Here is a 275,973-nt window from a genome sequence, read left to right as displayed (position 1 = left end):
CCAGAAACGGCCCAAAGGATATCATCCCAGAACTGTGTGAGGAGGTGGTATAGTCATGTAATGAGAGCAAGCATGGGTACCCACACCATGTGAAGATACCTAGAGGGCCTACATCATGTTAAACCAAGCCCCCTTGAGAATTTAGGGGAGTACAAGGATTATAGTCCACACCCAGGATGAGAAGTATGGCTAGGTTGTCGTCTGCAACGATTATAGTCACATCAGAGATCACAGATGCCTTAAATTACAGTATCACTTACTACCATGAAGGGAAGCTTGGCTTTCCATCAAGCTCATTCCTGGAGCTTTATTCGGCTTCCTCTCCCTACCTTCCCAATCTTGTGAACGAAAACTCACATTTTTACAAGCTTTGTTGCCCTCGTCAAGACCCTCTCTTCCCTGAGTTTTTGTGAGCCTACTCTATCCTGGTCTTCTCCTGTCCCATAGTCAAACTGCTCCTTCATTTCTTTTTGTGGTTTCTTATCTTGTGCCTTCTCTTCTTAGGTACCTTATCTTGGACCTTTTTCTCTCTTCACACTTCTTATCTATGATCTCATCATCACCTTATGAACTCATGGGAGTTAGTATTCCTATTGATATCTGCCCTATTGAGGGCAAAATATAGCAGACCAAAACACTTCACTCTTACTGACCTTACTGTGACTTTAAATTGTTTTAAGTTCATTACCATTATCATATTCTTGATTTGTTTTGAGTTTATAATCCACTAAAATTTTCACATCTCTTTCACATGAATTGTTTACCCATGTTTTAAATAAATTCCATAATTTACTTGTGTATTTGATTTAAAAACAGACTAACATATAGGGCTTGATATTTATTACCCCACCATTCTAATCTGTCAGTATCTTTTTTTGTCCTAAATCAGGCCATCACTACCTCGGTCCTTGGGCCTTTAACAATCTTATCTACTTAAATATGTGTCTTTGATGTGAATCCCACAAAAAATCATACACTTATTGAGGACAGGAATTATTTTAGTATTGTCTACGTTCCCTGGTGCCTTATACATAGTAGAAGCTACATAAATGTTTGTTAGATTGAACCACACAGGGAGTTAAATTCCTACTTATATTGCCTCTATAGTTAATGCATTTTTTCTTTTTAGAGGTATTTTAGAGATATTTCACTATATGAAAAATCACTAATAGAGAAGTACAAATAAAAACAACTCTTGAGGTGCCATTTTATGTACATCAGATTGGCTGAAAAGGGAAAATGATAGATGCTAGAAGGATGATAGGAAAACAAGTACCCTAATATTCTGTTAATGGAAATGTGAACTGGCCCAACCATTCTGGAGAGCAGTTTGGAACTATGCCCAAGAAGCTATTAAACTGTGTATACCCTTTGACTTAGCAATGCTGATATTAAGTCTAAATCCCAAAGAGAACAAATTAAAAGGGGAGGAAATCCATAAATATAAAAATCTTGATAGCAGATCTTTTTTGTGGTGGCAAAGAATTGGAATTTGAGGGGATACCTGTCAATTGGTTGTGATATGTAAATGTGGTGGAATACTATTATGCTGTAAGAAAAGATGAATGAAATGGTTTTGGGGAAACCTGGGAAGACTTATGTTATAAACTGATAGATGAACATGAATGGATGCAAAGTGAAGTGAGAAGAACTGGAAGAACAGTTTATACAATAACAGCAATTTTGTAAAGATAAACAACTTTGAAAACCGTGGAAACTCTGACCAATGGAATGATCAAATACGATTCCAAAGGGTTTATTATGAAATGTGCTACCCCGCTCCAAAAAGAGAACTGATGAACTAGGAGTGCATATTAAAGCTTATTTTCTTCTCTTTTTTTCTATTTCTGGATATAGCTAGTACAAGAATGTTTTGCATGACTAAACATATTCATAAGGAGTTTTGTTTTTCTTGCCTTCTCAGTGGGTAGAAGAGAGGGAGGCCTCCGTTCAGGGAAAAAAATTCAGAACTGAAAATAAAGTTATTAAATAGAAAAAAAAATAATTTTTGAGGTATATTTTTACTGAATCTACTGGTTAATTTTAACTCTTTTGAGTAGTCATTGCTCAATTTTAAAGAATTTAAAGGGTGAGCTTTGCCCAAAAGGAGGTTGGTTGATTAAAGGAGCAGAAAAATTTTAGAAGCAGATGGGAGAGTACTCTGGAGATCAGCAGGTTAGAAATGAGCCTTTCCAGATGTAGAATATGTCAGACCAGACATTTTGTTTCTCTAGACTTACTGATTTTTAGGGTAGATTTAAAAATCTATTAGAAATACAGCTTCATTCTTTGTCTTTTATTTCAAAATGTATTAGTTTTATATTTGAAGCATAAAATAGCATGTTTCTAGTCATTATTGAGGTGCCCCATTGATTTTGACAAAATAGGATCTATTTATATTCATATTCAGAGTAATCATCTTCTGTTAACTCGGATAAACATTCTGGCCAAATTAAAAAGTTTATTGACTGATTAAATATGCACACTACAGTATCTGTGTGTAAACCAAGAGGTATAATATCTATGTGCTGGCATATCCCTGAACAGAACCATCCTTTACTTTTTGGTTAACACTTTTCATGAAACTGGTTTCCAGAAAATGATACAGAATGGGAGGTCCAGGAGCTTTTAAGTTCAATCCAGCCTTTTTTTATTCAGCATTTTTGTGCACCAGGCTCTGATAGGTGAGGATACAGAAGCAAAAGCGGTCCCTGCCCTCAAGGAGCCTACATTCTACCTAAGGGTAGAGGGTGGGAATATGATACTCATACAAAAACAAAAATATCAAGCCATCTCAGGAGGAAGCAGATGGTTGAGATCAGGGTAACTTCACAGAAGGGGTGGCACCTGAGTGAAATTTGAAGCAATATAAAGATTTTGAGGTGCAAAAGTGAGGAATGAGTCTATTCCAGACATGGGAGTAGTCTTGCACAGTGCGTGGAGGGAGCAAGGAGATATATAACATTGACTTTGGATGAACATTTATATAAAGAATTGTGAAGCAAGAGTGGAAAGGTATTTTGGGACTAAATTGTGCAGGGTTACAAGCGTCAGCATCAGACTGAGTTGATATTTTGTCCTAAAATCCATAGGGAAACACTGTTTTTAGAGAAATAACCGTTCATACCTGTGCTTTAGAAAGGTTTGTTTGTTGCCCATAGGGAAGATTGTTGTAAATCCAGACAAAGAGTTATAAAGGCTTGAGCAGTGGTGGCGGTGTCTGTGGGAATAGGGAGAACCAAATGCTTTCTAGAGTTCTAGAGTCTCCAAAGTTTGACTAATCAATTAAATGATGGTACAGGTTGAGGATGTTGTATAATGAGTGAAGGATGCTCATGTCGGTGCCCAGGGAATTTTGGAAGAGGGGTGCATTAAGGTACAAACAAGATTTTCATTTTCAAGACCATGTTGCTTTTCAAATAGTGATATCTAATTAGCAGTTGATGCTATAGGACTGCCATTTAAGAGTATAGCTCTAATGTAATCTTAGTTGATCAGAAATGCAATAGTTATTTCTGATTTATACTATAGCATTCTGTGGGGATAGCCTAAAGATAAATTGGGATCGTGTATTATGTAGCCATCCCTTCAGTTAAACATCACCAGGTATATTCATTGATTTGCCAAGTAGCATTTTTTAAAGTGATGAGATTTTTTCCTAAAGAAGAGCTATCTCATGTCCATCAGTTGGAGAATGGTTGGGTAAATTATGGTATATGAAGACTATGGAATATTATTGCTCTGTAAGAAATGACCAGCAGGAGGAATACAGAGAGGCCTGGAGAGACTTAAATCAACTGATGCTGAGTGAAACGAGCAGAACCAGAAGATCACTATACACTTCAACAACAATACTGTATGAGGATGTATTCTGATGGAAGTGGAAATCTTCAACATAAAGAAGATCCAACTCATTTCCAGCTGATCAATGATGGACAGAAATAACTACACCCAGAGAAGGAACACTGGGAAGTGAATGTAAATTGTTAGCACTACTGTCTATCGACCCAGGTTACTTATACCTTTGGAATCTAATACTTAATGTGCAACAAGAAAATGGTATTTACACACATATATTGTATCTAGGTTATATTGTAACACATGTAAAATGTATGGGATTGCCTGTCATCTAGGGGAGGGAGTAGAGGGAGGGAGGGGATAATTTGGAAAAATGAATACAAGGGATAATATTATTTAAAAAAATTACTCATGCATATATACTGTGGGAAAAATTCTAAATAAAATAAAATAAAATAATTAAAAAAAGAAAGAAGAGCCATCTCTAAAGTAAGAGCAGTCACTTTCCTTCAGGGCTTTATAATAGGATGATGTTATCAAGGGAAAAGTCTTCCTACCAGGGTCAGAGGAAAGAGAAATTAATAGTGATGGTTGATGACTCTTGCAGTGTACTAGCACAATGGTTTTTTTTGTTTTTTTTGTTTTTTTTTTTAATTCTTTTACCTTTAATTTATGGAATAAAACAAGCATTTCCCATGGTATAATAGAAGAAAAGATTGCAAATTTTGAAAAAATTGCAAAAATTGAAATTGCAAATTTACTATGTACAAACTTACTTTTTATCTACCCAATAGCAGAAAGAGATGCTACCTCCCTGGGGCACACATGCAGTGAGAGAGGACTTCGCCAATAATTGCCATCCATTTCCAAGCCACACTGGCTTCCTCCTCTCATCAGAACTCTTGCCCTTGACACCCTGGGCTCTGATGAGTGAGTTTTCATCTTCACCTATTGGGACTCAGATCCCCAGGCATTTCCAAAATATTCCAGACTCTTCCCATGAGAACTCAGACTCCTAGTCCTGAACGAAGCTGGGGCTTTGACTTTATCTTGCCCTGGAGTGGAGCCCTCCATGCTATTTCAGCCATCTCCAGACATGTTGTTACATTCATATATAACTCTCACAAGTTCTTCCTTTGCAGATCTAGCTCTTTACATGTCATTTCCCCCATTTTTGAAGGGGGGAAGTACTATTTTATTTTCAGACAGCTATGTCCGACACGTAGTAAATGTTTTAATAAATATATTTTTTTCATTCACTCATTCTGGCGATCTATGAAGTCATAAATGATTTCTCCTGGAGAAACCCAGAAAACATTTCTTAAAGAAGATTACAATCTTGGGGCTAGGTAGGTGGCGCAGTGGATAGAGCACCAGCCCTGAAGTCAGGAGGACCTGACTTCAAATCTGGTCTCAGACACTTAATACTTCCTAGCTGTGTGACCTTGGGCAAGTCACTTAACCCTAACTGCCTCAGGGGGAAAAAATTACAATCTTGGGCAAGACATAGAAAACCTTAGAAGTACAGATGGTATTTTCATCTCTGCAGCCCACAGAACACAAGGGCTTCATGAAAGAGAAAAGTCTGGGGAGTGAACAAGAAGATGGTGCCCCAGAATGGAATTTGGATTTCTAGGCCGTGGTTTAAAAAAATAGGCACGAGCACACCAAAGGACAGCTGGTCAAAGTGCATTTGCTCAGAGACTTGCAAGTAAAATCCAAAAGACTTTAATCAGAGAAATGGAAAGGGTGAAACTCCTTATGTACATGCACCAAGTTAGATATGCTGAGGAGAGGGGACCTACAACGAAGAGGAAAGAATAATGCTCTTGGGCCTTGGAATGCATAGGAGGCTATACCCAAATGCTCACGAAGACCTCAGTTTCTATCTGTATAAAAATGCTTCATGTATCAGCAACATGAACTGGGGATCTTAACCCAGGGGGGCACTAAGTAGACTTAGAGATACTGCTGCCTTATTCAGAAGGAGGTCAAAAGCTGGGGGAGAGCCAACGTATGAGTAGCAGTGTATATTTTTTTCACTTTAGAGAAAATAATAACAGCTAGCATTTTTGTAGCATCATAAGGTTTGCAAAGCATTTTATAAATTATCAATGATTTAAGGAAGTGGAGGACCTGGGCACATGCATGCATCTGTGTCTTTGTTTTACTTGGTGATCTCATCAACCCCCTTGGGTTTAATTACCATCACTGCAGATGATTCAAATCTCTCTCCACCTTTAGTCTCAACGGCACCAACATCCTTTTAGGTACCTAGGCTTGCAAGCTCATCATTATTTTCTGCTCCTCTCTTTCCCACTCCCCTTGCCCCTTTATAGAGCCAATCAGTTCCAAAGACTTGTTTGTCCCTCCACAATCTCTCCTATCCATTTCCTTTTCTCCATTCATATGAATATCACCCTAGTTCCAGACCTAATAACCTTTTGCCTGGATACAGTCCTGTAGCTGGTCTCCTACTTTTTCTCCCTGTCATCCCATCTTCCACAAAGCTAGCAAAAAGTACTCCTAAAAGTACAGGGCTGCCCATGTCGCTGTCCTACTAAGTAAACTCCAGGGTCACACAGACAGGAAGTGTTAAGTAATTGAGGGTAGATTGGAACTCAAGTCCTCCTGATTTCAGGACTGCCACCTAGCTACCCTTTCTGCTTAGCTTTTAAAGCCCTTTACAAACATACCTAATTCCCTAGCCAGTTTACACACCAACTTCCACTCTTATGATCTAGCCAAAATGACTCTCCCAACACAACACCCTTCAATCTTCATCCTTCTACATTAGCTGTGTCTCCCATGTCCAGTATGGACACTCCCATCACCTCCACTTACCCCTAGCTGTCTTTCTAGTCTTCTCACACTTTCCTCTCCGCCATACACTCCCTGGACAAAACATTCCCTAAAATCCCATCTTCTCCCTTAATGCATTGCCTTTTCTCTGAGAGGACCTCCAATTTATTATATATACAGTTGGTTTGCACATAGTTGTTAGAATGGGAACTTCTCGAGGGCAGAGAATGTTTTGGCCTTTCTTTGTATTGCAGTGCCTTAAGATAGTACCAGACCTATAATAGTTGATCAGTATACATTAAGTGCCTTCTGTGTGCCCGGGACTATGCTAAGTTCTCAACATTCAAAATGAGACAAAAGATAGTTTTTCCAGTTTTCACCCAATCGCAGAATATAAGAGTTGGAATGGGACACATGTCTGTAGTCATCAAGTCCATCAACATATTTTGAGTGATCATAGGTTCAGTATGAATCAACAGTGCTGTGAAAAAACCTCATGTAGCTTAGGGTTCAGGACAACTAGAGGGGGATCACCTTCCCTGCTCAGAGCCTACTTAATATGTTTAGTTTGAGGTGGTCTATTTTAGGGCAGGACCTTGAAAGAGCCATGGGCAAATCCAGGTTGATCCTTTGAAGGGATAAAAGTTTTGAACTTGGACATAAGATTTAAGGAAGCAAGAAAAGGGGCATTGGGTTGTTTCCCTGTATCTGAATACCTGGCATTATTCTGTTTGGCCCCCAAAAAAGCCTAACTAGGGGCACCAAATAGAGGTCAATTTCAGCATGATCCAAGGAAGAATTTCCTAATAATTAGAGATATGTAAAAATGGAATGGGCTACATTGGAAGGTATCATGGCTTTCCCCTTAGTGGAGGTCTTCAAGGAAAACCTAGGGAAATCCATTGTAGGTAATACAAACACTGAGGGTTCTTACTTAGCTCTGGTTTGGAGGAGATGGCCCCTGAACCTTTCCACTGTTCTAAAATTCTTTACATCACTCTCCCAACAATTGAACAAATGCTTTCTCTTTGTCTATATTATCTTCCCTTTCTCCTCTTGGTTTGTTAAAATTCTCACCTGTTTAAAAGTGCAGATTCACCTTACAGGAAACCTTCCTAGATCCATTGATTTGTGGTGACTTTACTCCTCACACAGTACTTTTGTTTGTGTCTCTGAGACACTTAAGATGCAACACTACCCCATTAGTCTGTGCATCTCATGTGTCTGGCTCTGCAATGGGTACAACCCTTGTCCTAGAGTACACACTCCTCAAGGAGAAGAGGACCAATGGGTTCTCTACAGTCTGAGCTGCTGGCAAGCCCGTTTTTGCTCTTTCCTGTCTCCCACAAAATGAGCAGGGTTAGGGCATAAGAACTGCTTTCCAGAGAGCCTGCTTCATTGTCATAAATCTGATGTGATGAATCGTTAGAATGGTTTTAAAAGCCTTATTCATCATGACTTGGGGAGATGAGACACCAGCAAAACAACAGTTCAGAGATGTTGTAAAACTTGGTTGAGGAGATGGATGTTTTTTTTCTTCCCCTCCCCAAATACTTGGGCGTGTTTATTTTGCCTATAAACCCTTCTGTTTTCCTGTTGCTACAGTTTTTCTGAAAGCACTAGGATGTAATAACTCTCCTCAGAACTGGGGCCTTCCTCTTTCTCTGAGCTCCAGCTGAGCTCTGGTCCATCTCGGCTCAGGCCCCTCCATGTCTCTGTGAGCACATTACTGGTTCTTGTACCATCCGTCTGTTTTCTTGTGACAGATCATGTGATCTGTAGGAGAGTTTTGCTGGGGTTTGGGATTACCATTGCTGCTCCTATGTTGAAATTGACTGAAAATCTTTTGTATGTGTTTGAGCAACAGTCACAAGAGTAAGACGTGGGACAGCACTGGATTTCCTTTAAGGCTTGGCTCAGATCCTACAAGTATTCTTTCTGGATCCTCCTCCTTTGTTAAGGTTGTCTCAGTCTCACTTTATTTTATGTATATGTGTGTGTGTGTGTATTTTTATGTATTTATATATATATGTACATACTTGTTTTCTTGTCCCCCAAACCTCCACTCCTTGAAGGTATGAATATTTTAATTTTTGTCTTTACATCTCCAGCATCCAATATAGTTCCTCGACATCAGGGATTCTCAAATTATGGCCCGTGGGCCAGATGCAGAGCAGTGAGGACGTTTATGCACCCGCCGGCTTATGGCAAATGGGCTGAGGGGCAGAGACAGAGTGTGAGCTTTTGTTTTTACTATAGTCCGGCCCTCCAACAGTCGGAGGGACCGTGAACTGGCCCCTATTTAAAAAGTTTGAGGACCGCTGCTCGAGATCATTAACAAATGATAATTAATTTATTAATCGCCTCCTATTTGCAAGGTACAAAGCTAAGTGATGGGGATGCAAACAAAAGCAAAAACATAAGGTCTGGTCTCATGGAGCTCACATTTCACATGCATACAGATAAATGCAGCATATATGGAAGATAACTTCACACGGAAGGCACATAGTAGGGATTTAATAAATGATGGATAAGACATAGAATATGAGCAAAAAGCCTTGCCACAATGCTCATAATATAAGCAGATTGTTGTTTAGTCCTGTCTGATTTTTTTGTGACCCTATTTGGGTTGTTGTTGTTGTTTTTTTTTTTTTTTTTTTTTTTTGTCTTTTTTTTGGTTTTGTTTTGTTTTTTGCTGAGGCAATTGGGGTTAAGTGACTTGCCCAGGGTCATACAGCTAGGAAGTGTTAACTGTCTGAGGCCAGATTTGAACTCAGCTCCTCCTGACTTCTGTATCCACTGCACCATTTAGCTGCCCCTGGGGTTTTCTTGGCAGAGATAATGGAATAATTTGCCATTTCCTTCTCTAGCTAACTTTACAGATGAGGAAACTGAAACAAATAGGATGAGCAAAAGCCTTGCCACTTTGGTCATAAAATACCCAGATTGTTGTTCAGTCCTATCTGCCTCTTTGTGACACCATTTGGAGTTTTCTTGGCAGAGATACTGAAATAATTTGCCATTTCCTTCTCTAGCTCATTTTACAGATGAGGAAACTGAGATAAACAGGATGCAGTGACTTGCCCAGGTCATACAGCTAGTAAGTGTGTGAGGCTGGATTTGAGTTCAGAAAGATGAGTCTCCCTGACTCCAGGCAGGGCTCTATGCTCCCTAAGCTGTCCTCTAAATAACCAAAGTACCTAGGAATGTTTAGTGAGGGAGGACCTGTTGTGGTTTTTAGGAAGTAAATCTTGATTATATTTATGGTATCAGTATTACTTCTCCTCTGGCTTGAATTATTTATACTGTCATTTTGATGGAAGTTATGCAGGTCTGATAAGAGGCCAACAATTGAATGGCTAAAGAAGTGTAATCTGAGCCCCATGACATCATGACGTTCCCAATTCTTGGTGAAGCCTTAGGGTAAAAGGGGATCTGAAAACAAGTTCTCTGTGCAGAAGTCCAGTGTCTTATCTGTAATGTTATAGATGCTTTATCTGCTCAATTCAGTTAACTTTGATTTCTAACTAAGCCTGGGACATTTTGCATGAGACTTTGCTAACTGGTGGACAGAACTCTAACTTCACATGGTTTTCCTGAAGCACAAAACTGATATAAAAGCTTTGGGAGAGGGGATTTCTCTAAGACAGGATTCACATGATCCCAATTCTCTTGGAGACCAACTGGAGAGTTAGAGAAAAATCTAATTCAATAGCTGTGGAGAAGGGACAGACAGATTCCCCAGAATACTGTGATACTTTTTCCCCCATTCCTAAGAGAGATGCTAGACTAGAATTATGTCTGTCACCTGCTAGTCTGGGGATTCAGCAGGTTAAAATAAATAGCTGCCCCTTAAAGGATGGACACAAAATCATCCTCCAAATTATACTTGCACTTGCATGTTTGGCTTTTTTTTTTTTTTTTTACAGGAGGTAAATCCATTTAACTAAGCAATTAAACACATCAGAAAAATCTTACATTGGAATATACCAGAAAATGCCAATGTAAATGAGCTCTTCTGCATATGGGTAAGGTGAAAGAAGGAGGTCATCCAGGAGAGAAGCCCATTTTCACTTAGGGAAATATTCTAAGTCTCTAGGAGACAAACCAGAACTCCAAGATGTGTCCGAGAGCCAGCTCCCTCTACAATGAAGCAGTTTCCAAGATCTTGGCCTTTCTCACCACCCTCCACCATGTCTTTGGTTAGTCCCCAAGAGAATTTGGTTTCAAGCGTGTCCTCTCTTGTCTTTTCTCTAAAGCTCTCACATCTATTCCACCTATCTCCACACAGGCAAGCAGGGTTGAATCAGTCTCTCCACCAATTGGGAGCATGTTATGCAAAATGCTCCAGGCTTATTAAAAACCCTAAGATTTGTCAATTCAACAATATTAGCCACTTACTGTGTACTAAACACTGAGTATACAGAGACAAGAAATGAAACCATCCTCCAACAGGCTGATGTTTCCCTGGGGAGATACACATGTACACAAATAGATAAAGAGAAAATACATATTGACCTCAAGGAGAAATGCCTGCTAACTGGTGTAACCAGAAAAGGCCTCGCCTAGGAGTTTGTAGCAGAGCTTCGAAAGGGACTGGGGACTTCACAAAGTTGAGGTTGAAGTGGGAAAGGAGACTTTGGAGACTACTTGTGTTAAGAGATAAAGGAGATGGGGGATGGAACGTCGGCAGGCCAGTTTGTCCAGACAGGGTCGGTGAGTAAATTGAAACAAGATCTGCAGGATTGGTAGGTGTTGGATGGTGGAAGCCAAGTGAGCCAAGGAAGCTTCCAAGGCTATGAGTGGAAGGGTCATGGTGGAATGCTAGCTCTAGAAGGGCAAAAATAAACAAGAAGATGATGTTTGCATGTGTGAGGTTTGGGACCAGATGGAAATAGCCAGGAGCCAGCTGACAGTGCCAGATTGGCGTTTAGGAGAGAAATGAAGGCTGCAGATCGGGATTTGAGAGTCTTACTCAGTAAGCAGTTATTAAGTGCTTTTATAGGACAGATACTTTGCTGAACATTGGCGATAAAAGACAAAAGTAAGCATCCCTCTTCACACAATGAGCTTTCGTTCTGTTGGGGAAAACCAACATGTCAATATATAAGCATATACATAAAAGATACAAAATGAAGGTGAGCTTGTTTTGCAAGGCAGGGGAGGTGCTAGCAGCTGGGAGAATCAGGATCCCAGACCCTGAAGGAAATCAGCAGCTATCCCAAGAAGAAGAGGGGAGGGAATACATTCTAGGTTTCGGAGAGAGAAAAATAGAGCTCCCAGGAAATGATGAGGACTTTATTCAAGCAAGCAGAGGAGAAGGTCTTGTAAGGATGCCCATACTTTCCGGCTTGGAGGAGGAGGAGGATTCAGCAAAGGATATTTTTAAGTGAGAGAGAGAGAGAGAGACAGAGACAGAGAGAGAATAAGAGAGAAGAGAGAGAAAGAGAGAGAGAGAGAGAGAGAGAGAGAGAGAGAGAGAGAGAGAGAGAGAGAGAAGAGAAGAGAAGAGAAGAGAAGAGAAGAGAAGAGAAGAGAAGAGAAGAGAAGAGAAGAGAAGAGAAGAGAAGAGAAGAGAAGAGAAGAGAAGAGAAGAGAGAGAGAGAGAGAGAGAGAGAGAGAGAGAGAGAGAGAGAGAGAGAGAGAGAGAGAGAGAGAGAGAGAGACATAAAAAGAGAAAGGAAGCCAAGTGAGGCACGTTAAGGGGGTAGTTAATGTTAGAATGTGGAATGAGGACTGAGAAAAGGCCCTTGGTTTTGGCAGGTAGGAATCCTTTGGTAAACAGAGACTGCAATGAAATGGGGAATCATGGAACCAGATTACTAAGAATTGAGGAAGTGGAGGCAAAAAGCTTTCAGGAGTTTGGATGATACCTTGAAAGAATGGCAGGGTCAAGTGATTTATAAGAATAGGGGAAACTGGACCTGTGTATAAGTGGGGGATGGGGGCAGGGAGGAAAGCTGGTCAATATGAACGGATTTAGAGATCAAATGATTAAGTGACAGGTTTCTGGAGGAGAGGAAGGGGTGGAATTGAGGCTATAAATGTAGGGATTAGCTTTGGCAAGGATCACTTCTCCCCTAGAGATTAGGGCCAAAGGGGAGACCACGGTTATTGAAGAAGAATAGCTTTGAAGCAGTGGAGAAGAGGGGAAAGGGGATGGCCTTCACGGTGGGTGGCCTCCTTTTTCTCAGCAAAGCACAAGGCGAATTCTTCTTATGTTACCCATTTTGTAAAATGATCACGTCTCCTATCAACATCATGGGGGCAGTGGAAGATTAATGAGGTAATGGTTTTTAAAAGCTTGAAGTCCTGTGGAAGAAAAGCACATTATAAATACTTAGTGCTATTTTAAGTTATCATAAACACATGGTCAGCTGTTTGAATATACAGACACAAATAAATTAGCATCTTACTCAGAATTCTTCTCTTTCTTGGAAGGTTCAACTGTATTTGCTTTCTGTACCAAGGCGAACAGGATACATTGTAAGGCCATCAGTGATATTGAAAACATTCTCCATTTCCAATTGATTTTTTTAAGGACTCTTGGGAAATATTGATGGAGCAAAGAGGGGATCCGAGCCTTTGCTTGGGTTTATCTCAATTTTTAATGCCTTGAAGTCTTTGAGTTTGGTTGTGAGTCTGAGACAATTTTTCGTTTAAAATCTTGAAGGCTTATTATGGCCCTTTATCTGTGGTTCTGATTACCTACAGAACCTCAGTCTAAGGGAAGGAGCCTTGGGGCCTAGTGGAAGCAGCAAGGTGGTAAATAGGGCAGCAGTAATGATGTCCAATTCAAGCAAAAACAAGGGCCAATAAACCATACATAAGGATCCCCATGTGACTTAGTTCTAAAATGTAATGTTATCTGTGTTATATTTTTTCTTTATTTTGAGTTAAATATTTCTCAATTACATTTTAATTTGGTGCCGTCTGCAACCAGAAGGCAGTGTATTTGACACCGCTTGTATAAGGCATAGAGCACAGGGCTTATGATCCAAAAGACCAAAAGATCCAAAAGTTCTCAATTCTACTTCATTCCCTTTACTAGCTATGTGACTTCAGGCAAATCATTTCATCTTTGGCAACATCAGTAACCTGATCTGTAAAATGGGGATAATAATAGCATCAACTTCACAGGGTTTTTTTGTTTTGTTTTGTTTTTGTTTTTTTTGATGCTATCATTTTTTTTTTTATTAAAGCTTTTTTTATTGACAATATACATGGGTAATTTTTCAGCATTGATCCTTGCAAAACCTTTTGTTCCAAATTTTCCCTTCTTTCCCCCCACTCCCTCCCTGGATGGCAAGTAATCCAATGCATGTTAAATATGTTAAGGTATATGTTAAATCCAATATATGTATACATATTTATACAGTTATCTTGCTGCAGAAGAAAAATCAGATCAAGAAGGGAAAAAACTGAGAAAGAAAACAAAATGCAAGCAAAGAATAACAGAAAGAGTGAAAATGCTATGTTGTGGTTCATACTTAGTTCCCACAGTCCTCTCTCTGGGTATTGATGGCTCTCTTTATCACAAGATTATTGAAATTTTATTTTTATTTTTAATTTTTTAAAATTTATTTTTTATTTTTAAAAAGGTCAAAGTTAAGTTTAATTCATAATATATTAGACACTATAACATGGTATTTAGTTGGTTGAATAATATTTTCTAAGTTGTATGTAATTACTCTCACAAGGTAGATTTGAGGATCAAATGAAATGACATATGTAAAGTGTTGTGCAAATCTTGAAGTTCTATACAAATGTGAGTTATCATTTTATAATGAAAGGACAGGAATGTTTTTTTGATAAACCTGAGCTAGAAGGATTGACAGAATAATAGCTGGAACCAAAATTTCCTTTCCTATGCAAAAACATGGACTAATGAGGGAAGATAGAGTAGATTAATTTCCCTAATTGTATTTCTGGTAGGTCACTCATTAATGATGGCAACAAACAGGAAAGTAGAAATGAAGGAAGCACAGAAAGTTTATTACTTCAACCTTGTTTCTTTCTTTTTGAGAAAAATAAAGAAATCCCTCGTTAGAAATAGTAGGATGATTCTCAGTGGTGGAGAAGGAAACAAAGAGAGGGAATTTGCAACTCAAAAATTTTAAAAATGATTTTTATGTATAATTGGGGACAAGTAAAATAATATATAATTTTTGAAAGGAAACAGTGGAGTGAGAGTTTGGAAATAGTGCTGAATCTATTCTTTTTCTTTAGGTATATAAATATCATGCTTTTACTTTTTTACCTAAATGAGGGCATTCTTATCTGCAATTATGATCTAGTTTTGGTGAATAGAAAAGAAAGATGATTCTTAAAATATTTACCCTCAGCTTTAGTCTATATACAGGTAGTGATTTTAGATCACAATAGAGTACCTAGCAAACCACTTTATAACTAGTACTAACTAGTATTACTAATAACTAATAATAACTAGTAATGAATGATGCTCAACTAATAGTGAATGAAAAACTGTTAACAGCTGATCGATTGTTGTCATTGTCTTAAATGCTCCTCTGAAGCCTCATCTTGTCACAGTGGGTTGCTGGGGTCTTGAAGGGAATGAAAAGAGACTGGAAGCTCTGATGACTCCAGTGATGTTGGAAAGACTTAGGAGTCAATGCCCAGTGATAAACTGTGTGCCCTTCAGAGGAACCTTTCCAAACTTAGCTAGAATTTGTCATCCCCATTTGACTGATTCTCAGCTCCTGACTTTTTTTCAGCTTCAGCAGCCCATGAAGAAGAGGTATAGAGGAACAAGATACTGATGAAATATTGATTCCTTGGAATACCAGAGTATTTAAGTTGTATGGAGATATATTAGTTGACACAAAATTGGGATGAATAGCTTAGCTTATCCGATGAAAGGGTCAGACTTTTTTTTAAAGCTGATGGTAAAATTTGTCACTAAATCTAACCTGATAAAATAATATGTTTATTTTTTTTTTTTAATTTTTTATTTTATTTTATAATTATAACATTTTTTGATAGTACATATGCATGGGTAATTTTTTACAACATTATCCCTTGCACTTACTTCTATTCAGATTTTTTCCCTTCCTCCCCCAACCCCCTCCCCCAGATGGCAAGCAGTCTTATATATGTTAAATATATTACAGTATAATTTAGATACAATATATGTGTGTAGAACCGAATTTTTTGTTGCACAGAAAGAATTGGATTCAGAAGGTAAAAATAACAGTTTACATTCATTTCCCAGTGTTCCTTTTCTGGATGTAGCTGGTTCTGTCCATCATTAATCAATTGGAATTGGATTAGCTCTTCTCTATGTTGAAGAAATCCACTTCCATCAGCATACATCCTCGTACAGTATCATTGTTGAAGTGCATAATGATCTTCTGGTTCTGCTCGTTTCACTCAGCATCAGTTGATGTAAGTCTCTCCAGGCCTCTCTGTATTTCTCCTGTTGGTCATTTCTTACAGAACAATAATATTCCATAACATTCATATACCATAGTTTACCCAACCATTCTCCAATTGATGGACATCCATTCATCTTCCAGCTTCTAGCCACTATGAAAAGGGCTGCCACAAACATTTTGGCACATACAGGTCCCTTTCCCTTCTTTAGTAGTTCCTTGGGGTATAAGCCCAGTAGTAGTATGGCTGGGTCAAAGGGTATGCACTAAAATAATATGTTTAAAGTATTATATTAGAATAAAAAAATTAACTTCAGTACAAGTTGAGGGATGCCCAGCTAAATGACAACTCATCCAAAGAGTATATGAGGATTTGGGGGGAGCCAAAGAGGGTATTTTGATTTTTGGATCCTCCAGAACCATGAGCACTAGCCACTGCACCACCTAGCCATATTAATTGTAAGTTCTTTGAGGGCAGGGACTGTTGTTTGTTTGTTTGTTTTAAATTTGTATTTATATCCCTTAGCACAGCATCTGATATTTAATGGGTCAGCTAGTGGTACAATGGATAGAGTGCCAGGCCTGGGATCAGGAACTTACTGAGTTTAAATCCAGCCTCAGATACTTACTAGCTGTGTAATCCTGGACAAATCACTTCACCCTGTTTGCCTCAGTTCTGTAAAATCAGCTGGAAAAGGAAATTGCAAATCACTCTACTGTCTTTTCAAGAAAATCTCAAATGAGGTCATGACCACTGTAAATAACTGAACAACAGTAATAACAATAAATGTTTATTGGCTTCCAATTGACTATAGGGTTCAAGTCCAGGAAGGTCTTATTTTTTTTATACCTGGATTATTCTATTCAAGTTTGAAAGACATTGATAGATGTGTGACCATGACGATGGATGATGAAAAACCTTAAGGTCATGCCATATGAAGATTGGTTAAGAAAAAAACTGAGGAGAAGACTTGAAAGACACATAATTGTCGCCAATCATTTGAAGTATTGTCACATGGAAAAAGATTTGTCCTTTTTGGCTCTAGAGTATGGAACCAGGGAGCCCTGGATGAAGCTGTAAAGAATACAATTTAGTTTTAATATAGGGAAAACAGAGCCTTCTACAAATGACTGCAAGTTTCCTATTAATGGAGGTTTCTAAACCAAGGCTGAATGGTGACAATTTGGTAATATAGTTAACAGAGATTCTTGTTCAGGTCTGGGTTCAACTGGATGGCTCCTAAGATCCTGTCCAACTCTGAAATTCTGTGACATGTGGAGAAATATATTTTAAACTGTAAATGTTTATTCAGTCTTTTGATTTATAAAGTGTGCATCATTGTTATTGTCCAACTCTTTGTGATCCTGTAGACTTTTTTTCCTCCACTATCACTTGAAGAATGTCCAGGTTCGTGTATATTGTTTCTATGATATATTCATTCATCTCATCTTCTGCCTTTTCCTTTTGCCTTCAATCTTTCCCACCATTAAGGCTTTTCCAATGAGTCCTTACTTCTCAGTATTTAAGCTTCAGCTTTAATATTTGACATTCTAATGAATAGCATCAATTAATTTCCATACCTTGTAATTTTCAAAAATAAATGGGCCTGTTTCTAAAGAAAAAGGAGAAAGAAAATTCTATGAAGATAGAATCTTAGAACTAGAAGGTGCCTTGAATATCACTTAATTAAGTTCCCTCATATTCTAGATAAGGAAGGGAAAAGTGATTTGTTTGTTAGTAGCATTGGTTAGTGACAGACCCATCACCCGTGTGTCATTGGTTGATATTATAAGCCATGATTTGAATTTAGGGAAACTGGTCATACCACAAATCAGGGAGGGTCAGGAGCCCTAGAATCCAAGACTCATGATCTCATTCTAGATGTTCATGGCTTGTTTTTCTTTTCCAGATGAAATATTTTTCTGTTTATCCGGTGACACTGGTTAGTTGGCTGCTTCACAAACAAGACAATCCATCCATTTCTTGGCTTCTATTATTTTCTCTGGCTGTCACCCATGCCCGGAACATTCTCCTTCCTCTGCTCTAACCAGTGATCTCTGTACAGGAAGGTTCCCCAACCCCTCTTAATTCTAGTGCCTCCTACTTGTTAATTATTTCTTCTTTGTCCTATTATATATAGAGAGAGAGAGAGGAAGGGAGGGAGGAAGGAAGGAAGGAAGGAAGGAAGGAAGGAAGGAAGGAAGGAAGGAAGGAAGGAAGGAAGGAAGGAAGGAAGGAAGGAAGGAAGGAAGGAAGGAAGGAAGGAAGGAAGGAAGGAAGGAAGGAAGGGAGAGAGAGACAGAGAGAGAGAGAGAGAGAGAGAGAGAGAGAGAGAGAGAGAGAGAGAGAGAGAGAGAGAGAGAGAGAGAGAGAGAAAGAAAGAAAGAAAGAAAGAAAAGAAAGAAAGAAAGAAAGAAAGAAAGAAGGAAGGAAGGAAGGAAGGAAGGAAGGAAGGAAGGAAGGAAGGAAGGAAGGAAGGAAGGAAGGAAGGAAAGAAAGAAAGAAAGAAAGAAAGAAAGAAAGAAAGAAAGAAAGAAAGAAAGAAAGAAAGAAAGAAAGAAAGAAAGAAAGAAAGAAAGAAAGAAAGAAAGAAAGAAAGAAGGAAAGAAAGAAGGAAGGAAAGAAAGAAGGAAAGAAAGAAAGAAAGAAAGAAAGGAAGGAAGGAAGGAAGGAAGGAAGGAAGAAAGAAAGAAAAGAAAGAAAGAACAAAAGAAAGAAAGAACAAAAGAAAGAAAGAAAGAACAAAAGAAAGAAGGAAAGAAAAAGAAAGAAGGAAAGAAAGAGAAAGAAGGAAGGAAAGAAAGAAAGAAAAAAAAAGAAAGAAAGGAAGGAAGGAAAGAAGGAAGAGAAGGAAGGAAGGAGGGAGAAAGAGTTCACTTTGTGTATATTTATTTGCTCTGGTCTCTTCCATTAGATGGTAAGTTCCTTGAAGGCAAAAAGTGTCCTTTTGCCTCTTTTTGTATTGCTGAATCTCAGCATAATGCCTGGCACTTCATAAATGTCGATTGATGGATTGATAAAATAGATGTATTATATTGGACTACTTGCCATCTAAGGAGGGGATGGAAGGATGGGGAAATTTGGAACACAAGGTTTTGTAAGAGTCAATGTTGAAAAAGTATTCATGCATATGTTTTGTAAATAAAATAAAAATCAAAACAAAAAAAAAGATAAAAATAGATGTACTCTCTAATATTTCAAAAATCTGTGACCTTATGGGTGTGAGTACTTTTGTTGGCACAAATCATGACACACACATACACCCTACAATCTTGAGAGTTTCCGAGTTTCTCAATTTTGTCAGGCTCATCCTCTAATAACACATGTGCCAGTCTAGTATTTCCACAGTCACATGAAAATCCACTTTGGTATGACCTGCAAGAGTCTTTGAGTAGCTTGGCAACATGGTGCCAGGGAAAGGGTGCTGTATCTGGTGTCAGAGACTGGTCATCTAAATCCTAGCTCTGCCCCTTTATTACCTGAGTCACCTTCTCTAGAACTCAATTTCATCTGTAATATAAGGGGATGGGACTAAAGGGGTCTTCCGAAGATTCTTCCAGAGCTAAATCTATAATCCATATGTGGGAAAATATATTTAAAAAACAAACCAATTTCCTAATTTGTTTCTCTGGAAATACCAGAAATAATTTCCATCAGAGCCCTTTCCAGATTCCTGGGGAAAATTGCCCCTTGGTAAGGAAGATGGAGGACAAGAAAGTCTTTCATTAGGTAATAATTAAATTAAAGGGCACTCTCTTCTCTTTGTACCCTGAAGGGTTTAGATTATGGCCCAACCCTAGGAAGTGTCATCTTCCACTCAGAGGGAGGCTCTGTCTCTCTGCCTCTTATGCCTGCTATTCAATTTAGATTCTTGATATAAATCTGTTAAGGATCTGAGATTCCTCCAGGGGAGTAGTCCAGAAAGAATAGGAGCTCAATTCTAGAATATTGACCTAGGCAGTGTGTGTGTGTGTGTGTGTGTGTGTGTGTGTGTGTGTGTTTAATTTCCTTGTTGGAGATTCCTAGAAGAGTGTATACATATATGTAATTTTAAAAAATTTCCTTGTTAAAGATTCCTATAAAAGTTACTTGAAACGTGATTGCAGCAGAGCCATGTCAGAGAGTCTGGGAAGCTCTACTACTTTATACATCTCTCCCTCGAAGCTAGTGATGGTTTGGATATAGAATAATGTTATATTAAATAAGTCTGTTTCTGGCAGACTGGAGTCTAAAGGAAGAGCATAGTATTAGTATTAATATTTTTCTTCAGCATAGGTACTTTTTTACCTACAGTCCACGGACAGAAATTAGGGAGCCCATGAACTTGGATTACATCTCTTTCCACTGACCTCTAACTGAAATTTAGCTTTTCTTTTGATTATTAATATAAGCAACAAATATGGTTCTGAGAAGAGTTACCTCGGCTTCATCAGACTGCCAAAGGAGAACCATGAAACTAAAAAGGCTTAGCCCCAATCTAAAAGCTTTCTTCCAAAATGAAGCATTGAACAAGAAAATTGGATTTGCACACATATATTGTATCTAGGTTATACTGTAACACATGTAAAATGTATGGAATTGCTTGTCATCTAGGAGAGGGAGTAGAGGGAGGGAGGGAAAAATTTGGAAAAATGAATACAAGGGATAATGTTATTAAAAATTACTCATGCATATATACTGTCAAAAATTTAATAATTATAAAATTTTTAAAAGCACACACACAAAAAACCAAAATGAAGCATTGAACTGAGATTTCAGTGGAAGTGATGAAAGAAAGGAGTAGGAAGTGGGTAAGGAAGGAAAGAGAGAAAGGCGAAGGTAGAAAGGTAGATTAATGGAGAAATATATAGAAATGAGTACATGGATAAAAAGATAGATATAATTAAGAAGATATAATTATTAAGCGCCTACTATGTGCCGAGCCCTGTGCTAAATACCAAGAATACCAAAAAAAAAAAAAAAAACAAACAAACATTTTTCACTGGGATTTTCAAGAAACTCACAGTGGGGACATAACACACAAAAAAGTATTGTGTAAGTTATATTAAGTTGTTTAAATTTTAAATGACTTATGTCCAAACAAGATAAACCAGGAATATTCAAGAGAGGGAAAACAGCAGCATTCCAGATGATTAGGGAAAGTCTGTAGAAAGTGGGATTTTAGCTGAAACTTGGCAGAAGCCAGATGAAGAGAGGGGAAATTCCAAGATAGCTAGACATAACGCACATAATCAGAAGGTGAAGTGTCTTGTACAAGACAGGCAGATTAGTTGATCATTAGAGACAGAGAAAAGGAGAGAGGTAGGCAGAAGTACCACAGGCAACGGAAAAAGGGAAATACATGTGTACATACATATATGTAATAAATCATATGTGTATATATGATATACCTAATCAAGGTTAATTCAGCATTCATTTTTTGAGTACCTATTATTGACAGAAAAGGTGCTAGACACTGGAGATGGGCAAAAATTAAATCATCCCTGTCCTTAAAAGGCTTACTTCTCTTATTGTTGTGGGAGGAAAGACATGTACATGAAAATATATTTTAAAATCCAAGTCCAGTAAATATTTGGGAAGTGGACAGGAGAGCTCTCATGGCTGGGGGAATTAGAAAAAGCTTCACATATAAGAAATGACACATGTTAGAGATAAGGAAGCCTAGGGGACAATCAAGATAAAGAAGTGTATGGAGGCAGCCAATGAAATGGCAAGTATAGGGTAGTTTGGCTGAAAGGTAGCATGTATGTTTGATTCCTAATGGTCAAAATAAATTAGGAGTAGATTATATAGAGCTTTATATTTCAAATAGGGGATTTTGTATTTTATCCTATATGTAATAAAGAGCCACTTAATTAACGAAGTAGATGTCGATGAACATGCATGTCTTAAGTGTTACTTGTGTACTTAGATACTTTATGGCTCCAGAAATACAAAGACCAAAGAAGAAAAAAAAATTGAAGCAATTATATGATATACCTTCAGCAGAAAGGCAGTAGTTGCTGGGAGGCAGGAGAAGTCTGAACTAAGTTTTGAAAGAAATTAAGGATTCTAAGAGGCAGATAGGAAAAAGGGGGTACATTCCAAGAATGGGGGAGAGTCAGCTGAGACAAAGGCACAGATGAGAGTATTATATACAAGTAACAGTATTTAGGCTAGTTTGGCTGGACCATATAGGTAGGACCTCATAGGTTGTAAATAAATAGCTTTAAATGAATTTGGAGATAGAACTATGCCTTTTTTGTTGTTTGTTTATTTTTTTATTTTTTTATTTGTATTTATTTTTTTTGCTGAGACAATTGGGGTTAAGTGACTTGCCCAGGGTCACACAGCAAGGAAGTGTTAGGTGTCTGAGACTAGATTTGAACTCAGGTCCTCCTGACTTCAGGATTGATATGCTATCCACTGCACCACCTAGCTGCCCCAGAATGCTGCCCTTTAAAGTCTATATTATACATTTGTTTTCAATATCTTGTTGGTACATTTTTACAATCATGTATCCTATCTGGGATTTTCTTGGCAAAGATATTGGAGTGGTTTGCCATTTCTTTCTCCAAATCCTTTCAGAGTTGAGGAAATAGGCAGAGAGGTTGAAGTGATAAGTCCAGAGTCACATAGCTAGGAAGTATCTGAGGCCCAATTTGAACTCAAGAAGATGAGAATTCCTGACTTCAGTCCCAGCACTCATCCATTGTGCCTTTGGGTTGTCTTACATTTCAAATACACATACTCAGAGTATACTACATATTAGATACAATATATAGCTAATATGTAAATAACTATTATATATTTGCTTTATATATTCAAGTAAATATAATGTCATACAAAATGTAGTCAATTCATTAGTAGAAAACAAAGCAAAAGTTTACAAAGCAAATTACACATTGAATCTATGAAAAATAGGAGTCTAGGTTCCTACAACCATCAAAATCTGTAATTTTTTGCCAGAGATTGTTGAAAATACACTTTCCTGAATACAATGCTTTATGACAAAACATTAATTCTGATAATGTCCTAAGACAGTTACCATGAAATTACCTACAAAATGCAATACAGAAAATAAAATTGGTAACATGCAAAACATTTTTTTTCACTAGTAATTCCTTAGAATTCTGTGACCATTTTTGCTAACATCTCAATAATAAAAAAACACTAATTTCAAATAATTTTTCATAACACCTAAAATCTACAGTACCATAAATACTCTAACAGCAAATAAAATTCTTAAAACTAAACATTATTTTTCTAACATGAATCTTGCCTTCCACTGTGTCAGCTTGTATGTGCTGTATACTTTACTTCTGAAAACCTTTCTGCCTTGATCTCCCTCTAAAACTCTGGAACTTTTGTTTCTGTTATTGGAATATTCAAAGGTTTTTAGACATTACCTCCAACACTGTTCTTCACAGCTGGCGAATGGTTTTGCTGATAGTGAAAGATCTACCAGCTTTAAAAAAATCCATCAGCAATGTCTACTTTTTGCACCATTTGAGATCCTAAAGTGTCTTCCAGCCAATAGCAATTGCAGATATTCCAGATGAAGTTTACTTAACACCTTTATTTTTGCACTAAGTCACATCATTGATTTTGCACATTGACTTGGGCTTAGAACTCAGAAGATTCACACTACCCTTTGAGGGCTTGATTGCAATACAAAACTTGGGTTTTAAAGGTTCGCAATTAAATTTGCCCCAAATGCAATGGTGGAGTGAATAAGACCAGTGAAGCACTTGGTAGGATACCAGCCACTCCACAAACTTGCATCCATTGACTCTCTCATTTTTTTTTTCTCCACTGTATAGACACACAAATATGTATATAGTTGCCAATACGAAAATGAAAATGAGGTTACTAATAAAGTTTAACATTGAGGATTCATTGTCCCCACGTAGGTTTTTATGGGTATCATCCAAAAAGTTTGGTGTTTTGAGACCCTGGACCCAGGTCTCAGAGTTTTGGGAAATGAGACATGTAATATAATATGAAATGTCTGTGTGGGGTCTTGTTCTTTTGCAAATGATTCTTCCCATACCCCTCCATTTTGACCAAAATATTCTCTTTCTCCTTCTACAACCTTGCCTATCTGTGTCTGTCTGCTCCTCTGAAGAAGGGATGCTTTGTGGCTATTTGGCTTTGTCTGTGGATTTGAGGGTAAGCCTATTTCAAGCACCATCCATGTATCCCAAAACCATCTGTCACTGATATAGCAATTCCTATAAACAACAATTTGGTTTCTTTAATCATGGTTTTAAGACCCAAGTTAATTGATATGAGGTTGTCCCTAATTAGTGAAAATGCCTGTTACAGAAAGATGATACATGAGCTGCAGCTCGCAGGAGACACAACGTGCAAAGCCTTCTCATCAGACAAATTACATACCTCCAGCACAGCTCAGGAAAGCAGTGGGCTGGGGACGCCTGGTCCAAGTGCTGACAGTGCTTAAGAGATGCCATTATTGGAGTCCCAGAATATAAATTAGAGCCAAAGTCTGATGCAGATCTTATATTTAGTATTAGATCTTCAACATTTAAAGCTTCTATGGGAAGAGTGTGGGAGGTGAGGAGAGAAAGCATACCGGAGCCAATTGAACCATTTTTGTTATCCTTACAAAAGGGTTCACATTTGATGTTTGATTTATTATTTCTTGAGAAAAGGTTTCTTAATGTGTGGTTTCTCTCCAGAACCAACTTGATGGAATTGATTGTGCTAATCTAGATGGGGTGTGTAAATTAATTGGCAAGAACACATTCATTAAAATATCAACATTGCACGGGAAGGAAAAAATGACCTAAGTGGTATAAGTTTGTTTTACTGCTGCCTTTGAGGTATTTTAAGAAAATGTGCTCCAAGCAAGAATATATAAATACATCTTCCACTGAAGTCCTCTTCAGTGCCTCATCATAGTATGGAGGTGACCCTGTGTTCTTGAAGGCTCTGCTAAATGAGTCCAAGGAATCTCTGGCAGGTCTGTCCAAAATAGGAAGCTTTTGAATAAAGGATTTGCTTTATGTGCATGTAAAAATGAACGTCGTCCACAGCAGCATTTGCTCTGTGTACATGAGGAGATGTGTGTTATCTATAGCTGTATTTACAGTTTTGTTGTTGTTGTTGTTTTGTTTTTTAACAAACACTTCAGAGTTTGGAAATCCATGTAATTGTACCTAAGTCTAAACCATCTTAGGATATTTCAGACTTGTACATTTCTATAGCTTCTCTGAGAGAATTGTCTTTTTTTTTTTTTTTTTTTTTTTTTTATGTGGCAAGGTTTTAGAAGCCTTTAATGGTGGCAAATCTTCATGCTTGCAGAGTTCATCTGCTTTTTTGGAAACAGTCAAAAATCATCCAGAGCCAAGTGAGCTTGGACTCCTGTGCATTTACTTTCCCATTGTGACTTGCAGTTATTTCCTGCTCTTTTTTCCAACTCCCCACTTGATAATTTCCTGCTTCTAATATTTAAACCAGAGAACCAAACTTTGTTAACATTTCATGTAAAATGAGTGAAGACAGGCATGGGGATCTGGAGAAGAGAAAACAGTGGGATATGTCAAGTGTTAAGTATTGAAAGGGATGTCAAATGGAAGAAGCATTAGGCTTGTTCTGCCAGTCCTGGGGAGCAGAATTAAGAGCAAGGAGTGGAAGCCAAAAAGAGGGGGAAAAAAAGTCTAGATGTTTAAGGGAAACTTCCTCATAATTAGCCACTGCTGTGAAAGTTTTTGTTTTCCTTCCACCAAATGTCGGTTAAATTGTAAAGGGAGATCATTTTTCAGGTTGAACTGATGGCTCTGAGTTACCTTGCAATTCTGACATTTTGTGATTGTAATTGTGTCTGTAACTTTCCACTTCCAAAGAGGAAGTAATGACATTAACATGCTCCTTTGTTCAAAGTGGAAAATGTTGAATAAATGGTGACTGACAGGATGTAAAGCAAACTGTGAGGCTTCAACTTAAGAAGAATTTTCAGAGCACTCCCTAATACATTATTAACTTTGGAGGCATTTGTCATGTTTATGTCACAGCCAACGTGTAAATTTTAAGTTTGGACTAAAGAATTCACTGCCAAGTCCAGAAACAAGAAATAGCTTATTTTACTTGTGATTTCTGCGAGAGAACTAGAGAGCTTTTCTCAATTTTATAGGATAATAATGATACTTGACATTATAATTATACATATTACAGCTGAATATTAGGTTGTATCAAATACAGAACTGAACTCAGCCTGAACTGTTTTCCCTCGAACTAAATCTAAATTTTATTTTATGTTGATGCTACTACTGCTACTTAATGTTTGTTTGGAATTATATAATAACAATAATAAAGATAATAGCTTATATTTACTGTAGTTAACAGTTCTCCAATGAGTACCTTCTAGACAGCGTGTGAGATACAAAGCAGGAAACACAGTCTTTATAACCATGATCCTGATACAAAGCTTTCTGCTTAGTTTATTGAGTAAGTAGATTTTTACATTTCCCCCTTTCCTTTTACAAATCCGAGTGGAAAGGTTGTATAATTGGGTTAGAGGGGTGGATGGGAATCCATTTCTCATTTCCAGTTAGGAAGACTCTTTGTGCACTCATTCTTTTCACATTTGTCTTATTAGTGCTGGCTCTAGCCTACCACTGTGTGCATGCTAATGACCATGGTTTGTTGTATGCACTGTTGGCTCAGGGGCCATTCAGCTGGTCTGATGTTTTCAATGTTTTCCCACATCAGTGCTTCTTTAGAATGGAGATTCCTAATGGGTAGAGAGCCGATCTAATCATGTCTGTGTCCGGGAAATGCAGTAAAATGGACAGCCATGATTAAAGAAAGAAAACTAACCAGGTTTTTTGTGTTGTTGCTTTTTTAAAGGGGGGATGATAGGAATTCAGATTTGGGGAACTAAAAAAAGTAGGTTATTTCTCTCTCTGCCTACCTGCTGTTATCAGCTTTGGAAAGAAACATAGACAAAGATCTTATTAGGGCTCCTTTGCATTTTATTACACAGTTTAATATTCACATCAGAGTACCTAGAAAATACTTAAGATGGGTTACTCTCCCAAGCTAGGGTATAAGCTATTTGAGGTCAGATATCCTATTTTATGCTTCTTTTGTAGCCTCCATACTTAAAATGTTGAGAATATAATATTCTGTTACTATATACTTGTTTTCACAAATTTGGAAATTATTCTCCATTTTTATCAAATCACCTCTCTGTCCCACCTCTCTAAGCAAAAATTGCTCTCTGCTGCTTACTATATAAAACCTAAACTTTTCAAGGTTTTGGTTTGCAAGGCCATCCATAATCTGGCCTTACCCTACTTGTCCATCCCTATTTCTCACCAATCTCTAACAGACTTCATCTGGCCCAAAGATGATAGCCTCTTTGTGTCTCCTGAATATAATACCCTGCTTCTCTGTTTTCTTCAGGCTAACAATTACTTCACCTTCTTTCTTCCCTCTCCCTCCCACAAATGCCTTATCATTCAAATCTTATTCTTCAAGGCCCAGGTCATGTTTATTTTTCATCGTATATTCTTCCCCATCAACGACAACTCTCATTGTTCTCTTCCCTATCAGAATACCTGGTCAAAGAATCACATTTTCTGGAGAAAGGGACTTTCACAGTCTTGCCTGTACCTGAACATCAATCTCTGGAAAAACGTATCTAATAGCTGAGGCACTTGAATCTACTTTTAAATAGTTTTGATTATTTGGAAATTTTTCCTTACTTTGGTCTCAGGTGACTAGTGGTTACAACTTTTATTCAGCAGATTTGTTTATCTCTTTCCTTCTCCCCCAGACACTGAAAAGATCCAATATATTAGTATTCCTCTTCCATATATTAGTATTTAAATACTTAAACAGCTATCACTTCCCAAACTCATTTCCCTCCATCCCCAATCCCCCTGTTTTTCTTCTGCAGATTCAATCTTTTCTTCAAAAATTTATTAGATGGTAGTGACTTTTACATCTACTTAGCCAGCCCTAACCTCTCTCCTGAATTCATCTTGAATCTTCAAACTGGCTTTTAGACATCTCAAAATGAATGTCCCATAGACATCTTAAACTCAAGACATCCAAAACAAAACTCATTTTCCTTTCTCCCAAATTTCCATCTTCCTAACTTCCCTATTACTGTCATAGTAATATCTACCATTCTTCCAGTCACCCAGATGGCAAGCTAGGTGTCATGTTCAGATCCTCATTCTTTCTCACTTCCCACATCCAATCAGTTGTCAAATCTTTTTTCTACCTCTGTAACTTCTCTTATTTAGCCTTTCCCCCAGCTCTTCTTCCCTCTGACATTGCTATTACTGGTGCAGGCCTTCATTGCTTCATGCCTGCTGGGTAGCCTTCCTGCCTCAAGTCTATTCCCAATCCAGTCCAATCTCCAGTCAACTGTCAAACTGATCTTTCTACAGTATGAGTCTGATCCTGTCACCCACCTACTCATCAGGGATCTCTGTTACCTCCAGGAGTAAATATAAAATCTTCTAGTTGGCTTTCAAAGTCCTTCGTATTCTCATCCTTTCTAACGTTTCCAGGCTTCTGACCCTTCTGTGTATTCTGTGGTCCAGACACACTGGTCTCCTTGTTATGCCTCCAATCAGGCACGCCATCTCCAAGTTCCATGCATTTCCCCTGGCTATTCCCCAAGCTTGAAACACTTTCCTTCCTCATCTATGTCTGCAGCTTCCCTGGCTTCCTTCAGGTCTCAGCTAAAGTTCTACTTTCTTCAAAAACCTTTTCAAATAGCCTGGGAAAATTTTTTTTACATTCAAGGGTTCTGATAAACCTCATTTCTAAAATGTATAGAGAATTGACTCAAATTTATAAGCATTCAAGCCATTCTCCAATTGATAAATGGTCAAAGAATATGAAAAGACCATTTTCAGAGGATGAAATTGAAACCATTTTTACTCATATGAAAATGTGCTCTAAATCACTATTGATCAGAGAAATAAAAACTACTCTGAGGTACCACTACACATCTCTCAGATTAGCTAAGACAATGATGAATGTTGGAGGGGATGTAAGAAAACCGGGACACTAATTCATTGTTAGTGGAGCTGTGAACTGATTCAACAATTCTGGAGAGCAATTTGGAACAATACCCAAAACTGTGCATACCTTTTTAAAAAATATTATTACTTTTTATTGACAGTACATATGTATGGGTAATTTTTTACAACATTATCCCTTGCACTCACTTCTGATTTTCCCCTTCCCTCCCTCCACCCCCTCCCCTAGCAGTCTTATACATGTTAAATATGTTATAGTATATCCTAGATACAATATATGTGTTCTTTTGTTGCACAAGGATTCTGAAGGTAAAAATAACCTGGGAAGAAAAACAAAAATGCAAATAGTTTACACTCATTTCCCAGTGTTTCTTCTCTGGGTGTAGCTGATTCTGTCCATCATTGATCAACTGGATCTGATTTAAATCTTCTCTTTGTTGAAGATATCCACTTCCATCAGAATACATCCTCATACAGTATTGTTGTTGAAGTGTATAATGATCTCCTAGCTTGGCTCAGTTCCTGTAAGTCTCTCCAGGCCTTTCTGAAATCATCCTGTTGGTCATTTCTTACAGAACAATATTCCATAACATTCATATACCACAATGTACCCAACCATTCTCCAGTTGATGGGCATCAATTTCCAGCTTCTAGCCACTATGAAAAAGGCTGCCACAAACATTTTGCTGTGCTTACCTTTTGATCCAGCAGTGTCACTGCTGACTGTGTATTCCAAAGAGATCAGTAAGAAATCAGTAAAAAAAAAAAAATGTTTGTTCAGTTAGAGAATGGCTGAATAAATTGTGGTATATGAATGTTATGGGATATTCTTGTTCTGAAGAAATGACCAGCAGGATGATTTCAGAAAGGCCTGGAGAGATTTACAGGAACTGATGCTGAGTGAAGTGAGCAGAATCAGGTGATCATTATACACTTCAACAACAATACTGTATGAGGATATATTCTGATGGAAGTGGATATCTTCGATGAACTGATGCTGAGTGAAGTAAACAGAACCAGGAGATCATTATAGATGGCAACAACAAGATTATAAGATGAACAATTCTGATGGACGTGTCTCTTTCCAACAATGAGATGATTGATGCCAGTTCCAATGATTTTGTGAGGAAGAGAGCTGTTTGCACCCAGAGAGAGGACTGTAGTGTCTGAGGATGGATCCCAACATAGTAGTTTCACTTCTTTTGTTGTTGTTTACGCATTTTGTTTTCTTTTTTCTTTTTTCCCTTTTTTATCTGATTTTTTTGTGCAGCATGATAAATGTGGAAATATGTATAGAAGAATTGTACATAGTTAACTTATATTGGATTCCTTGCTGTCTAAGGGAGAGGTGGAGAAAAGGGAGGGAAAAAACTGGGACAAAGTTTTGCAAGGGTGAATGGTGAAATTTATGTATGCATATGTTTTAAAAATAAAAAGCTTTAATAATAATAATAAGCCCCTTCAAAAGCCTCTAATCTCAATGCCCTTCCTCTGTTAATTACCTCCAATTTTTACTATCTAGCTTGTTTTTGCAGAGTTATTTTCATATTTTCTCTCCCATTCAGTTCTGAGCATCTTGAAAAGAGGGATTATCTTTTTTAATCTTTCTTTGTAGTCCCAGAGCTTAGCACTGTCCAGTCACATAACAGGTGCTTAATAAATATTAGTTGACTGACTCTCCTCCAGTTTATCAATATCTTTCCTAAATTGTAGCTTTCAGAGTCCAGTGAGATTCTTACTCTCAAATTCTGGATATTAAACCTATGTTAAAAGAGCATACAATCATTTTAATTTATAGACTGACTATACTTATAACTATATAGTGTTCTATATATCCTATATATTATATAGCACACATAGCATATATACTCATATACTGTATAAACTGCCATACTCATAGTAACTTTTTGGTTCTCACAATTTACTCCCAAATTTTTATCATCATACATACTTCATTTTTAATTGATCGCTTAAGTCTAATAGAGATTTATAAATTAAACTTTATGAGGTCTCCCCTTCTTGGACTGAACCCATTGCTCAGTCCTGTTGAGATCCCTTTGCATTCTGCCTTTGTCATCCAGAATGATATCCAGCTCTCCAGGTTTTGCGTCATTTACAAATTTTTCAAGAAGGCTATTTATGAATTCATCCAAATCATTGATAAAAATGCTGAGTAGCACAGGCTCAAAGATAGATTTTTTTCCCCCTGAGGCAATTGTAGTTAAGTGACTTGCCCAAGATCACTCAAACTCTGATTCTTGAGTCTGGTCCAATATAGGTGCATCTCTCTTGGTTAATGTTACAGTTTATGATGACTCTGGTTTCAATCATCTAACCAGTTCTGAATCAATTTACAAGGATTGTCATCTAACTTTCATGCCTTCATTTGTGCATAAAGGTAAGATGAGAGACTTTGCCAAATACCATGGTAAAATATCAGTTGTATCTACTTGCTCTACCAATCTAGGGCCTGTCAAATGGAATCAGTCTGACATGATGTATTCTTTGTTGTCCTTGTCCTTTCTAAATGCTTTGAAACGTTATCTTGGATAATATGTTCTTGAATTTTCCAGGAGTTGAAGCCAAATTCACTGACCAAACTCTAGTGCTTAGCACAGTGCCTGCACATAACAATTAATAAATGCTTATTGATTATTTGGACAACAGAAGACTTCCCCAACCTCCCATTTTGGAAAATGGGGACCTTAATCTTTCTCCATTTTTTAGGCATTTCCCCTCTTAGAAGTTTTTGAAGCTCATCATTAGTGACTAAACTGACAGCAGTTATCAGCTCTTTCAGATCCTTTCTGTATGTACTTAATGAAAGGGGGGTAAGAGAGTAGACAGGACTTAATGAAAGGGAGGGGAATAATTATTATGTGCTGGGTATTGTGATAAGTGCTTTACAATATTATTTATATCTTCAACAACCCTGGGAGGTATCCCCATTTTTACAGTTGAGGAAACTGAGGAAAACAGAATAAGTGATTTATCAAGGATAAGGAAGTATCTAAAGCTGGAGTTGAATTCAGGCCTTCCTGATTTGAGGCCCAGCACTTCATTCGTTGCTTACTTAGCCACTCTTAGTAAGAATAGTCTTTTGAAAGGAGGTATAGGCCATCATTGAAACAATAAACAATTTTAAAAATTTAAACATTTAAACAATATTTAAAATTTTTCCAGCAGAGTAGAACCTGCCAGAGCTTATGCTCTAATCTAGCCTTGAAAAATCCAGGATCACCTATACCATGATGATTCACTGGAAACTTGAAAATCTGGAAACTTGAAAATATTAAAAAATATTGTTCCATAAGAAATGAACAGCAGAATGATTTCAGAAAGTCCTGGAAAGACCTATATAAACTGATGCTAAGTGAATAGAAATAGGAGATCATTGTACATGGCAACTGCAAGATTATACAATGATCAATTCTGATGGACATGGCTTTTTTCAGTAATTAGGTGATTCAGGACAGTTCCAATGATCTTGTGATGAAGAGAGCCATTTACACCCAGAGAGAGGACTGTGGGAACTGAGGGTGGATCCCAATATAGTATTTTCATTTCTTTTGTTTGCTTGCATTTTGTTTTCTTTTTTCTTTTTCTCCTTTTTAATCTTTGTGTGTGTGTGTGTGTGTGTGTGTGTGTGTGTGTGTGTGTGTGTGTGTGTGTGCAGCATGATAAATGTGGAAATATGTATAGAAGAATTGCATATGGTTTACTTATATTGGATTCCTTGCTGACTAGGGGAGTGATGGGGAGAAAGGAGGGAAAAAATTGGAGCAAAGTTTTGCAGGGGTGAATGTTGAAAATTATCTATGCATATGTTTTGAAAGTAAAAAGCTTTAATAATAAACCTTTTCAAGAGCTTCTTTAATCTCAATGCCCTTCCTCTGTTAATTACCTCCAATTTTTACTATCTAGCTTGTTTTTGCAGTTATTTTCATATTTTCTCTCCCATTCAATTTTTGAAAAGAGAGATTATCTTTTTTAACCTTTCTTTTTAGTCCCAGAACTTAGTCACATAACAGGTGCTTAATAAATATTGGTTGACTGACTCTTCTCCAGCTTATCAATATCCTTCCTAAATTGTAGCTTTCAGAGTCTATTGAGATTCTCACTCTCTCATTCTGCATATTATACCTATGTTAAAAGAGCCCACAATACAGCCCAGGGGCAACTAGGTGGTGAAGTAGATAGAGTACTAGTCCTGGAGTCAGAAGGACCTGAGTTCAAATGTAGCCTCAGACACTTATTAGCTGTGTACTTCTGGAAACATCACTTATCCCTTGTCAGTCTTCTCTCTTTCCCCCTTCCCTCCCCCCAAAAAAAGAAAGGAAAAATGAGGAGTGCTAGAACAAGAATACAAGGAATTTGAGAATAAAAGGCAATGTAGAACTGAACTGCTTCACTCCTAGTAGAGACCAAGAAATGAGAAAAGTAAGAGTAATGGCTAGGGAAAGTACTAAGTGGTGGAAGGATTAGAAATCAAAAAATAAATGTAGGAGATAAAAGGCTTTCCACTAATTACCTTCATGCCTTTCTTTCAGAGACATGCACTCTGTAGTCCAAACATACTGGCCTGCTCTCTATTTCACTTTCAAAGTTGTTCCATCTCCCAAATCCATGTTATGCTTTTCCTGCTAATTTCTGCCTCTTGGAAGCCCTGGTTTAGTTCATCCTTAGAAGACATGCAACCTTCTGCAGGAGGCCTTTTTGGTCTATCTATTCATTACCTTCCCATTAAGGGATAGGTCAATTCTCCAAGAGCCTCCACAGCTGTGGCTCATAGCATCTGAAGGAGTTGTAGGGCAGCCTTTGCTGACATAGGTGTTGCAGATTGGGAATGAGATAAATTGGAGGCAGAGGGAAGAGGAAAGAAGAAAGAGGTCAGAGAACAGCAACGGTCTCTCAGTCTCCTTGTATCATCCTCTTACAAGAGGAGATCCATTCTGGGTTCGATCTCCAGCAGCCACTGTATACCACTTAGCAGCAGAGTGCCTGCAATGTAGAAAGCACTTTTCTGCTTGTTAATAGATTGATTAAACTGGCTGGCAAACTTTCCCCTCTAACTGGAATAAAGAGTACATGGAGGAAATTGATATAAATTAAGATTGGAAGGTGGTAGAGGGATCCAGATTGTAAAGGGCTTTAAGAAAGAGGCTGAATATTTTGTATTTTATCCTAGGGCCACTGATGATTACTGAGTAGAGGTGCGATACCACCAGATTTATGTACAGTTAGCATCTTCATACAAGACTGAATAGAGAGGGGGGAAGAGCTTTCATGAGAAAGCTATTGCAATATTCTGTGAAGCCTGGACAGCCTCCCAGTGCCATGTTAGAAAATTGAATCACTTCTTAGGAAGATTCTGAAGATCACCTGGCAGGGTAGGACACCAGACAGCAAGATCATCTTTTGAGCTGAACAGCCAAGAATTCAAACTCTATTGCAGAGAGTGCAACTCTGCTGGGCTGGCCATGTTGTTTGAATATCAAACATGCTTTTTCTATTTTTTGAAGAACTCATACAAGACAAGTATTCACATGGAGATCAGAAGGAGCAATACAAGGACACTCTCAAGGTCTTTCTGAAGAACTTTGTAGTTGATTGTGAGACATGAACACTGGCCCAGGACTGTTTAGCAGGGTTTACCTACATCAAAGAAATTGAGCAAAGCAGAATTGCAATAGCTCAACAAAAACATGAGAAACACAGATTTAGAAACATCTCCTTCCAAGTGGACATATGGACTATTTGTATCCAACCTGTGGTAGAGCCTTCTGAGCTGTTATTGGTCTGATCAGTCAGACACACTGTACACTGACCCAGATATCACAGTGTCGTTTTGGTCCTCTCCAGTTACCAAGGACAGCAACAACAACTGCAGAGAGAGGTAATGAGAGCTGAACTAGGATGGAGATCCTGTGAGTGAGGAAAAGCAAATAGATACACAAGATGTGATAGAGGCAAAATCAACCAGAAGTGATGACTAATAGAATAATTTTGTGGGGAGAGGGAGAGAATGAATCTAAGTTTGGCAAATCTAGGTGACTTGAAAGATGATAGTTCCATCAACAGAAATGTGAAAATTTGAAGAAGTGATTTGGAAATTTGGATTTTGGAGCTCTCTGAATCCCTAATGAATTGTCACTGGCAGCCTCTGGATACTGTTTCTAAAATCCCAAGTAATACCCAGGAATAACTCATAACAAATACAAAACAGTTCTAACCAAGGTGCTATCCAAAGAAATGGATACTTTGAGCATGATTTTGCTTTGTTACATTTGTATACAGAGATTTATTTGAATGTATATAGTTTTGTGAGGATTAAAGCACAGTGAGATAATTTAGAATTAGCCCCCATAAAAATAAGAAAGGCTTTAAGTTTGGGAGAGTTGGGGGAAATATAAAGGATTTTCTTTCTGATGTTTTGAATTGTGTATGCCCATTGGGTGTCCTATGCACACAGCTATATCCGGGTAGTGATTTCTAGCAGATAGTTGATAATGATGGATAGAGATCTGGGAGTCATTTACATGAAAATCATTGAACCACAGGAGCTGAAGATACCTGCTAAGGATAGTGGGACTAGAGAAAAGTGTACTCAAGACAGACCAAAGGAGGTGTGTCCACACTGAGTGGGCTGGATCAGGTAAGATGCCATGAGGGCCTGAACTAGAGTGGAAGCAGCATTTATAGAAAGGAGGAGATAAATTCATGAGAGATTGTAAAAGTAAAATCAGTAGAACTGTGATGGACAAAGAAAAATTGAAGAGGACCAGAATTTAATTGGGAAGATGAAGATGATTTATTATTAGTAAAAATGGAGTATTTTGGAGAAAGTGGTAGGTTTGGAAAGATGGTGCCTTCAATTTGGGGAATAGTGAAGTGCTGGTGGGATACTTCAGTGGAAAGGTAGGGTCTGTGGCTGATGCTACAGGCCTGGAGTCTCAGGAAGAGCAACTGGGCTGCATTTACAAACTGGGGAGGTGTCTGCCATGGGAAGGTGAGATCACTGCAACAGAATGCAGAGGGTCAAGGCCAGAACCTTGAAGGACAACCACACTCAGGGGCAGGTGGAGAAGGATGAATCAGTGAGAAAGAAGTGGTCAGACAAGTAGGAGAACCAGGAGGAACCATGACACAAAAATCAAGGGAGGAAAAGGGATCCAGTAAGAGAGCAGTGTTGTGTGTCAGATCCTACAGAGAAGAGGAGGGGAGTAACTGAGAATAGGTCATCCTATCTAGCTATTAGGAAAGCAGCTTCAGTGGAGTGGTTGTTGGAAGCCCATTAACAAGGATTGAAGTGGGTGGTGAAACAATGAATAAGGATTTCTGGTTTTTTAGTTTTTTTTAGTTTTGCAAAGGTAGAAGAGAGAAAGAAGAAATGGGGAAGACAGAGAGACAAGGAGAGAGACATTCGTGAAAGTATAGCAGGGTCGAGTGCAGGTTTATGGGTTGTTGTTTTTTTCAAAGGGGATCGAGGAGACTTTTGCTTGTTTGTCAGATATAGAAGAGGAAGAGGTGGGAGAAAGTGAAAGATAAAAGAGAAGGAATAATCAATGGAGTTCCTGAGCTGGGGTCAAGGCTACAAGTGGAGGAACCTCCTCCAAAAGGAGAGCCACCTTATCTTCTAAGATAAGATAGTTGAGGCTATCAGGTTTTATTAAATGCTCTGCTCTTTGAAGGGAAGGACGAACTTTTACTTATCTTTCTGGAATGAAATGAGCCATATTCTAAATGTTTTTCATGCATGTCTTATCTCCCCAACTACACTTAACTCTCCAAAGACAGAGATGATATTTTTTACTTTAGAGTAGCCTTTGCACTTTCCGGAGCTCTTCCTAACCTGCCCTGCCCCAGCTTTTGCGATTTTCTTACCCCCCACTGAACAGTCAGTCTTCAGTTCTGTGGGCTCCATCTCTAAATACCAGGCGTTTTCCCCATTCCTGAAATGCTCTCCCTCACCTTCACCTCCTGCTTCCTTGGAGTCCGAGCTAAAATCCTCCTTTCTGCACGGATCCTTTCCCTATCCTTTAGTCTAGCGCTTTCCATCTCTCTTTTTCTTAATTATTAATTTCATAATTATAATTTTTTTGACAGTACAGATGCATGGGTAATTTTTTTTTTTTTTACAACATTATTCCTTGTATTCTTTTTTCCAAAATTTCCCCTCCCTCCCCGCTTCCCATCTCTGGATTACTTCCCAGTACAGGGCCTGTGTGTACATAGTTGTTTGCATGTTGACCCTCTCAATTACACCGGGAGCATCTTGAGGACTTTTTTTTTTTTTTTTTTTTAAACCATCTATTTATTAGTGTTCTTAAGGCAGTAGCTTTAAAACAAAGTGAAAGAAATCTTCGGTAAAGGAAAGGTAAAGTGACAGTATAGAAACATTATGTAATCCAAGGGCACCCGGAGATCCTTTTTTGTTTTCATTTTACGAACCCTTGTACGGCGGCCCGGTCCCGAGAAGCCAGATCGAACCGAGGTTGGGTCTTCAACCCCTCGCGCTCCAGATGAGCGGTTTGCGCCTTTCTTTGTGCCCCTATTAGGCGCTTAGTGAATACTTTATCCACCAGCGGGCTAAGCGAACGTTTCGGCTGTGGGAGCGGACTGGAAACGATTGAGTGGAGAGCCCTCGCGTGACAAGATGAGGGGCTGGCGAGGGCGCCCCGGAGCTAAGAGGCCTCGGGCGGGGCCGGGGTCCGCGAGCAGAGGCCGAAGCGCGTGGCCTACAGGCATGCTAAGGGGGGCGGTTCGTGCTCAGGCCCGCGGGGTGTCCGGATGACCCGCCCAGCTCGCCCGGCCCCAGCTCCGGGAGCTCGGGCCCTCTCCGGGCCCCGTGACTCGGGACCTGGAGCGGGGCCCGGCGGCCAAGCGGCCAGCGAGGGTCCGGCTGCATAGACGAGATGACCTTTAGCAAAGGCCCAGCAGGTCCCCTCCCTCTGGGTACCCTCCCCGCCCGCTCGGGCTCCCGGGCCACCAGGGTGCGCTGTGTGGGTGTCCCCGAGAATTTTCGCCCCTCCAGCGGCCCCCCACCCCTGCTCCGGCCCGCCTTTGCTCCTATAGGAGCGGAGCGCCTCGGATTCTGCCTCCTCATTGGCTGGGGGCGGTGCCAGTCGCTCGGGTAGGGAGGCGGATCCCGTGACGCTCCGAGGGGGCGAGGGCGGCGCTGGCGGCCGTAGAGAGCGGAGGCGGGGCGGGGCTTGGGGCGGATCCGCCACTGTCGCCTTCGCCGCCCGCCGCCGCCGCCGCCTCAGCCCGGCCAGTGTGACCGCGGCCGTCGTGGGAGTCGCAGCCCCCCGCCCAGCCGTGCCCCTGCCGCCCCCGGTACCCCGTGTCGCCCCTGGGATGCGGGGCCGCGCCTCGCCATGACGGGCTCGGGCCGACCCGCTCTCCGGCTGCAGCCCCAGGCGGCGGCTCCTCTCCGGGCGGTGCTGCGGCGCGCCTTCGCTGTCCGAGCCGGCTCCTGCTGACTGCGGCTGCCGCTCCTGCTCCTGCTGCTCCGCCGCTGCGCCCACGCCCGCTCGGCGCTGGTCCTGAGGTGAGGCCGGGAGGAGGACACGGAGGGGCCGTTGGGGGCCGGGGGAGAAGGAAGGGGGCGCGGGGGGGAGAGCGGAGAGGGGAGGGGGCGCGCGGCCGCGGGCGGGCCGGGGCGGAGATTAGGGGGGAGCGCCCAGAAAGGATTGAGGGCGGGGGACGCTTTAGTAGCGATTGACAGGCCGGCGAGGGCCAGGAATTCGGGCGAACCCTCCCTCCCAACGCCCCCCTCCGCAGCTCCACCACTTCCCCCAATTCTTAAGGGATCCGGAGGAAGGTGTGCAGTTGGGGAGTGGACCCCACTTTATGTGTATGGGGGTGGGGTGGAATCAGGGAAGCTTCTGGGCATCCTTTCCCCTCTGACAGCTGGTATTGCAGGGAGGAGATCAAATGGACTTCTCCCTCCCTCCCTCCCTCCCTCCCTTTCCTTCTTCCCTTTCTGCCCCCTTCCTCTTTCTCTTTTTCTCTTTTCTCCCCCTGTTATCCTCCCTTCCTCCACCCCCACCCCCCTGCTCTGCCTCTCTCTTTCCCTCTCTCCCCACCGAAGGGGATCCGGTTTATTATTTCCTCGGATGAGTGGCTCGAGTGCGGCCCCTCCTCGGAATGTTTCTTTGCCTGGGTTAGCAACTTAAGGGCTTTGATTGTGGATTTGATTCCCTTTCCCCCGTCGTTTACTCTCCGTTTCTTGCGAGACGCCGGCCCACTGTGCTTTTGTTGCTCCAGCCTCCAAGGTGCTGATGGGGACTAAGTCGATCTCTGGGCAGTTGGATGCCAGGATTCTTGTGGTGGGACTTTCCTGTGGCTCACGGACAAGCTGGTTAATTTATTTTCAGAGGGGATGGGGGCAGGCTCCGAGTCTTGTCTACACTTTCGATAGAAAGGCTGTTTGTTCGTTTAGAAACCTTGCACTTTTGCTGTCATTCAAGGCTCCAATCAGGAGCTTGTAATTATCGTTATTATTTTTTGAGACCGATGAAATAAGAGACACCTAATGGGAATGGAAAAACTGAAGAGCCTGAAAAAGAAGGATCTTATTTAGTTATGTCCAGATGTGGTAAAGGCTGTAGGTAGTCTCTGTATTCACAGAATAGAATTACCATGGCAGCCATATTGGGAGGATGATCTGACAATCCTTTAGGATCCAAGTCCGGGCTGCTGGAAGGTACAGAATGACAGCCCTGGCTGCTTTCAGGGTGACTGGTTGCATTAGAGGCCAAGTGGTGGGGGTTGGGAGGCTGCTGGAGTAGGCTAGTCATTGTTCATATAAAACAAAACAATACAGTCCATTTCTTAAAAGCAGAATTGAGCTTTCAGGTCCTATTTTTTCATTGGTGAATTGTAAAATTGGCTACAAATCTGAGCTGCCTTCAAGATTTCTCTTTTGCCTTAGCATAAGATATGATGTTACTGAGTGGGCTTGCCCAAAGAGATTATTCGTGAGCAAATAGGATTTGTGCTAAGATTAATCCTGGTGGGTACTTGATTCAGCATATTTTGCTTATCTTTAAAGGATCTATAACTGTGAATGTTACATAAAAATACTCCAATAATGGAGGCTTGGTTCACCATTATAACTGGTCACTAGCTATTTTTATATAATCTTGAGTTAGACTGCCCACAGGGGATCTTTGACGTGGTTGCTTCACTTATTACACATACTGCTTTGTGTCATCCTATGCTTCTGAGTACCTGTCATATCTTTAAATGGAAGTGCAGTCTTTAGCATGTGGCAACCTTTGAGATGTATCATCTTCGATTTTAGGAAAAGGGTGCCATCTTGTTTCTGTAGCATAATTCTGATTTAAATCTTTACTCAGTATTATTTCAGATAACAGTAAAGTCTGACATGTTTTGTGGTTTAGTTAGAATAATAGTTGATTATCTAAAGAAAACTAGATTACCAATTGATCATATGGTGGAAGATTAGTCTTTCACATTATCAGAGACCTTTATATTTCATTTCAAGTTGAGAACTCAACACCATGTGTTACAGTCACAGGGCTAGAATGGGACCTTGAGAGATCAGCTTCCAGCCTTTGTGTTCTTATTATAGATTCTTATTATAGATTCTGTTTTTATTTATATATAATATACATCACATATGTGTTCTTATGCATTATTCTTAATATATATATATTATATAATATATTATTATTAGGAAAAAAGGATTTCTTGAAATCAGTTAACTAACTGAACTTATATAAAAATAGCACATATAACTTTAATCATTTTGTTTTTAAGTCTTCCTTTTAAAGGTTTGGAAATTCCTGTGCAATATTGCAGTTCAAGACACATAGATATTAAATCATTTTCAAACTGAATTAAAAATATGACAATTTGAAGTTGGCTGTAGAATTCTGTTTTCCCTAATTACACAAATATTTTTTAAAAATAGATTAGTTTTTTAAAATGATCGGAGAATTCCATCTAATCTGTTTTCAACATTTATTTATTTTTATGTAAGATCTGATTAGCTGAATTATGAATCAGATATGGAGGCAGCAAAATGTTAGGTATTTGTGAAAGCCTATCCCTTGACAAATACTTTTCTAAAATTTATCCAGCTGATTACAGTGTCCAGGTTTTAGAACTGGCTGTTTTTTCCTTTATAAGACTAGATATGAATCCACTTCCTCCTTTTTCCTTTCTTTCATGTTTTCCAGTTTGAATCTATTCAGTGAATAAATACCTAAGAATAGTCTGCCAACAAAGTGTTTCCAAGGCAAAGTGATTCACTCTAGCTTATTTTCCTGACTGTAGTCTTGGCCTGTACAAATATAAAGAATCGGGCTTCTCTGTTCTCTCTTATATACCCCTTCCTAAGGTTGCTGACCCTAACAGGGTTTTTTTTCTGAAAGAACTATATCTTGTTATTTGACATAGCTTATTTTATGATGGATTTGAAATTAATGACATATCCAGTCTACATTCTATAACTGTCTCTTTGAAAAATTGGCCTTGTTTAATGGACAATAGTGAATTTTTACAATTTATGTACGAATGTGAACAGAAACAAAAGATCTTATAGAAGCTCCTTTTAGTTTTTAAATAGTTAGATTGTTAGAAAAATTAGAAAAATGGATACCAGCATAATTAACATGCAGAAAGTCTATGAAAATGTGTCTTTGAGTTTTTCCTGAGGTAGAATTTCTTATTAGTTGAAACAATGATCATTTTAGATATCTCTCTAGGATTGTTATCAATTAATATCGGATGCCTAAGTAGAGACTTCAAGGTATTTATGTATAGACTGCCACTTGTACATTGTAGGTATCATAAAGTGACCAAACTCATCCTTTTTTATTCATTCTATTTTCCGTAACAATAAGAATTTTACCCCTTACTACTTCCATCAACTAGCCAAAAGTGATCCAAATTGCAATAATTTTTGTTGCCTGTGTCTGAGTTTGCTCTTCCAACTAGATTGTAAGCCCCTGTGAAGATAGGAGACTTCTGTGGCCTCTGCAATGTTTAATGATTTATATTATGCTTCATATTTAAATTAAGCATATGGATATTCAAACTTAGAAAAATGTATAAAGCAGGGAATAGATTTAAGACATTCAACATGTTGGATAAGATCCCCTGTAGAGAATTTATGAATCCTGTAGATAAGAAGGTATGGAAGGATTGAATTTTATACCATTTATACCACTGGAAGAAGTACCTGTGTGGTTGTGGTGTTTAGTCATGTTTACTGTCCATAGATTTTTCTTGGAAAAGATATTAGAATGGTTTGTCATTTTCTTCCTCATTGGATTAAAGTAAATGGACAAGTTTGTGACTTGTCCCCAGGGTCATACGACTAGTAAGTGTCAGGAGTAGCACTTGAACTCAGATCTTTCTGACTCCACTTTATCCACTGAATCACTTAGCTGCCTCAATACCCACCAATGTAGTCAATCAAAATTTATTGATTGAATATTTGCTTTTATGGGATTTTTAGGCCCTGTATTCCAGTAAATAAGTTCTCCTATTACTTTTGCATTTTGTGAAATTTTCTTTAGCTTCCTCTCAGTTCAAATTAACTTGATTTCCAAAGTGCAAGAATTTTCAATCTCATGCTTAAAAATGGTTTGAGCTCATTGAATAGAGAATGCTATCTTATTCTGCTCTAAAATATTGTGGTTACTAAAAGCAGAATAGCATGCTATTTGATTTGTCAAACTGTCAGACCTTTAACCCAAGGATACATCTTTTGTGACAAAAAATAAATGACAAAATAGGATCTATCAGGATAATTTGCTTTATAGTCTTTTCCCCCCCAGAACTTTTACTTAAGTCAGATTTACCTGTGGTTAGGTTTTGATAAGAATATCTTCAAAAGAGAATGAAATTACTCTGTTGTTCACTGTCTTTTTTTATGGCAATCCATCAGTGTATGGCTAAATTAATCTTATTCTTTGATACTCTTGTCGATATCCTCGATATCCTCGTGCAAATACTCAGGGACTTCCTCCATCGTACTGGCAGTGGGAGGGGATGGGTGGAGCCTTCCTTTTTTATACTCTTTGACTTGGAATGAATTGGTTCAAGGGAACTTCAATGGAACACAGGACTTTCCCTTCATCAATTATTCTTTGTTTGTGCTACATGACCCATCCAATCCAGTATTCTTTTGGTGATTCTTATGATTGTAAAGTGTGGAATACCAGTCTATAAAGAGTTAAAGTTTTAGGTTATCCAGATGACAGTGGTGTATATGAGTAAGTTTTAACAATTGTACAGGATAACCAGAAGAATTATATGTCTGTTATTGTTAAATAAGAAAAAGGAAAGTGCTTTTATTTTATTTTTTTTTACTAAAAATTACTATAATGGTCTATTTTCTTTAGAAAAGGAAACTTTAAAACATTTTAGTGAATAGTTGATATTTTCTTGCCAAAGTCTCAATTTCTGACCAATCTAGTTTAATGCATTTTCTTTTTGGAATTAAAAAGAAAGCAGTTTTTTATTATTATAAATATAATTATTATCATTATAAATTTAATTGTAAGCAAAGACTTAAGATACATACGTAATAGGGAATAAAATCTTAACATTCTTAGTTAAACAAAATAAAGCCAACCAACTGAAATAATTGACAATGATGAAACAAAAAAATGTTTTTGCTCTGAATTTCTAAGTCCCTCTGAAGTTGTATCTACTCCTTTTGACTTTATATTTTTCATTTTTTCTTAAAATATTTCATTGATATGGTAACAAATAACATTTTCTTTCTTTTTTTCTTTCTTTCTTTTTAAACTGAGGCAATTGGGGTCAAGTGACTTGCCCAGGGTCAAAAAGCTAGGAAGTGTTAAGTGTCTGAGGTCACATTTGAACTCAGATCCTCCTGACTTCAGGGGTGGTGCTCTATCCACTGCGCCACCTAGTTGCCCCAACAAATAACATTTTTAAAGACAGGAAGATGAAAAATAATCAGTATAAATGATCAATATATCAAAAAAGTCTGAAAATATATGCCATGTACAGCTCTTGTGGACTTTATACTTCTGAAAAGGAGTGGGGTGTGCAAAACTTCTCAAATGAGCCATGCTCATTTATCATTTTGCAACAATCATTTAAAAATTTTTTGGGGGTTCTTTCCATTTACTTTGTTGTAATCATTGTATATATTATGTTCTTGATTATTTCATTCTGTGTCACTTCATATAGACTTTTTCATGTTTCTCTGAATTCAACTCATTCATCATTACTTTCATCATTATGTTACATTTATGTGCATCAATTCACTTAGTCATTCCCCATTGATAGATTTGTATTTTGTTTCCAATTCTTTGTTGCTACAAAGACATGGTGCTATAAATATTTTGGTGTGCATGGGGATCTTCTTAATATGATTTACCTCCTTGGAATATCAGCTAAGTAATGGAATCTCTGGACCAAATGGTAACAATCATAACTGTTCTTTGGATAGCTATTAAGGACCATGCCTAGGTGGAGGGGCAGGTCAGTTCTCTGAGAGCCTCCACATCTGTGAATCATAAACTTGAAGGAGCTGCACTGTAGCCTTCGAAGATGTTCCTTGTGGATTGGAAATGAAATAAATTGGAAGTAAGAGAGAAGAGGAGAGAGGTCAGAGAACAGCAACTGCTTCTCAGTTTCCTTGTATCATTTTTGTTCTCTTACATTAAGAGATCCATTCTACAGGTCTGAGTTAGACCTCAGGCAGCCACTCACAGGTGGCTGCCACATCACAAAAAACAACTCCTTGCATATCCTTGCAATTAACCAATATAAATACATATGTAACCATTCATCAGTAGAGAAGTGAGATATTTATGAATATCTGTTAGTTGTTACATATTTTGGATGCTACATCCTTTTCAGAGAATTTTCATAATTTTAAATTTAATTTCAATGTTGTCTTTTTTTTTTTTTTTTTTTTTTTTAACAAAAATTTGGCATATTTGGGCCATAACCAGACACAGTCTTGAATCTGGTTCACATTGGAATATTATTTTTGTAACATAATTGGGCATTTATTTACTGCTTAAGCAGTTAAATATTTTTAGCATGAACCCATTGGATCATAGTTATGACTCCCCTTCCCTAGTCTAGATAGTTGTTAAAGTTTTTTCTAGTTCTAACTCTGTCTTGTAGAGTTGTCAGTTTCTGTATGGTTCTAGTCCTTCTGATGTCACTTTCAATTACTTTGTAAAGTTCTCTACCTTTCCTTGCATTCTTCATAGAGATAGAGAGATTAGATCTCTGATTTTGATAGCAACAAGTCAACTCCCCCTACTAGTGCAGGTTAGTACTTTCCCTGCAGTTTATAGTCTATGACTCAGTCAACATTTATTAGGCACTTCGTTTGTGCCAGGCACTGTGTTAAACCCTGGGGATACAAGAAGAGTCTTTGCCTTCAAAGAGTTTACAATCTAATGGGAGAAGCAACCTGCTAAGAAACATATACAAAGCAAACTATATACAGGATGAATAGGAAATAGTTAACAGAGGGAAGCCACAGGGATTAAGAGAGATTAGAGAAGGTTTCCCTGAGAAGTGGGATTTTAATGGGATTTAATGAAACCAGGAAGGTCAGTAGTTGGAATTGAGGGAGAGCAATCCAGGCCTGGGGGACAGCCAGAGAAAATATCTAAAGCTGAGAAGGAGCCAGTGTGGAACATCCAGGAGGACTAGTGATATTGGATTGAAGAGTACATGTCAAGGAGCAAGGTTATATAGGGCTTTGAATACCAGACTAAGCATTTTGTATTTTATCTTGGAGGCATCAGGAAACAAGAGTTTATTGACTTGGCAGAGGTTGGAGAACTGGGTATGTGTTCAAGTTCAAGAACAAGTAAGAGAGAGATTAGACAGCCAGACATAATCAGACCCACTTTTGGAAAAATCACTTTTGTGTCTAGATAATGGATGAATTAGAGTAGAAAGTGACTTGAACATACTAGTTATCAAAGTCACTAGGTTTGCTCCCAATAATGCCTCAGCCTTAACTAGATTGAAATGTAATTGGGAAAAATTTTAACAAAATAAACGTGCAATAAAACTTGGGTAACATTTTAAAACTAAGTCAATATGCATCTTGCAAGGATCCTTGTGTAGGATTAGTGGCACCCCTTTCATTTAAATTTGACCCCACTACCCTGGAGTGACCCAGAACACTGAGAGGCTAATAACTTAACCAGGATCACATGAATTTATTCATGAAGGCCAAACCTGAATCCAAGTCTTTTTAACTCTGAGGCCTACTTGCTGTTTACTGTGTCATGCTTCCTTTCTCTTTATAATTTTGACGGGACCATAATGTTATATTAAGATACCACAAATTAGTCAATCATTTATTTCCCAAACATTACATCTTTCTTATATGTGTTTTAAAGACTTGATAAGATCAGATTTTACTGAAACCAAAGGAAAGTGCCATGAGATCAGAATTGGGACAAGATAAAAGCCAAATGATTAGAGTAATTCTAAGCCATGTTCCATTTTGATTTCTTATGGTTTGAAATGATATGTGAAGAAAATGGTCAAAGTAGCAGTGAATTGAACTGAAAATGGGCATGTAAATGGTGATATAAATGGTATATTGAGCATCCCTTTGAAACTTCAGAAATTGCGTGTGTGTCTGTGCATACAAGTGTACATGGTATTATACAAGTATTACTTTTCATCCCATTTGCCTTCTTCAGCTCTGGGTTGCTCTTGTTTCTTAATTAGATTTACACAATTAAGAGGTTTGGGTGTTGTTTTTTTATTTTTCTTTAGGGGCAGTTTTATGTCTGTAATTTCTGATCTTTTACTGTATCTAGAGAGATAAACCTTGTAGCTTTTCAGTTGACTAATATAAATAGTAACTTCTTTAATTTCTTACTATTGTGTCTTATTACCAAAGAACAAAGAAGAAATACGTTCTTACTATGGTATCCCCATATAATTTGTAATACATTTTTTTAATATTTTTTTTATTTTTTATTCATTTTTCCAAATTATCCCCTCTCTCCCTCCACTCCCTCCCCCCCGATGGCAGGTAGTCCCATACATTTTACATGTGTTACAATATAACCTAGATACAATATATGTGTGTAAATACCATTTTCTTGTTGCACATTAATTATTAGCTTCCGAAGGTATAAGTAACCTGGGTACATAGACAGTAGTGCTAACAATTGTAATACATTTTTTTAGATGAATAGTTTTATTATATAAGGTGATTAAGTTTTAAAAATAGTATTAATGATAAATTGATAAAAATAAACTTAAATTCCTTTAAAAATAACTTAAAGCTAAAGATATCACTTACTTGCTATTTGTTTCCTTTTGCTCAGTTGCTTTATATGTCTCACTTCTGTAGATCCTTAATAGTTTTTTCCAATTAAGAATATCTAAAGTACTTCATATTAATGTCAAAAATCCTTATATTTGTGCAATACTACACAGTTCATAAAATTTTCATACATTGTCTTATTATGTGAACTCTTCCTTTTCTTTCTTTCTTTTTTTTTTTTTTTTTGTTTGTTTGTTTTTGTTTTTGTTTTTGTTTTGTTTTTTTTTTTTTTTTGGCTAGGCAGTTGGGATTAAGTAGCTTACTTGTCCAGTCATACAGCTAGTAAGTATTGTTGTCAGAGGCTGGATTTGAACTCAGGTCCTCCTGATTTAAGGGCTGGGGCTCTATCTACTGCACCACCTAACTGCCTGAACCCTTCCTTTTCTACTCCATAAATATGATTATTCCTGATTTTGCAAGTTTGAAAGTGGATTCATAGAAATTGAACAGTTTGTCTAAAGTCATCTATGAATAGATACACAGAGCTGATAATGGAATAAAGACTAGAAACCAACTTTCAACTATGTCTTTCAACTATTCAAAATTTGTTAATCTTAAAATAAAATAATCTCCATGAAGGTGCTATGGTAAATATATTAGGTTTTAGATATTTTAGCCTTAAGATCCAGTGTTACAAATATGTATTGTATTTAGATCATAAACAAAGAGAATTAACTTTTCTGAAATCAAAATTGAAAAACTGTTAAAATGCCAAAAATAAAGTAATTAACTACCTAAGACACTATAGGAGATATAAAAGTAACACAAGAACTATGGACTAATTTACATTAAGTAGATAAGATTTATATTTAAGGAAACTACTAAAGGAATGTAAAAGATAGTTTAGAGACTAAACCTCAGACTCTAGAAGACCAGTCTTACCTGTAACACTTACAAACTGTTGTTCAGTGTTGGTGGTGGTACAGTGGAAACTACACAGACTCTGAAGTCAAAAGACTTGGGTTCAAATTATGACTCTGGCACACGATACCTAGATGGACAAGATGCTTAACTTGAACAAGTTACTTAAACTTCTTGGGTTTCATATTCCATATTTGTAAAATGAAAGGATTGAATTAGGTAATCCCTTCCAACTCTAGATCTATAATTCTATTCAATCTCTCAGTGCTATAGGCAATTTTCCTAGATTCTGAGTCGCAGACGATATATAGATCTACACTGGTAGAGGAAGTTTTCTTTATTGAGAATTAGTTCATAGTTGCACTAATTAGAGGTATGCACTTACACATCCCTAAATTCCTTTTAAATAATATTTTGGGCCATATAGGTAAGATTGGACTTCATTTATTTCTTATATGGTCCAAAGAATATATTTTTCCCTTTGTTTTTTATTTTAAGTCTTATTTAAAAAAATTTTATATATAAAACATATATATATTCTATGATCATTATATTCTTGAATGCCATTCTGTAAATATTTCTCCTGGTTCTGTTCATCTCTCTCTGAATCAGTTCATACAGGTCTTCCAGGTTTCTCTGAAACCAATTTATTTTTAATAGCACAAAAGTATTCTGTCACATTTATGTACCATAATTATTAGATCAGCTACCCCATCAGATTCCAATTTTTTTGTCATCTGGAAGAGAACTAGAAATATTTTGTATACCCATTGTTAGAATTTGTTTTTCTGAGGACTAATTCTTCCCTTAATCTATTCCCTTCTTTCCATTTCCTCCTATTTCCCTAGTGCAGTCTTTTCTTGTACCAGAGGGAGGGGCTCCTCAGGCATGCTCCTGGTCAGAATCTACCCCCAGTATCTACACATTCTTTCTCTGTCTCATACTGATCAAGATTGGAAAAATTTCTCATTTTGACTTAGAAAAAAAATTTCCTTTTAGGGATTTGGTCTGTTGGATTTTATATGTCTGTTTGGAAGACTTTTGGGGGAGTGTACTGTACTGCTTCCTGCTACTTTAATATCTTGGCTCCATCTCCCTGCTGCTGTGTTCTGTACATTTCTTTTAAAAATCAAGTTGGTCAGTGATTTCCATATATATCCAAATTGTTTTTTTTTCCATCTCACTGGACTTATTTCTCTTTATTTCTTCAGCTTTTGTTCTTGAATGCTTGCCATCCCTTACACACTTACATCCCCTGCAGAATTTTACTTCATGAGAGTAAACATGTTTCTTCTCAATCCTTTGAAATCTGTTCAGAAATCTAGAGTACATGTGAGACTAAGTTAATTTTTCTTTCTATCATAAATCATAAAATTAAGTGATCACTTTTCTAAGGTTTCCATTATTTATATTTTAGAAAGTAACTGTTTTGTATTGATGTTTAACATCAATAGAATAGTTGGTGAGTCAAATCATTAAAAATTAGTTAAGCATCCACTATGTGCCAGGCACTATGCTAATGGGTAGGGATAAAAAGACCTCATAGTATAAATAACTATGCACAAACCAGCTATGGACAGAATAAATTGAGATGTAATCAATAGTAATCAAATAGACTAATAATAATAATAAAAAATAATGACAACACTTATCAACTACTTACTATGTGTCAGGCACTGTAGTAAAGGCTTTCCAGTTATCTCATTTGATTCTCACAGCAACCTTGGAAGATATGGATACTGTTATTATCCTTATTTTACAGATGAGGGAACTGAGGCACACATGTTAAATGTCTCACCCAGGGTTAAAGCTTTTCTAAAATTATTTGAAGCTAGATTTGACCTCTCAGGTTTCCTTGACTCTGTATCCCAGAGCTCAATCTACTTTATCAAGTAGCTGCAAAAAGAATTAGAAAGCTCCCTTTAAAAGATGGGATTTTTCTTGGGAATTGAAAGAAGTCATTAAGAGAAGACAAGGGAGAGCATTCCAGAGATATATGGAGTTGGAGTATCTTGTGTAAGGAACACTAATTCAGTGTCACTGACTCAAAGAGTGTGGGAAAGAAGGGTGCACGGGAGGGGGATGTAAGTTGTAAAAACACTAGAAATATAGGGGTAGCAAGCAATTCCACTTGTTGTTTTCTTTATCTTCTGTAGCCATAATACCTTCTTTGCTTTTTACAGAGAAAAAAATTCCATCAGTTGGCTAAATAATTTAACACTTTTATTATTATCATGTTGGGCCTCTCTACCAAGTTCATTCTCTGGTTCTCTTAACTCTTTATCTATTTCCTCTAATTGTCCATGAGCTCTATAGTATAGTCAGTTTATTTCTGCTTTTATTGATTATCAGTTTTTTGTTCCCTGAATTTCTTCACATGACTATATCTTCTTAGTATGCAATGTTGAATATGTTTACTTCTTTTAACCCCCTTATCTTTTCCTACTGATCTTATTTCTTCTAAATAAGGTATCTGCTTCCAGTCATGTTTCACATGTGAGTCTCATTCTAAAAATGTTAATGATATCCATAAACTCAAATTTGCTTTTTCACGTTCACATTTCTGTTTTACTTTGCTCATTAACTACAAAATCTGAAAAAAAAAATTAAAATGTGACATGTAGCTAGGTGGTACAGTGGATAGCCTGTGGACTTGGAGTTCAAATAGGACATTGGACAATTTTTAGCTTATACTGGTTAAGTCCTTCAGTCTCTCTGTGCCTCAATTATTTAATCTATATGATGGGATAATAATAGCACCTGCCTCACAAGGGCCTTATGAAGTTCCTCAACTACCTCCTTTCCATCTCAGCCATACACAAAGATGATAATACACTTGATCTTGTCATCACTTACATCTTTGTGTTCAAGAATTCTGAATGCTCTTGTCTGATCACAATCCATTGGTTTTCCCCCTCTCTGTCTTCCCTTATGAAATCCTACTCTTTGACCATACCATGACCACGTGACCCCTAAATTCTTTTCTAGGCCATGTCCCATGCATTAACCTTTTTCTTCTCTTTTCCCCATCTTGACCTTGTGGTGAACCATTTCAACTCTATATTGTCCTCTTCTCTTGATTCCCTAGCCCCTTTATCTTATTATTGTTTATGTCCAGCCAAGCCTTAGCATTTCATCATTTACTACTTTTCCTCTTTCACACATATAGCTGAATGAAGATGCATAAAATCATTCAACTGCTCTGCCTGGGTACTCTACAAATTTGTTACACAAAATCACCTGGGCCTTCCCTGCCATTAGCATCTCTATTTTATACCTCCCTTATTCCCTCTTTTAGAACTTTTCATCTCTCTTTAAACCTCCCATGATTCCTCTTCCCCTACTCTTTCAGTTCACAACTTTGTCTCATATTTTACTGTTAAAATTGATATCTTTTCCATGTGCTCCCTCCTCTTTCCTCTTTTATTTTCTATCATTTGCATGTTTTCTGTCACTATTTCCTTCCCTCCCATCTCACATGATGAAGAGACCTTACTCCACATCTAGGTTAACCTTTCTCCTTTGTTCAAGTGATTCCAGTAAGTGCTTACACTTTCAATAGATTATCCACTCTGCCATTCCTATTCTTTCATTTATCTTTAGTTTTTTCCTTCTTTTCTGGGTCATTTCCTTCTGCCTTCAAATATGACCCCCATTGAAAAAACCCTCACTTGATACTTCTATCCTGGCTATCATTCTCTATCTTTTTTTGCCATTTGTAGTTAAACTTCTTGAAAAGTCTTCTACAATTAACTAGTGCCTGATCTTTTATTCTCTTCTTATTTTATAATAACTTTTTTAATTTCCAAATACATGCAAAGATAGTTTTCAACATTCACCCTTGCAAAACCTTGTGTTCCATATTTTTTTCTCCCTCCTTTCCCCCTACTTTCCTCTCTTAGCAGCAAGTAATCCTATATATATGTGTGTGTGTGTGTGTGTGTGTGTGTGTGTGTGTGTGTGTGTGTGTGTATGTGTGTGCAATTCTTCTAAACATATTTTGACATTTATCATGCTGCAACAAAAAAATTATATCAAAAAGGAAAAAAAAGTTTCACTCTCTTCTTAATCTCATTACAGTTCAGGTTCCAACCATATCATTCCATTATAACTGCTCTCTCCAAAATTACAAATGATCTTACAAATCCAAAGGTCTTTTTGCTATTCCTTGACTTCACTACAGTCTTTGATACTGCTGATCACTCTTTCCTCTTTAATAGTCTCTTCTTTCTAGATTTTTGGGACACCACTCTCTTGGTTCTCCTCCTGCTCTATCTCTGCCTCTTTTTCTCACTCCTTCTTTACATTTACATTTCTTCTAACTTTAGGTGTCCTTCAGGGCTCTATCCTGGGTCCTTTTTTCCTTCTAAACTACTTAGTGATCTCATCAATTCCTATCCATTTCAATACTATTTCTATGCTGATGGTTCTCAAATTTACCAATCCTGCCTTAACCTCTCTGCTGACTTTCAATTTTGCATCTCTAACTACCTTCTCATCTTTAACTGCATCTTATACTGGATGTCTTATAGACATGTTAAATTCAGTGTGTCCCAATCTAAACTTATTATCTTCCCCCCAAGTCCTCTTCTTCTCATACTTTTTCTTCAATGGCAACATACCCTCCCAGTTCTTTAGGCTCACAATCTAAATGTCATCTTTGATTCCTTCCTATATATTGCCAAGCCTATTGATTTGGCTTTTGCAGCATATTTTGAATAAACCTTTCCTCTGACACTGCCATTATTCTAGTGCAGGTCCTCAAGAGTCATGCCTGAATTATTGTAACAGCGTATTGGATAGCCACAAGTCTCTCCCCATTCCAATCTATTCTATATTCACAAAAGTGATTTTCTCAAAGTGCAGGTCTGATCCCCCACTTTTCAGCTCCCTTAATAAACCCCAGTGACTTACTTATGCCTTCAGGTTCAAATACAAAATCCTCTGTTTGACACTCAAAGTACTTATCAACCCAGTCCTCTCCAGTCAACTTTCATCTTATTCCCCAAAATGTACCTTTTGACCTAGTGACATTGGCCTCTTGGCTATTTCACAAACAAGACACTTGATCTTTTAGCTCCAGGCATTTCTCTGGCTCTCCCCCAAATCTGGAACATTCTCCTTCTTCATTTCTTTTTACTGACCTCCCTAGCTTCCTTTAATTCCCATAATAAAATATTATTCTCCTTTTTATAAACTTTCCCCAACCTCTCTCACTTTTAGTGTCTTTCCTCATACTTAACCTGTATGTAGCTTGCTTTGTATATATTTGTTTGCATATTGTCTCCCCCATTAGATTGTAAGCTCCTTGGGACAGGTTCTACCTTTTGCCTTTTTTGTATCACCAATACCTAACATGTATCTGAACATAATAAGTATTTAATAAATGCTTATTGATTGATTTTGAAAATCAAATGAGATAAAGCAGGTAAAGTGGCAAATTTTGCATAAATTCCATTATTATATTGAACTATAAAATTATATTGAAGCTTCCAACAATTATTTAAAGAAGAATATTCTTTCTACCTTGTCAAAAGCTTTTTCTAATTCTAAATACCTTTTGGAATTTTTTCTTTCTTAAAGGAAATTTGAACGTAACTTCGAAGAAGACTTCTTTCTCAATATTTAAACTACATATATTACAAGCCGTCAGAATGTCAGGGGCCTCAGTGAAAGTGGCTGTTCGGGTCAGGCCCTTTAATTCCCGGGAGACCAGCAAAGAATCCAAATGTATCATTCAGATGCAAGGCAACTCAACCAGTAAGTGCAGCATTCGATTTTGTAATCATACAAATTGTATCTTCTCTCTCTACTTTTACATCCTTTCCCTTCTAATACTTCTGCTTAGTATAAGTACTAGTATTCTCTCACTTTGAACATTCTTTTGAATTATCCAGGAGGGACAAGGAGACTCCCTGTAGCATTTTTAAATACAAGTTATTTGATTATTTAGTTAAACTGTTTTGAAAGGGTAGGTTGGAAAATACTTGTCTATCTGGATTAGCCTAGCCTACCAAGGGTTATTAATAGGTTACTGAAATTATAAGCAGGGATGCTGTTTGAGTGCTGTGATTCATATCAGTTCACCAGACACTTAAATAAGTGCCTGTGCCAAATCCTGTGTTGCATGCTGGGGTCACAAATCCAAAGGAGAGCAAATCTGTGCCCCTAAGGAGCTCACCTTGTACTCTTGTGAGACTGAATCTTTGGAAGCTTCTAAGGTACATATTTTGATTTCTCTGTACAAATCATTTTTCAGTTGCAGTTTCACATAGCTAACAGCCTTGGCAAAAGTTTTATCAGCTTTCAAATAGCAAGGCTTAAAACTATGCTTATGCTTATTCCTCCACAGTAGTTTTATGAGTTCAACAGTTCAGTTCAACAAATTTTGAAAAAGCATCCAATTTGTCCATAGGTCTGTTCTTCCAGGAAGATAATGATATCTAGATAAGACTAATAAGGGCAAATGACAATTAAGTAATCACAATATGATATATGTGTTCATTAGAGAAATATAAAATAAGTACTTTGTACTGGCTCATGGAGAAAAAGTCATATAGAATTCTTGTTTGTAATAGGCTTCTAAAATTTTACCAGATTTTCTCTGTTCATTCTCTTTTCATCTACTTGTTTCTAACTTATTTACAAACTGCTTAAGTCTCCTTCATTTTTATTTTTTTATTTTATTTTTTTTAAATTTTTTTTATTATATATATATATATTTTTTTTATAATATTATCCCTTGTATTCATTTTTCCAAATTACCCCCCCTCCCTCTATTCTCTCCCCCCGATGACAGGCAATCCCATACATTTTACATGTGTTACAATATAGTCTAGGTACAATACATGTGTGTGAATATCATTTTCTTGTTGCACAATAAACATTAGAATCCGAAGGTACATGCAACCTGGGCAGACAGATATTAGTGCTAACAATTTACATTCACTTCCCAGTGTTTCTTCTCTGGGTGTAGCTACCTCTGTCCATCATTGATCAACTGGAAGTGAGTTGGATCTTCTTTATGTTGAAGATTTTCACTTCCATCAGAATACATCCTCATACAGTATTGTTGTTGAAGTGTACAGTGATCTTCTGGTTCTGCTCATTTCACTCAGCATCAGTTGATTTAAGTCTCTCCAGGGCCTCTCTGTATTCCTCCTGCTGGTCATTTCTTACAGAGCAATAATATTCCATAACCTTCATATACCACAATTTACCCAACCATTCTCCAACTGATGGACATCCATTCATCTTCCAGTTTCTAGCTACAACAAAAAGAGCTGCCACAAACATTTTGGCACATATATGTCTCTTTCCGCTCTTTAGTATTTCTTTGGGATATAATCCCAGTAGTAGCGCTGCTGGGTCAAAGGGTATGCACAGTTTGATAACTTTTTGGGCATAATTCCAGATTGCTCTCCAGAATGGCTGGATTCTTTCGCAACTCCACCAGCAATGTATTAGTGTCCCAATTTCCCCACATCCCCTCCAACATTTATCATTATTTGTTCCTGTCATCTTAGCCAATCTGACAGGTGTGTAGTGGTATCTCAGAGTGGTCTTAATTTGCATTTCTCTGATCAGTAGTGATTTGGAACACTCTTTCATGTGAGTGGATATAGTTTCAATTTCTTCCTCTGAGAATTGTCTGTTCATATCCTTTGACCATTTATCAATTGGAGAATGGTTCGGTTTCTTATAAATTATGGTCAGTTCTCTATATATTTTGGAGATGAAGTCTCCTTCGTTTTTAAAAAACCCTCATTAGTTTCTTCCATTCCCACTAATTAGCCTCCTGTAGAAAAGTGTCAAACATGTGGCCTGCAGGCACATGCCTGACCTGGCCAGCAGATTAAAATGTAATTGAGACATACTTAACAAAACAAAAATACAATAGAACATTGTTGTTCGGTCATTTTTCAGTGTGTCCAGCTCTTCTTGACCCCATTTGGAGTTTTCATAGCAGAGATTTTGGAGTAGTTTGCCATTTCCTTCTTCATCTCATAGTACAGATGAGGAAACTGATACAAACAGGGTAAAAGTCATACAGCTAGAAAGTCTCTGAGGCCAGATTTGAATACAAGAAGAGAATCTTCCTGACTCTAGGCCTGTCATCTGTCCATTGCACTTCCTAGCAGTCCTTATTAAGTCAGTGTATTTCCTTAAGGTACTTATCTATGATTAATGTCCCCCTTCTAACCTTTTTATTTGAGTTTGTCACTCACTACTCTAGACTGTATCCTTTCCTTTTTTTTTTTTTTTTAAATTTTTTATTTTATTTTATAATTATAACATTTTTTTGACAGTACATATGCATGGGTAATTTTTTACAACATTATCCCTTGCACTTACTTCTATTCAGATTTTTTCCCTTCCTCCCCCAACCCCCTCCCCCAGATGGCAAGCAGTCTTATATATGTTAAATATATTACAGTATAGTCTAGATACAATATATGTGTGTAGAACCGAACTTTTTGTTGCACAGGAAGAATTGGATTCAGAAGGTAAAAATAACAGTTTACATTCATTTCCCAGTGTTCCTTTTCTGGATGTAGCTGGTTCTGTCCATCATTAATCAATTGGAATTGGATTAGCTCTTCTCTATGTTGAAGAAATCCACTTCCATCAGCATACATCCTCGTACAGTATCATTGTGGAAGTGTATAATGATCTTCTGGTTCTGCTCGTTTCACTCAGCATCAATTGATGTAAGTCTCTCCAAGCCTCTCTGTATTCTCCTGTTGGTCATTTCTTATAGAACAATAATATTCCATAACATTCATATACCATAGTTTACCCAACCATTCTCCAATTGATGGACATCCATTCATCTTCCAGCTTCTAGCCACTATGAAAAGGGCTGCCACAAACATTTTGGCACATACAGGTCCCTTTCCCTTCTTAGTAGTTCCTTGGGGTATAAGCCCAGTAGTAGTATGGCTGGGGTGTATCCTTTCCTTTTCAGCTAAACTCCCTGAATAAGTCACCTCCATTTTGTGCTTCCACATCTCTTATTCTTCAGCCTTCCCCAGTCCAGTTTCTGACTTCATCATCACTGAAACTTTTCTCTCCAATGTTTGCAGTGATCTTTTAATTGTTAAATCTAGTAGCCTACTAACCCTTTTAAAAAATCTATTCTCTCTCTCTTTTTTTTTTATTTATCAAAACATATGCATGGACATTCTTTAACATTAGCCCTTCCAAAAATTTGTGTTCCAATTTTCCCTCTCTTCCCCCACGTCCTCCCTAGATGGCAAGTAGTCCAATATATGTTAAACATGGTAGAAATATATGTTAAATCCAATATATGCATACATTTTTTTACAATTATTGTGCTGCAAAAGAAAAATCAAATCAAACCAGTAAAAAAAAAAAAAACAAACAGCGGAATGAAATGCAAGCAACAATAAAAAGAGTGAAAATGCCATGTTGTTAACCACATTCAGTTCCCACAGTCCTCTCTCTGGGTGTAGATGGCTCTCTTCATCACTGAACAATTGGAACTGGTTTTAATAATCTAATTGTTGAAGACAGCCACATCTATCAGAATTGATCATCATATAATCTTGTTGTTGCCATGTATACATTGTTCTCCTAAGCCTGCTCATTTCAAGTCTCTCCAGGTCTCTGAAATCGTCCTGTTGGTCGTTTCTTACAGAACAAAAATATTCCATAACATTTATATACCATAATTTATTCAGCTATTCTCCAATTGATGGGCATCCATTCAAAAAACTAACCTTTTTTTAAAAACTCTGGCCACGTTTGATATTGCTGATCACTGTCTTGTCTTGTTTTATGAGTCTGCTCTTTTTTGGCTCTCTTCCTACTTGTTTGACCATTCCCCAGTCTTTGCTGGATCTTCATTCAGGTTCCCCTCTCCCCACCCCCACCCCCAGCTAAATACAGGTGTCAACCCCTTCCCCACCCCATCTGTTTGTGTCTTCTTTTCTCTAGTTTCTCATTTGGCAACTTTATACACTCTCATGGATGCCACCTAGCTGCCCCTACTGATTCTTTCTCATACATTCCTGCCCCCTCCCCCCCCAAAATTCATAGGAACAATTTTTTTAAAAAATACTTTAAAAATTAAACAAGAGGTATTGGGGTAGGTAAGTGGCACAGTGGACAGAGCACCAGCTTTGAAATCAGGAGAACCCGAGTTCAAATTTGGTCTCAGACACTTAACACTTCCTAGCTGTGTGACCCTGAGCAAGTCACTTAACCCTAATTACCTCAGCAAAACAAACAAATAAATAAATAAGAGGTATTGAGGAAAAATTTAAAAAAGAAATAAGAGCAATCAAAAAAACAATAAAATTTTGAAAAGAAAGCCAGCCAAATGGAAAAAGGAGGTCCAGAAGCTTAAGGAAAAATAATTCTTTGAAAATTCAAATTGGGCAAAGGGAAGCCAGTGAAGTTATAAGAGATCAAGAAATAACAAAGTGAAATAAAAAGAATGAAAAAATAGGAGAGAATGTGAAACATCTCATAAGACAAACAATTGATCTAGAGAAGAGATCAAGAAGAGAAAATGTAAGAATAATCAGGCTACCTGAAAGTTATTATCAGAAAAAGAATCTTGATACAACAGTACAAGAAATAGTTGTTCTCAGGTATTAGAACAAGAGGAGAAAATAAAAATAGGGGGGAAAATCTGCCTATCACTACCTGTAGGAAGAAACCCTACATGAATATCAGTCAAATGCCAAAATCTCCAGATTAAGGAGAAACTATTAAGAACAGAAAACAAAAACAAAAACAAAAACAAAAAACAAATTCAGATGTGGTACAACCACAATTAGAATCACATAGGACCTAGCAGTGGCTACATTACAAGACTGCAAATCTTGAAACATTGTATATTGAAGAGCAAAAGAACTCACATTGTGTCCAAAAAATATCATACCCAGCAAAGTTAAGCATAATCCTTAACCAAAAACAGAAAACAAGAATATTCAATGAATTGGCAAACTTTTTGTATTTTCTTGCAAAAAGACCTGAACTTGAAAGAAAATTTGATATACAAAATCTAAGAGAAATAGAAGGTAAACTTCAGAGACTAATTAATTACAAGGAATTTAAGGAAAATTGTTTACTTTTTATATATGGATGGGTAACTCTGTCTAAGATAGTCATTAATAATTGAGTAGTTTAGGGGTAGCCAGGTGGCGCAGTGGATAGAGCACCAGCTTTGAATTCAGGAGGACCCGGGTTCAAATCTGATCTCCGACACTTAACTCTTGCCTGTAAGTCACTTAACCCCAGCCTTTAAAAAAAAAAAATAATAATAATAATTGAGTAGTTTGAAAGAAAGATGGGGTAGAGCTGAGTATGATGTGATTCTAAAAAGCAAAACTGTAGGAAAAGGTAAAGAATAATTATCTCATACAAATAAAATGAGAGAGAACTGATACAAAAGGAATTAGATGGGAGAGGAGAGTTGGTAATTCTGGAATCCTACTCAAATGGGGAATAGATTAAAGAGGGAACACACTCTCTCTGTGAGAGATACACACACATACTTTAAAGGATATAAAAGTCTTCTAAATTCAGTAATAAATAAGAGGGTAAGAGGATAGAGAATGGGAGAGGATAAGAGAGATTTTTATTTATTTTTTTTTTTTTAAATTATAGCTTTTTATTTTCAAAACATATGCATGGATAATTTTTCAATATTGATCCTTCAAAACCTTATGTTCCAAATTTTCCTCCCCTTCTCCTCACTCCCTCCCCTAGATGGCAAGTAATCCAATATGTTAAACATGTTAAAATATAATCAGATCCAATATATGTATACATATTTATACAATTATCATGCTGCACAAGAAAAGTCAGATCCAAAAGGAAAAAAAATGAGAAAGAAAGCAAAATGCAAGCAAATAACAAAAAGAGTGAAAATGCTATGTTGTGATTCACACTCAGTTACCCTAATCCTCTCTTTGGGAGCAGATGGCTCTCTTCATCACAAGATCATTGGAACTGGTCTGAATTATCTCATTGTTGAAGAGAGCCATGTCCATCAGAATTGATCATTGTATAATCTTGTTATTGCTGTGTACAATGATCTCTTGGTTCTTCTCACTTCACTTAGTATCAGTTTATATAAGTCTCTCCAGGCTTCTCTGAAATCATTCTGCTTATCTTTTCTTAATGGGCATCCACTCAGTTTCCAGTTTCTTACCACTACAAAAAGGGCTGCCATAAACATTTTTGCACATGTAGGTCCCTTTCCCTCCTTTAAGATCTCTTTGGGATATAAGCCCAGTAGAAACACTGCTGAATGAAAGGGTATGCACATTTTGATAGTCTTTGGGCATAGTTCCAAATTGCTCTCCAGAATGGTTGGATCAGTTCCCAACTCTAATGTAGAGATTTTTAGAGAGAACCCTGCTCAGATGAGATCAGGATTAGAAAAAGAACACCATATACATTTGGAAGGGAATAAAAGTCTTCTAAATTTATAAAGAAATAAACAGGTGAGAAAATAGGATAAGGGATATAGAAGGGTGTGTAGATTTTATATTTTATATATATTTATAGTCTTCTAAATTAAGACAGAAACGAGAGCAAGGGGATTGGGTAGAGAGAGAAGATAAGGGAGGGAGTGTTGGAGGAGTTACAAGTTAAGTAATAGAAAGAAAGGTGGGGATAGAAATAAAGTAGAGAAGTCAAGAAGGATAGTAATGGGGTAAAAGAAGGTTGGCCGCTATCATTTAATATTGTTTTAGAAATGTTAGCTTTAGCAATGAAAAGAAAAAGGAAACAAAATTATCACTCTTTGTAGATGATATATGGTATATTCTGAGAATACTAGAGAATCGACTAAACTACTAGAAACCATTAACAACTTTATAGCAAAATTATAGGACATATAAATCAACATAAATCATTGGCATTTCTATATGTTATCAACAAAATCCAGCAACAAGAGATAGAAAGAGAAATCCCATTTAAAATAATTGTAGATAACATAAAATATTTGAGAGTCTTTATCTGCCAAGGCAAATCCAGGAACTATATGACCACAATTGGAAAACAGTTTTTACCCAAATCAAGTTAGATTTAAACAAGGGGAAGAATATCAAGTGATCATGGTTAGGTTGAGCTAATATAATAAAAGTGACAATTCTACCTAAAATAATCTACTAATTCAGTGCCACACTATTCAAACTACTAAGAAATTACTTTATAGAATTAGAAAAAATAATAACAAAATTTATCTGGAAGAATTTCAAGGGAATTAATTAAAAAAAAAAAAAAGCACAAAGAAAGGTGGCTTAGATGTACCAGACCTAAAACTATATTATAAAGAGGGATAGTAATAAGGTAAGAAGGGTAGTGAGGAAAATGGGAAGGAGAAAAATACACAACAAGTAATTATAACTTATAATATGAAATAGATGAATTCACCCATAAAATGGAAACAGTAAGTTAAAAACTTGAATTCAACAATGTGTGGCTTTCATGAATGTTATAAAAATAAGAGATACATACAAACATAGAATAAAAATCATGAATAGAATTTATTACATAAAAAAGTAAGGATGGTAATTGATTTCAGATAAAGTTAGAACTAAAACTGATTTTTTAAAAATGGGATTGGCCCCTTTTAAAGAGCTAAAATAGATTTAATCAAAAGAGAGAAAATATACTACATGTCACCCATATTAATCATTATTGTTTTAGACTACTTAAAAATAACATAGTATAAGGTTAGAATATTGGGCTGATCTAGAAAATGATGAATTTGTGGATATAGAAAATATGAAAAAATTTAGACTAATAAAGGAAGTTGCTACCTACTTTCAGAAAAGCAGAGGACAAGTGGAAATAAGTTTAGTATTGTCTTACATATATGTATAAAAATGTACATGTGAACATATATGTGTGATTATAGATATGTGTGTGTGCACATGCACGCAGTGCTTTTGTGTCTGTATTCATGTTTATTTGTAGCCTTCTTGGTGGGGAAAGCAAGGAAGGGGAAGGGAAAAAATTAAGTTCAGAGCAGAGAACAAAAGAAAACCTGCAAAAAAGTAAAGAAAAGATGGACAGTTCTGAACAACATGTGCAGTATTTATTATATAGGCTTTCTTGAAATAGAAGTGTATTGCTTTATGTTTTGAATCCTCTTAATTTTTATTTTCTTATTTTGTATTTAAATTTAAAATACATTTATAAAAAACACAATTGTTTCTTCATATTCTTTGACCTGTTTTCTATGGGAATGCCTACTTTGGAAATGATCCTTTTCTAGGATCAATTGCTAGAATTTGGATTAAAGCATATTTTTAACCTAAGTTAAAAAAAAATTCTCCTGGAGTGTTCAGCATGGATATCAGTCCTTATTAAAGTTGAGAATCCAAAGAATACATTTAATAAGGGTTTTATTATTAATTATTACAATAAATGGAAAGTTAATTGTATCTATAGAGAACATCAGCAAAGAAAGTAAATTCAGTCTTGATCATTTGGATCCTTTTTATGGGCTGAAATTTGAACTCACTCTCTGATAGTCATAAGCTGTAAAAATGGCAAGTGCTACATTTTCAAATAACTAACAGATAATTCTTCACTAGTTTTATATTCTGTTTCTGCTTTATTTGAATTAACATGAAATCTTATGAGTCACTGCCCAAAGCATAATTATTGACATTGTTTTCTTCTATTTTCCTCCCACTTCCATTTCTTACCCTTCCCCTAATAATAGCATGCTTGAGAGAACCTTGGCTAACTTCTTCAAAAGAGCTGTTGATTCCAGATGTATCCTGTTGGGCCTTTTGCTCATAATTTTCATTTAACTATTTATTCTATCCTCTTCACATTTGAAAATCATGCTTCCTTTTTGAAGGTGGAAACCAAATAAGAACTGTGATTCAATCTTCTGTTTTTTTAGTGTTTGTATAATCCTCCTCAAACAGCAGGCCTAATTGTCTTGCTCTTCTTGTCCTATGCATATCTTTAAAAATCCTTTTTCCCCCCTTTTCTCCAGCATTGATATTTAAGCTTTGAGACCTTTCCACGCCAACCTAATTAATTTTCTTATTTTTCTTGTCTCTGTCAGGTGGGATGATTATTTTCCAGTTTCTAGTTATTTGAATTCTTGGTTTCACATTTTAATTCTTCCTTTCCAGTGTGGTGAGGCAAAAAGAATGACAAATTTGGGAAATTGCAGGACTTGGGGGAGGGGGGTGTTCTGCTTCCTTTTACAAAACTTTGTGATTTTGGGTAAATCACTTAATTTCTCTGGTTCTCAGTTTCTTAATTTGTAAAATGAAGGGTTTAGATTTGATGACTCCTAAGGTCTCTTCTAGTTCTAGATGTTATTTTATGATCATTTAGATTATGACTTCTTAAACTTTTTCCTCTGATAACCTCTTTTTGCCTGAGGAATTTTTACATGACCCCAGGTATAAAATAGATATATACATCAAACATTTATTGAAAAAAATCATTAAGAAATTTATTTTAAAACAATTCTTTGGCATAAATATAATTTTACTATTTATTTAAGATGAAAGTAAATTTACATACTAATGAAATGGATGTGCTTGTTTATTTCTACATAAGAAATTAATTCTTGGCAGATATTTGATATCTTTTGCTGTTGCCAAATTTTTTTTGATCTCCCCATGTTCAGTTATGCAACCCCATATGGGGTTATGAAGCACAGTTTTAAAAAGCTTTGGTTGAGATTCATCTTTCTTTTTAGTCCAAATTTAATTTTTTTTCTGCTTTCTTTTTGTTTTTAGAATTATTTTGTTTAGAATTTAGTAATGGCTTGGTTTAGTTTGATTTAGTACTGAAAGTGACTTGAGACATCACATAATCCAATAACCAGATTGTGCCAGTGAGTAATATATTTTCTAGATTTTGATTACTCTTCACTACTTATATTTAGATATTCTGTCATAAGCATAAGATGGCTTAGATAGTGAGTAAGATGCATCACTGTACAATTCCTTATGGTGTCAGAAGTATATAACTATTACCCTTAATTAAGGTGGCTTTCCTTTAGATGCTAAACACAACATATGAGCTTGATAACTTATTAGATTTGCTATCCATCAGTTAGTTGGAGAAAGCCCAAACATATAGGAAGAAGAAAGAGGATACCTTTCTTTATATTGGAGATCTGTTCTAGTAGATTTCCTTAGCCAGATAAATTAATCTTGAATTGGTATTGTATGTATTATAATTGAAATGTTTAAATTATATAAATTCCTTGCCTTTAGCATTAGGGTACTGTACTATCTTTCCAATTTTCTGATCCAGGTTGTTATTTCTCATCTCTCTTTTTCCCTAAGAACAAACCTATCTTAAATGGGATTTACTTGTCTGAGTCCAACTGAATAATGAAATGGGTTGGGAGAGCTAGTTTTAAGATAGTCAAAAAAGAAGTAGCTTGTTGTTGACTTATCAGCTCCATATAATGTCTAGTTTATTCTCATCTAAGAAAGTAGTTCTTCAGGAAAATGAGTGTGTGAACCACTACATAAATTCTCAATCCCTCTATTTTTGTTTGCCTGAATTTTTGATTTCCTTCACAGGTTAATTGTACATTATTTCAAAGTTCAATTCTTCTTGTGCAGCAAAATAATTGTATGAACATGTATACATATATTGTATTTAACATATGCTTTAACATATTTAACATGTATTGGTCTACCTGTCATCTAGGGGAAGGGGTAGAAGGAAGGAGGGGAAAAATTGGAACAAAAGGTTTTGCAATTGTCAATGCTGAAAAATTACCCATGCATATATCTTGTAAATAAAAAGGTATGGGAAAAAAAAAAAGAGAGTAGTTCTGAGATGCCCTCCTGTTTTTTCTTTATTTGTAGCATTTAGTAAAGAAGGTCTTCTTTTATTTTTTTCCTTACAATGGAGAACTCACACAGAGCAAGGACTTACAAAGTGGTCAGAAAAAACGGTACAAGGACACTTTCAAACCTCACTTTTAAATTGTAGAACTAAATTGTATGATATGGGAGATACTGGCATAGGACCACCCAGCATGACACCCCCTCATCAGAGAAGGTACTGTGCTCTATGAGCAAAGCAGAATTGAAACAGCTCAGAAGAAATGCAAAATGTGCAGAGTTAGAGAATCCATCCCAAAGTTTCTAGAGTCTTTTTATGTCATTTTGGCCTCTTCAAAAATGAAGGAATCAAGTAAAAAAAGGTAGAAATTTGTAGGAATTTTATACCCTTGTTGTTCAGTCATATCTTTATGACCACATTTGGAGTTTTGTTGGCATAGATAATACTGTCATTTCTTTCTCCAACTCATTTTAAAGATGAATAAAATAAGGCAAAGTTGGTTAGAAGACCTGCCCAGGGGTCACATAGTAAGTTCCTGAGGCCAAATTTGAACTCAGAAAGATAGTTTCCTGATTCCAGGCCTGACATTCTATCCTCTGCGCCATCTAGCTATCCCTTCACACCCTTAGAATGATTTTAATTATTTGTTGCCCAAGACAGAAGATTTATTCCCCCCGAAAAAAATTTTAAAAATGACATCCTCATTAAATGAACAGAACATCTCATAGAGTTCATGGGGAAAAGTTACTGAACAGAATATATAAATGTCTAAAGAGAATAAGGCATTGGGGGTAAGAGGAAGAAGCATATTTAAGAACATTTAATCTTGATAGGTATAATTTCTAGTCAGATTAGACAGTTTTAAATTTTTTGAATTTTTTTACATATATATGCTTTTATCAGTTGTGCTAAAAAAATCGCTAAACATTCTGGCTTGCATAATTTCTGAATTGTTACTAGTTTTGCCACTAAATGACTTAAATATTGGCCAACACTTTGGATATCAGAGCTTTCTTCATAACATGGACAAGTTGTCTAAAAATTTCAGTAATTTTAAAATGTTTTGCAAAATAATCAAATTCTCTCTCTTCCCCAACCTGTAAAGGGTTTGGCTCTCTAAATATAGAGGAAGTTTGGATGTTTAAGAAAGAGAAAAATTTCTTTTAGAACAAACAGATCCAATCAAAATGTATTTTTTCTTTTGTTATCTTCTTCTGTTTAGTTTATTAGTTTTCAAAAAAATTTAACATTTAATTTTTCTAAATTTTTAACTGTATGTCCAATTTATTGATTTATTCTTTCTTTAGTTGATGAAAATATTTAAAGAATTTTTTTCCCTGTTGACTGCTCTAGCTACATCTCATAAATATTTTCTTATATTTTGCCATTTTCTTTGATGAAATTTTCTATTGTTTGACTCACTAATTCTGTAAGATTAATTTATTTAATTATATATCTATTTTCAAAATCCCTTTATGAAATGTAGTTTTAATTGCATTATGTCATCATGTCTTCAATTTCTTTTTTTTTTCCTTGCTGTTATATTTGTCTAGATCTGAAAGGAGTACATTGAGGCATCCCACTATTATAGTTTTACTATCTTATTTTTTTCTGCAGCTATATTAACTTTTAAGTGCTTTGCTTTTTGTTGCACATATATTAAATACAGTATTAATTAACTATTTGTGGTGCCTTAAATACCCTACCTATCTCATCTATTCTGAGGCTCTTTTCTGTCTTTTTAGCAGAGTTCATCCCATTCATATGCATAGTTATGATTGTTAATTGTGAATTCACCTCCATCCTATCCTCTTGTGCTTTTCCTTTCTTAATCCCTACTCACTCTTTACAAAGTAGAAAGCAGTAAAAGAGGAGTTTGTCAAGATCAATACATTGCTTGATCTATTTTTACTTCCTTGCTCCTTTTCTTTTTTCCTTGCCTTATCCCCAATTCCCTAGAGATGTTCTCTCTCCTTTTACCCTTCTCTTTTTCCCTCTCTCTCTTCCTCCATCTTTCCCTCTTCTTCTTCCTCTTCCTTCTCCCCCTAACCCTTGGATTTGTTTAGTCCTAAACACCTTTTCCCTGTCTTTGATGACTTTCATATTTTTTAATATTTCTTTGTGTTTGTGAATGTTATTACCTTTTTTTTAGTTCAGATAACAGGTTTGTGTAATATTTATTCTTTTTGTCTCTTCTCCCATTTTTATATACTCTTTATCTCATTCATTCTTATTACATGAAATGGAATAGTGAGTTTTCTTCCTCCTTTTTTCTTCTCCGGGATAGGATCCTCGTTTTCCCATTTGCTTTTTCTTTTTTGACTATGAAACAAAAGAAAAACATCCCCAGTTCCTCTTCCTATCTTATTAAACTTTTTCAATGATCCTTCAAGATGTTTGGATTCTGAGAGGATATTTGTTTCTTCTCTTTTCCTGTTAGCATGTAAACAAACAGTCCATCTTCACATATTCTCTTCCAGTTGATTCAAATGTGTGAGCCTTTCTATTTCTCCTAACTTCTCTGTTTCCATTTTCAAATCTCCTCAGTGAATTCAAATGATTTATCAGTGAAGGATTTTCAAGTTAGTGATAATTCCAAATTAGCAAACCAACAGAAACAGAGAAGTGTAGTTTTAGAGGGAAATTTTAAATTCTATTTTGTACAAAATAAGCCTATGGAATATCCAAGTAGAAATATCTAGAAGGCATTGTTGATTTGGGACTAGAGTTTAAGAGATTTGTGGTTATTTGAACAGATCTTATAAAATTGAACTCAGGTGATGTGATAGGAGATCTGTATCCCCTCAATTCTGACCTTTTTCATTAGAATGTTTGGAAGTCCTTTTTCATTAAAGCTACATTCCCTCCACTCCTATGATATTATACTTCTTTTTGCCAGCTAGATTATTCTTGGTGATCAACCTTTCTTTATCTTTTGTCTTTTGGAATATTATATTTCAAACTTCTATTCTTTATAGTGGCATCTGCTACATCTTAATGTATTTCTGGTTGTGGTTTCTTGAGCCTTCTTACTAACTGCTTTAAATATTTTTTTCTTATGAGTTAGAAACTCTGGATTTGGTTATGACATTCCTGGGAGGTTTTATTTTAATGGTTATTTCAAAAAGTGGTGGATTTTAAAAAAAGTTTTTTTGGTTCTCTGATTATAAGAAATCTGAGCAGTTTCATTTCAAGATTTCTTGAAATATTCTGGTTAGGTTGCCTTTTTTTTTTTTTTTTAATTTCTCGTTCAGGTAGTCCAATGATTCTTACTTAAATTTTCTCTCTTTAACCTATTTTCCAGGGTCACAATTAAAAAAAAATCTTTATATATATGAACTCTAGGGTCTTATTTCTAGGTTCACCCCTCTAGCCACTTCACTTCTCAAACTCCACCTCAATGCTAAAACTTACCAGCATTTTCTATTTGCCTATTTTCTGCAACCTGGGTGACAGTTCTATAGGTTGTTGGCTAACGGTAAATGGAATAATACTTTCTAAATGGTGGAAGATCTTCAGGTAAATGGGTTTCCATTTTAAAAATATTTCCTGGTTATAAAACTACGTGCTTAGGAATTGAGAAAGTATATATTTTGAACCTTGAAGTCCAACACAAGTCCCATGTGTTAACTGCATTAAGATCTTGCTATGTTGGCAGGAGGCCTGGGTTGCTTACAGAGATCATAGCTGATTGCAGATGGAATGCAGCTGAGTGTTCCTGCCATTAGGTTTCTTATGAAAAAGGAGACGAGGGTGAAGAGCTTTTTGGGAGAGGTGCCAAACGTCTGAAAACTGAGAAGTCTCAAAATTTCATCGAAGCACTTTCTGATCTCATAGGGAATATTTTCCATAACTGTGCCTGTGGCAGGAATAAATGTTACTGCTTTGACATTTGGGTATCAGACAGCATAAAAGTGGCTTTGTTTAATAATATCCCATTGTATCTTAAGTTTCTCCTTCTCAGGAAGTATTCCTAATAATCTGGTTATTTTTAAAAAGGAAATTGGGGCTAAGTTCTTGGCTTAAATTATAAGGGTAACAAATCCATAAGAAGTATTGCTTCAGTGATGCTAGGCAAGTCCCTTAACCTTTAAGTATCCTAGGAACTCTTTTAAGATTATAAATTACAAAGAAAGTGTTGAGCTCAGTTCCTTATCTGGAGTGGATGAATCATAGTTTCCTGGAAAAAGATGAAATGTATAAAACTGATTTGAAATTATGTTAATGAAATGCATGCTCTCAGCATTTGCTTCTTTTGTGACATTTTGCTTTGTCTCTTCAAAAAAGTTTTAGCTTTTTTCCTTTTTATATTTATGTTCTTACATTTATCAGTTTGACTTGATCTTAACCAAATGGAGTTAGAATGATTTCTTATCTCTTGTTTATTGTTTATATTTTATGTTTGCCTGAAAGCATTGTTTTTTAATTCATACCCATAAACTTCTCAGTTTTATTTTCAGATACTTGAATTGGGAAGAAGGTTGAAGGCCATAATGAAAACTGATGTGTATGTTTAGAGGAAATAGTATAGGTGGAAAGAACTGAAAGGTTTTTGAAAAGAATAAATTTAACTCATAATGGGGAGTGGAAAAGGGGAGTTAATGATACCTGAACTACCATTTTGGGGCTCTTAGTAGTTATTCACTATCCAGTTCCCAGGATTTGAAGTAAATGCTAGGGAAGGGGAAGATTCCAATTTGTAAAAGATTTACAGCTTGAGGGAGAGAGGTCTGAATTGATTGAACTAGAAATTATAAAGGAACATATGAGAGTGAGACTTATACAGACATGTAATTGAGAGATAAAAAAATGATGTACTGTTTTGCAAGTTACAGATATAATCCTTATTGACCTAGCTACAAAGTCATGGGATTGGGAGGTGTAGGAAAGGAATTTCAATACAGCAGACATTTTTTATTCAAGTTTACAAGAATCTATGATTTTTGAGTTTGGGTTAGAAGAAGATACTGGGAAAAATGAGGACATCTTGATTGAGTCAGCAGAAGAGAGATAAGGAAGTTAGAGGGTAAAGAGGACATGGTTAGAGAGATAGTTTTGATGCTCCAATCTTTCCCTAGGACTCTGTGACGATGAGAAAAGATGATGAAAGTTGGGAAATTAAGCTAGAAAAAAATGCTGAGAGCTGATGGGACAGTGAAGACAAAAGTGAAGCCTTTGAGTTATGCCCAAGTGGTCTGGTGAAACACCCATAACAACCACCTTGGACCACTCTCCCTGTCCCTTTGGGGCTACACTCTGTATTTGTTTTCAGCATTTCAGTGAAGGAAGTAGGATAAAGGGCAAGGTAACCTATTCTGTTCCTTACTCTTTCCATAGTATTGTGGTCATTGTAAATTGTTTTGTTTTTTTTTTGTTTCTGCTTACTTCACTCTGCATCCATTTATTCAAGGCTTCCTGTGCTTTTATTTCTAGTCCTTTTCCCATGCTTTTCTTACTCAAAGAGCTATATAATAAAAAAGAAAAGAAAACAAAAGCACTCTAGTAAAACCAGCCAACAAATCAATCAAATACAACATTTGTTGCAGGGTTCTAAAGCCATTAGTCTCAAATATCTGAAAAGAAGAAAGGGTTCTTATTATTCTCTTATCTCTTTGGGGACAACCTTAGTAATTATAAATATACAATGATTAGGTTTTTTTTGGGGGGGAGGGTTGATGTTCTTTTCTTTTACTTTATTGTCATTTAGCATTGTTTTCTTGGTTCTACTTATTTCATTTATGTAAACATCAATTTGTATAAATCTTCTCATGTTTTTCTAATTCTTCATATTTACCATTTTTTATAATTCATTGTTTTCCCATTACATACATACAATTTATTTACCAGTCAGTCAATAAGCATTTATTAAGTTCCCACTACTATGTACCAGGTACTGTGTTACCCGTTAGGGACACAAATATTAAGAAGGAAGAAATTGGTGCTTTCAAAAAGATTCCATACAGTTGGGAGAAATAGATGCTTTTGTAAGGATATATAGAATATATATAAAGAGAATAAGTACAAGATAGTCAAATACAAAGCAGAGTATTGGAAGTTGGGAAGAATAGGAAGATTTCATGGAAATGATTGAACTTCATCGTGAAGGAAGAGAAGGATTCTTTGGGGAGAAAGTGTGTTGCAGTTATGTGGGACAACTACTGCAAAGACATGGAAATGAGTGGAACACTGAGAAACAGAAGACAAAGTTAATTGGATCATAGAGGGTAGCAGGAGGAATAACATGTAATTGATGTTCATTTCCCATGTTTCTAGTTTTTTTTAATGAAAAACTACCTGATAGGGGCAGCTAGGTGGCGAAGTTGATAGAGCACCAGCCCTGAAGTCAGGAGGACAAGAGTTCAAATCTAACCTCAGACACTTAACACTTCCTAGCTAAGTGACAAGTCACTTAACCCCAATGCCTTAGTAAAAAAATAAAGAATAAAAATTACATTGTAGTTCTTTTGTACTACAACAACAACAACAAAATCTGGTCATAAATATTTTGGTTTATTTTGTTTTTCTTTTTACTTTTGACTTCTTTAGCTGTATACCAATAGTAAGAATCTTTGGTTTCAAGCGTATGAACCTTAGTCATTTTTGTAACATAATTCCACATTTCTTAACTCCATAAACAGTGTATTTGTGTACCTATTCTTTCATAGTTCCTCCTTAATTAGCCGGTCCCATTTCTTTGCAATTTACAATCTAAAGTTGTTTTGATTTTAATTTCTCTTTATTATTCATTTAGAGCAGTCTTTCATATGTTAATACTTTTACATTTCTTCTGAGAACTACTTATATCCTTTGATTATTTAAAAAGAATGGATTTTGGTTTTAAATATTTGTCAATTTGCTTTTTGTCTTGCGCATGAGAGTCTTGCCAAACATACTGATGATGAGATATTTTTGACAGTTGACTGCTTCTCTTGTCTTAATTCCATTGATTTTTTTTTTTTGTAAGTATAGGATCTTTCCAGTTTTATGTAATCCATATTACCTGTTTTACCTTCAGTGATCATCTATTTTTGGTTAACAACTTTTCACCTAGAATGCCTGTGAAAGATACCTGATCTGATTTTCTTCTAATTTTTTTATTGGTCATTAGTATTCTGGTCATATATCCATATTGAACTTATACTTAATTATATAAAATGTTGCTCTAAACCTAATTTTTGTTCAATTGTTTTTAATTTTCCATATTTTTGCCAAATAGAGAATTATTCATCAAGTCATTTAGGATCATTATGTTTATTAAACACTCAGTTTATTGAATTAAATTATTCCCTATTGGGCATTTCACTGATCTACTTTTATGATCTTGGGTGCTTGGAAAGTTATGTTATTTGACAGTTATGTCAGTATTCACATTTTGGAAGGTATAATCAAACCAGAAAAGCTTTGAGTAAACAGACTCAACAATGAACATTATCACCTAAGGAACAGTCTTGCTAAAAGAGAATCATCACCAAATTTGCCATACAATGGATTTTTCATATACAACTCTTAAAGACTGTATATTAAAGCATCGAGATTTAGACCTAGGTCTTTAAAAGGAAGTATCCACACCAGTGAAGTGAAAGATCTTTGAAATATCATTAAGGCTGAAATACAGAAAGAACATATGCTTTTTAATAGATAACTCCGTAGGCAAAGTCCACTGGCATACAGTCTCCACAAACAGCAGCTGTGGAGATTATATTTATAGTAACTGGATCTGTAAGAAGCAGCTGAGGGTGATAGGCTTACCAGTAGCTCTGTGAGAAAAGTCCTTTGTTTAGATATTATTCTGCAACTTTATTTTCATTCCTTCTGTAGTCATTTAAAAAAAATTCTACAAAAGCACTACTGAAGGCCTAAATTGTTCTTTATTTATTCCTTGCACCAATGGTGTCAAAAACCATGAAGAGAGAAGGGAGAAGGAAGATCAGAGTAAAATTGGAAAATATGTAACCAAATTATTATAAAACATAAATAATATATTTTAAAATTTACCTGTGGATTAGTGGACCCAAGTTTCTATTTGGGTTTGACTTCCTACTTTTTATACCCTTAAAATGTTTTAGTGGTATCCTTTTACTCTTTAGTTAATGTATTTTTTTTTTAAAGCATCTATAAAATTTCCCCCATTGGTACAAACTGGGAATACTTTGAATCAAGTTCATAAACATGTAAATAACTTATATTTGTGGAAGTCATTGACTCTTGTCTTTGAGTAGTAATTATGTGATGCTTTATCAAGTTTACTTCTGATAGGAAATTTCTAAAGCATTAGTGCTAATAATTGTGAATGTTATTTGTCCCTGCCACTTTCCAGTTTTGCAGAGAAACTAAAATCAGTTCCTTTGATTAATGTAATGTTCTGGTATTCATTACTTTAAAATGTTTCTTAAGTATTCTGTTTTTCATTTGATCTAACATTTTTCTCATATTGAACCTGCACCAATATAGATGTCCAAAAATTTTCCACATTCTCTGTCTTCAGGAGTTCCCTTTGATTTCTTTGCTTTTCATGTCTCTGCTATGAAATTGTTGTTTTTGGTTTTTTTATTTGTACTAAATTGTATTGTTGTTTGACCTACTTTGATTTCTATCATCTTTACCATTTTTACTTACTATTTTCAATTGCTGAAGTCTGAAGTTTCTGCTGGCCTTTGATTTTCTGGATGCATTTTGCCTGATTTGTTAATTTTATTTGGATGATGTGGAATTTGAATTTTCTGCTCTCTCTATAAGCTTGGATATTGATATAATCTTGTAGTACTTTTCTGAACATTTTCAAAAGCCTTCTCATATCCTTTAAGGTATCTGATACCTTTCTTTAGTGATATTCCTTCTTAGTTCCACTTTTCTTTTATGGCTCTTGGTATGGCACTGATGGCCATATGTATATATGCAGGTCATGAAATGTTTTTACAATTTTTGTCAAATATGATAGAAGAATTTCTTTATTCCAGATAGTTGTAGGAAATCCCAGCTCTTTTTGAATTACTACATTTTGTTATGATTTGTCTGCTAGTTTAGTTTATATGATTAAATTAAATTTTGAAATTCCCCTGTGTCCATTTCTTTTGCAAAATTATTTGAGATATTAGTGTTATTTTGTTAACTATCTTGTTAGTAGGTATAATGCTTGTGATTTTTGTTTAAAGGTGAGAATTTATCTTTGTTCTCAGATTCTTCAATTTTTCTTTATTATTATTTTTGTTAAAGCAGTTGGAGTTAAGTGATTTGCCCAGAGTCATACAACTAGGCAGTGTTAAATGTCTGAGGCTGGATTTGAACTCAGTTCCTTCCTTCCTTCCTTAGTCAAGTGACTTGCCCAGGGTCACACAGCTATGAAGTGTTAAGTGTCTGAGGTCAGATTTGAACTCTGGTAGTCTTGACTTTAGAACTAGTGCTCTATCCACTGTGTCACCTAGCTTCTCCATGATGTGTATCTTGAAAGTATTTGTGTTGTTAAAATATTTCATGTGTACTTGTGGTTAGCTCACTTTAATTTATCTTAGAAATTATGAATATTTTATATTACATCTATTTAAAATATTCTTAAATTTTTATTATTGTTACTGGTTTTTTTTATTAATAACTTGACTAATGCCACATTGGCAGAAAATGACAATAGCCAGGATTCAGATTCAAAAACCTAACTCCTCAGACTCCAAATCCTGTGTTCTTTTACTCTATTGTACTGTTGTATTAGCCTCTCTAAGGGTCTGCTGAACTCTAAATCCTGTGATTCTGTATAGAAATAGTAGGTGTAGAGGTTGTGCTCAGTATTCTAAAAGCATATTTGAAAGAATGCTGACCTCTGAGTGGGACCACTATTGTGTGAGCAATTAGGCTGCTTAAGGTTCCTGAAAAATGGAAATAATGTGAGCTTGCAGATGTTATGCAATGTCGATGTGAGTTCTTTTTAGACTTGTGTCTAACCTTTGTAAACCTTTATTGTGAAGAAAAGAGTTGATTTATTGGAAGCATTCCTGTTCTTCTGCCTCATCAGTGGTTATGAGAGGCTTGGTTAGGAATAGACACTTGTGGAAGACAGCACATCTCTTCTTTGTGCAATAGGCAGAGCTATTTCAAGAAGATCATCTGACTCTGAAGTGTCTTGGCTACAATGTACAGCAGAGCCTTGTGTGTGGATTCAAACACTAGACTGTTAGATTGCTCCAGAACTATTCCACTGCATAAGACAAGACACACCTAAAATGAAGAAGAGTTACTTTGTGGAGAATAGAACACTTTGATGCCTAAAAAGATTTATTTCCTTTGTCCTATTATAAAATTAGCCTTCTGATTTGATAACTTTGTTTCTTTATAATATTTGTAAAGTAGTAAATTTAATACAAACATAGTTGCAATGTATCATTAGAAATTTGAAATTTCTAAGAAAACATTAACTGGTGCTTATTTGTTCATTTTTCTAAGTACCCAATATTTTCATGCATACCTCATGCCGCAATAATAGATCTTTGTGATCTAAATATAAGCTGCACCTAAATATAAGCTATGTACCTACAAACTAGATGTCTTCAAAAAGAAAATAGCACAGAATAGGAAGGCAACATATTGCCTATATTTGGACCAGTGTGAGAGAGGCTTTGACAGGATAATGGGTTAAGAGTAGTTGGTGTGGGATCTTGAAGGCCTAGGTTCAGACATAGCTTCTGATCTATAAAAGCTGGGTCACTCTGGGGAATTGGGACAAGTCAATTAACCTCCTGCTCTTCTCTTTCTCAGCTTTTCCTTGCAGTCCCTTTACATGGACCTAACCACTATTTGAAACTCCTCCATCTACTTACCCCCAAATATCTACACTTTTTCCCATAATACTCAAATTCATAATGTAGCATTTTAAAATTTTGATTCTCATAATAATGATATGAGGTAAAGACCACAAATAGTATCCTTATTTTACAAGTGAAGAAACTGCGGGTCAGAAAGGTTATGAGTTATCCAAAGTCTAAGAATTAGCAAATATTAGTGGCAAGATTTAAATATGAATCTTCCTATTAGAATTAATTCCAGTTCTTTGTTAGGAATCTTTGAATCTACTCCATTCTCTCTCTCTCTCTCTTTTTTTTTTTTAAATTAGGACAGCATTTGCTCACCTTCAGTCTTCTATAATGTACCCAATTAAAGTAAGCAAAATCAAAATCAAAACCAAAAAAATATAAGAGATGTTTCACACTTAAATTCATACATTTTATTAGAAATTATTTGTTTAACCCCCAACCAAAAATTAAACTTGAAATACAAAAATTAAAAGGAGAAATCAAAAATATTGAAAGTAAAAAAACTATTGAATTAATAAATAAAACCAAGAGTTGGTTTTATGAAAAAGCCAATAAAATAGATAAACCTTTGGTAAATTTGATCAGAAAAAAGAAAGAGGAAAATCAAATTGTTAGTCTTACAAATGAAAAGGGGGATCTTTCCACCAATGAAGAGGAAATTAGAGAAATAATGAGTTACTTTGCCCAACTTTATGCCAATAAATTTGACAACTTAAGTGAAATGGATGACTTCCTCCAAAAATATAGGCTCCCTAGATTAACAGAGGAGGAGATAAATTGCTTAAATAGTCCCATTTCAGAAAAAGAAATAGAACAAGCTATTAATCAACTCCCCAGGAAAAAATCCCCAGGACCAGATGGATTCACATGTGAATTCTACCAAACATTTAAAGAACAATTAGCCCCAATGTTATATAAATTATTTGAAAAAATAGGGAATGAAGGAGTCGTACCAAACTCCTTTTATGACACAGACATGGTACTGATACCTAAACCAGGTTGATTGAAAACTGAGAAAGAAAATTATAGACCAATTTCCTTAATGAATATTGATACTAAAATCTTAAATAAGATATTAGCAAAAAGACTTCAGAAAATCATCTCCAGGATAATACATTATGATCAAGTAGGATTTATTCCAGGAATGAAGGGCTGGTTTAATATTAGGAAAACTATTAATATAATTGACCATATTAATAATCAAATTAATAAGAACCATATGATCATCTCAATAGATGCAGAAAAAGCATTTGACAAAATCCAACATCCATTCCTACTAAAAACTCTTGAGAGTATAGGAATAAATGGACTATTCCTTAGAATAATCAGGAGCATATATTTAAGACCGTCAGTAAGCATAATATGCAATAGAAATAAACTGCAATCTTTCCCAGTAAGATCAGGAGTGAAACAAGGTTGCCCACTATCACCATTACTATTCAATATAGTACTAGAAACGCTAGCCTCGGCAATAAGAGCCGAGAAAGAGATTCAAGGAATTAGAGTAGGAAATGAGGAAATCAAACTATCACTTTTTGCAGATGACATGATGGTATACTTAGAGAACCCCAAAGACTCTGCTAAAAAGCTATTAGAAATAATTCAAAATTTCAGCAAAGTAGCAGGATACAAAATAAATCCACATAAATCCTCAGCATTTTTATATATCACTAACAAAATGCAACAGCAAGAGATACAAAGAGAAATTCCATTCCAAACAAATGTTGAGAGTATAAAGTATTTGGGAATCCATCTACCAAAGAATAGTCAGGATTTATATGAGAAAAATTACAAAACACTTGCCACAAAAATAAAGTCAGATTTAAATAATTGGAAAGACATTGAGTGCTCTTGGATAGGCCGAGTGAATATAATAAAGATGACAATACTCCCCAAACTAATCTATTTATTTAGTGCTATACCAATCAGACTCCCAAGAAACTATTTCAATGACCTAGAAAAAATAGCAACAAAATTCATATGGAAGAATAAAAGGTCGAGAATTGCAAGGGAACTAATGAAAAAAAAGTCAGAGGAAGGTGGTCTAAAGCTATATTATATATCAGCAGTCACCAAAACCATTTGGTATTGGCTAAGAAATAGACCGGTAGATCAGTGGAACAGATTAGACACAAAGGACAAAAAAGGGTACATCTATAGCAATCTAATCTTTGACAAACCCAAAGATACCAACATTAGGGATAAAAATTCATTATTTGGAAAAAACTGTTGGGAAAACTGGAAATTAATATGGCAGAAATTAGATATGGATCCACACTTAACACCATATACCAAGATAAGATCAAAATGGGTCCATGATTTAGGCATAAAGAGTGAGATAATAAATAGATTAGAGGAACAGAGGATAGTCTACCTCTCAGACTTGTGGAGGAGGAAGGAATTTATGACCAGAGGAGAACTAGAGATCATTATTGATCACAAAATAGAAGATTTTGATTACATCAAATTAAAAAGTTTCTGCACAAACAATACTAATGCAAACAAGATTAGAAGGGAAGTAACAAATTGGGAAACTATTTTTAAAAGCAAAGGTTCTGACAAAGGTCTCATTTCCAAAATATATAGAGAACTGACCCTAATTTATAAGAAACCGAACCATTCTCCAATTGATAAATGGTCAAAGGATATGAACAGACAATTCTCAGATGAAGAAATTGAAACTATATCCACTCATATGAAAGTGTTCCAAATCACTATTGATCAGAGAAATGCAAATTAAGACAACTCTGAGATACCACTACACACCTGTCAGATTGGCTAAGATGACAGGAACAAATAATGATGAATGTTGGAGGGGATGTGGGAAAACTGGGACACTGATACATTGTTGGTGGAGTTGTGAAAGAATCCAGCCATTCTGGAGAGCAATTTGGAACTATGCCCAAAAAGTTATCAAACTGTGCATACCCTTTGACCCAGCAGTACTACTACTGGGCTTATATCCCAAAGAAATACTAAAGAGCGGAAAGAGACCTATATGTGCCAAAATGTTTGTGGCAGCTCTTTTTGTTGTAGCTAGAAACTGGAAGATGAATGGATGTCCATCAGTTGGAGAATAGTTGGGTAAATTATGGTATATGAAGGTTATGGAATATTATTGCTCTGTAAGAAATGACCAGCAGGAGGAATACAGAGAGGCCTGGAGAGACTTACATCAACTGTTGCTGAGTGAAATGAGCAGAACCAGAAGATCACTGTACACTTCAACAACAATACTGTATGAGGATGTATTCTGATGGAAGTGGAAATCTTCAACATAAAGAAGAGCCATCTCACTTCCAGTTGATCAATGATGGACAGAGGTAGCTACACCCAGAGAAGAAACACTGGGAAGTGAATGTAAATTGTTAGCACTAATATCTGTCTGCCCAGGTTACATGTACTTTCGGAATCTAATGCTTATTGTGCAACAAGAAAATGGTATTTACACACATGTATTGTATCTAGGTTATATTGTAACACATGTAAAATGTATGGGATTGCCTGTCATCGGGAGGAGGGAGTGGAGGGAGGGGGGGGGATAATTTGGAAAAATGAATACAAGGGATAATATTATAAAAAATATATAATAAAAAAAAAGAAATTATTTGTTTAGACTTGGAAATTCAATTAAATTATTGTAAGAATTACCAAAATGTAACAAAAATATATGATGTAAGCACATGTTTTTGGGAAAATGACATTAATAGACTTGTTTAACATAGGGTTACCACACAACTTTAATTTCCCCCAAAAAATATCTCAATAAAATGAGGAATGCCCATATTTTACAGATAGGAGACAGAAATATACTTCAGAAATCTCAAAAGTAAATTTGAATCCAGGATTTCTTGAATCTCAACACAAAATTCTAGCCACTATAACATGCCATTTCAGTTATTAAAAGCCATCAGAGAATATTAATCTCAAAATGAGCTAAGGCTTATAAAAATATTAAAAATCTGGAAGATGCTTCTGCCATTGTGTACAATTCCCAGTACAAAAAGTAAAAAACCCAATTGCTGTAATATATTCCATTAGGTATTCTGGAGTTCTGAGGGTATTATTGTATTACTTTGTTTGAGGGAGGGAAGGAGTCACTTGTTTTTTTCCACAAGTATTGGGAGGTACCTCTCTGTATTATGACTCATGTGCAAGCCAAGTTATTTCATCATATGGATTATTTTATATCCTAGTGTCTAGATTGAGATCTCATTTTCAAGGGTCTTCCTAGTGAGTCCAAAATGGGTAATTTCAAGTCTATATACTTTTTCCCCCCAAATATTTGTGTGGCATGTCTGGGTAATCTCAAGTTTACTTGAGAGCCCAAACGTCTTTCTCTTCAATTATACATATACAGGCTCTGACCAGGTTCATAATGAATTCTACTGGGGATCTTTGAATGCTGAGCCACACATAATTTGTCTTTTTATTTCTAGGATCTCTTAAAAGTTCTTGTATCAGCTTGACATGATTCATATCTCTGACATAATGATATATAGAATTCCTTAATGACAGATTAACCGGTATTCAAGTAGTAGTAGCAATAGTGATGTTGATAATATTAACAAAAACTAATATTTTTAAAGTGATTTATCTAGGTTATCACAGGTAATCATCACACAATCATGTGAAGTATATGCTGTTATTATCCTGGGAAGTTGAGGCTGAGAGAGGTTAAATGATGTTGCAGAGATAGTCAGGCTACTTCTGATCCAACATTCTCCTTCCTTGTACCTACCCATACAAAAATATCCCTACAAAAACTATCCCCAATAGAACTCATAATAATCATAGCTGACATAATTGACCTTCTCTCCAAAGTCCAAGATGGGAAGAAATTTCCGATGAGGCTGTCTGGCATAATCAATAAAATACTGGACTTGTAAGTCACAAAGAAAGGCAGATAGGTGGCACAGTGGATAGAATACCAGGCCTGAAGTCAGTAAGACTCATCTTCTGAGTTCAAATCTGGCCTTAAACATTTATTATCTACAGAGGCATCTATTAGGGCTGGCAAATTATGAAATACAAAGGAGAAAATATTTATGGAGTGAAGGTCATATGAATCTATTGGAGCCAGTTTCAATAAAGGAAGAGCTGTTCTAATCAAATCTCAAGTAGTGAAATGTTTTGGTTTTTTGATTTTCTTCTTTAAGTCATGCTACCAAACAGCCAATAGGCCATGCAAAACAGCACAGTTCTGTTCAGGTGTAGCTAGGCACCAAACTCTGTTGAAGCCTTTTAAGAGGCAGTTCTCTCTTTTCTTTGGGAATATCTATCATGCTATATCATTTATTCCAGCATTCTTTGATCCATGACCTTGTTCTCTATGGTGGTGTGTCTTCTTTGGGAGTAGGGCAATTGCTTCATAACTAAAGATGGAGTTCTTCCTCTTCCCATTCATTAGGTTGGCTTCCCAACCCATTAGTAGTCAGTGCTGACCATTCCTTTCACACTTTCAGAATAGCTTTTGGTAGAGAATCCTTCTAGTCATCATAGCTAAGTGATTCTTTTCTGTTAATCTCTCTTACATTATTATCCATCCATTTTCAGATCTGTCAATCTTCCATTTAGTGCCTATGCATCTAGAATGTTATTTTAGTATTGTATTACTCTAGTTTCAGTCGACTTGAAAATTGACCTGTCACCTTCTCCTCTTGACATATAAAAAATAATTTGTACATTTGGATGATTTGAAATCTTTTCTCATATTGATCTCTCTTTTGTGCTAACAATCCATCCTTGGACTGAACCAATCAGAGTAATGATGAATAAATCCAGCAGGAGGCAACAGTAGTCAAATTCTTGTTCTGTTGCTTCCCAGATGCAAGGATTCCAAATTCCTTCCCTGAATAACTTTCATTGCACTTTGGATACAAGTATCAAAATAATTTACATTCAATAATTGAATATTTTCTCCTTTATGTTCCATAATTTGCCAGCCCCAAATAGATGCCTCTGTAGAAAATAACGCCTTGAAATACAATGTTTTCACCTTTCTCTTGTTTGTTTCTCACAGTTTTCCCTCTTTTGATCTGATTTTTCTTGCACACTATTACAATATGGAAATATGTTTAAGAGAACTGCACATATTTAACTTATATCAGATTGCTTGCTGTCTTGGGAAGAGAAGGAAGAAGAAAAATCTGGAACACAAAGTCTTACAAAAATAAATGTTGAAAACTATCTTTACATGTATTTTGAAAATAAAATATTATTGAGCAGTACTATATTTAGTGTTCACAACTTGCATACTTGTGCAAATATGTAACTCCTTTCCTCCAACAATCCATTATGCCATCAGTAATCCATTTTCAGTCCATAATTTTGAAATTATTTTAATTACACTCTTGTAAAACCACCTTTACTAGCCAAACCATCACTTTAATTATACTTCCCCAGCTTGAGGAAAGACATCAAATTTGCAATATTTTTCTCCGTAAGGTAAGACTCTTCCCTTTTAGTTAATTGCTAGGCTTTTACATCCCTCTGTATATAGCTGAGCCAGTGATAGTTAGAACAATCACATGCCTCATTGCTAAGTTACTTTTTCTCATTCCTTTGATTTCTAATTATCTCCTCAATTCCCAGTGACTTCCATAGTCACCTTCATCGACTTTATTTGAGTTCACATTCATGCTCTCAAAGAGTTTTGCCCACAAACCAGCTCTCTGCATCCTCATTCCTTGCCAAGTCTTACCTAAGACTTGCTCTCTCTGGTATTTCATCTCAGAAATGCCAAACATAGATGATCTTTCCAAAAAGATCTTTCTGTCCAGATATACCTATAAGTATTGCCCTCTCTTACCCCTTCAAAAATAAGGATAAAAAGGGTTCCGCTACTTTGGAGAGCTCTAATCTCTTACATGTCCTCATCCAAATGGCTGGAAAAACCAAGCACTTTTAATATATGGTATTCCCCTGGGGAATAATAATCCTGCTTCTAGTATAAACTCTTAGGCTCATGGGGTTCAAAATATAGAATTTTTTTTTTTTTTTTAGTATTTTATAAGCCCATGGAGAATTACAAGATAAGTTTGATTGGAATCTTTCCCCACTCTCAATCTTTGTAGTATTTCCATGATTTATAGTCTTGGCTTGGTTTGGATCCCCAGGAAGTGGAGAGATAGCAAATCACTTTTCCACTAGGTGATTGCTTCTATATTGTTCTTTGGCCAACATCTTTTGGCCACTGTTTGCTTTTGGTTTGTTCTACTGCTCCTCTGTTCAATCCTGCCACACATGTTTGTTTATCCCACCTGTAATTTCCTCAGTGTACGGAATTTCTCTTGAAGATCCCCATCTCCTGATTCCCATGTGTATCCTCTCTTCTACTTAGTTCTAAGATAGGTTCCTTGGACCTAAAAAAGTTAAGTTATTCACCAGAGCCATACCGGTGATGAGCATCAGGAGTGGGACTGAACCTCAGATCTCCCTATCTCTGAGGCCTGTTCTTTACTCATTAGGTCATCCTCTCAAATATTGGGGATCCTTTTATGCTAGTGGCGCTTAAAACCTTGGGTTTATGGAAACCTAAGGGTTCTATTAAATACAATGCTATATTGTATTTTCTTTATTTGGTTTTATGCATTTAAAAAATATTGTTCAGAAAACTTCACCATTTTTTGAAAAGTCCATCACATAAAAAAGGTTTAGAACTCTTGTCTTTTACTTGCCATTTATCTTTGTCCTCCACTGCCATTGGTGGTTCTCTCTTTGTTGATTTTGCTGTTTTACCTTTTCCTGCAACAGATGGTGCTTGAGAGATCCTTGCCAGGGAAACAGCTCTCAGTCAGCTTGAGATTCCTCTGGTGTCTTAGCTAATAAATCTTTTGTAACTCCTGATCATAGTATCTTTTTTCTTTTTCTTTTTAACCTTGGTTTTGTTGTTGTTGTTTTTTAACCCAGACACTACAGCTCAGTTTTGTTTTTTTGTTTGTTTGTTTGTTTTTTTTTTCTTTTGAGGCTGTTTTCTTATCTAGGTTGGCTTGTGTGTCTGTTAGTCCCATTTGGTCTCTCCCTCCCTTAGTCCCTGGCTCATTCTGTACCTATCTCCAAACCAACCCTAACCCTAAATGCCTACTGCTTCCCAACTCTAATCCTAACCCAAACTTGAATTTTAGAGTTCAGGGGAGCACTCCTGTTTTCTTCTTCATTTGTCTTTCTTTATCCTTTCTTCATACAAGCCAACTGGGCAGTCATACAAATTTTAGGAAACATAATTATTGAGGTGGAAGGTCCCTCAGAAGCCATCTGGTATCCCATTTTATAGAGAAACCTTAAGAGCCAGAGAAGTTAAGAGATTTACACAGGTTCCGAAAGTTAGCTAGTCTGAGACAAGAGTCAAACCCAGGACTTCATGTATGCAGGTATAGCATCCTATCTCTTTCTTTAACATGCTTCCTCTCAATTGAGCTAGGCTGCTTGTAATGTATCTAATAGGAAGACAAGAGCTGATGCCTTTTAGTGGCAGGGCAAGTACAGATGCTTGACTCACACTTGTAAGAAATAGATCTCACTCTTTGTTAAGAAAGGATGGGCATGTCTGAGGATTTGTGAGCTTGAGGACAGCACTATGGGCAGATAGCACTATTTGGGTGAGAAAGGAAGGTCTGTGTGTTAGGATGAGGAGATAAAGTTGGCCTCTCACAGTTTCTTCTACTTTGTCCTCCTCTAGTTGTTAAAATGAAATTGCATAATTCCCTAGACTTTCTTCATTGCACTTACCACTACTTCTCATCTTTTTCATTCCTATTCTTTATAACTCCTTCCCCCCAATTCCACCCCCCACAGCTTCTTGTTCACCACCTCACCTGCTTACTCCCCCTTCTGCTGCCTGCTGTGAGCACCAGGCTCTGCTTTGACATTCACGGTCATCATTATTACTACAAGGGCTGTTTTTGCCATTCCAAGTTTAATACACATTCCTATAGCAATATTTTTTTTTTTTTTTTTTTTTTTTTTTTTTTTTTTTTTTTTTTTTGCTGAGGCAGTTGGGGTTAAGTGACTTGCCCATGGTCACACAGCTTAGGAAGTGTTAAGTGTCTGAGGCCAGATTTGAACTCAAGTTCTCCTGACTTCAGGGCTGGTTCTCTATCCACTGCGCCACCTAGCTGCCCCAATATTGTTATTTTTAATGGTTACTTTGTATAATACTTTAGAAGTTATGTTGATAAAACATGTGACTTGGAGTCAGAAGGACTTGAGTACCCTGAGCAAATCACTTAATCTCTCTTAGTCTCAGTTTTCTCATCTGTATGCTAATATTATGCTCTTCTAGGATTGCTATGCTATGAAAATAGTAGTTATTATAATTTTTAAGGTCAGATTGGTAGCACAGTGATAGACTATCACTAAGGCCTGGAGTCAGGAAGACCTGAGTTCAAATCTGGCCTCAGATATATAGTAGCTATGTGATCCTAGGCAAGTCACTTAACCCTGTTTGCTTCAGTTTCCTCATCTGTAAAATGAACTGAAGAAGGAAATGGCAAACCCCACTAGTATCTTTGACAGGAAAACCCCACATGGGGTCATGAAGAGCTGGATGTGCCTGAAATGACTGAACAACAAAAATACTTTTTGGATGTCTAGGTTCATAACTTGGTTATTATTTTATGTCTTGCTTCTGAAGTGTGGTGCTTGATGAACTTGCTCAGTCTCAATCAGTCAACAAGCAAATGTTTATCAGGCATCTACTGGATATTGGGTCCATTGCTGGTACTAGGGATACAAAAATAAATGAGATACCTTTGCAAGGACCCTTTTATGTTATGTTGTTACCATGTATCGAGAATCACAGAGTTCTGATATTAGAAGAGACCTCTCAGTCTGTAACCTTCTAAGGGAGCCCATACCACTTATTCACAATTTTAGTAGTTAGACAAGTTTTCATTTAAGTTAATTCTGTCTCTCTTTAGCTTCTACCTCATTTCTAAGCAGAACAATATCATAGTTTTTCAAAGATTCTTGAAATTGAAGAGCTAATAGCTGCTGGATTCCAGTGAAGCTTCTGTCATACCTAGCCCTGTGACTGATCAAGTGTATAGGTTGGACTCACTGACTGATGAGGTATCCATTCTGAATCTTAGATTTAAATTTTTTTTTGAAACTTCAGTTTTTGAAACTACATTTGCTGGTGAACTCACCAATCACCAAAAATAGAAGACATGTCAAAGTTGAATTTATGTGCTCTGTATTTATTTTGTTTAATTCATGCACATAATATTTATGCCTATGTTCTAGAATATGGAGTAAAATTTTGTGATGTTAAGTAATTATAGAGGTTTATAATTCTGCCTTCTTTTTTGTTTGATCTGTTTGCTGCTGAATTGTCAGAAAGGCAAACACAAATTAAAACATTGCTCTTAGAGGAATATTTTTTGTTTCAATTTTGGCACTGCTGGGCATTGAAGTTTTTAGGCATGTATTTGATATAATGATGCTCAGAAAGTTCTACCTTTTAAAATTTTATTCATCTTCAAATATAACTTTTATGTGTTTTTTCTCATTTGTAGATTGTATACAGGGAGCTTTTGGAAGAAAGATACTGTTATTGAGCTTGTTAATGAAAGGTTAAAAATATTTTCTTAGAAAAGTTAGTCTAAAGTTACACCATTACCATGCTGATAGACTAATTATAGTTGTCTACAGATTTTTTAGTATTAGTTTGCCAACAACAGTCTAATTGCCACATTGGGACTTTGAGATAACAGATAAACAAATTTGTTCTTAAAAATAAAAGGACCTTTAAATGTAAACCTGTTGTGATTATCTTCTTCATTTTCTAGCGTTCTATAATTAAAGCATTATCTGGGTATGTCTTATAGTGAAGTATCAGATGAAGTGTATAGTAGAGGGAGAAAAAATTATCCTTGACTGCATGGGAAGAAAGGACAGTAATGAAGAAAAATGTAATGATAATTAAATAGTAAAGAGTTAGTGGTATAGATAGAACCAAAAAAAAAAATCACCCATGATGTTCATTCTTCATTTGCTAACGCTGAAAAGAGATAATTTAGTTTAACTTCCCTCATTTTACAAATGAGGAAACTGAGGCCCAGAGAGGTAAAGTAATCTGACCAGAATCACACAGATACTGGCAGAACCAGGATTTGAATCCATATCTCCTGACTTTTAGCTAGTCCAGTACTCTTTGTAGTGCATCATTTTGCCTTGATTGCCATTAGGGAATTGGGGGAATTATTAATATTGAGTGTGTTCAAATATATCACATCCTGATTTAAAAAAGGTGATATTGTTAGTCTCTATTTCCACTGATTATATGTGATTAAATATATATTAGCAGTTACACAAACTGTGTACAAAGTAATATTAATGTTGTGGGATAATCATCTGAATGATTTTGCTATTCTCAGCAACACAATGATTCAAGACTACTCTAAAAAATTTATGAAAAATATACTATCCATGTTCAGAGGAAGAACTGATTGTAAAAAACAAAACAAAACAAAATAAAGTCCCCCCCCCCAAAAAAAAAACCAACCCCAACCCACATCATACAAATAATAGCCAAGACATGAGGCATTTTCTGAAAGAATACAAAACATTCTTACCACTTTATTCTCTCCTATAAAACTTGAATTCTTGCTTTCCCAAGCTATGATATCAACCTCTGATGTTCCCAGCTCTGTTTATTGCTAACTAGCCTTACTTTGGCTCTGTTTACATTCATATTTGACCAGGAAGATAAATTAATTGACTTTTTAATGTCACAGGCAATATTGCTTCTTTTTTTTTTTTTAATTAAATTGCATCTTCTTAAACAGCAAAATCTACTTTGTGTTTTCCCCTCCTCCCAACTTATGTTAAGAACAAAAGACAAGCAAAACCTATTACAGAACATGCATATGCAACATATGCAAACAAAACACATTTTTTGCATTTGCTGTGTTCAAAATTGAATATATGTATATTTGCATGTACGCTCTTAACTTTCATCTCTTTATCAGGAGGTGGTAGCATGTTTCATAATTAGTCATTTGGAATTATGATTGGTCATTATTATGATCCAAGTGCCTGAGTTGTTTAGTTGTTTGTCTTTATAATATTGTTGTTATCTAAATTGTTTTCCTGGTTCTGTTTATTCAATTCATACCAGGTCTTCCCAGGTTTCTTTGAACCCATCTCCATTATTTTCTTTCAATAAGTTTTTATGAATGTCTTCTGTTTCTAACATCATCATATCCCTCTTTTCTTGAGAGTCAATGAAGTTATTTAGTCCTGCAACATTTGAAGTTGTGGAAATAGACATTGCAAGAGAGAGCTGCAAGAGTTGGTGAAGAATTGACTCTGGAATTAAAGAAACAAAAAAATATGGCCCTTGTACTTGGAAGTTTTGAAAGTAGTCAGGGTAATGAAACTAGTGTTTTGTAATACTAATGGTAGTGTTACAAAGTGTTGTCACTTTTATTCTTAATGTTTTTCTAGAAAAATGCTGTTTTCATATAAACTGGCAAAGGGAAAAGAAATGAAGCATTAGTTTTTATATTTTCAGTGAATGAGTAAAGTGACAAGTAATTATATACAGCTCACAGTAGGAAGATTGTGAAGTTACCTTTTTGGCAGGGAAAATGAATTCAGCTTCTGACTTTTTCAGTTTTAGGTGTTAGTGCATCCAATTGGAGATACTTTATAGAAAGTTGAAGATACGACACTAAAGAATGTGAATAATGTCAGGGTCATTTCTCTAAAATGTTAGAATATTCTACCCCAACTCACCCCTTCATGGATGTGAGAAGTTCATAGTGTTATACTATCTATCTGGCTTTTTCAATGTATTCAATGCCTTTTTTTCTCTTTAAAAAATACTCATTGTTATATGGGATGACTCTGAGGGGAAGAGGGATACTTGGGAAACAGAAGACATCCATTAAAACTTATTTTTTAAAAATGATGAAGGAGATGGGTTCAAAGAAACTTGGAAAGATTTGTATGAACCGATGCTGAATAAAGTAAACATAAACAGGAAAACAATTTAGATAACAATATTGAAAAGACAAACAACTTTGAACAACTGGGCACTCTGATCGTAATAATGATCAATCACAATTCCAGAGGACTAATTATAAAAATGTTAGGACAGATTTCCAATAATTTGCTGCCACTGATTTGGCTAGTTGTCTAAATGTTTTGTTAATTTGGGCTATTGAGGCAATGTTTTAGCTTGGTTTTTTCCCTTTTTCTTTTTTTAAAAAAAGTATTTTATTTTTCCCAATTACATGTAAAAATAAATTTAATATTCATTTTTATATGATTTTGAATTCCAAATTTTTCTCCCTTTTCTCCTCCCTTGTCTTTAAAACAGTAAGTATAGGTTTATATATACATATATGCACACACATACACACACACACAATCACATAAAACATTTCCATATTAGTCATATTGTGAAAAAAGAAACAGAACAAAAGAAAAATTATGAAAAAAAAAACTGAAAATAGTATGCTTTCATCTGCATACAGATTCCATAGTTTTTTCTCTAGATGTGGAAAGCCTTTTCTATCATGAGTCTTTTGGAATTGTATTGGATCATTGTGTTGCTGAGAAGAGGTAAGTCAGTCCTATTTGATAATCCCATAATGTTGCTGTGTGTGTACAATATTCTTCTGGTTCTGTTCAGTTCACTCAGCATCAGTTCATGTAAATCTTTACAGGTTTCTCTTAAATCAGCCTGCTCATCATTTCTTTTTCTTTTTTTTTAAATGACATTTTAATAGTGTTTTATTCTTCCAAATACATGCAAAGATAATTTTCAACATTCACCTTCATCTTGTGTTTCATATTTTTCTCCATCCCTCCCCAAGACAACAAACAGTCCAATATAGGTTAAATATGTACAGTTCTCCTAGACATATTTTCACAATCATCATGCTGCATAAGAAAAATCAGATCAAGAGGGGGAAAAAATAACAGCAAAAAGGTGAAGATACTATGCTTTTATCCGATTTCAGTCTCCATAGTTCTTTCTCTGGATGCACATGGCACTTTCCATCTCAAGTCTACTGGAATTGCCTTGAATCACATCATTGTGCAACCAGTAATTTTAGGGACTGTTCATCATTTCTTATAACTTTTACATACTATGATTTGTTTAGTTATTCCCCAATTGATGGACATCCCCTCAAATTTCACAAAAAGAGCTGCTTTATATGTATATGTCCTTTTCCTTTATTTTTTGTTCTCTTTGGGATAGAAACCTAGGAGTGTCATTGCTGGATCAAAGGGTATATAACATGTAGTTTTTCTTTTCTTTTTTTTAAATTAAAGTTTTTTTTTTTTAATTTTCAAAACATATGCATGGATAACTTTTCAACACTGACCTTTGCAAAACTTTGTGTTCCAAATTTTCCCATTCCCCCAAACCCCCACCCCTAGATGGCAAGTAATCCTATATATATATATATATATAAACATGTTAAAATATGTTAAATCTAACATATGTAGACATATTTATATAATTATCTTGCTGCACAAGAAAAATCAGATCAAAAAGGAAAAAAATGAGAAAGTAAACAACAACAACAAAAAAGAGAGTGAAAATGCTATGTTGTGATCCATACTCAGTTCCCACAGTCCTCTCTCTGGGTATAGATGGCTCTTTTCATCACAAGATCATTGGAACTGGACTGAATCATCTCATTGTTGAAGAGGGCCACGTCCATCAGAATTGATCATCATATAATCTTCTTGTTGCCATGTAGAGTGATCTGGTTCTACTCATTTCACTTAGCATCAGTTCATCACTTCATTGTAGTTTTTCAGTGATGTGGTATAATGAATGTTGTAAATCTCTCTCTCTCCTATTGTGTACTTGAGATGTCCACTTTTTTAGATATTTGAGAGCTGGTATTTTGATATTTATGCTAAGCTACTATCCCTCGTAATTTTGAGTCACTTGGGATGCTGGGGATGTGTATAAAGGGAGTGTGTATGTGCACATGTATGCTGCATGCATATGCTGCTTATGCGCTTCACCTCCAAAGACAACTGATGAATTCTGAGTAGAGATTGAAGCATACTTTTTAAACATTATTTTTCTTGAGGGTTGAGTATATTTTCTTTTGTTTGGAAATAGGTTTTGTATGACTTCAAATATATAATCAGTGTCATATTGCTTGTCACCTTAAAGGGTGGGAAAGGAGCAGGAAAGAGGAAAATTTGGAGCTGAGTATTTTTGTTGCTATCTTGAGCAAGTGTCACATGACTATAATATGAGCTATAATAATAATCCTCCATTCTGCATATATGTCAGTATTTGAGGTTGGAATGTTAGATTCTGGCAATACTATCTGCATGGAATAAAGTAAGAGAAGTACAGTAGCAACTGTTGCTATTTGTGTCCCAAGCAGCTGTTTATGATAGACTTTTTTTCTTTCTCTATTTCTGATAGCCTCAAATTGTGGCCCTGCTCTTTAGAGAGATAGCATCTGGTTGAAAGGGGATTCCATGATTAAAGGATTCTTCTCCATATAGTATTTAGGGATCTGAAACTTTGTATTCATAAAAAAAGAAAATGGAATTAGGCTTCAGCATTCTCATGGCTATCTGTAAAGGACAATATGATTAATTTACATTAGGAATTCCTTTAGATGGCATAAATTCATTAAGTCAAAAGCAGAATTCTCCCTTTTGTTTATAGCATATGAAGATAGTTGACTATTTACAATGAATTGTATTTCTGTAGTTCTTGGGGAGAAGGTTTCAAGTTTTTAAGGAGCATCAGTTATTGAAAGCTGTGGGCTTGTTAAATATCAAGGACAGCTTCTGATAGTAGATACTATTCTGAGGTAAATGAAAAGAGCAATGATGATTGTGTTTAATTTTTGTTACATGTATCTTTGGTCTTTTTTTTTTTTTTAATAATTTTACTATATTAGTTTCTGACTTCTCTAAAAGCTTCAAGCTCTAGGAAGTTTAGTTTCATCCTTAAAATAGTAACATGGCCCATTTCCAACTTTCTGCTGCAGGCTTTTATGAGGAGAACAGCTGCTGTAATATATACATATTTTTAGATATTCTTTTTGATGTTACATATATTAACAATTTTTTATATGAAAGTGTTTATTTTTCCTGACTAGGTGCCCTATCCAAATTCAGTAGAATGCATGTACTGATCTAATTTTGCTTTTTATGTAATACAGTGGGTTTTTTGGCTTGATACTGAGTTTATATGTAACCAGAATTTTAATGACTGAATGACTTAAAATTTATTTTTTAAAAAACCCCTCATTTTTTTCCTTTAGGTATTGTCAACCCAAAGAATCCAAAGGAAGCTCCAAAGTCCTTCAGCTTTGACTATTCCTACTGGTCTCACACCTCGGTGAGTATCCTCATGTCCCAGAATTTTGGCAAAAACCTTTGAATTCCTTTGTTATCTTACATTCTCCTATTGGTTTCTTTCTCTCTCTTTCTCCTCATTCCATACTGCATTCATGCTTTGGGGATAATTTTCCATGTTTTATTATTTGTAAGCTATTATGTCAAGGCCCATTGTCTAAGGATCTTTTTTTTTTTTTTAATTCATGATTTTTTGGGGGATTCCAATATAGCATTCCATACCTGTGATAACAGAACAGAAAAATTTATACTCAGCTAGGAGGCTGGAATCTGCAAAAAACATTATAACAATCAAGCTGAAATTGATTTCTAAGTAGAATGATCATTTGTGCAATTGAATTTGGAACAATTGTTTTCTTGAACAGTGTATAACCATCTTGATAGCACTTGTTCTTATGTCTTTAATTCTAGTGTGTAAATCATAAAGACAGGTACATTTTACTGAACTAGTTGGTTAAAAAAAGTTTCATTTTCTTGGTTTGGCTGAGAAATCAAATCATATATCAGAGTAAGTTGACTAAAAGGGTTTTGGAAATATTTGTTGCTGATAGTTACTTAACTAAAGACAATATATATGCTTGTTGTAAAGTTCAGAAAAGAGCCTTTGTATATGGGATTAACTTTTAATATTTTCCTTTCCTATTTCTAACAATTTAAAAGTTTCTGGATCTTTCATATTTTGAAATAGTGACAGAGTGTAGGGCAATAGCAAGTTAAAATTAATTCTGTTGAATAATTTTAAATATTCATATGTTAAACTGAATTTTCAAAAAGCCACAGGTTCATTTAAAAAAATTAGTGGTAGAAGGAAACACTTTATTTAGTCTATACCCTGTATTTTTTGAGGCAACTTACACATAGCTTAATAAGAGATACTTATCACTAGACACATCCACCTCATCTAATTCTTTTCCTCTTTGAGATTTAATAGAAATAGAAGGAAAAAAAATGTGTAGTAGAAATTCATGGAGTACTCTTTGGGCTCCCACTAGTAAAACTATAATTCTTGGGCCTTCAAGTATGAGCTGCAATCAATAATCAGCCAATAAACTCAATCACAGGAAAGACATTTACTAAAATGATGTAGCAAGAACAATAGCTACAAAACATTCCCCTCAGAAACTAGGGGTATGGAGAGCAAATATATCCACTGTTTTGTGCAAGTGAATGGTATAAGCATGAGAGAGACATTTATAGAAGGAGTACACATGATCAGTGCACTAAATGCCTCTGGTAAGGCAGATCCTTTTCTTTCTCTCCTTGGGGAGCTCTCTCAGTAGATTGATTCTTGATTGCCAGGGCCAGTTCTCCCTTGAAATTATGGTTGATTTCTCTTTTCTGCTCCCTGGGCTTAAGATTCTTGAAGCTGCTTCCAGCTTCAACTAGAATGACTGTCTTTGCCTTTTTAGAAATTGTATTATCTATACTCCCTCAACTGTGTTTCAAACTCTAGAATTAATTGGTTACTCTTGAGCTGTTGGGTTGTCTTTTAAGGACCATTTATTAATGGACAATTATTTCCTGGTCAATGACATTGGTTTTTTTCAGTTCAGTTAAGAAGAAATTTGTCCACATTTTTTGAGGAGATTTCCTTCTTATTTTTCAATCATTTTGTGCAACTACTTCGTTGTGGGTGGAGGGGCATACAAGAATCAGTCAGTTTGCCTTGCACACTTATGAAAGAATGAAGATAAAATATTATTTTGTCTTTTTAATCTTTGTAGCCTGAAGATCCCTGTTTTGCATCTCAGAACCGGGTGTACAATGACATTGGAAAAGAAATGCTTTTACATGCTTTTGAAGGCTACAACGTTTGTATTTTTGCCTATGGACAGACAGGTGCTGGAAAATCCTATACAATGATGGGCAAACAGGAAGAAAGTCAGGCAGGCATCATCCCACAGGTAAAATCAAATCCCATGGGAAACTTGGTTTGAAGTTTTATAGCCTTATTTTTTTCCTAGGATGCTAATTATATTTTTAGATATTCTTAGTTATAGATTAGTAAACTTGTAAAGTGAACTTTTCCATTGTGATAACAAATAAATCATCTTTCCCTTGCTAGCTTAAATGGACATGTAGAATTAAAGACATATCTACTCCAGAAAGTAATTATTAGTTCCTTGCTTTTATAAGATTGGTGTTTTCAATTCAGAACTGTAGGGTATTTTTGGGAGGGGATTGAAAAGAAGAAAATTTTAAGTGGAAGACTATCATTGGATGACAATGGAATGGATGACATGGGAGATAAAATCATTGTCAAGATTTCTGGTCATAAAAAAACAAGATTTTGGAGAACAGCGTTCAAATTATGATTTATTAGTCATCAGAAGATGGGGGAGTAGGGGAAGATTCAACAGGTATCTCCCAGACAATGACCAACTCTTTTTATCCCACAGTTTTCATATTTGTATTTGGTAGCTTTATCCTGACTTAATATTTGACTGTTTTGGATATGTGTAGAGATTTCTCTTTTTTGAAATGCTTTTGACAAACATAAGTATTTATTTGAAGCCTTATGTACAGCTTCTTTATTTAAGGAGCTTATACCTTAGGGGATTTAACCTATCCACAAATAACCACAATACAAAATGCAATTCATGAGAGATACTCAGATGTAAGTATCATGAAAGACCAGAGAAAGAAAAAGTCACTTCTGTTGCTTTTTTCTCATTAAAGCTCTTTTGAATTTTACTTCAGTGCTGTTTTTGCACTATTTTATAAATGAGAAATAGAAATTGTCATAAATCCTCTCATCAGTTAGCTGATAAAGATAGATTCAAGATCTCCTGATCTTTATTTAGCCTTTAGCTAATATTGTTTTATTTAGTCTTTTTGCTCTATTTGGTTTCTACTTTGGTTTCTATTTGGTTTCTATTTGGTTTAAAAATGATTATGTTGCAAAACTTAAATTATAATGTCTTAATTACTTAATTTCTACTTTTTAGAAAGTTTAGAAAAAGGAAAAAGGAATAGCTTCTAGTTTCCCTTTTTTAAAAATAGGCAAGTTTCAAACATTTTAGGATTGTATCTTAAAGATGAGATCCTTTATGGAGACAGAATGTTTCTTTACTCATTTTTTTTGACATATTTTTGACTCTAACAACATTGTAAAACTAATGAAAAAAATTTTTGGAAACATTAACCATAGAAATAAATAGGAAAATTAGTTAATCTTTGACAAATAAGGCAGAAATGGACTACCATATTGAACTAGTACTATGTAACATTTTTGTTAACATTTATTTCAGGAATTTTTTTCTTCCCTTGGCCTAAAGTAATCAGGAATGAGAGCAGAAGGTAGTGTTGCAGGGGTTGCATAATTTCAGAACAAATGTCTTTGCTTTTTTGAAAACTTGGTGGGTTTCATTCTTAATGAATAGATATGCTAGATGATTTTTAAGATATTTCTTATTTTAAGACTGCAAAATTCACTTTGTTTTCAGAGAGTAAGACAGACAAGTAGCTGTTTTTCCCAGTGAAACATTTAGTTATAATTTCCAATTTTGATGCAAACAAAACATTTATATTTGGGGATATTTTGTTAGATACTCAGATCCCTGAGATGTTTAGAACAAATGGTTCCTTTCACCAATGTGAAAGTTCTGAATTTGTCTTGATTTTTCCTCATAAATTTACATTCACAAAATTAGTGAAATAAGTTTTGAAAAATTGTTCTCTATTTTTATTTCTTTCAAAGGAGGATTTATTGGAGGGAGAGGTGTATCATGATGGAAGTGATTGTGATGTTTAAAAAAAGACATCAATTTTTACAACTTCTAAGCTTATATAATTAACATTATCATTTATATTCAAAAGTTGCCTCATTGATAGTTTTTGATAATGGCAAGTTAAATTACAAAAGTAATCTCATTTTAAATTTTCATCAGGCACATTTTTTTAATCCTTTAAATTATTTATTATTGTAGTTTCTATGTAATCTTGTATTTTTCCCCTCCCCTCCCATGGTAGGTATATATTACTTTTATATTAAATAAAAACCTGTTATTTTTGAAACTTATCATCTTATACAGTAGTCATTAAATCCTACTTAGACTTATTAGTGGTCATTAACATGTGTAACATGCACACCTGGCAGTTACAATTACTAGTCTGTCCTAGGCCTAACAGAGTACCTTTGACCACTGACCTTTGCAGTGTCAACTCTACCCGGCTTGCCTCCTCTAAGGCCTTCAAAGGTCTCTGGCCACTCTCTCTTGAATCTATAGTTTAATAACCAGTAGCGCACTCAAGAACAGCCACGTGTAATCTTAAAAGCCTTTATTATACCTACTCACATAATGCCCTGACTGATGCCCTGACTTGTTGGTTCCCTCGTGAACACCTGGTCAGAAGACCCACGTGTTCACTACCAAAATCCTTACCTCTTTTGGCTATCCATCTTGGCTTAGCCACCCAGACTAGGGAGCCAGGTTAAAGAGCGCCAGGTTAAAGAGAGTGACTGCTGCCTGCAGTGGGCTTATAAAGGGCCTGTGAGGTCACACACACAGCCAGTCAGCAAGAGTCACCCATTACAAAGCTATCTCAATGTGGCCAAGATCCCACCTACAAGGCAGTCCTAATATCCACAGAGATTACTTCCTGGGGAACTCAAATCTCCTGTTGCACTGTGTCCGCCCATTTAAAGGGCCCTTACAAACATGTAAGCCTAATTAATATTGGTTTGATTCTAAGGGGCTTGGCAAATGTGAAACTATTAGAATTTGAGGATTATTTTAACAATAACAAAAAATGCCATTGATTTCACAGGTAGTAGGAATGAAGAGTCAATTTTCAATCTCTTGTTTTATTTTCTTATAATTCTGCTGATATTTATTGTCAGCCACCTAATAATGTGACTGATTATTGTCAAACATACTGAATCCTTTTTTTGTATTCTACCTTGCAACAATCTCTTTCTTTTTCCACCTTAAAATAATGGTTAGGTTGAAGCTTATGAAAGAAATAGAAGACTAAATGGAAGAAATAAAGAAATCTTGTATTCCAAGAATTTCTCCTTCACTTTCTGTTGTTCAAAGTATTGTTCAAAGAGTGCTGTTAATATTATTCATCTTTTTTTGGAGGAGGGAGAAAAAGAGATACACTGGTCATAATTGGTTTTTTAAAAATATCGATTAATAATGAATATATTTGACTCATGACTCTTCTTCTGTTTCTATAGTTATGTGAGGAACTGTTTGAGAAAATCAATGATAACAGTAATGAAGAAATGTCTTACTCTGTGGAGGTGAGTAGTGTTAGATTCAAAGCAGAGGTCTTAGCAGTAGCTATATACATTTTCTGCCTTTTTTATAACAATGATTTCTCCCTTAGGTTGTTTTATCCTGGCCACTATTATAGTCACTTGAATTCACTAATTTCTTTATTATTATTATTATTATATGTAATATAAAACAATGGAAATTTAGTAATCTATAGACCAAAGTTCTAATTCTAATTCATTTATATTTAATTCATTGATCTTTTATGTAATGTTGTGTGGTACATCCTGGAGATTCAAAGATAGATTTTGAAATAATTTTGTTTTAAGAACGCAGATGAGTTAATTCACTTTCTGGTTTTTTTTTTCTTTTCTGCCAAATTGTGGCTTTGACTCTTTTTCTCATGATATTGTAATATTTTTATGATAAACCATTTCCATTTTCTTACTGAGTATTACTTTTATAAAGATGTAGTTTAAAAAGGCCTTCCAGAATATTTTTCATCCCAGCATTTGAGAATAAGCTATTTAAAAGAGTTCTGCATACATTTGAGTGAAGATGGTGTGTGAAGTTACAATTAGTTAATGATATGTATGTATGTATATATGTGCATACACACACACACACAAACATATATATATATATATATATATATATATGCTTTTAAAAAAACTTGGCCACAAATTAAGGCTAAATATAAAGTAGAATGGCTTTGACTCTTAATGGAATTTAAATAATCTTTAAGGTAAAACATTTTATGTTCTACAATTCTGTGAATGGCAGTTTACTAGATTTTAGATCAAGTATGGAATTGAATAATATAAACTGAAAATTTCTTGTTCCAGATCTAGAACATTCCCAAGGGAGATTGCCTTGTTCAGATCTTGAGAAATATTTTTACTCTGATAATTTCATCCAAAGTTAAAGATGACAAATTCTTTCCTAGAAATAAAGATTATAATTCTTCCCTTGCACCAAGAGCATTCTTCCCCACAAAACTGTGACATTTGTAAATGTTATGTAAATTGTACATTCTTCATGTTTTTAAATGCCTAATTAGTATATGTTTCTGAAGCCAGGAGAAATAGGCTCTGTGAGATTTTAAGTGGGGGGCAAAGTTTATCTTAAGACATATATTCCCAACTTTGAACTTAAAGCTTATTTTCTTTCTTAACTTTGGTTCTAAGTAGTCAGTCAGTTTAACATTTGGTCTGCTGAATTGTACATAAATATTTATCATGGTTTAAGACATGAGACTTTATTTTGCCATTTTGGCAATTTGTTATGGAGGTTTGTGGAGGCACTGCTTTTTGCTTCTAGGGCAGAGGCACAAGGATTTTTTTAGCTATAATAATTTCCCCTTTTTGGCAAATGCAGAATGATTGTGAATGAATTGTAGGGGGAGTAATATGTATCCTTTTTTAAAAATGTGATTTCCTATTACTATTATCTTGATATAGAGTAAATCAAAATTGAAGGAAGGATGCAAATATGGCTCAGTAATATTGGTTTTGAAATGTTGGTGTTCCTTTTGTTCACAAGTCTTTATTTAAATAATATGCCTGTCTTTGTACTTTCATAAAAATGATGTTTAATTTCCATTATTTTATATCAATTGCTGAAGTCACTAAAATCAGAATAATAGTTTTAGTTTGACATTCAGATGTTATTACCATTTTTTTTTTTTCAAATGAATGCACTCTCCTTGTTTATTCTGTTTTGGTGAGTCTGACAGCCTTGCTCAAGTTATCATTGACTTCCTTTTTAACTAACTCAGGCATTTTTCCTTTATCTATTTGAATTATGTTAACATTTGGAAATTTTAAAGAATGCAACTTCGTGTTTTTGTATCTAGAAAGAGAGATACAGTTTTCTCCAAATATTTTGAGTCAAATTGCATTTTTCTTTTCTTTCTTTTTTTTTTTTTTCCTTTTCTTTCTTTTTTTCCTGAGGCAATAGGGGTTACGTGACTTACCTAGGGTCATATAGCTAGGAAGTATTAAGTGTCTGAAGCCAGATTTGAATTCAGATGCCCTTGTCTTCAGGACTGATGCTCTATCCATTGCTCCAACTAGCTACCCCTCAAATTGCATTTTTCATAATCAGTTATCAGGAATCATGAGTAAATTTTGTCCAATTAACGGACTAAATATGGAAAATAAAACACATTTTTGGACATCCTCAGTGTGCAAATTTGTTTTCTTGATTATGAGTATTTTTTAAAGGGTTTGGTTTTTCTTTTTCTTCCCTACCCTTCCCTTAGTAAGCAGGATGGGACAGGGGAATGGAGTGAAATAGAAAAAGCTCATTAATTTTTTAATTTAGTTTGATGGGGCTGCTGGCTGGCACAGTAAATAGAATTCCAGCCTTGAATTCAGGAGTACCTGAATTCTAATTTGGCCTCAGATATTGGACAATTACTAGCCATGTGACCTGGGCAAGTCACTTTATCCCAATTTGCTTTGCCCCTGATGCCACCCCTCACTACCCCCCCACACCAAAAAAAGTTAAAAATAAAGAAAAAATGCAGTAAAATGTTTGAATTTGAAAGTTGAGACAAAATGTAATTTTCTTTTATATTACACCACAGTGACCATACTGTGTGCTTCTGAATGGATAGCATAATTCAATCTGATCATGTAGTACTTTACTATGTGTGTTATTTAATACTAGTTGAAGGTTAAAAGCTGAAAAAAATAGAAAACTAGGTATGTCTCTTTTACCCTTCATCCCAGCTAGTTAAAATAATAGTATTATAGAGATTAGGTACTGGTACAAAAATACTTTAAAAAATTACATTCTCATTATAGAATAATAATAATTAACACATTAATAGTGGTATAAGAACAAGGATAACTTTGTGAACCTGAACAAGTCATTTAACCTCTTCCAGCCTCAATTTCCTTATTTATAAAGTGGTATGATAATAGCACCTATCTTATTTTAAGTTTATTGTTGTAAGGATCAACTAAGATAAGATATAAAGTGTTTTCAAACTTGAAATTGTTCCATAAGTGCTTGATACTATTATGAGAGCTGATGTGCTTTAACATTTATTTGCAAAGCCTTTTACATACTTTTTTTACATACATTTACATATATTCTTTCATTTGATTCACACAACCACACCTGTAAACTGAGTCATAGAAGTTAACTGAATTGTCCAAGATTTACACAGCTAGTGTCTGAAGCAGATCTAACCCAGATATTCCTTACTAAAAATCTATCCCAACCTTTGACATTAAGTCTTTCAGAGGTATTTATTAGGACCTTTAGGTTTCTGGTATGTGGGAGAAGTAGATAGTTTTACAAGAGAATGCCCTCACCTTTCTGGTACCTATGGCAGCAAGGGCCAACCCTAAATGTACTAAGAGTGCCTTTTAGCTCCTGAAGTAAACTGATATAAAGAAGGAAATTTATCATGTTACTTTTTGTTGTAGGCCAAAAATCATATCTTGTAAGGTCATCAGTTAAAACATTTTCATTAGTATCTGGTGAGGATTTTTAAAACCACTCTGGTCAGATGAGGGAAACTAAATGGAAAAAAGGCAGAATAAAGAGAAATGGAGATAGCATTGAGGGTTTCTATTCAGACTTCCTGCAAACAAAAATGTTTGCAAGTTACTAGAAAGTTGGTATGTGAAATGCTTTTGTTGCTGAGGGCATGAAGTCATGATCTTCCATGTGTGTGTTTTAGCTGTGGTAACTGGATGGCATGAAGGCTACCTCTCCTTCTGGCTAGCCTTCATACCATCCAATGCCAGTGTTAACATATCTCATCATTTGCAAGAGGGTTTTCTTGCATGTCAAAGGGTCTTGGACCAGTCTAGTATGAGTATAGAAATCTTCTAAATTCAGGAAAACTCTTTTTTAAATAAGATTTTATTTTTTGTTTACATTATCTTCGTCCCATCTCTCTGCACCCCAGTAATCTCTCTTTTTTTTTCTTCAAGTCCTCTTATTGATTTTACTTATTTATTTACAGGTGAGTTACATGGAAATTTACTGTGAGAGAGTGCGGGATTTGCTGAATCCAAAAAACAAGGGTAATTTGAGAGTCCGAGAACATCCTCTTCTTGGACCTTATGTGGAAGACTTATCTAAGCTGGCAGTTACTTCTTATACAGATATCGCAGACCTTATGGATGCTGGGAACAAAGCCAGGTATGGGCAAAGAGAAGGGGTCTAGTGTGAATCACTTTGCTTCCTATTGAGAGATCAAAAATGTATTCTTAACTCTAAAATTTGCCTTTATTGGGAAATCTTATGAACTCTTAGATCTACTAGAGAAAGTCATTGCGTTAGTTAACTTACTTTTTTTTACATGAAATAATAAAAATGCTTAATATAAGGCCTGACATATGGCAGGTACATAGTTCCAACTATGCTTTTTTTCTTCTTTTCGCCTTCTTATTCACATCAAAATCCCTCACTTAGGTAACACATTTGTTCTTTGATTATGTGGCCCTCTTGGACACATTTTGCATCCAAGAGCATACAATAAATTGTTAGTCATCATCTTGTATAATATGCCTGGGAAAACAAATTCTTGACCAAATGAATACTTTATAATCATAAAAAATTATTTGTTTCAGTTGTTTATAAGATGGCAGATTAGATAAAGAGATTCTGCTAAAATGGCCTTTGGGAATGGAAGATGACTCTTTGAGTTCAGAGAATAAATAACTACAATATATTAAATTATTTTAAGTTGTTTACAGTGTGAATTCTGTTGTCCTTTTTTCCAAGAACTTCATCCAATGCTAAGCTTGATACTCATATTTTTATCTAGGACAGTGGCAGCTACCAACATGAATGAGACCAGTAGCCGTTCCCATGCTGTATTCACCATTGTTTTTACACAGAAGAAACATGATTCTGAAACAGACCTCTCAACAGAGAAGGTAGGACGAAAGTAGTGAGTGGATTTTGAGTTGTGGGACAAGGACCAGAACTAGAGAGAATGGCTCATTTTTTTTTTTTGCAGGATATGTCCAATGGAAGGGGAAAAGCTTGCTGTGCTCACTTTTCTTGAAGTATTTCTTTTTTAAAATTAAATAATTAATATTTTATTTATTTATTTTTTAATTTTATTTTTTATTATGGCTTTTTATATACAAAATGTATGCATGGGTAATTTTTCAACATTGATCCTTGCAAAAACTTCTGTTTCAACTTTCCCCCTCCTTCCCCCTATCCCCTCCCCTAGATGGCAAGTAAATCAATACATGTTAAATGTGTTAAAGTATATGTTAAATACAATATATGTGTGTATATTTATATAGTTATCTAGTTGCACAGGAAAGATCAGATTTAGAAAGAAGGTAAAAATAACCTGAGAAGAAAAAAACAAAAATGCAAAGAACAGTAACAGAAAGAGTGGAAATGTTATGTTGTGGTCCGTAATCATTTCCTAGTGTTCTTTCTCTGGGTGTGGCTGGTTCTGTTCATTACAGATCAATTGGAACTGATCCATAGGATCCTCTCATTGTTGAAAAGAGCCACATCCATCAGAATTGATCATCATATAGTATTGTTGTTGAAGTATATAATGATCTCCTGGTTCTGCTCATTTCACTTACATCAGTTCATGCATGTCTCTTCAAGCCTCTCTGTATTCATCCTATTGGTCATTTCTTACAGAACAATATTCCATAACATTCATATACCACAATTTATTCAGCCATTCTCCAATTGGTGGGCATCCCTTCAATTTCCAGTTTCTAGCCACTACAAATCTTGAAGTATTTCATTTGGTTCCTTTGACTTTTCAAGTCATTTTGATCTTTCATCATTAGTCCGGAGGTAAATTTAGGAGATGGACAGTCAGGAAATAAGAATTTATAATTTGGGGGGCAGCTAGTTGATGCAGTGCATAGAGCCCTGAAGTCAGAAGGATCTGAGTTGGAATGTGGCTTCAAAAACTTCACATTAGACTGGCTGTGTGACCTTGGGCAAGTCATTTAACCCTGATTGCCTCAGCAAAAATATTTTTCCCCCCTGAGGCTGGGTTAAGTGACTTGCCCAGGGTCACACAGCTAGGAAATGTTAAGTGTCTGAGATCAGATTTGAACTCAGGTCCTCCTGAATTCAGGGCTGGTGCTCTATCCACTGCACCACCTAGCTGCCCCCATAAAAATTTTTTTAAAAAAAGAATTCATAACTTGGCATCCCAAAAGCTACCAGATGACAGAAAATGGAGCAAATCCTTCTGAATAGAAATTTGTCAGTCTTTGTCCTACATCAGTTACTTAATTACTACCTCATTAAAAATGGTGGTTCAGATCTGTTTTATTTGAAGTGTGATAATGCCGCCATGAAATTTGTGAATAAGAAATTTATATGTGTATATGTATATGTTGCTAGAAAATAAACTCCTTTATCCTCATGCCATCTTGTTTAACAAACATTTAGTGCCTGTGCTTTCTATTTTCTACTTTTCCTATTTCCAAGTGAGACATTCTTAGATGTCTAAAGAATTCAAGTTACATTCTTTGCTACCTCTCTTAAGTAGTTAGCTTAACTTAATGACATACTTTTCCTTTTTGCAAAAGTAGTTGAATTTTACAGATCCTTAGTTGAGGGTATTGACAAATATATTTTACTTTAAATGATGTTTTTGTGTTTTTTGTTTTAATACTGATGTCACTTGTGATGTAATGGTGAACTTTTACCAGTTGTAATTTCTTTTTAAGAACAATTTTTTTTTGGTTTTGTTAAATCATCTACCCCAAGGTGATAGCCAATACACATTTATTAGGTACCTGTTAAATACAAAGCATCCAAAAAAGGCAAAAAAGATAAGCATTGCTCTCGAGGAGCTCACAGATTAATGGGGGGAAGACTATAAGCTACAGAGAAGTTATGTACAGGTTAGATAGAAGAAAATTAAGAGATGGAAGGCACTAAAATTAAGAGAGGTTGGAAATGATTTTCTCCAAAAAATTAGATTATAGTTGGAACTTAAAGGAAGCCTATAGGTAGAGTTGAAGGGGGAAAGTATACCAGGCATGGAAGACAGTCAAAGCTGAGAGAAGATAATTATAGCAGGTCTTGTTCATGGAAGAGCAAGGAAGCCACTGGAGCAGAGTACATGTCAGGAGTAAGGTCGATGAAGGTTTAAAAGAGTTTATGAAAGGATACAGTTAACCATCTTGGCATAACTTCTTTACTTCATATTTCCTAGATACTAGCAAATGGGGATATTAGGACAGGTTTCTAGTGGCAAGAAGGTAGTACTTGGATTGTGCTTTGAAGAAGAGATAAGGCTTGAAAAGGCATCCCAAGCATGGGAGGTGGCCAGGACCATGGCGCAAAGACAGGGCATGACGTGTCAGATAGGAAGAAGAACAAAGGGACCATTGTGACTTGGATTGTAGAGTACAAGAATTCGAGAAGCCTATAGTTAGATTGAAAAGTAGATTGGGGTCAGCTTGTAGAAGGCTCTAAAGTTAAATAGAGAAATTTATATTTTATTCTAAAAGGTACTGAATAACTATGGGAATTTAGTGAATGAATGTGATGTAGTTAGGCTGTTTAAAAAATATATATATATCACTTTGGCAGCTATGAGGAAGAAAACCAATTAGAAAGAATAAGTACTAGGCTTAAATTTTCTTTGGTATGGGAAACTCCCAGGTGAGACCATTCCTTTTAGCCATGTAGGTCAGCAACCTCTTTGCAACTTATATCCTTGGAGAATAGCCTAAGGCACTGAGTGTGAATAGCTTACCCATCATACATAGTTAGCTTATGTCTGAGGCAGGACAAGTTTCCTTGATTCCAAGAAAAGGATTTGATACACTATACCATGCTGTTTTTGGTATTGTTGATGCCATTTATATTTAATATTGCTTATAATGAATGACTTTTATAAATCAAGTACTACCCTTGGATACAAAAAATAAAATGCAAAGAGGTAATAATGAGGCAAACATGATTACATAATAATTCATATGCATAATAACTTGGAGTTTTTAGTGGACTCTCAGCAACCTCCATATGAGCTACAGGAACATAGATTTAGAGCTGGAAGGAGAGCCCTCGCAGCCATTAACTCCTATTATCTCTTTTGTAGATAAGAAAACTATTCCAGAGAGTCTGAGGGAGAGATTAGAGAAGATAATTAAGAGTTGGAAGGCTCTAAAATTAAGAAAGCTTGGAAAAGATTTCCTCTAGAAAATCTAGGTTAGAAAATTTCAGATGTTTTGGATTCTAGGACCATTATTAATAATTCTAGATTATTTCCAACTCAGAGAATGTACAGTGCTACTTATAAAACTACTATGCCCAATGTAGTCAAATATTTCCTTTTCTATTTCCTAAAAATGATCTTTTTGAGGTTTAAGAATTTTGTTATTTGCTTATACTTTAATATATTTAACATGTATTGGTCAACCTGCCATCTGGGGGAAGAGGTTGGGGGAAGGAGGGGAAAAGTTGAAACAAAAGGTTTTGCAATTGTCAATGCTGGAAAATTACCTATGCATAAAATTTTTGTAAAATTTAATTAATTAATTATTTTAAAAAAGAATTTTGTTATTTGGAGATTTGGTGAATAAATCACTATTTTGTCCATGACTTTTATGATTGTGTGGACCTTGATCATTTGCCCTCTCAACTTTCAACTTTACAGATAAAACATTTCCCCTTTTAAATATTTCTTCTTGTGGAATTGTGTCCATCCTTTTGCCTTTTCATATGTCTTTCTGTAAATCTTCTATGGATAATGCATGTTGCCAATGTTGATCTATGTTTCCTTACCAGGTCAGTAAGATCAGTTTGGTGGATTTGGCTGGAAGTGAAAGAGCTGACTCAACTGGTGCCAAAGGGACTCGATTAAAGGTAATTCAACTTACTTTAACAATTTGTTACTAATAACAAATATTAACAATTTATTAATATTAAAAGGCAGTATCAAAAAGAATGGGTTAGACATTGTGTCATAAAAGTTCAGATACAGTAACAACCACATATGTTAGAATGGTTGGGAGAGCATTTCATGGAGAGAAAGTAGAATTTGGATTTAAGTAAGTGGAGAAAAGTAGGAAGACATTCTTAGGCAATAGCAGGAGCAAATTTTTGAATGAAGAGATAAGGAAGGAAGGAAGGAGATTGGTGCTGGTTATTATTCCCATTTTATAGTTAAGGAAACTGAGGTAAATCCATTTAGTGACTTGCCCAGTATCACACAGCTAGTTAGTGTCTGAGTATGAATTTGAACTCAGATCTTGCTGACTCTAGACCTAGTGTTATATTCACTATGCTACCTCTAAACTGAGGAGAGCTGATTTGAGGAAATGTGAGAAGACTGTGTAGGTAGTGAAGAAAATTAGTAATGAGATTCTATTCAATGTCAATTTGACTATTATATTTAAAGCACTATTTTAGAAGGTGGAGATAAAGCCAAACTCTGTTGACCCCCCCCCCCCCCATATAAAACCCAATGCTTGACCTAAAGGAGATTACATTTTATCAAGGAATATGTCATGTACTCTGATTATTAAATATAAGGGTATGGTTGAACAACTAGCTACATCAACAGTAACATCCTGAATTTTCACTTGTAATATTTTGCATTTCTAATGTAGGCATCAAGTCTCTAGAAGCTGATTTTGTTCTGCACTGATTCCTGGAGCCCATTCTGACAAATTAACAAATGGAGTAGAGAAAAAATTAAGAGAATCAAAATGTCATTGAATTTCTGGTTATAAATGCAAATGATTCACCAATTAATACCTACATGACTGATGAATTAATTTCACTTCTTTGGACTCCATCACTTCTAATTAATGATCCCTCCATTTGCTTTTGGATGATATGTCATTATTGCCCTTTTCAAAAAAAATTTATTGGAACTAGTTTTATGTAGATTGTTTTTACATCTAAAAAAAAGAAGCAATAGCTTTTGGTAGAATCAGTAGTGCCATGTTAAAAGAAATTTCTTTAGTGCATTGTGATCCAATACTGAAAATGACATCTTGAAATATTTGAAGTTCCTGATCATAACTTCTGATTTGTTGTTTATTTTTTCTAGGAAGGAGCAAATATCAATAAATCTCTTACAACTCTAGGCAAAGTCATTTCAGCTTTGGCAGAAGTGGTAAGTTTTTCAATACTATGTTATAAAGGAGGAATTTGTGTAATCTGATAACATACATATTAGTAATATCATAATGTTATTTAATTATTACCAGTTGTACTTGTTTGTTCTCTGAGTAATATATAACCTTACACCTTTTTAGACTGCATGCTCCAGAAGCACCACCCAGATATCAATCTAATAATAAGATTTAGGGAAAAGATTTAAAGTGTGAAAGAAGCTAGATAAGGCAAAATCGAGGGCAGAACTTTTTTGATTTGCTTGACTTTGATTTCCCTTTCACACCTTGTATGGAGAAGCATAAGACTAGTGAAGGAATGGACCTTATGAGGCCATCTGACTCAACTGGCCTAATTATCCATGTTGGGGAATTGAGTGCCTTGGAGATAAAGGACTAATTCAGAGGCACAAGTAGTAAGTAGTATCTTAAATCCTAGTCCTTTAACATGAGCTTTCTTATGTACCACAGTAAAGACATTATCTCGTGTTTTTTTCACTTGTGGAAGTTTTTGGATCTGGTTGGCCTTAAAGGCACTTTTAGAATACCAACAATTTTGAGGGCCACTTAGAAAATGGAAAGTTTAAAAAAAATTTTTGTTTTCCCTTTCTATAACAGTGGAACAGTGGATCTACAGTAATTTTCTAATATGTAAATGCAGCATTTAGAATGAAAAACCAAGAAAGCATTAAAATCTGTGTACCTTCATCTGTTTGAGTGTTGCTTTTGAGTTTCAGAGAATTTTACTCATTTGTCACAGAAAGATAATATTCACTGTAAATTCTCTTTAGGTTTTACAATTAAATTTTTTATTATTTTATAGCCAGAAGCTTACTCTTGTTCTTTTTCTCTTCTTTGAATGCTTTCAACTTTAGGATAACTGCACCAGCAAGGTATGGTTGGGGTTTGGCAAGGATGAACAGAGAGTTGTTAAATCAACTGCTGTGATTCCAGATAGTCAGCAATGATATAGGGAGGCATGAGTTAGGGCTGTAGCCTTCAAAAATATTTTGGCTAGTTGTTTTCTTATTCTTGTACTCAGGATCACAATTAGGAGTGGCTAAAAATAATGAGACCAAACACTCTAATCTCAAGTACTTTGTTGTTCTTACTAGTCTTTGGGCTAGAGCTAGAGTGAAAAACTAAAATTAGAGAAAGGTGAAAGAAAATTTTTGCTTTCTGTTGATATGGCATTAGAGTTGTACTTTTAATTCATTAGAAGTTAAATAACATTTAGATGAGGTTTGTGCTTTTAATAATAATAGCTTTTGACAGAGTCAACCACAACTAATGTTGGTGATATTTTAACTCTGTAACTATAAATGATAGATCTCAGATTTTTTTTTAAAAGCATCCCTTAATAGTTTTTTTGTTGGTTACAAAAAGAATCAGGATATGAACAACATTTATATCTTAAATTATATGGTTTTACTTATACTTTCCCTACTTCTAAAAACTAACTGTACCCTTTTGGTTGCTGTCCTGTTTTGCACTCTTGTGTAAACAGTTTTTCAAATTCTAAACCTGTATCCAATAGGATTGATTCCTATAGATACAGTCAAAATCAATAAGCTTTCACTAACAACCCGCTGTAAATCAGGAGTTGTGTTAAACACTGGGACCACAAACAGAGTTGCATATTCAGGAGCTTCTGTCCTCTAGAGAGGATGATCTTGTCCAGAGATAAATAAATCAAGAATAGATACAAAATACATATCCAGTGATTTGGGGACAAGATGCTAACAATTGAAGGAGATTAGGAATGGACCCTTAAAAGGAAGTGACCCTTGGGGTCTCAAGAGTGCTTAGAAGCAGAAGTTAGTAGGAAGCACATTAATGGGCGTGGGGGACAGGCAATGCAGAAACATGGGGGCATAAGAGAGAATGTCATGGAGAGGATATTCAGCAGGCCTAAAATAATGTGTATATAAAGCAAAGTGATGTGGCTTAAGCCTGGGGAAGATAGAAATAAGATTGTGAAGTGCATTAAATACCAAATGGAGAATTTTTTTGTATTTTATTCTAAAGACATTTGTGACCCATTAACACTTCTCGAATAGCCACAAGTCAGACCTGTGCTTTAGGAATATTGGCTGTGTCGGGGTGGATGGTTGGGAGAGAGAGACTGGATTCACTATAGTTCAGGTGACTAGTGATGCGAACATGAACTAATCTGGTTATGGTGTGAGGAGAAAGGAAGGGACCGAGTGGAGACCTGGGGTGGTGGCAGCATCAGCAAGTCTTGGCAACGAGGAAGGCCTCAGAGAGTGAGTGAATAGGTGAACATAGACAGGGTTTAGAACAGAGGTCTGATAAGGGACACATTAGGAGTGTCACATCAGGCTGCAGAGTCAACTAAGAAACTCAAGTGTGTTAGAATGAGAATTACCATAGAGTAGGATCATAAAATAAGCCAGAGTGAGGGAGTGGGCAGAAGGGTAAGATGCTGCAGAGAGGCCAAGCAGTGTGAGGGCTGAGGTGAAAAGAATCTTGGGTTTAAGCAATAAAGAGATCCTTGAGCTGTTGGAGATAAAAACCAAGGCCATAAGGGGTTGAGAAAGGAGTAGTAGTTGAGAAAAGGGTAGCATTATATGTAGGCAACTTTTTCTTAGTTTGGCTGTTGGAGGAAAGAGAGAAGATAATAGCTTGAAAGGATAGTAAATCTAATTTAAGGGATTTATTTATTTATTTATTTTTTAGATAAGGAAAATCTTAGTTGATTAGGAGAGAATAAAAATAAAGGAGATAAGGGGGGATAATTGAAAGTGGCAAGATGCCAGAGAAAAGGGATGGAGAGAAGAATCAGGACACAAATAGGGAGGTGGCTTTGGCAAGGAAAGTGGCCACCTAAGTCTCTAAGATTTACAATGTTCTTGCATGTGTATATGTATATATATATTAATGTGTCCATTTTATATGTGCATGCGTGTGCATTTATATATGTATGTGTGTGCATGTGTATACAAATGCATGGCCAACATTAAGAACATGTCAACATTGGGATTTGAACTTGATTTTTCTTAGTTTCAAGTTTAGAGTGCGTACTATACCACATTACCATTTTTACTCCAAACACATTGATATTTTAATTCGTTTTAACAGATATACTGTTGTGCTTTTTTAAGAAGTTTAATAACAACTTGAAGAACTTTTGAACTAAATAAGATTTTTCCTTTTTTTGCTGTTGCTTTTGGATTTTTTACATTCTACTGATTTTGAATCTTTCTCATTCCTATTAAGAGAAAATTCTATTTCAGATTATTCATGTTTAAATAAATATTATTAAATTATTAAGTTATTAAATCTACTTCAGGTTATTATTATTCTCACAGTTTCTTCATGGAGTGGATTGTAGATTCTTTACTTGTTGGTAGATGGTTCTTTTCTTTTCAGAAAGGGACTTTTTAAGCTTTATTTGGTGATTGGTTTATTAACAAATACTTATTGAGAACCTCTTCTCTATAAGGCATGGCACCTACTTTGTGAAGAAAACTTTTCAGAGCTTATTGTCTTCTCCTGTTCATTGTTAACTTTCCATTTGATATGTTCTAGGTTTTATGATGGAATCTAATTAGTCATGGGAAAAATCGAAGCATTTATCTTGCTGAGAATTTGCAAATTAGTTGCTTTTTAAAAAAATCCTTTATCTTTAAATGATTCTGTAAGTATGGTTCTTTTTTTTTTTTCCAACAGAGTAAAAAGAAGAAAAAAACAGATTTTATTCCATACAGAGATTCTGTTCTGACTTGGCTCCTTCGAGAGAATCTAGGTAAGGCTCTAGGATTATGTACTCCTTGCAATTATAAGGCACTTTTTTTGTAATTTGGTGAGCAAGAAATAATTTTGAGAACCTGATTTGAATGCTTTCCATCATTTTCTTTTCACCTATATTATATTTGTTGGATTTGCACATTTTTATTCCTCCTTCCCTTTTCATGCATTTTTCAAAAATTTTGAGTTCCAAATTCTCTCCCTCCCTTTTGCCCTTTCCTTACCCATTGAGAAGGCAATCAATATGATGCCCATTATACAGGTGAAAATAATGCAAAATGTTTTTCTATATTAGCTGTGTTATAATAATGATAATATATAATATAATAATGATGAAATGATAAAACTAAGAAAGTGAAAAACAGTATGCTTCAACCAACACTCAACACATTCTTGCTTTTTTTTAATCATCATGCTGCACCACCTGTAGAGTAAAATATGATGATGTTTTGAATAAATATTTTACCTTCCTTGCATGGTATGATTTCACATAATTGATGGTTCATCTTTATAGGTGGGAACTCTCGGACTGCAATGGTTGCTGCTCTTAGCCCAGCAGATATCAATTATGATGAAACTCTGAGCACTTTAAGGTATACTAATCTGAGCTAGTTAATATAGCTCTTTCATAAATTACTTTGAAGCACTGGGAATTTTTATTCTGTTGGTCAGGCCATGTCTTCTTTTATATGTGAAATGGCATACTTTGCATGTGGGAAAATTATAGAATACTTCCTTATTCCCTAATATTAGTATTATAATAGCATTTTATTGTATTTGATTTTCTTCAGGGTTAATGACTTTGTACTCATTCTTAATCAGAGTAAAGTTTTTATGTCAATTATGCAAATTTGTCAGATATTGGTAAATGATTATATTGAGACATTCATTTCTTTGACCAAAAAAAAAAAATTTCTCTTTATTATTTGCTGTTTGTCATGTTAGAAACATCCAAGTAATGCAAGAGAATGCAGGTAGGCATGAATAGGGATCAGAAAAAAAATTCCTGCTAGAATAGAGTACTATTTTTCCTTTTATTAATAATTTCCCAGCTTAAATTAACTTGGATCTCTCTGACCTGCATAGTATTAGTAAAATAATTGAGAGACGATGAAGAGCATTTATTTTGAAATGACAGGATTAATCATTTGGAAATTTGAAAGTTTATGGACCTGATCATTAAATAAAAGTTTTCATTTTGAATACAGATATGCAGATCGTGCAAAACAAATTAAATGCAATGCTGTCATCAATGAGGATCCCAATGCCAAGCTAGTTCGTGAACTGAAGGAGGAAGTCACAAGACTGAAAGACCTTCTGCGTGCTCAGGGCCTGGGAGATATCATTGATAGTAAGTCAATTGAGAAGTATCTTGTAGAGTTCATTCTCTGCCTCTTTTAGTCTAGAATCTCTGAAGGGCATCAAAGGTCCATTGATGAAAGAAAATGTTTGGGTAGAGTGAGGTTTTTACTGAGAAAGAGATCTGGGTGAAATAGTCTGAGATAGAGGCTTAGTGGATCTCAGCACTGAGTCCAGAGAATGTTTTAGCTGTCACTCATCCTATAAATTATTGGGTAGGGTAAACTCATTTTGTCTACAGAAAAAATTAAAATACTTTGAACTTTAAGAAATTACACTCTCTGCTAACTCAATTTACATAGTCCCAAGATGAACCTTAGGCTCATTATTGAAAGTCCTGTTAAGCAAGTTAATGGATTCTTCATATTTAGAGCCTATTGCTTACCTTTCTGATAAATTCTTGTTTGTTAAGGCATAAAGTTTTTTTTTAAAGTTATTTCATTTGCTAATGAATTAAAATTATTTGATTCCAGTTTGGTTCTTAAGCTCTTTTCGTGTTTAGTTGTTCTTATTGTTTAAATTTACCTCTTGGGTGGATAGAATTTGTATGATGGGTTTTATAAGTAGAGTGAATTTTTCATCCTAACCAAATACCACTCTGTTCTCTGTCACCATTGAACATAAACTTTATACTTCTCATATTTTCCCTCCTGCTTACCTTCAGTTGATCCATTGGTCGATGATTACTCTGGAAGTGGAGTCAAATGTGTGTATCATGTGTGTTGGTTCTTTCTAGTGTCCTGACTTGCTAGTATCCCTCTGCTGGGTCAGCTTTAAAATTAGCTTTGCATGCCAGCAATCCTAATGAGGAAATCCCAGACAGAGCATTTAATGTAGAGTAAGAAATGATCCTCCTTTTATAAAAAATATCAAACTAAAGTTCAGTGAAGTTTAATTTGTGGCTTGTACAAAGCTGAAAAGATATAACAGCCTATCATCACTGGGTTTGTTTCTTCTCTCATGTTAATAAATTTTGATATGTTATAAAATCCTAGATAATACAAGATTATTTTTAATTTATTTCAGTTCTTGCTAGCTAGTCTGAAAACCCTATTAAGTTTGTGCAGCTCTCTCTAAATTCAAGCTACTCTATTCTGCAGACCATTGATGCTAAAGCATAATTCAGCATGTTGCTGTAGAACTGTTTGTGTCCTTAGTAATTTGTTTGGCCCTTTCCCCCTCTAGGGCCTTGTGGAGCAGTGAGATAGTGAAAAGATTAGGAATCAGAAGACTTCCCTTCTTGCTTATGGAATTTGGAGCAAGGCCTTCAGTCTTTCTGGTTCTCTGTTTCCTTCTCTGTAAAATGAGAGAGTTGAATCTGATAATAAGTTCCCTATAAATCTATGATCCCGTGATCATTCTACTCCATGGTTAGAGGAGTTTTCCATTTCCTCCATTTGGAGAAAAAAAAACAAGCCGAAAAAAGAGAAATCAAATCCAAAACTAGGACTAGTCCGTTGTAAAATCTAAAAGATAAGTTTAAAATTTGAAGAGGAAACATTTTTAAGATAGCGTCATCCTTTGCTCTTCTCTCTATATTCAGTAGGCTTCATTCATTTCTACCCATTTTGAATATTGTCTTAGCATAAAAACTTTTTTGTTTGTTTAAGAAACTGAAACATACTAAAAGGGTCAGTAATACTTTATTACTTGTAATTAATGCCCCAGCGTTGAACTGATTGCTGAGATGTGGTTAAGTGCTGACTTTCACATAATATTCTATTAGAAAATAAATATTTTGTTTTTGGGTAGATATCTCTGTCTGAGATTTCCTAGCTGAATGATACTGGTGTGGTCACAACTTGATGGGCAATTTGCTTCTGTGCTTAAGGTGCTGTGGCCACCTGCTTTTTGTCTAACTCTTTCCTTGGCAGCAATAGCTTTTCTGGAAAGCAATGCATGACTCCATTTTGATTATATAACAAGACATGATTATAAGGCCTAGTTGGTAGCAACTATATCATTTTGGTCCACTCCTATAATTTGATTTTGGACTTTGCAAATCAAGTTCCTTATGTTCTTTTCCACCTGCTTGCCAGCTCAGTTGCTCTTTTATCCCCCTGTTGCCCTTTATAATTGTCTCTTGGCTTGTATTCTTGTTTCCTGTATTTGTAGATGGTGGTTTTCAAACTGACTTGAAGCAACCTTTTTTCTTGGGCCTCAGAGATGATTTTAGAGTAAATAGACTTCCAGGGGTGGGTGAGCCAAAATAAACCCCTAGTTATTATATCTAGACCTTTCATGACTACTTTTTTTTTTTTTTTTTTTGAGGAAACATATCTAGTAACTTTATTTAATTCTAGGCAAGTCATATATTTTATTACAATAGATACTGACCTAATTCTTACTTTTATATGAGTTCTTATGATCTCACACCTGTAATTTTTGTCTGTTCTTTTTAATGTATGAAACTTCACTGGCTAATATTTCATGAAGGAAAAGCAAATAGCAAATTCATAAAATCTGGTTTTATTTGTATGAATGTTATTGAAGATAAAACAAATTTAATTATATAACTTAATAAATGAAAAATTTTTGTATCCTTAAGATCTGCATTCTTAAGACCATCATTCCAGGTGACAAAACATATTAAAAAATAAACATTCATCCAGTTATTCAGGAAATATGTGCAATTTGTTATCCTGAGGCGTTTGGGATTAAGTGACTTGTCCAGGGTCACACAGCCAGGAAGTGTTAAGTTTCTGAGACCAGATTCGAACTCAGGTCCTCCTGACTTCAGGCCTGGTGTTTTATCCACTGCACTACCTAGCTGCCCCCACTGTTTGTTATTCTTAATAAATTATAAAGTTCCAACTATGTGAAAAATCTATACTCTTGTTTTGCTACTTTGTGCATCTGGCTTTCATCTAGAGAACACTTATACAAATATAAGAGCAGTGATGACACACAGATAATAGAAATGAAGGCTGATCATTAACTTCAATAAATCATCTGTTGCATCAGTGTTCCAGAACAACATTGCAAGGTAGCAGCAGCTTAAGAGCCTAAAAGGAAAATTTGAACTAGGTCCAATCATATTTGTTTAAACTCTGATGGCAAAGAGCTCATATAAACTTAAGAAATAATTGCCCTTTTTTTTTTTTTTTTTTAATTTCTGCTCATTTAAGAAATTAGAGCCTGAGCTATGATTTTAGAATTGCTCATTGCTCTTCTTTGGTGTATAGACATTAATCAGAATACTGAGCAGCATCCTAGCTTTTATTAGTGTATATAAAACTCTAATTTTTTTGAAATGCTCTTTTTTAGTAAAACCACATCTAGGAGATTCCACTGGTGAAGGGCAAAGCATAAAAATACTTTTTTTCATCCTAAAGCTGTAGATTTTTCTCATACTTTTTGAATCTTTTAAAAAATAATTCTTTTCTCCATTCAGGGGAATTCATGACATACATATTACTATAGAACAAACAGACTGAGCTCATCTTCCTTCTCGCATTTACCAGATGTTCAGAAGGAATTCTAAGCATGAATACAATTTTTCCCATTTAGTTCTATAGGACACTATGAATCTTATCTTTCTGGACAGGAAACTATTTCTTGAAAGAGGGTTTCAAAAAGTTTTTTTGAGGTTTTTGTCTGTTCATAATTTTGTTGTATCTGAAAATTAAAACATTACTAAACTTTCTTGGATTCATAAAATACTGTGGGCCAAAATGATATCTTTATCCTTTTGTTGGCCATATCACTTAAGGAACTTTACTAGGAAATGTTAATTTATTTGGAAGACTAAGATCTTAAACCAAATTATACTTCTTAAGTTCAGAATATTGATATTCAAGATAAACCTGTTTCAGAACTGCCATCTAAAATCATTAAACTTGTCTTTGTGTTGGCGCTTTAATGCTCTCCTTTCTTACACTGGTATTCCTTCCTTTTTTTCCTTTTCCTCTGCTCCTTTTCCTCTTTTGTCTCCTTTTCCTATTTCTCTGCCTTCCTTTTCTGTCTCTCAGATCTGAAAGATTTTCAGAACAATAAGCATAGGTACTTGCTAGCCTCTGAGAATCAACGCCCTGGCAATTTTTCCACAGCATCCATGGGGTCTCTTACAACATCTCCATCTTCCTGCTCACTCAGTAGTCAGGTGGGCTTAACATCTGTGACCAGTATTCAGGAGAGGATCATGTCTACTCCTGGAGGTGAAGAGGCCATTGAACGTCTTAAGGTAGGTGACAATAGAAACTGAATAAGATGTCCTGAGAGTCAACATGGCTTAGTGGATAGAGGTTTGGTCTTTGAGTTAGGAAGACCAGTGTTCAAAGTCTGACGCTGACACTGCTGACTTGGGGACCCTTGGCAAGTCAACTGAAGATTCAGAAAGGATATGTGACTATCCCAGAATCAACCTGGTAATGTCCTTAATGGTGAAAAATATTATAGGATTCACAGGTGGGGAATAGTGGAGTTCAGATGATCTGGTTTGGGAGATGCAGTTGCAGGTTCTTTGTAGAACTACAGTTAGTAGTAAACACATGAATGACTAAGCGTTTGTGAATTTGGGCACCTCAGCCTTTTGTTAGTTGGGTCGTGAGATTCATTCCCAAATGTGAGCTAATATCCTTTGGAAAATTCTTAATATCATAGATTGTCCTTTTTGCCTAAATATTTACTATTGGCATTTAGGAGTTAAAGCATGTCATCTGATGTTTAATATTTAATGGCACATGTCAGCAACCTAATGAATGAGGGAAACTTGTGTCCTTATGTCCTGCCTTATATTTCATCCTATGTTGACTAGAGCACTTTTTTATATTTAGTAGCACAAGAAACAAAAGAGCAACAAATCCTGCTCACAAATTCTTCTCCCTTACCCTATGAGAAAAATATGGGAACTAAAAGTGAGGCCTCCTTCCTCAGACTGGGCTATGCACGTGTCTGTCTGTCCATCCGAACATTGAGCTGCTGAACAGGTTCAGTGCTGCTGCAGGGGAAAAGACTTTGCTTCCATCTTCTTTCCTCTTTGCATCCCCAGGAAGAAAGTGTTATCAGGCCTTGTTGACTATGTTGAAGAGACTAAGGGCAATTCAATTAGTTTGCTGTGCTGCTCACCTCATTCCGTTGAAAAATTTGCCATGAATTTACACGAAGCATTCTTGGAATAAATTCTATAAAACAGAAGATTTGATTCCAAGGAGGGATAGAGATTAGGCAGGTAGCATTGGAAGGGAGATGGTAGTTTTGTTTCTTGCTGAAAGCTAATGGAAATAGTTCTTTTCCTGCTACAGTCAGTATTTAGAATCACTGCTTCTCCTTAAAGCACAGGTTGGGAAATGTTGTACTTTTTATGAGCTTCTTTTATGAGCTTTAAAGAGCAAATTAAGCCGAAGAATTGAGTATGTTAAATACTTTTGAATACATATAGGTAGCCAAAATCTGGGAGGAAAAAGATAATAATGTCTCTAGAATGAGGTGTAAGGCCTTTTGAAAATTTACATTTTACCAAAAAAGAAAGCCTTGCTTATTGGAGTTTTTATTGTTCCCTATAATATTTTTATTCTTGTTTCTTCATGTTTTCTCTCTCCAGTCCCCTTTTTAATTTGCATATTGCTAGTCCTACAATAAGCAGCAACTTCTGAAAAAAGAAGATTGTGTTTTTATTTCTTTAAAACTTAACAAAGAGAAGTGAGAGAAGTGCACTCATAAAAGTAAAATTAATTGAAAGTTTTCTGCTGTTGAAAAACAAAATTCCAAAAATGGAGCTGTGAATTTGTCAGAAGAGCAAATTATCTTCCCTTACTAACATTCATTTTCCATGATATGCTCCAAGCATATCAGTTACCAAAAGTTGTGTTCCTAGCAAGAAAGGGAAATTTGGATGTTATTTTCAAGCCATGAAACCTAATCTGATTTTCAGTGCAGTAATAAACTTGATAAAATTAAATCCTCAAAATTCTTGACAATGATATTACAAGATCTCAGATGAGGTATTCAGATCCTATTCTGACAGTGGTTATATAGTGGTGTGCCAGTTACTTATCCTTCCTGAACAACCTCAGTTTCCAGTCAGAATAGAAGTTTGGACTATCTGATCTAAAGTTCAATTATTTATTATTGAAAATTGTCTCTTCTTGGTGGGGAGGAGAAATCTATATATTTTGAATGTTATATGTTGATGATAAAAGCCTTTAATGTTCATCTGAAGCTGCTTCAGAATACTATTACATGAAACCAAATGAAAGTAATACATCTGTAAAACATAGAAATCAGAACCCATCCACCAAAGTACTTTAGAACTACTTTAATGCCTTGAAGAAAGTTCTCAGTAAGTTTTAAAAAAACATTAATTTCTCTTGGAAAGAGAAGAAAGAGGAAGGAGTGTCACATTTTTATGTACCTCCCACTACAGCAGATCTTTGGAGATTAGGAATTTTGTTTCTTATAATTGAATTTGATATCAAATACTATAATGTGGTGGCTATTCTGAGATATTTTACAACAGTGCAGTTAATTTTCTTTATTAGAGAAAATTAGCTTTTCCCGCAAAGTAATCTGAGTAACTTTAATTTTAAGCCATTACTCCCATTTCATTTCTCCTTGAGTTGAAAAGTAATGACAATTTTCTGTTTTCTCCAGTTTTATTCATGAGAAAAAAGCATTTTGAGTATCCTTAATCTACCACTGCAGTTGACAGAAGCTTAAGTTTTTTAGTGCTGTTGCTAATTTATGTTATGGTAAGGTAACATATAGTTTGCCCTGTGTAGTGGCTTTCAAATAAAAAGCCTGAGAATATTTAATGTCTAAGGGTCAAGAAATTATATTACTGAGAGATGACATTTCTAAGCAAAATGAGAGTAATGAAAAACTACAGGAGAGGAAGTTAATAAATGCTCCCTCCTGTCACCTGTTTTCCTATTGCCTTTATTTGTCTTGGAATTTAAAAAAAAAAAAAAAAAAAAAGCTTAACTTTCCATTGAGTACAGTCATGTGATGTATACTGCTATTTTTGAAGATCTTCTGAGCACCACTGATACTCAATCTATTGAATATGCTTTTCTCATCCATACATTACCTTTCTTAAAGTAAAAAACAAAACCCAAAAAACTCCAAAACCCTCAGGCTTCTTTGTGCTTTGTTAGGTATGTGTTATATAATACTGTATATAGAAGGCTTTAAAATCACAGCTGATACTTAGAATGTTCAAAATCTTTTTTTGTGGACCATCATTACCTTACTGCTGTTCGTTCAGCCGCCTAATGTAAGGTAGATGGCTTGAGGCAGTATGGGCTAAGGCAAAGAACTCTGGGGCCACTTCCTGGTCTTACCTTGCTCCATATCATCTTAAGCAAATCATTTACTTCTCTTTCCTTGGCTGTAATATGAGTAGAATGATAATTGCGCCTCATTTCATAGAGATGCTGAGGAATGGGAAAAATTTCATCATTTATAAAGCAATATATGAATATAAGCTAGAAGATTGATTTGAAATATCTCCTGATAAAAGTTGCCAACTGACAATTAAGATCCTCACACAAATGAGGTTTCTTTAACTATACTTTTTTTTGTGTTCCTTTATCTGCCTGGCATGATAATCAGTATTTTTTTTATTATTTAGGGCTTAGATTATAAATACTAGCAAACATCAATTACAGAAACAGGAAAGAACTAATAACTTGCCAAGAATCTAAAGTCCTCAATATTAGTTACCTGTTGATAATTGAATTGGGCATGTTATACATTATGTAAGACAGCCCTTGATTCATGGAATGGGTTATGCTAGATTGATTCTGAACAAAAAAAGGACTTAACCCTTTTAAAGTTATAGAACTTATAAACATTTTTTAATGAAAAGATAGTGGCAATGTAAAATATCCATCAGTTGCCATTAAAGATATTAAAAGCTGTCTCTATTGTTGCCCTTGAATAATAAGGTATGGTGCCAGTGGTTTGTTAACAGATATAAATTCACAGGACTCTAGATAAGGAGGCTAGCTTTTATATCTAGTTTAATTTTTATTTAGCTGTGGACTTTTCTTTCCTCAGGAATCTGAGAAGATCATTGCTGAACTGAATGAGACATGGGAAGAGAAGCTTCGTAAAACAGAAGCCATCAGAATGGAGAGGTCAGGATATAATAAGATAGAAGCATTTAAGATCTGGCTTATGGAACCCATAGGATTAGATTATGACATGAAAATTACAAATTTGTGGTGAAATCAGTAATTAGATAGTAACCGTACTTTTAATACTTTTTAGGTATCCATGGAAGACTGCAGATTGCCAAAGTAAAATTCTTTTCATTTGCAAAGATAAATTGATATTGATATAAAGACTGGAATTTGAAAAGTATATCTGTTTGCCCATGTCTTTTGATATTTACTTTTATTTTCTGGAATCATTTTCATATGGGATACTTGATCTTTTAAAAAATTTTAAATCAATTTATATAATTAATCATAAGAGAGCTATATACATATAATAGTAATGCAATTGCATGAGATAAATTAATTTTTCATTCTCTACAAGGTATGTTTTTTTTGTGGATTTACAGACCCCTTTTTAAATTTTTTTTAAAAGTTTAAACTTAAATACAAAAAGATTTTAAAAATTCCATTTACATGGTGCAACATAAAGAGGATTCAATATGAAATTGTAAATCTCCATTTCACACTGTTTACTGTTTTAAAAAACTATGTAATAAATACTACACATCATTTTTTTTTATTATAGCTTTTTATTTACCAGATATATGCATGGGTAATTTTACAGCATTGACAATTGCCAAACCTTTTGTTCCAATTTTTCCCCTCCTTCCCTCCACCCCCTCCCCCTGATGGTAGGTTGACCAATACTTGTTACATATGTATAAGTATAAATTAAATACAACATATATATATGTGTCCAAACAGTTATTTTGCTGTACAAAAAGAGTTGGACTTTGAAATAGTGTACAATTAGCCTGTGAAGGAAATCAAAAATGCAGGCGGACAAAAATAGAAGGATTGGGAATTCTATGTAGTGTTTCATAGTCATCTCATAGAGGTTTTTTTTGCTGATTCACTTCATTACTGCTCTATTGGAACTGATTTGGTTCATCTAATTGTTGAAGATGGCTACGTCCATCAAAATACATTCTCATATAGTATCGTTGTTGAGGCATATAATGATTTTCTGATCCTGCTCATTTCACTGGCATCAGTTCCAGCCCTTTCTGAAATCATCCTGATTGTCATTTCTTACAGAACAATAATATTCTATAATATTCATATACCAGCCATTCTCCAATTGATGGGCATCCATTCAGTTTCCAGTTTCTGGCCACTACAAAGACGGCTGCCACAAACATTTTTGCACATACAGGTCTTTTTCCCTTCTTTAAAATCTCTTTGGGATATAAACCCAGTATTAACACTGCTGGATCAAAGGGGATTCACAGTTTTGTAACTTTTTGAGCATAGTTCCAAATTGTTCTCCAGAATGGCTGGATTTATTCACAACTCCACCAACAATGTATCAGTGTCCCTATTTTCCCACATCCCCTCCAACATCTACACATCATTTTCAAACCTAATCTTGCTTTAAGTCCTTCCTTCTGAGTTTTCTTTTTTTCTTTTCTGTGCTGTTTTTATTTTTTCTCCCTCCCTACATATATGCATACACACTTTTATCAGTTCTTTATGTGTAGGTAAATAGCTTCTTCCTTTGTAAATCTTTTCTAGTTGATAGGCCTTTTGTAGTTGAGTATTTGTAGTAGCACCCAAAGTAATTTAGTCATTCATAGTTGTTTTTTGAACAACTTTGGTCTTACTGCATACAATGCTCTCTTGGTTCTGCGTATTTTACTCTTCAGTTATTTCTTTTAAACCTTTACATATTTTTTCTGAAATCAACCAGCTCATCATTTCTTACAGTATAGTAGTATTCTATCACAGTCATATATCCCAACTGTTTAGTCATTTCCTAATTGATGGGTATCCTCTAAATTTGCAGTTCTTTCCCACCACAAAGAAAGCTACTATAAATATTTTAAAATATATAAATTCCTTTTATTTTTCTTTGATCAACTTAAGAAACAATCCTCAGTCATAGGATATGCACAGTTTTGTAACTTTGGGGGCATAATTCCAGATTGCTCACCAAAATGGATCAGTTCCATCAATACAGCATCCCAATTTTTCTATATCTCCTCCAACATTTGTCATTTTAGCCATCTAATAGATATGAAGTGATAATCTCAAAGTTGTTTTAATTTGCATTTCTATAATCACTTGTTTAAAGCATTTTTACATGACTATATATAATTGTTTTCTTCACTGAAAACTGTTCGTATCCTTTGACTATTTATCAATTGAGAAATAAAAGTAACTTATTTTCCAAAGTTTTTTTCCTCCCATTCCTTTGCCCACTCTACTTATAGGCAGTATGAAGTACTTTTTATTTGTAAATAAGTTTATATTCAGGAAATTTTTTTTCCTGAAATTCTTTCAATGAAGTACTGACTGATGTATTAATTCAATACATGATTTGAGCATTTCTTAATTCGTACTTCCAAGGGTCAACAGTTTCATCAGTGTAGGTAATTCCTTCATTGACACAAGTCTCAATTCTTCCTTGCTTCAATAGATTAATCTTCATGGGCTGCTGGGGTTGAAAAATCCGTTACCTGGTGATGAACTTCTTTTCCAAATAATTTTCAGATGATAGAACTGTTTATTTGTTGAAAAAATACTACCGTTTTTAGCAAAATGTATTTGTGAAAAAGATTCACATATTACTTATTAGATTTGACATATTTTAAAATTTAATTATTGGACTACCTCCCATCTAGGGGAGGGGTTGGGGGGGAGGGAAGGGAAAATTTGGAACAGAAGGTTTTGCAAGGGTCACTGTTGAAAAATTACCCATGCATTTATTTTGTAAATAAAAAGCTTTAATTAAAAATAAAATAAAGTAAAAAGATTCACATATTGCTAAGAGTAAAAGCAGCAAAATATTTACTCAAACATATCTTCAGAAACATTGACTGTTTTTTATATTTAAAACAAACCAAAATTTTATTCTGGAGGCTTTATTGAAGGTATTCTTTATGAAATAGAAATTTTTCCTTAAAATCAACTTCTGTTTTATTTTGATTAAGAAATAATATCTGATTTGACAAATTTGTCCATATTTGCTTTATTTCAATAAACATACTTAAGGACAAAAAACAAACTGCACGGTTAAGATTTAGTTTATAGCGAGTGAGACAAGTAATCAAAAAAAATTTTGATGAATATTTTTATAAATAAAGTTGTAATTTAATTTATCTACTCTTGTCCATCATAGATATGTTTTTTCAATTTTAATTTTAGGATTTTGCAGAGTTTCATTTTGTATTGTGATTTTGTTTAGTCCTCTCCTAAATGATGGGCATCCTCTCCATTTTCATTTCTTTGCCACCACAATGAGCTGCTATACATCATACACTCATTATTTTTTGTAATGCAGAAGTTTAAAATATGTATTTAGAATATGCACTTAATAGTAATTTTATTAATAAAGATGTTTGATAATTTTTTAAAAAATTATTTTAAAAAATTTGAATTGTCTCATCATATTCAAAGCTTTTCTAGTTTGGTAGGAAATGCCACAACTTGTATTAGTATAGCCTTTGAATACTTAAAGTGTTATCTCTATACCATGAACTTTATTTTGATTTGCTTACTGTTTAGTTTAACTTCTACTGAAATATCAAAGATGTATCATTGATGTGCTGCTTCTCTCCTTTTTTCTAGAGAGGCCTTATTAGCTGAAATGGGAGTTGCCATTCGGGAAGATGGAGGAACTCTGGGTGTCTTTTCACCAAAAAAGGTTGGAAAATTTTGTATTAATCAAATGGAAATATCTCCTCCTTTATGGGTTCTTGCTTTGATCTTAGTCATGAACTGCCTTTCAGATATATTCTTTTTTGTCTTGATATATGGCTTAACTTTAATCTTACTTATGAAAATATGCCTTCAGTATAAAAACAGCCTATATCTCTGGAAACAATTATATGCACCATCCTGTAGTAATTATAAATAACAAACTTGAGACAGTATACCTCCTACTGAAATCTCATTCATACTTCACTATTTTTATTCGTCATCCTGCTAAGTTTTTTCCCCCCATGTTGCTTCAGCTGTGGCTCATCTCTCATGTAGATTTTCCCACAGAGGCCCTCAACATTATTTGATGAGTCTTTGGAAGAATTTTCAGCTCCCCAGGTTTGTGTAGGGAAGTTCTCCTAGACAATTAGCTGTGTAGAAATTAGTCAATCCTACCTCTCATTAAATAAAGCCCTTTAGGTCCACATTACACTAGTCTCCTCTCCTCATTTCTTTGCTTTTTTTTTTGTACAATTCTTGTAATTATCTTTCTACCTGCAGCAAACATGATTATAAAATATAATGCCTATTTTAGCCTATAGTTGGATTTTTTATTTTACATTAAAAAATTTTACAAATTTTTATTCTGTTGTAGCCTAGTTATAATTGAAAATTATTGTCTTAACTATTTAGTCTGTGTGTACATGTATGTTTAATGATAATTATACCAGGATAATTCATTGTATAAAATATTTATGGTTAAGACATCTTATTTAATTGGTCATTCAATTCAGAAGATAATATTGACCTTAAAGACTTACTTAGCTGTTATCCCTGTGCTTAAAGGAATTTAAAGACAGCTTCCTTATATTATTGTAGAGGCAGCAGAGTAAAGTTTATATCATCAGCATTTCTGATTTGGTTATAGGGAATTGTTGTTTTTGTTGACTTCCTACCATGACTTTTGGGGGGGAAGAGAGGAGGACACTAATTCTAATTTTTTTAACTGAACCTAGTTTTATACATTCCTGAAAAAATTGAGAGCTCCCTCTTTCTCATTTTACATAATCCAAGAGTTCCTCACTATGTCCTTTTTCACTCCTTTCCTATATAAAGAGGTGATCTTTCTTACCCGATTAAACCCTTTTATATGCATAAATGATCCTATTCTATTTTATTTTTTCTAGCAGTTTGCCCTGTATCATTCTCTCAGTGTTTTAGTCATCTTCATTTTCTCCTATTGACTGGCTTCTCTGCTGCCTACAAACCTACCCATATCTCCCCTCTCAAAAAACTTGTCATTTCATCTGACAACTATGCTAGCTATCGTCATTTGTCTGTTAAGTCCTTTCTCATTTAAACTCCTTGAGAAAATCATCTACGTCAGGTTCTTTTTCTTGTCTTGTTCTTTTCTAAATCCTCGGCAAATTGGCTGCTAAACTTATTCAACTGAAACTGCTGTCTAATATTACCAGTGATCTCTTAAATGTCAAATCTACTCTTTTTTTTCAATCCTCATTCTTTCAAGCTTTTTTGATAATTTCAGTCGCCCTCTTCAGAATACTATCTCTTGGTTTTCATGATGCTGCTAAAAGTTAGCTATCTATCAGACCTCTTCTTAGTGTCCATTGCTGAGGGGTCATGATTCATCTTACGTCCACTGACTGTGAGTATCCTCAAAGATTTGTTTTGTTCCCACTTTTCTTCATCTCACTTGATGATCTCATGAACTCCCATGGACTCCTTTATCATCTCTATGTAGATAATTCCCAGATCTGAATGTCTAGTTGTAACCTCTCTTGAGCTCTGGTCCTATATCACCAACTGCTTTTTGGACATCTGAAACTCAATATGTCTGCACTAAAGTTCATTCTCTTTTCTCCAAGATCCTTATCACTTCCCAATTTCCTATTACTGTCAAGGGCACCATCATCTTCAGTCACAGTCTCAGTGTTCACATTCTTATTGTCATCCTTAACATCTCTCACATTTACTATACATATCCAGTCTGTTACAAAGTCTTATTGTTTTTGTCTTCACAACATTTCTTGTATATGTCCCTTCTCTCCACTCACATAGCTACCAGCCTTTCACTATAGCCTCTACCACATTATTCCTAGGCTATTACAATAGCCTTCTCATTGATTTCCCTGCCTAAAGTTGCTCCCCACTCCAGCCCATCCTCTACTCAGCTACCAAACTAATCTTCTCAAAATGCAGATCGGATTATATTATTTCTACCTCTCTACTCAACAAATTCCAGTGGCTCCATAAAATTCTCTCTTTAGCTTTTACTTTCACAAACTAATCTCTGCTTGTATTTCAAATTTTCTTATTCCTTACTCCTCTATTATATTTTATAATTCAGGGAAGCTTCTTTTTTTGTCACTTCTTGAGAATATGCTCCATTTTTTTGCCTCTATGCATTTTCATTCATTCCTGGGATGCTCTTTATTCTCCCTCCAGCCTCCTCTACTGATTTCCAGAAACTTAATCCCAACTTTTTAGGGAGGTCATTCTTGTTCCTTCCCATTCCCTCAGGCCATCTTTTAGTACCTTCCCTCACAGATTATGCAACATTTTCATTATGTATATTTTTATATGCATTTTTTGTATATTGTCTTCATATTAGAATACGAACTTGAAAGTCAAGACTTTTTTTTTATTATCTAAATAAATGGCTTCTTGACTTGAGGACAGAGATGGTGTTTTTTTTTTCTTTTTTCATTTTTTTTGTTATCACCAACACTTGCTAAACTGCCACACACATAGGAAATGGTTAATAAATAAATGCTTGCTGAAATATTGTAAAGATAAAATACGTTTGGATGACTTAAAAACTCTGATAAATGCAGTGACCCACAGTTTAATAGGACTCATGATGAAGCATGTGACTCAGCTCTTTTTTTCCTTAATAGTAATTATTTTCCAATTATATGTAAAGATGGTTTTCAGCATTCATTTTTGTAAGATTTTGAGTTCAAATATTTTTATCTTCTTTTCTCCCTTCCCCCATTCTCAAGAAAGCAGGCAATTTAATAAAGATTATACATGTACAGTTATTTTAAACATATTTCCATTTATTCATGTTGTAAAAGAAAAATCAGAACAAAAGGGAAAAACTATGAGAGAGAGAAAAAAAAGCAACACCCTCCCCCCTGAAAAAAAGATGAAAACTATGCTTTGATCTGCATTTAGCTTCCATGGTTCTCTCTCTGGATGCCGATAGCATCCTCCATTGCAAATCAATTAGAATTGACTTGGATCACTGTATTGCTGAGAAGAGCTAAGTGTATTACAGTTGATCATCACATAGTCTTCTTGTTATTGTGTATAACATTCTCCTGATTTTTCTCACTTCACTCAACATCAGTTAATGTAAGTCTTGCCAAACTTTTCTGAAGTCAGCCTGCTTATCATTTTTTATTTAAAAAAAAAAAACAAAAACATTCCATTACATTCACATACTATAGCTGATTTAATCATTCCCCAGTTGATTGGCATCTACTCAATTTGCAATTCCTTGACATAATTCATTCAGTGAAGAGGGGGTGGATGGATTAAGAGTACTGATTGAAGTGTAATGTTGGCTGACTAAAATAGATTGGTTTTTAAGAAATTCTAGAAGCATTTTAAGGATAAGCAAAAAATCTCTTGGAAATGTTTATTTAGATTACCAAGATTTCTTTCTAAGTGGAGTTTGTTTATTTAGACTTTAACAACTTTGGAGAAATTTGAACAAGGGTATGTTTGGTAGAATTTAGATGAAGTCTAATTGGTACCCAGAGATTTCCCTATGATCTGGAAAAGGAATCTTTAGTGCTATTTGATGCATTTAACATGAATCATAAAGCATATTTCCTAATTTTCCTTTCATAATTTACTTGAGCTTTCTAAATAAACTTCATTAGAAAGGGAAATGATTGATACCCATGGAAATGATCAAATCTCAATTTTGGAAGCTATTTGCTTGTTTACAGTTTTTTGAGTTGGTATCTTCTTTTTGTTGATTTGAAGAGATACATTTTTCTTTAGAAGCTGCTGCCCATGTAACTCTTAAATTTTCCCAAGTGGAATACCATTAAGCTTTCAGAACACGACTATATATCACAATAGAATTGTAAATCATGAAAGGAATTGGCTTCATTGTTAAATGATTCATTAAATATAGTGCATTTTGACCATGGTCTTGATTTCTTAGAGGAATTTCGATGACTTCAAAGATCTATTTCTAGCTATTCCAATTTCTTACCTAATTATAGTTGTAGTTTCTTGTTTGGGGGAGGTGACTTTTTGTCATTCTTTGGAAATTCCTTTTCTTCTACCCTATTCCATGCTTTCATTTCTTTAACTGTCCTCTAACTCTTCTTTTGTTCTTCATATCTTGCTGCCTTACCCTGGTTAGATTTTTACCCCAAGACCATGTGACTTATTTGTGGATTCCAGTGGGGTATTTTCACCAAAGAAGGTTGGTTTTAAATAGTTTTAGAAACATTGTAGAAATAGGTCAAAAGGTCTTCTCAATAATGTATATGTTTTTAGCATATATATAGCGTATCATTTATTTAGATTTTTCTCTTCTAACATGGATTATTATACTAAACCAAGTTACAGAAGGTAAAGAGGAATATCACAGACAGTAAAGAAGAATAAAAAAAGAAGATAATTGGGCATATTTTATAACTATATGAAGACTGAATTTCTTTTAATACATTCATTAGTTATATAATATTTTGTAGACATTTTTCTTTTTAAGAACTGGAACTGTCTAAGTTAGCTTAACCCATGAAATCAAGCTCTCATGCTTTTTATATTTTGTCCCTCCCTAGAATTGTCTCTGTCATCATACCAAAAAATTGTCCATTTTTAAATCAAATTAATTTAAATGTGTTGACAAGGCACAACATGTAGAATTTTTGCCTTATTATGAAACCACAATTTCTTCTAATGGCTAAGAAAGTTCCCCTTGTACACTGAGGAAAAAAAGAGAGAGACCATTAGTCTATTATAGGATCTTGTAGGCTCCTCTAAAGAAAGTTTTGATCCTTTTCTGGATTGAGAATGTTTGTAATATTTTTCAGACACCACATCTTGTTAACCTCAATGAAGATCCACTCATGTCTGAATGCTTGCTTTACTACATCAAAGATGGGATTACACGGTAAATTTTTTTTTTAGTTAGATTTTACTTTACTTATTAAATAACTGATTTAATAACTGGAGTGATGCTATCCTTTGAAATTTCAAACTCATTTCTGTGAATTGCACTTTTTTCTTCTTGAAATAGTTTTTCTGAAACTTCTCATGTTACATAAAGGGCTTTGCTATTGTAGTTTCCATGATAACTGCTGGTATGGGTAATTTTCCCACCATAATGCTCTTCCAAGAATTTTCAGGGTTTTCAGGGAAAGTTTAAAGTGTTATTTGCTTGAAACATTAAACCAGTCACCTTGGTGTACCAAGTCACTTTGATTTAAAATTTGTTGATATGAAGTCTTTATGAGATATTAAAGCATAATTTTAATATATAGCTTTTAATATCTTTTTCACCAATATATAAATAGAAATTAGATAATTCACATAAGTTCTGTTTTCTCTTGTTTCTTATGTCTCATTGCTCCTGGGAAATATTTTCTTTTGGATACAGGGTTGGCCAAGCAGATGCTGAACGGCGCCAAGACATAGTGCTTAGTGGGGCTCACATTAAAGAGGAGCACTGTATCTTTCGGAGTGAGAGAAATCAGAATGGTGAAGGTGAGGAGCCTTGATTTCAGTTTTATTGTATGTCCTAAAAATCCGTGAGATATAGTTTTCCTTAATACTTTCTTTAGAATCAATATGATATATTAATAGTGGAGTAACTTGGTTTCCTTAGAAATGCAGGGCCAGTGGAGTTTTTCATGTGAAAATGGCCTTAACAAAGTAGAGCTTTGTTATCCTGCCAGTTGCTGAAGAGTGTATAGGCAGCTGGGTATGGCCCTGACTACTAATGAGTATATACAAAAGAAGGCAAGGGGCAAATCTCATATACAGAGCCTTACAGGAACTCCATCCAGTCTTTAACTCAGTAAACTTGATTTTTATTTTATATTAAAAGGGAATGAAAATTCCATTCCTCATTTATGCTAAGTTAAAACAACAACAACAACAACAAAAAAAAAAAAAAAAAAAAAAAAAAAAACAACATCCTGTTCATTCTTCCTCATTCAGAATGTTTTAGTCCCTAGTTTACTTCAAGATTCAGATGTTTGCTTAATTCTCCGTCTTCAGGCCATTCCCTTTCTGTTTCTTGCTTGCTTGAGTGAACTGTTTTTTGAATGATGTTTAAGACTATTCTCCTTTTCAATTCTTGCCATTCCCCAAAAGAGGATATCTCCTTTTATTTCCCAAGGAGATAAAAACTTCTTTATCAGCTATTGTTTCTGTGATTTTGTAGTAGTACACATATATTTATGTAACTTTAATGATTGCCATTCCTGGCTTTTATCTTGCCACAAAGATTACATTGGTATGTAATTATTTTATGCTTTGAGATAATTCAGCAAATTTAGTCTAACAGTAATAAATAGTCATAGTTTTATATTGTTGTAAAGGAGTTTGGGGTGAGAGATAGTTTCTCTATTCTGCTTTTGGAATTCATTGAGTTCAGGAATATTTCCAGTTGATCAGTGCCATGGTTTGTAATCCTAATTCTATTTTACCTTTCTTGTAGTTATTGTGACTTTAGAACCTTGTGAGCGCTCTGAAACCTATGTGAATGGCAAGAGGGTTGTACAGCATGTACAGCTACGCTCAGGTGAGTGTGGACAAATTCTTAAATATTATGTTGCAAGTAGTAACTTGTATGAATAATACTTTGACTTTTGTCTTTTGATTTAAAGCAGTAGGATAATGTGAGATATTTGTATTTGTGTACATATAGACTACTCTGTTTCTTGCTTTAGTAGGCAAAGGGAGGTTTGCATATATTTGTTATTTATATTTTAAAATGGTTTCCTAATCCTGATTTTATTGTTTTGCACTTTTTTTTAAAGTTCCTAATTCTTTCCCTCCTTCCAGACCCTCCAACATCCATAGAGAAAGCAAGCAATATGGTACCCATTGTACATGTGAAGTCACATAAAACCTAATTCCACATTAATCGTGTTGGGGAAAAAAAGAGCTAGAATAATAAAGAAAGTGAAAAATAATGTGTTTTTGTCTTAGATCATTTTATTGATCAGAATAGCTAAGGCTTTCACATTTGATCATTATGCAGTATTACTATTTCTATGTACAATATTTTTCTGGCTCTGCTCCCTTCATTCTGCATCAGTTATTTAAAGTCTTCCAAGTTTTTCTGGAATTTCTTTGCCTCTTCATTTCTATAAATATTTAAATTTAAATAAATATTGTTATAAATGTCTCTCTATATATTTATAACAATATTTATTTAATTTTATTATTTAATATAGCTGTGTATATAGACACAAACATGTGCATGTGTACACATATATACATAGTTATGTATTCTTTTCCTTCTTTCATCTCTTTGGGATTCAGACTTGGTAGTGGTATTTCTGAATCAAAAATTATGCAAAATTTTATAGATTTGGAGCATAGTTCTAATTGGTTCTCCAGAATGGTTCAACCAGTTCACTATTAGTTCTAACATTAGTATCCCTATTTTTCCACATTTCCTCCAGGATTTATTAGTTTCCTTTTCTTTCACCTTGGCCAATCTGATAGGTGCACCAGGTGGTACCTTTGAGTTATTTTAGTTTGCATTTCTCTAAATCAAAAATAACTTAGGGCATTTTTATATGACTATTGATTGATAGCTTTGATTTTTTTTTTTCCTGAAAACTTCCTATTCATATCCTTTGACCATTTATCATTTGGGAAATGGCTGTTATTTTTATAAATTTGGTTCATTTAAATGAAGCCTTTATAAGAGAAACTTTTGTAAAAAATATTTTCCTTAGTTTTCTGCTTTCTTTTTAATTTTGGCTGCATTGGTTTTGTTTGTATGAAAACCTTTTAATTACATGTAATAAAATTTTTCCATTTATTTTGCCATAATCCTCTGTCTCTTGTTAGGTCATAAATTCTTGTTCTAATAGATAATTTATCTACCTTCCCTAGATAAATGGTAGGGAATGCTTCCCTAATTTACTTAGGATATCACCATTTATTTCTAGATCATGTATACATTTTGAACTTATTTTAGTATATAGTGTAAGATGTTGATCTTTGTATTCCTGACAGATTTTTTCAGTTTTACCAGCATTTATTAAAAAATCAAGGAGTGAGGTCTTGGCCCCCAAACATGAATTTTTGGGTTTACTAAACATTATAAAAGTATTAAATACTATTGTATATGATAATCTATTCCACTAATCAATCACTCCATTTCTTAGGCAGAATCAGATCCCTTCACATTCTTAAATCATTTTTTTTTCTAGATGAATTTTATTTTTTTTTAGATCTTTCTAAAAAAAAAATTAAAGCTTTTTATTTTCAAAACATGCATAGTTTTCAGCTTTCACTCTTGCACCTAGATCTTTAAAAATAATTTTTGGTAGTTTAGTATGACTGAATAAGTAAATTAATTTAGGTAGAATTGTCATTTTATTATATTGGCTTGCCTACTCATGAGCAATTAATATTTCTCTGATGGTTTAGATATGTCTTTATTTGTGTTAAAAGTGTTTTGTCATTTTGTTCATATAGTTCCTGAATGTCTTATCTGTTTGCTATTATTTAAATAGAATTTCTCTTTCTATTGCGTCATGCTAGGTCTTGTTTGTAATATCTAGAAATACTAATGCTTTATGTGAGTTTATATCTTGCAACTTTACTAAAGTTGTTGTTTTGACTGATTTTATTTAGTTGATTGTCTAAGTCTGATTTTATTTTATATTAGGAAATCGCATCATCATGGGTAAAAATCACGTTTTTCGTTTCAATCATCCGGAGCAAGCACGGGCTGAGCGTGAAAAGACACCATCAGCTGAGACACCTTCTGAACCAGTCGACTGGACATTTGCTCAGAGAGAGCTTCTGGAGAAACAAGGCATTGATATGAAACAGGAGATGGAAAAAAGGTAATATATAAATTTCTTATTTTAATTTGTCATCCTGACATTTAGTTTTATTAAGGCAGTCATGGAAGAAGTCTAGAAGAGCTCATGAATTCATGGTCCTATCTTCTTTTCAAGACAGCACACTTAAAGGGGGGCTTTCAAAAGAGAAATAATTGGAATTTTAACTTCTCAGAGCTGGAACAGGTCTTAAGATTCACCTTGGGGAACTAATGAAAGAAAAATCAAATGAAAGTGTCCTAACTGTACTAGATCTAAAACTATATTATAAAGCAGTAGTCACCAAAACCATTTGGTATTGGCTAAGAAATAGACTAGTTGATCAATGGAATAGGTTAGGTTCATAGAACAAAATAGTCAATAACTTTAATAATCTAGTGTTTGACAAACCCCAAAACTCCAGCTTTTGAGATAAGAATTCACTGTTTGACAAAAACTGCTGGGAAAAATGGAAGTTAGTATGGCAGAAACTAGGCATTGACCCATACTTAACATTGTACACCAAGATGAGATCAAAATGGGTTCATGATCTAGGTATAAAGAGAGTATAAATAAATTTGAAGAACATAGGATAGTTTACCTCTCAGACCTATGGAGGAGGAAGGAATTTCTGACCAAAGAAGAACTAGAGATCATTATTAATCACAAAATAGAAAATTTTGATTATATCAAATTTAAAAGCTTTTGTACAAACAAAACTAATGAAGACAAGATTAGAAGGGAAACAATAAACTGAGTAAACATTTTTATAGTCAAAGGTTCTGATAAAGGTCTCATTTCTAAAATATATGGAGAATTGATTCTAATTTATAAGAAATCTAATAAATAAAATCAGAAATATATATATGTATATATATAAGAAATTTATAAGAAATTAAGCCATTCTCCAATTGATAAATGGTCAAAGGATATGAAGAATTTTCAGATGAAGAACTTGAAACTATTTCTAGCCATATCAAAAGATGGTCGAAGACATTATTAATCAGAGAAATGCAAATTAAGACAACTCTGAGATACCACTACACACCTCTCAGATTGTCTAGGATGACAGGAAAAGATAATGACGAATGTTGGAGGGGATGTGGGAAAACTGGGACATTGATACATTGTTGGTGGAATTGTGCCTATCTAGCCATTCTGGAAAGCTATTTGGAATTATTCTCAAAAAGTTATCAAACTATCCATACCCTTTGATCTAGCAGTGTTTTAACTGCGCTTATATCCCAAAGAGATCGTAAAGAAGGGAAAGGGACCTGTATGTGCAAAATTGTTTGTGGCAGCCCTTTTTGTAGTGGCTAGAAACTGGAAATTGAATGGATGCCCATCAGTTGGAGAATGGCTGAATAAATAGCGAAAGAACTCTGGGAAATGAGTATGAACCACTACATAGCATTTCCAATCCCTCTGTTTTGGTCCGTTTGCATTTTTTATTTCCTTCTTAGGTTAATTTTACCTTATTACAAAGTCTGATTCTTCTTGTGCAGCAAAATAACTGTATGGATATGTATACATATATTGTATTTAACATATACTTTAACATATTTAACATGTATTGGTCTACCAACCATCTGGGGGAAGAGGTGGAGGGAAGAAGGGGAAAAGTTGGAACAGAAGGTTTTGCAATTATCAATACTGAAAAATTACCCATGCATATATCTTATAAATAAAAAAGCTTTTAAAAAAAAAATTCACCTTGGTTTTTAGTTTTTCTATTACATTAGTTTGTATGGACTAAATAAAAATACCACAACAAAAATTTGTCAAATTTTTCTAATTTGTCAAAAATACAATGAATATAAATAAAAGAGACTGTTCAATGCCATTCTATGGAGCTGCTTTAATTTTCTGCCTCCAATTTGATTCTTTTTCCCCTTCTCTTGTTTTGTAGGCTCCAGGAAATGGAAATTTTGTATAAAAAAGAGAAAGAAGAAGCTGACCTCTTACTGGAGCAGCAGAGACTGGTAGGCATCTGCTTCTTCCAGTCCATTAAATTAGTGTCCTAGTACAACAGTTCTTACAATGGGTTTTGCCACCGATATAAATTGTTTCATAATATACCCCTGAGTTGTCCCTGATACCATAGTCTATTACTCCTTCTCCTTTAGTCAGAACTAACCTATGCCTTTTAAACTCAACTTGAAAAACTCTGCAGGAAGGTTTGGGCCTTTTGAGAGTTTTTTTAAATCTGCATCAACTTCTCTGGGAAAAGCAATAGGGCTTTTCCTGGGTAACAAATTGGTCAGAAAGATTTTCCTTCTTGTAGTTGTTGTCTTTGGATTTGAATCCTCAGTAGTCTTACTATTATAACTGATGTGAATTGTTTAACTTGGTGGATGTTTGCCTTGGTTTTGTCTTTGATCACATGAAATTACTAATTCTATCCTCTTGGGCTGACTCAGTTTTTTTCTTATGCTGGGTTTTTTTGTTTTTTAAAAATATATTGTGTCTGAAAATGTTGCTGCACAGTTGCATGTTTTAACCTCTTTCCTATCCCTGCATGGAGTCTGATTCATCTGCCAGGGTCTTTTTGTTACTTTATATGGTAAATAGGGTCAAGGTATAAAGAACCAAGGCAGGAGTGAAAAGCAAAGTCTTTTTTAAAAAATCACATTTAAATATAAAGGAAATAGTTGGATGATTAGCTGGAATAGCCAGTAAATTAAATCCCAAATATGTCAACAATGGTCTGTGCACTTCTGGGATTGGTTAGTTTTTATAGTTTGTAAAAACTTGCTCTCTTGAATAGAGCTTTGTTTTTAGATCTCTTTAGTTCAGTTACATGAAGTATGATTTGAAGAAACTTCTGGATATGTGTATTAATAAAATTAAGGGAACAGAATAAACCTCAAGAGACCAGATGTGATTTTTTTTTAAAGGAATCTATAATTTTAACTTTTTTTTTTTTTTAAGATGAAGAAGAATAGAGGACAGGAGATAATTGGCTACTTTCTTTCCTAATGCTAGGACAGTGAGGACTGCCTTTCACAATAATGTATAACATGTAAAATAAAATAAATCCACCATTAATCTTATATCCATCTTCTGAAGTTGGCATAAAAGTTCTGACAAATGAAAGCTCAGAATCCTTGAGTTGTAGCTGGTTTTTTTCCCCCAGTATGGCACAGTGGTCCTACTTGGCATGCGATTGAAGTCATTTTGTAATCTTGGCAACTTCAGTCAAGTTAAAAAAAGAATTGAGGGTAAAGGAAAATCCCAGGGGGTAGCAGAGGGATGATTGGAGGAAGTTTAGATTGTGGAAAGTGACTATGAGAAGCCCCTCTTCCAGAAGTGTGATAGAGTTTTCAGTAATTTAACATGGTTCATTTAAGTAGTAACATCATCAAAGATCAAAAAAGGGCAGATGTGATGATAGTATTATTATGATAATATAAAAAATTGATGTGACTTTGGTTCCCTAAATATAGAAAAAAAAATTCTGGAAATGGTTGTTTAGTTGTTAAATGGTTTTGTTCTCCTGAGGCAAGGCAGCTAGGTGGTGGGATGGTCAGAATGCAGAGTGATGGTCCACAAGTCAGGAAGATCAAGGCTCAGAGTAGACCTCAGTCATTCACTAGTTTTATGAGCCTGGGTGAGTCACTTCACTTTTGTCTGCCTCGGTTTACACATTTGCAAAATGGGGGTTATAGCAATACCTACCTGCCCACCAGGGTTATTTGAGATAAAATAATTTAATATTTCTAAAAGTATTTTGAAAATCATAATTATCATCATCATCGTTATCATTGACATCATTATTATTCTAGTGAATAGTAATAAGTGTTGAGGGTTTGATTACCAATACAGGCCAGTATTTTTTAAACAGCTCAATTAATAATAACACATAAATTGTTTCCATATGTTTTTCATCAGCCAATATATACAAAATATTGTTTGAGATGTTGAAAATATGAGGAAGTGTCACACATAATCCTAAAGCTTTTTTACCCCAAAACAATCTAATTAAATGCGTGTGTAATGTTTATAATATGTAGTATTTTAAAATAATGATGTGAAAGGAAAATCCCACAGTTTTAACTTGATATATTCTGAAATTGAACACATTGATGGGATATTATCTTAATTTTCTGTGGTTTGTAGTTGTTGCATTATTGTTCCTGAATTTTAAGTAACTCCTCTTCTACACTGGTTGCTAGGTAGTTTAGACTTTCTTTTGGCATGTCAGGGTCTCTGTAATTTGAGATCTATTCATTTTAGTTGTCTCCTCACGTAACAGTTCTGTCTGGGAGCCTACTGTTATATTTCTACCCAGGGCTGAGAATTTAATGAATTCTGAATCTGTCTAATAGAAGATGTCTCATAGAAGGACTAGAGTGATGTTGTTTTTGGCATTCTGTTAAATATTTATGAATGCCACAGCTATAGAAGTATGTTTTAAAACATAATAAATGAAACCAAATAACTTAAGTAGTTCTTGCCTGAGATTAGCAGCGAAATCTGAGCTACTGGCATTGATTACTCTTTCTCTTGGCTTGATTTGGATTCTCTTCATTGTTCTATAGTTTTTGTTTTACAGACTTTGAATGTTTTTTTACTCAACTAATTGATTCAGGAATGAGAATACTTAACCATTTTCTAAAGTAGTAATTACTTATTTTATCCCTAAACATTTGTAGGGACATTAGAGAGAAGTATCAACAGTTAATTAACATTGTATGTAAAAGATATATAATCTTTTCCTTGTCATTCCAAAACCAAGTTTCATCCCTGGCTCTAATATATATGAGCTCTGTGGCCCTGGACAAGTCATGAAGCCTCAGTTTCCTTATCAATGAAATGGTGGTAATAATATTTATACTTCTCACTTTCTAAGTATTATTAATAATTATAAAGTACATGCATATCTTTACCTAATATATCTCATATAGTACATAATACATTATATGCATATATTACAAAAGACATAATATGTTGGTGTACATAGACATAACATCCATGAAGGACAACCAATAAAGTTATTTCCTCAAGCAGATCATTACCATCTAGGTTGCTGGGATGAAGTTTTATAAACCTTAAAATATTATGTTAGGTATTGTTATGATTAAAAGTAAATTTATTACAGACTTTAGAGTATGTGGCTGAATAAGTCATAACTGTACTCTGTACTTCTATGTCACCTCAAGAAAAGAAACAAATATACTTAATTTTTTTTAAAGAGGGGGGGAAATCCTTATAGGAAAAACCTGAAAGGGAAATTAAGAAACTGAAGAAATGGATAAACAAAAAGACTTCCTCACTGAATACAATGAATAAAATACAGTAAGGTCTGAATTACTAAAAATAATGAATCCCATAGTAGTTCCACGTATTGAAATTCATATTCTCAGAATTTATAATTATGTCAACTCAGTGGTCTCAGGCCAGTGGAAACATACAGGACAAATTTGAATAATGTGAATACTTTTTGTGATTTGTTATTTGACCTTATTGTACCTACCTATACTATGGGTATTGTGGGATAAAAAAGCAAATAAATTACTGGAATAAAAGAACAAGACCTTGGTAATAAGTAGGATCTCTCCTTCTTTCCTTAGCCCTCCAAAATAACAATATGGCAGAACCTCTACAATAATTTAGAATAAGAAATACAAAGAAATATCTAGTATCTATAAAAATAGACAATACAGAATATAGTAAGATGATTAAAAAAAAAGTCTTAATAGACCTTTGGACTTTTGAGGAATAGAATGATCTGAGCAGAACAAAATCTAAAAAAAGAAAAGAAAGAAACCCAACTAAAATGGATGGTTGGAAGAACAATTATAAAATTTTTCTAAAGAATTAACTGGGGGGGCAGCTAGGTGGTGCAGTGGATAGAACATCAGTCCTGAAGTCAGGGGGACTTGCGTTCAAATTTGGCCTCAGACACTTAACGCTTCCTAGCTGTGTGACCCTGGGCAAGTCACTTAACCCCAATTGCCTCAGCAAAAAAAAAAAAAAAAAAAAAAAAAGAATTAACTGGGAAATATTTCTTATCTTTAGAAACCACAGTGACAGAACTTGATGAGATAATCTGAGAATTGTTGATCTTCCAGAAAAATATAAGCAAGAAGTTGTAATGTCATATTCCAGGAAATCTCATCCCAAAAATAGACTAAAAACTTTGGGGGAAAATATCACAGTGCAAATACAAAACATAAAATGCACACAGAGGTTTAGCTTAAATTTGTTTTTTAAAAAAATATATATAAATATATGAATAGTCTTTTGGGTTTTTTATATCATCATAATTTTCTCCATTATATCCCTTTCTTAGAGAACTGATTTAATGAATAATACTGCTTTAAAATACTTTATTTCTTCCCCAATTAGATGCAGAAGCAATTTTTAATATTCTTTTTATCTATTTAGAGGTTGAAATTGTATGCCTTATTTCCCCAAAGCATCTCCATGTCAGTCATTTTGTGCAAGAAGGCAGGAAGGAAGAAAGGAAGGAAGGAAATTCAATCCATGTTTAGGCAATATCAATTCTTTCTGTGAATGCTGATAGCATTTTCATCATGAATCCTTTTGGATGGTCTTGGATGGTATTTAATTTATTCACAGTTCTTTATCATATGATAGGGCTGTTACTGTGTAAAATATTCTCCTAGTTCTGCTCACTTCACTTTGCATTAGCTCATGTCAGTTCCAGGTTTTCTTAAAGTCATCCTGCTTGTCATTTCTTATAAATAATTTTTATATATTTCAATTTGTTCAGCCATTCCTTAATTGATGGCCATTCCTTTAATTTCCAATTCTTAGTCACCACAAAGAGAGCTACTATAAATATTTTTGTACATATAGGTCCTTTTCCTTTGGTCCCTTTCTTTTTTTTCCTTGACCTCTTTGGGTACAGACCTAGCAGTGATATTGCTGGATCAAAGAGTTGGCAAAATTTTAAAATTCTTTGGCAGTAGTTCCAAATTACTCTCAAGAATAGTTGGACCAGTTCACAACTCCACCAACAGTGCATTAATGTCCTGGTTTTCCCACATCCTCTCCAACATTTTATCATTTTCCTTTTTTTGGTCATATTAGCCAATCAGATAGCTATAAGGTAGTACTTTATAGTGTTAATTTGTATTTCTCTGTCTGTAGTGAATGAGAACACCAAATTGTGGGGGGTTTTGTTGTTGTTGTTTAGTTTTTCAGGGGGCAAAATGGGTTACATGATTTGCTCGGGTCATACATCTAGCAAGTGTCTGAGGTAGCATTTGAACTCAAGTCCTCCTGACTTCAGGGCCAGTGCTATATCCACTTCGTACTCTAGCTACTCCCAAATAGTACTTTTTAAAGAGGAAAAAGAAGGGAGTGAGGGAAAAATCAACACAACCAATCCATATATTGAAAAAGTAACTTAAATTTAATTCATTTAGAAATGAAGTGAAGTTCTTAGGCTTCCTTGTCAGAGAGAATCTTGAGAATAGTCTGTAGAAAACAATTCACATGTCCACAAAAGTCCTATTTCAGCTTTGATAAGATAATTTGGTGGCAAGAAATGATCCAAGCAAAAGTAATCATCTTGAACCATAACACGGCATATAGGCAATGTTGCAGTTAACTTTTATACTTAACACCTCAATTTCCCAATCATTTTCCTAAGACTGTTACAAATAACAATACTTTTATGGAGTGATTTTCCACCTGAAAAATTCCCTTTAATGATGATATTTTAGGTCTCTATTCTTCATTCACAAAAAATAAATCAGTAAAAAGTAGAATCTTTTTTGCAGTGAATGGAAAGGCAGAAAGTATTTCTGTAGCGTTACAAAGGATTTAGATTGAATTAGGGGAACCAATTTTAGCTGTCTAATGTGCCAATAAGGAGAAAAAGTGTAATTGAAAAGAATCTTATAGAGACAAAACCAAATGTGATATAGATAGATAGGTAGATATAGAAACATAAATATATATGTATATACATGTGTGTGTGCACCTATATCTATTTAAAACCCTAAACTGGCCAATACAATGGCAAGAAAGAGTTAAAAGATAAAACCTAACAATCTGTTGTTTTCATGAAATTTAGCTAAAACATTATCAGGCCATATTCATTCAGTGTGAATGTGTAGACCAAGATTTCCTAAACTAGAGACTATGAATTTAAAAACATTTTTTGAGGACTGTTTCAGCATAATTGATTTCATTTGTATTGTTCTGTATTATATGCATTTAAAATCATATTCTGAGAAAGGCTTCACTATCCTGATTATGCAAAAGCTCACATACAAAAAGTTAAGAACCCTGGTCCAGCATAAGATTAGTTATATTTCAACTGAATCAGAAGTCAGGAGTTGGCCATTATGCTTCCACAGAACACAATTGTAAATACAGATGTTATTAAGGGAGACAAGTAAAAAAGTACAATAAGTAAAGGCGAATGAAATAATGTAAATATAAAATATTCATTAGCATCTATAACAGCTGTGTTATTGTATACCTGTGAATAATGGTTTAACACAACTTCTGAGGAATTGAAGTTCAGCATCACTCAAAGGGTTTTTGGAAAGTTCTTGGTGAATGTGAGCAAGCTGTAACAAATTACAAATGAGAAATTATATAGACAAAAGGTTGTAAAGGATACAATAAGAAAACCGTAGACTAAGGGGAAAAGAAAGATAGATTAGAAACATTTCAAGGACAGTAGTAAACAGATGATCTTCCTAATCCATTAGAATCTATACAACATCAAGAAAACTAAAAAATGGCTTTCAGTGTGATGGATATAATAGTACATTTATAAAGGGAAATGGATAAACATCACACAGACTGAGGACGCTCACCATTTGCTTTATTGGAAGGAATATTAACATTGATGTGAGCACAGATCCACTGAATTATCATAGTATGTACCAAATGATAGCTCAGCCAAAGGAAATGCCAATTGATAGGTGTAAAAATCTAAAAAATAAGGCAGAGTTGGACAGAATATTGGAAAAACTACATTTGAAAGCTATATGGAGATTTTTGAAAGGAAATTAGTACAATAAACATTTCTCATTCTAAAAGGTGTTAAATAAAACTACTTTTGTATTAAAACTAACAAACAGATGTGGCATGGCTGAAATCTTAAACTTTTATAAATCATAATACAATAAAAATTATAATCAATAAAGGAAATAAGAACAAACTATTAAGATCAACATGGAGACCAAAATACAATTATGTTAAGTAAGTGGGTTACAGACCAAAGCTTTAACAATTATTTTTAAAAAGGAGAATAATAGTAGTCCGGAAAATTTATGAGATATAACTAAAGTAGATTTGAGGATTAAATCACTTTCCTTAGCACTTATTTAACAAAATAGAAAAGAAAGGGCAAATGAATAGAGTATGCCATTTTACAAGAAGCTATAAGAAACAAGTTAACTCTACAAGCACATAAAAGATGTTAAATTCTTAAGGATCAATAAGCATTTAAAAAATTTTAAACTAATAAAAAAAAAAAAACTAGTGGTTCTTTTAAGACAAAAAAAAGGTGGATAAGCCATTAGCAAATTTGATCATACAAAGAGGAACATTTAATTACCAAAATGCAAAGTGAGAAATGGACATTGCTAGCAAATGAAGAATAAAGAAACTTCAGAAATCTTTGTCTTTAAATCCATGGTAACAAGACTAAAATTTTAAATAAAATTATGACTGTCTAAAAATATGTAACAGGGAAAACACAAATTAGGGAACCTAAGTAACCCAATCTCAGAGAAACTGAGCAAAACATAACTGAGCTCCTATGCAAAAATAAAAATCAGTAGGATAATGGATTTGCAAGCATCTTTGTCATGTTCCATCTAGCTTTCTGGAGGTCCTTCACAGGGACCTTGGTCTCAGCAGGATAGACACCATGAGAGTCTAGAGAGAATAGAGTCTAGATTCTTTATTCTGGCCCAGTCTTGATCTTAGTTCAAGAGACATGAGAGCCACCACAAGGCTGGTCAAAGATAGAATGTCCGTCTTCCAGTCCTTCTTAACCCTTATATACCTTATTGTAATTACATCATTACAGCATACTTAGTATGGGTGAACTTAGAGAACTATTGCATCACCATACCTAAGTACTAAGCATTTATGTGTACGAGAGAACCATCATCTCATCAATTCCATTGATATACTTTCAAGTGTACTTCTCCAGAGTTCCAGCCCTCTATACATAGTCTGTCATGTATTTAAAGGACAGTACCACAAAAGCTATTTTGAGAAATAAAGAAGGTACTTAGCCAGATTTTATTAGATAAACATGGTTTTGACTCCCAAAACAAAGGAGAAATAAGAAAAGAGAGCTGAGATTTGCAAATTTTTTACTTATCACATCATTTAAGCTTGCCCCAATCCTGTGGAGTAAGCTCTTACTGGTATTATCCTCATTTTACACATCAGGAGTTTCCCCCCCAAAAAATGATAATGAGCCTGGAAAAGAGAAGCATTTTTCATAGATTAAGTGACTTTCCCATAGTTACCTAAATAATGAATGTTAAGGGCCTGATCTGAATCCAGGTCTTCTTAATCCCAAACTTAACATTCTATCCAGGACACCAGCTTGCTTCTCTCTTAAGAGATAACTGTAGAATTATTTTTTTAAATGATTAAACAAGCAGCAAGATTACAGCATTATATCATTATGATTAAGGGTAGGTCAACATTAGGAAAGTAAATAGCACAACTTATATTGGCAAAACCACTGGGTTATATCTATAGACACAGAGTAACCCTTCTGTATTCATGTTAAAAACAAAACAAATGAAAGAATTTTAATTTTGACTAAATGCATTTATCTACAGATAGGAGTAGAATTAGGGTTTTTTGTTGTTGTTTGTTTTTTGTTTTGCTGAGGCAATTGGGGTTAAGTGACTTGCCCAGGGTCACACAGCTAGGAAGTATTAAATGTCTGAGGTCATATTTGAACCCAGGTCCTCCTGACCTCAGGACCAGCACTCTATCCACTGCACCATATAGCAGCATGCTAGAATTAGTTTTTTGTTTTTGTTTTTTCCCTGAGGCTGGGGTTAAGTGACTTGCCCAGGGTCACACAGCTAGGAAGTGTTAAGTGTCTAGAGATCAGATTTTAACTTGGGTCCTCCTGAATTCAAGGCTGGTGCTCTATCCACTGCGCCACCTAGCTGCCCTAGAATTAGTTTTAATGGGAAAGCATTAGAAGCATTTTCAGTAAATTCAGAAGTGAACTTAGAATGCCTATTTTCACAGTTATTATTTGACAGTATGAGAAATCCTAGCTATACTAATAGGGGAAAAAAGAAATTCATAAATATTGGCAATAAGAAAGAAAATCATGTTTTTCATGGATTGTAGGATATTTGATTAGAGTAGGCTAATTAGAAAAAATCCATATATCTCAAGTGCATTAGCAATATAAATTCATAAAAATCTTGAATTTTCAATATTTTAGTAAAATCCAGGAAAAAGACAAATTAGGAGAAATATTTTAGTCATAAAATAAATTAAATGTTGAGGGTTTTACCTGCCAAGGTATATGATTCATTTAAATACAGATATAAGATAATTGTTATAAAGATAATATCATGCACATTATATACTATCACTATTATATTGCTAAAGGAATGCTTTATAGAATCAGAAAAAAGACCACAAAATCAATGTGGAGAAAAGCAAAAGAGCAGAATTATAAGGGTTTAAAAAAAATTGTAAGAAGGGGTTTGCCCTTCACTAATAAACAAAACTTAAAAACATAAATAGCAGTCTAACCTTTGAAAAACCTTTAAAGCCCAAAAGAATTGCTAGGCAAATTGGCTTCTGAAAAGGAGATTGAAACAAGCATTTGATATCATTATTCCTCAACAAATTTCACCAGGATATATAATCTAAATTAAAAAGGTCACATTACAAAAAATGAGAAACATGGATTCATATTTCTAACTAGATGGAGAATCTGTAAGTAGCCATATTAGAGAACAACAGTGTCAAAAAGCAACTAAAAATTGGGGCCACTAAACCATATGTGAATATCTCTGATTGCTTTATGACTTAGAAAACTATATATTAACATGATATTTTAAAATATTTCCCACTTATATTTTAAGAGTTGTATTGTAACATGTTTTAGGCCACATGACCATGGACTAAGTATTTGATAGCTCTAATATAGAGACAAGTATAAAAGTTAAAACAGATTAGTTCAGTAGTATGATGATAAAAATCAATGTTGCTTAGAATAAGAATTTATGGACTTAAAAAAAAACTTCTGCATTAAACATCTGACAAAAAACATCATCTAAAATGTACAGAGACTTTATGAGTAAATCAGTAAGATTTAGAGCCTTTTCCCAGTAGAGAAATGATCCACTATAAGAACACTCTGCCAAAGAATAAACTACAAATTGTTAACAAGCTTAAAATGTGCTCCTATCATCAGTAATTAGAGAAATGCAAGTTAAAACAATCTCCAAAGATTCACATCACACATTTAATTGGCAAATATGATTTCTAAAAGTCATTGATTAATCAAAAATTAATGTAGGTGGAGTGTAGATAAAAGAGGGATGACAGTTTACTACTGGTTGTTTTAATTTTCTGCTTGGTCTCAAAAGGTGAAACTAGACATAATGGATAGAAAAATCAAAAGAGTAAATTTAAATTAGACCTAAAGAAAGACTTCTGATCCATTGTACCCAGGTCATGCAACTAATGTATCTAAAACTGGATTGAATCAGGATTTACTGACATTAGGCTCTGTACTCTTATCAACAAGGCTGTCAACTGCACCATTAATGGAGGATATCTAGATCTTGACCATTTTAAATCATTTGATTTAAAGGAAATAATTTTTCACATGTGGACTTGAGTAAGGACATTGCCCCTGAGGTGTTTTTCCTACTTATGTCATTATGTAGTTTCTTTCAACCATTTCAGAAAAAGAAGAAATAGAATTATGCAAAAAAAAAAAAAGTTAAAGAATTATTCATACTCCTTGACCCAATGGTCTCTCTATATCTCTTCTTTTTTTTTCCTTTTTTTTTTCTTGGCAAGGCAATTCCCCAATTAAGAAACTCATCAGGGTCACACAGCTAGTAAGTATCAAATAGCTGAGATTGGAACTTGGGTCCTCCTGACTTCAGGACCAGTGTTCTAACTCAGAAAAGCAATTGACAATAAAGATGTATTAAAATGGTCATAGTGTGATTATAATAGCAAAAAGTTGGAAACAGGTTATTTTCCCAATGATTGGGAAAAGACAAAATTAAGACCTTATCTGTAAAGGAACCATAAATGTACCATAAATGAATATTAAGAATTCAAAGAAAAAAATTTGCGTGAAATTATGCAGAATGAAAAAATCAGAACCAAAAGAATAATATACACAAATTTAAAGCTATATAGAGCTAGCAAAACAACTCAAAAATTATAGAATACATAATAAAATTGGTAATGACATTAAATTCCTCCCTATCTCTTATAATCTCTGATGGGTACAGTTGGACAAGAAAACCTTTTTTGAATACTATTTCAGGAACTCTGTGACCAGAGGAAAGTTGCAACTTCTTTAAGACCATTTTATCATCATTGAGATGTAGATGGTAGGGGGTAGCTAGGTGGCACATTGGATAGAGCACCAGCCTTAAATTCAGGAGGACCCGCGTTCAAATATGGTCTCAGACACTTAACACTTCCTAGCTGTGTGACCCTGGGCAAGTCACTTAACCCCAGCCTCAGGGGGGGAAAAAAAGATGTAGATGGTAATATAAGTATCTGTAATACTGTACCTCTAATTAAATAATGTTTGTAAAAAATTGTCAAGTGCAGTATATCAGCCATTATGAATTCCATGCTGTTTTTCTTAATAGTTTTCAGATATTGCACATTGTTAAAGGATTGACTTGGAGTTTAGTATTTATAAGATTTGTGAAACAAATCCGTTTAAAATTCATCATCATCAACATCATCATCATCCATGAATTTAATTCATATATATTTTCAAGAAAATTATTTTCTAGAAAATATTTTTTCAGTTGTTTTTAATACTATTAATAGGTATTCCACATATGCTCTTAAGTTCATCAAATAAGAATAAATTTTTCTTCACTAAAAATCAGAAAGATAGGGATAAGTATAGAAACTGTAAACCAGCTGTTTAGTGCCACATTTTCACATAGGCTGAGAAAACTCATGCAATATATTCCCTTTAGAAAGGCAAGAAATGAAATTTCTTTTGATATATAGTTTTAATTTTTTAGGTGGTAAATCACTTATTTTGAAATTATGAATAATTTATTACTATAATTGAATTAAAGATTACCTACTTTCTCCATAAATAGATATGCATTTATATACATGTATATGTATAAAATACACTATGTTTACTTTAGCCTGGAAAATGAATTAGGATTGGCCATTTTTAAATTATGATTTTCTTGTGCTATCCTAAAAAGTTCCTAGGGGTTAAGGGAAATGGGTAATGTGATTTGAATGGACAGTGTGATATTTTTATTTTTCATTTTTGAATTTCTATATAACTTTTTTCATATTTGAAGAAACTAATTTATTTAATCCTTGAAATACCCAATTTTAAAAAGGAAAATATATTACTTTCATTTAGAGAATTGTTGATAAGACTTTTCACTTTTAAATATTTGTGACTGACTAAAAATAACTGCAAATTATTTAGTCTATTAATCTTAAATCATTGTGCCTTTAAAAAGCACTGGTTGGAAAGATTACTTTGGAAACAAAGAATTTTAAAATTCTGTTACTATTTTTTTTTTCTTTTTTTTAATTGGCAAATTCTTATCTTTTGTGGTTAGCATGTTGCCAAGCAAGAGCTTTTGATGACTCCTACTTGTTCTGAAGTCAAGGTTCAATATCCCACTGCGCCACTTAGCTGCCTCACCAACTACAAGTAGCATAGTTTTCCATATATGAAATACATAGAAAATACAGTAATTACAAATGAATGGAAATACAGCATGGAAATAACAGCAACTACAAATAGCAAAGTTTTCCCTGTTTGAAAACACTAAAAATGGAATCTATTTTTAAACAAATTAGCTGGAGGATTTATGAAAAGAAAACTTAAGCAAAGCCTGTTTGGCCTGGTAGGTTTTTAAAAATTATCATCTAACATCTTCCAGTATTTTGTGGTGAAGCTTTTTTTCCCCTTATGAAAATGATATTTCCTGGTTTAAGCATATGAAGAAAAATCAACATAGTTGTATTTGCTTCTTTTTCTTCTTTTGTTCTTTGGACAATACATTTTATTTCTGTATGTGAATTGGATGCACATGTAATGAATGGCAATGAGAAAGCTGCAAACTGAAAACATATTCTTGGGAAGAATAGTTTTGTAGTTGTCCTTTTATTTACCTTGTAGTAAACTTCTGTGATGGATAAACTTTCACACTGAATTCTGTAGAGGGGCACTCTACGCACTTTTAACACCATCCCTGTTGACTGCTTAGTTTCTACTTTCTTATCTTCTAACTTTTTTCTAGGGCTCCTCTCTTTTTAGTAAAGCCAACTCTAAACAACAACCAAAAAAATATGCCTCAGCATACTACAGCATTACTAACCAATGTTAATCTGGCTACTCGTCACATCTCTGTATGACACCTGTGCTCGCTCATGGGGGAAAGAGTTTCTGGAAGACGCAACAGCAATAACCAAGGCAAATGTTGGGGAGTGTTTGCATGGTTTTAAAGCATGTCTGGGGTGCAGCTTTGGGGTTTTTTTTCAAAGATATTTTATATTCTTATAGTTTGAGGGTGGCCAAAAATGGTTGAAATATTTATAAATGTTCATTTTACCAGGCATCATGAAAATTTTTTAAGTAGAGATGTCATCCTCGTTTAAGAAAATGAAGCTAGGGGCCAGTGACTTTTTAGTATCTTAATATTGAGCCCTTAAAAGTTTTTACATACTTGGTTTATTTTTTTAAGTTCAGTTAAGGTTTTTTTGTTTTTTTTTTTTTGCTTGATTTTTTTTCTTCAATTTGATTTTCCTTTTTCCATTTTAATTTTGGTTATTTGGGGGCCATTTTTTGATTTTGTTTTTCCAAAGGATGCAGATTCTGATAGCGGGGACGATTCAGACAAGAGGTCCTGTGAGGAGAGCTGGAGGCTGATCACTTCACTGAGAGAAAAGCTACCTCCCAGCAAGTTACAAACCATTGTTAAAAAATGTGGACTCCCCAGCAGCGGAAAGAAACGAGAGCCAATCAAAATGTACCAGATTCCCCAAAGAAGGCGCCTCAGCAAAGACTCCAAATGGGTCACTATCTCAGACCTCAAGATTCAGGCTGTAAAAGAAATCTGCTATGAGGTTGCCCTCAATGATTTCAGACATAGCCGGCAGGAGATTGAGGCCTTAGCCATTGTTAAAATGAAAGAACTTTGTGCTATGTATGGGAAGAAAGACCCCAATGAGCGAGATTCTTGGAGGGCAGTGGCCAGAGATGTCTGGGATACAGTTGGTGTTGGAGATGAGCGAATTGAGGATGTAATGACCAATGGGAAAGGAGTCACTGATGTAGATGACCTCAAAGTACACATAGATAAGCTGGAGGATATTTTACAAGAAGTAAAAAAACAAAACAATATGAAAGATGAAGAAATCAAAGTATTGAGAAATAAAATGTTAAAAATGGAAAAGGTCTTGCCACTGATTGGATCCCAAGAGCAGAAATCTCAAGGAAACTATAGAATTAAAGACCCAAGCTGTGCTGGTATCACTAATAAATCAGACAGTGAGGAACCTGGGAAAGAAGAGCGTGTTTCACAGTTGATGGATGGGGATCCAGCCTTTAGGCGTGGGCGTCTTCGGTGGATGAGGCAGGAGCAAATTCGATTTAAGAACTTGCAACAGCAGGAGATAACTAAGCAGCTCCGCAGACAGAACGTACCACATAGATTTATCCCCCCAGAGAACCGAAAACCTAGATTCCCATTTAAGAGCAATCCCAAACATAGAAACTCTTGGAGTCCAGGAACACATATTATTATAACAGAAGATGAGGTTATAGAGTTAAAAATTCCAAAGGAGGAAGAGGAAAGAAAGGGAAGTGAAGAGAGCCAAGAAAAAATCAATAGAGCAACATCTAAAGACCCTCATTTCATGTGGGGTCATCAAGGCAATCGAAGCCAAGATTCCATACAAGTTAGCAAGCAGCAACTTAGTAATCATCAGCAACAGCCACCTCCTCAGTTACGGTGGAGAAGTAATTCCCTCAATAATGGCCAGCAGAAAAATGTACGTGCTCAGTCTTCTTCATCAGAGTCATTACAGTCCTTCAATGGGCACCAGAATCCTGATCTACAAACTTTCCAGCAGAAGCGCCATATTCATCAGCACCGCCAGCCTTACTGTAATTACAACACTGGAGGCCAAATGGAAGGCAATATATCCAGTTTCTACCAGAAGCAGACTGACCGACCCAACCACTATAACCAGTTTGTGACACCACCTCGAATGAGAAGACAGTTCTCTGCACCTAATCTCAAAACTGGTCGAGAAACCACAGTGTAATTCAACTTGAACAAGCTTGAAATTTTGTTGGGAAAAAGATGGGAATGGAAATGTATGATTGAAAAACACTTGAAATGGGTCGACTTTTGCATATTGTGGCCACATAGATTCCTGTTGTGATTTTTGAAGTTGTATTCCAACAGAGATTAAAAATTAGTTTAATCTTATACCATACATAAAACACTGGAGTTTGAATATATTCCTTTTTGATTATGTACCAGTGATGGGGCATTTTCCGGAATTTTGGAAGGACTTCAGATTCCTTGATTTTTCAGAGTGTTGTTTGTGTGTGTGCCTTTGTGTGTGCCAGAATACTAGGTTTAATAACAGGAACTTTTCTGTTTTGATCTAGTGCTATTTTTTAAAAGTTAAAATGGGAATTTGCTGTCCAGAAAGAACTGCCATTTAGATTTATGCAGACAGTTAAAAAGGAAATATTTGTCCAGTGTTGAATGTCAGATTTCTTACTATTAGAAATTGATAAAATGGCATACAACTACATAATCACAATTTTAGATTTCTATCCAACTTCCATTCCCCTTCCCCAAATTGGATTTAATTATCCACAAACCAAAACTTGATTTTGATTGACATGGAAGTATTATAGAGCTTTGGGTTTACATCTTCCACAGAGCTACTCTTTTTCTTCCATGGTTTGCAGGGAAGAGCTGAGTCAATTGTTTTGTAGAATGAATTAAAAAAAAAAAAGGCTATTTTTCTCCTTCCTGCTTCTGTTAATGTCATTACTTGTGTGAAATTTGCCATGACATTGAAACTTGTATCAGATGGCACAATAATTGGGAATATGTATATTGTTTGCAGCTTGAATCTTAATCCAATGTTTAATAAACTTTGCATTCTTGTTCCAACTTAAACCTAAAGTAACAAAGTGTCAAGAAAGCAATCTGGTCTTTGCATAGTATTGTAAGAGAATATGGGTTGGGGTAGGATGGGGTAAGAAAATGGCACTGCTTTCATTGACCAGATAATGAAATCAGAAAGGTAAATCTGGTTTGGGCTTAAAACAGTAGATGGAGAAGGCATTCTTTTAGTTAAAAATTGGCTGGGGGGAGGGAGACTTACAAGTTTGTTTTTTTTTTTTTACAAGTCTTATTGAGAAGAGAAAGATGGTAAAAATCTGTGTTCATATAGATACCTCACGTTTAGTGTATTCTGGCTTCAAATTGTTTTACTCTTTGGAAAATCTGATGGCAAATGAAACTATTTTTGATGGGAAGACAGAGATTAGTTTTCTTTTTGAATTCCTTCCCAATTCTTTGTGCCTTCTCACAGTCTAACCTTAGAAACAATATGAAGAAGCAGAGATACCTGTAAAGTTATTTTTTCAAATTTTACAAAACTATATAAGTTAAAGACATCTACTTAATCTTGAACCTTCTTAGATGAAGGGGAAAATTACAGAGCAGATAACATTTAAGGAAATTTTAAGGATTATAATTGTGTGAGGGGTTTATTTTAGGGAGGGGTATTGTGTGTGTGTGTGTGTGTGTGTGTGTTTTGTGTGGGTACTTAGGCATTATTGAAACACATTACTATTGTGGGATTCGTTTCTTTGCTTCTGAGAAGATGCTTTCTTAATGTGCTAAAACATTAATTTGCTTTATATTAGCTCTTTGATTTTTACCTTCAAAAATAAAAATCAGAATCTTTGGGGAACACATTTGCCTTCAGTGTTTGAACCCAATCCTATTCTTAAACTTTTTGTTGTTAATTGAACATGAGAAGAATCACAGTTGTAATACATTCAGTTAAAATGACAATCTCCTATCATGCATCACATGAATGTACTTGGTAGACTACCTCAGGTCACTTCAGTGCATTTGATATAGGCTGTCTTTGTCCCTTATCATTATTTTCTTAGGTGATTGAAACCATCCTGTCCTTTTACATGTTCTCACTCTTCTACTTCTGCAAAAAAAAAAAAATATATATATATATATATATATATATATATTTTTTTTTTTTTAGAATCTGAAAAGTAATTACTCAAGCCTCAACACTAGAAAATATTCTTTTTTTGCTCTCAACTTCCAATTGAATAGGTATATGATTTTTATATATGGTAGCATATTTAACTTATGTCTGTGCTACCTTTCTCTTGTAGATGGTGGAAATAACTTGATAAATTGTTAAAAATGAAAAAAAAGTCTATTTGCTTTTATAGTTATAGATCATAGTATGTACAATGGTATTCCAAAGAATTTCATGTGTGTCTTGTCACATTTGGTTATATAGTTAATATTCACACTGAAATTATTTTTTACTTAACCTCTTGGTCAAAAAAAAAAAACCTTCAAAATGCTTCTAAAGTAGCACTTTAGTGCACAAAAATTAGCAGTTGGTGTTGGCATTTATGCCCTCTAGGAACTCATTTCAGAAGAGATATCTGTCTTAGTAAAAAACCTAATTAATTTCTGGATGGAATTATTAATCCACCTCATACTTTGAAATGTGATACTATCCATTTAATCCAGTTTTATTATTTGAATAGCATCTTAAATGTTATATTAATCTTAATTCTAAACCTAAATATTGGAGGAAGGAAAAAAAAAAGATAATCAGAACTTTATATACTGTTATAATGGTGACTGGACACAACTACAACCCTTAGGTTTGGAACTAGATAGTGGTTAAGACAATAATGGGAATCTAGGGGAGCCCTACTAGCTAATATAACTTTACAAACCAAACCAAAATGTATCACTAAGAAAGAAAAAGGGGAGAAACATCATTAACAATATTTTATGAACTTAATTACCAACCAAAGTGGTTTGTTTGTTTTTTTTCCTTTAAATGCTTTTACTACTTACTTGTTCTTAGTAGTGTAGGCTCTTAGAATTTGTTCATTACATTGAAGTGGCTTGAAGTGACCATACTGTTCATATTTTAGATAAGGGTGATAATGCTGAAATTTTCATACTTGGGGCCTGTTGAAGCATCCTCTTATCAGGAAGTGATGCAAAGCAAACTCCCTGTGATGGAATGTTGAGGTCTGTTATTTGTCATTTGTTCAGTTGCCTTAATGAATCATAATTCAAGACAGGACAGAGAGGTTTCTTCTGTCCTCATGTCTCTTAAGGAAGAAGCCTTCTTAGGAGTGATGCAAACTAGGGAATTTGCCTGATAAAATGAGGCCCTTTTGAGAATAATTTTGGTAATATGTATTTAATGTTGTCATCCCTTATAGATAATAAAATTTGCTTTACATATTTGTCTTGAACCATTTTAGGATGTGAAATTCTTGTTAATTTTTCTTCCCATTTTACTGTAAAAGAAAGTGTTGAATTTTTCTTCCAATAAAAAAGAAAAACCCTGTCAACTTTTCCATTTGTTTCCATCTTTCTTAACCTTAAAAATATCTGAAAACTGTCTAGAGTGCAAAAACTTACTCTCTAGAAAAGAAAGTTTGTATTGGTACAGAGGTTCTTCAGTAAATTCTGTAAGTCTCTTAGAAGTGAGTGCCTAATCTTCATTTTGCCATGAGGAGAGAGTGAAATAAAAGTATGGCCTTATGTGGTCTGACTTGGGGGGTGGGGGGCAGGGAGAGACTCCATTTTCAGGACATCTGGTATTAAAGATTGAATCCTGTATTCCAGTACAAAATTAATTCACTAAATCAATTGGTCTTAGCTTTTCTTTCTAGCAAAAGTCTTAAGATCTTAAAGGCATTCTTAATTAAAAATGACTGAGCACTTTCTCTATAGAATATTATGGTTAAGAAGCATTTTTCCCATGACAAAAAGGATGAAGCTTTCAGTTTTTCATTCATAGCTTAGGGCTGTTTTGTTTTTGAGTGCTCATGCCAGTGGAAGCTAAACTTGATGGGATAAAATGTTTTTGCTTAGCTTTGTTTTTTTACATTTGAGTTGTATTTTTAAATAACATTTTCTGCTTTGGTAGGAATTTTTTTCAATTTTGGATTTTTCAACCTGTTGATTACAACCTGCCACTATAAATGAATACTGTTATATTATATTAAATTATATTATAGCAGGTGGGCCAGTTTAACCTCCCCATATTTTATCCATAAAGCCTAGAGATTATTTCACACTTCATTTTCCACTCTCCATTAGAAAACCAGGCTAACTCAATTGTCTGTTGCTGAGAACTGCCAGTCAATAGGCAATTTTTTCTTTTAAAAATGACAAGATAAGTACTACTCAGTGGGATTCAGTCAGAAAGAACCTATTCTGTTCTTTGATTTGTCTAATTTTTTTTTTGTAAGGTAGTTTTCCATCTAATTTTATTTCTCAACTTCCCAAGTTACTTAGAAGGCATAGATATCTAATACATTTAGAGCTATACCTTATTTATAAAGCATCCATTCTGAGGTTGTTCATCTGAGAATATGGCCTGGGATCTTTCTTTGTGAACCAAAACAGCTATTGGATAATTCTATCATACTTTAAAATATATCTTCTGTGATATCTATTTTTCACTCTAGATGGGAGATTCTTAACCTTTTTTTGTGTTATCAATCCCTTTGGCGGTGTGACAGAGTCTGAGGATTTCTTTTCAGAATGTCTGTGGCCTACATTCCTTCTTTGTTAGAAATTAATGAAAATATGTTTGTTTGTTTTTTTCAAATTCACAGGCAGGCACTTCCCACCCCCAAGACTCAGATTAAGAATCTAGAATTTAGAAAATTACAGTACCTCATCATCATCATCACTAATAAATATAGCATTGTACCATTTGCAAAGTGCTTTACAGATAGCTCATTTGAGGATTATTTAATCATCCCAACCCAGTAAGGTAGATGCCAGCAATCCCCATTTTTTTAGATGAGGAAAAAGAGGTTTCAATGAAATGACTTATCCAGGATCAGTATCACTAATCAGTGTCTAAATTTGAACTTGCATTTTTCTGATGAGGATCCAGTACTCTAATCAGTTTATATTTCCCATTAGTTTCAGATAAAACCAAATGGTAAGGTTTCATTGATGACATACAGACTTTAGGAAGGGAATATGCTTTTCTGATTTTTATAAAAAACTAAGAAAGTAAATTTGTGAATCATGAAAACTGCTTTATATTAAAGACAGCTTTTCTTCCATATTTTAGTCCTGTTTTATTGCATGTTAAGTCTCTGATCTGCCGACATGCTGACTGAGGTAGCACTGTGGAGTGTCTGGTGTTTAGCTCTAACTACTGATCGTTTCTGAGTTGTGATCCTACAAAGTCATTTAACTTTTGTGGGCCTCAGACCACTGCTAAGATGGAAATATCCATTTACTCTTCTGTTGAATCATGGAGGCAGTTTTCTACATAGATATAATAATAGCCCTTTAACTAGAACTCAATTTGGAACATTTTATAGAAACTTGGCTGTGATAACTCAAGTCTGAAGCCAGCTTCTAATTGTGGAACCCTGGGCATGTTACTCTACCTTTATCACTCAGTTTTCTCATCTGCAAAATAAGAACAATACAGCACCTACCTTCCAGGGTTGTGAAGATCAAATGAAATATTTGTAAAGTGCTTAGTAGAGGTCCTGACATGTAGATGTTATAAAAATCTTAGCTATTATGGTAACTCAACCAAGCTTATTGTAGAAATATTTTCTGTACTTGATGAATGAACAGGAAAACATCTACTATCACCATCCTAACATCAAAGGACCCAGTATATCAATTGTAGGGCACACAACATTTTAAAACACTTTAGGTTTTAAAGCACTTTGCCCTATCATATGCATTATCATGTTGGAACCAAACAATAGCATTGTTAGGCAGGAATATGTTTTATCCTCATTTTATATTTATAGGAATTGATCTTTAAAGAATTGTAAGCAACCTTCTCACAATCAGTTGTGATTGCTCCCAAATTCAGGTCTTCTTGCTGCCTGTTGTTCTCTCTGCTATATTATACTGCATACCCCCACCATCATCATAAAATGATTTTTTGTTTGTAGAGCTATATAGTCTTATCTCCTGATAATTGTTACTTTCACTAACCAAAGAAAAAAGAATCAAGAATGCTTGTAACTAGTAATATGTGTTCAACCACATATCCCATTTTAAAACTCTTTCCTTTTCTGCCCGCCATTGTCATGGGGAGCCTTAGGATGAAAGCTAGCTTCCTTAACCCTCCCTCACTCCAACAGCCCAACCCTGAAATTCTCTGGACTTTAAAAGAATCTCCAATAATGAACCACTCCTATGAAGCCCTAGAAAACAGGAAGGTTCTGGGCAGTGCTACTTTTGGAATGCTATTGTTACACATTTTCTCAGGAGGGTCTTTCTTATCTAACCTTGTTTTTGCTTTTACAAAATGTATTTAGATTAATGAAAAGGTAGTACTTTTTTTTAGACTACCCCAATATTCTGAAAATTAGCTATCTTCTAAAAGGAAATTGGTTAAAATCTATTCTCAATATTAGAAATGTGAACAATCAGAATAAACGAATTTCTCATTCTGCTGCATTACATATTTTAGATCTTCTATTTTAATGCAAATAGAGTTGTGTTTTTTTTTTCAGTAGACTGTTTTTATACTTGTTATATTCCACATAGTGGTTATGAGAAACACACTTAAATTAAAGACATTACTTCCCATCCATTCTAGAAAATGATCTGTTCTTTGCTCTGAGATTTAGGTGGAGGAACAGGAATTTAAAATGTGTGTGTGAAATGTGTGTGTGTGTGTGTGTGTGTGTGTGTGTGTGTGTGTGTGTGTGTTGTTATCTCTGCCTTTGATAATATTTCTTTCACTCTGGCTCCATCTAAAAAATGAATTTTTGACTTCACAAATTTGAATTCACTAATGTATTTTACTGTATTTCACAAAACTGAATGCAATGAAATCTCTTTTATTCCTTTAAAGTATTTTGAAGAACAGATTATCTCAAAATTTATGGCCAAGTAATGTACATCTAGTGCTTAGTAAACCCTAAAGCACTTATTGATATAGCTATTATTAATATTAGTTTACAAGGGTAAAAAGTCTGGTATGTGGCACAATTGGATAGAGCCTCAGACCTGGAACACCTAAGTTCAGATCCAGCTTCAGATATTCACTATCTGTTTGGTTCTGGGCCAGTCACTTAACTGTCTGCCTCAGTTTTCTCTTCTTTAAAATGGGGATAATAGTAGTACTGCCCACCTTCCCAGGTTATTGTGAGGATAAAATGAATTGATATTATAAAACCCTTTGCAACTCTTAAAATACAATGTAAATGCTAGCTATTATTATTCCAGTGTGGTTAATAATATAATCTTTCTCATAATAAGTAAATGAATTGTATACATTATTTTAGTTCTTAAAATGTTCCTGTGAAAATCTAGATTTGTAAATTTTATACTCTTCTACATATAGAAGCCATATGGGTGACCATTCTGACCTTAAAATGTAAAAGGACTTAATGTCTATAACTTTTATTTTCCCCATTAGAGGAATATTTAATTAAAATGGTTTTAGTAAATAAGGAGTGATAGTGATGTGTTTCCAGTGTTATTTTATTCTTCGAAAAAATATATTATAGTCCATTTTAGATCAGTTAATATTTTATGGGCACTATTCCTCTGCCCACTCTACGAGCCTCTCCCCTGCTACTGCCAATTTCATTTCCCCAATTTTAGAAGTCCTTAGATCTTTGAGGATACTGAAAGAAATTGTTACATTTCTTTGGAGTTACCACCAGGAGAATACCTTATATTGGTTTTTTCCTACTGTTTTGTACTTCTTAAGTTTTTCCTCTGAACTTTGCTTCCATCTCCAGTCTGTCTTTCATTACTCCCTCTTTTTCTTTGTTCTCCCTACATCTCCTATAATTTCTCTTTATGTCTATTCCAATTCTCTGGTTTTCTTTTTCCACCCCATCCCTCCATACACACACACTCTCTCTCTCTCCTACATGGTATCTCCTTTCTCTTCCTTCAGGATTATGAAAGTAAATTGCAGGCGCTACAGAAGCAGGTTGAGACCCGTTCACTTACTGCTGAAACCACTGAGGAGGAAGAGGAAGAGGAAGAAGGTAAATTCTTTAGATAAAAAGCTCTCATGAGTATAAATTTTGACTAGTTCATTTTTCGTTGGTTATTAGTTATCTGTTCCATCACAGCCTCCTAGATAGAGAGTAGAAGGGATTTTTGAGGCCATCAAAGCCAGTTCTTGATTATGCATGAAGTAAGTAAGACAGAGAGATGTGACTTCCCACTAGGAAATGTCTGGGGTGGCATTTGAGCTTTGTTCATTCCAATATCCTCCCCATTCTGCTGATCTGCCTTTCACTAATGGTGTACACAGTGTTCTCCATGGCCATCCCTGCTTTTGTTTGCCATGTCATTGAGCCAGGTAGTGATTTAATGGACCTTCTTTTCTGGAAATTAAAACTGCATTTTTTGAGGGAGCTTTTAGTTGATTCTGGTAATAGTCACAACTTCTTTGAGTCCCTGAATACTGCCTTTCTACATAATTAGCACCATTCATTCATATCATGGCATGAGAGAGTAGGAAAACGGCAGTACTCTTTACATAGAATTCTGTTAAGTTCATTATGGTAAATGCACTTTAGTCACCACTTAGGATGACTTCTAGATTTCTTTTTTAGTGTTTTGTAATACATCCCTTACCTAGAAATGGGAGGAGATAATAAGCCTCAATTTATATTGTGCTTTACACTTTAATAAAAAAATCATTTCCCACAATGACCCCTGTAACGTACAAATAATCTCTAATGAGAAAACCAGAGTTGAGAACTTAAATGACTTTTCCTTGGTGACAGGCTGGCAAGTGCCCAAGTAAAGGCACTGAATTCAAGTGTATAGATGCCAGATCCAGTGCTTTCCAGGGTAACATGCTCCTGGCTCAGCCTTTCTTTGAATGGATCTCAGATAATTGCTAGTAGTGATTTCCCTGCTTTTTGAGACCCCTTGCCTAAGGTCAGCCTGAATGTCCCAGGTGTCATTTGCCTCAGTTTGCTCATCTATAAATATATATAAAAGGAGCTAGAGAAATAAATGACAAACCACTGCAGTGTCTCTGCCAGGAAAATCCCAAAGGGGTCACAAGTGAAACAAATGAACAAGAACAAAAACATTCTTTTTAATAGCACATTAGGAATATGTTAACTAGCTCTTTAAATTAATTATTTTAGATATTCTTAGTACATTTAAACTGTAAATACAAATATAAAGAATAATTAGTTGAACGCAAAATAGATAATTTTGATTATATTAAGCTAAAAAGTTTTTGTACAAACAAAACTAATGCAGACAAGATTAGAAGGGGCAATAAATTGGGAAAACATTTTTACATTCAAGGGTTCTGATTCCTAAAATATATAGAAAATTGACTCAAATTTTTAAGAATTCAAGCCATTCTCCAGTTGATGAATGGTCAAAGGATATGAACAGATAATTTTCTAGTCATATGAAAAAGTGTTCTAAATCACTATTGATCAAAGAAATGCAAATTAAAACAACTTTGAGATATCACTCTATACCTCTCAGATTGGCTAAAATGTCAGGAAAAGATAATGATGAATGTTGGAGGGGATGTGGGAAAACTGGGACACTGACACATTGTTGGTGGAACTGTGAACAGATCAGTCATTCTGGAGAGCAATTTGAAACTATGCTCAAAGAGTTATCAAACTGTGCATATCCTTTGACCTAGCAGTGTTTCTACCGGCTTGTATCCTAAAGAGATCATAAAGGAGAGAAAGAGACCCACATGTGCCAAAATGTCTGTGGCAGCCCTTTTTTAGTGGCAAGAAACTGGAAACTGAATGGATGCCCATTAATTGGAGAATGGCTGAATAAGCTATGGTATATGAATGTTATGGGATATTATTGTTCTGTAAGAAACGATCAGCAGAATGATTTCAGAGAGGCCTGGAGAGATTTCTAGGAACTGGTGCTGAGTGAAGTGAGTAGAACTAGGAGATCATTGTACACGGCAACAACAAGATTATACTATGATTAGTTCTGATGGACATGGCTCTTTGCAACAATGAGATGATTCAGGCCTGTTCCACTGTGATGAAGAGAGCCATCTACACCCAGAGAGTTTACATCATAGCATTTCACTGTTTTTGAATTTTATTTTCATTCTCATTTCTTTTTTTATGTTTTGATCTGATTTTTCTTGTGCAGCAAGATAATTTTATAAATATGTATGCCTATTTTGGATTTAACATATATTTTTACCATGTTTAACATGTATTGGATTACATGCCATCTAGGGAGGTGCGGGGTAGGAGGAAGAGGGTGAAAAATTGGAACACAAGGTTTTTCAAAGGTCAATATTGAAAAAATTATCCTTGCATATGTTTTGAAAATCAAAACTTCAATAAAAAAGAATAATTAGTAAACTTACTGAATTTTATGTAAACAACTTTAGAGAAGAAAAATATATAATTTACTATTTCAGTTTTTTTTTAATCATCATTAAACTTACTGATTCTGATTTGTTTATTGGTTTTCTCTCCCTCATCCCTTCTTTCTCCCAAGTCCCCTGGACACAACATGAATTTGAGCTGGCACAGTGGGCATTTCGGAAATGGAAATTTCACCAATTTACCTCCTTAAGAGATCTGCTCTGGGGAAATGCAGTTTACCTGAAGGAAGCCAATGCTATCAGCGTAGAGTTGAAGAAGAAGGTATGGAGTATGTTGGAATCACTCAGCAACGTTTGCTATATCCCAGATGCCTTCTTTCAGCCTGTAACACAAATAACTTTTTTTTTTGATTCATTTGCATATTATTACAAAATACATACATATGAAAAAGTGTTCTAAATCACTATTGATCAAAGAAATGCAAATTAAAACAACTTTGAGATATCACTCTATACCTCTCAGATTGGCTAAAATAAGTTTAATAATAATAATTTAATAATTTAATAGTTTAAGTTTAATAATAATTTTCAATTTAGAAAGGACCTTACAAGTCATCTAGTCTAGCTGCTTCACATTGCAATTGAGAAAACTGTGTTAATTAGTAGTAAAGAAATATAATAACTAAAAAAATCTTTTATAGAAGTCCATTTACCATATTGACCTCTTGTTTCCCACAGATAAATTGATTCATTACTAAGTCCTGTGACCCTTGTCAGCAACTTTTTCCTCTCTTTAAATATCATTAGTACAAGTCCATCTGTATTTTAATCTAAAATCTATGAGTTGACCTTGTCTTCTATAGGTCTTTTTCTGCCAAAAATAACATGATACAGTTCATTAGTACTGCTGTTACATTCTCATACTTTGAGTTGAAAGAAAATTGTACTTGGTTCCAAGTTAAGGTTTCAGATGTCCTATAAAAGAAAACAGGCTTATCTTGGAAAACTTATGTTATTCCCAATGATTAGCCTCTAAAGTAGAAAACTTGAGATTAGGAAAATATATTTTCTCATCATTCATTAACAGTTTGAATACTTATTTTAGCCTCAATCTATTCCCATATTAGGAAAGTTTTAAAAGCCTTACCCTTCTGTCTATCCTTCCAGATATCATTTAGAAAACCTTTTCAGGAAATATTAAATAAAGGCCAATATTATCCTTAATTTTTAAGTGGTATTTCCTCTCAATTCAGGTGCAGTTCCAGTTTGTTCTGCTGACTGACACACTCTACTCCCCTTTGCCACCTGAGCTGCTGCCCCCTGAGATGGAGAAAACTCAGGATGATAGACCTTTCCCTCGTACAGTTGTGGCTGTGGAAGTGCAGGATCTGAAAAATGGAGCAACACATTATTGGTCTTTGGAAAAACTGAAGTATGAAAACCCTATAGAAGGAATATTGTTTTGGAAATTGATAAATTTAGAAATAACAGTGGGATAATCCAACTATTCATATTTTTCAAATTAATACCTTGGAAACCACTTTCTTCTCTTAATCATTTCTTTCCTCCAGAATATTTTGACTTCCTTGTCTTTCTGAAATTACCTTCCAACATTTGTATCTGTTTTTAAACATCATACCTTTAGTTTTCAAAGATCTTTGCACAGTTTTTACAAAGCATAATTTAAATTTACCCTCTAAAGGAAAGCTGTTTTTAAAGTCTTTTCCATGTTGCTTGTACACATGCAGTATTTCTGACATCACTGGGGACTTCATTTTTTTTAACCTTTCCCACAGTCTGACCTTAAGGAGTGAAGGTCAGTGATAAACGGAAAAAACCTATGCATTTGGTTAAGATGAGAAGATCTCTTAATTCAGTACTACTGAAGTATGCTTATATATATGTGAAAACTGGAACACATTTCTGTTGTGGATTGTTAAGCCTATGAAACAGGTAGCCAAACTGGGTACTGATGGCCCTTTCTCTACATTTATACATATTTTTGAAAAATAAATATTCTTGCTTATGGACCATTTGTTTTTTGCATTGACTCATTTTTTAAAAATGTTAAGTTACAGACTTACTATCAATAAAAATATATGAAATAGAAGTCAAAATCTCCCTCCTTCCTTCCCTACCATATGTAGGGAGATATAATTACTATCAATATAGAAATAATTCTTGTTCTGCTGATGTCACACAGTGTTATCTCCTAAAGAGCTTTCATTATTTTACATGCTTTATTTTTATGGCTTTGTAATATTCTGTTTCTATTGTTGTACCACAATTTATTTATCTACTCTCCTAATTGATTTTTGTTTTCAGTTTTTTACTATTACAAATAGAGTAGCTGTGAGTTTGTTTGCAAGGATAGGTCCTTTTCCCTTCTTTTTATGATAATTCTGGTTACATTCCTAAAACTAGAATTATTAAGTTAAAAAGTATGATAAGGCTTTTTGCCCTTATTGAATGTTTCTCTATTGCTTTCCAAAATATTTGTCAAGACCTCCTGTCACACTTAGAGTACTGACTTATAAGATGTGCTCTTTTATAAATAGGACACCGTACTAGTAGCAATTTGTCATTACTGAGTTGAACTCAATAATCCAATTCAACAAGCCTTTGTTAAGAACCAGCTAAGAACCAGGTATGGGCAGTAGAAATGCAAAGGTGGGGGGGAAAAAAAAGCAATCCTTAATCTCAAGAGCTTCAGTTCTACAGGGGAATATCAACAAACACAGTATTATGTCTATTTTAGAGACAGTAGTTTCGCAGCCTCTTATTAATAATTTATCTGCTTTGTAGACAAAGGCTGGAACTGATGCGAGAGATGTATGACAGAGCTGGAGAAATGGCTTCCAATGCCCAGGATGATGGAGAGGCAACAATGACAGGAAGTGACCCATTTTATGATCGGTTCCATTGGTTCAAACTGGTAGGAAGGTATGTATTTATTGTCTTGGCTAACTTTAGTTATTAACACATGTGACTTTCGTCTTGATCAGTGGTATGTTTTATATCCTTAGGCTTTCATTCAATGCCTTACTTTTCTCTTCATATAGTAGCTAGTATCAGGACTTGATGAAAACAAACTCAAAGGCTTCTTTATGTTTAGAATTTTATTGAGAATCAAGGAAACATTAACAAACTTTATAGCCTTGAGATTAGTGAATTAAATTCTTTTCAGTGGTAACTGGTTTGCTTTTACTCTTGTTCAGAATTTGAGTTGTGTTTTAGTAGCACAAATAATGATTGAAAGGCATTTTCAAAACCATTAAAGAAATGGTAGAAGCATAGCATCCTCTAGAAATAAAATGTAACTTTTTTTAATTTACTACTCATACCATTTGTTGGTTTTTAAGAGTTAAAATTTGCCATAAATGTTACCCCTAACATATAAATGTTTTCTCTGAAATATCAGTTTGTCTATACCTGGTATTTTATGATGTATTGAACGAAGACGAAAAGCCTTTTCTTACTTTTTAATCTTTATTCTGAGCCTCTTCCTTTAGATTATTTAATGGATTAGGAGGAGTATGATTCTTTTTGCATATTGAATCATACAAATGCTTCTTGTAGCTCTGTAAATATACCCAGTATTTATCTGATCCTAGCCATGCATTTTCTTGCTTTCTCTTAATTTTAAGACCCACCTATTGTTTTACCTTTCTCAGTTGTCCTTTACCTGATTTTTTTGTTTTCACAATATTTATTTGATTTATTCTACAGCTGGTTCCCTCCTGATGGCACCCATTTCTTTCTGTTTAACCAAATATTCCTTTCTCCTTGGCTGTGTTAATCAACATGTTCCGTTACCTGATATCTAGCTCCCCTATTTTCCACGGCTGTGTGAATGAGCGCCTTGCTGACCGTACGCCTTCCCCCACTTTTTCCACGGCCGATTCCGACATCACTGAGCTGGCTGATGAGCAGCAAGATGAAATGGAGGACTTTGATGATGAGGCATTCGTGGATGACACTGGCTCTGACGCAGGGACGGAGGAGGGATCAGATCTCTTCAGTGATGGGCACGACCCGTTTTACGACCGATCCCCTTGGTTCATTTTAGTGGGAAGGTTGGTGAGGTTATTGTAAGAAAGGCAAAAAGGGACCAGCTCTTGTTATATAAGCATCTCTGTGCTACATGAATAAATTCAGAGTTAGTCATTCAAAATTCTTGTGTGCTCACTTCAAAGAATTAGGCTCTTAGAAAGTCTATATAATATATATGTAAACATAGCCACGGTTGGAGATCAAAATTATGAGGCCACAGACAGGATTCCTTTTTTTTTTTTTTCAAATATTCCCATATTAGTCATTTTGTACAACAAGACTTGTATAAAAGAAAAAAAGTGAAAGAAAATGAAAAATAACATACTTCAGTCTGTATTCAACTATTAGTTTTTTTCTCTGGAGGCGGATAATATGCTTCATCATTAGTCTTTTGGAACTGTCTTAGATCATTGCATTGCTGAGAATAGCTATGTCATTCACAGTTCTTCATTGAGTAATATTGCTATTTCTTTGTACAATATTCTCCTGGTTTTTGTTCACTTCGTTATGCATCAGTTTATGTAAGTCTTTCCAGGTTTTTCTGAAAGCATTCTGTTTGTCATTTCTTATAGCACAATAATATTCCATTACAATCATATATCACAGCTTGTCTAGCCATTGATGGGGGAACCTTGGATTTTCAATTCTCAGCCACCACAAAAATAGGTGCTATAAATATTTTTATATAAATAGGTCATTATCCCTTTTTTTGATGCACAGGCAGTATTTCACTGGAGCCCAGATAGTCTTTTTGGCACCATTTGCAGTATCTAAGAAAAATAAGAAATTACTTCAGGGATATTTATCAATAGAGAAGAAGGATACAGTAAAGGGAGAAAGATTGGATACTCTACATCAATCCAGAATTATAATGGTGTGGACAGCAATAAGTGTAGTAAATATGAAAACGGGAATAACATTCATTTTCCCTCTCAATAGAGAAAGCTAGAAATTAAAAGAGTTTTCTCTCTTTTGTGAATAAAATAAATACTTTTTATACAGAATCTCTCCTTGAGGAATTATCTGTGCATGTTCATCTTACAAGTCTGAAAGGATGACTTTTGGAGCTATTGCCCTAGGTCATTGTTTAGTACTACATGGTCACCCCATTTTTCTATGGTTTGTACATCTGTATGTTATAGAAGACTTCCTTTGCATGGACTCCATTCCTAACATTTTTATTTGTAACCATCCTTTCCATAATGAAGTGATTTCCTTCTAGACTCAGCACTGCATAACAGAAAGTCCTTATTGACCAGAAAATTTGCCCAGTATTATTGGGTATTAAAGCAGCCATGTAGTTGGCAGTGGAACCACTTTATATTTTGCTACTAACCAGTATTATCAATATTACATGGGAAAACCCTGTCATACTCTAAGAAAACAGCAGTTGGTATAATGTCATATGCTTAATGGAATTTATCAAGTGAATTGCTGATGATAATGATGCAAACTGGGAGAACAGCAGTTAGGTGGTTAAAAAAAGCCTTATATTAAAGATTATATGATCTTATCAGGCACCTATAAAGAGTGCTAGTTTTTGAACTTCGTTTAAATGTTAAGTGGAAATATTACTAGCAGTGTCTGATCTTCAGGGGAAATAGCTTTTTAAATTTGTTTCTGAAAATTAACCAATATAAAGTAGAGACATTATATGTGTTCTTAGTCACTTGTCATCTTTCCTGTTGGTTGTGTAGCTAAGAAAATAATTAGAATTTCAAAGAAACAAACAATGTTATGTGAGGTGAGAAATAGGCATAAAGAAAATAAACTTTAAAATCTTGTAAAGCCTATTATGACATAGATGTTCAGGATCTTAGCTGGTGGTAAACTTCATACTAAAAATATTGAAAGCAGCTGGAAGGAAGTACTATATCTGAGTTCCTTCATCTCAGGGATTCCTGTGCATTCCCTACAACTGCTAACTGGTTCTCCTATGTGCCATGTGCCATTCGAATGTATTAAATACAACATTATGGTGGAAAAAACACTGCCCTGAGAGTGGAGGTAAAAATTTTCTTTTCTCTCTCACTAATTTGTATGACAGTGGGCAAATGATATAACTTCTCTGACCCTTAGCTTTCTTGATTATTAGAGGTCAGCCTGCATTACTTCAAGCTGCCTTTGCGTTCACTCTGAGCAATGATGGGTCATTTCTCTACTAATAACAGCCAAATGGAAGGCTGCTACTTGGCAATACTGGAAGAGGCATCTTGGGTTACAACCCATTTCAAGGCAGAAATGTATTGACCCTTGAGAGATATGTGTTTTTTCCTTAATTGTAGGCAATTTCATTGATTACTATTCGTTTACTATGATGCAAATACTATTATATTTGATTTGAGTAGGTATAGAACAGTTGCTTTTGCTTGATTCCTTTGGCCATTAATAGAGTTAATTCTGTGCCTTCCCATTTGGGCACTGTTCCGGGCCTCATCTTTGAACTAATTTTGAAGCAGCTGGAGAAACCAAAAAGCAAGAAAGAAATCTCAGAAATCAGTAAAATGAGAAATAATCATCTTCTCTGTGTTTTTGCCCTGTGCTTGCTGTCTTTGAACAGAGACTCTATATGTAGATTAGACTTTTTGTTCATCTAGCATTGTATTTTGTCTTTAATAAATTGCTAAATGTCTTAGAAAAGTAATCTTCAAAAAAAAAAAAAAAAAGAAAAGTAATCTTCATCCATTTTTTTTCAAAATGTGAAGTCTTCATTGCATATATATCAGAGGAGTAGATTCCTTTTTTGCCTTTGTGATGATTCACAAGATTATATGTCCCTTCAAAGTTGAAAAATTACCCATGCATATGTTCTGTCAATAAAAAGCTATAATTAAAAAAAAAAAAAGAGTATATGTCCCTTTTAGGCTATAACTAAAAATACTGTTCAGTCTTAAATTTTCAATTTCTCGTGTTATTCTACTTGTAGCATTTGATTTTCAGCTTTGGCTGCCTTTTACTGGATCGTTGTATGAAAATAAAAAGAGCTTGTCCCTTTAGCCATCTCTTAAGATATATTGGGATATCATGAACCATTCAATAATATTTGGGACACAGTATTAAGTAATTAATGTTTCTGGGAAAGGGGGAGGTTTACAGTAAAGATGATTATAGTCTGCCTTTTTTAAATGATGAACAGTTATCCTGTATTTTTATAAAAATTACTAGTTGTGTGGAATTTCTTTAATGGTGTGAATTTTTTTTAATATTCATTTTATGTTCTGGTGTGCTTGTTCCATTTTAACTTGCCATTGTTTCATCTAATATGTGTTTTGCCTCCACCACCCCTCCTCCACTTTCAGTCTGCTTGGCCAAGGTTTAAGGGTACTCTATAATAAGATGATTGAAAAGTTCTTTTCTTTAAAATATTAGAAGAATTTGGTCTGTAGCCTTCATTTTTCACTAACGTGTTCCCTGAGACCAAAGAACTTCTGATATCCAGATTCCAGCTTCTAGGGGGCAGCTAGGTGGCTCAGTGGATAGATAGAGCACCGGCCTTGAATTCAGGAGGACCCGAGTTCATATCTGGTCTCAGACACTTAACACCAGCTGTGTGATCCTGGGCAAGTCACTGAACCCCAGCTCAGGAAAAACAAAAAACAAAACAAAAACAAAACAGATTCCAGCTTCTTAAACTATGGGTCATGACTTCATATGGGGTCTCATCACTGAATATGGGTGGTTCCAAAATTATGATTATCACAAAATATTTAATTTGTATACCTTGTTTTATCTACCTATATATTTGAGGTCACTTGAAATTTCTTGGGCACTAAGGTGTCATGAGTGAAAAAAATTTAAGAAGCCCTGATATAGATGGTATGTTCACAGTAACTGCAGTCACAACTGCTTTTATGCCCGTGCTCAGAGATATGCCACTATAGAGATTCCAGGTGTCTTTAATCAGAAGCCATCTTTACAAAGTCACTGTGAGGCAGATTCATGTTTTTAAAGGAGACATTACCATTAGTAGCAAAAGATGATGGGTACTAAAGAAGGACCTTATCTTGTGTGACTTTGTAGTCATGTTCATTAGCCCATCTGAGAGGTGATCTTCCTTTTTCAAAGGGTGGGATTTCAATTTTTAGATGATCATTTTTTAAGGTTGGAATAATGTTAAAGGTTCCTGCCTGTTCTACAATTATATGTTTTCATGTCATTCATAAAGTACAGCCTTTAACCATGTAGACTCAGTACCTTTGTCCTTCTTTTCTATAATGAGGCCTACTATCATTTATATACCCTCCCAAATGAGATTAAGAGAAAGGACAGGGCTGAAGTCTTTTATCCAGATAAAGAATCAGGGCATACTGCATACTCTTTTGGAGGTATATTTTGTCTTTCATTCTTGTGAGTGAAAAAAAACAAAAACAAAAAAACATAATTCAGTACCCAGTTAAAACAGATTTTAAATTGCATTGACTTTTTAATAAGTAATCTGTAGTTGCTAATTTTGTGTGAAATTATCTTCAAAAGACCTAGGATTTAATCTAACTTTTTTTTTTGAGGTTATTTTAAATTATACCACAGAGTTAAATACTCCCTATTTTAATAATGCCTGTACTTTGGAGCAGACTGAAAATATTTTCTATTTTGTTGTAGATTTATAGTTCTTTTGTTGTTTATGTACATTTGTTTCATTTGTAGTTTTAAAGCTTTAGTAACCTTTTCTTTTTCTGTAATATAGTTTGCTTTCTTTTATCATTTTAATTGTTTAGATATTTTGTAATTGAAATTTCTATACCCATTTTGTGTGGGGGAGGGGGGAGGTTGCCTTTGTTTCCAATTTATTTATTCCAGGGTCTAAAGGACAGATTAGAGAATTATGTTTCATATGAAGTAATTATTTAATTTCTTAGATGTTTATTGCTTTTCTTTTATATCAGAAGACCAATGTATGCTAGGTGAAAGCAATGGACTGTCTCCTGTTTGTTGATCCAAACTAATATCTGAAGCTTTGAGTTGATATTAGACTTGTTTTTTTTTTTTAGTTGCATCAACCAAAGCTTTTTTAAAATAAAAATAATTTTTACTAATTAATTGAAAAGGAGAGAAGCCAAATGTGAGAGGACTCTAGTTAATTTATAATATTAAAAATCAGGTCTCAAAAAAAAAATCAGGTCTGTAATTTTACATTTTAATCCCCACACAGGATTATTTTATTTCCTGATAATTTAGAGAGTATGGGGGGAGAGATAGACAGAAATAGCATGTGTATATTTATATACACATAGAAACATACACACATTCCCATGAGAAGTAGCTTTTTAGTTCTTTGTGGTAATTTTATCTTGATGCTCTCCCAACGTCTCCCCAAACTATTTTATTCAGAAAATGATGATGGTACAGGCTTTCTGCCACTGTATCTGTTTCTTCTATATGCCACTTTTCTTTCCTGATAGAAATTCTTTTTTATAACATAAATTCTTTATCATAATGCTAATAGACATTGTTTTGAGTAATATCAGTTTCTTGAGCTGTACTTTGAGTCTCAGCCACATTTCTTTGTCTTTTATGTCTCTGCTTTTTGTTGTAACCATTGGGGTTGGGTCGGGAATACAACAAATCATCTAATGCCATTACTTGTGCATAAAGTCCAATAAGTTCATAAATTGATTTTTTTCTCTTAACAAACTTTATAGAATTCATTTAGCTCTCAGTTGTCAATCATCCACCTGTTTTAATTGAGAAAGAAAATAATGATGTAGTTCAGTCTTTGCCAAAGTTTTGCCAAGAACTTGATTGTATTCATGTGAGCAATTGTCCTATTAGAAGCTATTTAGAAGCAACCTAACAGTGCAGTATAGTCTAAGAGGGAACCTTGTTAAATAAATTAAAAAAAAAAAAGTCAGCAAGAGACTTCGTGAAGATTCCATGAATCCAAATGCTGGATTTTCTCTGTAGTCAAGGCTATAATGTCTGTCTTTCTACTTCTGTGACTAGGGCATTTGTATACCTGAGTAACCTGTTATACCCAGTACCCCTGATTCATAGAGTGGCTATTGTCAGTGAGAAGGGAGAAGTTCGGGGATTTCTGCGTGTGGCAGTACAAGCTATTGCAGGTAAGTAAATGCCATTTCATAAAACAGCTTTATATTTTCTGATTTGATATTTAGCAAAAAATCGTTACAGTCATCACTGTTATTATTTGTTTACATTTTCAGATATCTTTGTTTCTTTAAAAAAAAAATGGTTCTTCATGAAAAATATTTTCTCCATGAAATTTCCAGTGGCTCACCATATTTGTGTATGGACCTTAGATTTATAAAGGGTATGCAAACAAAATTCAGTTTCTCCCAAATTGCAGAGTATGGTCCCAGTGACAGATTACAGTCTATCTATATATAACAAGAGAGATCCACATCATAAAGTTGGCCCCTAGGTCCTAGCATCCTGTCAAGGTCCTGTCTAATATGACAACAGATCAGAAACAGAACAGAAGGCACAATGGCCTTTGATCAGAGTATCATAAATTTAGAGCTCAAAGAATGGTCATATAGAAATAGAGGAGGAGGCAGAGGGGGCTGCCAGTTATGCAGTTTTTAGACCACATGCAAATAGTCATTTAATTTTCAGTACCCTAAATGTGAAATCTCTATCCCACAATCAAAGAGTCTGTACAATACTGAAACACCCAAACCATTAATGCATTAAGATATTTGTCATATAAATGATATCATCAGGCATAAAGAAACTGAAGTTAAATGGAAGGGTTATCCACAGGTTAATCTTATAGATGAATAAGTAATGGAACTGCAGGAATTGTCTTCATTATGTATCTAGAGAAAATAAGAAAATTTTCATGGGATATTTGAGCTCAAAAAAAAAACACACTACCATTGAATAATTACAGTTTGTTTGTTGTAGAGATTGAAATTGAAAAAATATAAGAGCTCAATAAAGTCCTCCAAAGTGTTACAGTGGAGAGAACATAGGGTCTGAAGAAAGGAAAACCTGAGTTCAAATCCAATCTTAGACACTTATTAGCTGTATTACCCTGGGCAAGTCACTTAACCCTCTTTGCCTCAGTTTCCTCATACATAGAATGAGCTAGAGAAGGAAATATCTTTACTAAGGTCACGAAGAGTCAGAAAAAGCTGAAATAACTGAAAAGTAACAAACCCCTCCAAAGCAATTCATTGTATACTTTAATACTTTTAGTTTGAAGGTAACACTGGGGGAAAACATTTTAAAATACTAGGAAAAATGATTTGGCATTTTAAAAGATTAATTATGATAAGAGGTTTGTAAATGATTCGGAAGCCTCATACACATATTCTGAAAGTTTTTTTCAATAAGAAAGCTAAAAAGGAATTGGATAGTGAGGAGACACCAAAAATCTTGACAAAAATTGAAATCGAATATATCTTGATAGCAACAAGCTGTGACCATTGTGGGAGCCATTTTCAGAATCAATTTCTTGTGTGCCTTTGGATTAACAGTGGTTTATAGCAAAATTCATCATCACTACCTGATTAGAATAAAGGATAAAATTGAGATGATACTGTATACCATTACAATTGTTCCCATTCAACCACTAGTTTTGGACTCTGAAAAATAGGAAACATTTAATAGTAAAGGTAAAGGTGGTAGGGGACATGAGTCTATTGATGGCTTACCATTTAAAATCCAATTAAGGCCAGCCATCTGAAAAGTGTTTCTAAATGAAACTAGAAGGATGATGATGAACTGACATAAGGTGGAATAGGTTTATCAGATTTACAATGACCTCTTCTCATCATTAATAATAGTGGTACCAGACAATTATACTATATCAATCTGTTACAATTCTCCAGTGTTGTAGTAAAATAACTAAACCATAGAAATATGTTTTTTTTATGTGAAGCTGAAAGCACAGTAGCCTTTGCTTAAGATTATGTAGTCTTCCAAAAAAAAGTAAAGGCTTAAGGATACAGGTGTGGTGTTTTCATTACTTATGAATAACTGAGGGAGCAGGCTTCAAATCAGAAAGGCATAGCTGCCCCTCCCTGACTCCCTAAAAAGAGGTGGTTTTAGAATGAGATTTGGCTTTCTGGATACTTGCTTATATAGGAATTATGGGAAGTATTTACCTGGAATCTAATTAGAATGTCCTTTAATTGAAAAGGAAGAAGAAAGCACATCTGCCTGCTTGTACACTAGTACAGGCACACGCTCACCCACGCTTTAGAAAATAGCTGCAGTAAATTACTCTCCATCTGCTGCTTTCATACCTTCTCCAGGTCCTCCTGCCTAAATCCATTAATAATTTGTTATCTATTCTCTACTGGGTCCCTGCTGCCTTTTATTCTTCCCTAATTGAATCTCTGTGCTCTTCCAAACCTTCACTTCCTTCCTTTGGTCTTCTATATCATTCCCTCTCCAATTCTCTTTTTTTGAGGAACTTCCCTTTTTGTTTTCTAAGACATTAGAGGTTTTTAAACTAGGAACTTTTTCTTCTAAATTTTATCACTTAAAACCATCTCTGATGAAAGATGGCTATTCCTTTCACCAAGGCCTCTACTTTTATATCTGATCCTATTTCTTCCTATACCTTTGGCAGATTACTTTTATAAAAGAGTACCAAAATAGCTACTGTTGTGAGTGTCTGGATCACAGCTCATTTATAACTGACCTCAGGGACTGATACTTAAGCAGAAAGAATCAGAGTTTCAAGGCATATGAGGGGATAAAGGTCGTGAGTGAAACAGCCCTTCTGCCTAGGAGAATTATGTACAACATTCACACTTATGTAAGCTGAGATTATAGATTTACCTTAGCAACAGTAGAATTGCTCATATAATGAAAGTAAGTGCTCTCATGCCTGGGTAATAAATACATTAGTTTGTCAATCTTGAAAATGACATTAGTTTCTTAGTGACAACTATTTGATCCCTGTGTTGTTCCTGAATGACTATTTCATTTCCAACTAGATACTTTTTTAAAAAAAAATTAACTGTCTATTAAAAATCTTTTGGGAATAATTTGTCTCTTGGTTGACAGATTTGGCAAAGAGACCAAAATCAAATGGCCTATATGACTCAGCTCTCTTCTGGACTAGATGAGTTTCTCAGTAATTTGTCAAGTCACTGGGTTAGAGCATCTGTCCCAGAGTCAAAAGGATTTGAGTTAAATCCAGCCTCAGATATTTAACTTGCTGTGGAGACTCTAGGCAAGTCAATCAACCCTGATTACTTTCAAAGAATAATAAGTCATCAATCATGAAAACACTACATGCAAAGCATCATAAAAAGTATGAGAATACAAAGGTAAACAATAATATTCCTTGCTCTCAAGAAACCCAGGTAGAATTTAATTCATTCACATCAATTTGTGTGTAGCCTATAAAGATCTAACTAGAGTAAATAGACATTGCCCATAGGAGTAATTAAAACTCAGAATGAGCTGAGGTAGCAAAGAAAGCCAAGTATGACAAAAGTCATTTGTTTTTTAGTTATGAGGAGAAGAAAAAAAAATCAAAGAAGAGCTAGGGACTACTTACTGAATAGGAAGAAAGTAATAGATAGTAAAGAAACATAGAGGTACTCAACTCAAAGTTTCTGTTTTCCCTACCTTGGAGAATGGTATTTTGAATGGAAAAGAAAATATGATAATAGAGGGAACCTAGCTCACCTAGGAATGTTCAGATCACTTGGCTCAGATGAATTACATCCTGGGGTACAGAGAAATGTATTATATAATTTCTGAGCCATTATCAGTTGTTGTTGAAAGGTCATGGAAAATTTGAAAGAAAATGAAACCATTGGATAAGGGATAAATGTCCCAATTTGGGAGGAGAGGAGGGAAAGAAAAGAAGGGAATCTTTGTGGACCAGTAAACTTGACTTTGAGTCTTGAAAATTTTCTAGGATTGTTTTTGTTTTTGTGTTTCGCTGAGGCAATTGGGATTAAGTGGCTTGCCCACAGCCACACAGCCAGGAAGCATTAATTGTCTGAGGCTAGATTTGAATTCAGGTCAGGAGGACTGATCTAGTGCTCTACCACAGTGCCACCTAGCTGCCCCTAGAATGTATTCTTAATGAGTTGGCTAGTTAACATTTGAAGGGGAAGTGTTTAATACAAACAGCCTACAGGTTTTGGGGTTTTTTTTGTTGTTGTTGTTTTATCAAGACCTGGTCAAATCATGTGAACCTCATTTCCTTTTTTGATAAGGTGGCTAAACTATGGTATAATGGTCAGAGTGCTGGACTTGAAACCAGGAAGACTCTGTCCATTCCTTTCTCTGCCATGTATGTGCCACTAAACTTCTTTAAACATAAAACAATTTGAGATACTTCTACCAACTGACTGCTTTTTATGAATTGTGCTGGTGTCTACCAGTGAAATTGTCCCTCTCTGACACTGACTGAAATGGAATAGTAGGGGAATGAAAAATGTTTTCTCTTGGTAAGAGTGACCTCACAAGGGATTTGATAAAATCACTGATGCTGATCTTATGGGCAAGGTGGAGACTTGTGGGCTAAACTGGACTACAGTTAAGTGAATTCAGGGGTGCTTGGCTAAAACCAGTCTAGTTAATAATTATTTTGTGTCACCCTGTGGAAGGTCTCTGATGGAGAAGATGGCTATGCTGTTTAACATTTTTATCATTGATTTAGACAAAATCGCTGAAGTATGTTTATTCATTTTTATTTTAAAATGTTATAAATATCAGTTGTTTTTGTCTTCCTCACTTCCTAATCCTCTACCCAAAAATTTATTATTTATTACAAAGAATAAAAAAAGAAAGTTAAAAAAAAAATTCTGTGAAACTAACCAACAAATTAACCAAGATGAACAGTATATGCAATATTATATACCCATAATTCCCAACATCTGCAAAAAAGGGAGGGAGGCATATTATAAAATCTCTTTCTGGGCTAGTTTGTTTGTTATTCTTACACAATGGGGAAGAGAAAAGGAATTAACATTTACATAGTACCTAAGTGATTTGGGCAAATTTTATCTCATTTGAGCCTCACTATTACATAGAGCCTGTTATAGATGAGGAAACTGAGACAGGCAGAGATTAAATGACCTAGGGTCACACAGCTAGTGAGTGCCTGATGGCAGATTTAAATTCATGGCTGTGCACTGTGCCACCTAGCTACCCTTACACCACATTCAGTCTTTTTCTTTCTATTTTACATTGTTGCAGTAATTTATATTTTCTTAATTTTATTTGTTTCTCTTTGCATTAGTTCATATAAGTCTGCCCATATTTCTCTGTTTTCTTTCTATTCATCATTTCTTATACTATAGTAATATTTTCTTATATTCATCCATCACAATTTGATTAGCTCTTTTCTAATATACTAGGAGTTACGTTGTTTCCAATTTTTTGCTACTACAAAAAATGCTATTACTGGTGTATATGAAATCTATTCTGTTTTTAACCTATTTGGAACATATGCCTAGTAATGGGGCTTCTGACTCAAAGGATATTGATATTTTAGTTACTTTCTTAGCATAATTACACATTGTTTTTATAAATTGTACAGCTCTGCCAAAGTTTAAAACTGACCACTCTTTGCAACTTCCTTTAGTATCTTTTGTCTTTATTAATTTTACTGGATGTAAAACAGAATTAGATTGATTTGCATCTCTTTACTGTAGTGATTTGGAGTAATATTCCATATCATATCTTTTGTATCAGATCTTTTTCAGAAATACCTGACACAGAGATTTTTCTCAATTGACCGCTTTTCTGCTTATCCTAGCTGCAGTGATTTTTTTCATGCAAAGCTTTTCAGTTCCTTAGCAGTTGAATTTTTTTTAATTGTCAGCTGTCATAGGGTCATAGATTTAGAGCTATCCGGGACTTTGGAAGCAGTCTACCCCAAATGCTTTTGATTTTTGGTTAAGGAAATTGAGGTCCAGACAAGTTAAGGAACTTGCTGAACGTTTCCAAGACAATAGAGTAGCAAAGCTGTGGTGATCGTGTTAGCACCCTGGACACCTCAGAATCAGCCGGAGTCAGGATAAGCAAAAGTCTTTATTCTTGGTCTCTAGCAGCAGAAGCCAAAGGGGGAATGGATGCATAGGATCTCTGTGGCTTCTCTCCCTCATCTCCTGCCCAGAGTCAGTCTGGCTAGTCTCTCTCCACCTCCTAGTCCCTCCCACAATTCTCTGTATATACCAAAGGAGTGGACCAGCACAGGATAGTGGGAAGGGCCATTTTCCAAGCATATTCTTATAAAGTATTGTCCAATCAGTAATTAGCCTTAAGTGCTTGATGTCCAACCTCAGTGCATTGACTTAAGGGTTTCAGCCCCTTAAATCTCCTGCTTTCAGGTCACGCTATCCCTGACTTCTCAGGGAGGTGAGAACTCCAAAAGGGAGGTGATCACGCCCTCCCTGACTTCTCAAGAAGGGAGGTGAAAGCACTAAAAAGGAGATAATCATGCCCTCCCTGACATCTCAGGAAGGGAGATGAAAAGCACTAAAGGGAAGTGGGGATTGCTAGTGGGTTTCTGGGCTGAAGGGTCTTATTAGAAACAGGAATGCACAAACCCATCAGCTTGTGTATTACACAAGCACATAGCAATAACGCACAAGCTATTAGTGATGACTCTCCCACAGCTAGGGCAGGCTGAATGTGTTGTAACAAACATGAATTGTACATGCAAGTAGTGATATAACAAACAATATAAATCAACATAGTGTTGTAAAAGATTTCCAGAAGTCCTAGAAGGAGGGTATGTAAACATCAGTCACACATATACCTTCTTTAGCAGCCAAGAGATAGTGCAAAACCAATCTATTGTCCGTTGCTTCACATGTCAGGGAATCCAATGGTCCCCACAAGTTTTTGAAGTCCTGCAATAGTCTTTTTATGTGTTAGGGAATCCAATGATTCCTGCAGATTTGGAAGTCCCACAATAGTCTTATCATGTCTCACAGAATCCACTCATTCCTGAGGGTTTTCAAGTCCTACAGCAGTCTTATCATGTCTCAGAGAATCCAAAGATTCCTGAGGGTTTTGAAGTCCAACAACAGTCTTAACATGTCTCAGAGAATCCAGTGATTTCTGAGGATTTTGAAGTCCAACAATTTTTGATATCCATGAGTCAAATACCATAAATGCCAGGCTCTTTCAGTGGTGGGCACAGTCAGCAACGGATCCACCTGATGTTTCTTGGGCTTCTTCGTTTTCAAGGGTCTGCTCTGTCTCTTTCCGATAGACAAGGCAAATACGGCTCGTTGGCACCCATCTGATTCCTTCTCCATCTGTAGAGATACAAGCAAACCCTCTCCCCCAAGCAGTTAACCTATCTGGTCCCTTCCATTCATCACTTTCTGGGTCTCTCCATATGACCTGGCAATTATCTAAAGACAGTGGAGCTGCTCACACTGGACACGGCCTTTCTGGTGGGATATAAAACCTGTCTGCCAGAGCCAGTGCATCTTTGTCAAAAATCAAGAAGTTAATAGTATAAAGAGCTAGATTTAGAAGTTCTCTAGGGTTATCTGTGGCTCCCCCTTTCTTTTGTTTTTGGAGGAGTGTCTTAATGTCTCTGTTTCTCCTCTCTACTATTGCCTGTTCTTGGGGATTAAAAGGTATGCCAGTAGTGTGTAAAATCTTATACTGTACACAAAAGTGTGTAAAATGTTTAGAAGTATATGCAGGTCCGTTATCTGTTTTTATTACTTGTGGCATACCCATAATTGCAAATGCTTATATAAGGAATTCAGTGAATACTCGGGCTGTCTCTTTTGCTGCTGATATTGCAAAAGTGAAAAAGTGTCTACTACAAGATAGATAAAAGACAGACGACCAAAAGATTTATAATGGGTCACATCCATTTGCCAAATTTCATTAGGTCTCAAACTACAAGGGTTCTTCCCTGGAGGGACTGTAGGAGCATGGAAAGGAATGCAAGCTGTACAGGCTTTTATTATGCTCCTAACTTCCTCTCTTGTTATTCCAAATTGTAAATGTAAAGCTCGAGCAGCCTGATGATATTTAAAATGAGATTCTTGGGCTTCTTGAAATAAAGGAATATTGGCCAACATGGTTAGAAGGCTATCTGTCTTTGAATTACCATCAAAAATAGGACCTGGAAGTCCACTATGAGAGTGTACATGCAAGATATAAATCTTACCTGAATGCTTTCTCACTTGCTCTTGAAGTTCCTTAAAGAGCTGATATATATTAGAGGCTACAAATTTTATTTGGGCTGTGGCAATTCTCTGTTCCAGGTATTATATTTATATTTCCTAGATAATAAATAAGAAATGAGTACATACAATTCATTCTGCTGAGTGGACTGAAAAGGAGTTCTGACTACTCTCTTTATAGTTAAGTCACAAGAGTATACAGCACAAATATTATGTTTGGATGCATCTGTAAAGATAGTTGATCCTTTAAGAGGAACTTTAGAAACCTTTTCTTCAAGAATGCATCTCCAATTATGCAATAGTATGGTTATCTTTAATGGAGACCCATGTGTAAAAATTGTCACCCCTTAACAAAGTGAGTTCCCTGTTTGTCTATTAAAATACTTACCCTATTTTCCTGGTCCCCAAGGGCTTCTTCAGTGAAATTAGGGTCCTTGGTTCCACGTTAGGCACCAAATGTGGTGACCACACACCCTGGACACCTCAGAATCAGTTGGAGTCAGGATAAGCAAAAGGCTTTATTCTTGGTCTCTAGTGGCAGAAGCCAAGGGGGAATGGATGTGTAGGATCTCTGCGACTGCACTCCCTTGTCTCCTGCCCAGAGTTAGTCTGGCTAGTCTCTCCCCACTTTGTAGTCCCTCCCACAATTCTCTGTATACATCAAACGATTGGGCCAGCACACAAAGCTGAAATTTAAACCTGGGCCTTCTGAATCCAAGTCCAGCAGACCTTTAACCACATAATGTTGCCTCTCTGACCTTGAATGATTAATAATTCTTCTCCTATGTAATTTATTTTGCTTATTACAAGATGGGGTTTTATGTGGATGAAGGAATGGGAAGAGTTGGGGTGGCAGTAATGGCAGCAACATGTTTTAGTGGATAGAATACAGTTTTAGAGTCATGAAGGCCTGGATACAAATTCTGCCCCTGTCACTTAAGTAACTACACTGGAAAAAGTAGGGAACTTCAAGGCTAAGGAACTTAGGGTTCTGATGAACTCAGACCTAGTCAGACCATGTCTGGAGTAATGTGCTTACTTTAAGTACCACAGAGTAAAAAGGAAATTAGGAAGGCAGAAAATATTTAGCCAGGATGGTTAGAATTGGTGGTGAATCTTCAGACCCTACTTGGAGGAAAACTGTTTAATTGCGATAACTAGGGATGTGAGCCTAGAATAGACTTTTGTGGAGTAAAATAGGGTGGGAGAGCACCTTCAAGCGCTGAAATACGAGTGAGTGCAAATTGTAAAGAGCCACATTCAAACTTTTGATTTCAGGAAAAAACTTCCCAGGAATTAGAACTATTCCAAAGTAGAATGAGCTTCCTCAGGAGGTGATGCCTTCCTGACATGTACAGGTCTAGCATTCAAGTATTACATGAATCCCCATTTGCTTATTACTCCACTAAAGCAGCTTATTTTATTGATAGTGTTTTTAAATCAGACTGTGGAGGGAATTCCCAAAATGTTTGATATAATGTAAAAACATTTCTATCTTGTGTATTATAAAAAATAAAGTAGTTGCTATATGGGAGGTGTTAAGTAGTGTAATACTATCACTATACAGTATTTATTACATCAGGAATCTATAATAGGACTGGTTTAAGATTCATAGTTCTTTGGAACTGGTTTAATTGTTATGAGTATTATAGTAATTCAACCCATTTGTCTGATTGCATTTTTTGCTTATTTATAGTCTTATTTGGACAAATAGATTAAAATGAATTAACTGAATTGTTTTACTTGAGTTGTTCCATCTCTATTCCTTGTTAGATCTTCTTAGATAGATCTAATGTTGTCCAGTTTTCAGAATTTCAACTGGCAAGACGTCAACAGTCTAATGATATTGTTCACTTTTAGCCCAAGAATTTAGTCTTTATTGAGCCCTACTTTGATTTTAGCCTTGGCTTACAATGTTGGATTTTTTCTTTTTTTTATTTCAACAGCTGATGAAGAAGCTCCCGATTATGGCTCTGGAATTCGGCAGTCAGGGACAGCTAAAATATCATTTGATAATGAATATTTTAATCAGGTAAGGCTTCAAATAAAATAGGAAGATTTGAGGTTGGGGGGTGTAGAAGAAAAATGTGGAAAGAAAGCTCTAGAAATTGGACCACAAATCCTACACTACTGTTGGCTGCAAAACAATTTATACATCCAATTCCTGGGAAGTTGTCAGAAAATTTTAACTTATTATTATTAGCCATTGTCATCAGCTTGGCATTGTCAAATCAATATTGATTCCAACCCTTATCAGTCTGCCTCCTTTTTCCATATCTTCCTCAAACAGAGGGGAGCTGTCTCTTACTGTCTTTTTTTGTTTATTTGTTTCAGATAGTTTTAAACAGGTATATTTTTTATTTTTTTGTTTTTTGTTTTTTTAATAATATTTTATTTTTCCAAATACACGCAAAGATAATTTTCAGCATTTACCAGGTACTTTTTTTTAAAGAAATAATTTTTGTTCTGAATTTTACATTTTAAAAAGTTACAGTATTACAACAAAACTATTTAAATTTTATTTTTTGTTTTTTTTTCTGAGGCAATTGGGGTTAATTGACTTTGCCCAGGGTCACACAGCTAGGAAATGTTAAGTGTCTGAGGCCAGATTTGAACTCACATCCTCCTGACTTCAGGGCCAGTGGTCTATCCACTATACCACTTAGCTGCCCCTCTATTTAAGATTTAAAAATTCAAGTAATACTTTTATAATTTCTAATCTCTTTAATCATGTATTTTTAAATACTGGTCCTTTTTTTCCCCCTGAGGCTGGGGTTAAGTGACTTGCCCAGGGTCACACAGTGTTAAGTGTCTGAGACCAATTTGAATTCAGGTCCTCCTGAATTCAAGGCTGGTGCTCTATCCACTGTGCCACCTAGCTGCCCCAAGACAAAATTTTTTTTAATAGTATTAGAATGCTAGGTCACTTGTGACTCTTTGCCTTATTTTCAGAATGATTTTTCTTCAGTTGCAATGACTCGCTCTGGATTGTCCCTTGAAGAACTAAGGATTGTAGAAGGGCAAGGTCAGAGTTCTGACATCATTACTCCTCCAGAAGAAATCATTCGTGGAAATGAGCCAGGTAAATGAAAAAAACATGTGATGGTGGGGAAGGGATGTTTCTTTCTTATTAGTAAAGGTAAGCATTCCAGAAGCTTCCTTTGATCAGGGTCAGACTAATTTCTTAAAGAAGAGTTGTATATAATATCAACCACACAATTGCCATTTCTTCCTCTCTAGACTTAAAGTCAGGCACTTTGCTGGATGGTAAAATGGTGATGGAAGGGTTTCCTGAAGAGGTTGGAGATCATCTGAAACTGGGCAGTGCATTCACTTTCCGTGTGACTGTATTACAGGCCAGTGGTATTCTCCCAGAATATGCGGACATCTTCTGCCAATTCAAGTAAGTAAAGCTGTTGAGGGTTTTTTTTTTTTTTATCTCTCTTCACAATTTGTCTTGTATAAGAAAAGTATACCCTAAAACAATGCTTTCTTTACACAGGACAGAAATGAGAACAAGAAATATAAAATTAATAGAATAAAATTAAGTTGTTGATATAATTTTCTTCTTATAGAGATTTGAATGTTTTCTCTTTTTGGCAATAATATTCTAATAGTTAAGCAGTCAACCTTTGTCAGAAGCATAGAACTGGATTGATTAGGAAGTTATTGTTAGAAGAGCCATCTCATGACACTTAGACACTGAAATAAGACAGTGGAGTCTGAAAACTGTGACCCATGCTTAGCTGTCACTGATAGCCATTTATTCCTTTATACTAAGTAATAATTTCTATATGAGATAGCATTTGTGATTTTAAGTAGAGGAGACAATCCATATGTAATGATCAGTAGTACATGAAGTGAAGAGCAAGAGGCCAGCTGATTCTCAGTTTCATGATTTGTTCAACAAGAGAGAGGCTCTGAAACAGGTTTTTTTTTTTTTTAAATCATGTGCTCTGAGGCAGCTAGATGGCCCAATCAATAGACCACTGGCCCTGAAGTCAACTATGAGATGCTTGTCAAATTACTTTGCCCCAATTGCCTCACCAAAAATAAAGTAAAATAAAATTTTAAAATATATATATTCAAAATAATAAAATCATGTGTCCCACACTCAGTTCTCCTGACCTCTGTTTTTAGTGATAGTCTTTTATTAGATTTATTCAGTCCTGTTCCCCAGTCTATGGAGGAGGAAAAAACCTTACAGTAAATAAGCTATGTATGTGGCTTTCCATAGCCACTGGATATTGTACAAGCTGTTCCAAAACTTTTAGTGCAGAGGCAGCTTCATACAGTGGCCAGGAAGCTGGACTAGAAACCAAAAAGACCTGGATTCAGATCCTGCCCCTGACACACACTGATTTTGTAACCCTAAGTAAATGACTTAATCTCTTAGTGCTCTGGATAATTCTTTATTGTACAAAATGCAGAGAAGGTGCCAAACTGATTGAAGGAATTCATCATCTTTCCTTCAAAACCCTGCCTTCTTTTCAGCTTCCCTAATATTGTTAAAGACATCACCATCCTCTCTTGTCACAGACTTACATTCTTGACACTTCCCTGTCATTCCCACATATCTAATATGTTGCAAAATCTTACCAATTTTCCTTTTAACCCTCTTCTGTCCTCTGACACAGATACTACACAACCCTGCTGTAGGCCTTTCTCATCTCATGCTAAAATGATTACAGCAGCCTGCTAGTTGGTTTCCCTCCCTCTAGTCACCCCCCACTGCAGCCCTTCTTTGTCTTAGTTGTTCAGCTGGTCTTCAGTAACTAAGGTCTCACCATATTACTCCTCTTCCTCTCCCCTGTCCCATTCAGTAAATTCCAGTATCAGAGAAAATTCCTCTGTTTGGCTCCTTCTTACCTTTCTACTCTTTATACTTTATTCCCCTCAATGATGCTGTGACACTGGCTTTCTTGCTGTTAACACATGATACACCATCTCCCTGACACCAGGACAAATTTCCATTTGTGTCTTCCATTCCTAGAACTCTTTCTTCTCCTTTCTGCTTCCTGACTCCCCTATTTTAAGTCTCAGCTACAATCCTATCTCCTATAAGAAACCTTTTACAATTCTTCTTAATGCTATGGCCTTCCTTTGAACTTACCTCCAGTTTACTCTGCATATAACTTCTTTGCAAATTGTTGTATGCATGTTGTCTACCCCATTAAATGTAAACACATTTAGCTGTTGGTATAATTTTCTTCTTATAGGGGTTTGAATGCTTTCTCTGTTTGGCCAATAATATTCTAATAGTTAAGCAGTCAACCTTTGTCTTTGCTTTTCTTTGCTAGCCCTTTCCTAAAGTATCCCCCACTATCAGCTGCGGTACTAGTAAGCATACTGGCACATTGTAAGCACTTAATATATGCTTGATGATGTTCATGCAGATGAACTTCCAAGTCTAGTTCCATCCCTCAAAAAGTAAGAGTATGAGATTCAAGATATAGAATATGCTTAAGGTTGATATATGCATCCCCTAATTTGATATTGCTACTACTAAAGAGCTGTTTAGAGCTCAAGCACTGTAAACATTGCACTCCATAAGTTTCCTTTTCCCCTCTTTGTGGTTTCTGACTCTAGGACATGGAGAAATCCTCCTTCCGTACCTGGGGGAGTTCTCAATTCAGTATTAAACTAAGATTTAGTGAATAATATCAGGAATACTTATAGTAGCATATTAATGCTTGAATATCTCCTGTCAAGTATCATTCAGTTGCTTAATTTGTATTAGTTAGTCTCACTAAAGTTAGGATGAGTTCGAATGGGACATAAAAATCAATCCCTCAGAACTGTCAAGTCTTATTCAAGTCAGACCAATAATGCCTTAGAAGGGAAAAGAAGGTCTTTTATTATTTGATGTTGATATGTTGACTGAAGTTATATTATTAACATTTTCATCTCTGTCACCTTTAATTCTTAAAAATAAAGATCAGTAACTCTTGTTGACTGATTTTTAGAGGTATTACATTCTGAGAAAGGAGGAGGAAAGAAGGAAACAAGCGTTTATTAAGCACTAACTGTGCCACACACATACTGTGCTTAACCAGTGGAATTACAAATACAAGAAAAAAGAAACATGTCCTATCATCAAGGAGCTTAATATTCTTATTTTTTTAATAAAGCTTTTTATTTTTCAAAATACATGCAAAAATAGTTTTCAATATTCACCTTTGCAAAATCTTGTGTTCCAAATTTTTCTCTTTCTCTGCTCGTCTTCCCCCTCCTCTAAGCAGTGAGTAATCCAATATAGGTTACATATGTGCAGTTCTTCTAAACATATTTCCACATAGATCATGCTGTGCCCCTCCCCCAAAAAAATCACATCAAAAGGAGGAAAAAATGAGCAAGAAAAAAAAGACAAGCAAACAAACAACAAAGGTGAAAATACTCTTGTTTTGATCCATATTCAGTCCCCTTAGTTCTCTCTCTGGATGCAGATGGCTCTTTCCTTTATACTGATCCTACTATATACAAGGCATGGTGCTAAGTACTATGGATACAAAAAGAAGCAAAAGATAGTCTCTCCTCAAAGAGCTTACCTAGGGAACTGAGTTAAATTTACAGGAAAAAGAGCCATTCCTCAACTGAGAAATGGCAAATATGAAAAGACAGTTTTTAGAGGAAGAAATACAATCAATAGCTATATGAACAAATGTTCTATGTCACTAATAATTAAAGAAATGCAAATTAAAACGTCAATGATTGATTGCCATCTTAGGGATGGATGGCAGGAGGAAAAAAAGGAAATCAAAATATAATAAAAGTAAATGTTGAAAACTAATAATTTTTTTTTTAAAAAGCAAAATAAATTGAGGCACTACAACACATTTACCAAATGTGCAAATTTGAGAAAATGGGACATGATATGATCAAAAGGGATGTCAGAAAATAGATATATTAATATGCTGAGGGTAGAGCTATGAACTAGTCTAGTCCTTCTGGAAAGCAATTTGAATGCATGTCCCAAAAGCTATTAAATTGTGTTTTTAAACTGCCAATACTACTACTAAATCTATATCCCCAAAAGATCAAGAATATAGGAAAAGGATTCATATGTACAAAATTAGTTTTAGCAGCTCTTTTTCTGGTGGCAGAGAAGATGCCCATCACTTGGCGCAATCTCTATAAGTTATAGCATGTGAATGTGATGTAATACTGTTGTACAACAATAAAGATGAAAAGAATGATTTTATATAAAGTTAGGAAAAGACGTATAAACCAATGCAAACTTAAGTGAGCAGAACCAGAACAATTTGTATAATAATAAACATATTTAATTGAAAGACTTGAGATCTGGGGGCAGAGCTAAGATGTCGGAGTAAAGGTAGGTGGCAACTCCCCCAACCTCTCTCCCAAACTGCTTCAAATTCCTTTAAATAATGACTCTAAACAAGCTTTAGAGCATCAGAATGCCCAGAAAGACGGAATAAAACATTTTAAGCTGAAGGCAACCTACCAGGTCAGCAGAAAAGGTCTGTGACAGAGTAAGAGTCCTGCATGCAGTCTTGGTGTAGGGTGTGCTAGGGTAGCCCTAACCCTATGTCAGTAAAGCAGAAATGGATGTAAGAACCTCTGAATCAGCGGCAGTACAGATGGCTTCGAGACATGTCAGCCCAGAGATACCAAAGAGAACTTGGAAGGTCAGCAGAAAAGGTCTGTGGCTACAGGGTGGGAGTCTAGTGCACAGTGCAGGTCATGCCAACACAGCCCGGCCCCTGCATCAGCAAAGCAGGACTCTGTTGCTTTAGCACAGCAGATGTTACAGGTACAGTGGGGCAGGGACACTCCTAACAGTTTCAGGGCAGAAAAAAGGGCTTGTGGTCCCTAAAATGATTTCTGAAAACAGCTGCACAAAATCCCTGAAGCTTGGGGCAGGGAACCCTTCACCCTGGAAATGGAGCCCTACTTTAACAAAGAGTCAAAAATTAAGTAATAAGTTAGGAAAAGGAACAACAAAAAAAGTTTATTACCAAAGAAAGTTACTATGGTGTCAGAAAAGATCAAAATACACACTCAGAAGAAAATAACAAAGTCAAAGGTCCTACATCCAAAGCCTCCAAGAATAATAAGAATTGGTCTCAGGCTACAGAAGAGCTTGAAAGAGATTTTGGAAATAAAGTAAAAGAGATAGAGGAAAAATTAGGAAAGACTTGGGATCTCTGATCAACACAACAACTAATTATGATTCCAGAGAATTCACAATGTAAATTGTGACCTACCTTCTGAGAGATTGGCAATGGAGTCAGGGTATAGATTGAGATGCTTTTCTCTTCTCTTCTTCTTCTTTTTTTTTTTTTAATATATATTCTTAATTTGGGAATTTGTTTTGTTAGACAACACATACTTGTAATGGGTTTTGTTTTTTTTGTAGGGAAGAGAAGTTGGAAGAGAGTTTAGTGCTGAAAATAAAATAAAATTGAATTAAAAGTAAAAATAATGTTAATGATCTGCTATATGATTTATGAATCAATCCTAATACATTATAGTCAGTATATTTTGCTGACATAGTGGAAATGGTATCGAACAATTGAGAGTAACCATTTTAACCTTAAGTATTATCAATGGGACTTTATGATTCCCACCAATAACAAGTGCAATCAGTATTTGTCAACTACTTACCATGTACCTGGAGCTTTCTACAACATAGCTAAGAAGGAGAATAAAGAGAATAAAGCAAGTATGGGGGGGAGGAATGGGAGAAACAATAGAAAGGTCTTTATGTGGCAAATGATAGAGCAACATATTACTCACAAATGATTTATGTCCCTTCTGTCAAAAACTACTTTTTTCCTCAAGATCACAAAACTGATCTGCAAAACAAATGTTTTAAAATCTCTTCTCCAATGAAACTGACTTTCATTTACTTTGCTTTTCAGTATTCTCCTCCTAATATTACATCTTTAATCTGAGAATAGTTCACACACTGCTTACTTATCTGTTATTCTTGTTCTTTGTTTCCTCTTAGCAATAAAATTTTAATTGTCTGTATAAAGAGTACCTTATTAGTCTCAACAGTTTACTCTCAAAGGATGCTCTATATAAACTATCCCAGGCATGTAGGTGCTACTGATAGGCCTGAGCACATTTTTGTAACATCTAAAGCCCTTGCAGATTTATTTTATATGAAATGATTTCCTGATTTTGTAAGTAATGATTATGGGATCAGAATGAGGCTATTCAGTTCTTCACCACTCTACCTCAAGCAATTTTTCAGATGCACATACTGCTGAGAGATTGAGCCCAAAACAATTTCTGGAAGTTAGTTTTAAATAATATTGATTGGGGTAACTAGGTGGCGCAGTAGATAGAGCACCAGCCCTGAAGTCAGGAAGATGAGTTCAATTCTGGCCTCAGATACTTAACACTTTCCAGCAGTGTCACTTAATCCCAGTTGCTTCAGCAAAAAAACAAACAAACAAATTGATTACTTTGGGCATTAATTTCAATAACATTTTCATTTATGCTGTTTTGGTCTTCCTATACATGCATATATACATATATGTTTAATTTGTAGATAGTATTCAGTTAAGGATTCCTGTATTTTTCTCTCTATATGTTTGAAATTGAGGATCCTAATGATACAGGTTACTAAAAGTTTCTTTTGTTTTATTCACTTAGCTTCTTACATCGTCATGATGAAGCATTCTCTACTGAACCCCTAAAAAATAATGGCAGGGGAAGTCCTCTTGGCTTTTATCACGTTCAGAATGTAAGTGATAAATTAATTTCTTTGGAGTTTGGCTAAGAATGGGTAGTACTGTACAGTTTCCATTCAGTTTTCCCAAATCAAAGGAAGATGAGTTCAGAGATCAGGTACTGCCCAAGAGAAGATAATAGAGGAAACTACCTAAAGTAGTAGTGCAATCTTCATTGTTGAGCATAAGTATGCCCCGTGCAAATTGTAGTTAGTCCATCTTAGTCATCAATATGTATATGGGTGTATGATTGGGTGGTAGGAAGGGCTAAGGAAATCTTTCATTAGTGTGGGCTTATCGTATCATTTGCAATTGCTTTCTTCTCTGCAGAAAAATACAGGCAAGTTAAATAAGCATTTTATTGAGATGACCACTAAATGCTAAGCCATTAACCCCAATGTCAACTAAATTGACCAAAAAAAAAAAAATTGAGTAAAATAAATTCCTTAGTAAATTCATAGTTCAAAAGAACAAAAGCACAAATTCTTTTGTGCTTTTTATGTTTTATATTGAATTCCAGGTTCTGTTTCCTGATGATGGATAACAAACTTCTAAGACTATACAGCTCCTGGCTGTAGTCTGTTCTCTGACTAATTAGAATAGTAAGAAGACAGAACCTGTGGGCAGGCCCCTCTGCAGTAGGGGAGCATGCCTCTCTGCAGTATCTCAGTCACACTAATAGCAATCATTGTCTGGGCCACTCACCCAATCAAGGAGAACCATCTAGGAGAACTTGTTGAATAAAACACCACAGAAGAAACTGAGTTTTAAAGTGGCTTGTGGTAGGTAGGGGTGCAGGTGCAGGAAGAAGTGTGTAAGCAAAAGTAGTACAGTCTAATACCAAAGGGTGAAACACCTCACATACTAATTCCAAGAGAGTGTAGTGAGAAGACAACAGGCCTGAATTCTAGTCCCAGAATTTTTAATTCTCTGTTTTATGACCTCTCTGGCTCTCAGCTTCCTCATCTATAACAGGAGGAAGGAAGGTAGACCATATATATATAATGCAAATTCTAACACACAGTCACACATAATGAAATGTGGAATCGAGATTGGATCATTTTTATGGAGGTACTTGGTACTATGCTTGTGTGTACTTTTTACAAGGAAATGTTGAATTCAGATTTCAGGTAAGAAAAAAGCCCTTTTTGTTAGTTTTTTCACTTCTCTCATTTGCTTTCCTTTTCCTTTGCTAGATTGCAGTGGAGGTAACGGAATCCTTTGTGGACTACATCAAGACCAAACCTATAGTATTTGAGGTTTTTGGGCATTACCAGCAACACCCTCTTCATGTTCAAGGACAGGACCTTCACAGGTATGAACTAAATGAATCAAAAAGATTTGTTATTAGTTGTTTTCACACGAAAAAAAAGAGAGACCCTTATAGGGACTTATTATCTCAGCCACCTTATATTTCTCTACGTTCAGTTGAAGTCATTACTAGCTTTACAGAGGCTTTACCAAAGGTCCTCTTTCTGAGGACACTTGAGATTTTCTTATGTGACTTTATAGAAAGCATCTTTACCAGAGATGCACTGCTGTGCTATACTTCAGATTAGCTGGGGAAAAAAATTTTTTTTTCCTTAAGACTTTTAAACTGATGAATGAAAAAAATTGCATAGAAACTCTGTGGTGGAGTGAGTAATGATGATAATAATTGAGACAAAAGTTACTAGAAAAGTCTCACGGCCCATTTTTAGCCAAGACATACAAGAGAATGGTCAGGATTCTATTTTATTTTAATGCTAACTAAAATGTCATTTTAGTTAGCATTTCAATGTAGGGGAAATGAGGTCTAGCATCTGCAATACTGAAATGAAAACTTGAAAGATTTGCTTGAAGAGAAATTAGAATGGTGGTGGTATAAGTCCCCCAAACCTTTGTCAGTGTGTAGGAAACCTCACTTACTGCTTTTCTTTGCAGTCCTCCTCAACCGTCACGACGATTCTTCCCTCCACCCATGCCACTCTCCAAACCAGGTGAGAATCTAGTCATTTGTAGGAATATTTATCTATGTCCATCATTCTGAATAGCTGTAAGGGTATAATAGAGTCTACATTATCAACTTTAAATTTTCTGGAGAAAGCAGCTGTCTCCTCAGCTTCTAAATTAGAACCTTAAATGTGAAGAGATAAGGTTGTATAAACCTTTAGACAGCATAGTCCTACTGGCCAGCTGAACCCCTCTTGTGTGCTTCCTAAGCATTTGTAAAATCTTGGTGATCCACCTCTTTCTCTTCTTGTAACTGTCCATTTCCCCTGTTCTCTGCATGTTTTTAGCTACATTGAAATGATTCAGAACTTTTCTTTGCATAATCAAGTTATTCTGCATGTTCAATTATCTTGTTTTCTTTTTATTTTCTTCTTTTTCCCACACCATCCATCCTCCTAATTCCTAACCCACTTGTCCTCCTTCCTTGTTCTCTGTATTGTGGTTCTTCCCCCTTTCACCAGACCATGAGAGAAAGATTGAACTGATTCGCTATCTCATGTCTGGCTATGTGAATGTTCACGTACTGGATGTGTTTTCTGAGCATGCCAATGTCCTTGCATCTTCTGCCGTCGCCAGCTTCCAGGAGGGGGCTGACCCGCTACCGTCTTTTCTCTTTCTGCCTGTCCCTGGCTGCCAGAACGAACGGCTGCCTAAGCGAGATGGTTAGTGGCCAAACCATTTCCACCTTAGAGATAGAATCGTCCTAAGACATTGGTGGTGTATGAATGAAACAAACTTTTCTGCCTTCTTTGGATATTGTAAATTTAACACCTGGTTCTTTTAGTCAGGAAGTCCTAAAACATGGCTTAGAAAAAGGTTTTGGGAAGTCCCTTCTTGGCGGGTTGTTCCTGAAGGCTTGGCTGCTGGGTTTCTTAAATTTCAGAAGCTGTACACTTCAAGGCAGTTTTCATTCCAAAATTCTAGTATATAGAAGTAGTTTTCTTGGTGTTAGATTTTTTCTCCTGACAACAAAGATAACTCTGAATTAAGGGTTCTATTTCTTTCTTGCTTGGCACCATTAGCTCATAATAAGTTGATTTTGGTTCAGGCATAGATTTTTATGAGTAGAAGTAGAATTCTTCCATGACTTCTAGAACCAGAAATTTGGAGCCATTTTCTACCCACATGACCTTGAGGAAATCATTTCACATTTCTGGGCCCAAGTTTTCTTATATTTAAACAGGAAAGATTGGAATGATAGCCTACTGTGGTTCTTACCATTTCTAAAAATATACTTTAATCTTTTTAGTTCAAGTTTATTTTTAAGATAATGTTTCAAAAGCATAACAAAATCATAAGAATTAAAATTCTTAGCAAAATAATTAGAATTTTGGCTAATTTATTCATTTAAACATTTCAAAGTTACTTGAGGTATAAAATTTAAATCTGAAGTAAATGATATAAAATAACTCTCAGAATCTTGTATTTGGAGATACAGACTCTATTCACAAATTGTAGAGAACTTTGTACAAATGAAAATTTCAAACTTGAATCTTTTCTCAAAACTGTATCCAAAAAAAAAAAAAAAAAGAGGAACTGTATTGTAATTGATGTTTTGCAAACTAAAAAATATAGTTCGCCAGAGCAGGGGTCAGCAAATTGCTGCTTATGGCCCAATCTGGCTTTTTCCTAATTTTTTATAATATTCATCATCTAAGACTTCTTTATTTTTTACATTTTAAAATAAAATATTATTGTATTTAAAAATGTAAAAACCATTCTTAAGTTTTGGGCCCTACAAAAACAAGTGGTGTACTCACTAATAATATTTTACCAATTCCTGCTCTGGAATATTTGGGGTTTTGCTGTACTCTTGGTCTCAAAAAGATTCTTTTGAAACAAATTGTAGAAAAGATTTTGTTTAAATTTGAAATCTTCCCACAAAGATGTCTAAGTATTTAGCACAATTTGTGGAACTTTCGTTCTGTGATTTCTAGATGTATCTAATTCAAACATGCAAACTGCATCATAGCATGTCATTTATTCTTTTTTGGGGAAATGACTATATAGGGAATGGAAATACAGACCACAAATGTAGTATATTGTCTGAGGACCAATTTACCCATTTATCTCATTCTCTAGAATAAGAAGGAATAATTCTATTTATTCTTTATATTCTCTGGCTTCTACCTTCTAGTTTTCTGGTCCTAAGTTACTCTCTTGGCTTTTGTGGCAATTACCAAAATGATCCAAGGGTCAGAGACTGTTATTTGAACAGCATGCAATGTAGTAAGAGGTTTTCAATAAGTAAGACTCATGTTTTCTCATTTTTTTCCCCATAAAGTACCAGCAACAAAGTTGAACACTATGAGCAAAACAAGCTTGGGCCAGAGTATGAGCAAATATGACCTTCTTGTATGGTTTGAAATCAGTGAACTGGAACCTACAGGAGAGTAAGTCCATCTTAATCTCATTTTCACTGAAGAAAAAGGCTAGAAACAAAGGGCTATAATATGTGATATATAAGGTTGCTAGAGTGTGTCATAGTGCACAGATTGCTGTGTGTGAAGCCAAGAAAACCTGACTTAGCTCTGGGACTGTGAAAGGTCATTTCACCTCTGTCTGCCCCAGTTTTCTCAGTTATAAAATGAAGCTATCAGTAACACCTACCTTCCTTGTAAAGATCATGAGATAACATTTGTAAAGCCCTTAGCACAATCTCTGGTAAGCAAGTAAGCTCTATAGAAATGCTATTATTGTTGATGTTACTAGTTCAACTTTCTGAATCTCTGTCAACTACAATTATAAGCTGAACTGGTCTTATAAGCATTGATTCACCAGTGAGGTGTTCACGTCACAGAACTTTCTATTCATAAGTTCTTTAGCTTCTTTCACTGCTACCAGATGGCAGAGAGGATTGATAGAACAACTTGAGATACATAGGATAGTAGTTAGGACACTGGACTTGGAGCCAGGAAGACCTCAGCTCACAGCTCACTTCTGATACTTGTGTCAAGTTCCATCACTTTTCTACACCTTGGTGTCCTTGTCTGTAAACTGCAGTGTGTGGACTCTAAAGCTCTTCCAGCTCTAGAGCCACAGTGCTGTTAACCTCATTATACTTTGTCATGTAAGCATGTTGTCCTACTCTCTTTCCACTATGTGAGTTTCATCAGAAGCAAAAAGAAAGAAGATTATTCCACAGAAAGTTGTCAGGAATTTCAGGGAGTTTCTAAAGGATAAAATCCTCTCTTGGATCAAGAAAACAGGCTCACACTGACCTTATCATCCTGGGCTGATAAATTATGACAATATCCACATTATGAAAAATGTGGATTTTGAATAAAAGCTGTGTCCAAAATGTTTCTGCAAACTAATAAGTCTGTGACACAGAGGAAAGCACTCTTAACATATAGGAAAAGGAAATTGCAAGCTTGAAATTTTGACTCTGTAGTTTTATGTATAATCCTAAATATTTTGGAACTGCTAATACATTAGAGCAGTGGTGTCAATTTCAAATAGAAATGGAAACCACTCAATTAATCATCTCCGGTGGCTACATATTGACTTAAAAAACCACATGTTATCATTATGTATGTTCCATTGTATTTTTGTTTGTTTTGTTAAATATTCCCAATTACATTTCAGTGTGGTTTGGGGGCCACACTGGGGAATGTTAAAGGCCACCATGCACTTGGGGATTGCATGTTTGACATGTCTACATTAAAGCAGGATGCCAAATAGCATACTGAGTGACCAAGAATCTGGTGATGAAGTTCACAAGAAGCAGATCCATTATATAGTTATTGTTTATATTCCTGAGAAAGTATAGTTCATTGAAACAATAAAGCAAATAACTTTCAATAATTCTAGGACCAGTGCAGACAAGTGCTGCCAAGAGTTCCAAGAGGCAGAATATGGTGACAATCATTAGATGCCATTAGCAAGATTCCAGAGATTTACATAGCACGATATGAGACTAAATTTAATAAGATGAAACTAATGAGACACATGAAAAGTCTTATACTTGGATTCAGAAAATTAGCTATGAAGCTGTACTTATGAACGTGCAAGATTAGGGAGAAATGGAAATTGTCTACAGCTACTAAATGACAATTTGTATGAAAAAGATCTAGAAATGTTAGTAAACTTTAAACTCAATATGAGTCATCAGTGTGATGTCTCAGCCAAAAAAACTAATACAAACTTGGATTGCATTAAGTGAATTCTCATGTCCAGAATGAGGGAGGTGTAATAATCCCCTTGTCTTCTTCCCTGGGCAGACCACATCTAGATTATTGGACTGTTCTGGGCACCACATTTGAGGAAAGGCATTGGTAACTTGAAAAGCTTCAGAGAGAGGGCAGTCCAGACAGCTGCTGTGCTCAGGGTCATGCCAGGAGAGTTGCCTGAATGATTTGAGGAAGTTTAGCCTGGAAAGGAGAAGGTAGGGAAGATAAAAGCTAAAGGTATGGGGTACCTAGGTAGCACAGTGCACCAGCCCTGAAGTCAGGAGGACCTGAGGTCAAATGTGGTCTCAGATACTTAACACTTCCTGGTTGTGTGACCCTGGGCAAGTCACTTAACCCCAATTGCCTCAGCTAAAACGTATATATGCTAAAGGTACATAGAAAAGAGCTGGGGGTGTTTAGCTTGTAGAAAATAAAACTTAAATGCCATCCTCATCCAGAAGGAGAACTATGGAGACTAAATATGGATCAAAGTATCCTATTTCCACCATTTTTTGTTTGTTTTTTCATTCTCATGGTTTTTCTCTTTTATTCTGATTTTTCTTTGACAACATGAATAATAGGGAAATATATTTAAAATGATAGTGTATGTGTAATCTATATCAGATTGTTTGGGAAGAGGGAGGGAAAAGAGAAAAAAATTTGGAACTCAAAATCTAACAGAAATGAATGTTGAAAACTATCTTTACATGTAATTGAAAAAATAAAATACTACCAAGTTAAAGAAAAAAAAACAAAACAAAACTTAAAAGACAGAGGGATAGCTTTCTTCAGGTATTTTAAAGTCTCTCCCATGGAAGAGACATAAGATTTGTTCTACTTATCCCAGCAGTAGAACTAGTAATAATATATGGAATGTTGGGAAAGGATTTTGGCTATATATTAGAAGACACTTCCAAGCTCTCCTCTTTCGAAATGGGCTGACCCAACATGTATCAAGTTCCCTCTCCATGGAAGTGTTCAAGTAAATACTAGATAACCTCTTGTTGAGAATGTTACAAAGGGAATTCTTTTTCAGGTATAGTTTGGATTAAATGACCTGAGGTAGTTTTCAACTCTGAGCTTCTGTGGTTTTGTGTTTATATGCTAGTGTAATCAGTAGGGTCTTGAAAAAGTCAGGTTTGTTTAACTAGGTTAGTGTTCCTCTCTAACTCCTTCTTTGTGTGTGTGTGCCAATGTTTATACAGGTATATCCCAGCTGTGGTTGATCACACTGCAGGCCTTCCTTGTCAAGGAACATTTATGCTTCACCAGGTATTAATAAAGGAGAAGGGGCTTGGGAGCAAGCATAGAAAGTGTTGAATAAAAGAATTCTCCCTTTCATGACAAAGATTTCTCCATAGGTAGTGAGGAGAGAGGGATAATAGGATTCCAGTAACTTTTTTTTCATAAATTTGGCTTTTCCTTTTAGCATTTTGCTGTATATCCTTGTAATTTTAAAGAAATTTGTAAATGACTTCTGAGTATGGTGGTGTAGCCATTCTGTTGAGGCTTAAGTAGGGGAATGAGCAACAATAGAGCTAAAGGCAATCTGATGTCCTCAGTATGTCTGGCATCAGTTTTCACAACATTTAAATATATTGTATCTCAATAACGTCAAGCAACTAGGTGATACATTTCTCACAAGCACACATAGTTGTTTAATATGGTTTGTACCATTCATATTGAAATATTTAAAGAAATTGTGCACTTGCATTCTAGATTACATCAATGGAGGAAGAAGTAGGAATGAAAATTGTTCCAGTTAAACACTTTTTGTGGTCCACAACTAGACTTTTCCTATGAGGATACTCTCAGGCCTGTTCTGTGAGGCAGGAAACTCAATGAGAATGTGTCTGTTTACCAGCTGGTGTCTCTCTTACACTTGTAATGGCTCAGATAGCACCCCCTCCCAGACAGTAGACTAGTGTGCAGGTGAGAGAAGTGCAGTTCTCCCTGATCCACCACTTTGCTTTTTTCACAGGGCATCCAGCGTAGGATCACAGTGACCATTATCCATGAGAAGGGCAGTGAGCTTCACTGGAAGGATGTTCGAGAGCTGGTGGTGGGTAAGTGCACCCAGGAGAGTGAAGAAATTGAGAAACACCAAAGAGGCCTTTTTTTGGCTGTAATTCCTAGACATTCCTTGACCAAGCCAGAGCTAGAGAGGATCAGTGTACTCAGAGACCTTATATAGGAACCTTAGCTCTGAAATTACTTTTATTCATTCCCTCCTTTTACTGTCACAGTAATCATTCATTCATTCAACAGATATATATTAATTACTTACTCTGTAAAAGCACTCTATTCAGGGACAATGGAAATTATTTTTAAAATTATAAAAACTCCCTTTATGAGCTCACAGTATCATTGAGAAAACAAAACCATACCTACTTTGTGTCCTCACATTCCTTCATGCTTTTGTTTGTGGTATTGTTTATGTCTGAAATGTCTTCTCTTTACCCTTTTCATCTGTTGAATTACAACTCATCACAACCCAATCACTACCTCCTGCGAAAAATTGGTTCCTATTGTTGCTGGTCAATAGTTTTTTCCTTCTGATCTCATGTAGTCTTTTGTTTTTTAGCTTTCTAATGCACTTACCATGTAATGCCATTAATTATTGTTATCTTTCTTTTCTCCCCTCTACTAAATTGTAATCTGTGAGGGCAGAACCCTTATCCTCTTAATTTTCTGTCTTCAATATGGCATGGCCATGTGCACCTCATTAATGAGTATCTTTTTATTGACTTACCAGTTCATTCTTTAATTCTTTAATTAGTTAAGTCATTGAGTGAGTAATGACAGAGAGTTAGGAAAAGTACAGATTAGAGTGCTCTGAAGCAATCAGGAAAGATATTGTGGATATGGTTAGGCTTGAGCCTTCATCATGAATTCAGTTCATTACAATACTAGTTAAGTGCCTACTTGATTCTGGGTCCTAAGTTCATCCACAAAATTATTGCCATCTGCTCAGGATATATGACATGTCTGTGGATAAGTAAATATTAGAGAATGTGAGGAGGAAGAAATTGTTAACATCTAAGGGAATAGTTAAGGGGACAACTGAGCTGAATTATTAGTAGTCTAGGACCAGAAAGTATTTATGTCAAGCTTTGGAATTTGGCTATCATTCTACAGGAAAATTGGGGAAAGGGGGACAGAGTAAGTAAAGGCTCTAGAATAAAGAAGGAATATGAATATTGTACATGAGCATTTTGGGGATTTTAATTAAATAATTTAATTAATTTGAGGGATAGGATAAGATGAATTCCCATAGACACGCAAGAGAACTTGCTCCTTATCTTTGCCACCAAAAATCCCCCACTTCCTCTGAAACTGCTAGCGCCTACCTTCTCTATCAATTTTTTTATTTGTGTTTATTTTAAATATACTTATTGCTCTATATTAGGATATAGACTTCTTGAGAGCAGGAATTATTTTGTATATTGACTTTTTTCCTTTAGTGCTTGCCATAACTAAGTCTTTAATGCTTCTTGATTGATTTAAATGCAGGTGACATTAGGGACAAAAAGAGTGGATGAATATAAGTTGTTTTACAGGAAGAAATGATGGAATTTTGTGATCAACTCCAAATGGGAGATGAAATGGAAGACTTGGGGATGATTTTGAAATTTTTAAGTTTGTGTTCACAGGAGAAGATTGGTACCATGGAAAGATATTGGAAAGGGGCCTGTTCTGTTCAAGAAAAGTTTGTCTTAGGAGACAAATTTGGGATGAAATTGTGCCATACACATAGATTGTTCCATATGTGTAGTTAGAAGTACCTTTGAATGAAAGGTCATAGAGTATTAGGGATAGAGAAAGACCTTAGAGATGATCTAGCTCATTCTAAAGATAAAAGAAATTAGGGCTCAGAGTGGAGGAATCACCATTCCCAAGTTTCCATTTGGTGAGGAGCAGACCCAGCATTTGGATACTCATTCTCCTCTCTTCCCAACTTCCCTCTTTCTTCCTAACCCAGGAGGAAAATCTTGAAAGGTGTCACAGTGGCAGAGGGGATCAAGGAAAAGCAGAGGCCTAAGCACTTAAAACAGTCAACCTGAGGAGCTCTCCTGGCTCTTGGAACTCTAGAATTTTGAATTTATTTAATGATTCGTAGTCTAAGAAGTTTACTTTTTTTTTGTCTTAGGCATGTATTCTGACAATAACAGAGCTTCCTTTTTCTTCAGGTCGAATCAGGAGCAAAGCAGAAGTGGATGAAGCTGCTGTTGATGCTATTCTCTCTCTGAACATTATTTCTGCCAAGTATCTGAAGTCTTCCCACAACTCTAGCAGGTAGGGCTCCAGAGAGTCCCTTGAGGTTATACTGAGAAGTGGTCAGTGTGCATTTTGAACCCTGCATCATAAAGGTTCCTGGGGCAGGGGTATCATTTACTTCCACTCTGTTTTCAGATGTCCTCAGGCTGCCACCAGAATAATTCTTCTATGTGTGTCTATGTAGTGATCAATATACAGATGGGAAAAGGTTTTTTTTTTTAATAAAATGAAGAGATTAGGAGAGAAGAGAGGGGGGTGAAAGCATCTGCATGTTATCTAGAGAATTAAAATAAAAATAAAGCATCACTAAGGTTATACTTTTGTGAGCAATTGCTGTGGGAGAAAGGTGCTGTGGATAGCAATGTTCCTGCACAGACACATTTCCCCCTACTCCTCCTATCCCTTCCGTGTTTAAGGAAGCCTCTTGTGGGTAGTTGTGACTGCTGCTGCTGTTTGAAAGAAATGTGTTGATCCTGTTCATTGCCATCCTCTTTGTCTTGGTTCACAGTGGTAAATCTACACATAGATCTCTTTGACCTAGCATGACTGATGTAAAGATCTTTTTGTCTTTATTTTTAAAATCATTTGGATTTCCTTTTCCCAGTAAGGTTAATCATTGTAAATGTCTTGATTAAGCAACCATCTTCTTTCCTTCTGTCAGACTGTAATTTCACAGGGTTTCACAAGCCAGTTTAATAGAAGGGTTTCTTTTTGCCTGAGAAAGACCAAACTGTTTGTTGTAGGGAAGCCAGAACTTCTTGATCTTCTCCATGGTGAGGGAGAGCAATTTGCTTATTTTTGAAAATGTGTTCAAAATAAATGAGCCTATGTTAATTTATTTTAGATCATTTCCTTTAACCTATTAATATGGAAGTGATCATCATCTGGGGAAGACACTGCCTCTTCCTGTATCCTAAAACCTTTTGCACTTTAAGAATCTTTTTGTATACTGATTGTGTCATAAGTCAGTGATGAGGTTAAGTATGTTCATAAATGCCTTAGGACAAAGAGAAATCAAAAAATTCAAATTATGTTTGAAGAGCAAGAGGCAGAAACTGACTGAACCCATTCGGCATGTCCAGGCTGGTAAGCGGACCTTGTTGCTTTGAAGCTAGACATCCCTGTGTGTGGACTGCCCTCTGCTACCAGTAATTGGTATTCATCAGCATTTTATCTCCGGGAGTACCGCACTGCTTGCAAAATGCATCGAGAGAGAAGCTTGAAGTGTTGGCAAAGTTCAAGAGGCCTGTCCTGTCCGTGTCTAGAGATGGCACCCCCATCCTGCAGGCCAAGAGAAAACTACATCCAGGGAGAATGGATTTTCATTTACACTTAGCCAGCACTTACTTATTTCAGGGCCCCCAGGATTGTCTTTCTTAATGTTACATTATAGATTAGATCCTTCCCTCCCTACACTTCTCATTGTCACTTTCTGCTGGACTCTGGCAGCTCCAAAGAGGGCTGGGAGCAGGAGGATGGGGAGAGGCCACCACCACCCTCTTCCCACCCCCGGGGCCAGGGGCCTTAACCAAGCCAGGTTCCCTATCTGATCAAGGGCTTTGGGGCATTCTCTTAGCTAAGTGTCTACACAGTTGTTTTCTAATTATTTTTTCTTTGCTTATCAGGAGATTTTTTTTTTCTCTTTTCTTTTTTGTTTTATACTTTTCTGCTTTCTTGTCTTGCTTTTGGCTGCACTAACAAGAGCTTTTTCTGTGTTTTTGCAGGCTCTTTCTTGATAAGGATATGCCTAGGTATTTTTTGTTTGCTTCTTATGCACATAAAGTTTTATGTTTAGCAGAATGCTCTGCCTTATGTTGTTATAATTGTACTTTTAACTCCTAGTATTTTTCCTTCTGCAAACCTCTCAGCTGATATTTAAGATATAGTATCTGGGGACAGCTAGGTGGCGCAGTGGATAGAGCACCAGCCCTGAATTCAGGAGGACCCGAGTTCAAATGTGGTCTCAGACACTTAACACTTCCTAGCTGTGTGACCCTGGGCAAGTCACTTAATCCCAGCCTCAGGGGTGGGGGGGGGAAAGATATAGTATCTGTGTTGTTTTTTATTATTCTGAAGTAATTCTCTTTCTCCACAGAAATTCTGTAATTCACGAACACAGTATAGCATGTGGATGATTTACTACTTTTTACATGTGCTAAACTTGCCCTATTTTATTCCTCTGTCTCTTTATAAGTGATCTTGCTCTTAATTTACTCAGTGGGAGATTTTTGAGTAAATTTCATACTACTTCCCAGTCTTATTATTTGAAAAACAAATTGTTCCCAGTATTTGTTTAGCCCTAATTCACAATTCCTCACTCTTTGATTTATCTAAACCAAAAGCTAGAGAGGTTTGCTGTTGATTCTTCCTTAGATTGTGAGCTCCTTGAGGGCAGGGGTTGTCTTTTGTCTCTTTGTATTCCCCAGGGCTTTAGCATAGTGCTTAACACATAGTAGATGCTTCATAAATGTTTAAGTTGTGGTTATGTTGTCCTTTCTTGTTTCTCTGATGTTATAGCAGAGTCGGATCTAGCTGTCACAGAACCTGTGAAAAGGACTATGCTTAAAATGTTCTTTCTTTGATGACTGAGACTTCTTTACCCTGTTGACCCACATGTTTTTGGAGCAGAACCAAAGTTCTGGTTGTGTTATATTGGAAACTTTCTATAACTGTTTTGCTTAATCTAGTACCCATTTTTTAAACTACCAGGTATTTTTCATTAGGTAAATAAATTGACTTGTCTCATCTTTAACCTTTGGCTTAAGTTAGTAGTTTGATGTATTATCTATTGTGCTTAGGATAACTTGTCATGAACCTTTCAGAGAAGTCTGTCAGCTGTGCCTATAAAGTCAGGAGAGTTTTAGGAAATACAAATTAAGCCATAAACTTCAAGGAGGAGGATTGTAGCTCTCCCTAGGAGACCTGTGCCTTTTTTCCACCAATACTGGCATGATTAAAAGTATCTCCAGGAGAGTCATTGTAAACAACACTCTAAAACCATTATTTTATTGCTGTCCTTTGTCTGTTTCTCTTTCTCTTCTTTTCTTTCTCCTCTCTTCCCTTTGCACCCCACCTCAGAAAATTAAATTTGTCTAATTTAATTGCTCAAGAAGATGACTATCCACTAAGTTAAAGCTCAGAAGAACCCTTCAGAGGACATAGGGTCCAAGTTTTCAGCTTATCTGGGAGCTCACAGGAACTCACCAAGAAAAAGGGACCTTCTCTGGGGCATACAGCTAGGAAGGGATAATAACACTTGCACTTAAGCTCAGATCTCCCGAGCTGCTACAGGCTTTGAAAACACTTTTCCCAAAGGAACTCTATGCAAAAGTGCTTGCTTGAAAGGAAGGTCATCAGGAGGAATCCAGAGCTTTCACTGTTCTTTTGTGTGTTTGCCCTAACTCTTTTGCCTTATTCTACTTGACACAAGCATAGAAATAGGACCCTGAATTATAGAAATGCCAAGTTCTTTTCTACTGAGAACTGGAAGTTTTTGCCTCACTAATTTTGAATCATGTAACCCACCTAATGACACTAATAAAGCCAGACTAAATACTGGAAATTATGTAAAATTTATGTATAGTAGTATAAGAATTTGCAATATTGAATCATTCAGCAATATTTCCATTCTGTTATGAAATATAGAAAGTCAAAAAGAAATTTTGTATCCTGGATTACTTGGAGATAAATTGAAACTTTCATTAAATTTTAGTTATCCTGAATCATGTGAAAGAGAATTTGGCCTTAAACACAGTTAATTGAGTACAAGATTTATTCAGAAGAGACTTAGGTTTCCCTTTGTTAGTCAGTCTGTCTGTCTGTCTGGGTATGTCTCCCCCCGCCCCGCCCCTTCCTTCCCTCCTTTTCTCCCCTTCTTTGTTGTTCTCTCCCATATTTTCACTCCCCCTCCACTTTTAGTGTTGTTTGTTGATGTGCTTTCATTGCCCCTCTCTCTCTTAAGAGAAAGACAGAGCATATTGCCAGTGTCCGTAAAGAATTTTAAATAAAACTACAATTACAAAATGCAATCAACAGTCTCTATCACACTGGCATGAAAATCTAGAAACTGAAGATTCTAGAGACCTCTTTGGCAGTCATATTTAAATGGGGCATAGATGTTTAGAGAGTTAAATAGCAGTGCCAAGGATTCATTGCTCCAGAAGGCTTGGTAAAGGTTTCTTTGGTTTTGTTCTCATAGGTTAGGGAGGAGGTAGGAAGGAATTCTCTAGAAGGATAATGCAGTTTACCTTGTGGAGACCTCCTGAGGGAACCTTATTCTTAAGTCCTGAATCATTTTTCTCCTCTGGGACTTAAAATTTAGCAACTCAAGAAATGGAAGACAACATTGGGAATTATTCAATAAAATGTTATAGAGATTTTGGCAGAACTTGAAAGCTAAATAATTGTATCAAAGTATGTGAAAGAAAAGATTCCTTTTCCAGATCCACCAAGAAGCTCTCTACTTAAACTCTCTTCCAATCCCCTACTGAAAGGTCAGTAAGGAACATTCAGTTTTCTCCGTGGGAATGGGCAAGAGACATAAGAACTTTAGTAGTGTTCTTCATGAACAAAATTTCATGTTAGTGTAGTTTCTATTATATTAGTAAATGCATTTCAGTGAATTATTTGGCAGGTTAACATGCTATTTTAACTAGCAAAGACTCTTATTTGTAAATAAGCATTTAAAGAAAAAAATTCCCATCCCTAAGGTTTTCTTGGTATAGGGACTTACTAGAGAAGAATTTCCTTTATCATGTGATTCACACACAACCTCATATTTGCTCTGTAGTTTGTAATCTTAGGTCACTGAAAAATTTAAATGACTTGCCCAGACTTACACATTTAGTTTACATCAAAGGTAGCATTTGATCAGTGCTATCCTAACATAGAGTCTTGCTACTACCTCTCAAAATATAATTTTCTATATTTGTTATATTCCCCATCTTAATCACTCCCCCAAAATATGATAGTGATTTTGGAAGCTTGTTGAATACAGACCCTTCTTCTGGATTATCTAAGGCCCAAGACAACTGGATGGCATATTAATTGGGTCCCTGGAGATATGAAGAGTAAAGTTTACAAATTGAGTATTTATTTCTAATACTTTTTAATAATTGACAAGGATACTCATGTGTTCTTTCTTTTCTCCACTCATTCCCACTCCCGTCCCTTTATCTCTCAGATCTTCCAGTCTTCATCTCCCAGATCTTTTTGTCTCTCTCAAAGGAGGAAGACAAGTTGATTATAGACCAAGAATTGCTTAATGAGTTTTAGTGCTGATCTGAATGTATTTTTTGCTTTTTCAACATTGCTGGAATTAGGGCTATGCTCTGATGAACTTGAAGAACCATTTGCTAAATAATAAACTGAAGGTTTTAGGGGACATTTCCTGGAACATATTATATAACATCCTGACAGGTGCACTAGCATGTTATTTGATAATGATGCTTCCTGGTCCTAAGTGCTCATAGATTCCCTTGGGTCACACTTCCTCTTTGTACTTACTTCAGGACCTTCTATCGTTTTGAGGCTGTGTGGGACAGCTCTTTGCATAACTCCCTTTTACTGAACCGAGTGACCCCTTACGGAGAGAAGATCTACATGACTCTGTCTGCATACCTAGAGGTGAGCAGGTCTTGATTTTTTGTGTTTTGTGTTTGGGTCAGAGATACTGGACACGTATTCAGACCTGATAATGGAAATGCACTGTATCAGGAGAGCAATAAATGCTGAGAAAAGGGTCAGATGGTGGGCTTGTGCCTTTACAAAAGTATACCACATGGTGAAGCTTTCTTTAGTCATTTTTTGCTATGACTGATCTGGGTGTAGTACATCAAGGGACATGTCACATCATTACCTAGAAGTCAGTAACCCACCTGTCTTCAGGTTTTATCCTTATGACATGTATTAGCAGTGTGTGACTGTCACTTTAATCTGTTCAGCATGGGATATTTCTTTGAAACCAGAAGCAATAGCCCTCTTGTCCATCTGTATGGGTACAATGAATTCCCACCCCAGACCCCCCTGACACAAGTTAAACCACGTGTGTGTGTCTTTTGTTAAAGCTGTGACTTTTATTATGGTTTAAGCTTTAGCATCCCAATAAAATTATTATTCTTAGAATGTGTCCTTATAGTTGTGGACTAAACCTGCATTTGGCTATCCTCTATGGAAGCAGCCTGAAAATAGCCTAAAAATAATTTGAAAACAGTAACACATTTTGAAAGAGCAGTGCTTGAGGGTACACAGTAAACACTCAATAAATACATGTTGATTACTTGAATGAATTAGCAGATTATGAAACTGTAAACATGCCAAAGTCAGTGCCTAGTCCCCATGGTCCCATCTGTCTTGGTGTGCCACTAAGAACACTGCTTTAATAGTTATTTATTTAGCTCCTTTTATGTACCCCACACTGAGTTAACTGCTTCAAGTAGAAAGTGCAAAACTCCAAGGAGTTTGCAGTCTGACATAGAAGTTGACTACTTGTTTGAGGAGTCATTGCAAAAATCTTCTCTTGTCCCATAAAACTAAAACTTGTCTCAATACAATTTTCCTTCTATAGTACTCAGGCCCCACTAATTAATTGTATGTAGCATGCCTATATTTCAGTCCTTAGCATGTTTTTGTCTGCTTCCAGCTTGACCATTGCATTCAACCAGCTGTGATCACTAAAGATGTTTGCATGGTCTTCTATTCGAGAGATGCCAAGATCTCACCACCACGTTCTCTTCGCAGCCTATTTGGGAGTGGCTACTCCAAGTCCCCAGACTCGTAAGTTTTTACAAATGGTCCAGTCTAAATTATTCTTGCAATAATTAAGTTGAATCCATTCCATTCTAATGTTCCCTTAATATGCTATTGCAAGGCTAGTACTAGGAAGTCCTTTTTAATCACTGATAAATTAGTATGATGGTTTCAAAAATAGCTTTTTGAAAACAAAATTTACCTACATATTTTCATTTTTTAAATGATTGGGGCAGCTAGGTGGCGCAGTGAATAGAGCACCAGCCCTGAATTCAGGAGGACCAGAGTTCAAATCTGGTCTCAGACACTTAACACTTCCTAGTTTATTACTCATTGACTCTGGTGGACATAGCCCAACCTAGTAAGCCCAGAAAAAGCAGTGGTAACCAGACCATTGACTCTTCTTCCAATCCAACCCTTGAAGCCATTGTCCAGGGTGCACCCTTTGTGGGAATATGACCTGACAGCTGCTTCTGCTGGTGCTGTAACTCTTGCCTTCTGGCAATCAGAACTACTAAAATTCTTTTCACCTCAGAGTCCTTCACATCATTAAATGGTTCACTATCAGAAACAGGGTGTGTTTTACGAATGGAAATCTATATTAAAGATTGCCACTCCTTTGCTGTTGTACTCCAATGACTACTAGACTTTTCTGACTCACAGCTGGAACTTCCTATATTTATTGTCTCTCCATTTGAATATCATTCAGTCAGTAAACACATATTAGGCACTTTCTGTGTGCCAAGCACTATGCTAAACACTGGGGATATAAAAAGAGTTACATTTTAATACTCATTGACTCTAAAAAGACAGTGCCTTCCTTTAAGGAGTTCACAGTTTAATGCAGGGAAGCTTCTTGAGATCAAGATCTGTTAGCATGTTTTATTTGTTACCCCAGTACTTTGTGCAAAGAAAGCATTTAATAAATGATTTTGCACAGCTCTTTGTGACCGTCACCATCTATTAAATCTATCTCTTTGATAATACATTCCAATATATTGCCAGTAATCAGATCTAGTTCCCTGGCCTCCTTCTGAAGCATAAGGCTCCAAAACAGCTATAAACATGATACTTGGCCACTATGTACCTCAGTTTCCTCATCTGTGAAATAGAGGCAACAATACTCACACAATTTTTCAAATGATTGTTGGGATAACATATATTGTATATTGTAAGATTCCATGCAAACATTGTAATTATTTCTAAAGTGCTTTTGATTATCTTTGAGAGGGATGATCATTTTTACAGAGGTAAACTGACATCTTGTGTGAAAGAGAAATTATGTTTTTTCATATTTCTGTTATGAAAATTAATGAGATTATTGTGGTTTGTTTTCTTTTTAAATAGAAACCGTGTAACTGGAATTTATGAACTCAGTTTATGCAAAATGGCAGACACAGGCAGTCCTGGTAAGTAGCTGTCATTTTTGCATGGTGTTACACTTACTCAGGGGTGCTCTAACCACATAGATTAGTAGAGTTACATTGTTCCAGAAAACTCGAAAATGTCCATTTGGGATAAAAGAAAATGAAACGAATCATAAACAAAAATTGTATTTTATTGTAGCGGATCTTCTCACAAGTTCTATTGAGAGTGGAGGTGGCTTTCTCTTTTGTTATACTGCAGCACAATTTTGAGTCATCCAGTGAATGATATGCATACATAGAATACTGCATATCTTAGAAATTAAAAATGAATTAAAATGAACTTGCTTTGGAAATTTGATTCCTGGAGAGAATTGACAGCACATTGAGATATCACAAACCCCAAAAGAATCATTGCCATTTAGAAAGATTAAAGTGTCTTCTAACTGCTCTCAAAGCATATATTTTGGTGTAAGTTGATTGCTTTTATCACTAGCTTCATGGACTGAAAGAAATCTTCACATTCTCTGTTAATAGTATCAGAGAGAGCAAAAGGACCTTAGCTGAATGATGAGAACTTTTCAATTTTTAGCTGATTGTCACCTTTATAGGAAACATGTTTAAAGAGAAACCACTGGACCTGAGTTCAAATCAGGTCTCAGACACTTACTAGCTGTGTGACCCTGGGCAAGTCACTTAACCTCAAATTGCCTCAGCCAAAAAAAAAGAAAAGAAAAGAAAAGAAACCAGGATTTCATATGCTTGGTTCATATAGAAAAGATGGAGCCTTTGATTTGAAATTAAGTCTTTATAAAGTACTACTTTATAGCAGAAGTTTTTAAGGGGGGAGGTTAATTTTCATTTTTTTTTTTTTTACATCTATTCCCTTCTAGAGAATAATCTCATAACAAAGAATAAAAAGGAGGGAAAGAAAAGTACTCAACACAAAACAGCAAAAAAGTCTCATAATATATTCAGGGCTTCACATGCAGAGTCCTCAACTTCTGCAAAGAAACTAAGGGCAGCTCCTTCTTTGGTGCCAGTTTTGGCAATTACAGTTTCAAAGTGTTCAATTTCAATAAGTTGTTTTGTTGTTCTGACTTTTTCCATTGACATTGTTACAGTCACTGTGTATCCTTTCTCTGGTTCTGTTTATTTCATTTTAAATCAGTTTATAGAAGTCATTCCATACTTCTTTGTTTTTCATAGCATTTCTTATAGCACAACCCTGTTCCATTAACTTTGTGTAGCACAACTTATTTATCCTGCCATCCCTCCCAGTCAGTGGGCATTTGCTTCCTTTTTTTGTTACTTTATAAAGTTCTTCTAAGGATGAATTTTTTGATGTGTTATAGTTGGCTTGGTGTTTTGTTTTTATTTTTCCATTTCCCTCCTTAGGCTTGACAGTGAATTCTAGGGAACATACCTTCCAAGATTGGTGGACTAATTCACAGTTCCACTAAACGTGCAAATGTGGTTTTAAAAAAAAAAAAGTAGGATTTTTTTTTCCTTTTTTTGGGGGGGAGGGGGAGAAGGAAGGGATATGAGAGGTCAAATAGAATTTGCTTAATCTCCAAGTCTCTGAAAAATCAGTTTCCAAGCCCAAATTGCTAAATTAGTGGATCATTAATTTTCTGTAGACTAAGGAAGATATAAATTTGTAAAAATGTGTTCTGAAATTTTTCTACTTTCTCCGTTTTAGGTATGCAAAGAAGGAGGAGAAAAGTTCTGGATACATCTGTGGCATATGTCCGGGGAGAAGAGAACCTAGCAGGTTGGAGACCCAGAGGAGATAGTCTTATTCTTGAGCATCAGTGGGAACTGGAGAAATTAGAGCTTCTGCATGAGGTATCAGAAGATTGGGATCCCTTTGTAAATCAGGGCTTTCAGAGAATCTTTTCAAAGTGAGAGATATCACAGAAAAACAGTTTTGAGAAGTGAAAACTCCTTTACAGCCATCCTCTCACATTATAAAGAAATCATGTAGATGTGGGGGAGTGGTGTTTGGAGGAATTTGACGTGTTTAGCCTTTGTTGGGTTTCCTGCTTTCTGGGGGAGGGGAAAGGGGGGAAGTGAGGGAGAAAAATATATAACACAAGGTTTTACAAGGGTGAATGTTGAAAACTATCTTTGCTTGGTTTTGAAAAATAGAGAGCTAGTATATTAAAAAACAAAATGAAAAATAAAATCTTTATAATTGCTTCCAAAAAAAAAGAAAGAAATCATGAATTTGATGTTCATTCATTCAATCATGTCTAACTCTTCATGACTCACATCAGGCTCTTCTTTCTTCTATCTCCCAAAGTCTCTTCAAGCTCATGTTCTTTACTTCCATGGCACTATCTATGCTTCTCATCCTCTATAGTCCCTTTTTCCTTCACTCTTTCCCAACATCATGAGCTTTTCCAATGAGTCCTGTTTTCTTATGTTGCAGCTAAAGAATTTAAACTTAAGTTTTGGTATTTGTCTTTCCAGTAAATAATATGAATTAATTTCTTTAAGCATTGCCTAATTTTTTTCACCTTGCTGTGCAAGGGACTCTCAAAAGTCTTATTCAGCACCCCAACTTGGAAAATGTCAATTTCATGGCACACAGCTTTCCGTATAGTCCAACTTTCACAACCATACAATGCTACTGGGAAAACCATAATTGTTGCAATATGGACCTTTGTCACCAAAGTGACGTCTCTGCTTTGTAGCATGCTGTCCAGTTTTGCCATACCTTTACTTCTAATGAACAAATGTCTTTTTAATTTCATGGCTGCATTCTCCAACTGCAGTAATCTTGAACTGAAGAATACAAAATCTTACAACTTCCATTTCTTCTCCCTCTATTTGCCAGGAAGTGATGGGACCACTTGTAGCTTTTTAATTTTTTTAATGTTTAAAGTTAAGCTTCAAAATAGCTTTCACACACTCCTCTTTCATCTTCATCAAGAGACTTCTTAATTCTTTTTCACTTTCTATTATTAGATTAGTATTGTCTGCATATCTGAGATTGTTGATATTTCTCCTGGCAACCTTAATTCACGCTTTTGATTCATCCAGGTTGGCATTTCCCATGATGTACTCTGTACCCAAATTAAATAAAGGGACTATAGACAGCATTGTTGTACTCCTTTTCCAATCTTGAACCAATCAGTGGTTCCATGTTTGATTCTGTTACTTCTTGGTCCATATACACGTTCCTTTGAATACAAATAAATGAGCTAGTATTCCTATCTCTTTTAGAATTTGCCATATTTTATTGTGATCCACATCATCAAAGGCTTTAGTTTAGTCAATGAAGCAGAAATAGATGTTTTTCTGGAACTCTTTACTTTCTCCATAATCCAATGTATGTTGGCAATTTGGCCTCTAGTTTCTCTGATTCTTTAGAAACCTAGCCTATACTTCTGGTAATTCTTGATTCACATACCTAGCTTGCAGAATCGTAAACATAGTCTTGCTGGCATGTGAAATGAGTTCAGCATTCTTTAACTTTGTCCTTTAGGATTTGAATATAAATTGTTTTTTGTTGTTTTTTTTTTTCCAATCCTGTGACCAAATTAAGTTTAACAGCAAAATCTTTTAGGATTTTAAATAGCTCAACTAGAATTCTGTCACCTCTGCTAGCCTATGATCAGTAATGTTGCTTCCTAAGGTCCAACTGACTTCATTCTCCAAGGTGTCTGGCTCTTGATCAGTAACTGTACCATCAGTGAATGTTGAAAACTATCTTTGCTTGCGTTTTGAAAAATAGAGAGCTATTATATTAAAATATATTAAAAAACAAAATGAAAAATAAAATCTTTATAATTGCTTCCAAAAAAAAAAAGAAAGATTCCTTAGGTATGCAATTGAAAAATATCAATTTCATGGCACACAGCTTTCCCTATAGAACAATTATGTTCCATTAACTTTGTGTAGCACAACTTATTTATCCTGCCATCCCCCCCAAATAGTTCTTTTGAATATTTCTGCTGACTCTTTTTAATCTCTTACTTCTGTTAAGTCACTTTTGTCTTTTATCATGTCTTTTATCATTTTTATATGATGCATTCCCTTCATATCTCTGATTTTCTAGATGAGATCTTGTCTTACCCATCTGTTGTTTTCTATTTCTTGGCTTTGTTTATTAAAAAAAAACCTTAATCTTTCCTTGCTATTCTTTAGAATTCTGCATTCAGTTAGATGTATCTTTCCTTTTCTCCTTTCTCTTTCCTTCTTTGATTATTTGTAAAGACTTATCAGGCAGCCATTTTGCTTTTTTGCTCTTCTTTTTTTGTAAGCATGGTTTTTATCATTGCCTGCTGTATAAATATTGCAAATCTCTTTCCATACTTCTTCAGACCAGATCTAATCCCTTAAATCTATTTATCACCTTCACTTCCTATTCATAAAAGAAATATATCTAAATGGTCTGAGAGTTTTCCCTACTTTCTTCGATTTAAGTTTGAATTTTACAATGAGATACTCATGATCTGAGCCACATGCAGTTCCAGGTCTTTTTTTAACTGACAATATAAATCTTCTCCACCTTGGTCTGCAAATTCTATAATCAGTCTGATTTTGTTATTGTCCATCTAGTGATAGACTTCCCTTATGGTTGTTAGGGGAAAAAAAGTGTTTGCTATGACCAGCTAATTGTCTTGACAAAACTCTTATTAGTCTCTGCCCTTTTTCTTTTATACTCCAAAACCAACTTTCTTGTTATTCCAGTTGCCTTTTGACTTCCTGCTTTACCATTCCTCTCCCCTATGATGAATGTGACATCTCTTTTTTTATTTTATTTCTATAACATGTCATAGATATTTTGTCATGTTTGGCATCAGTAGTTGTAGCATAGATTTGTATTACTGTGATATTTAACTATTTGTCTTGGTTTTAAACAGATATCATTTGGTCATTTTTGAGATTATACCCCAGTACTGCTTTTCTCCCCCTTTTATTAGTCAAGAGGATTCCTGCATTTCTTCTAAGGAATTCTTGCCCATAATAATATATCTACTGAAAAGTCAGTCATTCCTGTCCATTTAAACTCACTATTGATATTGAAGTTTAATCTTTCCATCTTTTGTTTGACTACATATAGTTTACCTTGTTTCATAGAACTTACATTGCTGGCTCCTGTGCACAATATTGATCTTTTTAGCATCAGATTTTTGTTTCCAGACCCCTTAGTAGCTAATTAGAGCTACTTGTAATTGTCATCCACTCTTCCTCAGTATTGGACACCTTCTAAACTGAGGGACCTATCTTCTGGTGTTATCTCTTTTATCATTTTAATACTTTCCATGAGATTTTCTTAGAAAAGATACTGGAGTAGTTTGCCATTTTCTTCCACTGTGGATCACTTGTCAGAACTTCTGACCTGGCCATCTTAGATAACACTGCCTGGCATATTTTGTAGTTCCATTGATCTACACAAAAGCTCCTCTGCTAGGAGGGGAAATCATGGATATTCTCCTACTTATTTCTGGTTGCTTTATATCCACTCTATCCAAATTTGTAGCCATTCTTAAGTTTTAGATAAAACAAAGCTATACCGTGCTAGTAGATCATGCCTTCTTGTTCCCCTCTCTTTGTTTCTAATCATTGAAATTTCTGTGGCCATTTTTAGGTAGAAAAGACTCGTCATTTCCTGCTGCTCCGTGAGAAGCTTGGCGATAGCATCCCCAAATCCCTAAGTGATTCACTGTCTCCCAGCCTCAGCAGTGGAACCTTGAGCACCTCCACCAGCATCTCTTCTCAAATCTCCACCACCACGTTGGAGAGTGCAGTCACCCCAAGTGAGAGCAGTGGCTATGACTCAGCTGACATCGAGAGTTTGGTGGATCGGGAGAAAGAGCTGGCAACTAAGGTACCAGTCAGACTCATAAACTGACAATGTAGGGGACTAGGAAAGAGTGCTCTCTCGTGGGGGAAGGGGTGCACTTTTTACTTGTAGTCCTTGTTTATTAGCTTCTACTTCCTCCAAGACCTTATCATCATTTAACCTTGTGAGTCACTGTGCTCAGTTTTATTCAAAATTCTTAGGGGATCCCAAGAATCCTCCAACTGTAACTGCATCATTTAATGTAATGTAATTGTTCAAGTTTCCTGTGGAACTCTTTGCTTCTTGCTACATTTGTCCCCCATTCATTAAATACCTTCTGTATTCAGTGTACTCTGTGAGACACTGAGAAAAAGAAAGAAAAGTATCAATGGAATTTTGTATCAATGGAATTTGTGGTCTGTCAAGGCAAGTGCAGCACATAGACCAATGTGGGCGCCTGTGCAATAGCTCAAGGAAAGACTAGGCTGAGCATGAGGAAAGTAAAGGGAAAAAGGGTTTCTGACCAGCACAAGGTAGTCCCAATGAAGGATTCATGAATGACTGGTGAATTGGGCTGTGGAGGAGGAAGTGGGGGAAAGTAGGGAGGTGGGCCAACCAACGCCAAGATGATCAAGGCATTCCAAGCGTGAACACTTTTAGATGCCTAATCCTGGCTAAGGTGAAGGATTGTATGAAGGTAAAGTTAGTAAATGTGTAATTGATATTCTGAGGCTTTAGTAATTGTACTTTTCCTTTTTCTTGTTATGTGTCTGGGGATCTTCTGAGGTATGTTTTGTTTCTCTTCTCCAGTGCCTGCAACTTCTCACCCACACTTTCAACCGAGAATTTAACCAGGTGCACAGTAGCATCAGTGACTGTAAGGTGAGCAAATTGCTTAGTCCCCTAGTCATCATTGTAATATATTAATGACTTTTTTTCTCCAATTCACCTTACTTTTCCATCTCCCAAATTATCTGTTTAATTCTTTTCCTTATTTAGGCATACCAATATTTGCTGAGCTAGGTGAGGTCAGTTAAGAAATCAGCTCCTTGTGTTTGTTCCTACATTTTTAGACCAGGAGCTTGAATTCCTAAACCCCCAATAAAAACATCATTGAGGGACTGGGGAAAAGGCGTTCCCTATCTCCTTAGTGGAGAAAAGTGTTTGTCAGCCTTCAACAGAGGAAGTTGAAAAGACTTATTCATTTCAATGAACACTTAATAAGTACCTCATATAGAAGGGTGTTAGGCAGGAGAGCTGCAAAGATAAAAATGAAACAGTCCCTGTTCTCAAACAGGTTATGTTCCATTGGGAGGAGATGCTCACAGATAAATAAATGCACAGTATTTTCAGGGGGGAGACAAAACAACCGAGGTCATCCTGAAAAGTCCTTCGTAGAACAGGGGGGAGTCTGAACTTATTTCTATGACCTTATTTTTTAAAGTCTTTAAATAAATGTATTTCAGTCTAATTGATTTCTTTTGTAATCCAATGTATTTTATTTTGTGTGTTTTTAAGCTATGATTCTAAGTCTTTTTGAGTTGTTTTTCTTTACGTTGTCCTTTTGTAAACTGTTGGTCTGGTTCTGCTCACCTTACTCTGAATTAGTATCTCAAATTTTCTGAAATTGTCTCTTGGATCATTTCTTATGGTATAGTCATGTTCCATTACATTCATGCTCTACAATCTGTTCAGCCATTAAGGGGCTTACTTCTTTTGCTTCCCTCCCCCCTTTCTATATCTCAGCATTTCAGTCTGAGTGTTATCCTATAAGCATCTCAAACTCAGCATGTCCAAAACAAAACTTATTTATCTTTATTCTAAAATCTCCCCTCTTCCCAAGCTTTCTTATTTCTGTACAAGGAACCACCGTTCTTTCTGGATCTCACATTTGTAACTTTGACATCATTTTTAACTTGTCATTCTCCTTCATTCCACATATTTAACCATTTGATGGTACTTGTCACCACTTCTCTGATCTCTGAGCCCTTCTTTCCACTCACATAGTCACCACTTTAATTCAGACCCTCATCTTGCCTAGATTACAATATCACATTCCTAATTGAACTCCCTGCCTCAAGTCTGTTCCCACACTCTGCTACCAAAGTGATTTTCTGTAAGCACAATCTGGCCCCTGGTAGAAATAGAATCTCCTTTGTTTGGCTTGTTAAATCTTTCACCATCTGGCTCCAACCCATCTTTCCTGATCTATCATCATCCTCTTTCATGCTCAGTTCAGCCAAACTGGGCTTTTCTTTCTTCCATCTAACATTTTCCATCCCCCTGATAGCTCCCTTCTTTCCTCTAATAGTACTCCTTGATAAACAACTTGGGGCTCTTTCCCCTTAACTACCGAGTATTTAAATCCATGTGTATTTATTCTTTCTCCTTTTGCCTGCCTTTCTTTTCTGTCTCTGATCTTTCTGCCTTTCTGTGTATGTATGTATGTATGTGTGTGTCTTTCTCTCCTCCTTTACCTGCTCCTTATCAAGAGGATTTGACAGAATGATTTAATTCTCTTTTTAAAAATAATTTGCTCCTAGCTGTACCAGATCTAAAACTATATTATAAAGCAGCAGTCATCAGAACCATTTGGTATTGACTAAGAAATAGAAATATTGATCAGTGGAATAGGTTAGGTTCAAAGAACAAAATAGTCAACGGCTATAGCAGTCTAGTATTTGACAAACCTTAAGGCCCCAGCTTTTGGGATAAGGATTCACTATTTGACAAAAACTTCTGAGAAAACTAGAAACTAGCATGGCAGAAAGTAGGCACAGACCACACCTAACACCAAAATGGTCGAAATGGGTTCATGATCTAAATATAAAGAACGATATTATAAACAGATTAGAAGAACATAGGATAGTTTGCCTCTCAGATTTGTAGAGGAGAAAGGAATTTGTGACCAAAAAAAAAAAAAAACTAGAGACCATTGTTGATCACAAAATAGATAATTGTTATTATATTAAGTTTAAAAGATTTTGTACAAACAAAACTAATGCAGACAAAATTAAAAAGGAAACAATAAACTGGGAAAACACTTTTATATCCAAAGCATCTGATAAAGGCCTCATTTCTAAAATATATATTGATTCAAATTTATAATAGTTCAAGCTATTCTCTAATTGATAAATGATCAAAGGATATGAACAGACAATTTTCAGGTGAAGAAATTGAAACTATATCTTGTGACATGAAAAGGTGCTTCAAATCACTATTGATCAGAGAAATGCAAATTAAGACAACTCTGAGATACTACACACCTCTCAGATTAGCTAAGATGACAGGAAAAGATATGACAAATGTTGGAGGGGATGTGGGAAAACCGGGACACTGATACATTGTTGGTTAGAACTGTGACTGGATCCAACCATTCTGGAGAATAGTTTGGAACTATACTCAAAAAGTTATCAAACTGTGCATACCCTTTGATCCAGCAGTATTACTACTAGGCTTATATCCCAAAGAGATTTTAAAGAAGGGAAAGGGACCTGTATGTGCAAGAATGCTTGTGACAGCCCTCTTTGTAGTAGCCAGAAACTGAAAACTGAGTGGATGCCCATCAATTGGAGAATGGCTGAATAAATTGTGGTATATGAATGTTATGGAACACTATTGTTCTATAAAAAATGATCAGCAGGATGATTTCAGAGAGGCTTGGAGAGACTTACATGAATTGATGCTAAGTGAAATGAGCAGGACCAGTAAATCATTATACATAGCAATAACAAGACTATATGACAATCAATTCTGTTGGACGTGGCTCTCTTCAACAATGAAAGGATTCAACTAGTTCCACTTGTTCAGTGATGGAGAGCTGTATATCCCCAGAGAACCAACCATGGGAACTAGCATTTCCATTATCTCTGTTGTTATTTGCTTGCATTTTGTTTTCTTTTTCAGTTTTTCTTTTCCTTCCTTCTTGATTTGATTTTTCTTGTGTAGTAAGATAACTGTATAAATGTGTATATATATATATATATATGTGTATATATATATATATATATATATATATATATATATATATATATATATATATATATATATATATATATATTGGATTTAACATGTATTTCGATATAGTTAATATGTATTGGACTACCTGCCAGCTAAGGGATGGGGAGTGGAGGGGAAAGTTTGGAACAAAAGATTTTGTAAGAATCAATATTGGAAAAATTACCCATGTATATGCTTTATAAATAAATTTTAAAAATTTTTTAAAATAGCTTGCTAATGCATAAGGCTTATAAAGGCAAAAGACCTTCACAGTCTGGCATTTGATGGTTTTGTTAATGGCAATTTTAAACTCCTCCCTAACTTTTCTGATGTTTTACCTTAATCTAATGTATCCTGTTTTATTTGTGTCTACAGTTGTCTGATATATCTCCAATTGGGCGAGATCCCTCAGTGTCCAGTTTTAGCAGTGCCACCCTAACCCCTTCATCTACCTGTCCCTCTCTGGTAGATTCAAGGTGCAGTTCAGTGGACCAGAAGTAAGTACCCTTCTCCATAGGGAGAAGATGATATGGATGACATAGGGCAACACCTGGTTTCAGCTGCTGAATTGATTCTCTTTTCTTGTAGCAGATCTTTTGGTTGCCTCCAAAGTGCCCTTCTTTATCTTCACTTTTTTTATATATAATTTTCCCTTTTTAAAAAAAAACTGTAATCTGTTGTGTTTAAAAAAATTGTACATTAGTAAAAAAAATATCTTTGTTCTAAAATAAATTTTGTATTCTATATAGAAAAAAATACACATATAGGATAATCCTATAAAATGAAATGGGCAGCTTGGTGATGCAGTGGACAGAGTGCTGAATCTGGAGTCAGAAAGACCTGAATTCAAATCTGGCCTCAGATACTTTCTAGCAGTGTGATCATGGGCAAGTCATTTCACCTTTTTTGCCTCACTTTCCTTTTCTGTAAAAGGAACTGGAGAAGGAAATGGCAAACTGCCTTTGAAATTGTCATGAAAAGTTGGACATGACTGAAATAACTGAGCAACCACAACATAAAATGTTATCATAGGATCACATTTGTCCTAAGACAATTTGTTCAAAGTTTGCAAATCAAAAAAATTAAAATCCACACCCACAGTAAGCAAAATGTTATATTCTTCCAGATTCCTTTTGGTTGATGTTTTTAAAAAAAACTTAGGGATGTGAAGAGAATGGCTAAGAAAAGGAAGCATCCCTTTCAACACTGCTATTTGGGTTCTCCATCTAATTTAAGTAGTTGGTTTCTCTTGTAATATTAGTGTATCTGGGAGGGATTTTTTTCTTATTCAGATTTTCTTATGAAAATAAATCTGATGAATCTGATAAATGTGAAAATATGTTTAGAAGAATTGCACATGTTTAACATTATATTGGATTACTTGCTGTCTAGGGAAGAAGGATGGAGGGAAGGGAGGGAGAAAAATTTGTAACACAAGATTTTTCAAAAGCAAATGTTGAAAATCGTCTTTGTATGTATTTTGAAAATAAAAATGCTATTATTTTAAAATTTTAAAAGAAAAGAAATTAGGAATTACTTTAATTCTCATACTTTTAATCCCTGTTTTATAGGACCCCAGAAGCTAACTCTCGGGCCTCAAGTCCTTGCCCAGAGTTTGAACAGTTCCAGTTGGTCCCAACAGTGGAGACTTCCTACTTGGCTCGAGCTGGAAAAAATGAATTCCTCAACCTTGTTCCAGATATTGAAGAAATTAGACCTGGGTAAGAAGGATTTGTTTTTGGTGCAAAGTTTGTAGGTATGAGGTTGCTATTGCTTTGAAAGCTCTCAAGCTGAGGTCACTTAAGCCAAATATATTTGGTGCTTTGAGAGCAGGAGGGCTTCCTTCCTGTGAGCTGCTTTGGGAGGGATTCCTTGCCTAAATTTACCCACTAATATGTGTAGAATTATGGTAGAAATTGGTTATGTAAAAAGAAAAGAGAACAAATTTTCTTAAGCAGCAGAAAAGACAAGTATGCAGATGTCTCTGCTCTAAAAACAAGTCTGTCAGGGACAGAGGAACTATCTGCACCATATAAACTTGAGGGGAACAAGGGAGAACCTGAAAAAGGGGAGACTCTCTGCAGTTGAAGTGTTCCTTCTAGAGCCATCTAGCAACAAGGGCTGAGATGAAAGGGGGAGACCAAGGAGTCAGCCAGTTTAGCTGGAACTCCAGAGTACCAGGTGAAGGAGAATAAACTAAGAAGACTGTGACTGTTGAAATAGGAAAGTGAAGAAGCATGGAATGGACAAGAGAAGACATGATTAGAGCAGTCTGTCAGGAACATCATGTGGAAAACAAAATTAAAAATGGTTTGAAACATATTTTATATGTATTGGACTTCTGCCAGCTAGGGGAGGGGATGATTTGTTCTGTTAAGAACTTTTTGAGGAGCATCTGGATGGTACAATGGATAGAGCATTAGTCCTGGAGTCAGTATGATCTGAGTCAGCCCCTTGACACATACTAACTGGGTGACCCTGGACAAGTCATTTATACAGATTGCCTCAGCAAAAACCCAAAAACTTTTTGGGAATAAAGTGCTGGTTCAGCATGCAGGTGGAAATATACAGAATGAGTAGTGAGAAATTTAGGATTGGAGCTTTAGGAGAAAGTTAGGAATAAAGATTTAGATTCAGAGTCATCTCCATAGAGAGAAAAGTTAAAGCCACAGAAGTAGGTAAGAATGTCTAAATGACCCATTTGCCTGTTTTTACTTGTTCTGGATGGATGGATAAATGGATGAATGAATGAAAGAAAAAACCATTTAGTGCATACTATAGACAAAACACTGTGCTAATCTCTGGAGGTGTAATTAGAAATTTTAGTTGTTGCTCTCAAGGAACTTTCTAATTGGGGAAGAAAAAGCAGAGTCAATTTTAGCTCTTAGTCAGATAAGTTCTATATATCTATATATATATATGTAACTTTGGCTGTTGATCTTTCTTTTGTTAGGAAATTAACTTTGCTTGTTGTCCTCCAGCTCAGTGGTCTCTAAAAAGGGCTACCTCCATTTCAAGGAGCCATATTCCAGCAATTGGGCTAAACATTTTGTGGTCGTGCGACGTCCATATGCATTCATCTACAACAGTGACAAAGATCCAGTGGAGCGAGGGATTATTAATTTATCAACAGCCCAGGTGGAATACAGTGAGGACCAGCAGGCCATGGTGAAGGTCAGTACTGACATGTCTTGTTTCTACTGCAGCACATGAACGAAGTGGTAACCTTTATAGCCTAGGAAATTGTTCCTTCTGAATGTTCTATGAAGCTGATTGTTAATGTGAATCAAGATAGTAGCCAGAGACATTTAATCATTAAAAATGTTGTGGGAAAGAGTACCTTCTCCAAAGAGAAGGCCCCTGTAAATTCAAGTACTCCAAACATTTCTGTTGATGAATGACATGCTGACTGCAGCATACTCTGAAACAAGACATATTTTTCTAAGTGAAATTTATAATTAGTGAAAATTTTGGCTGTTATTTGTCTGTTGTGCAACATGGATGGACAGTCTATAGCACTCATCCATCAGTTTAGACTACTTGGACAGTCTTTGCAAACAGGCAGTTAACTGGACCCAGAACAGAACAGGTAGAGAACAGAGGCTGGATTGCCTTTGGAAAATTACCATAGTGATCCCAAGCATTCTCCCTAAAGAGACATTTTAATATCAGTATTGTTGGAGTGTTATAGTATGAAAAATTGGGATTAAGGATTTCCTAAAGAGCACTGGAGAAGTATGTGATGGGTATAAACAGACTGCAACACATTACAAGCCAGAAATTAGACTGGGTAAAGTGTTGTAAAAGATGTAATTAAAGAAATGGATGATCTCAAAAGAATAAATAATCTCATGGTGAGAGCAAAGCAAAAACTGAGGGACAGCTCACATATTCCACAAGTATGCCATCTTTTGTCAGGAAAATTAGAGGAAGTCTCATTTCCCAACCAAGATATTAAGTGAGCCTTCTCACTTAACTGGTATCAAACAGTCCCATTCCAGTACCGTTTCTGTGTCATCCTGCTGCCTCTTGGTGAAAGTACTTGGCCAAAAAAATACTGGAATATTATTAGTCTTCTTATTAACTCTTACCATCTGTGATTCCTCCTAGACATCCAATACCTTTGCTGTATTCACAAAGCACCGTGGTGTCCTTTTGCAAGCTATCAATGATAAAGACATGAATGACTGGTTATATGCCTTTAACCCACTCCTTGCTGGCACGATACGGTAAGAAATGGCACATTCCTATCTTTCCTTTCTGACATTTACTTTTGAGCCCCATAAGAACAATACTATTTGTAAGTGAGGAATAGTTACTATGACTATAAAAAGGAGAAAAAGCATTTCATATTTGAGCCTTGGAAATAGTCTGAGGCTGCCTGTACTCCCCGGGAGACATATCCTGTCATATCCTACTCATATATACAGCTCAAACCATACTGGCTCCTTCTCTTTGTCTTTATCTCCATTCCTGTTCCTGTTTTTTGCACTTTTTCAGGTATGAGATGGGAGCCAAATTTTAGAGTTTTTTAAGTTCTACTATTCCATTGTTTGGGTAATAGCTACAAGTTTGGGAGTTGAGTTGTTCAGCTCTCTATTGGGGCAGTTTCTAAGAAGTTGTTCTAATGGTGCAAGAGGAAGTTGTGATAGTCTGGGGTTTTTGTCCAAGAGGCCCATTTCCCTGGCACTGATCCTGGGAGAAGAGACTCCAGGTGTGAGTCATAGAGGAGGAGCAGGAAGGGGGAAAAAGTGCAATCCAATTTACTTACGGTTTTTACCTATCTTTTATAGGTCAAAACTCTCTCGTAGACGCACAGGTCCACTGAAGTACTAAGCAGATGCTGCCGAGCCCCCCTCGCCTTCAGACCAGAGGAAAGGGTCGTCACTCATCCTCTCTGTGCTTCTTGACGGTTTTCCTTGTACGTGCTCCTGTGGCTTAACTACTGCTTCTTCCCCACCTTGCAGTTTTTCTAGCCCTCTTGTTCCTCAATTCTTCTTGCTCTGTCTTCTTTTCATTTCTCCTATGCTGAGAATACTACTAGTAGCATGTGGTCAAACAAAAGGAAAAATGGGGAAAGAAGGGGATCCAATGAATCTCTAAATTATTTTTGTTGGGGTAGAGGGTGTTCGTTTTGGATTATCGGTTAGTTCTTCTGACCACCTTTGGTGTCTGTACTGCTCTCTTTGGATATTTTTGTCTGTCTCTGAAAACTGCTTGTGACTTTTCTTCCCTATTCCCAATTTGTGGTGAGGTTGTTAACAGTTTTCCCCAGTGACCTCCAACCTATGGAAAGAGGAAGGGATTCAGCCCCTTTATGACTTGGATAAGGGGCTTTCCAATGCCAGAAACCACAGTTAGATCGTTTTCTGTTTCTTTATTTTTCTTCCTTTTTTGGCTCTGGTTTCTCTTTAAATTTCTTTCCAGCAAAGCAGCTATAATGAAAAATTGGACACCACTCATTCTGAAAAGTAGTTGGAGCTCACCTGGAATGAGATTCTGTAATAGTTTAGTTGATGGTTGGGGATGTTGGGGAGAAAATTATTTTCATAGGCTCTTCTGTTAACATCAGGTAAGGATTGTGACATAGGCTCCAAAGCACATGGAATGAGAATTGGTAGACCAGTGTTCACCAAGTCGTTCCTCTCTCCAGGTCCCACACAGCTGAAAAGACATAATGCCTGTGGGCCTTGGGACTGCTGATTAGAAACCGGAAAGTATCTCCTTAGGACCAGTAGTGTCCTGGGACTGCCCTAAGGAATCCATGCATTGCATTAGGAGAATTAGCCAGAAGGGGGGAAGGTTTCATTTGTGATGAATGATAATTATAATATTGTTGTTAACTGATAAAATATGATTGACTGAAGAAAACTATCATCACCAAGAGTGGCTATCAAGCAGCCCTACCTTTGACCAGATTGGCCTTCATCCAAGAGGAGGAATCACATTTCCTCTGTACCCCTGTGGACTTCTAGCTTTATTTTGCAGGTCCTAGAATTGAGATGGCTGAAACAAAATCTCCTCTGGGATGTGGGGGGGAGGGAGGCATATAAAGGAAGAGAACACAGTGTATGTGCCTGAACTCATGAGTTTGGTGTCATGTTTTTCCTTCACCTTGGAGAGAAGCCGTTTCTTCTTCTGCATTCTCTCGTCTCTTCTACTCTATGCCTTTCTTCCCTAGAGGGTTAACTGGTCCTGCTTAGAACAGAAAAGACTCCCCACTGAGAAAGGAGAAGGCTGCTACTGGGCAAAAGCATTCTCCCCTCTCAGTAACCACTTCTGCTTCAGAGGGACAGTCCCTGGAGAGGACCACGGCTTTGTTCAAATGTCGCCCCCATGTCCTGTTTTTTCATTGGCCATTGAATGTTATGGAAATGACAGAAAGAACAAACGTCTCCAGGTTCCCTTCATTAATTGATTGGATGGCTGGAGAGGCTTATGCCATCTTCTGCTTCCTTCCAAAATAGCCCCTCACTTCCACCAAAGCCTCACTGGAAGGCCCTGCCCCAAGATTTCAGCCTGGAGGTGGATGGCGTCCCCAGCAGGGTGCAGCCAGAGAAGTCGGGGAGAGCATTGGTCACCAGCTGCCTGTGGGCTGTTCATCCCCCGTTAGGTCTCGTCCCTTCAGCACCAGGCTCCCCGGCATCATTCCCACAACTGCTCCTCAATTATGGTGATGAGCATCATAAGAGGAACAGGAAGGCAGAGATTGTAACATGTTGGGCCTTGGGAAGAGCTGAAACCTGTTATTGGGGGTTCTTTCCACTCTCCCTCCCTCCCCTCCCCACAGCTCATTGGTTCTTTTAGCTGTTTGTGGAATTTTTACTGTACTCAGATGTTTCTTTGTTATCTCTGTATTGGATACAACGTGGTACAAACCAGGCTCTGCTCATGCCGTGGATGGCTTCCTGGGTCGAAGTTCATCTGGCTTACTGATGAATGAAGAACAAAACGGAGATTTGCTTAAGCCTTATGCAATAAGGCTAAGGCTCTTGTGATGCCCAATTCAAGAGGGCATGTCTGTCACAGGTGTGGGTGAAAGGCCGAGAGGCAGTGAAATCATGTGGCACACTCAAGTAACTTGAGTTTAGTTTAGTTTGATTTTGTTTTTGTTTTGTTTCTTAAGTAGAAAAAAAACTAGATGGGAAAGTCTTTGCTTTGGGTAAGTCATGAGAAAACACATTTAACTGAATTAGAGGAATGACACCATCCTGAGACAGGGACTAGAACAGGTGCGTGGCTTCTTCTTATCCCTATTAAAGTTACTTTGGGCCCTCCTACTTTTTCTGTAAGGGATCCATTTTGTGTCTGGAGGCTCAAACTTGAGGAACTCTGCTCATATCACACTTAGGTCCCCAGGAAACACGATTGTATGATGCTTCGAGTAGACAAATCCAACTGCACTCACACAGGGGGAAATGTAGAGGGATTTTAAGTTAATTGCTTTTCACAAGGTGATACTAATTACCTTAGAGCATCTAAAAAGCATCCTGAGAATTAAAGGGGAATGTATGATGGTTAAAAATAAAGCACTCTTCCTCTCCTTTTATCTGCTCACACCTTCTTCCCTTTTAGAAAGCAACAGTTGTGTTTAAAAAAAAAAAAAAAATTTCGATCTGATTTTTGTGCAGCCTACTTGAGAGTCAGCCAGCTCTCAGGGCAAGGACCATGTCAGGGGCCAGCCAACCCACTGACTATGGCCACCGCATAGAGTAGGCCACTTGGCCAGAAATCTCAGGAATGACCTGGAATTCTTGTTTTTTAAATTATTTCATTATATCAAAAATGATTGTATCCTAGCCAAGAAACAACTACCCTTGATATTTGTGGTTTTTCTGCAGCTACATGAAAGTTATGGACTACTTAACACTTTTTTTCCTTATTCTAGGATAAAGGGAAAGGAAATAAAATCATTGCAAAAGGTCTTTTTCAGACCCTCCCCCCCAAAAAAAAAAATTAGTGACTTTCCTGGTACATATTTCAAAGCAAAGACTGCTGCCTGCTGCTTATTATCTAATTTACAGGGATATTTAATTTTGTTTTATAATGTATTGTATATTTACACATCTGTAATTAATTGCACATTAGCTGGGGGAAAAAAAAAGGATTATCCAGAGGTTAGCACCGTTTGGTGTTCTGTGTTTGACTCCTACTGCCTGCCTATCACTCTGTATCTATTGTATAGCACCAGTTCTTCCGGTTCTTGTGGGCCTTTGTCTTTCCTTTTAGTTTTGTTCTCTTTTTAAAGGCCAGTTGTTAACCTGCTTCTTAAAAAGAGACTAATGCTGCTGTTCTCGGAAGGTTTGCTGAATGAATGTATTTGAAATAGGACTCTAACTTGTGTGCATTGCATCTCTCCACTGTGGCTACTAATTAATTACTCAATGTTCCAAACCATTACTGTATGTAGTGGGAATGTATTAACTTTGTGTTTCCTTGTTAAGTGGAAACATCAGCTGTTCAGTAGAAAGAGAGTTTTGTTGTTCAAAAGGCCATTTGTGAAATTTTGGTCCAGGCCCTGTAAGAAATTTAGGAAAACTTAAGAAAAAGAAGACTTCCGTATCTGATATTAAGTCTCTCTCCAAATCCTACAGCCAAACAGCTGTGCTCAGATGGAAAGCTAGTACAGAGTACTGTTGGTGTTTCACTACACCTTTGCTGCCGTCTTATTTTCTCATGTCTGGCATTAATTGACCTACATGATTCCATCAACACTCATGTGTTTTGTGTATTTTAGATGTTGTTGCTAAAAATGCTGTTACCCTTATACCCACCTCCCATTGCCATCCTCTCATCCAGCAACAAAAACCATAAAGCATAAGTGGCCTTCTTGAACCAATACTTTGCAAACTGATCTCTCCCCAGTGAAGGAATCAAGCACATTAGCAATGATGTACATTATTAATTTCAGATTTTCATTTCATGTTTTATTTTGTAAATATATCTGATGTTTGGAGCTTCAGTATACAAAATGTAAATATAGTTCATGTATTTGTACTAATTCTGATTCATTTGCTGTATAGCCTTAGATGTGCAATGCAGACATTAAATAACTGTGTATGGTAACCTTGCACCATGGAACTGTTAGTGAACGAGGTAAAATAATAAAGGTACAACCAGTGCATTCGGGCTCCCGTGTGACTGTTCTTTGATTCTCATGCTAAGGCATTGATTAGCACCGATTTTCTTATCTTGATTTCCAAGGAAATCCATTGTAGTCACCATGCATTCCTTTATAGCTTTTTTTGTTTAAAGATCAAATAAGCTCTGTAAATTATAATTCAGAAACTGGAACATTTGCCATGGTTTTGCTCTAAATGTTCTGCTTATTACTCCTTTTCATTCTTCAGAGACCTTTATTTATTGTTTTAGGAATGGCCCTCCTGCAACTCAATTAATAGAACATCCAATATGTTCAGGACGCTGGCCTGGGGGCTTAGAGAACTTCAGGGTTGGCAGGACAAAAGCATTAATAGAAAGTAATAGTTGGCACAGTAGATGGAGCTCCAGGCCTCAAATCTGGCCTCAAAACACTTCTTAGTGTGACTCTGGGCAAGTATGTATGCCTCAGTTTCTTCATCTGTTAAAATGAGCTGGAGAAGGGAAGTGTGTCTGCTAAGAAAACCCCAAATGGGGTCACTAAAGAGTCAGATATAACTGAAAAACAATGCAATCAAAAATTATTGCTGCCTGTCGGTCACTGCTCTCAAGGAGTTTATAGGTACTTTGAGGACTAAATCAGGATCCGTATCACTGCTCCTTTTTTAGGCTAGTCATCTATGGGACGTTACTTTTGAACTCTTGGTTTTTAGTATCTCTAAATTATGCTTTGTGAATTTAATAGAACAAAGCAATGTCTGGCCACCGTAGAGATGATGAATGTGAACCTGTTTCTGAATTTAGCCACTCCACAATTCCCATAGTGTTTCCAAGTATTGGGTTAGACAGCAGGGCTGTGGAATCACAAGATTTAGAGGCTTTAAGGTCAGCTAGTCTAATGTCCTTACCAACAAGCATGATCGACTGCCCATCTTCCCAGCAGACCCTTTTGCTCCCTGCCTTGTTTCTAATTTACAAAGTACTTTTGGATGTTACCTAGCACCAAGAAGTTCTAGGATCTAAACTTGGAAGAGTCCTAAAAGCTATTATTCCAACCCTCTCATTTTACATATGGAAAAATCAAGGACCTGAAAAGTGAAGTGACTTCTTACTTTCAAATAGGTAGTCCAAGTAGCCAGTAGCTCAAACAGTGGTCCTTTGCCTTTCAATTCAGCTCTTTCCATGAAGTTATTCTAGTACTACTTTCAGTATTGGGGGGGGTGGGGAGGGGTGGGGGTGGGGGGCAGAAGAACATACTTTGCCATTTTCCTTAGAAACCTCTTGGCCCTTATTAAATATTTGTTCATCTTACCCTATGTTATTTTTTTCTCCCTTTTACTCCGAAGTCATAATAATAGCAACTTAGTGCCACAGGTGGGAGTCCAATATCTCTATCCTCCACTGATAAGGTCACATAGTTAGGTAATTCCTTATTTAGAGTGCAGTGCCTCTGGGAATTTTTGTACTGTTGCCGCTGTTTGTTACTTATAAATAAGTGTATCAAAATCATGCTTTGAGAGGAATGATGAGTGGGAAAGCAGGGAAGATTGAGATAAGAAAGTTTTTTTTTTGTTGTTTTGTTTTTTTAATCCATGTGGGGCGATCAAGGATCTGAGCATGGGCTGCTTTTATTTGGAGTAACCATGAAACCATTTTACACGTATGTGCGCTGTTGCCAGTGTCCCTGATCGGCAGCATTTTGAATAAAAGTTCATATGTGATTCTATTAAAAATAAACAAAAAAAAAAAAAAAAAAAAAAACCAGCCACTTGCTGTGTAATTAAACTATTTCCTGCCTATTCAATGAACAGGTTAGGCTGTGCTGGTGTGGATCATTTTGAATGGTCACGTTGACTCAGCACAATTGATTCCTTTCTAAACTTCAGACTAGAGCAATCAATCTGCTTCCAGAAATAACAGTCCTTTCACATGACACTTGTGGGCAAAGCTGTGGAACAAGGAAGTGGTTCAAATGGAAGCCTAGATGACTTTTCATATTACCTCCAGTTTCTTCAAGTGAGTTTGTTGTGTGAGGAACTTACCCAATATGCCACTGTTTGTTCCTGGTTCTCCAAAGGTGGTGTTTAAAATCTTCAGCCAGAGGTCTTCATGTTTTAAAGTAAATATGTTCCTGATTCCGAGGTACTAACTCAGACTTTCACTAGAGAAAAAAAGTCCTTACAATCCTGTGTGATTCAGACAACTAAAAGTTCTGCTCAAACCCTCAAGTCAACATGGCATAGTGCCATCTTTGTAGAGGCTGTCAAGTTAGGATGAATAGTCATGAAAAAGGAATTGCCAAGGGGGGAATGCACCAAGTGGGGTCAAAAGGATCCCCTCTGAAGAAGTCCCTACACTTGAGAGAGAGTGGGCCAGGGCCAGCCTGGCACAAGGGAGGCTTTAGGGAGATGCCTTTACATCTTTAAAACAGCTGGCTCGGAAACCTGCTACTGATAGAAAAATGTACACCACGGAAATGCTGAGGGACAATATTGGCTTCTTAAGTCCCTTCTGATTCCCAGACATTATAATTGGGTGATGAGCAACCATTGTGTGCTTATTACAGACCAAAGAACCTTGGTTAACCCCAATGGATGAAGGGCCCTTCTGAGATAGGGATCAACTAAACCATCAGGCTGCCATAGAGCCCTGAAGGGAGAGCAACATCTTGGTGCAAACCCCCTGGCCTCTCCAAACGGTCTTATCTTAACATGATGAGGTAGATCTCAAATGACCATTGGGTCACAGTTCTAGAGGTCCTTTAGTCCAACTCCTCATTAAACTTAAAGATGAGGAAACAGCTCCAGAAGAGCAGATGACTTGTGTAGACCGGGTCACAGAGCTACTAAATGTCTGAGGCAGGTCTCCTTGACTTCCAAACCAGCACTCATAAAGCTCTTAGCACGGTACTAGCATATCATAGGAACTTAATGTTTGTTGTGTTCCTTTCTCTTTATCCACTGAGCCACCTAAATGCTTCTAAGGTTTCTTTGATCTTGTGGTCAAATAAAATGCTACTACTATCTTGTTTTTATAATGATGATAATAATAATAGTTAACATTTATATAGAGCTTGCTATATACCAGGTAAAGCACCTTACAATTATTGTCTCACTTGATCTTCACAACAACGAGAGGGAGGTGCTATTATTTATCTCCCCATTTACAGATGAGGAAATTGAGACAGTTTAGGTGACTTTTCAAGATTATCCTATTAGTTTGAAGCACTGTGTTAAGCACTAGAGATGCGAATGAAAAAGACAATCCTTGCCCTCAAAATGTTGCAATTTATATCTAATGGAGGGAGCAAAGGAAGAAGGAAAAGGTGGGAAGTGACTAAGATAGCCTTAAACCCAATGATACTGGGTCTCATGCCCAAAGAGATCAAAGGAAAAGAAAAAGCTACATATGTACAAAAATATTTGTAGGAGCAGGCAAAGTACTGAAAACTGAGGGGATGGCCATCCACTGGAGAATGGCTAAGCAAGCTATGGTGTATGAATATGATAGAAAGCTGTTGTGCTACAAATGCTGGAGATGGTTTCAGAGAAACTTGGGAAAAACTAATGCAAAGTGAGCAGAATCAAAATGACAATTTATACAATGAATGATAGTATCTTTAAAAGACTTAGTCTAGTGAACATAAATGACCAATCACAGTCTCAAAAGACTCATAATAAAACATAGCAATCTGATGAGACATGAACTCAGTGCTGATTGAGGCATTCATACACATATATGTGTTATATATGTAAATATCCACATACATGTATGTGAGATGTATTTTTATAGAAATGGGGGAGGTGTGAGAGGGGAGAGAGAGAAAAAGAGAGAGAGGAGAAAAAGGAGAGAGCAGAGAGAGAGAGAGAGAATGTGTAAGCCTGCCTATTGCAGGACTTTGTTTTCCTTGACGACACTTGTTTATAACAAGTTCTGTTTTTCTTGCTTTGGAAGAGGGGAAATTGAAGGAATAGAATTCAGGGCTGAAAATAAAATTAAATTTAAGACCCTGTCCCAGAAATTCCCAAGTGGAACTTTGGTATTTTGTATCTATGTTGCAAGCAAGCAAAAATAATAATAGGACCTGTAAGATGCTTTAAGAATTGCAAAGCACTTTACCTCCATTACCTCATTTCTTATCTTCTAAAAAAGTGTTTCCCAATTCTATTTAGACATTGGTATGTTGAAAAGAGATCTTTGCCATGACTTGAATTTCTTTCTTCCTCTTTGGCAGTTTTTGGCCAAGGGGATGGGGGATGGAAAGGGGCAGAAAGTAATAACAATATTTGCTGCCATCACTAATTTCAGTATTGGATCAAACCAGCTCCAGGGTAACTAGAATATCAAAATTGACAAAATTGGTCAAAATTGACCACAGAAAACCCTTAAGAAAGACTGCTACTCCTTCATGGCTGAAGTTGCTTTAATTTTACAATTGTGTGTGATGCTAGATATGGTTTCTGTCCTTGCTTTCCACATATCCTTTCTTAGTCCTTTCTACTTGAGAGATATGCCAGACTGACTTTACAAACTATTTAGCTGTAATCACAAGAACCTTGCAAAAGCTACTGAGAATTATAGGCCTGTACAACTCAAAGGAACTTTATAGAGGAACCACAGCCAGGTCTCTCTTTTAACTAACACAGGAGGACCCTGACTCATCAATGTCCAACCAGGATGTTTCTTGGTTCCCAGACTAATGCTCCTCTCCAGTACAGTATGCTGTTTCTGAGGGGGCCGGTTCCGATCTCAGCCCTCCCACCTCACCCAAACAAGTCAGTCAACAATCCCCTTAAGGGCACCGTAGATCATTTACAAAAGAGGGTATAAATTACGTAAATATCTAAACTAGTAGTCCTCCTCTCCATCTCTCCAGGCATTTTGAGCCTTTGATCTGGCGATAATGTCCAATAGCTCCCATCGATATCTCGTTTGTACACTGCTGTTTGCCTGTAGTCGCAGGCTGTTTTGCTTTTCTCTGGGTCCCCAACGCTCAGCTCGGTACCTGACACACAGTTGTGGCTTAATAAGTGCTGATGGACTTAGGGGATTCCCTTAGATTTACTTGTTGCATTTTTTTTTCCTTTTCACGTTTATTTCATTTTGTTTTAAGATCACAGAAGAGCAGAGCATTGATACATGTACTTGTTGCATTTTTTAAAAGTTGTTTTTTGTTTTTTTTTTAAACCAAAAGTTAGTTTGCCGCTCAGGAAAGGCTCCTGAAATCAAGGTGCAAGAGAGGCGGAAAGGAGGCGACGGCTGAAGGGCCGGACCGCCCGGGGTGAGGAATCCCTCCTCCCGGGAGGTGCTATCAGATCGCGGACGCTGGCCCCGGGTCACACCCGGTGCTTACGGAGTGCTTTGGGCCGCCCTGCAGTATTCTATCTAGTCCATGCCTACAACACACCCCTAAGGAGGAGCACCAGAGCCGGGAGCTTGGGTGACTCACCGGAGTTGACCCTGGGACTAAGCGGGGTGACCCTAACTTAAACGCACTTTCCGCGGCTCCCGTCCAGTCAGTGTAAACGCGAGTGCTCGCAAGGGATCATCCCGAGGCCGGAAAACTGGCTTCCGGCCAATCTAGCCTCAGCCCGGGCCGACTAGGTTACTAGGGAGGAAAGAACGCGGCCACCGGGCCAAAGGGAACGCAGCGAGCTCCCACGCCCCGGGGTCCCTTTAAACGATCGACAGCCTCGGCTTTCCACTGCTCCGGCTCCGGCCCGGGGCGGGGCCTCTGGCTCTCAGGCGGTCGGGCAGGCGCCAGGACGGACCAATGGCGCCGCGGCGCCTCCCCGAGCCCCGCTCTCTGTTTGGCCAACGCTGGGAGGGGCGGGGACGCGGACGCCAAAGGGAGCGAGCCGAGCCTAAGCTGGCTGATTCCGAGTCTGAACCTCGAGCGGGAGCGTTTGTCTTGTCGCCGCTCCGGCCCTGCCCTGCCCCGCCTGTCCTGCCCGGCCCGTCCTGCCCGCCGCCATGGCCCAGTGAGTGCCCGAGCCAGCCCCGGGGACCCCCTCCCCAAGCCTGGACCACGCCCAGGCCCCTGTCCCTCCCTAGCTGAGTCCCTGCTCCTCCTGCTCTCCGGGAGCGGGGGGGAGACTGCTTCCCACGTGCCCGCCTGCCTTCTGGGGCACCTTCTCTCGGCCTCCCTCCTTCCTGTTTTCTCTCCCCCTCCCCTCCTGCCTCTCTCCTTCCCTCTTCTTCCTTTCCCCCCTCCTCCTCGGGCTGGAGGAGCACCCCACCCCTGAGCTATTGGCTGAGTCTGGGGGGCGGAGGAGGAAGGGGTTGTTGGAGAATGTTAGAGGGGGAGGGGAAGGTGGAGACGTTCGGACCCCCTCCCCTCTGGGTCCATGCGCACCCCCAAATGTCTGGGCAGTAATAATATGTAAGAACTTGCCTTTCTGGCGGCCCCTTCACTTTTGCGGAGGACTTGGGGCGGGGGAGGCAGTTATGTCCTAGAGGGTCAGGCTAGCCCCCTGGGGACGCCGGAGTCTGGAAAGCAGGATTTGAAGTTTGGACCCGGCACTCCCTGCGTGACCTCGGGTCAGCCGGGTACTTCCCCGAGCCTGCTTCCTCGTCTTTAAACCTGTGGTCCCTGCCTCCCTCCCTGTTTGGAGAAAAACACTTTACAAACCTTAGAAAGCTGTGCATCTTCTGGACTTGCTGGCACCTCTTACAGCGGAGGAAACTCAGTTTGGAGCTGAGCCTTGCTCCTAATCAAACCCAGACTGAGCCTGTGGATTTCGGAGCACCTATCTGCGCCTTGCCCTGATTCTTTGGGGAGACAAAGCAAAGCCTTTCAAAAAAAAAAAACACCCACCAAAGAACAAAACCAGAATAGCTGCTGAGATTTTTCTACAGCAGTAACTTAAGCATTTACTACATTGGGGCAGCCTTTTTCTAGAGTAACTGGCTACATTGAGACTGTGCAGTGACAGTGAATGGTTAGCCAATTAGGCAGGGAAGACTGCCTCCCCTCCCCCCCAGAACTTAATTATACCCACTTATGAGTGATAATGGTAGGAAATTGATCATTACCTAGAGGACTTAGAAAACATTGGCAAGAGACTCAAAGGGTGGGCAGAGATGACTGCTCACATTAGAGGGAATCTCCACGTTAATTACAACGGGGTGTCCCTACTATCAGGGCCTAAAGAAGTGGTCCTCAAACTTTTTAAATAGGGGCCAGTTCATTGTCCCTCAGTCTGTGGGAGGGCCGGACTTTAGTAAAAACAAAAGCTCACGCTGTCTCCGTCCTTCAGCCCATTTGCCATAACCTGAGGGCCACAGTTTAAGAACCCCTGGCCTAGAAAGTGAAGGTTCCTCAGTTGGGAGTGGGCTATTGCTAGTGACGAGTATTTTGACATGCTTTTCTCTGGTCTTTTCCCCCATCTTTTCCAGAGCTGATATTGCACTGATTGGACTGGCTGTCATGGGCCAAAACCTCATTTTAAACATGAATGACCATGGCTTTGTGGTGAGTAGAGAAAGTAAGGTCTTTTTATTCTGGTGGTGAGTCCGTGAGCAGGAGGAGCAGGATTATCAGATGTTTGAATGTGGTACATGTTAGAAACAGTTTAATAAAAAACAGCCTCCACCATTGCCCCTTTGGAGGAGGACTGGTTACTTGGGAGTTTTGCTGAGTCTTTGAAAGCTCCTATCTTGAGCTCACTAAAATCTGAGGCCTAAGAGAATGTTGCAATCTGAGAAAGATTGTTTCCAGTAGCCAAATAAGAAAGGGCCTATCTGAGCCAGGGTTAACTGAGCCCTGGACTGAGTGGCCTTGCAACTGTAACTCTGTATAGATTAGAAATACTCTGAAACTGCTTCCACCCCCATCTATCCTTGCAGTCCTGATTCATGGCCAATTTCCTCCCTCGCAGGTGTGTGCCTTTAATAGAACAGTCTCCAAAGTTGATGACTTCTTGGCCAATGAGGCAAAGGGGACCAAGGTGGTTGGAGCTCACTCCCTGGAGGAAATGGTCTCCAAATTGAAGAAACCACGGCGGATCATCCTGCTAGTCAAGGCCGGCCAGGCTGTGGATGATTTCATTGTGAAACTGGTGAGCCTTGCTCTGAGCTGAAACCTCCCTCTTCCCGCCCTCCCAGATTTCTGTCCCATCTGCCCAGACTCCCAGCCTCTCTCTAGCCTGCCTAGAAGTGGCCTCTGGGCCCTCTTGGCTTAAGCTATCCCTAGGTTGATGAACTCTAATTAAGCCTCACCCACTCTCCTGGAGGGATTCCCTAGGTGTACTATTTAGTTGACTCTGGAAACGCCTCATTAACTAATCATAGTAACATGCAGGCTCTTTTGTGTGAGCTTTATCTGTGACAGACTCCAAGGCCATAACAGATGTGCTTATTATCTCTTCATGCAGTGACTCTATTGCCCACTTTGCCTTTTACTTGGCCCCCAAAGGGAAGTATTGAATTTCAGTCAGTCGTTCTCAAATAATTAGGAACAAGAACCCCCAGAGGAAGCTCTTGTTCTAACCACGGTACGCCCCTGGGCCAGTCACCTGATGTCTTGGCCTCAGTTCCCTCCTCCATAAAGTGGGCATAATAAATAGCATCCACTCCCAGGGTTTTTGTCCGGATCTAGTGAGTTAGCAGATAAGAAGTGCTTGGTGAACCTTAATGAAAGCTCATCAGATAGCAGTTGTAAGTGTCTGCTCTATGCCAGATGCTATGCTAAATTCTGGGTATTTGAGGCCAAAAAGGAAAGCTGACCTTGCTGTCGCAGAGCTTTCATTCTTGCAGAAAATGCCTTGGATTTGGAGTCAGGATTTAGTCTTGAAAACCATGTGACTATGAGCAGGTCACTTCCCTTAGGATCATAGAACCCAAGCTGGAAGGAACATTGGAGTCATCTTATCTCAGCCCACACAGATGCAATTACACTTTACCCAGAACCACACAGGTAGCAAGTCAAAGAGCATAGATTTGACCTTGGGTCCTTTCCTCACCATTGTTGGCTTTCTCTGGGGCTTCCATTGCCTCTGGTATAAAAGATGTAGTCTGGGAGGTGTCCAAAGCATCTCTTCTAGCTCTACCAGTGACAGCAGGATGAGAGTAAGGAAGCATTTTAGAGGGAAAACAGCCTATTTTCTTAAGTGGGGAAATTCTTTAAAAATAAGCATTTTTGAGAATGGAGAAAGTAATAGTAACAGCTGATAGCTCTTGGAAGTTTGCCAGGGATTTTGCAGACAGCAGATTTGGGCTGGGTGCTGAAGGTCACATTATCTTTATCCTGGAGAAGACAGGAAGCTGAGGCCTTCTCCTCCCCTGTCATTGCCAGAGGCAGGGAAGGAGCCAAACTTACCTGACCAGGTTAAGAAGGATGTACCTCTCTTTAGTCTTTACCAGAAATCTGATGGAACCTATGGATCTTTCTTAGGAGAATGTTTTAAGTGCATAAAATAAAGTAGAGAAAATTACAAAGGAGATTGATTCTATTGAAATATAGTTGTCAAACTAAAAAAAAAAAAACAAAACAAAACAAAACAAAAAACAGATCCTGGGTTAGGAACCCCTGATGCAGACAGAAGTAGTGAAATCCAGTTTAGAGAGGCAGGTCATGGCTTTGGTTTTTCTTCTCCAGCTGCCCTCTGCTTCTCAGAGGGCTGGGTGCCCTTGGCTTAGGGGCTGCATGAGTGTCAGGATGCAGTTTTCCCAGCTCTGAGGCCTGACTGAGGTGCAGATGCTGCTGGGCCTATGGGGAGGTTTAGAAGAGCAAAAGACCAGAGAGAGGAGACATGAACTTGTCTTCAGGTAGTGGACATTCTGGGAGGTGCCTTCCTGGGGCACAGCCTTTCGGGTGAATGACTGTGAAGGGGCCGGTCCAGTTTCCCTGGTGTGTGAGCACGCCGTGTGCCTGGCCAGCACTTTGTTAGGTTTGGGTGTCCCTGGTACATGGAGTTGCTGTATGAGGTTAGGAAGGCCCCGGCAGGGAAGCCCCAGAGGCTGCTGGGAAGGGGCCTCTTCTCAGATGGACTGGGTGGGATTGGGTTGGGCAACTGAGACTAAGCGGCAGGCTGTGAACCATTTTGGAGTGAACCCTTTGTTGAGCACTTGAGCCTTAAATTATACCCTTCTGTCTACTCCACTGAGAATGGGGGCAAGGAAAAGGGCATTATATATTATTTGGCTCCTTTGGGAGGCAGACTTACAGAAATATCAGTGAGGTACCATGGGTGTTTGGGGGATATGGCTAGAAATGGAAGAGAGAGCTGAACAATCATTTTGGAGAATGTCCCAGAGGACATTGGAACTGGATGGAGCTAATTCAGAAACTCTGGGAATTGGTGAAGTTTATTATTTCTACCTTTTCCTCTGCCAACTTATAGCAAGTGGTAGCTCAGGCTTCTTCCTAGTGAACCTCAGTTTCTCCCCTTCCTGAGCCTCAGGATCCAGAAGAGACGGTGCCGTTAGCAGGGTGCTGGGGATAGCTTTACTACCTGCTAGTGCCTCCCAGAAAGCCAGCGATGGCAGATAGCAGGAGGTTTAAGGTCCACTTCGGTGCCTCAAACCTCTCCTTCCTCCAGCCATTTCTAATGACTGTTTATCCTAGAGAGGGAACATTGGACCAAATCAGGTGGGCTCTGAGTCTTCCACATCCGATGTTCTGATAAGTCCCCAGTAAATGTTGGTAAAACAGAGGCCTCGGTTGCCTTCCTTCTGCCCGATTGTGCCACAAGTGGGAGAGAATCAGGGCATCAGGGCCCTGGTCAGCCAAACCCGGGTCAGTTTCTATCTGGGATTGGGGGCACAGGGAGCATCTGTTCAGACCTCATGGTGTTCTCTGAGCCTTTCTCTTTCCTTTCTGGCCGTCATTGGTAACAGATGATCAGAATCCTGCCAAGGACCTTTGCTTTGTCTCTCTCTGATGTAAAGTGTGCATTTTGTGATACTGGATCTTGGCGTTATCCAAGTAGGCTGCAAGATCCATTTGACATCTCCCTGAGCCCCTAGCATAGTGTTTTACACATAGTAAATGCTTTAAAAATGGGAGCATGAATTAATGGGTGGCCGATAGACAGTAGGAGAAACATCTGGTCCTAGCCTCAGCTTTCTCCTGCCTCCTCACGATGTTAATCCAAATGTTAAATAGAAACAGGGGCCACTAAACTATTCGGAAGGAGCCCTACAGCCCTCATGGTGACTTATTTTTAAAATGGTGTTCTATGTTCTATGGTATTTGTTGTTGTTGTTGTTAAATTTCTCAATTGCATCTTAATCTGGTTCAGACCATACTCGGGAGCTCACGTATGTGTGATACCTCTCTCTTAGTTGATTAATGAGGCAGAAAAACCATGTGGAAAGAAGGCTGGCCTAGGAGCTGGGAGATTCTGGACCAGAAATTCTGGGTTGGGTCTGTGGATAGTTTTAGGGTATCGGAGAGGGGGAGGGATTGCTTTGTGAATTTTCGAAACCAAACTTTTAGTTCTTTTTGCCTCTTGGCTAAAAGGCACAAGATTCTGATTGGGTTCTCTTGTTTTGACTTAGTAATCTCAGGCCACAGAGGTTCCATTGGTTTTCCTGGAAAGGCAATTCTGACTTTAATAAAGTGTTCCTTTTAACACTTGGGTCTTGTTGCAGGTGCCCCTATTGGAAGCTGGTGACATTATCATTGATGGGGGGAATTCAGAGTACAGAGATACCACAGTAAGTACTTTTCTCTCCTTCTGTCCAAAGCTCAGGGTTTGACAGCAGGACTGGGCCTGTCCAAGCTTTGTCCTTGCATTCATATTACTTTTGTTGTCTGGGGAGGAGTTCGCCTGCTCTGACCCAACATGATCTGTGACTCTTCCCAGGAGCCCCTGGGGTCTGGCTGTGATGGCAGCACTGGCACTGACCACCTCACCATGTTTGGCTTTTAGAAGGGGTTTGGGAAGTTCCTATTTTTACTTTTATATGCCAGTATCTTTGCTTTTTTTTTTTTTTTTTTTTTAACAGTTATTCATACATTTTATTTGTTCACCAGTCATCCCCTAGATGCTCCTCTCCACTTAAACTTTCTTTTACAACAGAAAAAAAAGTTAAGCAAAAAGACGTGATAGAATGGCCCTATCCAATGAGGCAGCTGCTTTACCAGCCCGGGGTTCTTCCCCTCTCATCTGAGAGGAGGAGCTTGATTTTCTGTCTTGGCACCCTTATTCTGAGGCTTTTCCACCAACTTCATCTGTTTGGAGAAATTAATTTACTTTTCTGGGGAGTCCTGTGCAACAGATTCCCCTTCTCCCATGGGCCCATTCCAAAGCCTGTCTTTGCTTCTCTTAATGCATTTCTAGATGATTTCATCACTCTTGGATCCCTTTGTGATAAAGAGAGGGAAGGATCCTTATCCCCTCTCATCCTTATCCCTCTCCTCTGTCCTTGAGTAGAGAGGATCTTATCTGAGGTGTAATGGAGCTCCTTTTCTCTTCCCTTCAGAGGCGCTGCCAAGATCTCAAGGCCAAAGGCATCTTGTTTGTGGGAAGTGGTGTGAGTGGTGGAGAGGATGGGGCCCGCTACGGGCCGTCTCTCATGCCCGGAGGGAACAAAGAAGCCTGGTGAGTCCGGTGGTCTCAAGCACGTAGTAGGTGCTTAATCAACCCCCTTGAGCTTTGGAGAACTCTGGGCATAGTTGTGGGTGTGCCCTGAGCAGGTCAGGGAAGGATCTTGGGATATTCTTTTTCAACCAGCTGGTTCACTACTTTGACATCTGTTTTGTCAAATTCGTGTTCCCTCCTTAAATGGGGCCAAAACTGAAGTAGACTCAAAAGGTTTGGCCTGCCCTGGACACTTGTGTGCCAGTTCACAACGGCCTGGGGAATGGCCCCTGCCTTTACAGCAGTACAAGCTCTGTGTCCAGTGCAGATACAGGGGGAGAAGTTGGGGACATTGTTGTCGAGTTGCTTTTTGTTGCCAAAAGTTTTGTTGTCAAGTTGTCTACTTGACAGAGTAGTCACCCCTCCCGGGGATACCCAATCTACAATCTCACTGCTCCTGTGCAGGACAGGCCTCTGCTCATGCACTGTGATTTCTCCAAAAACCCTCATTTCCAAAAAGCTTATTAGGTGCCTGGTGGGTGTGGCTGTACTGCCCCCACTCCATAATGCCACTGTCCTGCCTGCCTTCTCTCCCTTTCTGGATTGTGAGAAACCCAGAGAGAGAGACCAGTACTTGTTCAGGTTTCTGACCTCTTCTACCCAGCACAATGCTTGGGACATCATAGATTCTTAGAATATATTTGCTGAATGAATGAATTAATAGTTCTGGACAAATAAAGGGGAAAAGAGGGAAACCTTTGAAAAAGGTTGTTGGGAATAAAATCTAAAAAAAAAAAAAAAAACCATTAGAGTATCATGGAGCTTTGGAAGAAGGTGGGAGGGAGAAAGGGGATATCAAAACTGAAAATTGCAAATGAATTTAATTATATATAAAAATTAGTCTGAGAGAAAAGATCACCACTGAGACTCCTGAAAAAAGAGACAGCCAGATACAGCAAGACAGAGACGGAACAGAGGAGGAGAAAATAGCAAGGAAGGATCCTTTGTGAGGGAGCTAGAGACAGGTAACCTTCTTTTCTCAGTTTGATTCCCTAATGGTATAGGATGGAATATGCATATTATCAGGGATGAGAAAGCTCCTTTCTTTCTTTTTTTTTTTATTATAGTTTTTTTTTTTTTTTTTTTTTTTTTTTTACAAGATATATGCATGGGTAATTTTTCAGCATTGACAATTGCAGAACTTTTTGTTTCAATTTTTCCCCTACTTCCCCCCACCCCTCCACCAGATGGCAGGTTGACCAATACATTAAATATGTTAAACTATATGTATACATATCCATACAGTTGTTTTGCTGCATAAGAAGAATCGGACTGAGAAGGCTCCTTTCTATCTGTCTCAGTTTCAAGGATGACTTTGGGGAAGCAGCTTTTAAATAGAGAAGTTCTTCAGGATATTGAAATCAAGAAGAGGCGAGGACATTTTTCAGAACTGTTGGACCCAGGGTAGTGGGGAGGGAGGTCAAGATGCCTGCCCTGCTCATGGCCCCTCATGTTAACATTTCTTACCCGGTGCTGTGGGGGAAAGTGCAACAAAGATCTATAGGAAAGGTTTGAGGAAAGATATTGAAATTCAAAGATAGAGCAGTGTTAACCTTTCACCTTATATGTTAACTATTTATCTTCTGCCAGATTTTATGATTTGCTTCAGACCAGTCCCATCTTGCCCCTGGAGGACAAGCACTATTTTCATTTTTGTCTCTTTGCATCTTTAGTACTTGGCTGTGTGCTTTGTACAATAGTAGCAACATATTGTTGACTGGAATTGCTCACCAGGCCTTCCATTGAAGTGGTCCAAAGGAGTCCCAGAGTAGCCAATATTAACAACTTTAAAATATAATTGTCTCAAAATGGTGACTGTTATGTTCAACTGGGAAGAGAAGGATAAAAAGAGTCATTTACATTTTTCTCCTCTGAATAACAGATCTCCTCCCTTCAAAAAATTGGTTGTAAAGGCATGGTTTTCTTGAAGAGAGAGGGATGTGGGAAGAAAATTAAATGATGTAAAAACAAAAGATGTTAATAAGAGATTATTTAAAACATGCCCCATACACACACACCTTCTTCAACCTTGAATTCTTACATAGTTGGAACAGCCCTTGCCTTTTACCCAAATTTCCCCTGGTGAGATTAAAATACCATCTCAGCCTTGAAGGACTTACCTTGGGCCACCCTGGAGCTGGCATTGAACTAGAATTACAAAGCAGAGGGATTTTGAATTAACTTTTTGTACTATTAACCCAGCAGGAAAAGAGGGCTGGGGCAGAAAGGGACTTTTACATTCTTTTGCAGCTCTGTGTTACAGCTTGTTCTCTTTATAATCACTTTAGCTCAACATGTTTTTAAAATGTTTTGTTGCCTTGTTTTTATGTCCCCTTCGTTTCCCAGCATGTCACTCAGTCCCCAGCCTAGAGCTGTCCCAGAGACCCCTGCCTCTGCAAGGACTGCGTATGCTCCTCATACTCCCTTAGTACTTACACTGTTGCGGGCAGCCTGTGTGTGGATTTCCTGGTCCTGATTGCTTCACTTTGTGTCACTTCATGTATCTTCTTCCTTGAATTCTTTAGCCTTCCTGCATTAGGGTACACACAGTCTCTCTGGCCTGGTTTCTGGCAGATCCTGGGGTTACAAAGACAAAAATTAATCTGTCCACACCTTCAAGAATCTTACTTCTGTTGGGGGAAATGATACATCTGGGGACTAGTGGATGGGGAGGGAGTAAATGCAAATTATTGGGGTTAAATTAGGGAAAGTGCTTGCGGTTGGGAGGAGTTTATCCCACGGGGAATTCCTGATTCTTGGGAATGGCTGTTTCTACCCAAAAGTTTTGCCTTTAGCTTTTGAAATGGATCTCTGCCCTACCCTCTTTGGTTTAAGGGCCCCTGGGAGCTAAAAGAGGGACCTGCTTAGTGAGTAACTCAAGAACACTTTTTGGTTTATGGGATTATTCTACAGACTTGTTCCCTAAATGGGGGGCCATCTTTCCCTGTTCATTGGAAGAAAGAGTTCATTCTTGGGACTACAGAGTAGTGAGTGGAAACCTTGGCCCCTCTCTCCCTGGCTGCCGAGCTTACTGAGTTCCTTTCCACAGGCCCCACATCAAGACGATCTTCCAAAGCATCGCTGCCAAAGTGGGCACTGGGGAACCCTGCTGTGATTGGGCAAGTACCGGATTGCACCATTAGAGCTGGGGCTGGGAAGGATGGGGCAGAGAGGACCCCAGAGCTGCATGGGGCATGTCTGCAGCATGGCAGGTTCTTATACTCTACAGCTAATAGCTGCTGGAGCAAGAACCCATCTAGGGATAATCTCAGGAAAAAGCAAGCAGGTGAACAAGCTACTGCAATCTAGAACATCCCTGGGGCTCTGGGAAGAGATGGAGAATCCTGGACCTCCCACAGCCTGGTCTCTGGTCGTGGTCAGATGAGACAGGGATCTCCAGGCCTAAGTGGAGGGCACCTCAGAGGAAGAAGCTGAGGTTTCCATGACTTCCTTGTGGGCAGCAGAGCCAGCCTTTGATACTAAGTGCCTAAATTCTGGGTCCAGCTTTCTTTTTCCACTCCACCATGTTGTCAGATCTAGAGCTCTTATACAGATGGGGAAACTGAGGCTGGGAGGATTCAGGTGTTTTTTCCAAAGTCTCTCGGTAATAAATGTCAGCTATGATTTGAATCTTAGTGCTCAGGTTCCACGTTGTGTTCTTCAGTGCTTGCTTCCCTGCTGCTGTTAAAACAAGTTTTAACTTCCTTCCAAGAGCCCCTTCTATGTTCTAAGACGGAAGGCTAGCTTGCATCCAAAGAAGAGAGAGGATTCTGAGGATGTGCCTGGGGAGGTTTAGAAGGTGACTGGTCTGAACCTGGCCCTGGGCCTAGCCACGGCCACTCCTGCTGACCTCACTTGACTCATGGCCCTGCAGTAAATCTGCCCTTTCTGTTTAAGGGAGGAACAGCCTTGCCTAAGTGAAAGTATGGGGAGAGGCTGCTAGGCCTCAATTTCCAAATAAGAGTCGTCCCTCCAACCCGTGCTAGATTGTCATAGAAACCTCTGTGCTGGGCAATGGGCCACCTCAGGAAGAGAGGAGCTGGAATACTTACTGGCTTAGGCCTGGGACTACACAAGAGAGTGGGACCAGAAGCTTTCCCATCTCGGGCCTTTACAACAAAGGGTCCTCAGAGATGATCCAGCCTAGCCCCCTCATTGACAGATGGAGAAACTGGGGCCTGGAGAAAGGACATGGCTATCCATTGCACCACCTAACTTGTTCTAATCCCCTTCCTGTTGGTTATGTGGTGTCATGCATGTAGCCTTTCTGAGCCTCCGATTCCCTATCTGTAAAAAAACAAAAACAAAGGGGGAGACATTAAGCTAGATGACCTCTCTCATAAGAGACCTATTCCCACAAGCAGTAAGACAATGGCTTCAAGTCTGTCCTTAAGGGCAGGAATCTTGGAGTCTGTGTTAAGCAGGTTCACGTTCACAGTGGAGGCTCCCTCTGGTACTCCAGCAGCCTTCCTCACGTCCTTCTGGTACCTGCTCTCTACTAGGTGGGAGACGAAGGTGCCGGTCACTTTGTCAAGATGGTGCACAATGGGATAGAATATGGAGACATGCAGCTGATCTGTGAGGCCTACCACCTGATGAAGGACATCCTGGGCATGGAGCACAAGGAAATGGCCAAGGTGGGTCTGCAGCCCGGGCCTGGCTGTACAGCAGCACATCCGCTAATGAAATGCATTTGTTTCTGCTCACTGCTCTCTCCTATTAACTCCTTGAAAGCAGGAACTGGCATAGTGCCCCGCATATAGTGAGTGCTTACTAATTGTCTTTTCAGGCCTTTGTTTTAAAAGCACTAAATGTTTTTGCTTCCATTGTGGTAGAGGCAAGGATGCCGGCTCCAACATGGTCCCTCTCTCAAGATTTTTGGGTTAATTATTTTTCTTTGGTATGAAAGGTTTCTCTCTGATGGGGAGGGTGGGGAGGAATTGGGAAATTCCCACCAGCCTTCTTTGTCTATCCGCTCTCTTTTCCTCTTATATTGAGTTTGGACTTGTGGGCATTTCCTGAGGTGAAAACTTTTTTTTTGGGGGGGGGTACAAATTGGCAATTCATAATTCAGTGCCTTTAGAAGTTGCCTGGGAAACTAAGAGGTCACCCAGCTCAGACTGTTATAGAGGTAGAATTTGAACTCTGCTCTTCGGGACTCCAAGACTGGCTCTGTCCTTGCTTTTACCAAGGATCTCCTCACGGCCCATCCACTCTGCATTTATCTTACATGTCCTGCTTTGTACGAGTTGTCTGTTTCCCTGAAAGGGGAGCTCCTTGAGGACAGGGGTTATTCCTACCTTTTTTGTATTCTGGATGCTGGGCACACAGTGCCCCAGGTCACAGCGTCTCTCTTTTAAATAACATTTGTGTGGTGTATTAAGGTTTGCAAAGCATCTCACAAAGATGCTCCCTCCCATTCGATCCCTCCCACAGTTCTGGGATCACCACTATAGATATTGTGGCCACAAAGAACTCAGAAAGGTCAGGTGACCTATCCAGGTGTGAGGTCTGAGCCGAACCCTATAGCGTTCCATGTATTCGATCACTGTTGGTCCTTTCTTCAGTATTTATTCTTTTCTCACGTTGCAACATTTGATAAGATTCTTTTCCATCCTTGCCTCTTTTCCTCTGGCTCTTGTGGCTGAGAATACTCGGGAAGCTGCTGGCAGTGAGTCCAGCAGGATCTAAAAATGGAAGTGGGCTATCTGGTTTGGAATACTGGCCACAGAATACCTGTTGATTTCATCCTCACTTTTGTCCTTTCATTTCTTCCCACATCCTGTACTTAGGTCTTTGAGGAATGGAATAAGACAGAGCTGGACTCTTTCCTGATTGAAATCACAGCCAACATCCTTAAGTTCCAAGACAGCGATGGCCAGCACCTCCTGCCAAAGATCAGGGATAGCGCTGGCCAGAAGGGCACTGGGAAATGGACGGCCATCTCTGCGCTGGAGTATGGGGTCCCTGTGACCCTCATCGGTAATGCCCAATGCCCTTTCCTTGCCCCTTTTTTTCCCCTCACCCTCCTGCCCCCATTCGGACCTGTTGGCCTCCTGGGGGAACTTAGGCAGGTTAGAAAGGCAGGGAAAGTTCTCTTTTAGAACTTTTGGTGAACTGTAATGAACCTTTTTGCTTTTCTTACCCATAAAACTCAGAAGCTAAGCAAGAAGATCTTGTCTAAGGTCCTTCCAGCTTTAAATCTAGAGGTGCATGCTTTTCATCCCATTAGTTTTGGGGCAGATGTTTTTAATCGCTTATGACAGATAAGTTTTTAAATCGGTGTTTTGTCCGATATGGGAGATGGGAGAGAATCATGAGCTCTCAGGACGCACCTACAGCATCAAAGATTGGGTCTCAATTTAAAAAGGTACACAAAGGACATTTAGCCCCTTTCTTCTCCAGTCTACATCAATTCTTGTCACTTTGATGCTTTCTGGCTCTGGGGCGATCAGGGTGCCATCCTCTCTCAAGAGAACACTTGGAATAGCTTTAGTCTCTCATTTGGCAGCAGCAACTTGGAGGAAGAACATTAAGAAGGGAGGGTCTGGGTCTGGGCTCCGGGGCTTCCCTCCTATGTGATCTTGATCCCTAAGTTCCTTCTGCTGGGCCTGAATTTTTGTATTTGTAAAATGAAGAACTTGGAAGGGGCAGCCTCTGAGGCCTGGCTAACTTGGAGTTGATGTGCTAGTTGTTGTACTAGTGGTTCCAGCCTAAAAATCAGAAGGCATTGGGATAAGAACTGTGGAACTATGCTATTAGGAAAGGTTCATTATTACTGTTATACAGTGGTTCAGGAATCTGTTCTTTAGGAGACAGATGATTCTGGTGTAATTCTCCAGCTGTATAGATAAGGAAATTGAAGGCTGGAGAGGTGAAGTGTTATCTGTGATCACACAGTTAGTCCGCCAGCATTTATTAAGTGCCTACTATGTGCCAGGCTCTAGAAATCCACAAAAAGAAAAAAAAACCAAAACATTTCCTGATCTCAAAGTGCTTATATTCTAATGGCAAAGACACCATGAATGTATCAACTGCATATGTGGTAAATGAGCAGCGATCTGAAAGAAGAAGGCTGTAGCAGCCAGTGGGGCTGGGAAAGCCTCTTGCAGGTGGGTGGGCTTGAACTGAGCCTTGAAGGAAGCCTGAGGTGTGGAACCCGCACATCCCAAGCGCAGTGACTGTGTGTGCAGGGGCAGGGGCAGGGAAGCGCTGGGGTGTGCCATTGGCAGTGAGGAGAGCACAAAGGTGGCAAGGGCTTTGAATGCCAAAGTGAGGATTTTTGCATTTGTTCAGGGAGATTTTAGGGAGCCACTGATTTTTATGTGAAAGAGAAAATAGCATGATCAGACCGGCCTTTTGGCATGGGGCCAGAGGCCGAGTCCCGGGAAAAGGTGATGAACGGGTGAAGGAGGTGGTAGCTTTGTGCGTGGAGAGAAGGAAGGGGTCCAGTCAGAGGTGAGGTCTAAGCTGGCTTAGCTCCTGCTTTTAGTCAGCTAATCCCACACTGACATTGTCAACTCTCATCATCTACAGAGCTCTCTCTCCTAGCAAGAGGATTAAGTGAGATTTTTCTCCTCTTCCCCACCCTCCTTCCTCTTGGATCATTTCCCCGCCCTGCCAGGCCGGCATGCACAGAAGGGAGCTGGCCCCACTCAGCAGAGCCCAGGCAGATTACCTAGGGGAGGAAGGTCCCCGATTGGACACAAGCATAGAGATGCTCAGGGGCAGCTTTTGGCTTTCCTGGTTTGTCCCGTCTTCGGACGAGGAAGAGAAAGGCTGGGGCACGACCTCTGGCTCCCTGAGCAGATGAGGAAGTGAAGGCCCTTATGCAACCCCAGGGCGGCGGCTCCTCGGCTCTCATTGCGCCAGGTAGCTTACACATCTCCCTCCCACAAATGCCAAGTCATCCTGCATCAGCAACGGGGGCCCTGGGGCCCGGCTGGGAGACTCCTGGGCGGGTAGGGGCCTCCACATCTGAGTGTTTGCTCCCTGGTCGTAGGGGAGGCGCCGGTCCCAGACTTAACCTTTTGCATCGGCCCGGCTTTCTCAGGGGCAGCAAACACACACTTGCCTCCCTGCCATCCCCTCTGGTTTCCTGGCCCCAATGAAGAAACGTGAGAAGGCGCTTCCTGCTTTTCCTTGCAGGGAGAGGGTGAGGTGATGTCGGGCTCGTGAAACATTGAACATGTGGTGGAGCTTTTGGTATATTGTGTGGTCCTCTGGGAGGGAAAAAACATGCAAGGGAATTTAGGTAATAGGTGAAAAAAGAAGTGATTGATTGTTTTTTGTAGAAAAGGAGAAAACAATAATCCCTGATGGCTCAGCCCCAGCCCTTTTCTTCTGGTCCCCCTACACTGTGTCGGCTTCCCAGGGGCACAGTGTGTCACACAGGGGACCGGAGAGCTGCAGTGAATGGCGCGTATTCCCCAGAATCCTTTGTTCAAAAGATTACTTAGGGGTCAGTACCAGCCATAGTGGGGTGACTGACAGTAAACCCACCTCCAAGTCAGGCAGACCTGGGTGCAAGTCCTGCTGAAACACGCTGGCTGTGGGTCCCTGAACCTGCACTTGGCCCTGGAGCCAATGAAGCCAGACTCTGAGAGAAGTAGGATCCACTTGCACACCCAAGCTTCCCCGGGGGCCCCATGTTGTTATTTTTCAAATGTAATATTATCTTCACTTTATTCCATTTTGATTTAGTTTGTTAAATATTTCCTAGTTACCGTGTAATCTGCTTCAGGCCACAGCCAGGAGTGTTGTTGGCCCCTGAGGCCTTTGTGTTCAGTTCTCTGTGAACTTGGGCTTTTTAAAAAATATCTTTAGAAGTCTTCCAATAGCATTCATTTCCTTTTATAATTCTTTATATCTCACTCTTAAAAGCATTCCTCTGACAAGAGACTCAGGCTTCCCTGCCCTGCTAGAGGCTCCATGACACAACCGTCTAAGAGGGCCTGAGACGGTGCCAGCCGCCTGAGCAGAATCCTGGGGGCTGAGGCGCTGGGGGCTTGGCGCCTGCCTCTTGCCTTCTTTTCCCTGATTCCCTTTGAATTTTCCATTGAGATTCTCTGTATTTAGACTGGAAGATGGAGTTGGGGTTTCCTGCCAGAGATTAGCCCTCACAGACACGGTTATGGGAGCCGAGGCCCACGTTGTCCCTCGCTGGCTCCCCATGCCCAGCCTATGAGCCGTGGTCCTCCCTGAGCAGGATCTTCAATATCTTCCCCTTGTTTCACCCTAGGAGAAGCTGTCTTTGCCAGATGTCTGTCATCCTTGAAGGATGAGAGGATCCAGGCCAGCAAGAAGTTGGCAGGCCCCCAAAAAATTAAGTTTGAGGAAGACAAGAAATCATTCCTGGAAGACATTCGAAAGGTGGGTCCGAGGAGAGATCTGTGCTTCTGTGTGTCATTTGGGCAGAGAGTGGAGCAACATGTGTGCTAGAGACCTGGCTCAGACTGCCTGGGACATGGTCCTGGCCCATGGCCCCTCTGCCATCTTGGAAAGCCTGTTGTGCTGCCCAAGTCGGGGCTGGAGACATTTAAGGATGGCCTCTCTTTACAGATGAGGAGGCCCTGTGAGTAAGGTGAGCTGTCCAGGGTCTTGTGCTAGAAGCAGAGGTAGGATTCTAACTCAGGCCTCCTGGCCCTGAGAGCAATGCTGGGACAATAGACTGTTAGAACTGGGAAATCATTGTGGGCATTGGAAAGGGTCCTGGAGAAGCAGGGGGCTCTGTTCCTGGAGGGTCTTTGGTAATTGGAGTATCCTCTCTGGGACTCAGTTTCCTCATCTATAAAATGAGGGGTTCAGAGTAGAATGCCTCTTAGGTTCCTTCCACTGTGTGATCTTAGGAATAGGCCAGCCAGTGCTGGTGGGCTTCCCTGCCCCTCTGCTTGCTTTCTGAAATCAGGAGTCACAGAAATTCCAGAAACTGCCAGGGGCCGCCCGGCCTACAAGCGCCTCTGCTTTAGAGCCAGCCTGAGTCTTGTGTTTCCCCCCCCAGGCCCTCTACGCCTCCAAGATCATCTCTTACGCCCAGGGCTTTATGCTTCTGCGTCAGGCAGCCAAGGAGTTCGGCTGGACGCTCAATTACGGTGGGATCGCCCTCATGTGGAGGGGCGGCTGCATCATCCGCAGGTGAGATGCTCCCCTGGCCTCCGGACAGGCTGCCCACTATGGCGGGTCAGACTGGCAGCATGTGATAGCCGTGCCAGAGCCCCCGGGCCTCTCCATGGCATCTCCGCGGGTCCTGCTGTCTGCTGGCTACGCTTTGTTCTTGGCAGCGGCCACTGGGCTCTCAAACTGGGGTTTCCCCTAGTATGTCTTTTAAATGGCCACAAATTGTAACATCCAGTCTTAGCCACAGGTAAGAGATTCAGAACTAATCCTGCTTCCCTGGGGCAGAGAGGCGAGGGGCTGCGGGTGTGCACGGTGCATACATCAGCCGACCGGTCATCCGGCTTTGCCCGCTGCTTTCCTCTGTTCCAAGGAACAGCTGGTTGGGAGAGGTGCCTGTGGAGGGGCATGACAGGCACGTAAAAGAAAAACGTGGGTCAGAATTAATTTTAAAAAAGAGAAATGGCTCCAGCGAAGGCAGCGTCCCAGCCAGGTCTGGCTCTGCGAGAGCGTTTGCTCTTCCATAGTTGATCCAGGCGGTCATGCTGCTGCCCCCTGTGGCTCATGGCCCTGAGAAGGGGTCCGGACGAGCATTGGCCCTCGGCTTGGACTCGTGCATACACGGCAATGTTCCCTTCTTCCAGGTGTGGGGGGGGCTGAGAATGGGGCTTTGCCCCTCCCCAGGCTCAGCGCCCTGGTTTACTTGTCCCTTGTTTTCTCAGCGTCTTCCTGGGGAAGATAAAAGACGCCTTTGACAGGAACCCCCAGCTCCAGAATCTGCTCCTGGATGACTTCTTCAAGACTGCTGTGCAGAACAGCCAGGTGTGTGCCCCGGGGGGTGGGGGGGCGCGAAGGGGGGAGTCAGTCACTCTCTTTCTCCGAGGTCTCTGGGGGTGGGGGGAGGGGCAGTAGGGGCAGTACTTTGGCTTGGGCCAGATCTCTTCCACTTTTCTGAGCAAACCTGCTTTGTGTTTCCTGCCCAGGACTCCTGGCGGCGGGTGATCAGCACTGGCGTGCAGGCTGGCATCCCCATGCCCTGCTTCACCACTGCACTGTCCTTCTACGATGGGTACAGACACGAGATGCTGCCCGCCAACCTGATCCAGGTAGGTTCTGGGCCCAGGGGGACCAATCCCGGGGGGAGGAGGCTGCGGGTCACCCCCATGGCCACAGCTTATTTCTTTTTCCTAGGCCCAGAGAGATTACTTCGGGGCTCACACCTATGAACTCTTGGCCAAGCCAGGACACTTCATCCACACCAACTGGACGGGCCACGGAGGCAACGTGTCTTCCTCATCCTACAATGCCTAACCACGCTCCAGACTCCACAGACCTGGCACATTCCTGCTGCCCTCCTCAGCTTGCACTGTGTTTCTTCCTGTCCGAGGCTCTGAAAATCACTTGAGCCTACCGTAGGGTCTGCCCGCGGCCCTGGGAGACCCCTTCTGTGCCCTCCACCCTTGCTTCTTAGAACTTCTAGAAACTGATTGTGGGAACAGCAGCTCTGCCTGGCGGCTGCCCTGGCAGCAGGGCATCGAGGCAGGGAACAGGCTCCTGGAGAGCGGCAGCTTATTCATCATGGTGGGATCTCTGGGGGAATGCGTCCAAACCGGAGCCCTGGTCTCTCCTGCACAGGAGAGTGATCCCCGTTTTACCTTTTAATAAAAATGCCATTCTATTTATCCTTTGGTCTTCAGCCTCTAAAATGCCGTCTTCTCAGGACCTCCAAGTCAGAGATGCTCGGCCGCCATCGGGACCAACCCTCTCAAGCATGCGCCAGCCAGGGTTCTCCCAGTGGTCCAGCCCTGCCCCGGGATGGCTCCTGAGCTCCTCTGGGGTACCCAGGCTGCTCCCTTGTGCCAGGACATCTCCTGCTGCTGGGCCCCTTGTCTCGGCCAGAGAATGTCCCCACCAGGCCAGCCAGAGTGGAGTGGATGGGACCAGAGATTCAGGAGTTTGCCACGCTCACACGGGTGGGGAATGAGAAAGTCTGGGATGGGGCAGGCTCCTCTGATGGCTTCTCCTTGCCTTCGGGGACTTCATGGGGGTCCTTGTAACTCTCAACCTGGGATGCAGCTTGTTCATCAACCCTCACTGTGACTCAGTTTTTCTTACATTTGGCCTAATTTCCTTTTAATTTGGGTTTTTTTTTTTCTCTTTCAAGAAAGCCTGAGGGGGAGGATTCTGGAAAAATGGTGGAATAGGTTGGTAAATTTCAAGCTTTCCCAATTTCCCCCAGAAATAGAACAAATTTGCACCTCAGGGCAAACTTAGACTGGCAAAAAATAAAAACTTGGCCTAAACTGGGGTCCTGGTACAACACACGAAGACTGCAGAAAGCTTGAGGCACCATCCCCCCCACCCCACAATCAGAGGTGCTTACACTATTACTCTTATTTTTAAAAAATGAACCAGCAAAAATTAAAGAAGCCCACCATAGAAACCTTATATGGGGACAGGGAGGACCAGGGTTCATCTTCAGCGAAGGACACTGAAGTAAAACTTCTACCCCAAAGAGTAATGGGAAAAGGTTCCGTGCCCAGAGAGAATTTATAGAAGGACTCAAAAAAGAATTTGAAATCCAATAACAGAGCTTGAGAAAAAAAAAAAATCAAAGAAAAATAAGATTACAGGAAAAAAAATTGATTTAACATAGAAGAGCCAATCTCAAAGATCAGTTTCTAGGAATTCACATGGACAAATTGTTTATGAGTTTTTATGACTGGGAAATGAATACCATATAATTAAGATAGACAACAATAGGGCAGCTCACAGGAAAGATTGGTGTAGAGTTAAGACAAAAATAGTAATTATACAAATGAGGTGCAGAGGAAGAATAGATACATTAAAGGGAGAAGGAGGGCTCGGAGTTCTGGAAACTTACATCGGGAATGAGGGCAATGGGCAACTCTACATATATACCGATGGGGTAAAGCACCCTCCAAAATTGAATAAAGAAATAAGGGGGGAGGGATGGGTGTATGGAGAAGAAGAGGGTGAGGGGAGAACACAAGGAAGGGATCCATGGGGGTGGGAGGGGTTAAGTAGTAGCAAGGCAAATTAGAGGCAGAATTAAAGGAAAAAATTATCGAGATGGATGTGTGTGTGTGTGTATAGGGAGAGGGGCAAGATGTGTATGTATATATCTACATATGTAAACATAAATATATCTTTAACCACTAGCCTGCTTGAAGGAGGGAACGAAAGAGGGGGAAAAAACAATTTACAAGGACGTAAAGAAAAGATGGATACTAATGAATGTAAGTTATAATACTAATATATACTTTCTTGATATGGTAATTTGTTATATATTTTGAATCCTCTCTGATGTTCTGCTGGGCACATGACAATGTTCTCTTTTGTGTTCCTTTTCTATTTTTCTTTTTTCTTAGTGTTTTTTAAAAATATAATTAAAAAAAAAAAGAAAGAAAGAAAGAAAAAAAAGCCAGGAACAGCTAGGTGGTGCAGTGGATAGAAAACCAGCCTTGAATTCAGGAGGACCCGAGTTCAAATTTGACTCAGACACTTAACACTTCCTAGTTGTGTGACCCTGGGCAAGTCACTTAACCCCGATTGCCTCAGAAAAAAAAAAAAAAAAAAGAAAAGAAAAAAAAAGGAAGGAAAGAAAACCTGAGCTTTCCCAAGGCTTAGACTAAGATATCCATAAATTCCCACCCCACTCCTGATGTTGGCTGTCATCTCCTCCTTGAGCTGTTTCAAAGCTCACCCCCCAGGCTTGGCTTGAGGTACTCCCCACACCTGAGATCCCAGGCAGGTTTCCTCCTTGGTCCCCCAAGGTGAGAAACTGTTGCTAGGGGATCAGCCCTGGCAGACAGGGAGACTTTGGTGAGCCAGTCTCCCAGCATCCTGAGCCCTGGCAGAGGCTAGAAAGCAAACAAATCATCTCGTGGAGAGTGGGGGGGGGGGGTTGGAATAAAAAGAGGAGGCCCTGCACTCAGCTTGCCTTAGTGCCGGGCTAAAGGGGCTCAGAGGCACCTTGGACTTGAGTCTCTGTTCTTTCCAGGGACGACTCATCTATTTGAGCGGGGGGAGTGGGGAGAGTCAGCTTTGGAGCAGAAAGAACTGACTCCTGTGTCTTGCATGATTTCCCATGAATCATTGATCTTTGTGGCTGTTGATTTTCCATGACCCCATTTGGGGTTTTTTTTGACAGATACTACAGTGCTTGACCATTTCCTTCTCCAGCACATTTTACAGATGAGGAAACTAAAGCAGGCAGGATGAAGTGACTTAGTCACTGAGCTAGGAACTTGGTTACCTATAGCTGATATACTACTTGTTTTCTCAGTGGGGAAGAAGGTTGGAGGGAGGGAGGGAATTTGGAACTCAAAATTTAAAAGCAAAAGAATATTTAAATAAGTAAGTAAAACAACAACAAAAAGAAAGACTTGGGTTCTATCCTGTCCCTTTAATGTGTAATGTATGACCCTGGACACGTCAAGCCTCTCAAAATAAGTCACAGACAGAATTACTTCTCTGATTCCTCATGGGCATTTCTAGTGGGCTGTGTGAGAATCAGACCATTTCAGCTGTGATGGTGATGGACGTGGCTCTTTTCAACAATGAAATGATTCAGGCCAGTTCCAATAGACTTGTGATGGGGAGAGCTATCGACACCCAGAGAAGACTATGGGGGCTGAGTGTGGATCATCATCTAGTATTTTCATCTTTTGTGTTGTTCGCTTGCATTTTGTTTCTTTCTCATTTTTTCCCTTTCTGATCTGATTTTTCTTGTGCAGTATGATCATTGTAGAAATATGTACAGAAGAATTACCCAAGTTTAACCTATATGGACCACTTACTGTCTAGGGGAGGCGGTAGAAGGAAGGGATGGAGAAAAATTTGGAACCCAAGGTTTTGCAAGAGTGAATGTTAAAAATTATCTTTGCATGTATTTAGGAAAATAAAAGGCTATTATAAGAAGGAAAGCCCCGTTATCTTGTAGGGAAAATCCAGGGATGTGAAGTGGCTTGTTCATAAGTCACACAGTCAGTCAACAAGCATTCATTAAGCACTTAGTATGTTCTAGGAAGCAGCAGATCTAGCATGACCCAGCCCTGCTTTTCTGGAGGGGAGGGGAAGCAATCTTAGCCCCTCCTAAAGTTGTTACCAGAGCACCTTGTTCTTGTCAGGCAAGGCCTATAATTCCGGCTGATCTTGGGCAGTGAGTGGCTCTACCTTGGCCGGGTGAGGGGTCGTCCTGCTGACCCCAGACCAGGCTGGCGAACCTCCGTGGAAATCTACTCTCCCCTGATGGGAGTGGAGATGACCCTACACTGGCTCAGGCCTGGGGAAGCTGCTGGCTTAGGCTGCTCTATCTGAAGAGCCTCGTGGATGTGGACGAAGAACGGGGCAGAAGGGCTTCCTCAGGGTCACCAGCTAGTAAGTGTCTGGAGTTAGGTTTTCATTCAGACTGATCCCTGCTTTGCTGCTCCATCCACTGCACCACCCAGCTGTGCTGAAGTTCTAGATAGAGTTGATGGCAGGAAAAGGTTCATAATGGCTAAAGTTGCCCAAAGGGGGATTGGTTGGACTTCTGGGTAAGGTGATGAGCCACCCATCACTGAAAGTCTTCAAACAGACTCAATGACCCCTTGGCCAGGACATTATAGTTCAAATGAGATAATAAAATTGAAAGTATTTTGTAAACTTTAAAGTGCTGGATAAATATTAGCTATCAGTGTTATTGGAGAAGGAGGAGGAGGAGAAAAAGGAGAAGGAAGAGGAGGAGGAAGAGGAGGAGGAAGAGGAGGAGGAGGACGATGGTGATGATGGGGATGATGAAGAATTCTCATTCAGATGTGACTGAATGACCTGTCTGCAGAATGAGGTTGTGGATGGACCCGGAGGCGTCTTGTTAGCCTGGTGTGAGGGTGACCCCTAGTGGCCGATTCTCCTGTGTCAGGGCTAAGAACTCACATTCAACCCAAAAGGCTGAATATTCTTACTCAAGGAGGATCAAAGTAACATCACTGTAGGGGGCAGGGGACAGTGTGGCCAGCTGTGGTCAATAAGACCAGAGGAGTTCGGGGTGCTCGGTCACAGGTGGAGGTGGATAGTTGGAACAGACATTTGGAGGGGAAATGCTTCTGAGTTATGTAGAGCTGAGACAGAGACAGAGATGGAGTGAGACAAAGAGACACATACAGAGAGACAGAGATAGAGAGAGACTCAGAGAGATAGAGACAGAGGGACAGAGAGAGAAACAAAGAGACACAGAGAGATAAAGAGAGACAGAGAGACACAGAGAAAGATAGAGAGACAGAGACAGAGAGACACAGAAAGGCAGAGATAGAAAAAGAGAGAGAGAGAGACATAGAGAGAGACAGAGAGACAAAGAGAGATACAGAAACAGAGACAGATGGGGAGAGAGAGGAGAGGGAAGAAGGGAGAGAAATGTTAGATGGAGACAGAGAGACAAGTGAGAGAGAAACAGAGACATCAGGGAAAGAGAGAGAGAGAGAGAGACAGGGGTGGGTTGGGCTGAGGGGGAGAAACAGAGAGGGGGAAATCAGATCCCAGAAGATGGGAGAGAGCTGGAGCCAGCCCACACTCAGACAGGAAGCTCCTCTCCCAATGGAAAATTATCCATGCATATGTTTTGTAAATAAAAATATATAATAAAAAAATAAATTTAAAAAAAGAAAGAAAAAAAAAAAAAAAAGAAAAAGCTTAGGGGCAGCTCCGTGACACAATGGAGAGAGCACCAGCCCTGAATTCAGGAGGACCTGAGTTCAAATCTAGTCTCAGACATTTAGTACTTCCTAGCTGTGTGACCCTGGGCAAGTCACTTAACCCTATTGTCTCAGCCAAAAAAAATTTTTTTTTAATTTATTATTAATTTTATAATTATAACATTTTTGACAGTACATATGCATGAGTAATTTTTTACAGCATTATCCCTTGCATTCCCTTCTGTTCTGAATTTTCCTCTCCTTCCTCCACCTCCTCCCCTAGATGGCAAGCAGTCTCATACATTACTTATATTACTTATAACATATACTTAATATGTTATAGTATATCCTATACTATACTTAATATGTTATAGTATATCCTAGATACAATATGTGTGTGCATAACTGAATTTTAAAATAAGTAAATTAAACGGTGCATCGTACACCACTGTACCCTAAGGACCACTGGGAACTTTTCCATCTGACCTGCAGATGAATCCTCCTATGAGAATGTGAAATCCTGGAGAACAGGGATTGTCTTCACTTTTCTATCTGTATCGCTTTGGTAAGGCTTCATTCATTCATTAAATCAGTCATTCATCCATTCATAGATACTTTTATTCAGTTTAAGATCTTTTGGTTGAATTCACAAGATTTTGGACAACTGTGATCTCTTAAAAAATGCATATAATTTCTTCCTTCACTTTCCAGATTTTCATCTACTCCTCAGGGAACTATCCCTGGAATAACATAAAGAAAGGGGAAAAATCAATTTGACAAAATCCATCGTGATAATGATCATCAACAAGAAGTTATTAAGTGCTTGCTGTGGGCCAGACACTGAACTAACGCTGAGAAGTCTCTGACCTCAAGGGCCTCACAGTCCAGTTGGAGAAATGGTGTGTAAACAGCTAAATACCAGTAAGACAGAGACAGGATTGGTTCGAGACAAGCAACAGAAGAAAAGCTCCGGCGTTCAGGGGACTTGGGAAAGGCTTCTTGGTAAGGTGTGAGTTCAGCTTTGCTCTAAGGAAGCCAGGGAGGCAGATGAGGAGGGAGGGATTTCAAGTGTGGAATCAAAAGACAGATGTCTTGTGAGAGGAAAAATGAGACCGAGTAAAAGAGCAGAAAGAAAGGAAGCAGCTTGGGAATGGCCCTTTATAAAGGCCCACAGACAGTTTTACATTTGGTCCTGGAGGGAAGAAGGAGAGAGTGGAGTCCGGAACATTAGTTGGCCTTCCAGCTGAGTGAGGATGAAGTGGAGCAGGGAGAGGGGAGGTACAGGGAGGGCCGTCCACGAGCTGTTTGCAATACTCCAGCTGTGAGGAATGGCAGTCGGTCCCAGGTCATGGCAGTGTCGGAACAGAGAAGGGGGGATGTTTGAGAGACCGCATGGGGGCAGAATAGACAGGACTCGGCAACTCACTGGATATGGGGGGGGTCACCGCGGAGAGTGAAACCTAGGGTGTGAACCAGGAGAATGGGGATGCTTTGGACATCACCGTAATAGGGAGATGGGGAAGAGGTTTTAGGGAGAAAGCTAATGACTCCAAATAGAGTGCTAGGTCTGGAGTCAGGAGGACCTGAGTTCAAACCCAGCTTCAGGCTGTGTGAAACTGGGCGGCCACTGCACCTGTTTGCCTCAGTTTCCTCATCTGTAAAATGAGCTGAAGAAGGAATTACAAACCGCTCCAGTGATTTTTGTCAAGAAAATGCCAAATAGGATCCTGAGGAACTGAACGTGACTGAAACGACTTCATTTTTGGACATTTTGAGTTTAAGCTGATTTGGGGACTCCCGACTCAAGATGTCCAGTGGGCAATAGGTGAGACTGGACATCCGGAGGGCAACCAGGGCCGGATAAGTAGGAGCAAAGGAGACAAAACTGGTGTCTTTAGCACGTTATACAAATGCTTATTTTCTTCCTCTCTCGGACAGTGCAGACAGATAACTGAATCCATGGGCGGAGGGTGAGATCACTAAGTGAAACACAACAGAGTAAAGAAAGGAACCTAGAAAGCCTTGGGGAGCACCGGCGTTTATACTGCATAAGGAAGCAGGAAGGAGCGTGAGCAGGGGCTGTGGCTGGGGGGAGAGTGAGAATCTAGAACCCAGAAAGTACGTGGGGGGGAGCCAGGAGAGAGAAGAACCTAGAACCCAGAGAGTATGTGGGGGGGGAGCCAGGAGAGAAGAACCTAGAACCCAGAGAGTGTGGGGGGGCAGGAGAGAAGAACCTAGAACCCAGAAAGTGCACCACGGGGGGGAGCCAGGAGAGAGAAGAACCTAGAACCCAGAGAGTACGTGGGGGAGCCAGGAGAGAGAAGAACCTAGAACCCAGAGAGTGCGTGGGGGGAGCCAGAAGAGAGAAGAACCTAGAACCCAGAGAGTGCACCACGGGGGGGCCCAGGAGAGAAGAACCTAGAACCCAGAGAGTACGTGGGGGAGCCAGGAGAGAGAAGAACCTAGAACCCAGAGAGTGCGTGGGGGGAGCCAGAAGAGAGAAGAACCTAGAACCCAGAGAGTGCACCACGGGGGGGCCCAGGAGAGAAGAACCTAGAACCCAGAGAGTACGTGGGGGAGCCAGGAGAGAGAAGAACCTAGAACCCAGAGAGTACGTGGGGGGAGCCAGGAGAGAGAAGAACCTAGAACCCAGAGAGTGTGCCACGGTGGGGGGGCCAGGAGAGACGAACCTAGAACCCAGAGAGTGTGCCACGGGGGGGAGCCAGGAGAGAAGAACCTAGAACCCAGAGAGTGCATCACGGGGGGGGGGGGGAGGAGAGAGAAGAACCTAGAACCCAGAGAGTGCACCATGGTGGGGGGAGCCAGGAGAGAGAAGAACCTAGAACCCAGAGAGTGCGCCACGGGGGGGGGGGCAGGAGAGAGAATAATCTAGAACCCAGAGTGCACCATGGGGGGAGCCAGGAGAGAGAAGAACCTAGAACCCAGAGAGTGCGCCACGGGGGGGGGGAGCCAGGAGAGAGAAGAACCTAGAACCCAGAGAGTGCACCACGGTGGGGGAGAGCCAGGTGAGAGAAGAACCTAGAACCCAGAGAGTGCACCACGGGGTGGGGGGGGGGAGGGCTCGATGTGTCCCGTGTTTTTTATTTTATATTATTTTACGTTATTAACAATTAATGCCGTTGAAGCAGAATGTCCAGCCGCTGTCCGTATAAGGTCATCGATACTGATCAATTTATCAGCACACGCTCAGGATTAACTGCAGAGCCTTTTCCTAGAGTTCCCATGTTGAGAGGTTGTCAGTTACTGTTGTTGTGCATTTCCCAGAATCGCCGCTAGGGGGCGCCGTCCAGCAAAGGCAGCGCTTCGCGTTTCGGCCCTTTCTGTCCTTTTCCGCTCCTCGTACCCGCGAGCTGCCAAAGCGGGAAAAGAAAGTTTCTCGAGTCGGGGCGCGCGCAGCCGTGGCGGCCATGGAGCCAGGGCGGCGGGAGGAGGACGACGAGGAGGAGCAACGGCAGTTCACGTTCGTCCAGGTACGGGAGCGCGGGGCTCTGGAGCCCGTCGCGGCCGCGTCTTACGTCCCGTTAGAATCCTGGGACTATGGGACTGACGTCACGCGTGTGACGCCATGGCTGCGGCGTTCAAAGTCCCGCCCGGTCCTGACGTTTTGTGGTCTGCGGCCCCTCCCAACTCGGTTACTAGTTTAAGGCCCTCCCCCTTCCTTACAAAGTATTACGGTCTTTTTTTCCCCTGCTCTCACGTTCCAGACGTTTCTAGAATAATTCCGTCAGTTATGCCCAGATTAGCAAGGGGAAGCACTCGGGCCGCCCCCGAAGTCTCTTCTGTATTGTCTGGGTTAATCGCGCCCACCTGTGCGGAGCCCTGAGCGGGACCCGCACCAGTGACTACTTTAACCAATGAAAGGCCGTGTCCTGAGCCGCGGGAGCGGGGAAAGCCGCGCTGGGTCTGCCGGCGGCTCGGAGTTCCAGTCCCGGCCCTCGTGGGGTTTGGGGCACTTCCCCTCCCCGGGCCTGTTTCCTCATCTGCTATAAAGAGGTTGGACCCGACATCTGTGTCCCAGAATCCCGCTGTGGCGGGAAGCCCAGATTGTGACTCCCCCTCTCCCCCGCAGGGGACGACTCCCCGCGCGTGCAAGCACAGGCTTTCAGCACAAACGGGGCCTCCCACAATCGGAGCCTCGGGAGGGGCCTCACCCTACCATATTATAGCTGATAAGACTGAGGTCCCTTACTTGTCCAAGGTTAGGTAGGCAGAGGGCAGGATTTAAACTCAGATCCTGTGACTGCGGAGAAAAAGAGGGGGAGTGATTGGAGTAGTCCAGAAGGGTGAGGGAGATACAGTGATCAAAGGCACTTTGGAGACATTTGTGCAAAGCTGAAGTGAAGAGAATGCTCTTCTGGGAGGAAATGTCCCCTTGTCCCCTGCCTGGGACAGGAAGTGCCCCTCCTGCTCTGGAGGATTTCCGAGGGACACACCTTCCCCCTTCCCCCCAGGAATTGTGGGAGGCGGGACTCTGCCTGTTCAGAAGCCGTGGAAACTTTAGACAGGGTTGGCTTGAGATTCCCTGGACACCCCCTTCCACTTCCCAGAGAGAGCCCTGGGCGGCTCTCTGAACCTTCACCCACTATTTTTTGTTTTGTACTGGGGAGCTGAGAACAAAGTGTTCCCTGCCTGATGATAGCGCTTCTCCTGATGTCCAGACATGCCCCCATTAGTCTGTTCTCTTGGCCAAATGTTCCTGGCTTTTCACAGGACCAGAACCCCAGAGAGTAAAGAAAAAACTTCCCCCCAAAAAAAATTTTCCCCCCAAAGCAGGACCATAATACCCAGGATGTTGGAGCTGGGAGGGCCCTTAGAACCCGGGACGTCGGAGCTGGGAGGGCCCTTAGAACCCAGGAGGTCAGAGCCGGGAGAGCCCTTAGAACCCGGGAGGTCAGAGCCGGGAGGGCCCTTAGAACCCAGGAGGTCAGAGCCGGGAGAGCCCTTAGAACCCGGGAGGTCAGAGCCGGGAGGGCCCTTAGAACCCAGGAGGTCAGAGCCGGGAGAGCCCTTAGAACCCGGGAGGTCAGAGCCGGGAGGGCCCTTAGAACCCGGGAGGTCAGAGCCGGGAGGGCCCTTAGAACCCGGGAGGTCAGAGCCGGGAGGGCCCTTAGAACCCGGGAGGTCAGAGCCGGGAGGGCCCTTAGAACCCGGGAGGTCGGAGCCGGGAGGGCCCTTAGAACCCGGGAGGTCGGAGCCGGGAGGGCCCTTAGAACCCGGGAGGTCGGAGCCGGGAGGGCCCTTAGAACCCAGGGAGTCAGAGCCGGGAGGGCCCTTAGAACCCGGGAGGTCGGAGCCGGGAGGGCCCTTAGAACCCGGGAGGTCGGAGCCGGGAGGGCCCTTAGAACCCGGGAGGTCGGAGCTGGGAGGGCCCTTAGAACCCAGGAGGTCAGGGCTGGGAGGGCCCTTAGAACACAGGATGTCGGAGCCGGGAGGGCCCTTAGAACCCAGGAGGTCAGAGCCGGGAGAGCCCTTAGAACCCGGGAGGTCAGAGCCGGGAGGGCCCTTAGAACCCGGGAGGTCAGAGCCGGGAGAGCCCTTAGAACCCGGGAGGTCAGAGCCGGGAGGGCCCTTAGAACCCGGGAGGTCAGAGCCGGGAGGGCCCTTAGAACCCGGGAGGTCGGAGCCGGGAGGGCCCTTAGAACCCGGGAGGTCGGCGCCGGGAGGGCCCTTAGAACCCGGGAGGTCGGAGCCGGGAGGGTCTTAGAACCCGGGAGGTCAGAGCCGGGAGGGCCCTTAGAACCCAGGATGTCAGGGCTGGGGGGATCTTAGAAGATCTCGTGTCCAAGCTGAAATTTCCACACTGACTCATTTTTTAAACAGTTGGGTTCCTGATCTTGTGATCTTGAAGCTTAGAACATAGATCATAAGGCTTAGGACATAGGGTTCTCCCTGTTTCTAGTGAAGGCAGAGAAGGTGACCTGTGACCTCCCCTGCGTGTCCTTGGCAATGGGGGTTACATCTTTTGGGGTCTCCATGACTCTCCCACACTATATCACTCCCTCTATAAACCCTGACCTTCCCAGCCACTCCCTCTGGCTGGCTGCCCTCTGTGACCATCACGCTGCATGCGGCCAGTGTCACTGTTGGCTCCAGAGAAGGACAACCAGATCTAGAACAGTCATTGGTCTATGCTCCCGATGAAGATCTGCATTCAAATTTCTCCGTTCTGGACTCTTGTGGATTAACTTGCCAAATTCCCAACCTGGCTTGCTTGGGCCAAGCTGAGCATTTCCTCCTTGTTCCTTGTGCTAGATCCTACTCATTAAGTCCCTCTAGACCACCGGAAAGAAGAGCTCTCCCCTTTCTCAGAGGGCCCGGCCTCTCCTCCAAGGGTTCCCTTCTTTCCTGCCCTTCAATGCACAGAGTTTTCCATCCCTGGCTTCTCCCTCTCTTGAAGGATGACATTGCCATCAAGGCAAGAGACAATTAGCTGTTCTAATTGGCTGTTCTGGGCCAAGAGAGAGCTCCCGAAGATGTTCGGATAACTGAAGCCTCCCTTTCTCTCGCAGGGTTCTGCCAGGCCTGTGATCTGCCTCCTGGACCTAGGTCCAGGTAGTTGTAGTATGTGCAGAGGAGAGCCACAGTTTAAATCACACTTTAAGGTTTACAAACAGCATCTCATTTTATCCTCAGAACAACACTGGAAAATACATTGTCCGTAAGCACCTACTGCGTGCCATCCCCTGTTCTCAGTGCCCTCAGGGAGCTCCCCACCGACCCAGAAGAGACTGGGAAAGGCTTGGTGGGGAGAGGGGGATGAGTAGAGAGGCCGGAACAGGGCAGGTTCAGAGAAACTTTTAAGAACCAAAGCGGATTTTATATCTGTGTCCCACCAGTCTTTCTCTGCTCTATATTTTAATCATTTGAACGTGGAAAGGTCTTTGTGGGACTTCACAGGACAAGGAGCATCAGATTCCCTGCCTTCTCATTGACTGGGGGAGAGGCCTGGGGGATTCTGAGCCCTGTTTTCACCAGCATCAGAGGCACCCAGCTGAGCCCAGGCTTCCCCTCTCCCCAGCAGCATGCCATTGGGTAGTCTCCTGGAGGGACAGCCCATTCCTCCTTAGGAGATGGAGATGGGTCAGCCCTCCTCGGCCTCCCCACCTTTCCCTGTTGCTTCTTGTCTCGTCCTGGATCAGTGACCTTCTTTCTTCAGGGTATATGTCCCTGTACCTGCAGCTGCCCTCTGGGGCACCCTGCAGCCCCCACATTCTGCACATAGTGGAGTGTCTAGGACAGGCCAGGAACTGATTCTGGGGAGGCCTCTCTGTATGCTTCACAGAGGCAGCTGCACCTTTGGTTTCCACAGGTCGGCTGAGATTTTGTGAGTTCTTCTGGCCTCCATATTCCACTGTGGACTAATACCTGAGATCCAGCCTCAATCACTTCCTAATTGTGTGACCCTGGCCCAGCCTCTTGCCCCTTGTGACTAAAAACAACTAAACAGTGACACAGCTCCCTGATCTCTCTCAGAAAAGCTTCTGTCCACATCACCAGGCACTGTGGACAGAGGCTGGACCCAGACTCAAGACCTGAGTTCAAATCTGGTCTCAGACATTTATTAAATTTTTAAAAATTTAAAATTTTTTATTAATAGCCTTTTTATTTTCAAAATACTTGCAAAGATAGTTTTCAACATTCACCCTTGCAAAATCTTTTATTCCAAATTTTTCTCCCTCCCCTAGACTGCAAATCATCCAATATATGTTAAACATGTGCAAGTTTTCTGCACATATTTCCATATTTATTATGCTGCACAAAAAAAATTGGATCAAAAAGGGAAAAAATGAAAAAGAGAAAAACAAGCAAGCAAACAACAAAACAGCAACAACAAAAGGTGAAAATGCTATATTGTGGTCCACATTCAGACCCCATAGGCCTTTTTCTGGGTTCAGATGGCTCTCTCCACAAATCTATGGGAATTGCCCTCAATCACCTCACTGTTGAAAAGGGCCATGTCTGTTAGAATTGATCATCGTATGATCTTATTATTGCCGTGTACACTTAGCATCAGTTCATATAAGTCTCTCTAGACCTCTCTGAAATCATCCTGCTGGTCATTTCTTACAGAATAATAATATTCCCTAACATTCATATGCCACAATTTATTCAGCCATTTTCCAACTGATGGGCATCCACTCAGTTTCCAGTTTCTTGCCACTATGAAAAGAGCTGCCACAAACATTTTTTCACATGTGGGTCCCTTTCTTTCCTTTAGGATCTGTTTGGGATATAGGCCCAATAGAGACACTGCTGGATCAAATGCACAGTTTACTAGCCCTTTAAGCATAGTTCCAAATTGTTCTCCAGGATGGCTGGCTCAGTTTACAACTCCACCATCAATGTATTAGTGTCCCAATTTTCCCACATTCCTTCCAACATTCATCATTATCTTTTCCTGTCATCTTAGCCATTCTGAATAGTGTGTAATGTACTTCAAAGTTGTCTTAATTTGCATTTCTCGAATCACTAGTGATTTGGAGCATTTTTCATGTGACTAAAAACAGCTTTAATTTCATTGTCTGAAAATTGTCTAACAGTGTGATCTTGGGAGACGCTTTTGATTTCTGCCTCAATTTCCTTCTTTATCAATAGGGATAATAATAGCAATCAACCTTCCCCCCACCTTGTTGGGAAGATGAAATGAGATCTTAAAGCTCTGCTGGCTGCTCTCCCTCCCCTTATACTTGTGAAGTTTATTTGTGGGCTCTAAATGTAAGCTTTACATTTCAAAATATCATCTTGGAAGCTAGAGTAGGATCAATCTCAGGTGGGACCCCAGACCTGCCTCTCCATCCAGTGCCCCCTTGTGGTAAGAGCCTGGGCTCTGCTTCTTTTGAGTGCTCCAACCTGGGGCTGCTTCTTCACCTGTGACATGGATTACTTGCCTGGGTACCCAGTGGAGTATAAGATTTCTGAGGGCAGAGATTGTTGTTTTCAGCCCCTCCCAGGCAGACACCAAAATCAACCCTTTGGGTCCACTGAATTGAATCCTTCCGGGAATTCTGTCTTGTGTTTCAGAACCTGAAAGCGGCCGTCCACTACACGGTGGGCTCAATATGTCAGGAAGCTGCTGAAGCCAAAGGAGTCAGGTTCACCAAGCCGACCATAGCGGCCATTTCTGAGGTCACCTTTCGGCAGTGCGGTAGGTGGCCCCAGCCCATTCCCCATGCCTCTTGCTTCTTCATTTCCTTTTGTAAACAAGCTTTGTCTGTTGCCCTTCTGGGTTGTTTTTTTTCATCTTGGCTTTCCCTGAATTCTGGCCAGGAACCTTCCCTTGCTTTGTGTTTCTTTTTTAAAAATAAATTTTGTGGATGCCCTTTGTTTCTAAATCATGGTTGTCCCTTCCACACCCAACACTTTCTTAAAACAAAGAAAGCCAGTTTTGATCACATATGACTGCTTCTCCACTTTCTGCATCCTTGGGCCCCCACCTCTCTGCTAAGGAGGGATTGTTCAGGGAGTCACTTCCCTAGAAATTGTTGTCATTTCCAGAAACTCTGAGGACCTTCCCCTCCTTTTTTATCTATTCATTTATTGGTTTTTTGATTAGGTAAAAAAGCCCATTCTTTGCCTCAATTCTTACCTGGCCTCAATCACTGAATGACCTGAGCTTATAAAGGCCGAGGTCTCCCACTGCATGAAGGGCCATTTCTGGTTGTCCCTGTCATTGAAGAGAGAATTCTGGCTGGATGATTCTGTCTTCCCTTCTAACTCTAACCTTCTGAGTCTTACTGCCTTCCCCACCGCACCCCCAACCCTGAACCTTCCCTTTCATTCCTTCTTGACTGACCCTGTGACTTCCCTGGAGAGGGCAGCTGCCCCAATGAGGAAGCGCCTTCAGCCAGCAGCCACAAAAGAATTAAGTAATTTGCTCAAGAGTCCCTCAGTCAGGACGTGTCTGGGGCAGGATTTGAACCTTTTGAAGCTGCCCCTTTCACTCTTGTTTTTTAATAAAGCTTTGTTTTCAAAACATGTGCAAAAATAGTTTAACATTCACCCTTGTAAAACCTTGCATTCCAAATTTTTTCCTCCTTCCCTTCCCTGCACCCCCTCTCCTAGATGGCAAGTAATCCAATATATATGAAACATGTGCAATTCTTCTAGACATATTTCCCAGATATCGTGCTGCACAAGAAAAAACAGATCAAAAAAGGAAAAAAAAAATTCCTCTTTTAAAAAACTCGTTTTATTGACTAGACTTTTTGCCCAGCCCTGACTGCACCCAGCAGACACAGGGACCTTGCTAATTTCTTGTTTTTCCCAGTTAAGAGAAGGTGGCAGCTGTCCCCTGCCCCTCAACAAATAATGTCCCAAGGGCTGTGACCCCTCAGGAGTCTGGTCTTTGGGCAATTTGTTTTTTTAGTTTACTTGGTGGCTGACTGACTCCACTCTGGTACTTGCTGTGGGTGCTCTGATTTGGGATCAAGCAAAGCTCCGTCTGTGGGGTCAGTTCTGAAGTTAAAGAATGGTTTTGTTTAATTATTTGAAACCAAAGGTAGCGAATTAATGGAGGATTTGCAGGGGCAAAGGGTGCTGGAAGAGAGGGGGCTGCGTTGAGTAAGGGCGGTGAGAGAAGCGATGAACGTGCTGTCTTCACCTTTGAAACGACTGTGGGATTAGTCACTGCTCTTTTCATCTTTCTGACACAAGATTGAGGATAATGGTGGCTAAAGTACCTCTCCTTTCTCCTTCAGAACATTTTGCCAAAGACCTTGAGATGTTCGCCAGGTAGGTGTAAGAGATGGTGTTTTTGGAGTCTTGTCTTTTATGGGATTCATGTGTGCTTTTTGTGATTCTGCAGCTGGTCGGCGCCCACCCGGGTTTTGGGGGGCCTTGTGGGGCTTCCCGTCCATAATCAGCACCTGCTTTCTGAGGGATGGATTCTGCCCCACTCCTAGCGATGTTTTCATGAAGTGTCTGGGGCAGAACAGAAGGAGGCTGATTGCAGATTCAGTGGACGGGCAGCCTCTGTGGAGGGCGTGATGGGCTCCCTGCTAGTTTACTGCGAGCGGGTTTCAAGTACTTGCAAGCTTTGTAGGTGGGGAAAGAGAAAGAAACACACAAAAGAAAATTAGGGGAACATGGAAGAGCTCTCACTTGTACATGTGGGGTGTAATTGCCTGCAGGTGTGGGGAAGAACGCTCACTGCCTGCGCTAGTCAGAGGCTTTCATTTTGCCCCATTTGTTAAGAGTAAAAAACAGCCCTTCCAAAGTAAAGGACCCGCTTTCATCTAGAAGAGCTGGAGCTTTTACAGGTGATTTATACTCATCTCTTCAATTAGTACCTTAGGTAATTGAAAACAATTGCCATGAATTGCTTTTATGAAGCAATTCAGATGACTGAGGCCTGAAAAGGCTAAAGCTTTCTAATTTGCCATCTCTCCTGATTTTGTGCCAGCCTCTCCCTCACCCACTCCCTGCTGTTACTTCTTTGTTTCAGTCGGGAACACTTTGAATGAATTAAAGCTTTGGGTTTCCAGAGGGCAGACTTCAAACATAGTCCCCATTTCTACATCCTTTCTCCATCCAGCAGCTTCAGACTAGGCCGGGAGTTCAGTCAGCAAACTTTTCTGGGTACCTACTGTGTGTGGGAGACAGCCAGGAAAGCAAGGAAAAATGGCAGAGGCCCTGTTCTGAGAGGGAAGGACAGGTAGGAGCACGGAAGAAGAGAGTAAATGCTAAGAAAAGAGACCTTGAAGTATTGTAGATGGAGAACTTGGGAGAAAGAGACAGAGACAGAGACAGAAGGGGGCAGAGCGGGAAGTCCCTTGGAGCTGGGCCAGGGTCAGAAGGAGTTCCTTAGAGTGATCTCAGACTGAGTGAATAAGCCTTGAGTGAGTGAGTGACTGAGCCCTACTAGCATGTCCAAGGCGCAGGTAACCAGAAATCCAAACAGAATGTCCTTCAGGCCCCAGCTGAGATGCTGCAAGAAGCCTTCCCCCAGCCTCCTCCCTAGTTCTAGAGTCTTCCCTCTGTGGGTTATCTCCCTATTATCCTTCCATGGTCAGTTTCCCCAAAGCTGACTGCCTGCCTTGTCTCCCATTGGACTGAGCCCCTCAAGAACAAGGCCTGTCTTTTGCCTTTCTTTGCAATAGCCAATTCTGCACACCGTAGGTATTTAATAAATTCTTATTGTCCAACTGAGAAAGTTAACCAATGCCCCTTGTTCTCAGGAGCTCATAGCCTAATGGGCAAAGACAAAATGTAGGGAGATTTTAGCTGAAAGTCCGGTGGCCGGGCCCCAGGGCTCTTGGGGTACACTGGAAAAGCTGGTAGTATTTCAAAAAGTGGGTGGAGAAAGGGGAGAGGCCATGCCAGACATGAGGGACATGGAGTGAGGATGTGGAGACAGAAAGGACAGCTAGAATGGAAGACAGAAAGATAGGAGAAAACTGGAAGAAGTGGGATGGAGCTGGGCAGAAGGCCTCAAATGCTGAGACAAGTGCTTTCTGTTTAGGAGGCAATACCCACACACTAAAGAGTTTGGAGCCTTTGGTGTCTTGATCAGAGTGGTGAGGTGGGAAGGTGAGAGTGGAAGATGGGCAAAGGAAGGGGCAGGCCAGGGGAAGGAGCCTTTGAGGAGTAGCTACTGTGCTAGGCCCTGTGCCAAGCAATTACCGGCTCATTTCATCTACATGGTAACCCTGGGAGGGAGGTGCTATTATTATTCCCATTTTACAGATTAGGAAACGAAGACAAATGGGGAGTGACTTGCTCAGGGTCAGGCTAAAGGACCTCAAAATGCTGTAAGCAAGCAGAGAGAGGACAGAGATGAGAACTTTGTCCCCTGAGGACTTAGGGAACATAGGGAAGGGCAGGGGTTTGGATGACACATCCCTCAGTGCTGATGTGCACCCATGGCCGACACTCAGAGCTTGGTGCTGTGGGAGGAGGGGCTCTGGCCATGAGCACCCCCTTCTAGTCATGAGCCACAAGGCTTGCTCTGCACCATGAGCTGCCAGAGGGCAGAGGCTGGGTTGATGTCCAGCCTGGACCGTGCATAGTAAATGGCTGCTGGAGGTCGGCTGGGGCAGCTTTTACCTCTCTCCCACTGGGCTTTTTGCCCAGCCCTGGCTGCCTGCTCCACACTGCCAGTGTGGCATTGGACCTCAGAGCGGGGCTCCTCATCCATCTCCCTCTCTCTCCCTTGGATCTGGGCTGAGCGCCTTGGTCAGGGCTTCTCTGGTCCCACTTTGGTTTTTTCCTGAAGGCCCAAGTCTGCAAAGGCTGCTAGCCCGGTCCTTGGCCGGCTGGGAGTCCGTACCTCCTGGCCCATGAACTTGCAACCCTTGAAATGGTGGCAAACATTTGGTGAATTGTTTCTGCCCTCTCCCTAGACATGCCAAAAGAAGCACAATTAACATGGAGGACGTGAAGCTCTTAGCCAGGAGGAGTAGCTCATTGGTGAGAGATGAATTTCCTCCCTTCCTCCCCTTTCCTATCAGAATACATTATTCCCAATTAATCACTTGAAGCAAGGAAGTTATTCCCCAGGGCACCTTGTATTAAACACCAGAGCTAGTGGAGCCTCTCACACTTGCTCTAATATATGGGCTATTTTTCATTTTGATAGATCTGCCCACCCAGCATTTGCCGGTCGTCATCAGCCTTGTCTGGGGTTAGCAATCAGCATACCCCCCTCTATTTTTCCCCTGTCTGCCTCTAAACTTTGGGCCTCTCTAGTCTTGTAGCATTATCCTGTCTCTTGGGGATGAGGTTGGTCTGGGATAGTGTGGTAATGGCGACCAGAAAGTGACAGGTAGGCCGGGTCAAGGATGGATGGGCTCCGTTTGGCTGCTGTCTTTGAGTCGGGGATCCCAGAAGGAAAGAGTGACTGTGTGCTCCCTGCTAGTGGAGAGGGCTCTTCAGGAGTGTCCTGAGGCACAGAGATGCCCACAGATTGACCCTTGTTACTGAGACCCAACTGATCCAGGCCAACCAGTGCTCATTATATCCGTGCTCTGACAGATGGCCCTCCAGAAGCCTTTACAAAGAGAAGCAAACCCAAGGTGACTCAAGGGCGTTCTCCCCAGGGAGTGGTACCTCTGGAAATAGCTTCCCCCCAAGTGGGAGATGGCAAGGAGCAGAGAGGCCCAGGGCTAGAGCCTTGTGTGTCACTGAGTATGATGGCGTGAGTCTGGACAGCCAAGGGCCTTCTTCCTTCCTCCTTCCTCTTCCTCTCCTTTCTCTCTCCTTCCTCCTATAGTTTTCAGCATTCATTCCTGTGAAACCCCATTTTCTAAATTTTTCTCCCTCCCTTCCTCCCACTCCCCTTCCTAGACAGCAAGTAAGCCAATATATATGAAACATGTGCAGTTGTATTACAAGCTTCTTAAACTATGGGTCATGATCCCACATGAAATCATGAAATTATCCAATTATGATTAATAATCAAAGTTTGATTTGTTTTATATACCTGGTTACCTGAGGTTGTATAAAACTTTCTCAGGAGAAAAGGGATTGTGAATGGAAAAAGTTTAAAAAGCCCTGGTGTAGAACACAGACAAGATTCAGGCCCCTCTCTGGTTTAAAACCCTATTGAATCTTGAAGAAAGGGGAACTCGTCTTAGACATCCACATGTCAATACTTTGGGGGCACCAATCTGTCACTTATGGATTTGTTACGCCTTGTACAGAATTCTTGTATTTTGGGTCTGGTGAGAAGTAATCTGAAAATATTATCCCTAAACCTCAATTTTAGCTAAATCATATCACAGAGAAAAGTGAAGAGATTACTCGGGCTAACCAGGAACAAAGGGATAAGAAGAAAAAGAAGGCAGAAGGAGGAAGCAAAAAACCCAGCAAACTGGCAGTAACTGAAATGGACATTGATGATTGAGGAGGCCTCCCACCAACACTGGCTGCTGGGGTGGCATGGGGGACTGAGGACTGATGCCGCCTCTACAGGCTCTAGAAAAGCTGACCTGGAAGGGATAAAGGGAGGGAAAATAGATGCTGGGGGCAGCTGGGCCTCATCTCTTTCCTACTTTAACACATAAGAAAGCTGGAAATGCTTAAGCAAGATATTTGGGTGCCTTTATTGCAACACTGAGAAAGGAGTGGGGGAACAGCATGGATTTAAATTATTATTTTTTTTTATTAATAAAATGTTGTATAGCTAACTGTTTTAGACTTCAAAAACGTTTGTTCTTTTGTTCATTTTTCAAGTTTCCTGGGCTCAATGGCCTGCTCAGAAAATAGTAGTGAGTGGGCTGTGTTTAGGGCCTTTTTGCTCGCTTATGTTGGGAGTCCTGGGTTGTCCTGATTTCACTGGGTGAAGGGAAGAAAGACAGCTTTCTCCCTCTCTTGAAACCGGCTCCCTCTACTTCCCTTTCATTTGGGCTCACAGGTGGCCCCAGTCTGTTCCAGTTGCCTGTTCTTCTGGAAGGAGGTCTTTGATCTTATGAAAAAAATCCCCTTAGAGGGGAAAAGTGGCCCTGGTGAGTGGCTCTCCTCCTAGGAACTGCGAAGATTTGGGCCCAGACACTTGCTTTCTCAGCATATCCCCTATCTCCATCTTCTTTCCTAGATTTGTGGCAGGCTTGGGCCTTTTCGTGACAGGATGATTTGAGGGCACATACCTTCAGACTGAGTCCTTCTCTCCACAATGACAGCACACAGACAAACCCACAAAGCCTGGTTAACTCTTCCTTGGGGCTCAGACAACTAATATCTCCTGGCTATGAAAGAGAAGTCACTCTCTAGGGTCATCCCACAGGTTCTCCTCATTGACAAAGCCAACTTTGAAGGGACAATTGGAGAGAAAACAGACGTGGGGGGTGGTTTTGTGCTGGTCTCTTCCTGGCAGGCAATGATAATACATAAGAAAGCTCTTTGCTATCATAGAATGGAAAGTCTGAGGGGCTTCAGGGATAGTAGCTGAGCCCTTTGATTTTTACAGATGAGGGAACTGAAGCCCAGAAAGCTAGGAGACTGGCTCCAGAGCAGGCACAGGGGAAAGAACAGAACTGGGATTTGAATCCAGAGCTTTGGAATCCAAAGTCAGCGCTCTTTCCACCATACCACACAATGATATTCATAAACTGACCTTATTTTCTCATTAAGTCCTCATCTGCAGAAAGATTTTTCTCCTATCCTTTTAGAGAGCACTGTCAATATGCAATAAATTGCAAAACTAATCATACATACTCTTTGATCTCATAATTCCATTGTTGGAATAAACCCCTAGATTTACCAAACAAGCAAACAAAGGATCTTCTCAAACATTTTTATATCAGCATTATATATAATTTTAAAAACCCAACTAGAAACAATTTACATGTCCCCATTTGGGGATGGTTAAATGCATCTTGGTACATTCATGTGACAGTCAGTCAATATTGTTGAAAGCCCTATTATATGTTGGACTTTGTGTATCCAGGGTTACAAATATAAAGAATGAGATAACATCTGTTGTAAGGAGCTGCTTTACAGCCTTATGGGGGAAAGATAATAAAAACAAATATTTATATGGCTACTTAAGGTTTGCAGAAAAGCAGCTCAGTGGCAGCACAATGGTTAAAGCAATAGGCCTAGAACCCGAGTTCAAATCTAGCCTCGAATATTTCCTAGTTGTATGACCCTGGGCAAGTCACTCAATCTTTGCCTCAGTTCCTGAACTGTAAAATGTGGGTGATAATAGTACATACCTGCCAGGATTGTTGTGAGGATCAAATGAGATGTTTGAAAACACTGAGTACATAATAGATACTTACCTGCTTCTTTACTTTTCTGAAATTCTATTTTCTCCATTAATTCTTATTTTTTTATGGTTAGATTTATATAGTTCTGAAAGGAAAAAGTTGAATTCCCCTACTAGTACTGTCTATTATCTCCTGTAATTTACTTTTCCTTTAAGAATTTGGATGCTGAAGCAGCTGGTGGTGCAGTGGATAGAGTCCTGGCCCTGGCGTCAGGTGTGTCTGAGTTTAAATCCGGCTTCAGACTTTTACTAGCTATGTGACCCTGAGCAAGTCACTTAATCCTAATTGCCTTCTCTCCATCCAAAAAAAATTTGGATGCTATACTAATTGGTATATACATGTTTAGTATTGATATTATTTCATTTTAATGGTTATTTTAAATTTTTCATAGTAAGTTTATTTTTAATACATATTGCTCTATGAATCATGTTGGGAGAGAAAAATCAGAGCAAAAGAGAAAAAGCCATGGAAGAGATTAAAAAAAACAAACAGGAAAAAAAATGAGCATAGCATGTATTGATTTATATTCAGTCTCCTTCGTTCTTTCTCTGGTTGCAGATGGCATTTTCTGTCCAAAGTCTATTGGGATTGTTTTGGATCACTGAACCACTGACAAGAACCAAGTCTTTCATAATTGATTATTGTACATCCTTGCTTTTATTGTGTACAATGTATTCCCAGTTCTGCTTGTTTCATTTAGCATTAGTTCATGTAAATCTTTCCAGGCCTTTAAATAATCTGCTTGCTCATCATTTTTTGTAGAACAATAATATTCCATTACCTTCATGTACCACAAATTGTTCAGCCATTCCCCAATAGATGGACATCCACTCCTTTCTAGTTCTTTGCTCTATGGTTCTTTTGAGTAAAATGTCTAGTCTACCTCTGTATATCAAATTGGGCTGTTTATCCACATAAATCCTCAGCATTTTTATACATTACCAACACAATCCAACAGCAAGAGATACAAAGAAAAATTCCATTCAAAATAACGGTCTATAGTATAAAACATTTGGGAATATGTCTACCAAAGGAGAGTCAGGAATTATATGAGCAAAATTACAAAACACTTGCCACAAAAATAAAGTCAGATTTAAATAATTAGAAAGACATTCAGTGCTCTTGGATAGGCCGAGCGAATATAATTAAGATGACAATACTCCCTAAACTAATCTATTTATTTAGTGCTATACCAATCAGACTTCCAAGAAACTATTTAAATAACCTAGAAAAAATAACAACAGAATTCATATGGAACAACAAAAGGTCGAGAATTTCAAGGGAAGTAATGAAAAAAAAGTCAGAGGAAGGTGGTCTAGCTGTACCTGATCTAGAACTATATTATAAAGCAACAGTCACCAAAACCATTTGGTATTGGCTAAGAAATAGACTAATTGATCAGTGGCATAGGTTAGGTTCACAGGGCAAGATAGTGAATAAAAATAGCAATCTAATCTTTGACAAACCCAAAGATCCCAAATTTTGGGATAAGAATTCATTATTTGACAAAAACTGCTGGGAAAACTGGAAATTAGTATGGCAGAAACTAGGCATGGACCCACATTTAACACCACATACTAAGATTAGATCAAAATGGGTTCAAGATTTAGGCATAAAGAACGAAATCATAAATAAATTGGAGGAACATGGGATGGTTTACCTCTCAGACTTGTGGAGGAGGAAGGAGTTTGTGTCCAAGGGAGAACTAGAGACCATTATTGATCACAAAATAGAAATTTTTGATTACACCAAATTAAAAAGTTTCTGCACAAACAAAACTAATGCAAACAAGATTAGAAGGGAAGTAACAAATTGGGAAAACATTTTTATAGTTAAAGGTTCTGATAAAGGCCTCATCTCCAAAATATACAGAGAATTGACTTTAATTTATAAGAAGTCAAGCCATTCTCCAATTGATAAATGGTCAAAGGATATGAACAGACAATTTTCAGATGATGAAATTAAAACTATTTTCCACTCATATGAAAGAGTGTTCCAAATCACTATTGATCAGAGAAATGCAAATTAAGACAACTCTGAGATATCATTACAAACCTGTCAGATTGGCTAAGATGACAGGAACAAATAACGATGAATGTTGGAGGGGCTGTGGGAAAACTGGGACACTGATGCATTGTTGGTGTAGTTGTGAAAGAATCCAACCATTCTGGAGAGCAATCTGGAATTATGCCCAAAAAGTTATCAAAATGTACATACCCTTTGAGCCAGCCGTACTACTACTGGGCTTATATCCCAAAGAAATACTAAAGAAGGGAAAGGGACCTGGATGTGCCAAAATGTTTGTGGCAGCCCTTTTCATAGTGGCTAGAAGCTGGAAGATGAATGGATGTCCATCAATTGGAGAATGGTTGGGTAAATTATGGTATATGAATGTTATGGAATATTATTGCTCTGTAAGAAATGACCAACAGGAGAAATACAGAGAGGCTTGGAGAGACTTACATCAACTGATGCTAAGTGAAACGAGCAGAACCAAAAGATCATTATACACTTCAACAATGACACTGTATGAGGATGTATTTTGCTGGAAGTGGATATCTTCAACATAGAGAAGAGCTAATCTAATTCCAATTGATCAATGATAGACAGAATCAGCTACATCCAGAAAAGGAACACTGGGAAATGAGTGTAAACTGTTATTTTTACCTTCTGAATCCAATTCTTCCTGTACAACAAGAAATTCGGTTCTACACACATATATTGTATCTAGAATATATTGTAATATATTTAACATGTATAAGACTGCCTGCCATGTGGGGGAGGGGGTTGGGGGAAGAAGGGAAAAAATCTGAATAGAAGTAAGTGCAAGGGATAATGTTGTAAAAAATTACCCATGCATATGTACTGTCAAAAAAAAGTTATAATTATAAAATAAAATAAAAATTTAAAAAAATTGGGCTGTTTAATTGGTGAGGAATATAATCATTAGATCATAGATTTAGATTTGAGAAAGATCACCAAAATCCAAACAAATAATAGCTAGCTAGCTATATATATAGTTAGCTATATATATATATATATATATATATATATATATATATATATATATATATATATATATATATATATAATAGAAAAGATATAAATAATTGACAGATGATTAATATCTTCCTCATTCTCCATATACACATACATATATATGGATAGTTAGTAGATATGGATATGTATAGATCTTTTATTAAGTGCTTGTTCTGTGCTGCTCTCTGAGCTTGTTATGATACTTT

General features: G+C 37.5%; 3 protein-coding genes across 18 annotated transcripts; all 3 read left to right on the top strand.

Moving 5' to 3' along the window:
• The first annotated feature begins 38,240 nt into the window (after positions 1-38,240).
• On the top strand, positions 38,241-226,631 carry KIF1B (kinesin family member 1B). 16 transcript variants are annotated; one of them, XM_074306305.1, is made up of 50 exons: positions 38,241-38,547; positions 53,776-53,952; positions 92,084-92,160; positions 93,902-94,081; positions 97,360-97,425; positions 101,385-101,563; positions 102,192-102,303; positions 106,166-106,243; positions 107,436-107,501; positions 108,375-108,392; positions 111,193-111,268; positions 111,785-111,863; positions 112,479-112,621; positions 113,294-113,335; positions 116,679-116,812; positions 120,628-120,707; positions 124,359-124,434; positions 129,512-129,591; positions 130,078-130,184; positions 131,143-131,226; positions 133,336-133,516; positions 135,402-135,474; positions 158,906-158,999; positions 161,479-161,627; positions 162,559-162,737; positions 164,111-164,248; positions 165,133-165,381; positions 171,299-171,417; positions 181,401-181,486; positions 182,407-182,536; positions 182,695-182,857; positions 189,082-189,172; positions 190,355-190,473; positions 191,082-191,137; positions 193,435-193,543; positions 196,528-196,594; positions 197,304-197,388; positions 199,513-199,618; positions 201,325-201,351; positions 205,111-205,225; positions 206,241-206,374; positions 207,695-207,756; positions 209,414-209,559; positions 213,314-213,553; positions 214,319-214,390; positions 217,883-218,004; positions 219,079-219,228; positions 220,489-220,681; positions 221,618-221,736; positions 222,301-226,631. In XM_074306305.1, exons 2-50 carry the CDS (start codon positions 53,847-53,849, stop codon positions 222,341-222,343), a joined length of 5,400 nt encoding a protein of 1,799 aa, XP_074162406.1. In that variant the 5' UTR covers positions 38,241-38,547; positions 53,776-53,846; the 3' UTR covers positions 222,344-226,631. The 16 variants fall into 16 exon arrangements, with proteins under 16 accessions (XP_074162406.1, XP_074162401.1, XP_074162407.1 ...); XM_074306300.1 differs by having other exon boundaries at positions 116,601-116,812; XM_074306306.1 differs by lacking the exon at positions 108,375-108,392.
• Positions 226,632-232,427: 5,796 nt separating this feature from the next.
• On the top strand, positions 232,428-250,988 carry PGD (phosphogluconate dehydrogenase). The gene is made up of 13 exons (XM_074306317.1): positions 232,428-232,587; positions 234,005-234,080; positions 234,487-234,666; positions 238,202-238,267; positions 239,036-239,154; positions 242,243-242,312; positions 243,696-243,830; positions 244,986-245,175; positions 248,435-248,565; positions 249,194-249,327; positions 250,029-250,128; positions 250,290-250,412; positions 250,498-250,988. Exons 1-13 carry the CDS (start codon positions 232,580-232,582, stop codon positions 250,615-250,617), a joined length of 1,452 nt encoding a protein of 483 aa, XP_074162418.1. The 5' UTR covers positions 232,428-232,579; the 3' UTR covers positions 250,618-250,988.
• An 8,358-nt stretch (positions 250,989-259,346) lies between these two features.
• On the top strand, positions 259,347-271,166 carry CENPS (centromere protein S). The gene is made up of 5 exons (XM_074306318.1): positions 259,347-259,492; positions 265,044-265,167; positions 266,720-266,753; positions 269,363-269,429; positions 270,727-271,166. The coding sequence occupies exons 1-5, from the start codon at positions 259,430-259,432 to the stop codon at positions 270,862-270,864; spliced, it is 426 nt and encodes a 141-aa protein (XP_074162419.1). The 5' UTR covers positions 259,347-259,429; the 3' UTR covers positions 270,865-271,166.
• The last annotated feature ends 4,807 nt before the right edge of the window (positions 271,167-275,973 follow it).

The sequence above is a fragment of the Sminthopsis crassicaudata genome, chromosome 3 (assembly GCF_048593235.1).
Source record: "Sminthopsis crassicaudata isolate SCR6 chromosome 3, ASM4859323v1, whole genome shotgun sequence".
Classification (NCBI taxonomy): domain Eukaryota; kingdom Metazoa; phylum Chordata; class Mammalia; order Dasyuromorphia; family Dasyuridae; genus Sminthopsis; species Sminthopsis crassicaudata.
Note: the sequence above shows the minus strand (reverse complement) of the source record. Positions and strands in the feature narration are given on the sequence as shown.

Excerpts from the sequence above, each read along its gene's own strand:
- PGD (XM_074306317.1), top strand. Across the intron at positions 248,566-249,193 it reads TCCTGGAAGACATTCGAAAG|GCCCTCTACGCCTCCAAGAT; the intron begins GTGGGTCCGAGG and ends TTCCCCCCCCAG. Across the intron at positions 250,129-250,289 it reads CTGCTGTGCAGAACAGCCAG|GACTCCTGGCGGCGGGTGAT; the intron begins GTGTGTGCCCCG and ends TTTCCTGCCCAG.
- CENPS (XM_074306318.1), top strand. The coding sequence starts at position 259,430 with ATGGAGCCAGGGCGGCGGGAGGAGGACGACGAGGAGGAGCAACGGCAG. Across the intron at positions 259,493-265,043 it reads GGCAGTTCACGTTCGTCCAG|AACCTGAAAGCGGCCGTCCA; the intron begins GTACGGGAGCGC and ends CTTGTGTTTCAG. Across the intron at positions 265,168-266,719 it reads GGTCACCTTTCGGCAGTGCG|AACATTTTGCCAAAGACCTT; the intron begins GTAGGTGGCCCC and ends TTTCTCCTTCAG.
- KIF1B (XM_074306300.1), top strand. The coding sequence starts at position 53,847 with ATGTCAGGGGCCTCAGTGAAAGTGGCTGTTCGGGTCAGGCCCTTTAAT. Across the intron at positions 196,595-197,303 it reads GAACATTTATGCTTCACCAG|GGCATCCAGCGTAGGATCAC; the intron begins GTATTAATAAAG and ends CTTTTTTCACAG. Across the intron at positions 199,619-201,324 it reads TCTTCCCACAACTCTAGCAG|GCTCTTTCTTGATAAGGATA; the intron begins GTAGGGCTCCAG and ends GTGTTTTTGCAG.